At 47.1% G+C, this 205,338-nt stretch overlaps 2 protein-coding genes across 2 annotated transcripts; one reads left to right on the top strand and one right to left on the bottom strand.

Moving 5' to 3' along the window:
* The first annotated feature begins 6,960 nt into the window (after positions 1-6,960).
* CRTAC1 (cartilage acidic protein 1) lies at positions 6,961-137,504 on the top strand. Its single transcript, XM_016164222.2, has 15 exons — positions 6,961-7,336; positions 22,455-22,654; positions 84,970-85,166; positions 97,382-97,518; positions 102,527-102,683; positions 111,518-111,652; positions 114,928-115,073; positions 117,716-117,852; positions 121,478-121,560; positions 122,394-122,494; positions 122,948-123,116; positions 132,860-133,005; positions 134,311-134,353; positions 136,742-136,885; positions 137,355-137,504. The coding sequence occupies exons 1-15, from the start codon at positions 7,313-7,315 to the stop codon at positions 137,471-137,473; spliced, it is 1,938 nt and encodes a 645-aa protein (XP_016019708.2). The 5' UTR covers positions 6,961-7,312; the 3' UTR covers positions 137,474-137,504.
* Positions 137,505-149,053: 11,549 nt separating this feature from the next.
* Positions 149,054-162,555, bottom strand: GOLGA7B (golgin A7 family member B). Its single transcript, XM_016164223.2, has 5 exons — positions 162,216-162,555; positions 154,326-154,451; positions 152,549-152,701; positions 152,365-152,466; positions 149,054-151,113 (listed from the first exon to the last, which is right to left on the bottom strand). Exons 1-5 carry the CDS (start codon positions 162,225-162,227, stop codon positions 151,003-151,005), a joined length of 504 nt encoding a protein of 167 aa, XP_016019709.2. The 5' UTR covers positions 162,228-162,555; the 3' UTR covers positions 149,054-151,002.
* Positions 162,556-205,338: the final 42,783 nt, after the last annotated feature.

The following is a 205,338-nucleotide window of genomic DNA, read 5'->3' as shown; positions in this document are numbered from 1 at the left end:
GTGACTCTGTGCCACTGTCCTTATCTATAAATGTGTGCAGAGCATGTCAAAATCGCAGGCAGGAGAAGAGACATAGGCACCAGCTGGATTTCCTGGGCTTCCCATTTGCCCTGGACCTGTCCCCTCTGCCTGGAAGGCTCTTAGGAGGGACGCATGACAATGAATGCTATGTAATTGCTTAAGGGAAGTGAATGGGTGTGGGGAAGAAACAGAGTCACAGGGAAGGGTGCCAGGCACAAAAATAGGCCCAGTAAGTAAAAAAAAAAAAAAAAAGCACCCACATCCCTAACCCTGTTTGGCCATATGAGAATTTGTTGCAGGGGAGGGATCACTCCATCTTGCTGGGCCTATTTCCTCGACTCCACTACAGGGAAAATAAATAAACCCACTTTTTTGTCATAAAGGACACAGTGCCTGGCCCATTAAAAGTGCTTAAATGCTTGTTGAATACCCCAATTAGATAGTGTATGAGATGAAGCTTTGTAAATACTAAAGCAGTTCATTTCTACGCAAGTATTCTAAAAGCAGAAGAAAAGATCATCACACACCCTGACCCCAAGGGCCTGGAGAGCTCATCAAAATGGAAGCCTGAAAGGTCTTCTCAAACCTCACATTTTGTCTGAAATATGTATGCACAATTTTGCGTTCAGTTCCATGATATATCCAGATTTACTGAAATGAAAATTGTATTTTCTTAGCTGTTAAATAACCTACCATTCCTCCTTTTGTCCCCCGCCCCTAGCACATCTTCTAGTACAAATAGATACTCCAGGAAGGTGTGGCACTTTTATCCGGGGTCACTTGTGGTCCTGGAATTCTCCCCAAACACCCCTACTTAAGAGGCATGGTGAAACAGTGCTCTTCGGGTTTAGCTGTTCGTATTTAACATTTTGGTGGGCCAGCCTCTGCATTCTGCTTTCTTTAGAACACTCGGCTTTGGCTGTTTGGGTCCCAGTGACCCCTGAGGGTCCAGAATAAGCGAGTGCCCTCCCTCCAGCTGCTGTGCTCACTAGCCCCAGACAGCAGGCAGTAATTGAACAGATCAGACAACAAACAGCCTGCTGGGCTCTCCATTCAAAACTCAACCCCCTGTTACCTCTGTTCCTTGCTGTCTGACCGGCTCACTCCCTGCTTCCTTGGGGCCTGCCCTCCCCTCCCTGCCCAGAACCCCTGGCCCTGCCTTTGAGCTCTCGCCCGCCTCTCAAGATGTCCTAAACCCTCCTCCCTGCTGCCTGTGCCCATCTCTACACACAGCCGTCACATCCGCCTCTCGCTGGAAAGCGAATTGTGTTCCAGCTCTTAAAGACCTCCAGGGGAGCAGTTTCTACAACCTCTGCAGGAATCTCATTCTAACATCTCACAACTCTCTCAGAGAAGAAAGCCTTCTTTTCATGAAATCTCAATTCCTTTCTGTTGCTATGAACATGGAGTTGCTTTTATTCTCTACTAGTTTGAGCTACACTTAAACAACCATAATTCCTTGTGATTTTTCTCCCTGCTCACCAGAGTGTGGAATATTAGCTTTGCCCTGGTCACCCTTATCTACGATGTGCACAGCCCTGGGGCAGGGCTGGGTCCTGCCTCTGAGGGGTGAACTAAGCAACACTGAAGCAGATAGACCCTTCTCCCATGGAGGCGGGGCTGAGCCAAGGGTGACCCTGTGCTGATTGAGTTCTTCCAGGTACCATTCGCCAATTGTTAAAGGGTTTTTTTCTTCTTATTCTTTAAACCATGACCATGAGCTCATATCTGTCAGAAACCTGGCTGAGTTGGCCTCTGGATATGCCAGGCTAGGAGGGGTCGGAACCTGGATCAAGACCTACCCACCAAGGCACTGCCAGCATCTGGGGGAGGTCCTGGCAGCTGGCAGTGAGAGGAAGTGAGGCCAGGTTGGGTGTATGTCAAAGGAAGCTGGCAGAGGCAGTTGGCAAAGGCTCAAGAAGGCAGTTGATGTCAGGAATGTGAGGCAGCAGGCAGTAAAGCCTCAGCCACAGCAAGGGAAGTAGAGTATCTGGACACTAGAATCCTAGTCCCTGAGCACCTGGATCATGGGGTAAGGTACCATGATGGGAGAATGATATAGACACCCAGTTACTGGAGCTGGAGGTAGCAGACAGAGCTCCGTCAGAAGAGAAAGTAAGAACAGGTACTAGGACTTGGAAACAAAGCAAAACAAGACCAAGTTCAGCAACAATGCTAGCCTTAGGATTCAAGGTGAAGCTTTGCTGCTATTGTTTGGGCTCCAGGGAGTCCCCTGATCATGGAGGGTACTGATGGCTGAGCATCTTTAGCAGGGATAGAGAGCTGTGCAGTCAGGGGTCCACTACGGCTTTCCCTTTTACTGTGCTCCTCCTTGAATCAGACTCTCAGCCAGCCCTTCAGACTGCAAAGCCACACACTACAGTGTGAGAAAACCTCAAAGCATCCAAACCATCTGAGTATAGATTAACACAATGAAAAGACTTCTACCTGCATCATTACCCTCAGCTCCCTGAGTTCTAAGCCCTGCTGACTTTTCTGACCAGACCTTTCTAGGATTCCATAACGTCCTCCTGTATCTAGTATACTTTTCCCAGGTATGCCTTTTCTCTACTTGGAGAAGTCTGCCGGTAGCATGTCCACCCAATTCCAGCTTTTCTGAACTCTTTCTCTCTCTCTCTCTGACCATATGGAAGTCCACCATGGTTCGTGGCTTCCTTACAAGTGATTCTGTCATCTTCACTCCTATTTGCCTCCCCTCAAAAGTCCATCTCATATGTCTGCCACTTATAAGCCACTGTTAACAGAAGTGCCCCTGAAACCTCAAAGCACTCAAGCCATCTGATAAATATGTACTCCTTAGAAAAAAAGGGACTCCAACTCAATACAACTTAGTGTGACACGTCACGAATTCCTCATTCTCTCTTAAACTCCTCACTCCTTTCACAGTTTATGGCTTCTCATTAAGTTACTATTGCCGCTTTTCTGCACCCTCACACGGCATCCACTTCTTTTGGGACAACCAAACCTAAAATATCATTCCACAATCTCTTATCTGCAATTACAAATTCCCAAACCTCTGAAAATTGAGAGGTGGATTTTTTTTTGCAAGTTTATTGCCAAACTCATCTCATGATAAAATCAAACGTAAACTGATGTGAAGCTACTTTATCTTTACACCCACTTAGTGTGAGCATTCATATAATTCACTGCAGAACCATTAATGCGGCCGATGACAAGATGCTGCCCCAGACCTTGCAGGGCATGTTTCAGAATGTATGGTACGTCCTAGATTCTAAAACACCCCTGACTTCAAGGGCTTGAAGAACTGTACAAACCTCTCTCTTCTTTTGCAACAGATCTGTTGGAATAGAAACATCTCTAAGATCTGAGATTCCCTGGCCTTTTCTCCCTGTCTGGAGATTGAAAAGACAACTAAGTGGATCAGTGAGGGTCACAAGGAAACCAAGGATAGCAAATCTTCTGATTTGGAGAAAGAATGGTTGACTTGGTGTGATCCTCAGCAATTTGTGGCGGTCCTCTGAGCCTGGACTACAGGAGAGAGCTGGTTCCTGAGGGCCCTGCCCTGACGGGCTTTCAGGATGACAGAAATGACATGCACAAAATGTCTTGAGCTTTCAAGAAATGAAGTGCTACATAACCTAAAAATTGTTTCAAAGAGTAAATAGTTTAATTGGAATGAATCAGTAAACACTGTGGGTTCACTCTGTGCCAAGTTTCACGCTGGGTTCTATAAGGTAGTCAAGTATAAGATATAGACTCTGGACTTAGAGGGGCTTTAATTCTGACAAGTTTTATGCATAGAAACAGAGAGAAAACAAGATAGTATGTTTAATAGAGTGCTAAGATGGTGTGCACCTGCAAGAGAGCTGAAAAGGCAAAGCTCAGCTGGCCGGAGCAGTTTCTAAAGGTGGCGAGAGGTGAAACTTAATTTGGGTATCAAAAGATGAGGAGACATTTTAGGCAAGTGTCCTGGAATGAATGAGGTTTGCCGGGGGACATTATGGAGAGACTTCACTAGAGTGAAGAAGGCTGGAATCAAAGTATTGGGAGGAGGCTGAACGAGCTAGATGGGGTAAGGAAAGTGTTGAAAATGTGTATACCTTACTCTGTTTGGGCTGCCATAACAAAATACCACCTCTGTCTGTGTCCTCACATGACTTTTCCTCTGTATATAGACGAGGAGAGGGAGATTCCCAGTGTCTCTCTTTTCTTATGAGGACACTAATCCTAAGGATTAGGGTCCCACCCTTTTGACCTCATTAACCTTAATTACCGCCTTAAAGGCCCTATCTCTAAGTATAGTCACGTTGGAAATTAAGGATCCAACGTATAAGTTTATGGGTTTTGGGGGGGTTGAGGAGGGTGGGGAGAGATATAATTCAGTCCATAAAGTATGCATGTGCCCTGAGAAAACAGGGTGTATCTGTGCAATTGTGAGGGTACGATGTCTACCATGAGAGGGGCAGGGCAGGGCTGAAGCTTGGAGTGGACACAGATATGACTTGAGTGCATAGCCATGGAGGATATTAGAGGAATTAGAAATTACAGGGCTATGATGGCCTAGCCCACTGGCTCAACCCTCACAAGTTCAAGTGCAGAAACCAGATTGCATTCCCTGGAGGACTTTGTGGAAATAATGTCTCCATCATTTCCTACATTTCCCTGTCCTTCCCTAGCACCTCTGGTCTATTGCACCCTTGCTTGGCTAGCTGCAGGAAAGCGTGAGATCATTATAGAGTTATTTTGTGCAGAGCGCCTATTCACATCTGGATGGCTAATGCTGATAATTACCGCATTGGTTATGAAATCTGTCCGGTTTAGGTGAAGTGAGGCTCCACAGCTGGGGCCTCACAGCTTCCCCAGCAGAGAGAGAGGTGAGAAAAAAAACCAAGAAAGGTGTGCTCAGATGCTTGATTTTGAGTGAAACTAGTTAATTACCAGTCACTTGCTGTCTCCCTGAGTTGGAGTTTCTGGGTAAGGAATGCTCACAAATCAGACAGAACATGACAACCTGCAACTTATTCCCACACTGAGAGGGCGGCAGAGACCAAGATGCAGAGGCAAGTGTGGAGATGGTCTCTCAGGTGCCAGGGCCGTCACTACATGACTCAGATGCCCTCAGACGGGGAGGTGGCATGCTGCAGCAGGGTGCAGAGCCAACCGGACTCCTTATGGAGAGAGCTGGGGATGAGGTGTGCCTTTTGGGGTGGAGTCTGTTTGCTACCAGGTGAAGGTTCTTAATCTGGGGACCTGGATTAAGTTTTAAGGATCCGTGAACCCCCTAAAATTGCATGTTGACATGTATGTGTGTGATTGAGTATTAGTCTGAGAAGCAGACTCTTAACATTAACCAGATTCTTGAAAGGCTCAAAAGGGATCTGTGATCCCCCAAAATAGTGTGATTATAAACTACTGCCCTGAACCCCTAAAGAAACAGGCTGGCATGGGGTAGAGCCCCCCACAGAGACTCAGGGTCTGTAACTATCCTTAGGAAAGTGTGGAGATGGTCCTTTATACTCTAGGGTGTGTGTGTGTGTGTGTGTGTGTGTGTGTGTGTGTGTGTGTGTGTGTATTTTTCTAGAAAAAGGATTCAACAGTTTTTGCCAGATCCTCAAAAGGGTCCACAACCCTCAAAGGGTTAAGAACCCTTTTGGAGTTCCAAAAAGCAAGAAGGATTGCCTATGCTTAGCTACTTTTTTCCAGAGGATAATCTCGAAACCTGAAAATAGGGCCTAAAGTAAGCCCTAGGAATGCTGCTCAAAATCTGGGGATAACCGGGTCTGGGGACAGGGACTGGCTGGCGGGGCCCTCCATAAAAGAATACTTTGGAGTCATTTTAAGAGTGAATCGCCCTGGTGCCAGGGTGATGGTCACAAAGGCATCAATAGATAGTCCTTGCTCCCTCTTTCTCTGCTGGTGTATTCCCAGGTCTTTCTCTTCCAAAGCCCCAGGCCCTAGCTTTCAGAAACGCAAAGACCTTACTTATGGAAGCTCAAAATACATTCGGTAAAGCTTTACTAAATGCCTACTATGCGCCAGGCTCTATTCTAGGCGCAAAATAAGAGACTTAAGAGTGTTATCGACCTAAGCTCGTTTCCTGCCCGCCATACGGGTATTTTGGGCACTGCTGACCAAGCTCGCTCTTCCTAAGCTTGGCCCTCGCTTCTTCGGTCCTGAGAGGCTGAGGCCTATCGCCCACCACAGCGGGATTGGGGTCAAGGAGGGGGAAGCAGTACCTGTGAGCAACGCGGTGAGGGAGGCTGGAAGGACGCACGGGACCAGACCGGGTGGGCAGGTTTCAGCCCCGGCACGGCTGGGGCGGGGGCAGGCGGGGTCGGGTAGGGGATCTACTGGCGGGCGGGCGGGGGTCTGGTGGGGGAAACGCTGCCCGCGGCCGCAACAGCGCTGCGCCTGATCTCCAAGCCGTGCTCGCCCGCTCCCCGCCCTCTGGGGCCGTCACGAAGCTCCGCTCTCCATACTGAGCAGTCCCTGGGAGGCGCTCGGACACGTTCCCAGGCCGGATAAAGATCGTCTCGGCGCTCGCTCCGCAGCGCGAAATCTCGCCATCTGCACGGCTGGCGCGGCCGCTCTGGCCGGGCCCGGAGACGCCAGATCGCTCCCTGGGGAAAATGGGAAGGCAGCGCCGCTGCTCCCGCCGCCCCCCTCGGCCCTGCGCGCAGTCCACGGGGTCCCAGAGCTCGCTGCCCTCTCCTCCCCTCTTCCTCGCTGTCCTTCCCGGCGCTTCCTCCCGAGGGACAACTGCTTCCCGCCGGCCCGAGGCCCCCAGCGCCCAGCCAGGCGCCCTCGCTCGCCTCTCCAGGCCCCGCTGCCTCCTGAAGGTTACGCGCCGCAGTGGCAGGGCGCAGGGCGCAGGGCGCAGGGGACGCCCGCCCTCACCGCCGCCTGCGCCGCCGCCCACCCCAGTGCCCGCCGCGCCGCGCCGCGCCGGGCCGGCCGGGCTGCCGGCTGCTGCCACCGCAATCCCCGCTCCTAAATCAGAGCGGGGAGGCGCGCCCTCCCCCCACCCAGCTCCCCGAGCTCCCCGGGCCGCGATTGGCCGTGCGGGCGCCCTCCACCCCCGGGCCGCGAGCTCCAGCCGCCGTGCCATTGGCTGCGGGGCTCCGCCAGCCTTTACATAAGCCTGGGCGCGCTCGAGTGGAGTTGTATAAAGCGGGCGAGCGGCGTCGGGGCGGGAGGCTCGAGGCCAGCCCGGGACTAGGGCTGGGAGCTGGAAGGCGGCGGCGACAGACGCGGCAGCGAGCGCACGCGCTCCGACGCCCCTAGGCGGCGGGGCCGAAAGAGCCGGAGGATGGCTCTGAGCGCTGACCCCGGCGTGAGTACCAGCTCGTTGCCCCCATCCCCTCAGGCGGAGAAACTTTCTCCCGCCCTAGGCTCCCTTCCTGACCTGCCCGCGGGGTGGCTGGGTTGCCGCCCGGGAACCAGGGAAGACAGAGACCTCCAAGGCGGCCGCGGCTTTGCTTCCAACTTACCAAGAGGCTCAGGACTGGACTGGCGCGCGGAGCTCCCCCACGGGCTGGGGGCGATGCGGGAGCGGGGCCGGAGGTGGCGGAGAGGTGGGAGCAGAGATGTGAGACAACAGTCCTCACAGCTGGCAGGGAAGGTGTTGGGGGCGCGTTGGAGGTCAGCTGTTTGGGGAGGGGGCACCGGGGCTGGGAGCGAGGCGGAGCAGGTGAGGAGAGATGTGCGGAGGGTAATGGGGGTCACCCAGCCAGGCAGGCTCAGCTCCGAGCGGAGGAAGCTACTGGTCTCGGCCGGGTGCCTACGTTTCCAGGATGGGGAAGAGCCCTGGGTGGCTGGCGCTCCTTTCCCCAGGAAGCTGAGCTCCCCGGCACAGCGCTGGGTGGCAGATTGCTCCTGGAGCCAGCCCAGCGCGCGGCTTAGCAGCCAGCTGTCTTTGCTGGACCGAGGTGTGGTCTCGTCGCTTTCAGCCTGTCTCAGGCAAGCCTGCTTCAGGCATTCCAAAGGAACGGGAGGTCCTCCTCTGCCCCGTGGGGCACAGGGAGGCTTTAATGGGGCAGCAGGCCAGGCTTGGGGGCATGCCCAGCAATGCAGCACACTTCTTCACAGTACAGTAGTTGGGAGGCCGGGTTAGTCCCGGTTCTGCAGAAACCAACTCAAGAACCCAAAGTCATCCCAGCCTGCATGGGAGCCTCCCAGAGTGGCTGGGAAATGCTTCTGGGTCTGGGAGGTGGGCACGCCCCTTCCTCTGGGAATGACTAATGAATATTGCTGCTGCTGGGGATAGGGTGTGCATCTAGGGTGGCTTCTCTATGTTCCAGGAGGTGCTTCAGTTCTCCAAGCGGGACACATTCTTGAGTCACACTTGAGATGTCTTCTGGGATGAGTGCAGGACTTGCCAAGTGAAGCCATGTGGAAAAGAAGGGAAGAGGGTTCCAGGAAAAGGGGGCATCTCTATAATGCTGTCTTGAATAAGCAGAGAACTCATGTGGGAAGAAAAAGCTATTGATGGGAGGTTTTTTTACTCTGATGACTTGGGGCTGGAGACACCCAAGATGGAATTGGAGAGGATTCAGGGAGTCACACTGTACCCCACTCTCAGCTACAAGGAAGAAGTGATGGAAAGTGGAAAAGTGGGAATGTAGCAGTTGTTCCAATACGGCCCTTGAGGAAGCATTTCCTCTTCCTCTGACTTGAGTAAGAACATCCTTCTGGAAGCAGGCTCTGGCATCAATTTAAGAGATAATGAAGAGAGTTTAGAGTGCTGGCACAGTGGACCACAATTAGAATATTCCTGTTTCCAGTTGGTACTAATGGTTTCTGGAAAAGGTTAAAGGTGGACTGCTCGGTTGGGGCTGTATCCTTCACCTGTACCCCATCCCTAAATTTGGGTGGGTATTCTGAACTCCTAGAGTAGCTGCTTCAGCCTGGAGATCTTTTATGGCGGCCATCAATCTATATATACCCCAAGAACCAGCTCCATCCTCTGCCTGTAGTCAACATCTTTCTGGTGCATTTCCCAAGACCTCTCCACTGGGAATTTGTACAGAAAAATACCTGCTTGTTGTTCTTTCTTCTCTTTTCTCCATCTGGGCTGCGCCTAGTATACTGCACCCTGATGTTTATTACTTGGCATCTTGATGTCTAGTTAAGAGGTCCTATGCACAGAAATGCCCTGTGAATGAGCGGACCGATGACCTATGTAATTCTAAGGGGTGAAACATAGACTCTTATAGAGAGGGGGTCACGGACCAGGCAGGCTGTCCTTTTAAAGAGCTTGTGACAGTCTGCTGTTCTCAGTCGGCCTTGCTGCCTGCTGATGCGAATGAAGCAGTCATGCACTCTCCTTGGTGTCCAGTAGGGGGCGCCAAAAGCACCCAGCTCAGGACCTTTCTTACTTCTTGCCCTTCATTGGCTGTAGTAACTTAATGCTCAGGCCACAACCCCCAACCCTCGCCTTCATGATTGAAACCCTTCTACCACATTTTTCCTGGACTTCAAGTGGCCCTGTGATCTCAGGTGCAATAGGATAGTTACAAGTACAACATTCCAAGGAAACAGGGCTAGTCTTCAGCCCCACCCACCCTCTGAGATCATTCCTTTGTGCTTGGTGCTGGTATATTCTTTGAACTCTTTAAGGGATCAAAGAGCCAAAGAACATTAGAGCTAGAAGAGGGAAACATTGAAGAGCATCTACTACAACCTCATCTCATCCCCAAAACTCACATGCACATTTGATTTACACGCGAGGAAACCGAAACCCAGTACAAGCAAGTATCTTGCCCAAGGTCACATAGCTGTTTGGTGGGAGAGATAGGACTGGGTCCTAGGATTCCTAGTCCTCTACTCAGAGCTCTTTCCACTCAGTGACCTGCTTCTTCTTTACCATGGAGATGGACAAGCGCTCCCTGCACAGCAGGTACTCGTAATTGCTGACTGATCAGAAATAGGAAAATTTTTAAATTTAGTAAATTTCCTTTGAAACTGTTATTCAGATTGAGGAGGTGAGGAGCAGATAAAGTTCTTGTAATATACATATACAGGTAATTAAAACCCTAATTATTCTTTCCCTTTATTCCATTATCTTGTCTCATTGCAAGCGATACTTTAGGCAAAAGCAATGCGTCTCCAGGTTTCTGTCCATTTATTTAAAAATCAGTATTGCACAGTCCCTCACAGCAGTCTTGAAACCCAGTCCTGGAGCTCTTCCTTTCTCCCGCTAAGGTGTGCTAGAGTGGGAGCTCTTTGTTCTGCAGTCACACCACTGCCTATGAAGCCTTCAGTACTCAGATCCTGGGCAAAGTAGTTTCCAACCAGTATTTGCCCATTTTCCCATTCTTGCTGCTACCAGCTCAAGGTCAGAGTGCTAGGATGTTCTGTTTTTGCAAAAATACTCGTGTTAGAGTTTCATGGGTGACCTGGAAGATGCTACCATTTCCATTGCCCTTTGTCTGTTCTGTGAGTCTGGCTGGTGACATCTGAGCTGGGCCCTGAGAAGGAGGTTTGCTGAGTGGCCGATGGGCTGCGGACTCTGTATCTTCTCCCACCTTGCTCCTTTGCACACTGTATGAAGTTCCCCCTTGGACTCTGGCTACCACCGGGAGGAGCCAGTGTTGCCAAGCCAGAATTCTGAGAGGTGGGTCATCTTCCATCCCTAAGGCTCACCTAGGGGATGCTTGTCACCAGGGAAGATGCTTCCATTTCCTCTTCTCTTTTAGGTTCACAGATAAGTTGAGTGTTTGCCTTCACGGGGAGGAAGGAGGCAATAGGATAATGTGGACTACCAGAAAGCAACAGTTCCGCCTTTAAAGTTGAGGTTCTGAGAGGCTGTGCTTGAAATCCGCGCCAGCTCCCAGCTCTAGCTGAAGAACTATGCCGGCATTCCCAAGGCTTGGTCTGGTTCTGGACCAGGCCAGAGGAATATAATTCCTTAAAATGTAGCTCTAGCACAGGATCTCTGGATTTCTGTTTGAATGGAGGAGAGGCTATAGAGTTTGAGAATGTTATTAGACTGAGAAAACAAGAAGTTGCCCCTTTCAGGAGCCCCACAAGATGTTTGACCCTTAGCCCACTCTCACTGGGAAGACAGCCCAGTGTAGTGGAAAGGACACAGGCTTAGAATCTGCCTGTCCTGCTTACTGGCTTAGACATTTTGGACAAACCACTTAACCTCTGCAAGCCTCAGTTTCCTCCTGTGCAAAATACTGAAGCTAGCAACCCTGCGATAAGGGTAGAACAGTGAAGACCGAGGTAGAGAGTCTTTAGCATGCTTCTGCCCTTGGTAAAATACACAGAGGTATTCGGTTGTGAGGCGATATTATTGCTGGATCACTGGGAAACACACCGGGTCATCCTTTTCCCATTAAAAGAGACCGAGTGTCCAGGTTTGCATGTCAGCCTCTGCTCACAGCAACATCTGGGTTGATGGGCAAAGCCTTCTTGGCAGGGTTCTCTCTTTGCCTTCTTCAATTCCACACCTTGGAGCTTTCATTTTGGGGTTCTGCCATGCTTGGGGAAAAGAAATTTTACAGGTCCCAGGACAATTCTGAATGTGATGGAAGGCCCTGAGCTATTGATTCCTAAGGAAAGATCTTTGTGCTGGGAGAAGCCTTCCTCGGAGCCTAGTGATTTAAGAGTGCTGACAAATCCCTGCTCACCGAGCCTCCTGCAGGCTGCAGATACAGGCTTCCAGGCCAGCCGGGGCTCTGTGAGGGATTTCTGGGGAGCCTGGCTGGTCGCTTAGGGGACATAAGCCCATGAACTCTCCTCAGGAAAAAGCATGAAATCAATTGGTTCATTATCACACCAAACACACCCTGGACTACTTAGGGCATTTAAGAAATGAGAAGCAGCAAAGGGCCGAGAGGTTGTGTTTAAAAGGTGTGCAGAAAGGTGTGAAGGTGTTGGGGAAGAGGAGAGGACAGGAAGACCTTTTACCACTGAATCACTCGTGATCTTGACCTTATGGAAGTTCTTAGGCAGTGACTAGAGGGGTTACTTTGCATCTCAGACATCTGGCAATTTCTGGACACATGTTTGGGCTAGGGAGTGCTACCGACATGTAGTGAGCTGAGGCCCGGGATGAGGCTAAACATCCTTCAGTGCACGGGACAGCCCCTCAATCCCCCGCCAACAAAGATCTGTCTGGCCCAAAATGTCAGTAGTACCAATGGTGGGAAACCCTGGACTGATAGAGCATTGCAGCATCGAATCGGAGCACATGAGAGGTGGGAAGGGTTTGAGAAGTATTCTCATCCGACTTTCCTACTTCACAGCTGTGGACCCTGAGATCCAAAGAGGTGAAGACACCAGCCAAGGTCACACAGCAAGCACGTGGCAAAGCTGGTCTGGGACTCGTTATCTGCCATCTTCTGAGACTGACTTACCCAAATTCCCACTAAAGTTGTGTAAAGATTAAATGTGAGCTGTGAAAACACTCAGAAAATTATAAAGAAACTATTATTAATATTGTTATTATTAAGAATTTGGGAGTTTGGAAAGTTCTATTTCTGGCTATGCCACTGACTCATCGTAAAATATTGGGTGTATCATTCTCCTACCCCCATGCCTCTGTGTGAGTGTGTATGTAGTGGGGGTGGTCTTAGCAAAAGATAAGTATATCATAGTCATTATCGTTAGAGAAAAGTCCAAAGATTTGCCCTTCGAAAACCCTAGGAACTTAAAAAAAAAAAAAAAAGATAAAAATTTTCCTTGAAAGAAATCATGTCGACTTCATAAGAAGCAAAGTATTTGCTTCTTGGAAAAATTCCAGTATCCTAGTCCTGTAAGTTGGTTCCAGCCCAGGAAATCTGATCAACATCCGGAGGAGAAACTGATAGCTCCGCAAATGACAAGCAACTCGATTTGTCCCCACTCCCCCCGGGAAGAGGAGGTGGCGACTTCTCTTCCACCCTCTCCTGCTCAGCCCTCTCGGCACAGGGTAGTCCTGTGAGGAACTAAAAAAAGGGGTGGGATGGTGTGTTATTAATAAGTAAAACCTTATTTACTTAATAGGCATATCCTTAAAGATCTCTTCCAAGAAGCATTATGACATATTACTTTAATTAGCCACAGGAGAATCTTGAGTGCGGGAGTGTAAAATGACCCTTGCTGTTGTTTCCACTTACTCTTTGTTTGTACCCAACAAGTACAGTGACAAGGGCATGGGAATCACTGCTGAGCTCAGGGTGTCCTAACGACCAGAGCAGGACTACAGCGACTCCTCTCCCTAATAGCAGCCTCTCCCTACCTGGAGTGCAGCCCCAAGTGGAGGCGCCTCATTGGCGCCCCTGCCCGGCCCTCCTTTGATGTCTGTCTTTAAGGACCCATCATGACATGTAAATCCTGACACAGTTCTCAGGAGCAGGCACAGAAACTGAGCAGAGGAGCACCTGTAGGATAGGTGGGAGCAGCCTCAGTTGGTGTTTTTCATACAAGGCCCATCCCTGGCCTGACCCTCTTTGTGCTCAGGAGTGGGAGGATTGCTCCGCAGAGCTCGTCCTTGTTCCTTCACGAATGTTCTGCGTGTCCCAGGCAGGTCCTTGGCCTCAGGAAGTCAATAATCAGAGGAGTGGAGCATAAAGGCCCTCTCGGTCACCAGCAGTCTCGGCATCTAAGTGATGGCATGTCCCCTTTCACCCCGGTCTCTAAGAACAGACCCTTTTCTTGGGAATTGTAATCATGCACCTCACATCTAAGAAGCTATATATATCCAAGGAGGCTTTTGCAGGTGAGATAAGAATCCCCAGAAGGAGAAGTGCTGCCTTGCACACGGTATGGGGAGAAGCACTGTGTCTTTTGTTCTCAGCTATAAACTTAGTGCCTCTCATGGTGCTGGGCATGCAGAAGGGTTCAGTGGGTGCTCAGTGGGTGCACAGTGAATAAGTTAGTGTAGGTACCCACTTTGGGGCACAGTGGTTCTTGATATTAAAGTGGATCTCCACACTGGACTATGTCAGCGAGGCCAGCTTTCTTCTGGCCTCTTCTTCCCAGAGCTGGCACTTGGCACCAGGACTCTGTAAACTTCCAAAGGCCCCACTGATCAAGCAGGGTTTGAAGAGTCTGCGTGGGGCCCACCCCATGAGCAGGTGCCCAGCTCTGAGCCTCCAACTGGTGCCTCTTCCTCTTCACCATGCTCTGGACGCTCACTCTGCTCCCCTCCCCTTCCCATCAGTCTGCTGCAAGGAGGCGCAGCCCAGGTTTGCTTGGCTCTAAGCAGATAGATGATCATTTGACTTTCCACTAAAGACAGACTAGGGAGTGGATCGCTGCTTCACAGAAAGATTCCCAGGAGGACACTTTTAAATAGCAAGGTCCACTAATGCATCTTAAATGATTTAGGGGGAAAAAAAAAAACCTGACCCATAGACTCATAGGCCTGGAAAAGAACTTTGGAGGTCATTCAGTGCCATGCCCCACCCCCGCTCCCTAATGTCCAAATCCCCTCTGTGATATTCTCACGTACTTTTCAGAAACACAGACAGCCTAGCTGTCCTGCACATCGCTGCCCCAAATCTAAAATGCTGTTTCTAAAATGCAAGTCTGCTGATGTTTTGGTCCAACTTTAAAAACCTCCCCCAGGTGTAGCTTCAAGTTCCTTACATTGACAAAGCAGGCCCTATAGGCCCCAAATGCTACCTTCGCGCAAGACTGTCTTCACCCCCTGCACTCTCCTTCCTGTCTCCCTCCACTTCACACCCCAGACACTGCATTCCCACAGCGACAACTGTATTTACAGCACGCGCCTATGCACTGTGTCACATCCACGCCTTTGATCTGTGGGTCTCCATCACCTGGAATGCAGCTCCCATTGCAATCCCCATTCCCCTTCTCCAGAATGCCTTTCCTGCTTGCCCTTCCCACCCACCTCACAAGTTCATGCCTCCCTCCAATGGGCTAAGTCTGGACTTTGCATCTGCCACTACTCTGAACTTCTCACCCTGTACTGTGAGTCGCTCCTGGTAGACTGTGAGCTCTTTGACTTCAGACCTTATTCATCATTTCCAACGTAGCCCATAGGCATCTACCAAAATGCTTGAAGAACGAACATGTATATTATAGTAAATGAAGGGTTCTGTGTTTAGAAAGCAGTGTTGAAGAAGTCAAAGAACTCCCCTAGGTCCCTAGACAAATTAGAAACAGAAGTAAGCAAATTCCTCGAAGTCTTACAGGCCCATGCATTTCATTCAACATTTGGCAGCTACTCAGGGAGCACCTGGTGGGCCTTGACTCCACCTCCCGAGGTGTGTTCATTCATTCAACAAATATTTACTAGCAGTAGTAATGGTATGATTGCTGCTACTGCTACCTACCATATATGGACTGTTTGTCAGGCACTGTGCTCAGCACTTAACACTGTCTCATTTCATTTCCCCTTTTATAGACCGGGAAGTCTGAGCAGTTAATAATACTTATTAAGGACCTGCTATGCCTTGTGCATAAGGCTAGGAGACTCCATTTGCTCTCTCACTTTCAGAAACACCATTTCATTAGCCTGCTGGTCTCTGTGGCACCTCCTAGCCTGGGTCCCTTGAGTTTTCATTCGCCTTTTCTGGAGCAAGACCAAGTCTCCTCTCTGTCTGAGTGCTGCTGCAGGCAGCTTCTGGAGCTCTGTCCAAGAGGAGAGAAAGAGGAGGAAGCCATACATTTTCTTGGTGCTGGCGGATGGGAGGTGCGGAAGGTCTAGCATTTGTCTTCCAGGCTGGCAATGCAGAGGACCAGGACAGGGGCAGGGTGGAGAAATGGCAATGACAAATGCCAGTGACTGAAGCATTAGAATGGACACTCCATGGGGGCAAGGACTATTTTCCTGGTGCTCAGGACAGTGCCTGGCATAGAGAAGGTGCACAAGAACACTGAGCGAGTGAATGACTGAGTGACAGCCTTCAACTTCGTCTCCTACTTGGGCCACAGCATCTGCTTCCAACTCTGCCCTCCCACGGCCTCCTCCACGGCCTGCTGCTATAGTGTTCTTTCCAACACACCACTCCTGCCAGGTCATTCTCTAACCCTTCTGGCTCACGTCTCTCACAAGACCTCCGCAACCTTTTCTAGCCTCCCAGCCACACTCCTTCCACCAGTTGTCCTGCAGCCATCCCATGCTCTAACCATGCAGAGCCTCATTGTGCTACATAAACCTGCTCTGCCCCCACGCACATGCTGGCCCCTCTGGCCGTCTCACCACGGCCTTGCTCTCTGGCCTTCCCTAGCTGCCCCAGGCAGAGACGCTTGCTCCTTCCACTGTCTCTTCATGTAATGTGGTTTAAGACAAGTTGGGTGTAGTGAGGGAAGCTGTTTAGTGTACTGCCCAAGAGCACCAATTCTGGAGCCAGTTGGCTTAGGCACAATCTCTGGCTCCACCACATACTAGCTATGTGATCTTGGGCAAGTTACTTAACCTCTCTGTGCCTTAGTCCCCTCATCTATAAAACGGGGACAATAGTAGTACCTACCTCACAAGGTTACTATGAGGATTAAATGCGATCACCAACATGAAGGGTTAGAGAAGTGCCTGCCACATAGTTGGTAGTAGGTAAGTGTTATTATTACTACCCATTCCTCATTAGTACTTGTTACATGAAATTGCAGTAAGAATCTCCATTTGCCTTCTGCACAGGGTCTGGTAAATTAGGCTGAAGAGTGACATGATCAGCACTGGGATTCAGGAAGGGAGCTCTGATAGTTATGTGGAAGTGGGGTGAGATGAGAGTAAGAAGGGGGAGCAGTTGGCAAGCATTGCTGTTGTTCAGGTGAAGGGCAGAGGGGCAAATCCCTGGCAGTGGCGATGGAAAGACGGGGCAACTTGAAGAGAGATTGCAGAATCGACCTGGTGATCCAGTTCAGTGGTTGTGAAGAATGAGGTAGAGGCAAGAAACAAATATGATGCTAGATTTCTAACCTGAGTGGCAGTGTCGGGGTTTGCAGAGGCCCAGGGAATTGTGCATTCCACTTCCCTACTCAGATTCAGGACCAAAGGATGAAGAAAAAGGGGGTGGGAGAAGGGAGGAGAGAGTTGGGTTCAGACAGATGGAGATTGAAATGCAGCTGTCATTATAGATACAACTGTTTGGAAGGGCAGGCCCCAGAAGTGGAGTCCATGGGACCTGCTACTGCTCCTGCCCCTCCCACTGCAGCCCTCTCTGGGGTGTGGATCGGGCTGAGCCTGCCTGGCCAAACTCAGCACATGGCACACAGTGGCCTCCACAGGGGGGTAGGTCTAGAAAGGGCTCTCCATGCCCAGTTCTTCCACACCGAGCAATCTGAGGAGGCCCTGCTCTGGCCCTCAGAAGGAGGGAGCAAGGGAAGGAAGGAGGCCAGAGTACTGCACTAATCCAGAGTTTCTCAATCCCAGCATCATTTTTATTTGGATAATTTTTTGTCGTAGAGGCTGTCCTGTGCATTGTAGCATGTTGGGCAGCATCCCTGGCCTCTACCCACTAGATGCCAGTAGCACCCCTACCTCCCTGGTTGTGATAAACAAATATTGGGAGGGAGTGCAGTAAGGGAATCAACCCCTGGGTGAGAACCACAGCTCTCGTCTAAAGGAAAGTCCTATGGATGGAGAGCCAAAGAGCGGGAAATGAATACTTCCTCCTAACTCTTGACCCAGAAAGTGGGACCTTTAAATAGGCAGAGCTAGAAGGGCAGCTGGGGTGACAGCTGGGTCCTCCAGACCTTTGGGGAGTCTGCTCTCTGCTCTTCCTTCTCCCTTCCTCCTCCTGCCTCTCCTGTCCAGCTAATGTCTTAACATCCTTTAACATTTAGCTATACCCCGCCTCCAGGGAAGCATACCCTAGCATCCCCCCCACCCCGCCCCAGCTCTGTCTGTGCTCCCTCCTCCACAGCACCCTTCACCCTGTACTGCAAATGTTGACTAGCTTTCTCTTTGTAACCCCAGTGCTGCTAAGCACAATCCCTGGCTCATCAAGGATTCATAGGAAGTGTCGTTGTCAGTAAATGAGCCAGAGAAGCTTCTCTGAACCCTTCCCCAGTGGTGCCTTAGTTCTGGGCACTCCTTGTGGGTCTCTGTACAAATCCAGTGGCCCAGCCATTGCAGGGCAGGGTGCTCCTGCAGCTGCCTCTCTCCCTCGAGCCTCTGTCCTCCTACAGCATCTAGAAGGGCTCAGTGCTCCCTGCCCATTCCCAGTATCTGAAGCATTCAGGGCTCTCGCTTTTGTGAGAGCTCTAGGAGGTGTCCTTGGCTCTTTCGATAATTGCTAAATAACTGCTTGCCCTGAAAATTGCTCTGTAAGCCTGTCCCTACAGCTGCCTGACCCCACATCAGAGATCCAGGTTGCTTGGTTACCAATTTTCAGACCCAATTCAGGAAAGTCCCGAGGACACAGAAAACTGAGTTTGGTTGCATGTGACCCACAGCCAGTGTCTAAAGACTATCTAACCTTAGCACTACCTGTGAAAGGAAAAGAGGTGAGCAGAGAGAGCTGCCCTGCCTGGCTGCCTGAGAGGCCTTCACTAGCTCACTCAATCAACCCTTGAAACTTTGGTGTGTCATATGATTCCCATGTTACAGATAAGGACACTAAAGATCAAAACGATTGAGGAATGCGCCTCAGGTCACCAGCTAGTTTATCACTGTAAACTAGCCAGTGATCTTGGAGTTAAGATCTAAATCCAGGTCCCAGACTCCAGGCTTTGGGTTTTTGTTTTTGTTTTTGTTTTTGTTTTTTTCTCTCTTCATCCTGCTGAGGATTGTTCAAGAAGTTTGCTAACAGGGCATTTTTTGAGAAATGAATCTTACAAAGCAGTTCTTCTCACTGCCTGAAACACAAGTCCTACCATCTCTCACCGTGACGAGGGCCCCTTTTCCCCCTGTCCCCACACTCCTCCTGCAGGAGCATCTCGAGTCCTTTACGGAGGCACCGCCACTCTGGCTCTGCACCCCTCTACATGAGCTCTGCCTTTGACACGTAGCCTCGCCTTTTCCAAACCGCTCTGCCCGCTGGATGTGCTGGATGTCCTCCTGCTGCACTTACACCTCCTGCTTATTCCTTAGTGCCACTCCTGCCTTGAAGGCCATTCACAGCGCTCTAATGCAGGTACTTGATACACGAGCACTCGAGAAAACAAAAGAGTTCAGTGCAACCTACTTTTTAACTCTATTTTTAACTTTTCTCCATGTCCTCCTAAAAGATTCGGGTGTTCACAGGGATGTGACAGGTGGTTCCCCAAACCAGCCATGTAAAAGGTGAGGTTATTCGGGGTTCCCGCTGCTTCAGGCAGTACCACCCAGCTCTGCCTTCTTCCCCAAACTCCATATTCCACCTCTTCCCTTGATGCTCCCAAGCTAAATAGATTTTCTTTATATACTTCAACAAGCTGGTGATGGATTTTGGTAGCAAAAGCATTTTTCACTTTAAATCGTATTGCAACTTCCACTCTCATCTGGGGACCACAAGTCTGGGGCAGTGGTTCTCTACTCAGGCTGCCCAGAAACATCATTTGGGGAGCTTCTAAAAATAAAAAAGCCCTATCCCAGACCCATTGACCCAGAAACTGGGTGAAGGTCCTGGGCAGCAGCATATTTCTAAAAACTCCGCAGGTGATTCTGTTGGGCAGTCAAGGTTTAGAGCCATTGATCTAGAGCCTTGCTACTAAAAGTGAAATCTGCAGACCAGTAGCCTAGAAATCACCTGACAACTTGCCAGAACACAGAATCTCAGGCCCCACATCAAACCAAATCAGAATCTGCATTTTACCAAGATCCTCAGATGATTCGTGGGCATGTTACAGTTCGCTTTAAGGAAAGAACAGTTTTTAAATAACTGTGTGACAAGTTGCATTCAAATCACCTGAAATCTTATATTCAGGTGCGTATTCAGATTTATTTATTAGGTCTGGATTTAACGAACTCCTAGTTGATGCTGCTGCTGCTGCTGGTGGTCTGGGGGCCACTTTGAGTAGCCAGGGTGTCGTGGGAGGGCCAGGGTGTGGGGGAGGCCATGCACTGGTCTGCCCATGCTAGGTGATTTCAGGTTCTGTACTAATGATGATTTGTTCCTCTCTGGCCTTGGCCACCATGAGGGAACTCCTGGAAAACCCTGCTGAAAAGTCGTTTTGTTCAAAATATGTCTAATATGCTCAGAAAAGGAAACCACACTGGTTGGTCTGAAGTTTATAGAAGAAGCTGGGGAGAAAAAATGATGAAGGTCTGCTTTTTAAAACAAATCCTTTAATCCATTATAGAATTTTGGAGCTGGAAAGGACCATTAGAGATCTACTCCCAAACCCTCATTTTGGAGAAGAAAGTTGGGACCCAGCAAGACTGTGGCATGTTCAAAGTCACCAAGCAAAATAGGGGTCAGCCCATGGGTGTATTATTTCTTTTTAATCTCACTTTAAGTTATTAACCTGGAAATGGATAACACAGAGTAGCTACTTCTTTCATATGGCTCCTTTAATTAAAAGTTCTACTTTTCACAGAAAAGATAAAAATCAGGAGTTTGGATCATGGCTCTTGCCCCTCTTTACCTTCATTAGAAAAGTTTCGTGTATTACCCTAATAGGGCCTGCCTCCCTGGTGGCGGTGACCCAGATTGTGGGTGTGGTGCTGGGAAGAACCAACTAGCTTTCGGAAGGCATGCCCGATGCCACTTTTCTCTTTCACGCTCATCGCGAATGTTGTAAGCTGATCCCAGTGCTCTTTCAAGCCACTGCCAATCAATTGGATTTGGCTCTAAAGTTGAGCCGCATTTGCCACCATACACAATAGAGATCATACTTTGAAAAGCCCAGTGACCTTCAGATCCATGCCACAGTTCAGCGTGTCTGCATTGGTTAGTAAACACTCTTTAGCTTTAGCGTCTCATTCCCCCCCTTCCCCACCCGGACTACCCCCCTCCTTGCTGCTCATTAATCCAATTACGAGTTTCCTTTATCCAACCAAACTTCCTGCCGAGTTGCAAACTCTCATAGCGATGCGTTGCCTTTGGCAATTAGACTGCCTGGTAGAAGATGCTGTCTTGTTCAGACATCTCTGTAATTTGGACTAACCTCACTCTGATAGTGCAACACCCAACATGTGCCCTATGAGGACAGTCCTTCCCAGGATGGCTTGCTGAGGTTCGTTTCTGCCCTGCGGTTGGAGCCCTGCCCTATGTCTCTCTCCAGCCTCTCCAGCAAGGCATTAGGGAGGCTTCAGATCATGGTTCGTTCCAAAGGCAGCGCCTAGGCCCTTCATTTTGGTCTCTGATTCTTGAACTGGAGCAAGCTTATTTGTTGGCAAAAGCATCTGTCTCCTTAATGGGAAGTCGGTTTTCAGATCTTCTCCTCATTAAGACATCAGCCTCACTCAGCCTTGCTCTCGGCTGCCAGACACACTGACAAGCCAGCAGGAAAAGTTCCATCAGGAAGGGATTTGCTGCCTTCTGAAGGTGGGAAGGCGCCCCTTTGCCTGCGGGACTGGACCTACAGCCTTTGTGGGACTCATGCCAGCAGAGCCTTGAGAACACTCGGTGAGTTCTGATTCTAGGCCTGCGGGCAGAGTCTCGGGGTGATGCCATCTGTAGCTTTCTGACTATCTCCCTTACTCAAGAAGGGGGAGGAGACATACGTTTTTGGCCATTCTCATCTGTCTCCTGGGTGTGTGCCACCAGCTCCTGTGGCCTGAGGCTGCTCAGCAACACCCCAAGTTATGTTAGAGATATAATAATGAATTATACAATGAATTATACATAATTTATAATAAGACATGCACACAACAGTTTAATTTCTCCAAGTGAATGATGTACTGCCCACCAGGTCCCGCAGGAATGCACTCCCTAACTGCCTACCTCTTGGTATAGAGGTAATCACCAGCTGCCCTAGGGAGGGACCTTGGCCAGGAGCACCTGCCAAGTCTCAGACTCCCTCCAAGCTACCTCTAGGGTATGACCCACAGAAAGAGATAATCCTTCACTGCCTCTACTGTTGTTCTAGACCTGACACTCAAAGGGATCTCAGGTCTAGACCCTCATATCTGGACCCTCATATCTTCCGCATTCTCCTGGTCTTTCTCCCTGAGTACAGGAGATGCCTGTGTATTTATATTCTACTATTCCTTTCTTCCTTCATTCATCCACTCAACAAATATGTTAAGTACCTATTATGTGCCAGATGCTGTGCTTGGCTTGGTGAACATGAGTGAATAAAACAGACAAAGATCCTCTCCCTAGTGGAGCTTACCTTCTAGCAGAGGGAGATAGACAATAAATAATAAACATAATAAATAAGTGCATTTTTCAGAATTTTATACACTGATAGATGCTATAGAAAAAAAAAGGCAGAGCAGGATAAGGGTGCTCAGGTGTGATGAGGGCAGGTTGCAGCTTTAAAGCAGGTCTTATGGAAAGGTGGCAGCCTGGTCAAGCCCTTCGTGAACAGAGGTAAAAGGCACTTTTGTGTCTACCTGGAGGTAGGTTTTCCTGGGGGGTTTTGGCTGGAGATCTTTCAGTAACATTTGTCACTTTTGATTTCAGATGTTCGGGATGTTTCTGTTCCTGCTGCTGCTGTGGTTTCTGCCGCACACTGAGGGGTCCCAACGGGCTGAACCCATGTTCACTGCTGTTACCAGCTCGGTGCTACCCCCTGACTATGACAGCAACCCCACCCAGCTCAACTATGGTGTGGCAGTTACTGATGTGGACCACGATGGGGACTTTGAGATCGTTGTGGCAGGGTAAGTGCCTCCTGCCCTGAGTTTGGCAAGTGCATTAGTCTGCTTTTGTTGTGGTAAGGCTGAGTAACACATAACTCTGAAAACCAGTGGCTTGCAACAATGCACATTTTCAGTCATCGGTCTTGGCTGGGCTTAGTGGGGCTTCTGGTATGCTACGTCCTTGCCTTTTACTACAGCATTAACGGGATGGAGGGTAGATGGAAGAAAGGTGCTTGATCCACAGGCTTTCCAGGGAGAAACTTCGAATGCTCTGCTTCAAGGCATTCTCTTTATATTTAAGCCTCTTGAGTTATGAAAGTGTTGCTTCCTTTACCCGGGGGACTCTAGAATATGTAGGAGGGACTTGAGGGTGACGACTATGATGGAATGGGATGCTCGAACTGCCGTTGCCCACAAAGAAAACATTAATTGTCCATTTCAAAGAAAGGAAGATGGGAATTAAGAACAATAACTAAACTTCCTCTAAACCATGCCTTGGTGCCCACTGCTCCCTTCTCTCCTGAGAAGCAATATTGTGTAACAAGAAAAGTATAGGATTTGGAGTCTAAATAGCTTGAGTTTATGACCTAGATCTCTAACTTTCTAGTTGCATGACCTTGATCCATCCCTTACTTTCTGAGATTCAGAAATATCATCTGTAAAAATGGGGATGGCTATAATGCTCTCTTGTCCTGAAGCCTCAAAATGCTGTTGCATGATGCATTAGTATTTATTGAGCACTAATATGTACCAGGCACTGTGCTAAGCCCTTTACATGCATTATCTTATTTAGTCTTTCTGACAACACTAGGAACTATACTATCATCCCCATTTAGAGAAAAGGAAATTAGGGTTCAAAGATGGTGAGTGACTTGCTTCTGTCAAATAAATAGTAAGTGGGTGAGTCAGGTTTTGAACCCCAAAGCTCCCTAACTCTAGACTGCAACACTACATCATATAAAGTTTAGTAATCACTTCAAAAATCAGTCAATCAAATAAAACACTACAGAGACCTGTCAGCCTTCTTCTGGGAGACATGAGCTGTTATGGCAGCACTGAACCAAGTAACTGACAGGTGACATTATTTGCATGTAACAGTAGAAAGCATTGACCTTGGAATTGTAAGTCCTGGCTTTAATTCTAACCATACCATCCAATAGTTTTGAACCTTATGCAAGTTGCTTAGCTATGCAGCCCCACTTTCCTCATCTATAAAATGGGCCAACTGAATTCCCTCACCTATCACACAGGGCAGTGGTGAGGACCAGTGGTGTTGACGTACAGAAAAGATACTTTGTAAAGTGCTTTTCTTCTTTCTGTGAAAAGTAGAAGGGACTGCATTCGAGATGTCCTAAAAGCTACTTAGCACACCATCCAACAGAACTTTCTGGATGATGCAGGTGTTCGATGATGGTACTATTCAATATGGTATCCACTAGCCACAGGTGGCTATTGAGCAATTGAAATGTGGCTGCTGTGACTGAGAAACTAATTTTTTTTTTATTTTATGTCATTTTAATTGTATAGCCACATTTAAATTAGCACAGTTTTACACTTTCAGAAGGAAAAACTAAAGTAAAACTAAAGAGCAGAGTGTGACAGGAAAAGGAAAAATGGAAATTTTGTTACAACCCTTATTGCCTGAGGTGACCTGAGCAGGGTTGGGGCCAGGCAACTTGTCTGTGTTCAGTTCTGTGACTGTCCAGTCACTGTCATTCAGAGAGAAGTCCTCCTGGCCCAATCCTGCCTCCCAGAGCTATGTGCTACTCAGCCCAAGTATCTGATTAAAGACTTTGATGAATTTCTGAGATGTTCTGGTTGGCCCTGCCTCCTGCTAGGTGGCACCAGCCTCCCTCTGGTAGGCTCCCTCTGGTAGGTCAGCCCTCAACACTGAGGGCTGACAGAGAACAGAGAATAGCGGGACTGCCATCCTTCCCTGCCCCTGGGCCCTCCGCAAGTTATCACTGTGAGCGTGCTCACCTTGCATCTTGTACGATGAGCTTTAAGCACAGGTCTCTATGCTACCCATCCTTTGATTGAGCACAGAATTGCTCCTGCATTTCCTGAGCTTGCATCTTTTTTCTTTCCAAGTGCTGAGCATTCATTTTACCTTCCTTTTCAATGAAGTCTTTCGCTCTTTCTCTCAAGAAATTTGCTTTCATGTCCTCTATGGTAGAGAAGCTAAACCATCATTTGTAATCAGCCTAGAGTAGGTGTCTAAACTCTGTCCTGCTCGCTGCTTACCGTGGGGCCTGAGCCATTTGGAGCCATCCTCTTGAAACAAGAATGAGACCATCCTGGGTCTCCATCCCGAATCAACCAGAGATCAGGGAAAGCCCATTGTATCTTCTCCCAAGGAAACAGTGAGCCAGGCAGCTCCTATCTGAGAAAGCTTGGATTGCTGTGTGTTCTTCTGGAAGATGATATTTCTTATCCCAGCAAAGAAGTTACATGGAGGACAGGATGATAAAATTGGGCAGCCTCCCAGCTCCAGGTCAGGCCTTCTTTGTAGATATTATGAAGCATTGTGAACTCTCGATGAAAGACACATTCTTATTTAAGTACCAAAATACATTCCAAAGGCAAATATAACTTTTTATTATCTTCAGTTTAAGATGATTTGTCACTGTCTTCTTCTTCGGGCTGGATAATCAGGGGTTGACTATACAGACATATTTAAATCAGGACCTTGGGAGATCATTTGGTTCACCCCTTGCCCTCAAATAAAGCCATACCTATAGTTTTTGGAGGCTGCATTTATTTAGAGCCTTCCTTGAGAATGTGTGCAATCTTTTTTGTAATCTAGCTCAATTACTTATGTCAAGACTCTATTTGACTAATCTGAATCCCTCATCATAGAGCTTAATAAGCCATTTCTTTTAACTTTTGTTTTGCTGTTGCCTGCGAAGGTATAGACCAAGTAGTCACCATCCTTTCCAATAATGACTACTAGGATCACTGCCCTCCCTTTCATTCCCTGTGTTCTCCCTGGCAATATTTTTTACTTTGACTTTTATTCTATTTCATCCACCCTACATCCACATTTAACTCTGTTTCCTTCTTTATTTGATTGTAGACTCCCTAAGAATCAAGTAGCAGGAATTGAAATTTGAAAAAATTGAACACGAATGTTTTTACCTGGGGCACCTGCGGTCCAGCTCATGACAAGCCCACTCTCTATTATCTTATAGACCTTCCATTAGCTGGCCCCTGAAGTCATTTATGTTTTCCTCCTGGGATAATGGCTAGCTCTTCAGTTTATAAGGCGCCCTGCACTTGAACTTGTCTTGGATTTGTTGACCTTGTAATGTGTCTGACTGGAGCCCTGTTGCTTTGAGTATTTACTCTTTGAATAGGTTTGTTTTGTTTTGCTTTTTCGGTATCCTCGTTCTGGGTATTGATGGCATTGATTTTGGGCATGTTGCAGGGCGAGTTTGTGTTGTGTTTCTGATTCTTAAGTTAATTGTGATGGAAGGCATGTGTGTGCATCTGACTCTGGGAGGAGCAGAAAATGACCGCCCTTTGTTCTGAGGGGATGGGGGAGGGAATAGGCCAGCCCTGCTCCTCTGCCACAGCTGGGTGAGTGCCACTGCATGTGGAGGGCTTATCTGTTAACCGGCAGGTGCGTGATTGCAGTCTGCTTCCAGTCTCCTCCCTGCAGGGTGAGGGGAGGATTTGATCACCCCCAGAGACAGTCTGTGCAAGCACAGAGCATTGAGGACCTTCAGGACTGGCTCCCTGGGTAAATAGAAAGCCCAGTGGCTTCCCTTCTACTCAGTGGAATTAAACACTCAATCTACAGTCTCCTGTAGTCTGAAAGGAATTCCTGTTGGTGTCAATCTTACAAAATTCCTTTAGAGCAGCTTTTGTTTCCTGGGATATCCCCAGAGGTCTGAGATAACCACTCCCCCTCCTGCCCCTACCCTGTCAGTTTCCAAGAGGAGTTCTGCTCAAATGGAAAGATTGTAGTGGTTGTAAAGTTTAAATCACGATTTAGATCAGTTTTTCCACACAAAGGGCATTCATTTGATAAAATCTTAACGCATTCTTCACACTTGGAAGGATTTCATTTAAAGGAATGATACATGTCGCAAAGCCGTGTTTCATTTTTTCTTAATTTTGCAACTATGTCAGAAAACTCTTTTAATTTTCTAAAATTAATTGAATTATTTAAAAGGCAAACTGTATTCAATTGTCAGATTAATCATAATTACATAAGAGATATTTTTGCCATTATAAATAATAAAAACAAAGATGAAGAAAGAAATCTTCACCTATGATTTAATCAAGGCAGCATTTATACATTTTATTATAAGTATATATAGATACATGTAGCATATATAGATATATATAATATATACAGATATAGTAGATAGACATAGTATCTACATGACTACATTTAGATATATGTAGTATACACATATACATACATGCTTTTAACAAAATAGAAAAAATACTTTTGAACTTTTAGCCCTAACTGTTGCTTTGTAAGTATAACAATTTAATAGATATGATCATCAGTTTTGACATCTTACGATGTTGGATTATTTCATTCAATTTTTTTAATTTAAAATATATTTTACATTTTGATAGCATTTTAATACATTTTAGTGCAAAAAAAATTTCATGCAATATAGGTAAAAGTAAAAATCCATCTTTAACAACTCCTACCCTACTCCAACCTCATCCTGGTCCTCTCCCAGCATAACAATTGTTTTCACTTTGGTGTTTATACTTCTGGAAATTTCTATGTTACATATATATATATATATACACACACATATATATATATACACATATATATATGCTTATAAAATCTATAATTTTTAGTGGAATCAAATGATACATATTGTTCCAAACTTACTTTTTTTCACTGAATAATACATTCGTCATTCAAATATATAGATCTAGCTTAAATTTTTAAGTTGCGTAGGGTGAATGTACATTCGTTTTGCCATTCCTCAAATGACATTTAAGCTGTCTCTAATATGCGACCATTGCAAACAACACTATACTGCATGTCTTTACACATATATACAAATATTTCTCTGGGATCATTACCCAGAAGAAGAAATGCTGAGAATGATATGTAAGTTTCAAATCTTAATAGATATTGCCAAATCATTTCCAATCTCAATCTTTTTCTATTTATTCATAGCCTAGAAATAAAAGGTGAGCTTTGGGATTATTGAATTTAACAGCCTTACATAGGCTCCAGGGTTTGAACTTGGATCCAACAATTCAAGAAGGAAAAAAAACAGCCCATTCTAGATCTGCCAAAGAAGCTTCTGCTATTAAAAACTAGATTGAGGAACTTCAATCCTTTCTATTCAAACTCCTGGAAGCACTTCCTCTAAAGCCTTCTCTGCAAAAGTATATTTCTTAAATGTGTCACCTTTCACCCTGAGATTCATTGTTGTCAGTAGCATGGAAGAATGATCTCTGGGTCCTGGCTCTTCTGTTATGGTTAGGCATGGACTGCTCCTGATTTGGAGTACTGATAAGACATGAGCTGGAGCAGGCGTCAGGGATTTTTAACCCATTCTTAAAACTTTTCTAAAATGGTTACTCAGCATTGCATGGCAGGTTTTCCACCTTCTCCCTAGCCCTGGGCAGTCATAAGCAATGAGTGAAAATTCTACCCTCCACCCTAAGTCACATACTGTCCTGATAGCTCAGACACCTGAAGCCCCTACCTTAGCCACACATACACCCAGAGCAAGACATCAGAAAATATAGTAGGCAGAATAATGGTCTTCCAAAGATGCTCATGTCCTAATCCCCAGAACCAACGAATATGTTGTCTTACATGGCAAAAGAGACTTTGCACATTGGCTAAATTAAGGACCTTGAGATAGGGGATATTATCTTGGATTTTCTGAGTGGGACCAGTATAATCATAGGGTCCTTAAAAGTTGAATAAAGGAAGCAGAAGAGGAAGTCATAGTAATGTAATGTGGGTAGGACTCAACCCATCATTTCTGGCTTTGAAGATAGAGGGCGGGGCCACAAGCCAAGGAACGTGGGTGAATCACAGAAACTGGAAAATATAAGGAAATGGATTTACCCCTACAACCTCTAGAACAGAATGCAGTTCTGCCAACACCTTGATTTCAGCACAGTGAGACCAAGAACTGTAAAATAATCAATTTGTATTATTTTATGCCACTAAGTCTGTGGTAGTCTATTACAGTAGCAATAGGAAACTAATCCAGTAAGTAAAGGTTGGGTGCTTGGTGTCATTTTTCAAAAAGGTGATGGCCATTACCTCAGAGAATTTTAATAGTGTTATTTTAATAACTTCACAGCAGTAAAATAAATAAATCATCCACAAGCATATTATTGAATAAAAGAATATATTTAAAAGAAATATACCACCAACAAAAGTAATATTTTTAATCAATGATAGTCCCCTGTTTTAGGAACATGTGCAGTTTTGGAAAGAATCCCTAACAGGCACACTTTGTTCCTTGTTGACTATTCATGTTAACTCACCCTGCAGACACCCAATACCAGGGATCTAGTTGGAGGTAGGGAGCGACTCAGAGCTTTTAAAGAGCTCACTGTCCTTGGTGAAACAAACACACCAGTGAGGTCGCAAGTGACCTCATCCCCCGTGAGATGAAAGCATTTCAGGAGGTGGGAATAGGTTGGGAGCACTTCTGAGTGAGAACCACGAGAATGGCCTTGGAGGGATAGTAGCACACAGGTCTACTTAACCAAGGGGCAGAGGCCTCTCTTCAGGTCAGGAGAGTTTTAGGCTTATTTGGATTTTGTTGTTCGTTTATTTTAAAGTAACTTTTTTTTAAAAAAAAAAATAGCATTTTTAACAAAAGAACCTGATTTTTACAAAGTAGTGAAGGGTATTTATAAAAAGCCATTCCAAAATAGTAATATAATTGAGACACTAAAATTGCCTCTGCTGAAAACGGCAAAGCTACTTTTAGTAGTCTGAATTTTTCATCCATTCAGAAAGTGGATGTATGCCCTGTCTCCAGTCACTTTCCTTTGAGTCTCTCTTCTCATTTTTTTAAAGTGGCGGGCTGCCTGGAAGGCCTTGTCCTGCACAGCAGGCTGGAGCCTAGGCAGACCCTCCCCACCTTTACAGCTTTACAGCCCCCAGGCCTTCTCCCCTGGCGGCCCCTCACTTCTCCTCCTGCCCACCTGTCTCCCCGCTTCACCCCAAGCATACCTCACAGTTAGTTCTCTTTTCCACTCTCAGAATCACTTATGCTGTGGCGGGCGGATCTGATCTCTGCCTCCTTCTCCTGCGTTTTTCCTCATACACCCCTTTTTTCCAGTCCTGCTGACCTGGTGAGTCACTTTCTTTCAAGAATGCTATAGTTATGACTTAATTTTCCCTCTGAAGAAGCAGTTACTTTTGAGGTGCAAGTATCTAGGAAAACACGATGGAAGGATGTGAAGAAGCTAAAACATCATTTGCCAGTTCAAATTTTTGCTGTGTTCTAACCTGTTTACCTTCACCTGTTTGCAGGTTAGTCATGAAGAGATGGAGGGCAGATGAAATGTCTTGTATTTGACTTACATCATCTTATTTTAAACGATCACAGCAGTCCATATGATATGTAGTATTTAATTGAATCTAAGTCAGACATTTTTTTTTTCACATTTTCATATGACTAAAATTGGGATGTGACCTACAATTGACAGCTCGCATTTAATTGGCAATTATTTCTTTCCTAGAGGTATGTAAAATCATTGTGAGTCTTATCACCAAATACATCTTCGAGTTGATGAAAGCACTGTAGATAGTGTCGTTCCAATTTTGCAGATGAGCAAACTGAAGCTCCGAGAGTCATAGAGATGGTGAAAGGTATAACTATTATTCCATATATCCTCATTAAGTTAAGTTCGTTAATTGTGTCATTTAAGTCATAATCTTTATTAATATTTTTCCCTGTAAAGAACTGAGAGAATTTTTTTTGAAATATCCCACAGTGGTAGTCCATTCTTGCTCTTTAAAATAATTGATTAGTTGAAGGGATTGTTTACTGAGGCGGGGGTAGGGGTGGTATTCTTGTTTTCTAAACCTCACTTTTTCCTCTACTGATTTGGGATTCATACCCTCTGCTTCTGTTCTTTCAGTGGTTTCCTTTAAATTTTTATGATACATTTCTAACTTAATGAACTCTAAAATGATCTTAACCCCCTTCTATAATAGTACAAGGTTTTCGGTACACTTTAACTCTGAACACTCCTTCCTGGCATACATATAGAATTTTATTCTTGCCCTTTGTTAATCCTACCAGTTATAATTATTGTCATTGTTATCTAAAGACAATGGTTTTTATTCATATCGATTGTTAACATTTTATTTGCTCATCTTTCCTTCTTGCATCTCAGAAAGACCTTCGGGGATTATTTTTCTTCTTTGTGATATACCTTTTTTAGATATTTCTCTACTGAATGCCAAGTACTGGTAAACTCGCTCAGTTTTTATTTAATCTAAAAATATATTTATTGCATCCCCATTCTTAAAAGATAAATTTTCTGCATTCATAATTTCAGGGTAACAGGTATTATTCCACTGTCTCCTGGTGCCATTTGTTGCTCCAGATGTCTCGTATTAGTAATATCATTCCCTTGTAGGTGATCTGTCTCTTGTCATTTCGTCATCTTTTGGAATTTACAGTTTCACTACTATATGCATAAATACGGATCTCTTTTTTAAAACTAGCTTGTGCTTCCTGAATCTGAGGATTCACGTCTCTAATCAATTCTGAATAGTTCTCAACCACCAACTTTTTAAAAATCTGCCCTCCATTCTCTCTACTCTCTTCTTCTAATACTTTACTCAGACATGTCAGGTTTTCTCATTCTAGCTTCCAAATCTCTTAACCATTCTCATATTATTTTATGTGATGCTACATTCTGGGTAACTTTCCAGGTGTATCTTATAGTTCACTAATCCTTTCTTCCGTTGCATCTAAACTCTTGAGTTTCCATTTCAAAAACTGCTTTTCATCTCTAGGAGTTTCATGTGGTAATTTTTTTTTCAAATCTCCTTAATCATTTCTGAAAGTGTTTTGCTGCTTACTCATTTTCTGCGATTTCATCCTTTGTTCCTTTCAACATTTTATACATACATACATACATACATACATACATACATACATGTCTGACAATTCTAATATCTTAATTCTTTGGGAGTTAAATATATTCTTTGTTTCGTCTGATGCTGATTGTTCAGGGTGTCTTACCTCCTTATTATATTTGCTTGATCTTAAAATGTGGAAGTTCTGTAGGCTTAAATTGGAGACACTTTTTTTACCAGAAAGGGTTTGTACCCACCATTTCCGAGGGCCCAGGCGTCCTGCTGACCTGGGAACACTCCATCTCTCTCCAAAGGTCCTGGCTTATGGGAGGATCCTGGGGTTCAGCATCCTCACCATGCTGCCAACTCTAGGGTTGGTAGTACTCTTCAAGCGCTGTGAGCCCTTTGTGCCCATCTGTTACCACTCACTGCTGCTAGGTCTAGTTTCCACTCACTTTTCTGTAATATGTGGTGATTGTTGGAGATTTCCCCCAGTAATACATTAAAATATGTTTTATCTGGGATCTGCTTGTTTTAGTGGTAAGGTTTTTCAGAGATTTATCATACAGATGGAAACAGGAGTCTGGAGCTGTCAATAGATTCGGGATCTCCAAAGCTTATTTTTTTTTACTAAGAAGACATGGGAGGGTATTTGAAGCGAATGGAAGTGGTTCTTAGGAGGTCCTCTTTGTTAGCTATTCAGAGATGCTCGAACTCACTTCTTGCGAAATAGAAAGAGCCCTAAGATGGGAGACTTGGGTGTGAGATAAAGAGAGAGAGGGATGTGTATGCAAGGGAAGAGAAGCGCATGCAGTAAGCCATGTGCACTCAAGCAGCCAGGCCAGACCCTTGAATTGCCTCTGGCGGAGCATGGGAGGGTCCAACATAGATGATATCATCTAAGGTGTGTGACTATGCTACCAAGGAAATATGTGACTATGCCTATCCAAAAGGACCCCTTCCTGTCAGCATCCATCTTTCCATGTTGTTTATAGAATGGTTACAGCCACATGAGGTCATGGACAACTATGTAGTATCTTTTGACATACCTTAGTGTTGTAGTCACTCTATATGCTGGCTATGAGTGGGCGGGGGGAAAATGAGCAGAGTAATGAAGATTTTCCCTGGTTGGGAGCTGTGCTGGAGAACAGCATTTCATTGGTGGGCTTGTCACACAGGATAGGGTAGCAGAATCTTTTCTTTGGGCCTCCACAGCGCCTTCATTTCTTCTTCAGGGAAGAATGCTGTCCCTCCTTTGGAGAAATATTCTAATTACAAGATCCTGTGGGGCTGCTAGTCAAAGTACCCATTTGGCCACTAGGTATTCGTCTGGGGTTCCCCATAATGTAAGACTGTCCAGTCAATGTCTTCATCTGAGATTTTCCATCCTGAATCTAAGGATGAACGCTCCACCTTTGCTCTTAAATCATGAGTTGTAAGGGTATATCACAAAACTACCATGACTATATCCATGTTCTCTCTCCCATGTTCTCTGTCCCATGGAGAAGCTTGAGAGAATGAAGATGACACCCAGACAAAAGAAGAGGAGACAGTGCTGGGGGGTCAAGGCCAGGGTTCCTGCCCCTGAGGTCTTCAAACCTGTAGGTCTCCTGCAGCCCTTCTTCAGTTTTGGGAGCACCTTGCATAATCTGAAAAATCCTTCCATCCCCTCTTTTTCTAGAGCTACTTTTTTCATCTAATGCCCAAACTAATGACTTGTAAATTAAGTCAAAGGCAGGCGCTCTGCAGGCCAGAGTTAGCACCCTTTCTGGTGTGTGTTGCAGACTAGAGCATAACTACCCTAACCCCAGAGGAAATCCTTTGGCTATTTGTCAGAGGAAAGATTCTTAAGAATATGTAAGAGTAGTTGATGATCTGTGATCAGTGTTAACCTGTGTTTCTGAAGGACTTTTACTAGTTGGATCTGATTGGAAAAAACTCAAACCGAAGAAATCTTACAATGTTATTTAATTAAACAGCAAACATTCTCTATACACACATTAACTAAGCGTTCTTTTAAAAATTTCCCCTTTCACATTAGATTGCAGACTCCTAAAGACAGGAACTTTCTCCTCGTCTGTGCACATAGTCAATATTCGATGAATGAGTGATTAAATAGGCAGGGGTCTTATGGATGGATGGAGGATTTAAGTTAATTTAAAAACATTAAACATTAGCTATACACAGAAGTGCTTGTTTCAAGGACCTTAGCCTTGAGAGCAGCATTAATCAATTCAATAAACAAATTCTACATGCCTACCTGCATGTGCATAGCTATGTGCTTAGTACTTTGGCAGATACAAGAATACGTTCCCTTCCTTCAAGCCATCTTAGTCATAAGAGAGATAGGCATACATGGAAATAACACAGCAGAATATCATATCAACTATAGAGGAGATACTCACTTCACAGTCAGCATGCTTATCAGGTTCATTAGCCAGTGAATATTCCAGTTTCTTATAAACACTGTATTTCATCTGAGATTATGGCAATAAGGCTTTTTTTCTCCCTGTGTGGAATTTCTCTACGAGGTCACGGGTTTGATCTTCTCTGACTCGTTACAGCCAAAGATCCTGTGTTCATTTCCCTTTTATTAAACCACTGAGTAATCCCAAGGAACTGATATCATTGAGCCCCTAGTCCTGGTTTTTCCTTGTTCCCATCAAACACCTCTTGAAGGCAGTGATCTTTCCCAAAGTGCACCACTAACCAGTTGTACAAATGCCAGTCTTTTTTAACATGTACTTTTCCATCAGCAATCTGTTGTCCATATCCTTCTCACCAAGCTAAAGCTAAGTATGGAGGAAGATGGAGGCAGAAGAAAGCTAGCCCTTTCCGCTAACCTCCTCCAGATAAGATGGGCTATAATTCTAGTCCTTTCAGTGTCCTTTCAAGTTGCTTTTCTACTCTGGGAAGCTGCAGATGCACCAGCCCATTGCGAGGCTGCACTTCCCCAATTCCCAGCAGCTGGCTGGCCTGGAAGGGCCTTGGTTAAAGGCATTTCAGCACCTAATTCCTGGATAGCACCAGAGCTATGGAACAGGTCCGCCAGACTCTGAACCCTGTCCTCCTTCTACTGCATCCCAACATGTGTACCGTTTTGCTTCTACAAATTAAGAAGACTTTGAAAAGTATGGCAAGTCTCATTATAAGAGTTTTCTTTCCAGACAATTAATTAATGTCAAAAGTCAAGAGCTAGTGACATAACATATCTCCAAGTTTCCAAGGATGTATCTAAAATCTAAGTCAATATTTCAAATGTAACTAACACTTCATAGGAAAATAAATCTTTAATTTAAAAATTATGAAGTAAAAAAGAAGACAAGTTTATTCCTGGTTCAAAAATGTAGAGAGTTAAAGAAGATTTCAGGGACACTGGTAACTTTCTGATGTCTATTAGAGAATAATATGTTCTAAGTTGTGGTAAAGACAAATGAGATAGGCATGTAAATTGCTTATCATAGCACCTGCAACATACTAAATGCTCAATTGTTAGTGTATTGAGAGTTATTATGTTTATGTAATGCCTAATATAACAGTAGCAGTTTACCTGGCCCAATGCTCATCTTAGAAACCCCAGCATCTCTCTTCCTCTCCTTCTCTCTCTCTCCCTCTCACTATATATATATATATATATATATATATATATATATATATTTCCTTTTTCCATCAATGAAATAACATAGCACTGTCAAACACATTTTTGTTTTTTAATTATAACTATATGTCCTCTATTGTTAATTTTTAACAGTCATTTAAACAATTTTATATTGAGCTGTCTGTAGACATGCAATCCTACAGCAAGTCTTATAGTTTACTTAGTTTTCTATAATTCAACATCTCACCTAGGAAAAAGTTTATTTACCCCTATTATATTAGTCAGCTCTTTTTCATTTATTCTACAATTTTTTATTAAGCTACCGTGTGCCAGTACCTTGCTGAGCCCTGGAGGTGAGTAGTGAACAAGAGCAACTCCTGATGAATTAAAGAAATTCATACTTTGGGGGAAAATTTCAACTTCCTCCAACCAAATCTTTTATCCGAATTCATAATTTGTAACAGGAATCATTTCTCATTCTCGCTGTTCATTCTTGTTAAAAGATGCTAATAAGAAATGGAATGGTAAAACAAATGAGGATAGCAAAGAGAAGGACATGGCTGAGGCGACCCATGAATTAATCAGCCCCTGAATAATCGAGAGGTGATATATAAAATGTAAGTATCATAGTTCATGCCTTCTTGAATAATTAAACATATTAAAGGAGGGCCAAAAAGACCACATTTCAGAAGAAATTAGTAGCCTTAAGGCAGAGAGTGAGCAAAAAAAGAGCTCTATAGTAACATTTATAAGCCTTTTCTATATTGTAATAAACCAAGCAGGTAGCACTACAAGGAATAGTTACATGGATTCTCCCATGTATTTTAAAGTAGCAGATGCCAACCTAGAGATAACAGAGTTATTACAAAGCATCTGAGAATTCATCTGTGCATGGATATTTTATCAATAGGCACTTAAGCATAGCTACTATTATATGGAGATTTTTTTTTAACATTAAAAAGGTGTCTTCATACTTGAAAAAGGTGAAACCACAGTCTTAAAATATATATTCATTTACTTTTGAATAAATGGGGTTAAAAGAAGCCAGAGAAGGGTCATTGAAAGGAGAGGAAAGAGTGAGAGACTTCAGACAAAAGATGGAGAAAGAATGAGAGGACAGAGGAGTGGGAGAAGAAAGAGAGGAGAATTATATGAAGTGTAGAAGGGAAATTATGGAGTCACGCAAACCTGCCTTAAAGCCCCATTTCATTCTCTCTCCAGCTGTGAAACCTTAGAACAAGTTACCTAACATCTCTGAGTTTGGGTTTTCTTATCTATAAAGGCCATAATAACATTAGTCTACTTCATAGCCATGTGATAAGCAGTTAAATAAAATAGTGATACAAAATGTTTGGCCCTGTGTCTGATACATGAAAAGTCCTCAGACATTGGCTACCACCACCACCATCATTATTTCCTACTGTTGCACCTTACATCTACCCAGGAGATCTTTCAGAGTTTTACTTGCTGGCAAAAGTAGCACCTGAGTGCTACTTTCTGGTCAATTCTCATCTTTAACAAGCTGGATTAGCCAGAACTCTTTTGATTGCAATAGAAACTAATCTTTGTTAACTTATCCTCCTCCACACCAAAAAAAAGAGTATCTGGTGGAAGCATATTAGGGTAACTCAAAGAAAATCTCATCAACTGAGCCTTGAGAAAGCAGGCATAGAGGCAGCAGGGGGCTGTCAGGACTGACGGGAGTCAGAGTGCAAACATGGCTGGGTCACCCTCCCTGACTTTCTGCCTCTCATCCCTTCCTCTGTACTTTGGCCTGTCAGCCTAATTATTTCAGAGCATCTCTCTCCTTGAATCTAGAACCAAAACCAGCAGCAGCTCCTGGGCATGTATCATGCCAGCCTGACCACCAAAGAGGAAGGGATGAGGGTAGAAGGCTGAGCAGACAAACCATGATACAGACTCAGCAAACATTCATTGAGCACCTACTGTGTGTCCACACTTGTATTCAACACTAGAGACACATAGGTGGTCAAGATATTCATGATCCCTACTCTCATGGAGCTGATGTTTTAACGGGGCAGACAGCAATAAACAAAGAAACAGAAAATTTGAATTTCTGTTGAAAAATAAGATGCTTGCGCACACATGCACATGCACATGCACACACTCACACATGCACACACATGCAGAGACCTCTTGGAAAATCTCACACAGCCTTGCCAAAATTTGAGAGGACTAGGTCGCTTCCAGTTTTGGAGACACTTAGTATATTAAAAACTGAAGCCTTCATCACCACCTCTAAAGGCCTCGGGCACAGATGCCTTCCCTTTTCCAGGTCACCCTACAATCCCTCAGTTAAATCATCTACTTCAATACCCCATTGTCTTCATAACCCTCAGTTTCATGTTTTAAAACCTATTGAGATCCAGTGATGCAAAAAAGACACAAGCTAGATTTCCAAGAAAATTTGCATGCTCAGAATTATGAAATAATGGTAGAAAGGTCTGGAAAAATGTTCCAGATGAACTCCAGTCACAGAAAAAGAACAAAAGAGAAGATAAATGAGTAAAATTGGTGTCTCAGAGTTCTCAGAGTGTGTCAGCTATGAGAACCATGACTTAGAAAGAAGTTAACCAGGGCCTCATCACCAGGGCCCAAGGGGCTGCGGGCTCCAACCTCATTCTCACAGTTGTGAGATTCATGTATTTGTATTGGAGGCTTTGGATGTGTATTCGTGCATGGATGTGTTCCAAATATTTCTTTCTAATGTGAATATTTTTTTAATTATGTAAATGGTTCTCAAAACCCTCTTTTGGCATTTTTTGGCATTTTTTTTTAAATACTAAAAGTCTCAAAAACTGGAAGTGATCCATCCAGTCCTCTCAATTTTGAGAGGGTCTGGCATTAGCACTTAATGAGTACCTTCTACCCACCGAACTCTGTGCTTTGCCCTTCAAATGTGCTACTGTTTCTTATTTATAAAGAAGGAAAGTTAGAGCCAGAGGGCTAGTCTCTTGTTACAAGTCATGCAGTTGTTAAGGAGAGGAGCTGGGAGGAGACCCTGTGGGGCCCGTTTGGCTCTAAAACCCAAACTTTTCCCTCCCTGCCTGGTTCCCGAGCCAGGCCAGCCTGGAATAAAGTTGTTTACATTTTGTAGCAAAATCGACTAAATGAGGATGATGTAATTTTTTCATAAAGCTAGAAATAATCTATCTACAGGACTGATGTTTTTGATTCTAAGACTTTCTCCTTTTTTTAAATTTCAGTATTAAAAATATTTTTACGGTTACCATATCGTAAATGGTAGTTATTGATTTTTGTAAATTGTCCTCATTTGGCAAAATAAACCATTGGCGATCCTGTATGAGTGCTGCAAAGCCGATGTTCTGAAATGTCACTGTGCCATGAAATCTCAAAGTCCGGAAAGCGCTGCTCTGTACAATGTCGGCATCTCAGGAAGGCAGAGCCGCCCTTCACTGAGCACCTGCCATACACTGGCACAGAGCTGGATGGTTTTCACACATTATCTCTGATCAAACCACTAAAGGGAGGTCTTGCCCTGGTTTTACAGATTAGGAAACCGAGACTTAAAGAGGTTAGGGTCGTTGCCAAGGGTCTCAGGCTCCAGCCCTGCACCCTTCACTCTCTCTGCTGTGGTGGTAGGTTGCTTGCAGTCCCAGTCTTCTCACACTCTGTGCTTCTCAACCCCAAGCAGCCCTCCTCCCACTCCTGGGGACTCATATGAGACACCAGTGTACCTAGCCGAGGTTACAGCCCCATCTTCCCTTCACATTCCTTTCTCCCAGAGCCCACCCCTTTCTCCATACACTGAGCTTTAATTGCTTTCAGAGCCTCTGTAAAATAGCAGTTTAGAGACTGAAGCCAACTTCCCTTTGAACCTTTTTGTGACTCTTCTGGCGCTCTGGCTTGTAAGAACTTCCTGAAGAAACTCAACAAGGAGGTGTAGTGAGTTGTGTGTTTCTGTCCCTTGTTGGCCCAGAACATTGAAATCAAATGAGTTCTCCGGAGCTCTTGGCAATTCACAAGGAGATGTGGGGCAAGCTGGAGTGGGTGGGCCGGCCACTCCCCAGAGGGCTTCAGGGCCTGCCTTGCATGTCCATAATGGTCGTGATGCAGGCGCATGGCTTTCCCTCTGTGTGCAGGGCTTAGAGGGTGGTGGTTTTCCCCTGTACGAGCTGAGACTGGCTTTCTTGACAGTTGCACATTCAGTCTGCGCAGGGGACCGCGGCACTTCGCGGAGACAAATGCACCTCTGTGTTGACCAAAAGCTGTTCTTCTCACTTGTGCCCCAGCTCTTCCACAGTCACAGCCTCCTACTATAGCCTCATGTGACTGCCAGATGCAGCTGTGGCGGCCATACATACAAACAGGAAGGGCACCTGCTTTGTTCATTAGGAAGAGGAGAAGAATTGAGTTTGTTCCCTGGACTTATGAGTGCTCTGAGGGAGAGAGACAGGGTCTGGCTCTGCCTGGAGAAGATAGATCAGACCTTAGACCTACATAGTTTTTAGGCAATAAAGGATAAAGGAGAAAATCTCCACTAGCTTATGAGACTGGAGAGGGCTAATGAGGGCATTGCAATTTAAAAAGTGAGAAAAATGTTAAAAATGTTGACGAATAGAATGAAGCTTAATGTTATATATTACATATGCGGAAGTAGTAATAGTAATAGGAGCACTTCATGATGGTTCATGTTTGTCATTTTCTGATGCCTAGTATTTTCTGTCTTCCTAAAAACACCCTTCTTTCCTAGTGGCAAACTGCTTCTCCCATTTTGTTAGAAAAATGGTAATCAGGGAATAACGCCCCTCACAGTATAGCAGGGGTCCCCAACCCCCAGGCCATGGACTGATACCAGTCCATGCACTAGGAACCAGGCCACGCAGCAGGAGACGAGCAGCAGGCCAGCAAGCAAAGATTCATCTGTATTTGTAGCCGCTCCCCAGTGCTAGCATCACCACCTCAGCTCCACCTCAGGTCATCGGGCATTAGATTCTCATAGAAGCACCAGTTCCTGGAGCAAAAAGGTTGGGGACTGCTGCTCTACAAAAGCCAAAAAGATCCTTGGAGGTTATTCCATCAGATGCCAAGGCATAGAGCCAAGAGGTAGGCACAAGCCCTAAGCACATCCAATTGGACTGTCCCCTGACACTGTCATTTTTAGGCAGAGCAATGCAAGATGGAAGAAACGTTTGGAATTTAGTCATTTTCACTGTAGAGCCTGAAATAGGTTGTCAGAGGATTCAGGCTCCTTCTGGAGCTGTCTGTTCCCAGCCTGGTCCTTCAACCTTTGAACCAGCAAACTTCCCCCACGGCCTGCCAATCAATTTCCCTTTCACTCTGTTAGGCAGAATCAGTTTCTGTTATTTATAACCAAAAAAACCCTCACTGAGCATCACCTGCCCAAATTAGTACTGTCCTCTTCTCGGTGGCCTGCTGGAAGGTCATACACAATCCAGTGGTGCTGTCATCACTCAGACAGTGCTGGGCTTCTTCACTTGAAATGGCCTTGGGGGGCTGTTTTCATGCCACACAAGAACACATGACCTTATAACTCTGCCTCAATTTGGACCCAAAACAACATTACCAGTTCAATCAGCTGGTTATTCATGGGACTTGGCTACAATTGCCAAAAAGCCTTTTGACTGTTTCCAAAAATAAAATCCAGCCTCTCAGGGTGAGGATCTGCTACTATTGTGCTTATTCCAAATAATGTGGCATCGATTTCAAGAAAATTCTCCAGAGAGTTCCCAAAATCTCTGGAACAGTGGCAGTAGCCTTGGGATAAATACCTGGCATCTCTGGATGACTGCTCAGAAGGGGATACTTGTTCGAATGGATATAGTCTGGTATATTTATCAACCAGCCCATCCGTGATCTAAAAGCCACACCCCATGGTGAAAACATGTTTCTAAGCCTAAAGGTTAGACTTCGTTTGAAAGACCCTTTGAGAAACGCCCTACATACAGCCTGCAAACACTCCCCCTCAAACTCCCCCTTTTCTTCCCAGACATGGCCAGGTAAGGATTTTTCCCCTCACACTGGAAGCAAGTGAGATTTAACAGGCAGTAGCTATTGTCTGTTGTCCTTAAACAGGATGTGTGTCCCCTGCCCAGAGATGGGCTGCAAATCTAAAACAAGAGAACACATAACATCCACTAGCAAATCCTGCCTTAGAGCCTTTTGTGTGGGCATCATGCTTCCTTGGTTTATAAGTTTCTCTTAGATTAGGGAAAGATTTACCCTCACATTTCCCAAAATAAAAATATGTGTGTATGTGTTGTGTGCACATATGTTTGGATAACACTATGGGCCCCAAATTGACACATTAGAGTAGGTGGAACGCACCCTCCCCCATCCCCACCCACACTTGGATGTGGTCACCTGCTTATGTCCATACTCAGTCAAAAAAAAAAAAAAAAGTAGGTAAATTCACTGTCATCCAGGCCCATGCCAGGCCCAGGTGCATCCCGACAGACGAGGCCCGTTTTTAGGCAGAGGGCAGGAGAAATGTGGTTGTTCTTGCTGTCTCTTTTGATAGGGAAAAAAAAGAGTGAAGCTTTCAGAATTGACTTTGGTGTCTTGGTGTCTTGCAATTGCCATCTCTTTGTGATCAAAAGATCACAGCCCAACAACGGGAGAGAGAGGAGAATCACTACTTTTGGCAGGCTCTAAGACAGTCTTGGATTATTTATTTGTTCTGTAACTCATTTCTGTCAAACATTCTTTTTCTATCTCTTGTCATAAAAAATTGAAATGCTAGTTTCTCAGTGGATGCCTTGGCTTTAACTATCTGTCTGACCTTGGACAAATTATTTAACATTTCTGAACCTGTTTACTTGAGTGTAATCACAGTGTGTGACACCACATAGGTACTCAATAAGTATTTGTGGGTGAGTGAGAGTATTTCTAAGGTCCTTTCAGCTCTAACACTGTGATTTTCCTGGTAATTGAGTGGAGCATAGTGATGGGCTCCCAATGGTGGACAGCCCCATTGCCCCTCGGCATGTTTCAGTCATTTGGTGTTTATTCTCAAAAGCATTGTTCTATCATCCTCCTAAGCATGCTCAGTACCACACTAGGCATATAAAGTTCATTTCAGGAGCCTAGAATTGAAGATCCATATGGTTTATCTGTAGAATTGCTATTGCTCGATGCTTCTGGCTTTTGCTTGTCAAAATTTGTTTGCTCATTTACTCTATATATAATTAAAAAAACTTTTCATATACAATAGCTCCCCAACTTCCTTCTCTTTTTAAATTTTATTTTATTATCGGTTTCAGGTATATAGTACATTGGTTAGACATTTGTATAGTTTATGAAATAATCCCCCAATTGCTCTTAGTGGTCTATTTCATATCATCCATAACAGACAGGCAAGACCATAAACAGTTCAAATGTCAAGTCGCTCTTCATATTTCTTTTTCTCAGTTGACCAGTGCCTGAATTTGCACAAATCAGGTGTTTCGGGGGTTAATATGGCTCTTTTGTAAAGTCGATTTACAAAGGGCGTCCCCTAGAGGCTCACTCCTAATCTGAATTGTCAACGGGGACCGTTAGAGATTGATGATAGGGGATTATGATTGTCTATGTGTTGCACTTTCCTCCAATTTTCTGATGTGTTTTGGTAATGATGTTGACAGTTGTGTGAAGATCTGCTACTGAAATTAAAGCAGCAGCAGCAGCAGCATTTTTGAGCTTGATGATTAAATTTGATTAGATCAGAGTGGGTTTTACTTCTCCCTCAGAGTCAGCAGAGATTTACTGTCCACCAACTGATTTAACTTCATGCTAGAAGATGGCTAGTAACATAACTTACCATCAGAAAAAGAAATGTCGAGGAGCATTGGAACGAAAACCCAACCTTGTTTGACTTTTGTGAGATGACCTTGAAGGAGCTGAAAATGTACACATGATCAAAGATTTCTGCCTGTAAAACATCATAGAGAAAATAAATGTTGACACGTGTTGGTGGACCTTTGTATTGATGAGCATCTTTCAACAGTAGCTATCATTTGAGTGATTCAGAGGCTTTCATGAAATCAGATAAGGTAAAAAAAAAATAGGATTATGGGTTCTGGATTTTTCTTGCCATTGGCAAGAGGCGAAAATAACCATTTGTGAGTCTGAGTCTACATGACTTAAAGCAACAGTGAGATGCGAGGAGAAAACTCAGGAGCAGTCCTATGTAGGAATTTCCTATAAGGTAGTATGTGTAATTTCACTCTATATAAGAATTCTTTAAATAATCATAAACAATAATTCACAAAAGAAGTGATGCAATTGGACGATAGACAGGAAAATAGTATACAACCTCACTAAGACTTTTCAAGATGTGGATAAAATCAGATCCTGGTTTTCAGCAGCAAAACTGGCAAAAATGCAAGCAGATTATACTATTGAGTGTTGGCAGAGATGCAGAGAGGTGGATATTTTCATGAACTGGAGTTCAAAAAATCTGGAAAGAAATTTGTCAAAACATACTAAGCATTAAAAACACATGGACCCTTTAACTCTATAATTCTACTTCCATAACTCTGTCCTAGGGGAATAACCAGAAATATATGATCAAAATTTTATGTGCAAGGCTGTTTGTTGTACCTTTTTATAATAGTGAAGGAGGAGGAGGAGGAGGAGGAGGAGGAGAAGGAGAAGGAGGAGGAGGAGGAGAAGTAGGAGGAGCAGGAGGAGGAGAAGGAGAAGGAGAAGGAGAAGGAGAAGGAGAAGGAGAAGGAGAAGGAGAAGGAGAAGGAGAAGGAGAAGGAGAAGGAGAAGGAGAAGGAAGAAGGAAAAGGAAATTTATTATCCCTTAATAACAAAATGGTTAAGTAAATTATAGAATACCAACCTGATGAAATACTATATGATCAATAAAAATTCTCTTCAAAGAATATTTAAGGACATGAGGGAAATATTCATGATATCACAACTAAGGGAAAGAAGTATAACATAAAACTTCATATGATATAGTCCTGACTTTGTATAACATTTAAATATGCACCAAAAAAAGACTAGAAGAGAGTATACCCAAGTATGAACAGTTATTCTAGGTGGTTGATTTAGAGGTGATATTAATTTTCTTCTTTATGCTTTTCTGTATTTTTTCAATTTTGTAAAATTTATACAGAACACATTTTTTATAATCAGGAAAAACTTGTAATGGTCATAATCATAGCATCTATAGGGTCACCCAAGAATTTTTTTCAGCATTTCAGATCCTCAGGATGAGAACAGGGAGAGCAATTATGTGTTTCTTGTCACATAATTTGGAAAATTTTAGTAGAAAGTCCATGGGTTCCAGATGCCTTCCTTGTTTTTTCAGTTGCTTGATGATTTTCTGCACCTTGTCAAGAATCAGAGGGATTCTGCAGATTCTTTTGTCTGATACAGCAGTAGAGTTGAAAACGTGTTCTTCAATAATTGTCTTAACTGAAAAGGTCTTTGAAATGATCTTTCCAGAGCTCTGTGACAGCTTCATTTTTATTTTATTCCATCCAGGAATAACAAGAGGGCCCGTGGCTACTCCATGTGCATGTGTGTATGTCTGACACTTATATCTACATGTATTGTAAATGTTGGAGGAATGCTATATGTTTCTGTGGGGTCATTTTTCCTTCTCTTCTTTGTGCCAAATTTCTTTGAGCTTCTGCTCTGGTTTATAGATGTCTCTATTTATTTCCCTGAGTTGGTGTCAGTTTGCTGGAAATTAAAAAGCCTTCTACCTCCTGGCCATGGTGTGGAAGGTCAGATTATATGATCTAAGATGTCTTCCAACTCCAACCTGATTTGTTTTTATGACACTTGGAGTCAGTCACTTCCTCTACCTCCTCATTTTTCTTTAGAAAGTATGATGTTTTGTGGAAGTGAACCCCAGGACTTCCTCACAGATACTACTGATGGTGGATTAAAGCACACCTCTCGATCGGCAAGAATGGAACTCGGGATGTAGAATATAGTATTACAAGCTTAGAAGCAAATTGTAGACATTGTCCCTGATTTAAAGGGGAGGTGGGGGACAGTCATTTGCTCATAGCTGAAATGGAAGTAAGTGCATTGCTAGATACAGAACCCACCTAATATGAGGATGTGGGTGGCAAATAACATTTATTGTGGACCTACTGTGTGCCTGGTGCAGTACTGAGCACTTTATATAACTTTTCTCATGTACTCCCCAGCAATTAATCCTCTTAGATACTATTATTCCCTACCCCCCCCCCATTTTAAAAATGAGGAAACTAATGTTTAAAAAACTTTCCCTAAGTTGGTTTAAGTTGCAAGCTAGAGTTCAATCTTGGAGCTCACACAGGCCTTTGGCCAGTGTGTCCCAAACTTGCTTAGAAGAATCACCCACAGTGTCTGTTAAAGAGACAGCCCCAGGCCCTTGGAGCTTCTCTAACAGGGGGTCTGAGGAAGGACCTGGAAATTGGTAGTTTTAACAAGTGTCTCTGGTGATTTTTATCAAACAATACTACAGTGGTTCTTAGGTCTAGCTATAAGTTAGAATTATCTGGGGAGTTTATAAAAAACAATCCTGGTATGGGGCTCCACCCGAAGACATTCAGATTTAATCAGACTGGGGTGGGACCCAGGCATCAGTACTTTAAAGCACTCCAGGTTATTCTAAAGTGCAGCCTGGGTTGAGAACCACTGTTCTGCTGCCTTGGCTGATTAAAATTAAATCAGCCTGACTCACTCTAAAAAAAACGCTGGTAAAAGAAGAATCACTCAGTGCCAACCAACTGTCTCCACTTTCAGCCCAGCAATCAGAGGAAGTCATGTAAAGCCTGCAGAAGAAAAGGGAAATACCCAGCAGGGTGTGACATTGGTCCTTTTATCCATTTGCTACCCAGCTCCTGATTGAACACCAAAATTGGATGCCCTGAAGGTGCTTCCTAGGCCAGAGCTTGGACAAAGGGGAATTCTCTTGCTCGTTTACCCTTAGTGGTTCTCCGGCTTTGGTTGTATATCATTGTGTATTGGTGTGTATCGGAATTACCTGGAGGGCTTGTGAAAACAGATGTAGGACCCTGTCCCATAGTTTCTGATGCATAGATCTGGAGTGGGGCTGATGAGCTGGTCAGGAGACCATCCTTTTCGGACCAGTATTTTGTCTGTCTCTGAAATCATGTGCCACATGAACATAAGGACAAACCAGCCCTGCCTCCTGGCTAGTGTGAAACCATGCTGTGGAGGAAGAATTTCTCTGAAGGAGCTTTTAGTTGGGCCTGAGAACCTTTTAGTTGGACCTTGACATTTGCAGGAGACACCACTGAGACATCCACACAGATGAGGACCAGCCCCATCTCCCTGTCCCTGCGCTCATTATATAGGCTATTTCACTTCCAGATACAAATGTTCATTCATCAAATCCTTCGACAAATGTATATGACAATGTCAGTGATCTAATAGCTGGGAGAATGGCAGACGAGTCAGATCAGATTCTTTTGGAGCTCTTGTAGGGAATGAGCAAACATACCAAACAAGCAAACAACAACAACACACATTATTTCAGAGAGTGGTAAGAGATACGAAGCAAGAAAAATCCGGGTGATGTGGTCGAGGTAGCTATAAACTGGGAAGAACAGGAAGGCCTTTCTGAAGCAGGACATTTGAGCTGAGACTCGAATGACAAAAGAACCTAGTGTTTTAAGGACTAGAGAGAAGACCCCCTTTATCAAGAATGTCACACCTGGATTCTTAAGAATAATGAGGGCGTAGAGGAAGCAGTTGACTCCAAGTGTCATCAGGTAGAGGAAACAGCTTGTGCAGAAATTCCTGAGGCAGGAGGACCTTGGTGCACGTGAAAAAGAGAAAGCACGCTGAGGTTGATATGTGCACAACCACCACTAGCCTTTCCCTAGCACTATAAATTCTTTACATCCGTTCTTATGGGAGCCTCATAATAGCCCTGTGATATAAGATGAATGAGAGTATATAATCCCTATTTTTTGTATGAAAAAACCGAGGTAGAGAAAGGTAGAGGGTCACTCCCAAGGTGACAGGCTAGAAAGAAACAGTGTTTAAGGCATTGTGTCTCAGACTTCCATCTGCACACAGATCTCTAAGAACCTTGTTAAAATGCAGAGTCTCACTCAGTAGGTCTGGGGTAGGGCCTGAGATTCTGCATTTCTTACCAGGCGATGTCATTCTTGCTGGTCCATGGACCACACTGGGAATAGCAAGGCCTTAGGTCATTGTTTCATAATCCGGCTATTTGATCAGGTGGACTATGTCCTTGGAATTGACCACCCCCCCTACCTACCCAGGAGTCTAAGATCAGAGGTTGAAATTCTCTCAGATGCTGACATAACCCCCTGGAATAGATCATTGGGACCACCCTGCCCATCCAGGAGCACCAGAAAGTCCAGCCGGAGTCCTGGCTAGAATGAAATCCTCCCTTTGTTTTAGGCAAATCCTCCGTATCAAGCCATACATACTGATGACCACAGCATATTGGCTCCCTGCCACTCTGATTTACACTCGTGAAGTGCTCATCAATTCCCATAGGCAACTTCTTGAGTTATTTTAGGTTTTCAGTTTTGATAGCAAAAATCTGCTTCATAAAGCCAACATTTCTCTTCTTGGTTGTTTCCAAGGATGGCACGGCTGCTGTCTAGTTCTCTGGTTGCCTTGCTAACTAGACCTCATTTCTGTCAGGGCCTCAGAGCCGATGTCTCTCCCCAAGGTTCTCCAGTCTCAAATTTGGATTACTATCCTGGAAAGTTACCATTAAGATTATCCCAGAAAAAAATTAGTATAGATTGCAAATAGCTGGCTTTATTTCTGACGCAGTAAATCATTGCACTAGCCAGTGTTACCCAGAGTGGGGAAAAAAACCAACGAGACTTGATTTGGGGGGCCTTTCACCTCTGGGGTGAGTGGGGCCTGTCCAAAAAAGAAACCATGGAGATGCATTTACAGCTCCTGAGCCTCCCTCCCATCTCGCTCCTGGGCCAGACGGTGCTCCTGAAACTGCTGCTCTGCTCCCCGACCATAGTATCCCAGACATCACAATTCAGCTCTTGTCAGGACGAGCAGGTTGCAAAAAGACTTCTAGAACCTGTCACAAAAGATGCCTTAGTGGAGGCCCCTTTATCAATCTCCCCAGGCCCTCTTAGCTGTCAGGGGCCCACCTGGCCCAGCTGTTGAGAACTTACCTGTATATTCCAGGCAAACCCAATACTAATTTGGCAGTAAACTGTAAATGAATGCTAACTGCATAGAAATGCTCAGCAAATACTCCCACTTTTCCTGTGACATCCTGAAGGTCCAACAAAGACTCTTGAGTCACTCAGGGAATTATCTATTTCACACCTTTTGCTCAGATGATCCATAGGCCTAAATCAACAAAAATGACTGAGCTGACCTGTATTTGTCTACATTTTATTCAATTCAACAAATACTTATTGAGCTGTGTGAAGGAACCTTCCTAATGACTTGAGGAGAAACAAAGATGTATAAGGTGCAGTCCCTGTTGTCAAGAAGATTGTAATCTATTATAGTTGAGCCTGTAGACACATCCACAAATATCTGCCATACAAAACAGAATGTGACAAATTCTGGATTCGAGGCAGAAACAGAGTATGGTTGGGAGCTGGGTGGGAGAGCGGATGAATTCTAACTGGAGAAGCCTGGAAAGGTTTCATGGAACGGGTGGAAATGAATCTGGTCTGCCTGTGGGATAGACCAAATTTCAACCCGTGGATGAGTACCTTTAGTGAAACGAACGATAGCTTCCATTTATTAAGATCTTACCGTGTATCAGATGCAGTTCTAAACACTTTACATGTTTTAGCTCATTTGATCATCTTATCATCGTGGGAGGTGGGGAACTATACTATCGTCACCATATTACTGGTGAGACAGGTGAAGCCCAGCCAGGTCAAATAACCCGCCCTGGGCCAAACACTAGTGGAAGAAGCTAGGGGAAGCTGGGATTTGAGCCTAGGCAGCCTGGAGCTAGTGGCCAGGCTGGTAACCACTAAACTCTTTTGCTTCTACGTACAAGACATTGGTTTTCTTTTTTATTACCCTCATTTTAAAGTCACTGATCAACTCTATTGAGCTTTGTTAGAGCAGAGTAAGCACTGAGGACCTACAGAAGATGTTTGTTTACTCCCTTACCACGGGCTTTTGAGCCACCCAATCAGCGAGGCCCGCCAGGAGAGCCAGCCGCTCAGCCTACCTTTCTGAGGTCTGGAAAGCCAAGAAATAGGCTCTGAGGCCGGCCGCCCCCCACTCTGGAGAGTCTTTCCAGTCCTCAGAGGCCAGCTCAGCCCATTGCTCTTTAGGAATTTGGACTCGGTGTCTGTGGTCCCTTTAGGGTCCTAAGATGTAAGACATAGTTGGGGAAGGGGAGAACTGTACCCCACGGAGATGATTCCTCTTTCTTCCATGGCTTCCCAGCTTGAAGCCGTTCATGGCCCCAGGAGGCAGCAGCAAGCTGGTTCCTCACTGGATGGGTGTAGGAGCAAGCTCTGCCAAGTGTCCCCTCTTTCTTTCTCTGAGGGGAGGGTGGGGTGGGGAGAAGAGGCTCTTGGTGCAAAGGAGAAAGTAGCATCTGCATGTGACTCGGGGGCTCAGAAATCCCCCAGCCCTTCCCCCAGTGTGAGGCCGTGCTGGCCTGGAAGAAGGGGCACCTTTCTATCATTCACACAAGGGTCCGTTAGAGCTCCACAAAGGAGATGTGGCTCCGTGTCCTTAAGGAAGAAGAGATGGTTCGGTCCTGACCTGGACCAAAGTACCGACAGGGTTAATCCTCTTTCTCCTCTTTGATGCCAAGTGATGTTGGATCTTTCAGCTGCTTCTCTGGAAAAGGAAGAAAGAGAGGTCTGCAAGCTCCCCACCCCTATCCCTCCATGCCCCCCATAAGCTGACATCAGCTCATACTTAGGTGCTGGGAGGTCTGAAATCTTTTGAACCTTCTTGCCAGGAGGCAGGTCAGGAACAGGAGGTGCCCCCTCCCCCACCCTTTGATCTCCATCTCCTAGAGAGGAGTGAAGGCCAGTCAGCCAGTCCCCGGGTCCCTCTGTGTCCTGGGATTGGTTCAGGAGCATTTTGTGTTAAATGCCGACATATAAATTTGTAGACGTTCCATGTGAGCAAATTGGATTCTTTCACATGGCCCTTAAATGCTGCCATTTAGCCAGATTTAACAGGAGGCTCTTCCCCCCCCGTCCCCACCCCGCCCCCGCCTTCCCTTCCTGCCCTGACCCCTCCAGAGTCACCCAGAATCGATCCCAGGCCAGCCTGCTGGAGACAGCCAGGGGCTTGTGCACAGTCCAGCCCTTCTCTGCCTGCTGCCCGTGCATCCTCTTGGCTTCCTCCCCGCTGCTCTCTGCGTTCTCCCTCTCTCCTCTCCCCTGCCTCCCGCTCCCTTTCTCCCAACCCTCCCCACCCACCTTCCCTTTTTCCCTCCAGTCTCTCCCTCCTCCTGTCTGCGCCGTGGCAGCTGCTTCCAATGCAGCGAGATGCACCAATTCATTCAGCCTCACAGACTCTTTAAGGTCGTTACTAAATATATCAAGCAGAAGAAAAGGGTCTTTTTTCCTATCTCCAAGCAGGGAGCATAATGCCGGCCTTAGGATCTGAGCTGGTTGGTCTTCCCTGATCCCTCACAGAAGGCAGTCCAGAACCGGTCTGATTACCAGACTCCCCCATCCCGTGCCTATGCAAGGGGGTGACCCCAAGAAGAGGGGCAGAGATGAAGTGGAGTAGGGTGTGGGAGTTGCTGTGGTGATGCTGAGAATTACAGAAGTCCATCTGATATCTTCAAGAGTTAAACAGCTCTGGAGATAATTTCTACCAAAGCTATTTCTCCCTCTAGATTATTTTTCTTTATTTTTAAGGAGATGAGGAAATGTTGAAAGAGGCTGACTTGCCAGTCCAGGAAAAGGACTTATATTGGAATGCCCTAATGTTGTCTCTGAGATTTGTCTAGGTTGTAAGCAGATGACCTTGCTGCCTGAGCAGCATCCGGTGGTAAACCGCCAGACTTCAGTGCCGTGATTAAACGAAATGTACAATGAAGTTAGCATATATGTTACACGTCAGAGTGGATGCCTGGCTGGCTCCCTCTTCCTGGGTCATGGTTTCTGTATTCCCATATCCGATCCTCCCTACTACACACAGACACCCCCTTCCTGGGAGTCTCTGAGACTTCTTCCCCTCCTAGTGTGTGTAGGCAGAGAAATCTGAGTTATGATTTAAGAGAAACGCCTCGTTCCTCATACAAAAATATCTCCCGCACGCAGCACGCAGCTCCCACCGTTTAGAAGTTCTTTAAGGGGAGATAAAAATATAAGTGGTATTTTATCTTCAAATCAAAAGTGGGTAAGGTCACTGGAGAGTGTGTAGGGCATTCATTTTTACCCTTTTTTTTTTTTTTTGTCATGGGACCTTTTATAAGACAATGAATGCTATGGCTGTCTTCCCAATTCTGTCCCAATCGCATAGTTTTTTGGGAGGTTTGTGAACACCTGTAGGGCCTGTCTTCAGACTTACTGGACCCCCAATTAAGAACCACTGGGCCAAAGAAGGGAGGCTGGGGGGACACAGGGATTGCCATGACTGTCAAAAAAGAAGATGCAGTGACAGTGGTCAGGAAGGAGAATTTAAGTGAAGAACATTCTAGAAAAGTGAGGTATCCCTGAAACCACAGGCCAACAGGGGTTCAGGATGCAGGTAGTGGTGCCCATGAGATAGATACCTCAGAGAGCTCGGAGGACAGAAGGACTCAGAAGTGTTCATTAGGATGAGAACTTGGCAGGTTGTTGGCTGTGACCTTGGAGGAAAGTTTCAATACAGAGAGGGCAAGAGCCACATGTTCAAGGTGTGGGCCATAGGCAAGATGGGGGCCAGAGGAAGTGCAGTCTCCCTCTTCAAACTCTTGAGCCAGAGTGGGAGAAGCAGCAACAAGTATTTTGGAAACACAGAGAAGGAAACTATTCCTTTCTGGGTAGGGAGTAAACCAGAGGATGAGAGGAAAGATTTTTTGAGATAAGTTATTGGAAAATAAATAGAAACTTATCAGGCAGAAAGAGGGACCAGGGGAGGGCATCTCAGGCAGGGAGAAGAGCATTTTCACAGAGATGGAGGCATGAAAGGCCTCACAGTATTTGGAGATCCAGGAATAATGTGTTGGTGCTAGAGTATGTTTGGAGACGAGTGGGAGGGAGAAATCGCTGAAAAGCAGGCAGGAGCCAGAGGGCACAGGGGCTGAGGAGTTTGTGCTTTATCTTGTCATGCAATGAACAGTCATTGAAGAGATATTTTTAACATACATTTTTGCCTTCTGATTCTAAAAGCAATACAAGCTCATTATAAAATTTCTTTAAAATGTAGAAAAATATAAAGAAACACACATAATTACTGTTAACGTTTTGGCATATTACTTTTAGTCTTCTTTCCATACGCCGTGTTTCATTAAATCTAAGACACCATCATTTAGGAGCACATCGTTATTTAAGTGCCACTGAGAATGGGCCCTTACACTTGATACAGTGCTTCTTTTCAGAGAGTGTGAGATGTATTCTGGTCCGGAGAGATTAAAATGAGGAGGTGGGGGAAGAATCTGTGCATTGTAATCATTGAAATAAAACTATGTCTTTTTTTCATCTTAAGTTCTCATTGTATTTCAAATTTTGTATCCGGCTTCTTCATTCAGAATAATACCACGAGAATTCTGCAGGTTATAAAAATACTTGTAAAAATGATTTTTAATAGCTGCATAATATTCCAGTATATGGGTATTCCACAATTTATACAACCGTTCCCCTATCAATAGGTATTATATTGATTTTTTTACTGCTACATATAACACTTCAGTGAAAAATGGCGTGCATAAGTATTTTACATTTTGTTTTTTGTTTTCAATATTTTTCTCAGAGATAAATGTTCACCATGAGCTAAACATTGATATGGTATAATAAGGCTTATCTTTGACAAACATATGTTACACTTTCTGCCTCTCCAAGGGATATAAATATATTTGGTGAATTTAGCTGCAGCTCTATGTTCACTTCTGTGGCTTTGTTTTTCTAATTGTGGTAAAGTACATGTAACATAAACTTGCCGTCTTATCCATTTCGAAGCGTACAGTTCAGTGACATTCGAACGTTCACGCTGTTGTGCTACCATCGCCACCGAACTCTTTTCATCTTGCAGAACTAAAACACTATCTACTGAACAGCAATTTCCCATTTCCCCGTCCCCCAGCCCTTGGCGACCACCATCCTACTTTCTGTCTCTATAAATCTGATTACTCCAGGTACCTCATATAAGGGGAATCAGGCAGTATTTGTCCTTTTGCAACTAGCTTATTTCACTCGGCATAACGTCTTCAAGGTTCTTCCACGCCATAGCATGTGTCGGAATTTCCTTCCTTTTTTAAGGCTAAATAACATTCTGTTTTTCCATTCTTCCGTCGGTGTTCATAAGCTTTTATCTGAATTTTGGACTCTCTCTCTAGAATAAATTTCTAGTCTTCAATCAGAAGATATGAAAAAAAAAAACTTTTTTTAACTCTTGATACATAGGTGAAATTACTTTCCAAAAACTTTATACAAATTTATACTCCCTCTGTCGGTGTATAAGCATGCATGTCAGCATTGGATATTGTTATTTGGTTTATTTTTGATACTGAAAAAAATAACGTCATTGTTTCAATATGGATTTCTTGGAACATTCCTAATGAAGATGGACTTTTTCTTATATCTTCATTAGTCGGCTATGTTCCCTCTTCGTTAATTGTATTTCTTTGTCCTTTGATCATATCCCTATTAACAATGTAGTGCTTTACTTATTACTTTATATGCGCTCCTAATAGATTAATGATTCAAACAGTTGCCAATATTTTTGGAGAGCCTCCTGTCTTACATTAGGCACTGTCTAGGCATTAGCAGTAATACTGTGAACCATCAAACAAGAACCCCTGCCCTCATGAGGTGACAACTTAGTGAGGGAGTGAGACATTAAACAAGATAATAAGCCAACAATGTAATATGTTAAATGGTAAGTGCTAAGGAGGAAAGAGAAATTGGGGAAGAGAGGTGAAGTGTTGGGGCGGGGTGTCCGGGAAGCCTCACCCAGGAGTCTGGGCCAGTCCTGAGGGAGGTGAGGGGAGAGCCCATGGGTATCAGGCAAAGGGTCCAGCCCAGTGCAAAGACCCTGAGGCAGGAACTCAGCGGTCATGGGCTGGCTGGCAGGGTGTGGAAGGGGAGAGCAGTGAGAAATCAGGTCTGAGTGTGGCCAGAGCAGCAGACCATGCCCGCCCTCAGGACTGCTGCTTCTTCCTCTTAATGAGAAGAAGGCAAATAGGAGATGGATTTTGAGTGGAGGGGTGATGTGATGTGACCCACACTGTAAAGAACAGCTCTATTTTCATGTCAAGAATAGACTGAAGGAAGGAAAGGAGAGAAGCCAAAAGAACTGTTGGGAAGTTCTTACATTAATCCAGATGAAAGATGATGAGGGTTAGACCAGAGGTTAGCAGAAGTGTGAGAAATTGCCAGAATCCATATATATTTTAAGGTACAGACAATAGGATTTGCTAATGAATTGGATGTAGCATGTGAGAGGAATCAAGTAAGACTTCGAGCTTGAGGCCTGAGCACCTGGAGGTCAGAGGTTGAGAAAGGAAAGACAGCAGGAGTGGATCTAGAGGGGTGATCGGGAGCTCAGTTTTTGACAAGTAACATTTGAAATGTCTATTAAACATTCAAGAGCAATGTCGAGTAGGCAGTTGGATATATGAGTCTGGAGTTCAAGGAAGAGATCTAAGGTAGAGATGATATAAATTTGGAAGTTGTCAGCGTATAGATGGTATTTAAAGCCCTGACACTGTGTGAGGTCACTAAGGAGCGGGAAATGGATGGAAGAGAGATGAGCAGCCGGGTGGCTGTGCCTGCTGCTTCCAACGTCAGGAGAGATTTGTACCCTTCAGCATGGTTTTGGCACCTCAAGGGTTACAAGGCTGAGAGTGGGCAGGGGTGGGGATGAAGACGTGATCACATCTGTGTTTCAGATCAGCGGCTCTGTAGAGTCTCCTGCAGTTTATCCCGTCTCTTCTGAGCGTGGAAAGAATCTGAGCGCTTCCCCATCAGAGGTCCCCAGCAGGCAATGGTTAATGTCTGAGATTTCCATGGTTACTTTTGACCAAAGATCAGCTAACTCTTTAATCTCAAGGGCCATCATCAACAGGGCGAATCATATTGACAGCCCTTTGATACTGACACAGGAAAATGTAGGCTTAGGAAAAAGGAGGAAAAAGAGAAAGGAAGGGCCAGGGGCCCGAAGGGAGGCAGGCTTAGGGCTGGAATGACAGCACTGTCACCCTCCACCGGCTCCTTCTTTACGCAGTGATTCTAAGGCGCTGGGAACAGGAGGGGCATCGAAACACCTGGGGAGCTTTATCAGTCTATTTTCCCCTGGTCCCCAAGCCCCTGACCCCAGAAGATTCTAGAACACTCTCCGGCCCCAATATGAACCTCTCCTCACCCCTAATGGGGGAGAACCCTCACTTTCAATGGTGAATATACTCTCAGATTAGAGCTGGGATGAGGCTTGGCCAAAAGGACACCTTGCAGGTATATGATTCCTTCCCAGTGTGGTTCAGGGACCCATCAGTATTGAGAAGAGTGACCATATAATTTGTCATCCAAACTAGGTCACTTTTGACATGGAAGGAAGGGGGACCTACTAATAATTACCCAGAACAACAGCTTAACCTGGAACTGTCCTGGGCAAACTCTGGAATTACAACCGCTGGTGTAGCTCCAACTGTGTTTAAGAAATCCCAGTATCGGGATCACCTAAGGGAGATTATTTTAGAAACAAATCTCTGAACTCATCTCCAGATGTACCGGCTTAAAACCTGTGAGGAGGGGACCCACCCTTGGTGGAGAAGGTCTGTCTTTATCCCTTCATCGCTTTTCTTTTCTCTAGAGGCGATTTATGGTCTTTTGGACAAGGCTTTAGCAGGAAGGAAGAACTGCTAGTTGAAGAAAGGTTCCTCGTTCCTGCAGTGAGATGGCCATTCTCCTTCTAACTCATCCAATGACTGGGGCAGCATCATCTTCCTGGGAAATTCAGCCCTCTCTGTGTGCTCAGGACTGTCAGTTCCTTGTGTCTTTCTCTTGGACTCTGGGCTACCGCATTTTCCTTGACTAAGTCCTGGTTGATGTAATAAAACATAAAGAATTGTCCCTCCGTGTACACCCAAGACTCTTAAAGGGACAGCAGGGTTAACTCCTTAGATGTCAATCCCCTGGCACATGTCCCTCCAATAAGCCAGCATCACTTCCTTTCATAATCCATTCTGGCTGTCATCTATGAATTTAAAACCTCTTTGAGTTTCATTTATATTTTAAGATTGTTTTCTTTGGATTACAAATGCCATAAATTTCCTACCTGTTGAACAGTGCTTCCTTTATTTGTCCTAAATGCCAGCTCTTTCTCCTTGCCTGGATCTTAGACTTCTGGAAGCTAGAAAACAATAAATCTGTCTGAGAAGCCATATATACCCTCTCCTTATATGGCACTTCTGTTTCAACAATCATAGAGCTGAAAGGGACCTTGAACATAATCAAATTGAACTAACTTTTCCAATTCTACCCATCAGATCTCCCCAGGAGATTCCTTATAGCTGCCCAGTTTGCTTGAATACACACAGTGATGTATGTATTCACATTACCTCCAGACGCAATTAGCTCCAGCTTTACAGAACGTTTTATCGATGGTGGTTTTTACACCAAATTTATTGTTATATAATTGACATGTAACACTGTGTAATTTTAAGGTGTACAATGTGGTGATTTTACATGTGTGTATATTGTGAAACGATTACCACAATAAGGTTAGTTAACATGTCCATCCCCTCACAGGATTTTTGCTGTTGTTGTTGCTTAAAAATCAGCTTTCCCTAGGATAGAATGATTCATGTTGAGTTGGAGACATCAGTGTGAACTCATGTTTAGCTTAATATAGGCACAGATGATTACATATAGAAATATTTATAGATATGTGTATATATACATGAGTTAGTATACTTCCTCTGTCGTCTGAAAGGGCCTACAAGCAGTGGACACTCCAGTAGCAACAAGCATACCTCGCCCCCAGATCCTGGTTTCTAAAGCCATTCTCCAGGGCTCCCTAGAGAAATGGCTGATTCTAGGACTCGGGCAGGAAATATACAAGAGGAACCTGGAACATCTGGTAGTGCTAGAGTGTAAGGAAGTGGTCAGACAACCCACCATGAGGGGGTATGTCAAAGGGTCCAGGAGCCACTGAAAGAGCTCCTGATGGCCAAAACTGGAGCAATTTGAGCAAAAAACATAAAGTAGCATCGGATTATATCCCAAAGTGAAAAATAAGTAACGGTGAATCTATATAATATAAATAAATGATTGAGCAAATACATAAATAAGGGGGAGTACACAAATCTCCCATGTTAAGGAATTCCAAACGATGTATGTAGATACTCCATCCTCAAGGGGGTAAACCATAACTCCCTATTCCTTAAGTGTGAGCACTATTTAGTGACCACCTTCCAAAGGAGGGGAAGAGCAACTTTGCCAGGAAAACTGACAAACATTACCTCAGCCAGGTGATCAAGGTCAACATCAACAGGGATGAGTCACATTGACAGTGTGTACCCTTGATGTGATGGGATGAAAATGGCACTTCATCTCTGGTCTTCCCTCCAAAAACCAATAACCCCAGTCTAACCATGAGAAAAACATCAGGAAAATCCCACGCGAAGGACATTCAACAAAATACCTGACCAATACTTTTCAAAACTGTTCAAATCATCAAAACCAAGGAAAGTGAGAAACTGTCACAGTCGAGAAGAGCCTCATGTCTCTGTACAGACATGACAACTGAATGTAATGTGTCATCCCAACTAGAGTCTGAAATAGTAGAGGAAACATAAGTGAAAACTGAGGAAATCTGAATAAAGTATGGGCTTCGGTTGAAAATGTATTGATATTGGTTCATTATTTGTAACACATGTAACATATTAATGTAGAATGTCAATGATAGAGAGAATTGGGTGTGGGATATATGGGAACTCTCTGTACTCGATTTGTACTTTTTCGTGAAGCTAAAACTATCCCAGACTAAAAAGTTTACTTTAAAAAGAAAGTCAACCTTCCCTGCCTGCCGACTCACCTTGGCTCTGTCATTCGCCCGAATCCATTCTCTGGCACAGCCATCAAGCTCATCTCTCTCCCTACCCCCTCTACCTTCTCTTCTCCCACTCAGATATCTTCATTTCCTTCACCAGAGTCGCTAAGTCCAGGTTTCAGTTTCTCTCACTGACTAGCTCACCCTTCTCCAGAAAGCTCCATTAGACCATTGCCTCCCAGTTCATTGACTTGCCCCGAGCTCAATGCAGCACTCTGAGCGTGGACACGCAGCCCGAAGGAGAGCAGACCTCTGTCGCCTCCTTCGGTTTGTCCACTGCATCTCTATCATAGAGGTTTGTACTTTGGGAAGCAGGCACCCCACATTAATATCTCTAACTCAACTACCCATTTTTAAATACAGCTTCACTACAATCAACATAAGGAATAACTTTCTGCAAAGTTGACGCTTACCAAAAAAAAAAAAGGGGGGAGGGGTGGAGGGTTGCTTCTGGAGGAGGTAGTACATTCTCCATCAATGGGAGTATTCAAGTACACTGGGCAGCTAGCTACAAAGAAAGGGGAAATTTGGTGGATGGAAATGAAGAAGGAAGTTCATCTTATAACTTTTACAGTCCCCTGGACAAGGTACTTAACTTCATTTGCCTCAGTTTCCTCATCTTAAAAATGAGGATAACAATGGAAAGTACCTCATAGGGTGTTGAGAATTAAATCAATTAACACGTGTAAAGATGCTTAGAACAGTTTCTGGCACACAATATTACATAAGTGTTTGCAATTACTTTAAGTTACTATTTAATATTTGTTTTGGGGGTGGAAACAGTCCAAGTGTAAGACCTGCCAGCAGCCCCTGTAAATCACTCCTAAATCACAGATCCCTTTTGGAACTTGGCTTGCTCCCCAGCTTTACGTCATCTGCCCATTTGATCAGCAGGCCCGTCAATGTCCCCTTCCAATCCATCTGTGTGCATGTTGAATAGAAGGAGATGGAGCGCAGAGCCCCCTATGAGTGCGATAGGGTGATAAGGCCGGATCTCCTCCCAGCCGGCTGGTGTGGTGCCAAGCAGAATGAAATACTCTCCATCTGAGTGTAAGATAGGTCTTACTGCAAATCATGACAACCGCCTTACACATGCTAATGACCAACTTCCTCTGGCTTTAAAGACCAATCATTTCAGGAACATCAGGGTAAATGATGGGCTCAGTAGCTATTGAGAAAGAAGTTAGAGGTGCTGGCATCTGAACTTAATTAGACTCCTGTGCTCTTTATAGAGCCTGATAAGGTCAGGCAAATACATTCAGCGTTAATAACATTATCGGCACTGCGTGGTCGGCAAGGCTTGCCAAAGTCGATGCGTCAAGTTTTTGTGGCTCGAAACATGTGTCTTCTATTCACACTCAGGCTTGTTTCCTATGTGCCGACAGCTGGCGCCACATCTGGTAAGCTGGTCTTTGCTGTGGCTTGTTTTCTGCTATGAGTGTTTTATGGGACAACCCACCCCATCTCAATCCTTTAAAGAGAAAAAGGCTCATTCATTTATCCTCTGACGGCCTGTCAGGCAGCAGCCCTGTGCATTTGCTGCAGGGAACCTGTGTGGACAAGACGAGCTCACACTCCAGGGCAGTGGGCCTCAGACATCACTATGCAGAATAACCCTGGGGGAGTAGGGCACCTTGGAAAGAGGCATTTCCAGACTGTCGTCCAGGCCCACTATGTTAGAATTGGTGGGGTGGAGTGTATACGTGGCCTGGGGCTCTACATTCTCAAATGCTTCCCGGTGATTCTGATGCAGGTGATCTGAGGACTACACTTCAGGAAATATTCATTGCAGGATTTTTAGGCCTCCAAAAGCCACCTATTATAATGCACTGGGTCATTGGTATAATTAGCAAGTAGCTCAGTCTGTCTTGAAAGAAGATCAGGTGAGACTTCACAGACGCTTATGGCATAAGCCAGAGCCTTGAGAGAGTGTGTAGGTGGGAAGAGTCTAAAACGGCCATTGAGATCTGATTTTTAAAAAATACATTTAAAGCATGAGCCTTGGAGACAAGCAAACCTGGATTGAACTCCAGCTCATCACTCGGTGCCTGTAAGTTCTTAGGAAAGTTACATAACCTCTCTGAGCCTCACTTTCCTCATCTGTAAAGGGCACTTACCCACCTCTCTCAGGGTTGACTGGTTAAAAAAGAATAAATATTATAATACAGGGTATTTTGCAAATTGTGAATATATGGCTCCACAAACGATAACTACTAATAAAAACAGTACTACAAGAAATAATCTAATAAATATTAATCAACCTTATTGAGAGGTTTCTAGATTATTTTGTATAGGCCATGAGTAGCCAACAAAGTTTTAAAAGCAGAGGTCATATTTCATTTAGTCAGCAGTAAATATTTATTGTGCACCTACTATGTGCCAGGCTGTCCCAGGCACTGAAGCGGATGAGGTTTGTGTTTTAGAAGGTGACTCCGGTGGCAAGGCGAGGGATGGATTGGAGGCAGGATACCATTAAAACGTGTTAAATAGTCCTAGTGAGTCGGTGGTTCTCAAACTGAACATGCATCAGAATCACCTGGAGTCCTTTTAAAAAACACAAATCGCGGGGCATCATCCTCAGAGTTCTGATGTGAAAAGTCTGGGGGGAGATCTGAGAAATTTTAAACCAGCCCCCAAATGGTACTAATGCTGCTGGTCAGGGGACCACACACTGGGAAAACCACGTGTCCAGGCAAAAGAAGAGGAAGTGAAAACATGAAGAAGACACAGGCACAGACGTGGGCGGGGGGCGGGGCGCTGGTCCTAGGCAAGGTTTAGAGTTGGAATGGACAGAGCTCCAGGGATGTTGAGGCTGAGCCGCCTCTAAGTCTAGCCTCAGGCTTTGCTCGTCCCTGGATTTTCCGCTCACCCTTGGGGTCCTGCCCGCCCACCAGCTTCAGGGGCCAGGAGGAGCTGCTGCAGGGTGAGTCCGGTGTACCTTTGGAACCCTCGGGCCTGTCGTCCAAGCGGGGTCTCCCACTGTGGTCTCTCTATCTCTGTGTATGTTCAGAGAAGAGCCTTTTTTTCTTTTCTATTCCTCCTGGGACATTGATGCTGCAGAGATGCGAGGGTACCGTTCCGCAAGATTGCCCAAGGTGTGTATTGAATTTCGGTCCCAGATCATTTAATGCGTGGCAGCAGAGGGAGTGGATGTTGTTTGGATTCATGTGAAACTCTCCACCTTTTCTATTTGCTGTACTGAAAGACCTCAGAGCCTTGCTCAGCAGCCAGCCCCTGAGTTCCCCGCTTGTAAGAAACTGGGGGCATCAGGAGCTCCCGGTCCCCATGGTATTGCCAAAGCTCCTGGTGAAACCCAGTGGAAAATTGGAACATTTGTGCAGGTCTTCAGAGCATCCGTTTCATTTAAAGCTCTCCAGAACCCGAGCTGTTACTGAATTAAACATCAAAACAAACAACAATCAATAGCCTAATAATATTATGTTCTGAAATGTGTTCTTTAATAATGACTGTGAAGCTCTTTGAGGGTGGAATGAGTCTGCGTGTGCATTGAACAGGGATCTGCATTCATTTCTTTCCAGGTGTTAGTTTTGAAAAATGGTTCTGAGTGTTTCTTACTGATGCAGGGTGTCCTGTTTTCTTTGGATCAGAGACTTCTCCTAGGTAGCTGGCTGTGACCCAACCCTCCCGGTCTTGCACAGGAAGGCTGCTTCTGGTCCTCTCTGCCTCTCTCCTGCCTCCTGCCTGGGTGTGGACTAGGAAATTAGACTGAGAGGCCCAGCCTTGTGACCTGAGGCCCAACTACAGATGGGTACCGGGTGAAGAATGTTAAAAGACATGGAAACTGTCTTGTGGGATCTTGTGTGCTAAAAAAGACACCACCAACAAGGGAAGACACAAAGAAGATACAAGAACTAAGTACATATGAAAATTAACCAGTTGCCATTAAAATTAGATGCAAACCTGGAGTAGGTGCTTATAGCAGGGCAAGTCAGGAAATCAGTGCAAGGGAGCCCTGGGGTAGCGGACTCATAATTCTCTTCCTTGGCCATCACCACCCTAAGGGGGTGGAGAACTAAGAGAGTGTGCATATTGGCTTTTGGTTTAGGATTGCAAGGCCCTAGAGAAGTTGATGATTTCTGCATAATTCTATATCTACTTGGTCTACTCCCTAAACACACATTCAGTCCCTCCTCTCCTTTCCCTTTGACCCCAGATCCAGACTAATAACATTTTTTAAATATTATTGAAACAATTTTCATTATTTTTTGAAAAAAAAAATTTTGTCAAGGAATTTTAAACACGTACAAAAGTAGGCAGAATAGTATAATGAATCCCCTGTAATTTTAGTGCGTTTTAATGACAGCTTTTCCTAATTATCGATGTTCTAGAGTGAAGTATTGTTATATTTCTTCTCCGAAATAACAAAGCATGAGAAATATAATAGGTTGTTGGTGGAAGGGGTCATAGACTATAATGTTCAAGTGATAGAAAAAAGAGAGAACATAAAACTTCTGACTTCTATCTTCTTCACGAGAAACCTTAAAACTTGAACAGGTAGAACCGATAATCTACTAAGAAAACTGCAGCCTAAGGCAGGTGAGATGCAAATCTGATCATCTGACATTAAATCACAAAACAAGATGCATCACAGGGGCTGGGAAACCTGCAGTCCAAGGAAAGAACAGGCAAATTGTTTCAAACAGGGAAAATTTTTTAAAAGAGTACATCTGTCAATTAAAGAACAGTAAGTTCGAACAAATGGCTTATAAATTTTTAGGACACAGTGTGTGATCACTAGGAGCTAGCATTGGCTGCCTAAGAATAATTCATGTACAGTTAACCTTGTTTCCTTGCAAGGAGGAGTTTGGCTTGTGGATTGGCTGAATGCTGTAGACATAGTTTATTTTTATTTTAGTGAAGCAGTTAACATCCTCCCCACATATTATTGTAGCTATTATGTTGATCCATAAGCCAGATGATTAGTCTCTTAGCAGGATGTCATCCTGAAAGTTGATTCAAGAGCCTGAAGGGAGGTTTTAAGTGCTTGGGGCTCTGTCCCAGGTCCTGACTTGATGAACCTGTTTTTTATCAACAACTCAGTTAAAGATACAGAAAGCATGCTAATCAGAATTGTAAGTGGCAAACTAAGACCAGAGGTGAAAGAATAATGAGTTAACATTTGAAGAGGAAAAATTTATTACATAAGCAGTTACTTTATCTTAGATGCACACTTGTATGTACAGATACGTGTGTGCAAATGTTCCTCATTTTCCAAGTGGGTACTTGGTTTGACTTGGAGGACACTAGGGTTGATATGCTGAGCTCTCCTTCCTGTAGAGAAAGATACAAAAATGTGATGCTGCCTGCAATAATAACTATAATTTATTGAACATCTACTATGGGCCAAACGATGAAGCAGGCTGTGTAGAAAAGAGTGAACATAGCAGGCCTAAGACTGTCATCCTTAGTAAACCCTGCTTTCAAGGTTGGTCTTTGGCCGGCATATGGGAACTTGGATTTAGGGAGCATTCCTACTATCCCCTGGACGAATAAGAGTGGCTCACTGTGCCTAAACTATCTATACAAACTGTGATTTATGTTGAACACCTGCTTTCCTTCTGGGAGTCTGGAATATTGGTATGTGCAAGGCAGAGAGGGTGCCTATGTGACCAGCCTCCAATAAAAACCTGGGTGCTGAGTCTCTAATGAGCTTCCCTAGGAGACAACATTTCACACATGTTGTCACAGCCTGTTGCTGGGGGAATTAAGCTCGTTCTGTGTGACTCTACTGGGAGAGGACTCTTGGAAGCTTGTTCCTTCAGACTTCACTCAGTGCACCTTTTCCCTTCGCTTATTTTGCATTGAATCCCTTCACTGTATTGAATCTTAACTGAGAGTACTATATGCTGAGTTCTGAAGCTTCTCCTAGACAATCATTGAACTGGGAGTGGTCTTGGGGACTCCTGATCCACAGACTTGATGCTTATTACATCAAGTAATTCTTACAGCAGTCCTGCACTTACTGCTGGTAACTTGCAGATCTCGGGCTGAATGCAGGTCTAGCTCCCAGGCTCACTTGAACGATGGAATCACAGAGTAGTAACCTGATGCGCTTTTATACTCACTGCTAATATAGGCCCTGAGACTTCAGTGGACAGTCCAGCTGTTCCTAGATTTCCAGACAGTCTCCTAGTCTCATCTTATGGTCTTCTGCGGTGAGAATAAACCACCAAACAGCCACCTTGAAGCAGCAGGGGCAGGAGTGGTTCCCAATTTTTTCAGGTCCATGAAATTGGTTTCTGTTAGTTTCATCCCTATGAATTCTCTCTGCCTCTCTTCTTTGTTATCTGGCCCCTGGGAGACCAGTTGGTTATATTTTCTGGCAAAGAAGGTGTGGGTGTGAGTGCCAACCAGGGGTTAGAGTCTAATATTGGCTGCAGCCTCGCCCCACTAGGTGACCACGAGCCAGTCATCTCTTTCTTTTCCTATCAGATAAAAAAGGGATACGCTCCAAACCCATAAAATGTACGAGCAAGAGTGAACTCTAATGTAAGCTATGGACTTTGGGTGATGATAATGTGCCAATGTAGGTTCATCGATTGTAACAAATGCACCACTGTGACGCAGATGTCGATAGTGAGGGAGGTTTGGGTGGGGGTTGGGGGGAACCGGGGTACATGGGAACTCTTTGTACTTTCTGCTCAATTTTGCTATGAATCTAAAATGGCTCTGAAAAAGTAAAATTTGTTAATTCAAACAAAAGAACATGCTCTAGCTCTCCAAGTGTGGTTTAGGGTATGGATTAGGGGAGCAAGCAAGAGATCACTGCTTTCTTAAAAGAGTGACTAATTTCTACTGTCCCTCACTACTATCTCCAATAAATGCACTGAAATGTTTTTGAAAAAGAAGAAATTGTCCCCTTTCTTTTGCCAACTGGCATGTGATGTGCCCATCCTCTCCTCTAGCCTGAGAAGGCACAGAATACACAGTTCTCTGTCTTTAAACTACATCCTTCACCTAAGGTGCCCTGGACTGAGGGAGCCAGAGGTTTATCATGGAATTACCCTTTTTATGAATATCCTGTTTCCAGTAGCCCCCACTTGTCTGCTAGGGCTGCCAAAGGACACTTGCAGGGGCTAGAGGAAGCAAAGAAGGAAGAGACTCCCCTTATGCAGCCCTGGGGGTGGTACGGGAATGAGAGAGAGGAGGACCTCATAGGGCCTGTCCCCCCAAATGCAAACCCACTTCTGATTGACACAGGACGTGGCAAAAGCTTATGATATGTGTTAATAAATGTAATTGCCCCAACTTATTTCTAAGTCTTCCCCACCACCTCCTCCTCCATCCCCCTGTGGAGTGTGTTAACTTCTCGTACACTTTAAATCCAATATCCTGGGTGTGGAGAGTCCCTCACATTCTAATGTAGTAGGTACAGTGCAAGGAGATAGTCCCCACTGCATCAAAAAAGTACTGCCTTCAAAGGACTGAGTGCAGGGGACCAGCCAGGTGAAAGGCAAGAAGAAAACTAAGACCATGAGCTCTAGGATCCTGTGGGCCTGGATTCTGATTGGTTTCTGCTGCTTTCCGGCTGTGTATCCTCAGGCAAGTAGCTTAACCTTGCTGGGCCTTAGTTTCCTCATTAGTAAAATGGGGCTAATAATGGTTTCTACCTTATAAAGGTGTTGTGAAGATTCAAGGAGATCATTAATGTGCATATTGCTCATCAATAAGCATTCAGTGAATATCAGCTGCTGCCTTTATTATTGACGGGTATCGCCGATGCTGTTAGAAATAAACCCGCTTCCCCAGGGCCACAGGAAAAATTTACTCCTTGTATTATCACTCACTCCCTTCTTCCCACCCCTCTTCCATGCCTCAATTCTGTTACCCCTCATTCTAAATCCACAGTCCCCTGCAGAAGGCCCACCAATGCCTGACACACTCTTATGCCAGGATCTTTTTGAAGCATTTCCTTCTCCTCAGAGTGGTGCCTCTTTTCTTAAAATGAGCACCCTGCTTCTTGGAACACACTTTCCAGAAAGTTCTCCCTACCCCTGACACCTGAGAGCATATCTGTCGCCCTGGCATACCTCTATGCCTCGAGAGAAATGGTCAGGTCTGTGTTAGTGTTTGTTCCTTTTGAGAGCCTATAGTTGTAGGTTTCTGTGATTTATAGGAGAATCTTGCCCAAAGCAAATTTTTGTTAGTTTGGGTTGTGTTGACAGTGGCGGTGTTTTCTTGTTTTGATTTGCTTAACTACCACTGTTACTGAATAGAACATTTGTTTCTAATGATCTGGATGAGATCCTGTCCAAAACGAGATGCACAAGAGCAGGCAGTGTGACTGCTTTCTCGAGAACCCTGGTCCTGGAGCGGGGCCCTGGGCCAGATTGAGAGCACAGCCTCCGGGAACTGCCGCAGCCCCTGCAAGGGTCCCTTGGCAGCCCTAGCAGACAAATGGGGGCTACTGGAAACAGGATATTCATAAAAAGGGTAATTCCATGATAAACCTCTGGCTCCCTCAGTCCAGGGCACCTTAGGTGAAGGATGCAGTTTAAAGACAGAGAACTGGGTATTCTGTACCCAGTCTGTACCACGCACTGCGACTTCACAACTAAGTGATCTTCAGGGAGCCACTTGACTTCCTGCGCCTCATCTGTTAAAAAGGATAATAGGTTAATTTGGGAAACATGAGAACATGCAGATAAAGTCCTTAGTCCAGTGCCTGGCAGGTGGTAAGCAGTCAATAAATGCTAAGCTCTCATTATGACACATTCTAAAATCCAGTCAGAACCTATGCTTCAAACAACTGTTTTGGAATATGTTGAAGAGGTTGGTCAGTCAGCCCGCCTCCTGGAACTCACATGTTTCATTCATCGGGAAGCAAAGGTAATCATAAGCCCTTCACAGAGGCAGGTAAGCATCCCTTTGTTACTTATGCAGCACCTTACGGTGAGTTATGCTTGGCCACTGAGGCAGCAGTTGCTTACTACAAGGTCATCTGGAACCCCACGGATGTCGGTAAATAAACCTCTGCAATTATCAAAGATGTCAAGAAAGTCCCACACCTCCCTCCATGCCAGCCTTTACAAGTTTGTCATCATAGCCTCTTTGGGGACTCCTGTCTGAGGCAATGGCTATACCTTGAATTCATCACCATGCATGTGACTCAGACCCTTTGGGCATAGTGTGAATGACAGTGCCCTTTTACATGAGCCAGGAAGATTGACATTGCATGTCACTGCCCTGGGCTGATGCCATCCCCTCCTCTTAAAGCTCTAATGAAAAAGAAAAACAAACAAACAAACAAACAAACAAACAGCCAGACCCACCTATTCTGGATAAAAATTTTCACTTTCAGGAAGTGCCAGACTGAATATCAAGGGAATTGATCAATAGAGAAATGCACAAGTGAGTGAAGATAACAATGAAGATAGTAACTGTTCTTTATTGAGCACTTTTCAAGCATTATAGGTACATTATCTCATTCAGTTCTCACAGCAACCTGTTGAAGTTGGTACTATTTTCATTTCCATTGTACAGATGAGAAACATGACGCTCAGAGAGGTTAGGTAACTTTCCCAGGGACACAGACCAAGGACAAGATAGAGAAGAGATTTGAGCCCAGGTGTGTCTGCCTCCAGAAGTGGGGCCCCTGCTCAAACAACACAAGGCTGTGAAGTTCAGGACCATGGTTTGCAAACTTTTTCTGTGTTACCTTTTGGAAGAGAAGGAGAATCTTATGCAACCTCCTAACATCTAAATCAGATCAGGGTGGAAGTGCTTTGGTTGAAAGTTAGGGGCTCAGAGCCATTCTCTGTCCTCTTCCTTTAGGGGCCCTGAGGACCTTTGGACCCCAAGGACACAAACCAAAACCTCAGGTGAAGCTGAAGGAATATGAACTCCAGAGCTTCTGTTCTTTGCAATGGGAAATATAAATATTGGCCATACGGTGTTGTTGGGAAGATTTAATGAGCATGTGAAGCACCTAGTACACTTCCCAGCTACTATTATTATGATCTTAACTGACATGTCTCATGGGAAAATAAGAGTTAATTCAAAAGGGCTTATAGTGGGTTGAATGGTGCCTCCCACCTAAAGATACATCCATGCCCTAATCCCTGTATGCTGTGAACATTACCTTATATGGCAAAAGATGTGATTAAGTCAAAGATCTTGAGAAGAGCTTATCCTGGATTATCCAGGTGGCCCTAAATGCAATCACATATTTCTCTACGGAGAGAGGGAGAGAGAGTTTTGAGAGAGGAGGAGGCAATGTGACCACAGAGGCAAATGTTGGAGTGAGGCTGCCACAAACCCAGCATTACCTGCAGCCACGAGAAGCTGGAAGAGGCAAGGAGGATGTCCTCTCCTGGAACGTCTGGAAGGAATGAGGCCCTGACTGTGCTGTGATTTGGAACTTCTGGCCTCCAGAACTTCAGAGAATAAATTTCTGTTTTAAGCCTCCCAGTTTGTGCTAATTTGCCACAGCAGCCTTAGAAAACTAATACAGGGCTCACTGCCCCAGCTTGGCGCCAGCTCATGCTCTGCATGTAGGAATTGTTTCACACAGCAATGGAGGAGCACATGCTGGAATTCTTGGAATAATACATCAAAGGTGCACGTATCATTCCTGGACATGGGCAAGCAGGCTCTGCGAGAAGTTCTCTCAGCTACTGCAAGACCCTTCCAGGGGTAGAATCTCCTGGTCACTGTGAGGTTCCACTCAGGTTCCACTTTCCTTCTGAATCTCAGCTCCAGCAATCACAATGTCGCGTCAGTTATTTGTAATGCCCAGATTGTCATTTCTGACAACAGGTCTGCATATATCTGTTGAGCCCAGTGATTGTGCGGACAGGAGCCTTATTTGTGCTGTCACAGTGGAGCTTCATCACCATCCACAGCCAGGCCTGGAGGGGGCTCTCAAGACAAGCAGCAATGCCTCCTAAATGCTGCTCTCTCTAGAGCTCCTCCTCCCTCATTTCACTTCACTGTGAGCCTTGAACGTTGAAAGTGGAACTGAGCCAAGTTACAGCTGTGCTGCCACATGGGGCATGTGTGGTCTGGGTTCCAGCCGGGTCTTGTCATATTCCTCAGCTGCAAAGATGTTTCTCCCAGGGTGATTCCACAGCAGCCAGGCTGTGGAGACTTTTCCACGAGAGCCATCTGGCATTGACTTTGCACCTACATCTCTGAGAATTTGCCAGAACCACGAAGTAAAGAAGCAGTAACTCTTTTTTGGCCACTACACCTGCTGAGGGGGTATCACGTGCTGTTCTGCACTCACTGGTATAATTTAGAGAGAGCTTTGCCAAAAGGAATCCCTGGGCTATTTGAAGTGATATGTTAGTTCACGAATAGAAGAAAAATAAGGCATTATGTTGGGTAAAAAGAAACTAGAATTTGGAGTCAGAAGAAGCAAATTCAAGACTCCGCCGCTTTCCAGCTGTGTGATGGACACATGACTAACCTCTGGCCTTAGTTTTGCATATAAGCGGGGGCAGCGGGGGTGGGGGGGGGTGGGAGATAAATAATAACTCCCATTGGATCCCCAAGAGGACTGAGTCATATGTGTTGGTAAACCAGAAAGCACTATGCAACCATGTATACACACTACAAGACATTGAGCTTCATGTTTTGAGTCTCATGATCTGGGCCGAGTCAGCTCAAGCTAGACACTGTTCCATTAAAGGACCACTGTTCACGTGCCATTTATTAAGCTTCGAGTCCAGAGACCTCCAGCTGGGCTCCTATCACGCATTGCCCCATCTCCACTTGTCGTACATAGAATTTCAAAAGATGCTGGCCGTTGCTCTTATCTCTAAAAGAGAGGGTTATGGTTCACATCTCCCTCTTTCTGAAGGAACCAAATGCAGACATCAAAAGGAAAACAAGAAATCTCGTGCCATCCCCAAAGACCGAGTGCTTGCAGATGTCCGGGCTCGATCTGACCCTTTCCTGACCTGTGTGTTGGGAATGACTGGGGCAAAGCTGAGGAGGGCAGAGCCCTACCATCCCTGGGGAGGGTGTTGGGCACAAGGAGAATAGGGGAGGGTTTATAGGAAAAGGCTAATTAAATGAATTGCTGGTTTCCTGTTTGCTCTAAGTGGACGCTCAAGTGGCTGAGCTGTGGGCTTGGCTCTAGTAGCCCAAGAGAATGAATGGCCCCTTGAGTGGGAGTCCACAGAGCTCCAGTGGAACTAAGAAGAATGAGAATAGTGTGTCTGTTATTCTCCACCCTCAGGGAGAACATATATTCACAAGTATGGAAGGAAGACTCAAATGCATTGTAAATTAGTCAATAATATAATCTTCCAGGTAGCTGTTCTCTGCATGTTCAGCTGTAGCAATGTTGTTATAAAACCCCTAAATGGCAGAGATGACTTCCATCCAAATCCTTTCATCCTGGACTCAGAATGCCGCATGTCAACTGGTCCTTAATGGATCTTAATGACATCAGATAGACTAAGGGGTGGATCTCACAGTTTGGTAAACATGAAAAATACCTGGGAGTTTGTTTAGAATGTTGATTCCTAGGCTCCTGTCTGGACTTTCTCCTTCAGTAGGTCTGGATGGGCTCAGAAATTTGTACTTTTAACAAGTTATTCAAGTATTTATGATGTAAATGGCTGTTTTTTGAGAAACACTGATCCAGACCGGCCTTTCACAAACTTTAATGTGCCCTGGATCACCTGGCATCTTGTTAAAATGCAGATTCCGACTCAGAGATCTGGGGCTAGAGTTTTTGCAGTTTTAGCATGCTTCCACATGTTGCCGACGCCACAAGTCCCAACCCCCACTTTGAATAGCAAGGATTTACCTGCTGGTCTTCTGCAATCAGAATGTACCAGCTCTAGCAGGGGCTTTAATCTAGATGGATGGTTTAAACATAAAATGTCTGTGTTACCTAATATCTTAGATTATAGCCATGTACCTTTCATTTGTAATTAAAATAACTAGTTTAACTGCCAGTCAGGTGGGTAATTGTTATACTACAAGCACTTTAAAGAATAAATAGGTACACTTGGTACTTTCTCACTAATACTTCATACGCAACATTTTTCTATCCCTAAACTTTAACGCACATTTGCTCGCACAGCCAGATTCTGATTAGTGTTAATGCATGGCTAAGGGAATTCAAGCCAGCTTGGCAACAAAGACCCTTCTGAACAAATAAATGCCTTTCATAGTTGGCAGGCAGCTTAATATTTTTTTAAAGCAAGAGTATCTTCTACAGTGTCAAATCAAAATGAAGAGTTTAATTCATCGGTTAACACTTTATAGCCACTAGAAGACTTTGCTGCTTCCTCCAACCATTATTTCTCAGGACACAGCCAGGCACGCCCCCATTAGCTGCAGCATGAGGGAAAACCAGAAAGAACTTGATTTTCCCGTTGGGATGGAATAGCCAGGGCGAACAGGGAGTGGAGGCCAGCAAGCAGAACAGCATATCCACAGGGTCTGGAGAGAGTATGTGGAGATCCAGTGGGGCAGAGGGGAACAGGGACCAACACAGCCTGGCCCATGTGTCCTGACAGGCAAGGGGGAAGGGTAGCTCCAATAGTAACCTATATGAGAAATTCCAAACAGATAGTCATCATGGGAGAAGTTCATTGTCACAAAGAGGGGCCTGCAAACCAGCTAGAGTCTGAGCCAGGGCTCTGGTTGGACACAACCCTGGGCTAAAAGTACAGACATTTTCTAAGCTGAAGCTGGCCATCTCCATTCCCCATTAGCTGGACCAATAGAAGCCCACCTGGTCCTTATCTTCACAGACAGACCTGCCCGTTGCCAGCTGTTCTCTGCCCCTCACCAGAACCTGTGAGCTGGGTCCACGGACCTGTCTCTTTGTGTGTCCAACCCAGGCATCAGACCAGGCTCACACTAAGCAGCCTCCCGCATGCCTCATGTCCAGTACAGTGCCCAGCTCCAGACTTCTTCCCTGCTGAAGAAAACCCCAGCCACCTTCTGAACAGGCCCTCAAAAACTTCGTATCATCTCCCTTTCACAGGGCATTCCTGCGGCTCAGTGGGCCTATCATTCAGCTCCTGTCAAACAGGGTAGAAGAGCTTTGGCTCCCCAGGGGGCCCAGGCACTGCCTCTGCTGCAAACAGCAGCCATATATGGTGTGGCTGCGCACATGCACACGCGCGCGCGCGTGTGTGTGTGTGTGTGTGTGTGTGTGTATAAATGCACTCCTGCAAAACCCACAGCTGTGCCACAGTTTACATATGTTGTTTCATATGACCTTGAGGTAAAGCAAATATTATTAGCCCCACTTTATAGATGAGGAAACTGAATTGTAGTGAATGTAAGCAGGTTCCTTTATCAAACACTGCATTAGGAGCTAGAAGAGTAAAATATAGTCCAGAACTCTGTGGAGCTCACAATTTCCTGTGCTCAAGGCTACACACGTAATAATCATAATAACTCATTCTTTCAAAAATATTTATCGAGTTCCCATTGTGTGTCAGGTACTGAGTATATATGGGAGAAGAAGGCAGACATACTAACTAGTGTTTACTGAATGTTTGCTCTGTCCCCAGCACTGTATTGACTACTTTATAGGTATTATCTTAATTTCCCATATCAGGGGAGCTGATATCAGGAAACTGAGGCTTGGACAGGCTGTTTGACTTGTCCAGGAACACTCACACAGCTAGAGAGCTGCAGAGTAGGGATCTGCCCTTGACTCCTGGGCCAAGTTCCTCGCCGTAAGCTATATACTGCCTCTCAGCTTTTCTGTTCTGACTCTAGTCCAGTGCACTTCCTACTGCCACCTCTGAATTCAACTCACTCCCAAGAGCCGATGCTCCCACCACCTTTACCCAGCCATTCTCCAGGGCTGAACACAGGCAGCCTCCATTCCAGATCTAAGACTCCAAACACCTCCCCTCACCTGTTTCCACCCTGAGCTCTGCTCCCTGAGGCAGCCCTGACTGTACTCTACCAACTCCGCCTGTGACCTCCTGTCCAGGTTGACTCCCTGGGCCCTGTGTCCAACCTCCCTGCTGTGACTGCTCCATTCCTGGTACAGAGTGTATTTTCTCTGAACCTTCTAAGACTAATCTTGTCCCTCTGCCTGCCCTCTACATCTCACCACCCCTCGAGTTATCCCAACTTTGCCCTCTGATGTGGCTCACCCTGCTTGCCCCATTTACCATGGAGAAGGGCCATGTATTAACTCCTCAGTTACTTTTCCAGCTTCCTCCTTCCACACCCTCCTCTCAGCTAAGAACCTCACCTCTCATTTACCTATGAGCAGACCAATATTTCTGGGCATCAGCTTTCTAGTAGCTCTCTTACACATCGTCCTCTTATCCACCCTGGCTTCCTTTCCTCTTCTCTTAATTCCAGGCCTAACCCATCTGCTGGTACTTTTTAGACGTTGTTCCTCTCCACCTACTACACATCTTGCCCAGGCACCCTCTAAATTTACTGCCCTTCTGGGTCTTTTACTTCTGCCCACAAATACACAGTCCCCAGAGCTTGGTGAAACCACTTAACTGTGTGTCCCTTGGCCAGTATCCTAGGCCTTCATGAGCCCTTCTTGTCCTCACTGAATCATCTACACTGCTGCCCACTTGCTATCTATGCCCTCCACCTAGGTCCTCTCTCCTCTGTAAGGAAAAGGCTTCCTTGAAGGCCTTCAGCGGCTTCCGTATTGCCAAATCCGTTTGCTTATTCCGATCTTTGGTCTTTTTGACCCCCCGAAAGTATTTAGCAATGTTGGTTATTGCCTTTCCTGATTTCTGTGCTTTCTTGCCTCTGATCTGCCTTAGGAGTCATTTGCTTGCAAAGAACAGAAACCTGCTTAAGTTGGCTCAGAAGTTGTTTTTGGAATAAATCAGGAAAATTTCCATTCTTCTGCACTATTGTTTCAGTTCTCTTGCCTTGCTGATCCTTTATGCACATACCCACCAGATGATGCTCTCCAAACAATACTTTGATATAATGGTATGCCCTGTTCAAAATCATCCAGCAGCTCCCCATTTCCTACCAGATAAAATCTAAAGTCTTAGTTCACATACTACATCTTCCACAATCTTAGCCACCATGTACTTTCCAGCTTGCCTTCCACTTATTTCCACTATCGTTTAACACACCTCTCTGACATCCAGCTGGTCTACCCTCTACTCCCAAATCATATTCTTTCTGTTCTCTGAGCTGCTTCATAGCTTACACTATTTCTTTTGTAAGTGCCTAACTTCTATTAAAATTCTATACATCCTTCAAGTTCTAGATCAAATGCACCTTCTTTATGAAGACTTTACTCCAGGAGAAGTAGTCACCTCTCTCCCCTCTGAGAATTTAGGATTGGGGCCACTCTTTATTGTTCATATTAGGCTGTAGGGTCTGCGAGCAGAGAATTACATCCTGTGCCATGCAGTGTGCCCAGCCTGGAACTAGGATCCCAGAAGTGTAGAATTAACTCATTGGAGAATGATCGGTCTATCTTTTTCATTCCTGAAGAAGAGTGAATCATCCATTGACTATTTGTCTCACTATTCTGCCCCTAAATTGGCCCACCTCTCCAACCAAAAGAGAGACAGAGAAAAAGACCAATGACTTTTTAGCTAGAAGCTTCTAGGTAGTTATGGTATGAAGGAAGAACGTTTGAATAAAGATTTAAAGTATTTTGTGACCAAGCAGTTAAGTAATTTGCCTAAATTTATGGAAAGCTGGTCACAAAGTTGTGCCAGAGCTCACTTCGTGTCCCCCCACCCGTGCCCCACAGTGGGCTCATTGCTGCCAGCTCTCAGTGCCCTCCTGCCTCTCTGCAGCCAGCAACGCCGCCTGGAACGGAGAGATCAGGAGCAGGCGGGAGGCCGAGAACCAGACCCATTTGCAGAACATAGTGACTCAGTCACTCCACTTTCTGTGTTTACCTCTTCCTGGGGCTTCTGGGGAGAAGAGCGAGGACTTCGAAATGTATCTAGAGAACACAGGAGCTCAGTGGAGCCAGAGAACCCCGGCCTTCTGTCAGTTGTCCTGTCGAGTTTGTCTCCAAGACATACAGACCCGGATGAAGCACTGTCTGTCCAGAGACGTGTTCTTCATCCTTCCTGCTGCTCTCGTTAGCTTTGGTACTAGTTGAAGGCTGTCAACCATAGGTTCCTAGCTCCTGGCTCTGGGGATAGACATATGACTCAATCCAGGCCAATCAGAGCCCTTCCCTGGGTTTTCACATTAGAACTGAGGAAAGAAAGGATCTCCACTCTGTGCTGACGCTGAGGTATAAGGCTGAGAGTGTTGCCATAGGTCAAGCCTTGTGAAGCAGGATGGTGCGAGGGAATGAGGACAACGGATGGGAAAAAAGAGAAAGAAGGAAAGAAAATGAAATCCTGACCAACTTCCTGGTCAGAACTCTGGTTCCAGTCACCCCAAAGCCTACCTGTGCCCTTGCTGTTCTGGTGTTTGGGTATCAGAGCTAATAAATTCTTCAGCTAGTACAGGTGGAGTGTTTGCCACTTGCATCCAAAGAATTCTTATTTATAGCCTCCTTCTGTCACCTGAATCCCTTCTTCGATAGTTCATGGAATTCCTGCCTCCTTGTCTTCCTCTTTTCTTGAGATAAATATGCATTAAGGAATGGAGCCATGGTCTTCATCATCATCATCGACTTCCACAAACATGTATTTTCCTGGCATTGTCCTAGGTATGTTGGGGGATACAGCTGTAAATGGCTCTACCTTGTGGGTACTTCCGCGCTTACCAAAATATAAGAAATTCCAAGGGTACAGAGCATAAGCTGAGCACAAATCTTTTTTAGAACAAGGCGTAAATCAATCAGTCTGCATGGAATTTTTACAGAACACTCATCACTGCAGATTATTCTGACCTTTTGGTGCCAAACATTCCTTTCTTGAAAAACCATCCACCCCTTAGGACAAAAGCTTTTTATCCCTTATTTTAAAGTTGCCTTCTTCTTTGCACTCTATTTGTAAGGTTTTCTCCATTTTGATTAGCTTCTAACTTAGAATAAAATTGTTTGTTTCCTGGGATGGATGCCCTTTCCAGACTTATCCAATTCACACTCCTGTAATATCCCCAGCCCAAATTTCTTACCATGCCTAGAACTCTCCCATTACCAAAGTCTCCATTCCTTTAAACTAATACCTGGCCTCTAGATATATCCTATTCCAGGATACAGTCTGTGAATCTCCTGTTTGAATGCCTTCCCATATGTTTCCTCGTCCTATTTAACTTCAGTGGCTTTCAAAGAACTAAATGTGTAAGAACAGAAAAAAGAGCATTACACACATCTCCAAAGAAATGATCTGTGCTCAAGGCTGTACATTCGAAATGGGAAATAGATATGCCTAGAAAGAAAAGAAGGAGTAGAAAAACAGTGGTTCCTGGAATCCTCGTATTTCTTATTATCCTTCCACCTTTAGGTTCCCTGCGGACCCTCAGATATTCTGAGAGGCAAATATCAACCCCTCAGAGAGACCTGCTTACTGTAAATTCAAAGGACTATCCTAGAGAATTCTACTGATTTATGAGATCTGAAATGATAGGTCATCATTATCTACAAAAATTTTAAAACAATTTATCATTTCTCACAATTCTGTGGGTCAAGAATTTGGGCGGATTCAGCGGGGCGGTTATTCTGCACCACGTGACATCAGCTGGTGTCACTCACTCAGCCACACTCAACCGTTGGCGGAGCTGGGGCGGAAGGCCCACGACGTCTTCACTCACATTTCCGGAGCCTTGGTGCTCTCCCACATGGCCTCTCCAGGGGGCCGGATTGGGCTTCCTCAGAGCATGGTGGTCTCAAGACAGTGACACCTCTAACATGGCGACTGCCCAGAGACTAAACGGAAGCTGGTAGGCCTCTTAGAAGCTAGGCCCAGCACTGGCCCAACATCACTCCCACCATATTCTGCTAATTGAGACAAGTCATAAAGCCAGACCTGATCCTTTTTGAGTTAAAAATTATTGGAGTGACATTGATCAACAAAATCCAGTAAGTTTCAAGTGTACGATTCACAGTATCTCGTATACATACATTGTATTGTGCGTTTACCACCCATAGTTATATTTCCTTTCGTCGCCCCTTTCACCCCTGTCTTTCTCCCCGCTCCTCCATTTCTCTCTCAGACCCGAGTTAAAGGGAGGCAAAATGTATTCCACCTCCTGATGGCTGACATAACATGTGCACACAGAGAAGAAAGGAAACGATGGCAGTCCTCTTTGGGGATCATCTACCACGTGCCTTTAACCACTTTACTCACTTACGGGCATATGTTCGTGCTCACTTATTAGCCTCGGATAAACCCCCATCTAGAGAACACCTGTTCTCATCACAGGCAACTCTTCTCTCTCTTTTTTCCCTGCAGATTATTTTGCTTCACAACCTCCATCCTGAGACCTAACATATTCTTTACATTCAACTTAAAGTTTCCCTGAAATACTCATTTGGAAAAGCTGTATATTTCCAAGTACTGACCATAAAGTAGTTTTTACTAAAGCTTGTTACAGTTTTGTGTTCTTTTCTGATAATGGTCACTTAGAACTTATATCTATGATATAAGGCCAACAGTCCTTTAAACCAGGGATTGGAAATCTTTTTTGGCAAAGAGCCAAATGGCAAATATTTTCAATTCTTGAGTCATACAGTCTCCAGTGCAACTACTCAACTGTTGTATAGCAGAAGTAGTTACAGATAATACATAAATGAGTGTATCTGTGTTCCGATAAAACTTTATTTACAAAAATAGGCAGGATAAATTTGGCCCAAAAGCCATACTTTTGCCAATCCCTGCATTAGACTAAAGGATAAGTTTATTTTGTGTAATAATTAGCTGTTTGACTTTCAGGAAGTCACTTTTCTCTGAAACTCATTTTGTCTATAAAACAAAAGTATTGAGATGACCAAGAATGAAATATCCCCTTATGCCCATAGTTATGAAAATACCACACATCTTTAAAAATCTTTAAAGGAAATGCCCCAAATGGCCACAAGATGCATTGTTTTTCTGTGATAATATCTCAGAGTCCTGCTGATATTTTCATGACTTTGTATATGCCCAGAGGTCTGCTCGTCTCTCATAGGTCTGCATATACCCTTTACCGTGTCTCTTTTTCTATATGAGCTAGTCTTCTAAACTGTGTTTATGTATGTGTTTTCCTCTGTGCTCAGGGCTTCACTCTCTCTCAGTATCCATTTGTGTATACTTTTGTGTGTCTCTATCTTTCATTTTTTGTGTATATATGCATCTATCTCTTCTTTCTGCCCTGCCTTTCTCCTCGACTATTAAATTGAATAGCTATATCATTTTCATGATTTTCCTTTTTAATGAAAGAAAATTCTTTATGTTTAATGTTCAAAATAGCATACTTTATATCTTTCAAATTAAAAATTTAATTTATGTACAATGAGATATCACCTATAAATTATTTAACACAATATCTAGTATATAGTAGGTACCCAATAATTATTATATCATTTTATCTGTCTTTTCTTTATGTAACTGTCTAAAAGATTTTTTTCACATAGGTCAATGATTCTCAATCAAAAAAAAAAAAGTTCGCTCCTCTGTATCTATCTATACACTTTGTTGCCCTGTCTCGCCCTTACCCAGGACACCAGCTCTTGGCCTCCTCTTTGCCATCACTACATTTGTACACACCTTTTGGTAAATAATGAAAGTAGAGGGCCAAGGTTCAGTCAACCTTTTGCTCAGCCACCCAGTGATGATCTGGTACCTTCCATAGGCTCCTTTTCTGTTGTTCACTCTACAGGTACTTATTGAGCACTCATTGTGTACCAGGTGGTAGGAAGAGAGAAGTAAGCAAAGCAGACGCAATCCCTGCCCTCAGGAAGCTTATGGGTTACTGAAAGAAATGGTCAATACATAGGTAACCAAACAAGAGTAGGACGGTCGATACAGTGCTTGGAATACTGAGGAGGGGAACGCTTTCTGAGTTACCTTTCAAGGCGAGACCTAAAGGATGAGAAGAAGCCAGCTGTGGAACAAAGCAGGAAGGAAGTAGTAGTCAGAGGGAGAGCCGATGAGAGCTCCAGGGCTGGGACTGTGCCTGCTGGATTGTTAGGAGCTGAAAGGAAATCGGCATGGCTGGAGGAGGTCAGCAAGGTGGGCAGCAGACTGAGCTAGGCTCCTCGTCCAGGCGTGATAATAGGGTTTCATTCTGATATAATAGGGAGCCACCAAAGAGTTTAAGGCAGGAGAATGGCTGATCTGATTTGTGTGTTAAAATATGACTGTGGATACAGTGTGGGGGATTGGATTGATGGGGGCAAGTGAGAAAGCAGAGAAAGGAGGCTCTCCAGAGATGCTGGCCAGGGGAGAGGAAAGAAGAGAAAGGATTTTAAAGTATTTTAAGAGATAGAAGTCATGAGATTGGCCAATGGGTTAGATGTGAAGATGAGGGGGTGGGGAACCAGGCCGGTGCCAGGTTTTTGGCTTTAGTATTTTGGGGGCACCCATTGCAAGGTGGAGGGGGAATGAGTGATCAATAGTTCCATCAGAGGTGACTGTGGAGGGTGCAAGGAGAGATTCAGGTAGGCAGTCAGATATATGGGTCTGAGCTTGGACCGGGGATTTAGGATGGAGATATAAATATGGAAGTTGTCAGTCATGAGAATGGACATTATTCCCTAATGAAAGGGGCCAGAGAGAGGAGAAGGGGGCCCAGGGCGAGGCCTGGGGACTCCAACATTAAGAGGGCGGTGTGAGGAGGAAGGACCTACAAAAGGAAAGGAGGGGAACCAGAGAAAGGGGACAGCCAGAGGGAGACGGCACCCTCAAGGCCAAGAGAACAGAGTATTTTAAGAGGGAAGTGGTGCAGCGAAGGCTAAGAGAGTGGCTACTGTGCCCAAAACAGCTGAGAGGCCGAAGGAGAGGATACGGCCACTCAAAAGCCACCAATAACGGTAACGAGAGCGGCTTTGCTGGGGTTAGGGGGATGGGGAATGTGGATTGGGGCGGGGTAAATGGGTGGTGAGGACGTGGAGACAGCTTGTGAAGACAACTCTTTGAGAAATTTAGTTATAAAAAGGAATAAAGAAATACACCCACAGAGGATGAGAGATCAAGGGTGGGATGTTTTCAGATGCGAAGTACTAGAGTGTGTTTAGAAACTCTCAAAATAATTGCAGGAAAGTGAGAGATTGTGCCTCGGGTTTTTGTTTTTGTTTTTGTTTTAAATAATGATGAGAACATACAATTGTGTAACTCTTCACAGTTTACCAAGTCTTATCACAGACACTTTTATTCTCACAGCCATCCTGTGAGGTATGTAGCAGCCCTAAGCTTTAGATGAGGGAGCTGAACCTTGGAGAAATTGACAAATTCAAGGTCAGAGCCAGAAAGGGTCAGGGCCAGGAGCCCACACCCAGGCTGCTCTGGGCCCAACCCCCAGACCCCTCGCTGCCCACGGCAGTCCTCCCCCAGTGGACTGGCAACAGAATTGGACAACACTCATGAGTATAGGCCGTGCCCTTCTGGTGTCTCCCAAGCAGATTTTCCAGTTGCCACTCAGCCAATCACTTCTGCCTGCTGTCCCAGCCTTCGATGTTATGATTTCATATTTGCTTTTCAAGAACATGGGACCCTGTCCCACTTCCTAACCCCGTTTAACTGAGCTTCGAAGCCTCATGAATTTCTAGAAGTGCCCAACAATCTCTGGCAGGTGTCAGAGAGAGGAAACATGAAATCCCACATACCTCACGTCCAGTTTCCCAGGTCTGTTCGTGTGGGGACTGACACCCAGAGGGACTGTGGGTGGGTGAGAAACTGTGGCTAACCTCTGTACCTTAGTAAGATTACCTACAGATTTTCTACATCTATAAAATCCTAGGATTGTCATGAGGATGAAATGAGGTAGTAGGGATAAAGTGCTTAGAAGGGTACTTGGCACCTGGTGACTGTTCTATCAATGCTACCCATGATTATTTTTATTTATTCATCCACTGATTCACTCACTCACTCTTGCATTGGATAGCCATTTGTTGGATGCCTCCTCTACTCCAGGCATTGCTCTAGGTACAAAAAATGTAGAGATGTATCTACATGCTTCCGGGGCTCAAGAAGCATATGTTTTAATGATGGAAGTGCCCTCGCAGGAATGAGCAAGATGCAAAACAATATGGGTATGCGGAGAAGAGATCACAGCCAGCCAAGGCAGCAGTTGGGCAGGCTTCATGGGAGGGCAGAGGATTGGGAGAACACTCCCCACAAAGGGGGCAGCAAAGTCACAGAAGCCAAAAGGAGACAAGCCTATTCAAGGGATGGAGAGGAACCCCGCTGGAGCATCAGCTCTGTGGAGAAGGTGGGGAGGGAACAGGCTGGTGGTCTTGGGGGAAGATTGTGAGAACTCACATGTTAGTCCAGGCTGACTGACAGCAGAGGGTAGCCCGGGTAGAGAGAAGGAGTGACAACTCTGCACTGCCCCCTGGCCTTCACCATGGATTGTCAAGAACCCCATCTAGGAGCTGGTGCTCTGGTTATGTGCCTGCAGCCCTCGGGATGGTGGTTAGAGAGAAGGGCGCAGAGAGTAGAGTTCATTCCAGGCTGCCATGCAGGTTGGGTAGGACTCTATAGTGCTCACTTTATAACAGATGGAGGAATCCGAGCCAGCCTAGCAACCCCACCCTGTAGTCCCCTTAGGGGTTTCCCTAGAACTAGCATCTCCCAAGATCTTCAAAGAAAAAATGATCCAGGGACAACTGCCCCCCCGGGGCCACCACCACAGGGGCAGGACCTTGTGTACACACCCATCGCCCCAGATTCAGGGCGAAAGGACTGACCTTAATATGTGAGGGAAACACGGCCCCTCACCTCCCCCTGGAATATGGCTCCAGGGCATAATGAAGATATTTCAGGAGACCAGAGGGACAGGGGCTGCAAGGTGCAGTATCTAGTGGGGACTTTATATGGTGGCTTCCCACCCATAACCTGGAGGAGACACGCCTGCTCTGCCCCAGCTCCTAAGGTTAGAGTTAGACTCGCGGGCCAAGAGATGCAGACTCAGAAGGGCCTTCACAGAGCTGCTAGTCCAGTGCCTTTTAAACTCTGGCTCTGGAATCCCTGATTTAAACCATATTTGATGGAATGTGATGCCTAAAGTAAAATGCATCAACATAGAAATGGTTGGGTTGACACTGAGAGGGGAGGGCCCTCAGCCATATTTGTCCACACATTTTGTGACCCTCTGATTTAGTCCAGCTCTTTCGTTTTGCAGAAAAGAAAGCCAGAGCCTAGAGAGAGGTACTGACTAGCCAAGGTCACAAAACTAATCTCTGACAGAGTCAAAACCTGCGAGAAGCTAATGAAACCAAGTATGAGAAAGCGCTTTGCAAACTGTTTACATGAAGTCCTCAGGCATTTCTCACAGTCAGTAGTTTGGAGGAGGCTGCCAGAAAAAAAATGCAGAGGACTAAGAGTGTTGTCATGATAGGGAACATGGAAAGTACACAGGATTCGGCCCCCTGAGATGGTTAGAGGCCCAGTGCTGCCGTGTTCGAGCTGTGTAACATAAGACAGCTCTCTTTGCCTCTTTGACCCTCAGTTTCTTTTTCTAGAAAAATGCCTCACCTACCTTCTTTCTGGGATTACGTGGGATTCAGGTGAGACAATGCATGTTAAAGTGCTTTCAATGAGGCTGAGCACTCTATGGGCACAGTGTCTTGTGAGGAGCAATAGAGATGGTAGCAAACGGAAGACCCGGAGCCTTGGAAAACTAGTGTTTAGCACCCAGAGAAACCTTCCTGTCCCCAGGGATTGGAGCCAGCTGCTGACGGTGCTGGAACCCAAGTGTTCTGTCTCTCGTGCCTAGACACGGCCCATCGGTCATGCCGTGCCCTCAGCACAGCCCTCGGACACTCTTTGTCAAGGCGTCTAAGGCACGACCTTCCATCACCAGGTGCTGACTCAGCCCCCATGAGCTCCATCTCCCCTTTCACACACTGGGTGCCAGAAGGCGCCCAGCCAGTTATTCAGCAACCCCAAAATTTCACTGGCTCTGTCTCTTGGTGACAAAGGAGAGGGCCAAGTTGGATCTGTTTCAGGAAAGCAAGAAGTGATTTCTCTCAAAGACCTTGGAGAGTTCTTCCCGCCCTCCCCCAAGTGTTTTTTGCTAGGGACCATCCAGAAGCTGGCAGCTGAGCTCACTCAGGATAAAACAAAGGCAGGAGGCTGGGGACTAATGGATGGAGCTTGGCTGGATTCCTTTGGAGGGCCTGGCAGGGGAGGAGGCCTTCAGACATTCATGGCTGTGCCGTCTGGTGGTGACCTTGGGCGTGCCGCTTTCTCCAGATGGAAAGGTGATGGGAAGAAACCAACTATGGGACACCCAAGCCCTTATGTCTCAGACATGAACTCTGAGGTCTCACTCATTCAATCATTCAACGAGTATTATTGAGCACCTGTTGTGTGCCAGGCACTGTTCTAGGCCATGGGGAACAAAACAGACAGAACGTTCTGCCCTTACGGAGGAACAAGAAGGAACAGATAAACAAGAAGATAGAGACTGGTGGTAAAAGTCATGGGGGAAGAGAGCAGCGGGGAGGAATTGGAGTGCAGGGTGGTAGTGGTGATTGCAAGTTTCAGGAATGAGCAAGAAGGCCTCCCTGAGAAGGGACAGTTGAGCCAGGGCCTGAAGGAGGTGAGGGAGGCAGGCAGCCATGTGGATATTGGAGGAAAACCATGCTGGGAGGAGGGAACAGCAAGTACAAAGTCTCTGAGGCAAGACCGTGCCTGGGGCCCATGTGGCTGCAGGAGAGTCAGACACGGGAGAGACGAGGGCTGATGAGAACTTCAATCTTGTATTTCTGAGTTTCGATAGCAAAAGAAATCCAGCAGGTCCACCTAATGACTTTAGATGCATTTTTAATCTCCTATTTGAGATGCTCATTTCACACTACTGTTAAAATGCTGGGACTTTCTGTCAGGAGAGAGTCATTCCAAACCTCAACGACAAAGCCTCGGCTCCTTCTGGGCTCATTCACGCAGGGGCTCTTTGAATAGCAGAAAAAGCCTGGATTTCATTCCCAGCACCTGGCACTTGCTGTGTTACCTTGGAAAGAGCACTCAACCTCTCTGAGCCTTAGTGTCCCTGATGAAGCTCATTAGTGGCCTCATCTGTAAAATGGGTTAACAATGCAGCCTTTCTCGCCTTCTTCACATGATTGTTGTTAGATTTAAATTAATGAGATTAAAAATATGAAGTGCCTTTTACGTTGAAATGAGCAAGGTAAATGTCCGGGAGGTTCTCGTTGTCTTCCGCATCGCCTGAGGTGACGGGTGATCACTGGCTGCCCACTCCCCTGCACTAGCCTGCTCCTTACATTGTGTCCCATGTGGGCCCAGTTGACTCTCACTTTGCCTGGGCCCATGTCTGATTCAGGGGCACTTGTCAAACACCCAGGGACCCCTGAAGTGAGGCTGCAGAGTGTTCCCCGGAAACACTGTGAGGCTGAATTGCTCCATTTGACCTCTCCCGGAAGACTCTGAGCCCATAGCTGGCTAGGTGGTACCAGGAAGCCAGGCTGGTCCTCCCCAATGTCCCCTCCCCATCTGCCTCCAGGTACAACGGCCCCAACCTGGTTCTAAAGTACGACCGGGCCCAGAAGCGGCTGGTGAACATCGCGGTGGACGAGCGCAGCTCCCCCTACTATGCGCTGCGGGACCGGCAGGGTAACGCCATCGGAGTCACAGCCTGTGACATCGACGGGGATGGCCGTGAGGAGATCTACTTCCTCAACACCAATAATGCCTTCTCAGGTAAGGGTTTGGGGCCTTGGGCCTCTTCCTGTTTCTCACCTTCTCTCCCCCAGCACCAGCTAGGGGCAAGGCCTTGGGGACCCTGGCCTTCCTCAAGCTACTGTCACGGGCTCCCCCAGTGATAGTCCCCTGTTGGCTCCAGGACCTTACTCCGACCCAGCAGTGGGGCCATTTCTTCTCTTGTGCATGAAACTTGTTCTCATCTCCTGGCCTCTGGGCCTGGAGATGGAGGGCTTTCAGCAGAGGCCCAGTCCTCACCTTCAAACTTCACGTCCTCTTCACCTACCAGTCTGAGCAGCCCCCGGTCCTCCCGCCCCTTCCCACTGCTCCTGCCTGGCTCAGCCACTCAGCGCCTCTCACCCACGCGGCTGCCAGAGCAGAAAGATGGCCCCCTGGAATTTCCCTCCATGCTGCTTCGAGGGGACCTTTCTAACATGCTCTGAACCTCTCAAGAGCTACCACAGCTTTCAGCTGAGCTCATTTATCCACTTCACAAATTCCTGTCGAGCACCTATACCCCATGCCAGACTAGAGGTGCTAAGTGCTGAAGATGCAGCTTAGAGGAAGACAGGCCTTGAGTTCATGGAGCCCTCCTAGCCCAGAGCATTCATCTGATGCTGTAGGTCTTGTGTAAACACAAATTCTGACTCGACAGGTCTGGGTGGGGCCTGAGATCCTACACTGCTCACACTCTCAGGCTATGATGCTGCTACTGGTCCAAGGACCACACTTTGAGTAGCAAGGTCCTATACACTAAGAAATGGAGGAAGGAAATTAATGTGCATAAGGCTCAATAAGAGTCACAGTAATGATAAAAGCGAGTACTTAAGCCAGGTCCTGATCTAAGCACTTTACAATAGTTATCTCATATAAGCCTCACAATAGCCTGATTAGGTAGGTACTGGTGTACCCCACTTTATAATTGAGGAAACTGAGGTGTAAAGAGATCACATGACTTGCCAATGCCACATAACTTGTAAGTCCCAGGATTCAAGCCTAGGAGTCTGACTCCAGCTCCATTCTTTCCATCAAGACACTCTATGGCCTTACTCAATCCTGTGTCCTCGGAGCCTAGAGGAGATCCTGGCTCATGTGGGTACTCAGTGTTTCACAGGTTGGGAGCTGTGTTCTTGGGGCTGCAGGTGGTTTCCAGCCCCTAACTCTCGCATTCTTTCAGGCCTGATCTCAGCCCACTAGAATGAAGTCTGCTCCCAGGGGGCCATAATACCTTCAGGGAAGTCCCAGGCCAGGGTGTCCTGCTGGGAGAGGCAGGGCCTCATGCCCCTGTGGGGACAGGTCGGATGTGCACTGGACTCCTCCAGATGGCAGCAGCCTCTTGGGTTGGTCTGGAGGACACCCTGTGCTTCACACTTGTGTATTCACCATCCTGGAACCTCCAGACCCCCTGGGGGCAAGTGATTGCCTGGCTTCGGGGACCATCTTCCTTGCCTCTCCCCTTCCCACATACACCGGCTGTCCCCAGGACCCATAACATCACCCTTACTGGTTGTTGAGCCCCAGCCAAGATTCAGCCCCAGACTGCCCCTCATGTTGGGCCCTGCCAGTTACATGAACGGGAAGAGACGAGGTTGGGGCCCATGCCAAGGGCAGGGACGGGAAGGCTTGACTGGATGGCGGCCAGCCTTGTGCAGCCAAGAAACAAAGAGCCACAGCTCCGAGTGGTGTTTTATGGGTTTTCATCTCGTCTTGCCACCAAGTGAGGCCTGAGAGATAGTAATTATCCGTACACAAATATCAGGACATGATTACCCAGCTGGATTTACTGCCCTCTCTCCAACCAAGCCAAGATTGGATTAGGACACAATTAATTGATGGGCTGATCAACCCTTGAATGTAGGGCAAGGTCAGGAGGGGAACAGCAGCAAAGGATGACTGAGGAAGGGGTAGGTCCCCAGGAAGAATTAGAGGGCAGGGAAACAGAAACAGAGAGAACTGTGGGAGGGGGATGTTCCACATGAGCTCGGCAGGCAGGATGCCAAAAGGGGACAGATTCTCCTCCCAACTCACCGAGCGCAGAGCACCTGGGATGGGACCTGTCAGGTGTCTCTGAAGCAGCAGCCCCTCCCACGCTCTTAGAATGTTCCACTGTGAATCTTAGAGCAGTGGTGCTCGGCGCAGGCTACACTTTAGAATCTCCCAGGTCCCAAGGTGTACCCCAGTCCAGTCCAATCTGAAACTCTGGGATTAACCAGTTATCAGATCCTAACCCAGTTATCAGATCTCTAGGTGATTCCTATGTGCTGTCGAGTTTGGGGGCCACCACCCCAAGCATGTTAGTTCCATGCTCAGCCTGACGATAGCCCCATTCACTCACTAATGTGTTCATTCATTGGACAAATATTTATTGACCACCTACTGTGTGTCGGCCACTATTCTAGACACTAAGGATGCCCCAGAGAATGAAACAGAAAAATCTTGCCCTCTTGAAGTTTACAGTCTATTTCCAAAGCAGCCTTATATTTCTCTGGGTATCTGACTCCCCTCTCCCATCCCCATGGTCTCTAAACTCCTTGAGGGCAAAATCCCTGTATTGGTCACTTTGTGCCTCCCTCTGGCCTGGCCAGACCTTGAATATCCTAAGAGCACAATTAAAACTTGAAAAATAATTCCAGAAAGAACAGATGAGGCATGAGCCATGAGGCCTGAGAGGAGGTATGCCAACAGAGGGCAGACGAGGGGAGGCAGGCAAAATGGAGCCCGCGGAAGTTCTGGGCTTCCTGGGTTTGAGGGTATTTCAATATTTCACAAGTATTTCACTAGTGGAAGCTGGAACTGGGTCCCCAGGGCTTAGGTAAGGATGGTGGTGCCCGGCAGCCTCAGCCCCAGGCGTGCATCTCCCAGTGACCTTCTGTGGGTTTGAGGGATGTCTGTGGGTTTGAGTTAATTTTTCAGTTGAGTGATTCAATTGATTCATCGACAGTGGGCGGGGTGTGGAGCCAGGACATTTGTGCCATGTCAGCACTTCCTTGGGTCCAGCTGGCACGACACTCAGCCATTGCCACCCTGCCAACTGCAGGGAACCTGAGATCCTCTCCAGATGCCCCCAGCCAGCCCCCACCTGCCCATGGCATACGACTGGGGACTCCTTTAGCCTGCGCTACAGGATCAGAGGGACCTGTCAAAGGACAGTCCCTGTCCTGTCCCTCAGCCAGCCTTTGGGGTCACTGGAAGACAGCTGGGCCCCTGCATCCTGTCAGTGTTCTGTGGGGGTCAGTTCGAACAACCTGGGATCTATCTGCTTCTTTTTTCTTGACTTCATGTAAGATCCTTGACTTCTTTCAGTCTCAACCCCTTCATCCGTAGAACAGGAAACGCGATGTCAACTTCGTAAGCTCAGCTCCTTCCAGGGGCTCCATAGAGCCTATCCAAATTCTTTACCATCCCTTTCAGCACCCCTTCTGACATGAGCCGGTTTGCCTTTCTGACCTCGTCTTCTCTACTCTTCCTCTTGCCACCACATTCCCACCTGAGGCTTTTGTACTTGCTGTTCCCTCTGCCCGAAGTGCTTTTCCCACCACTGTTCTCACAGCTCACTCCTTGCCTTCATTCAGGCCGCTCCTCGGATGAAGTCTTCCCTGAACACCGTAGAATAGTACCCCGATCATTTCCTGTGCCCTTAACTTGCTTTATTTCTCTTCATAGCACTTGCCACTATCTGAAAGTACGTTATATATTTGTCTGTGGATCATTTCTTCTACTCTTCCACTGAATTCCATGGGGATAGAAATTGTCTTGTTTGCTACTGTATTTCCAAGACCAAAGATGTATTTATGTCATTTAGTAAATATCTCTAAGTGACAGGTATAATTCTGTGGCATAAAGAAAGCCAGGACCTCTAGAAATGTCCTGCACAGAGGGGACACAGGCCTCCCTCCTGGCCCATAAAGAGAGACTGTAGGAACAGAAAGAGAAAAGGACCATGGTGTAAACAAGGCACCGCTCAGATGATGGTACCAGGAGGGCATGGGTCAAGGGTTCAGAGTTAGAAAGTAGGTAAGAGGAAGGGAACGAAGGAAGGTCAACCACATTCCCAAGAAGGCCCGGGCCAGGAAATCAGCTTATGGCTTAACTGACCTGGAAAAACAAGTCAGTGTGTTTCAAGCAACACTACATGGTGAAAACCATGTAGGAGTATGTGCAGGATGAAGGGGGACAAGAGGCCGGTCCCAGCACCTCCCTCTGCATCCAGGAACCCAGAGCTGGAACCCAGAACCTGCTACGACTCCCAGAGCCCCTCCCCCCAGGGGTCCTGCCCTGGCCACCCCAGCTGCCGCACTGCATGGCCCTGAGCTCTCCTGCCCACGTGAACTGGAGTTGCAGGGGCATGAGCACTGGATGGGTCAGCGTGAGCTCTGAGCCGCACCACTTACCGCATTAATTATCACTTACTCCATTCAGGAGAATGGTCACTGCCTCTGCTGTCTTCGCAGTCTACATACACCTCCCTCGTTCTCTACACAAAGAGTAGCACGCTCTACTCACAGTGCCACCCCTCGCTTTTTTCATTTAACAATCAATTTTGGATATTATTTTGTGACAGCAGAGTGCTTGCTCATTCTTTTTATGGCTGTGTAGTACTCCACGGTACAGATTTGCCACTCATTGAATTGGTCCTCTATTGATGAACATTTAGATTCTTTGCAATCTTTTGCTCTTACAAACAGTGCCACCAAATGAATAAGCTTGTACATCATGCCGTTTTCCACAATTGCAGGTGTTTCTCTGCAAGTTCGTAGAAATGAAATTGCTACATCAAAGGAATATACATGTGTAGTTTTGATAGTCTTTGCCAAATTGTGCTTCAAAGGGACAGTCCTAATTACATTCCCATCAGCTCTGATGCAAGTGAGCATTTCTCAACATTCTCACCAACACAATGCATCATCATTTTTTTTAAGTATTTGCCAATCTGATAGGAAAATATTGGTACCTAAATATAATTTTAATTTTCGTTTTTCTTAAACTGAGTGAGGCTGAGCATATTTTTATATATTTGAATCTCCGTCTTCTCATAACCATTGCCCATTTTTTCTATTGATTATTGGCCTTTTCCTTATTGATTTGTAACACCTCTTTATAAATTAGGAAAATTAGCCCTCTGTAATACAAGTTGCAAGTAGTTTCACCTTGTTTGCCGTTTTTCTTTTGTCTTCGCTCATGGTGGGCTTTGCAACATGAGAAATTTTTATTTTTATGGACTTGAATTTATCACCCTTTTCTTTGATGGCTTCTGGGTCTCTGTGTTATACTTAGACCTTCAGCAGGGGCTTTTGTAACCTCTCAGAGAGGAGGCATCAGTCATTGTGCCAGAGAGAAGAAAGGGAATTGGGGTAGGGTTGCACTTCCATCCTCCTCTGCCTACACAGCAGACGAGCCTTCTGCTTTTGAGAGCAAGCACACCCATTGTCCAGCAGCTCCTTCACACAGGCCCAGTTCTAACTGTACCCAGATACTCTACACCTTGCTACGTAAGGTAGTTCTGTGGCCCAGCAGCACTGGCAACAGCTAGAGGCTCATAAAAACGTAGAATCTCAGGCCCCACCTTAGACCCACTGGACCAGAGCCTGCATTTTTAACAGGACGTCCAGGAGTGTCTATGATTGGGAAAGCCTGAGATACATCTCCATGAGTCTTCGCCCTCTTTTTTTAGCATTCTCTAGGCCCTAAAATGGATCCTATGGTCTCCTGCCCCCCAGCGATGTTTCCCTTGGATGTACGGTCACTGATTTTCAGCATGGCCCTACCTGGGAAGATGAGCTCATGAACTGCTCAGGCTCCCTCCCCCGACCCCTACTGTGCCATATTCACATGTGGTCCCATAAGCAGCAAGAAAGGGTGAGACCGTCAAAGCAGCAGCATAAAGAGTTTGGAGCTCTGAAGGTCATTTTCTTTGTTGTAACAAAGCTCCTTGGGATCTGGGGACTTCCCTCCCCAAGCTCCCACCCCAGGTCTTTAATACAGGGGAGGAGGGGGGCTTTGCAGTAAGACCACAATTGGAAATTCAGCATTACCACTTAACAGCTTTGCAAACTTAGGTAAATGACTTTACCCTCTGAGCCCCCATTTCTCTCTGTAAAATGTAGGCTCTATCTTCCTGATATGACTACGGGGAGGACTAAATGAAGTAATGCGAGCGAAGCAGCAGACAGGGGTCGATCGGATTTCCCTCTTCACCCTGGGATGGAAAGGAAGACCAGGGTCAGAAATTATACAGGGGCACACAGAGGAGCCCCGGTTTATTGTTTTTTAAAAAATGTCCTTTGCCTAAACTCGTTCTTTCTCCCCCTGGGGCCATCACTGCTCTCCCAGTTTTTCACTGACTAAGTCTTATAAAGCATTTTATACTTAATGTCACAATTGCCTCCTGGGATGTGGCTTCTAAGGACCTGGAATAGTCACACCCTGTAGTTCCCTCGATGATGATGACGATGATGATGATGATGATGATGATGATGATGATAGTGGTGGTGATGAGGATGATGGTGATGGTGGTGGGGATGAGGACGAAGATGATGATAATGATATAACAATGATCCTGTCATCATTTATTGAATTCATGTGCCAGGTATTGTTCTAAGAACTTCACTCACATTTTCTAATTTAACTCTTACAACTACTTGATAATAGGTGGCCATTCTCGTGATTCCATTTTACGGAAAGGAAAAAGACAAGTCTGTGCTTTGCCCAAGGCCAGCCTAGGCCAGGGATGTTGCTGGCTACCTCCCCAGCTCTGCTGTTCGTCGGTAATCTCTGCCTTACGAATGAAGTTGGAGGCCGAGCCTCTGCCCTGCCACACATACTTGCTCACCCTTCTCTTTGCCACCAAGACCAGGCCACAAGTCAGGTCATCTCCCTAGGGTTGGGCCGCCCCTGGGGGAGGAGGCACTCCGGCCAATGATCCTTGGGGAGAGCTTTTTATGGCCCAAACTTACCCTTCCAGTGGGTCCAAGTTGCCCTTGGAGGGTGGGGGAGGGGGATAGAACTGGATGTGGCGGGCATAAGGGGATGGTGAATTGAGTACCGGTCGCTTGACGGACACTGCTGCCCTCAGCGCAGAACCTCCCCCTTTTCTATGTGTCTGATGACTCCTCCCTCTCTGCCCCTTGTTCTTCCTCCTACACCCAAACGCAGCTGCTCCTTAAACTCAGTCTGTAGCCCTGGTCTTTTCCTTCGGCCCCAGCTCCAGCCTCACTGCTTTGCAAGCTGTCATCCTTCATGGCCAGTGACCTCTTCAGCAAACTGCCTGAAGCCAGGCTCCTGCTCCCACGCCCAGCTGGCCCCATGTCCCCGCTTCCACCACTGTCCCACACTGTGCACCAGGCCCTTGCTCTGACCAGCCACCTCATCCTGTCCTTCCCGCACCCAGCGCTTCCTCCCCACTCCCACTGTTGTCCTCCCGGATCAGGCAAGAACTACTAAAAAAGTGGCCGGCCCACTTCATTTTCCCTCTTGCTAGCCTGCCGCTCACTTCATCGCCAGAGTAATCCTCTGGAAACCGTCTTCCCCAGATCAGAAACTACCGATGACCCCTCCACTCTCAGTCCTAGAAGTAGGGGCCCTCTGCCACGCCGCCTGCACAAACCCTCTCGCCAAGCAAACTAAGCGCCCCTCTGTGCCTTTGTCAATGACACCTGCCTGCCCCAAACCTACCCCTCCTCTCTGACTAAGCCATAGACTGTAAAGTTCAGAAGCACCAATTTTAGAGTCAGAAAGACCTGGGTTTGAATCTGTCACCACCATTTATTAGCTCTGTGATTTGGGGCAAATAACTTAACCTCTCTGCCCCTCAATTACTCTATCTGTACCTCAGGGTGGCTGTGGGGTTTAGTCAAGATGATCGTTGTAAAAGGGAATGCTTCATGTAAAGTTTGGCCTACTAAGTACTCTATAAACCAGTCATTGCTGTTGTTACTCTGACCCTTCAAGTCCCCGCTCAGGTGCCTCCTCCGTCATGAAGCCCTCCCTGATCGCTGTGGCCTCTTCTGTCCTGATTTCACAGCAGCCCCGGGATGTGCTATCCTGTCCTACCCTAAGGAGCTCTGCTAGCTGTGGGACCTTAGGCAAGTCCTCTTGTCTGTTATGCCCCAGGTCCTTCTTCTGAAATTGGGCATGAAAATAGTATCCATCTCATGGGCTTGGGGTGAGGATTAGTAAGTGGACATGCGTGAAGTGTATGGCACATAGAAAGTGCTGTAGAGATGTTAAGCGGTAGTAGCTTTACTACGGTCCCACGGCATCTCCACTACCTATCTCTCATGCTGTCAAACAGACAGTGAGCACCCCGAGTCAGGGACCCAAGACTCCTACTTCCCTGTGGCCTCCCACAGCCCCCGACACCCAGCAGGGCCTGGTGGACACCTGAGCCCCACCCTCCGGGCCTTCCCTGGCAGTTTCACGGGACTCTGAGACCTTCGAGTCTCCTTCGATGCCAAGATGCCAAAGTCAAGGTGGGAGTGGGAAGTACCCAGACGTGCCTCTCGCAGGAGCTGTGACATCCAGAGCCCCCTGCCCTGCCTTTGAACACCCTCCTATTTCTCCCAGGCCCCCACTCTCTCAAAGTGCCCCCCGCCCAGAGACTTAGGAGAGTCCCCGTCTCCTGTCACTAACTAGCAGCCTCTCCTCTTCGCGAGCAGCTGATCATCCCCTCAACGCAGCGAGGGACCCCAGGGCAGAGTGCAGCTACAAGGAGCCACAGGCGGGATTAGGTGCTGACGTGGGCCGGGGGCCAGTGCCGGGTGTTTATTGCCAGTGCCATCGACCCACACAGCCCGCTGTTTATCTGTCTTCCTGACACTCCTAATTACCCAGGTTGCAGCTGCCAGAGCATTTGCTCTCCCTAAATCACGGGCTCCCATCCCTCCTATGGCCCAGGCCGCGGGCCTCTGCCTGCAGAAGGGCTGCCATTGATTTTGCCGTTCCCATTTATGATCTACAAGGCTCCGCATCGCTGCTGCACATTTTACCTTAATTAGTTTATTCTTCTGGGCGTCCTCGGTCAGCTCAGAAGCCAGGAGGCTGGAAGTGGGGAAGAGGCTAACATCACTGGATACTCTGACCCCTCTGGTCAAAAACCCAGAGCCCGGCCAGACATCCACACCCTAGGACAGCAATTTGCTAAGAATAGCACTAGTTCCACAGGATGCTAATAGGTGAGCTGCAAAAAGGAGTTCTGTGGCCAAGTTTGTTTGGGAAAGCCTGGATTAAATAAAATTAAGAAGGTAATTTATTGCAAGGCTTTTCAAAGTTTTAATAGACAGATGTCCATTGTGAATCTCCAAGAGGGGGATAGAAGGTGTGGTCTTTCCCAAACTCCAATGATCACCAAGTCTTTTCACCAAGTGGCTCACAGAGAGCAGAGAAAGTGCATTTCGGGAAATTCTGTCTTGGGTGGCCAGGAGGAATTGGAGGTGATGACGCATACAGATGGGGATAGAGAGCCTATGCCTGGTTTCTCCTTCTGGCTACCTGATGCACGAACTCGGCAGCTGGAGCAGTTTCTCCCACTGAATGTGGAAGCACCGTCGGAGCTCTGCAGAGCCCCGGCTGCCGGCAGCTGCTCTCTCCCCGGCCCAGGCTTTGGCAGAGTTGAACCTCGGTATTTCAGGGGGGACTAGACTAGCTGGAAGGGCAGTCTAAAGGGGCCCTGATTTGACAGAGAAGGGCGAGGGTCACTCACTGTTGGTGAAGGCTAGAGACTGGGAAGCCTGCAGGGCCATTTGGAGGCCCCCCAGACATCAGGAAGCGATGACAAGCCTGCCACTGCCTCGGGTACGGCCACGAGGATGGCAGGCTGGGTCCACAGTCCCTTCCCGCAGTCCCCAGATCCAAAATGCTCTGAGAGCTTCAAGTGCTGAATTGATGGCAAAACCTGTCCTGAGCTGACGTGAGCTATTTATAGGCTTTATTTATCCCACTTAGTGTGAATATTCATATATTTCACTGCAGAAATATTAATGTGTATAATTACAGGTGCCGCCCCAGTCCCTGCTGGGGGTGTTATGCAATAAATGGTGTGTGTACTGTGTTACCTTTCTAAACTAAAAGAAAAATCTAAATTTCTAAATGCATCTTGTCCCCAGGGATTGCGACAGGGGCTGTGGGCCTGGGGGGTGTGGAGCTGCTGATGAGTAATTCGGGGTGCCTGACCTGGGGTCAGGCTTCAGTGTGATTTCTCCTGTGATTCCCACAGCGACACCGTGAGGGGGGGAGGTACAGCTGTTCCCCCCAACTCTCCCATGAGGAAACCAAGGCCAGAAGAGGGTAAGGAACCAGCCCAGGCCCCGGAGCTCCCAGAGTCAGAGTAGCACCTATGCGTCTGTCTGGAACTGGCCCCTCAGTTGCCCAGCGGGGCCCCCTCCTACCCACAGCAGCTCTGTGCAGATCCCAGCTGCAGCTCCTCAGCCCGAGCCTCCACCTGAACAAATGCTTGCCAGTTTCCTGGATCTGCGTCCTGCTTTGCTCTTAGAGGAACTTTCCCTCCCATGGACAAGGCCTCTGCTCCCCCATGACTGTCAGGCAGGGCAGGATGGCTCTGCTCCAGGGCCAGCTCCCTGGTGTCTGACAAACATCCCTGAGACCAACTGCAGACTCCACCAGCCCCCATAGGTCACCGTGGCCTTCAGAAGTCCTCTTGTGAGGCCACTCAGAAAGCAAACCTTTTGTCCTCTCCTGGACCAAGCCATTTAAGGGTCCTTTATAACTGCCCTCACCTATGTGTGCTCACAATCACACACGTTCACTCACTCACTCTCACACACACTCATTCTCATACACTCACTTTCACACATTCGCACTCACGCTCATTCTCATTCATTCATTCTCACACTGACTCTCACCAAAACCCTGCGGGACAGAACTGATGTCCCTAAAGGACCTTGAGAGCATCTCATCTATGAAGTGGGAATGGTCATTTCTCTCTGATACCTACCACTTCGGGGAGGCGCTGTGCTAAACTTTAATATGCATCATATCATTCATTCCTCACAGTAAACTTGAATGTGGTTATTATTGTTATCTTCCCTTACAAATAAGAAAACTAAGGCTCAGAAGTGCTAAGCAACTTGCCCAAAGTCAACAACTGGAATCTGGGCAGAACAGAGACTGAGACCCAGGCTCCTTTACTCTAAATCCAGGGGTCTTAACCACTGTGCCACACTTCTTCTTAGGCTAAGTCCATTTCCTCTCCCCTGGGCCAGCCAGAGAGTCAAGTTCAAGGGCTCTGTCCCCAGGTCTACTCTTGCCCAAGCTCACCTTCCCAGATTCCTTCAGTGGCTCCTCTCCTGTGTTTCTGTGTGAGAGGGTAGAACATGATCTTGCCTAAAATATGAATGCTATGTGTCTCACATTTACAAGAAATAAACTAAGGGTGAGGGCAGAGGGGCGAGGTCGGCCTTAGTGGTCTCAGAAGGGCTAGCGCTCCAGCCACTGGAGTTCCTCCTCACATTCTCAGAACAAAGCCTCTTGGCCATGAATGAGCTTCAGGAGGCCACAGACCTCTTGCAGTTACATATGGCACGTTATACGGTGCAGACTCCCTGAGCTGAAGGGCCTTGGCCTCCATCCAGTTCTCAAAGGGTCAGTATCCCAAAGAAGTAGAGATCGCTATCCTGTAGGGCTCCTTAGGGCTGGGAGTAGGAACCTCCCAAGGCTGCCTGAGTTCTGACCCTACTGCTACCTTGTTCCTTGGGGGTGGAAGTGTAGACCTGTTATCCCCTTCCAGGACCTTCCTCAGTCAGGACTTGAAGACCCACCCAGTTTCTTCTGAGGCCCAAAGCAGGTCCTGCAATCCAGCAGAGAATGTAAGGTGCAGCTCCTGGAGAAAAAGACATTCTGGGTTGAGTCTGGGTGCTGAAATACTAGCAGTCTGGGATCTCTCTGATCATGTCGTAAGGAGCACAGTCAGAATGTGAAATCCAGCTGTCGAGGGTCATCTCTCAGACACACGGTAGCAGCAATGTCTCTTCCATCAGCTGGCCATTTTCATAAGCCTCAGAGTCTCTTTTCTCAACTGAAAATACCTAAGTGCTCCCCAAACAGCGGAGTCTCACCTGCTTGAGTGAGTTCTGCAAGGAGTACTCACCTTGAGCACATGACCTATATCTACCTGCAGCCCCAACCACCTAGTGGCAGGTGCCCTGAGACATACCTGCACCCCGGTCCACTGTCCACCCGCCTCCCTTTCCTCCTCTCTCCAGGGGTGGCCACGTACACGGACAAGTTGTTCAAGTTCCGCAGTGGCCGGTGGGAAGACATCCTGAGCGATGAGGTCAACGTGGCCCGTGGCGTGGCCAGCCTCTTTGCCGGGCGCTCTGTGGCCTGTGTGGACAGGACGGTGAGTTCAGGGGTACGTGGAGGGCCTGGGGCAAAGTGGGGGGCACACAGCGATGTGAGAGCCAGAGGGGAGCCAACAGACACATGTACCCAGAGTGTGGCTCTCCAGGGCAGAGCCCAAGGCCACACCATCTTGGCAACTCCCACTGTGTCTTGTACATAGTAAGCGCTAAGTACTAACAACCAAGACTTCCAGGAAGAGTTACAACATACTCACTGCCTTTCTCCCAGAAACCAGTGAGGCAACTGGCCAGGTGCTGTCGTCATTGTGTCCGCTGGACACAGGAGGGTACCGAGGCCCGCCTTAGAGCAGCAACTTGCCCGAGGACCCAAGATGGACTGGTGATGTGGCTAGGACATGAATCGGAATCTTTTAGCTCTAAAGCTTGTGTTCGTTCATTCATTCATTCATTTATTCAACCAATATTTTTAAGTGCCTACTGTGAGCCAGGCAGTTAGCCATAGGGCACCCCTGTACTATTTAGGAAGGCACGACAAAGGGGCTCATAGGTGGATAAGCAGGGGTGTTACCTGAATGTCCAATTACTTGAGTTAATCAGTAGCTCCATCAATGCTGTCCTTTGCTGCTAGCCCACCCCACAGGGAGGGTGTGGAAATGGGTGGGGAAGAAAGGCCAAGCGGGATGAGGGATGAGGAGAGAAGGAGCAGCTGCAACCGTCTGCCCTTTGGGGTGGCCCCGCCTGGGCTTTTGTCCTGGCAGCCCCCGCCAGAGCCGGAGGCTTGCCGTGGAGGTGATTTATCCCTCCCGTCACCTGCTCCCCTGCTGCCCCCTCCTTGGCTTTACAAAGCAGTCATCACTAAACCAGGGAACCAGCTGCTGCCCTGCTTCCCCAGGAGCATCTCCGGCCCCTATTCTAGGGGCAGAGGCAAGAGGGCCAGCTCATTGCAGGATCGAGATGGTACCAAGGGGATTGGGGGTTCAGCGAGGGGATTGGGGATTCAGCATGAACCTTCACAGCAGGGGCCTCCAGGCCTTGGGAAAAGGCAGGTGCCAGGTATAAATATTTATTTCTTAACAAGCTGGTGCTGAGAAGAGAAGCCAAGCTGGGCTGTGAAGCCACATTTAGCCCTGACCTGAATCTGTGCCACCTGGACTCCCGCCTGGCAGGAGGGAATGTGGGGGGCGGGGTGGGGGCGGCTCCGTGAGCAGCCCCGAGAGTGAGGAGGGTCTGAGGGGTGCCAGGCCTGGCCACTGCCGGGGCCTCTTACCGGTCCCTCACCCTGGCTCCCTGTCTCAGTTGTTCAGGACCAAGACTTCCCACACTCAGCTAAGGTGGGAAACTTCTCAGAGCTGGTGGGAGGACCTGAAGGTTAATCACAAAGAGATGCCCTCCCTGTCCTAACAAGGTCATCTGCACACCCACACATATAACCACAGGACAAAGGCAAAAAAAAAAAAAAAATGCTTTGGCACGCGGCACAGTAGGCAAGCACTTAGCAGCTCCCTCGGTCCCTGCTCGGTCACGGGCTCGGCCTGTCTGCCACCAGCGGAGGGGTTGCTTTCTGAGTCTGCCACCGCCTTGGCAATTCCTAGAGTCTGAGAACTGTGGAAGGGAGGAGTAGGGAGAGGTCAAGGCCAGTATGGAAGTTGAGAGACGGGAATGCGGCATGATGTAGGAAAACACAAGAGCAATCACAATAACAACTAACACCTATTAAACTAACGATATGCCCGGTCCTGAGCTAAGTGGTTTACATGCATCATCTTACTGAATTTTCATAATAAGCCTATGAGGTAGAAGCTCTAATTATCCCCATTTTATAGATATGAAAACTAAGCCTTGGAGCAATTAAGCACCTTGACCTTGGTCACATAGTATGTGGCAGACAAAGCCAAGAATTGAGCCCTGCCTGCTTGAAAATGAATCAGAAAACCTTTTTACCCCTCAGCTACCCATGCCTCTGGATGAACCAATATCGGAAACAAATTTCTAATCGCAAGTTCTATTACAGGGTTCACCCTGCTCCTTCCTCAGCCCCATAGCCCTGGCCTGGAGCCTTTTAGTCTACCTGCTCAGTGGTTCTCAAAGTGTGGTCCAGAACCAGCAGAATTAGTATTATTAGAATGCAGAGTCTCAGGCCCCCACCCTATTCTACCCTCCAGACCTACCGAATCAGAATCCCTGGGTTGGGGCCCAGCAATCTGGATTTGAACGAGCCATGCAGGAGATTCTGATGCAGGCTTAAGTTTGAGGGACCATCACACGAGGCAAATGTCTCAACCCCTCACGCCTACCGTTCTCTCCCTCTCCCTGTCTCTCATCTATTCTCTGCCCCAAACCTGGAACACTGCCTGCCCTTCATCTTCAGCTGCCCCATCACTCACCCATCTTTATGGATCCAACGCGAAGCGTATCTCTTGCAAGAAGCATTCCCCGATAGATAATGATTATGCCTCGTGTTTATATAGCATTTTTATCTTTCAAAGACCTTTCACATGCATTGTCTCATCTCATCTTCCCAAAATCCCTGCCAGGAAGCAGAGAGAATACAATCTCCATTTAACATGTGAGGAGCTGAGGCTGAAGGGGCTGAGGAATCTGCCCAAGGACAAAGAACCAGTTAGGGCAGAGCCTGAACTGGGACCCAGGTTAATAGCCCTGGACCAGTCCTTCTCCAAGTGTGGTTCCTGGACCAACAGCAGCAACTTCGCCTGGAAATCTGTTAGAAATGCAAATTTTAGACCTCCTAAATCAAAACCTCTGGGGATGGGACCCAGCACCAAAATTGTAATGAGCCCTCCACCTGTTAGGTTAAATGGTGAGACCCACTTTCCTGGACCCAAAGCTGCAGAAACATCTTTCTTCTCCTGGAATCATCTCACCCCCCGAAATTATCGTGGTCAAGTTCACATGTGAATTTCTGCAGTCTTCTACAACTGTTGCATACCTGTTTGTCAGTTTAATAACCCCAATACACTGAAATAAGGAACTAGGTGTAACTAAATTTTATAAATACTCTAATTTCTAGCAGAGTGCACTTCAGTTTTTGCAGGCGCGCTCATTGCCCATTTGTTGATGAGATTGCTAACAGCTGGTAGGGTCAGGAACAGTTACAGCGATGGTGCACTTTCCCCTTCGGCTCCATTCATTCACTCTTCGTCAAATCATTCCACACACGTATGCCGAGCTCCTGTGGTGGGCAGAACCTTGCAAAGTTCTCCCCTAATCATGAAGCCGTATTGTAAAGCAGTGCATCGCAAACTTCCATTTTGCATAGGGATCACGTTGAGGGCCTTGTGAAATGCAGATTCTGATCCAGCAAGTCTGGGGTGAGGCCTGAGAGTCTATATTTCTAACACGCTCCCAGATGACACCAGTGCTGCTGGTCCAGGGACCACTTCGAGTAATGAGGGTTGTAAAGCATCGATTCCCAGGTGGTAAGCTAGAGACTCAATTATCCGAAAAAGAAAGGGCATAGAAGTCCTTAGGGAACAGCTTCGCCACCCTCTCCAGCTTTGTCCCCTGACATGGCCCTGTCTTGCATTTTACATTCCAGTAACATTGAAACGACTGCCCGTGGTTTCTCTACATACCTCGTTCTCTGGCTCACCTCTGCCTGGAAGGTTCTTTTCCCTCCACCTGGCTGAGACTTCTCAGGAAATCTTTTCGGAGCTTCCCATGGCTAGGTACCCGTATTCTGGGTTAGGAGCCCACCTTCTGTGCACCCAGGAAATCCTGTACATTCTCTCTCAATCACACACATAACTGTATGGTTGCTGACGGGGTCTGCACCCCCCAGGACACCCCGAGTGCCTTCACCAGCCTCACCCACTGGTCAGACAGACCCAAGTGGCTCTTAATCAATCAGCTTTCCCAAAGAAAATGGTGCCAAAGTAGGGGCGAAGGCGGTGACCAGTTAGTTGGAATGGGGTTCTGGTCATGGGGCCATTTGGTAAGAAACGGAAGCAAGCAAGAGGGTGGAAAAGAGGGGGTGACAGAGCACACTCTTATTGTCTTGAACTCAACTGTTACTCTTGCACTGTTTTGTGTTTATGACTTGCCTTTAAACTTGACTATAAGCAACCTAAGAATGAAGACTTTGTCTTAAGTATATTTATAACGGAGTGCCTTGCACGTAGTTAGAGCTCAAGAAATATCTACTATTTGATTAATTGGAGGGAAATGATGAAAAGGGTGAGAGGAAAGTTAGAAAACTGATTTAGAAATTGTGTGGGTCTCTGGGGGGAAAGGAGGCATCCATTGAAGAAATAACACCATTACGATGACGGGCAGAAAAGAATCTTTCATCGGCAGTGTTTTGGACCACAGAAGAGAATAACTACAGCAATGAGGAGCTGGTGCCCACAGCTTCTCCTGGATGCAAAGGAAAGAAAAAAAAATGAGACAGAATTATAAAGGCAGAAGCAGTATAATATTTCTCTCTGATAATGTGGGGAAAACAAAGGAATAGAAGAGAGAAGGAGGACCCCTGCATATCTGAGCCTCTCGTGCGACCAAAATAAAGGAATGAAGAAGTATAGGGTTGGAAGGGGGGAGGGAGATGGCTCTGGAATTTGCTTGTCATCTTGGCTGGAGTGAGCTTGAATGGGAGAGAGACTGAGAATAATGGGAACTGGTAGATCAATCAATCAGCAAATATTTATTGAGCAGCTACCCTTGCTGGCAGCTGGAGAGAGCTCAGCTGGAGGGAGGCACATTAGAAAATTGTCTATAAAAAGGTGGTTGTGGGGGAGAGGAAGGGACGTGTTCTTCTGGAACAGGATAGAAAGAGAAGGAGGGTGGCTTTGTTTTAGGACTCCAGGGGGCCTTGTGCACTTTGTAGCCTCTGTGAAAAGCACCTTTGCAGTTGTGCCCTGTAGGGACAGATGGCCCTCAAGGCCATACACACCCAGACCTAGGATGAAGAACCTGACCCTGTGAAAGAGCTATGGTCCTTGAGAGGAAGTTGAGAGCTGCTTTCTGGGGAAAAGACCTCGATGAGCACAGATGGGCCCACTCAACCACCCTCCCTCCCTTCTTCTGCAGGGCTCCGGACGCTACTCTATCTACATAGCCAACTATGCTTATGGTAATGTGGGCCCTGATGCCCTCATCGAAATGGACCCTGAGGCCAGCGACCTCTCCCGGGGCATTCTGGCGCTCAGAGATGTGGCTGCTGAGGCTGGGGTCAGCAAGTATACAGGTATGCAGAGTGACATGGGAGGCTGTGAGCTGGAGAGGCTGGGGATTGGAGCTGGGGGCCGAGCCCTGCAAGGCCAAGTCTAGTTCATCAGAGACCATGGGAGAGGATGGGTTTGCATCCCTGGGGAGGGAGAATGAGGCCTTTATTCCATCCTCCTGCCCACAGAAGTCTCCTCCAACACTATACCCCCAAGGGCTGATGAGATAACTGGCAGGTGTGGGCTTTGAGGGTCTCCATGGGGGACATGGGCCATGGGCTATGAATACCATAACATTATCCTCTCCTTGGAACCTCTTGCCCCATTCACTGCTGTGACCCAAATGATGGGTGAACACATTCTGTAGGAGAAAACTGACAAGTCACAAAGGCTGAGATTTAAAGCATTCTTTATTGCCAAACAGCAGATGAAATTATTTACTTACTCATAAGCAGCCAGGAATTGAGCACAAGCTAAATCCCTGAGCTTCATCTGGGTCCCGTCTCGGATAACTGAGCTCAAAGAATTGTGTTCTTGTTCCAAAATCTCTCCAGCACTCTTTTTGAAGGCAGGCTCCCCCAGCATCTTTCTGGATGGGGGACCTATTGTCAGAGTCTCTGACAGGGAGATCTTTCTAGGGAAAGCTGTTCTTCTAATTCCAGCATGGCTGCTGACTAAACTCTGATAATCTGCCAATAGACTGCTGATGGCAGAGCAATCCAGCTCCTGTTTTGGGTGCCAAAAATCAGGAAGCCAGAGCTTTGCACAACAGCTTCTCACGTGAACTTCAGCCTCACTCACACAGAATCTGCCCTCTGGATGTAGAGATTCTCTGGCTAGTTGACCCCGATACATCCAGCCCAGTTTGCACTACAGACTTCCGAAGTGGGAGCCTGCCTGAATCCAAATCCTGGCGTTGGTAGGATACTCGAGGGGTCATTTGGGCCATCCCCCTGCCTCCAGACACCTGAGTGGTGGCATAATCTCAAAATCCTACCCAGAATGGGTTGTCATGGCCTCCCCTGAGTTTATTATGCCTTTCTCTAGCCGACTTTCCACCTCCGTGAAGGGGGGAAATTGATGTTGGCCTGTCTGACAAAGTTAGCGGGGACATACGACTAGACAATAAAATAGTTTGCACAGCTCAAGCCCCATCAAAGTGCTCCAGAGCTCTGCAAACGAATGTGCGGCAGAAAGGCTGAGTGTCAGTAATAAACTGTGTTTTCCTGGGAAAAGGAATAAACATGCAGGAGCTGCAGCCTAGATTTGTACAGTCAGTTTTTCTGAATAGGTCCCAGTTCCGTGCACTCGGCTGGCTTGACAATTAAGTGCCTTGATCTGCCCGAGAAGGAAGGTGGGCTGGGGAGGTGTAGCACTAGAAAATGACAAGATGGAAGGGAGGCAAGGTCTCGGAAAGAGTGTTTTACACAGAATAAAAGAATTCAGAAGGTTGTAGCTGAGTCTGAGCATGAAGGGGACATTGTTCACACTGGCTGGGCTGGCAGGAACCAAGGAGGGGGAAGGAGGGGACCAAGAGGAGACAGTGGAGGAGCACGGATGGGGATGGGAGCACCAGCCAATGCTGCCGGAAGGACAGGGCAGCTCAAGGAAGGGACAGCAGCTTCTGCGGAGCAGCACACAGGCAGGCCGGGACAGCTGGCATGCCCAGAGGACACGTTAGTGCAGCTTTGCAGACTTCCAAAAGCCATTTGGCTAACAAGAACCTATTTGGCCCGCCAAGTTACTATTATGTCTGCCCGCCTTCCCCAGCCCACCCTTGCCCTGTCTGCCAAGCCCCCCAACTCTACCCTGCAGCCCCCATTGTCACTCTGTTAACAACATATGGACAGCTGTCTGGAAAACTAGCCCAGAGCACCCTCCTGAACCCCAGGAATGGACCCCAAACGTAAGAACCGCCACCGGAGCTGGCCTGATTGCCTATGCTCGGGCACGTGTCCCATGCTCAGCTCCAGGCCAGTGCCCCGGGGCCTGGGAAGCATGGAGGAAGCGGGCAGTGAGGAACAGGGCCCTGAGCAGACTGGGAGGGAGGCAAGCCATGGCCAGATGTGCAGTCAGAGAGCCACAGGTCCCAGAACCAAGCCACACAGCACTCATCTGCTGGACAGACCTTGGAGAACCTCCCATTTTAAAAAAGAACAAACGGAGGTCCAAAGAAAAAAGAGACTTGCCCAAGGTCACACAGAAGGATGTAGAGAAACTAGCCCTTAGAATCTCATTCCCTGATGCCTAAACTGCCACAATCAGCTGATCTTTCTGAAGACCTCCAGCTTGAGAATGCTGCTCCAAACTGTACGACGATGGGAGGGACAGGCGAAGGAAGAAGGCCCACACTCACCTGGAACACGGCCCCAGGGGCTGGCACTCAGACTTTGATTGTGGCACCCGGTTTTTGTGGCTGACGCAGCTGCCTGGCCTGGGATGCACAGGGCAGCAGCAGGAGGCCAGTCAACCCCGCGGGCAGGCCAGGACGATGGCACTACCTGCACCAGCTGTCCGGCTCTTCCAGAGGGGGAAGGGAGGCCTCCTCTCCAGACTGTCGATCCTGCAGGCGGCCGCAGCTCTGCTGGGTCACAGTGCCATCTAGCGGCCAGTGTGCTCGCTCTCGGGGGACTTGAGGGCCCCTGGAGGAAGGCGCACGGAGAGCCACTGGTAGTACTGAGTTGAGCTGAGGGAAGGCCACTCCCCATAATTTCTGGTTTGATGAGAATCCCAAAGCCTGACTTCTCCAGCTTCCCTCAGCCTCTTGGAGCCTGGATGGTGCAGGGAACTGCCCTGCATGGGAACCCTGAGAGCTATTTCTACCCATAGCGAGGGCCTGGTATGGAATTCAGGGAGAGGGAAGGCGGGGACCAAAAAGTCTGCATTGCCTCTGGGGCCCAGGTGACCTTGGGCATATCCCTCATCCTCTCTGAGCACCTTGAACTAGCCATCTAACAGAGCCGCTAAGAGGATATTGTCTGGAACCCAGAGTGCCAGGTATAGATCCCGCCTCCACCACAGCCTGTCCATGATGCAGTGGACAATTAATTAACCTCTCTGGGCCTCAGTTTTCTGACCTGCAAAATGGGTGTATTGTGAGAGGTAAACATGGAACATGCCTGGCACAGGGCCTGGCACACAGGTAGTGTGCACTGAGTATATCAAATAACAGCACCCTCCTCCTCCGACAGCGATGCCAGGGCCCCCTGCTGGGCCTCTCCTGGGTGTAGGGAGTGCCATACTGGGCACAGGGAGAGGCGCAAAGCAAGCAGGCCCAGCCCCTGCCCTGGAGGCATTCTCCCTGAACTCCCCCAGCTTGTCCTCCAGCCCCGGGCACAAATATGGGCCTCTCCGCCCCTGTCTTCCATCTCTCTTCCCTTCTCTCTGACCCTGCCTCCCACCGGCCTGCACCCCTCCCCAAGGACTCCGCTTTTTGGCCTAACCCTTTGCGGGAGCATCTGTCTGGGCTGCGAGGTGGTGATTAAAGAAGTCTTAAAAGAAATTTGGAAAGAAAATGAAGGTGGATTTATGATGTGGGGCGGGGAGTTTTGCTATGCCTGGGAACAGTGCAGAACAAAGCGGAGGGCAGATCTGATTTATAGGAAGTCATTATTGGAATAGACAGAGATGCCTAAAGCCCAGCTGAGGCCTTCTGGCGGATCCCACCAGCCAGCTCAGGAGAGGTGACCTGGGGAGGCAGAGTCAAAGCTATAGAGCCTCCCAGCTTCCCAGGTGGCCTCTGGCCTTGCAGCAGGAGTGCAGCCAGATCTGATAGCTGGGGACAGGCAAAGCCGGAGTGATAGTCTCCTCAGCCAGGGCTCAGGACCCCTGCCAGGGGTAGCCAAAGCCCCCAAATATAGAGGGTATCAGATGCATTAGATGACTGACAAGAAGGGACATCATTTTTCTTTCAAAACAAACACAGATGTGTTATACAATACAAATGCAATCTTGGTATGAATTTTCTTCAACTAAAAATAAGAGATTTTAAAGAGGTATCAAGCCTGTGGCCTTGCCCAGGGTAGATGGCTCCTTTGCCGAGAGGGTACTGTGGTAGAAATGTTTGAGAGCACACTGTGGGGATAGCTGGGCTCTGGGGGCACTCGGACATGCGTTTGATCTGTGAACTATTGCCTGCTGGCTGCCTTCAAGCCCCCCTGAACCTCAGTTTCCTCACCTGAAAAATGGTGAGATAAGATGAAACGTATAGCTTACCTGGCACACAGGACTGACAGCAGGTCACCAGAGGAGCCTGACCTGCTCCCTCTCCTGAAAGAGATTCTTCTAGCCCCCTCAGTGCACAGTAGGAGCAGCTTCCCCCCCTGTACCCCAGGTTTGGGAATTTCACCTGCAGCAGACAAATCCTGGAGTCTGTTCTCCTGCCCACCTGCCCCACAGCGTCCTGCAGGGATGAGCAGGGAGGGTTGGGGCAGTAGTGGGAACGTCCTTGTCTAATACCCTCCACAACAGTACACTCAGAACCCCACCCAGCACCTGGCAGCTCACGGAGGGCTGTGGGGGTCGGGAGGAAGCAGGGTAACACAGGTACCAACACAGCATCACTCTCAGGAAACTTAGGATGAGAGACCCTGTTGCCATCCCGCCCTTACCCTCATACCCCTTTCTCCAACATACACATGCATACACACCGCCTGTTCCTCCACCAACTTACGTTTCCTAGCATCCTTGCTACTCTTTTACAATACCTTAGGTGTTCTTAGCAGCCTACAGGCCTTGGGGCCCACCAGCATCATATTTCTGCCAAGGTCTCAGCAGGCTATTCTCACAGGTCCAAGTTCCCTGGCTGACAGGCCTTGTCCCAGAACTTCCATGGTGCTGAGTCTAAATGGTCCCAAGAACCCACTCCCAGCCATGTTTATTCTGTGGTCCAGCCTAAAGGACGCACTGAAGAATAAAACTGGAAGGAACCTTGGAGAGCTTCTCATTTCCTCACCCATTTCACAGGGAGGGAGACCAGGGCCTGGAGAGCACACTTCTAAGCTTCTGCGGCCATAGAAGGTACAGAGGCCGGGCAAGAATCTAGAGCCTTTTCCTTAGCACAGAGAATCCCGCTGTCTTGTCTTTGGGTCCCCAGGCCCACAGTTTGGGATGGTTCAGCAGCACACAAACCCCATCCCTACACCTCTCTCTTCCTCGCCCCACTACCCACCACCCTATGTGTTGGCCCAGGTGCAGTCTGACAGATGGATCATCTGCACCCAGGGTCTGTATCACCCAAGTTCAAATATCAGAGGTTTATGGGTACAGTTCTTGAGAGTGAGTAAGGCTGGCACATGGGGCTTAAGCCCAATGAGATCATCCAAGAGGTGCTGGAATGGAGCAGGAGGGAAAGGGAGCAATGGGAAGGCATTTTCTCCTGTGACTCCACCTCTCCCATCCAGCCCAGGGTGCAGCATTCACACCCCATAACAAAACCAGGAGGCCTTTGAGGCTTGAAAGTGCTGGAAAAATAAAAGGGATATTATTCACCCAGCAGGTGGGAAATAGTCCCGGCTAATGACTATGTGGCACCTGACATTTTCCAAGGTATCTTCCAAAACCCGGCTTACTTAATATTTATGACAGCCTAAGAAGGAGCTATTATTATTATCGGTCTTTCTCTTGTGAGAAAACACATCCAGAAAGGTCTAGTGACTGATGTGCCCAAGGTCACACAGGAATTTTCTGATCCCCAGTCTTTCCCAACGCCAGTGCTGCCTCTCCAGCCCCAAATAGGAAACTACTTGTCCCCAAGAGGTGCTGGCCTGAAGTATAAAATAATTAATTGATGTCAAGTGGAATTTTAACTCCCTATTGGGACATCATTCTTCAAGGCTAAATAAAGATGTTCCTAACTGCTCCTTGGATATCCCACAAGGTGTGTGCTAAACCTTAGGAAGGCAGAGATGTGACACAGGTCAGGGAAAGGCTGAGGGAGGAGGGTAGAAAGGTCCCAGGGATCTGATGTTTGCTGAATAAGGAGCCTCTGTCTTTGACAGGCAGAGAGTGGGGGTGTCAGGCTACACTTAGGATAGATGGATTTTATTAGTTTCGAGGAGACTTATATGATCGACCTGGGAGTAGAGTTTCCCCTGCAGTATCAGTGAGGGCTGCACACCTGGCTGCCCCTGCCTCAGGCCCCAGTTTTACCCCCTATTCTGAGACTGCTGGCGCTGGTGCCCAAGAGGGTGGCTCCCCAACTGTCAACTCACCTGCTCCCCAACTGTGCAGCAAACTTGCCAAGAAGGAGTTGTGGGTAACATCTCTGTTATGGTCTGGTTACCATGGCAATAAATTGTCACTAATTAGTAGTGTGGTTACCATGGCAATTTTCTAGTAATTACAGGTTACAAATGGTGCAAGGCTTCAACCCAACCCAATTAGTTAATTAGAAAGATTTAGAAATTTGTCCAAGAGGGAAATAACCTGCTTTGTAGAAAATGAAGGGAATGTGTCATTGCTTGGGTGCCAGAGGCAGAGAGGAAATTGGAGGATGCTGGAGTGGGGAAGGATGGAGTTGAACAGCGGCAAGTCCCAGAGCTCCCACCTGGAATTTCCAGGGGCCCAGGGGAGGCTAGGAGTTTCTCACTGAAGCCTGCTCCTGGGCAGGCTGGAGTCTAGCAGGACCAGAGCAGGGACAGCTGCCAGCAGCCACTGAGCAGCAACTCTTTGAATGAGCAGAAGTAGTGCCCAGGTTGTACCCAGCACCCCTTCCTGCTGGTTTTAGGAAAGGCATCTGAAAGTTTCCCGCCCCACACTGTGGCTCTTCTAATGAAAAGCACAGGACACATCTTGAATGACACTCTCCAGGAGCCCTGTGGACTTAGTGGCTCTATTTTCATGAGGCTTGTGCTCTCCTTAAGAGCTAATTAGATTACCTGGGAGGAATCGGGAAGCACAGAGACCTGAATGTGTTAACAAGGAGCTCCACCATGAGAATAGTAATGCCATTGGCCCCATCCTGTCCCTCTGTCCCCAAACACCAGCCCTGGTAGGGAGGTGCCATTTGCACAAGTGAGAAAGGCCCAGTGGTTTCTTCTGGGGGCATCTCTCAGAGGACAGGAGGAACCTGGGAACCAAGACAACTTTTATTCCAAATAAGCACGATCACTTTGTGGAAACCGCTACCCTGCACAGAGGCAGACAGGCAGGGGAGCCTGGGCCAGTATCACTTGGATCTGTCTGAGCTCTCATTTATTTTTTATTTATTAAATCAAGTTCTAGGTAGAAAACCAGAGGAAAGAAAGAGCCATTAGTGGGATCGTTTCATAAACTATACAAATGTCTAACCAATGTACTGTATACTTGAAACTAATAATAAAACAAAAAATTGAATTCTTCTGAGTGCTGATAACTCTTCTTACTGTACTGAACAGCCCTTTAGAGCAGCACTTTTCAGACTCACTATGCATAGAAACTACACAGGGGTCCTGTCAGAAAGCAGGTTCTGACTGAGTAGAGGCCTGAGATTCTGCATTCGAACGAGCTCCCAGGTGATGCCCCTGCAGCAGGTCCACGGACCTGACTCTGAGAAGTGAGGTGGCCGGATTCACAAAGACCTGTCACGTATCTTATCTCACTTGATTCTCTCAAAATCCTTGAAATAGAAAAGTTAGGTCGTGCTATCCCCATTTTACAGGTGAGAAAACCAAGGCTAAAAGGATAACGTAAATTGCCCGAGGTCACATGGTCTTATAAAAGGTCAAGTTGGAGCTAGAATCCATGTCCTGGTCCTGGGAAGGCTGTTGTCTCCATGGCATTTCCAGTGTTTGGGGGTGTGGTTCTCAGGGCTTTATTTGAAACACTGGTTGGCATAGTTCATCTAAGCCATCTTAAGGTTGGATTTGTTGATACAGGTGACCCAAATGTGATCTCAGAGACTTTTAACTCTAAAATAGAGCTGATTTCATTCTTTAAAAAAAAAAAAATACACATTATTGAATTTTTTCCTTTTCAACTACGGAAACAATTCTTGTTATAACAAGCTAAACAATATGAAGGTATTCACAAAAAAGACCAATTACCATCTTTTCTTCCCTCCACAAATCTTACCCCATCTGCCAGCCAGAGTTAACAGCTCGGGATAGGCCTTTCCCACTTTTTTCTAAACTCAAGAAGAAGCTTGAACAAACATGTTCAGAAATATCATGTATTTCTCTATTTTTTTTTTTTAAAAAAGCAAGATTACACAATAGTATTACTTGGCAAATTGCTTTTTTTTATTTAGAAATATGTTGTGGCCCTCCTCCAAGTCAATACATATGGATCTCTGTAGTCTTTTTAGTAGCTACAGAATGGTTTGTCATATGGATGCACCATAATCCATTCAATCACTTGCCATTGATGGACATGCAGGTTGTTCCCAATTGTTCAGTATGTCAAACAAAGCAAAGTAAGCACCCTTGTACTTATAGCTGGAACCTATTCCTATAGGTTCTTAGAACAGGAATTCACCCTGTGTCTTGACCAACATATGTGTAACTCGGGGTGTAGGTGAGGTTGTCAGGGAAATCTGTGACTTGATCAAAACATTGTGGGTAGAGCTGGGTTTAGGGATTATTTTAATTCTGCCACCTCTGTTCTCCTTAGCTCATGGAATTGTTCCTTTGGCACAAAGTGACTTGACCTTGCTCCTCATTTGCCTCACTGTCAGTGGGGTCACCCTCCATATAGGTTTATGGGACTGTGAGCCCTGATCTGAGCCCGCGGAAGGTCAGAATTCCCACCGCACCCTATCCCCAGGCTCTCCTGAGGCGTCCCCTTGCGGCTTCTCGCAGGCCTCAGAGGCAGCCGTGCCCTCCACACAGAACCGGGGCTTTGCTTCTACCATCTACTGTGGTTCAATGTCCTCTTCCAGGCGGCCGGGGTGTCAGCGTGGGCCCTATCCTCAGCAGCAGTGCCTCGGATATCTTTTGTGACAACGAGAATGGGCCCAATTTCCTCTTCCATAACCGAGGCGATGGCACCTTCGTGGACGCCGCTGCCAGCGCAGGTGAGTGTAGCCACTGCCCTGTGCCCCTCAGCACCCCCAGACCCTCGGGAGACTCTGGGCTGCCCTGCCCCCTCTAGCATGACCCCACAGGCCTCAGGGAGAGTGGGACGAGTCATCCTCTGCACCACACAAGGAAACGTTGCTTGTCACCTCCAATTCCACAGCCCCGGTGGCTGAGGCCACAGGGGATGTTTGCTGCTGAGAAGAAGGGACCTGGAACTCCTGGCCATTACCCATTTTCCAGCAGCCGGAATTGGCCCGTGTTGCTCTAAGTCCTGCTTGAGTCTCTCAGCATCAATTTTCCCTCAGCAAGCTACCTCTCTCCATTTCCCCTCCACGCATTTATCTTAAACATTCAATTCCATCTAGTAACGATTTACTGAACCCCTGCTAAGTGCCAGGCTGATACTAAGAGATGGGGATGCTGACCTGAATAAAGCCAAGACCACCCTACCCCACTTTCCCACACACACACACAAAGCACTGACATTCTAGAAGGGGAAACTGATGAAGAAACAAACAGCCATAAGAAGAAGCAGGATAAAATCCACACGAAACAGTGCTCCGGGCTCCCAGCTCTGCTCTCCTTCCCCCCTTTGTGGTCATCCCTCATCTGCCCCAGGGCCTTTATACCTGCTGTTCTCTACCTAAAGTGGCCTCCCCCCCCCCCCGCCTTTTCTATCCACAGACCTTCTATTTATCCTCCAGCACTCAGCTCACATGTTATCTGTGAAGCTTTCCGCCTGACAGAGATTGGCACTCCCTCCTCGGCATTCCCACTGCCCTTGCATGTACCTCTCACTCAGACGTCGACATTGCAATAATAACACATCTGTGTCTACAAGGCCTCTGCTCTGTGCTACTCATTCTTGACACAATGCTTGGCACACAGTGGGCACCCAATAAATTTTGCCGAATATCAGAATGGACACAATGAACATTCGTAGATTCAATCAATCTGCCCTTCAACCAGTTCCCACCCAGACCCTCCCCGCCTTGCCAGTGAACGGAGGGTTTGATTTCCTTCCCTCTTGGTGGCCTAGGGACAAGCTCTGGATTCCAGAAGAAGAGGTGAGTGGGAACCTAGATACAGAGATCAAATGTCCCACAAGCCCCAGCTAGTGCTGACGGGAGCATCAAATCCCTGAGCCTGGGTCAGTCCCTTCTCTGTGACATACAAGTACCTCCTCCCCAGGCTCTCTGCCTGGAGTTCGCATTTTGAACACCCAGCCCCCGCACACGTACATGTAGCCAGTCGGCTCCCCATCCTGCCCCTCCCTCTCCTCCTTCCTGAGCAAAGCTAAAGTTGGAGGCTGCTCCCGTGGCCTGTCCTCTCACCCCTCCTAGAGCTATATACCCTGGCAGCAAATTTTCTCATTTCTGAAAAATCATAAAATGAAGGTGAGATGGTGGTGGAGAAAACCTAGAGAATTTGATAAGGTGTTAAAGAGATGGAAGCAGAGGTGAGCAAACAAGTTGGAGTGGGAGAAGGTATGAGGCGGGAGGAGAGAGGAAAGGTGCGAGGCCCGTAATTGAAAGTCAGAATGATTGCAGGGGTTTAACAAGACATGTCAAGAGGGCATTCATCACCCAAACAGATGCCGCTGCGAAATGCAGCCTGGCACCGATTATTCCCGTGAAAGGGAACCAGCTCCTTGTCAAGGGGCCTCATAGGCAGGAGAGAAATGGACCAACACAAAAGGCCACTGACATTAGGGCTGGGGAGTTTTGCAGAGAATTAATGGGTTGTTAATCCTAGGGGCTGGAAACTGCCCCTATTCCTTTGTAAACCCTGTTTCTCAAGCCTGGGTCTCACTACCTTTTCTCCCCCCACCCCCATCCTTCAGACTCTTGCCTCCCCCAGGAGGACAATCAGCCTCCAGGCTCCCCTCCCCCAGGCCCCTGCTACCTTCTCCTGACTCCCATCCTCAGGATCTCCATGTTGGCAGCTGGCAAGAGCTTCCTGTGCCCTGGGGTCTGTGATCCCCCACACCACCCGTGTATTGTTGTGTCACCTGCCATCCCTGAGGGCCTGATGACCAATGGCAGTTTGTCTTCCAAAAGAATCAGTCAGTGTGGGTATTTAGAGCTGTATCCACTGCTTCTTAGCTCCATACTTGGCCCGAGGGAACATGTCTGCCTTGGTCACCTAGGAGGTCAGGCTGTTCCTCTGGGCAAAGCCACCCTCCATCCTCCCCTAGGAGCAGCTCTGTCCCACTGGCCACTGGCAGATGCAGGGACAGCATGAGCAGGTGGCATTGGACACACAAACTTCCCTTCCCAGATCCCACAAGGCACACTGTGGGTTTTTCTGTCACGGTGCGGTATTTCCTCTGCTGTCACCAACATCCCCAGTTGCCTCTGGTAAATTATTTATGTCTCTTTTATTTATTCAGTAAGTGTTTACTGAAAACTACTAGGTCACCACAGGCACTGAGATAGATGCTATGTGAACACAGGTCCCTGAAGACGGTCCCTGACCTCATGGAGCCTAAGGTCTAGTAGGAAAACTGGACCCTAAGTGAGTGAACCCTAAAGGGGTATAACTGTGTGTGCGATCTGCACAATGGTGAATAACTGCCAGGGTGAATAACAGGGTGGACTGGAGGGGCTGTTTTTGTGGGAGTAGTCAGGGAAGGCTTCCCTAAGGAGGTGACATTGTGGCTGAGAGAAGAAAAGCAAGTAGTCAGGGGACCAGGAGACAGGGAAAGAGCATTCCAGGAGGAGGGACCAGCTTGAGCAGAGGCTCGAAAGAGGCCAATTCATTTGAGAAATGGAAGAAACACAGGGCGCCCACTGCTTATGAGCGAGAGGGAGAGTAGCGCCGGACAAAGGCCGGAGAAGGTGGGAAGGGCCTCGTGCTCCCTGGGCAGGAATTTCCACTTGACCCAAGAGTACCGGGGAGCCACTGAGAGATTTGAACAAGAGTGATGTTCAACTTGCTGTGAACCAGTGGCAGTGCTGAGGTGCCCGGGAGGACTTCAGTCCTCCAAAATGTCCACCGGTCCCCTCACCTACCCATGCTACCCCAAAGCAGAAAAAAATAGTGCGCTTGCTGGGCAAACGCCGCTTGAGGACAAGTGTCTGGTTCCCTTTGCAACCGGATGGCTGTCCCACCTGCCAGCCCTACGGAACAGCAGCCATGGCTCCCAGCAGGACAGGGACAGCAGGAGAGGGTCGCCCTCTCTTGTTGCTCCCCGCAGAGCTCCCACAAGGTGAGTATGTATGGAGCCTGCAGGGGACACTGCCCTGAGGGCTCCTGCCTTTCCTCTTAGGTGTAGACGACCCCCACCAGCACGGGCGAGGTGTCGCCCTGGCCGATTTCAACCGTGATGGCAAAGTGGACATAGTCTACGGCAACTGGAATGGCCCCCACCGCCTCTATCTGCAGATAAGCGCCCATGGGAAAGTCCGATTTCGGGTGAGAAGGCGCCTCTCCCTCCCAGCCGCCCTCCCTTCACTGCCCAGCACTGCGAGTGGCCCTGGAAGGTTCTGGGGATGCGGCCCTGCCTGTGCCTCCCACCAGGCTGAGAAGGGGCTTGTGGCTCTGCAGGACCCGGGGGTAGGGAATGGGCATGGGGGCTGAAAGGTAGGTAGCACCTGGGCGACAGTGATGGACTCCAGCCTGGTCGTTGTACAGTGTCTGGGGGGAGGTGGGGGGGAGCAGAGAGATCCAGCAGCAACTGCCCAAGGTGGGCAAGCCAAGGAGGCCCTTTGAGGGGCACTTCATTCTCTGGCGGCCATTTTTCCTGGTGGCTCCTGGGAAAACCGATATGTAGTCCAAGACTGAGACTTTCCAATTTCAGGCCTAAGGCTCAGTGGGGATAGGAGGTACGGGGGTGGGGGTGGGGGCCACAGAGACACAACAGCCGCCCTCTAAGGACAAATGGCAGATGGTGGGCGAGGTGACCTCTAACCCCTCTTTGTGCCTCCTCCCTGAGCTGTCAGTAGCCTGTGATGCCAAGAATTCTTCAAAGGGGCTCTTTGGTGACAGTAATGGAGGTTCCACCAGCCTCATGAGCGTGAGTTTGGGGCTTTCTCAAGGAGGGCAATGGAGGGCAGTGTATGGTTGACAGCAATCTCACGGAGTCGGGATTATTCTGAAGGTACCTGGGTCTTGCCGAAGACCCCTGAGGGCATGAGAAAGTCCCAGCATTTGCCTGAGTCTTGATGGTCCCAGGGAAGTCTCCAGGAACCTTATATCTGGGTGATCGCCTGCCCCGTAGGCAGCCACACTGGGGCGCTCAGGCCCAGCCACTCACTCCCCGCGGAGGCTTGCGAGCCATGCTCTCTGGGTGGGGAGGAGGGATGCCCTGAACTCAGGGCCGTTGATCTAGGAGCCCGATGATTTCCATTTTTATTCAGCCTTTTGTTCCAACCCAGATTCTCAACAGCGGCGATATTGCCCTCACCCCAAGACATTTATTGGATAATGTCTTGGGACATTCTTGGTTGTCACAAATGGGTTAGGGGGTATCACTGGCCTCTAGTGTGCAGAGCCCAGGAGTGTTGCTAAGTGTCCTACAATGCACAGGACGGCCCCACGGCAAAGAAGGATCAGCCTCAATGTCAGTGTGCCAAGGCTGAGGAACCCAGCTAACCCTCCTGATGACCCCTCCCCAGAGCTCACAGAAGCAATAATAATAATAGACACCCCATTTGTCAGATGCCTTCCATGTGCCAGGAACTGCGCTAAGCACTTTACATACATTATCTTGGAAGCCCAGGCGTCCAGCGGGGCAACCCCATGGGGGCTATGTAGGTTTCCATTTTTACAGGATCAATAGAATAATAACGAGTTAGAGATCCTGAGGTCTCTTTGTTCCCCAGCTCCCAAGGCCTTGCTCAGCCCTCCCTGGCCAGCTGGCTGGGCCCTTAATCAGCCTCATTACTGCGCTGACAGGGACAGCCTCCCTCCTTGGCCTCCCAGAACAGGCAGCTTGCCAGCTGTCCCAAACCGGCTCACTCCTGCAGCCAATGGATAGGGCCTGCAATACAAGGCCTGGGGCAGAGCGGTACTCCCAGAAATACCACTGTACCCTTCCCAGTGCCGTCTCCCTGCGGGCCCTGGGGTTTATACAGGCCGTCAGGTCTAAAGGTCACCCTACACACCTCTCCTACATCAAAGGCAAGTTTCACACCTAGGACCCTTTGCCAGGTCCACCAAGCACTTTGAGGTCCCATCTGAGCTATCCTGGCTCTGGGGTCTCCCCCTGAGCCCTGAACAGGTATGTCTGATACTGCAACTCCTGCCCCTAAAAGCAAAGGTCCCAAAAATAAAATCGAAAGACTCTCAAGAAACAACATAAGGTAACAAAGGCAGCAAAAACACAGCCAAAGGCAGCCTCTGCCACCTTCCATGAGGCTGAGAGCGAGGTCAAGGACAGGACACATTGTCAGTGATCTATCTGGTGCCCACTCTGTGCCAAGCATTTTATATGCAGTACTCACAGCCTGGGCCACTAATACTATCCCCGTGGTACTGATGAGGAAAGTAAGATCCAAAAGGTTAAGTAAGTTGCTCAAGATCACACAGCTAGTCAGCAGAGGAGCCTGGATTCAAATGCGCAGCCCTTTCCTGTGTCCACCCAGTTTACGACTCTTACTGGGGAGGAGGAAGGATACATATCAGAAAGGGCACAGCATCTGGAGTCAGAAGCCCTGGCTATGGCCCTACTCATTAGCTATGACTATGGGCGATTCCCCTCCCTCTCCAGGATTCAGTTACCTCACCTTTAAATGGGAATGCTGATGTCTGTGTTTCCTCAAGTGACGGATGGGAGGGCTACATGTGATCCCAACTACGGAACAGCCAAGTCTTCACTGCTGTGAATTAGGACTGCTCCTCTTGCCTCCTTTTTCTCCTACAAGCAACTTGAAGCTGGTGTTGTCCTAAACATACACACACACCTCCTCGCCAGGTCTGACATGAGAGAGGTGTTAGGTCAGGCTGTCTTTCATCTTCGTGCGCGCACACACGCACACAGTGGAGGAGTTAGCCTCTCGCCCACTCACACTCTCCCACATATCTGACTGCTGACCTACAGCCTTCTCTCCTCCCAGGACATCGCCTCGCCCAAGTTCTCCATGCCCTCCCCCGTCCGCACAGTCATCGCCGCCGACTTTGACAATGACCAGGAGCTAGAGATCTTCTTCAACAACTTTGCCCACCGAAGCTCCTCAGCCAACCGCCTCTTCCGGTAGACACTTCAGCCTGGTTCCTGGCCAGTTGACAGCTGGGGTCTGGGAGGAAGGTGTAAGATTCAGAAGGAAAGTTACAAGGGCTGAGGTGGAGGAAAGTCCCCTGATGAAGGAACAGAGAAGAGGGAAGGACAGAGATTGAGTGAGAGTCTACGGGGATGGAGGGCAAATCCTGGGCCTCCTGGTACTGGGAGGGATATGGCCCAAAGTGTGCCCGGAAGTCAAGCTCCACAAGCTAGAAACTCACATTACCACAAAAGAGGTCACAAAGGCAAATCTACTTAGGTACACCTGGGCCAGGCAAACACAGGCAGGTTTATTGACTGCAGGACTTCTCAGAATCTTTAACAAGTAGTTTTACTTCCCAAAAGTGGATGGGCCCTGTGGATGGAGTGTTCCAAATAGATTTGACCACAGGACATTTTTTCAAAGATTTTTCTCTTGGGGTGAGTGCTCTGCAAGGCATCCTTTGGGAAATGCTGAATGAGACAATTAATGGTAGATAAGGAAAAGGGAATTACAGAATGGAAGGAATTTGCAAGCTTGTGAGCATTGTGTCTAGGGAGGAACGGCTAGATTTTCAGATGCAACACTTGTTGTCCAAGAGGGCTCTAGAGGCCGTTGGCATCAGAATCACTGAGTGCTTATTAAAGTGGAATCCTAGGACCCGCTCTGATCTCCTGAATCAGAATCTCAAGGGGTATGGTCCACGAATCTCTATTTTTAACAAGAGTACAAGGCATTAGGCATAAAGGTTGAGAACCACTATCATGGAATGAAGTTCAGGAATCACATGGCCTGAGATGTCCCCATTCCTGGTCTAAAACATACTAATGGCGCTCAGGACCTGGTCAGGAGAAGAGAGTGGGCCGGGCCCAGGGATTCAGGAAATGGGCTGGATCACCTGCCAGGCTTCCCAAGGTCCTCATCCCCTACCCCATGGGGGGCCCCAACTATTAATAAAAGGTGAGAGCTGTGACTAAGCACATTTTAAAATATAATTATTAACAAAGCATCAGTCATGACTGGATGTAATCACCCCCCAAAGGCACCAGATTTACTAATTAGGTGCCTTGCAAAAAGCTTATTCACAACTTCCAGATTAATTGCGGAAGATCAATTGCTCGTTAACAGAGACACCGCTTTCCTTCTCTGGCTAATAAAGTGTCACTCGCCAGGAACCCTGAGTACCAAGGAGTCTAGTGCTCTCATCTCTGTGGCCCAAGAACCCAGGCACCTCCCTGTCCACGTGCCTGCCCAGCCCCTGTCCAGTCTCCCAGCTTCCCTCTGGGTCACCCCCAGCATCACCATTGTGGTTGCCCCATGAGTTAGTGTGTTTGCTTTTACACAGTGGCAATGGAAGCCACTTCCCAGGTATGTGGCTGAGGGCCCCACAGCTGGAGACTCTGGAAGTTTAGTCCCCACCTGTCTCTGTCGCTAAACGGAGCATGGTAGGCTCCTTGTAGGAGGCACTGGAGACTCAAAGCCTCAGTGTTCTTGAGTCTGCAAGTCCTTCAGTGACATCTAGAGCGATCAAAGAACGCATCACTTGAACCAGTTGCTTAATGAGAGTGCAAGGGGACCCTATTAATAATGGCAAGACAACAGGCGTCAATAGGGCTCTCCCAGGCCAATCTGGATATGCATGATCACAGCACTTATCCATCTAAACACACCTCTGATCTGTTCTCATCCCTCCACCCTGTACCACCCTGGCGCTGTCTCCAGGAGATTCCTGCGCCCACCTCCAGACAGTCTCCCTGTGTCTAGTCCAGCAGAACAAGCAGTTGAAAATGCAAATCTGGCCACACCCCTGTTCCACACTTGAGAAGCCTTCTCTTTGACTCATGTCCCATGCCTAATTACTTTGTACCCAGCCTCCTCACCCTCCACTTCCCCATTTACAACTGAGCACGAAACACCCCCAGCTTCTTTCGGTTTTATGCTGTGCCAGGCCTGGACCCTCAAGCTGCCCACACCCTCTGCCTCTCTCTCCTCCCTCTTCCTCTGACTAACACATACTTATCATGCTGGTCTCACCTTAGTCGGCCTTCCTCCAGGAAGCCCGCCTTGGTTACCCAGATCTGGATGAGCTTGCCCAGCTCTGCACTCCCCTCAGCCCCACTCTCCTGTCAGCCTTCAGCACTCTGCATGAGACTCCCTGTGGTGTGGACCCTGGCTCCATCCTTCCTGATGTGCATCGCAGCCGCAGGAGCCCACCCAGTAGCTGGCACACACAGGTTGCTGCAGAAAAACTTGTTCAGCAAGTACATAAACACAGTGGGACTGCCGAGCTGTATTCTTAGGGACTCAAACTGCATTGTCGCCTGAACCGAAGGGGTGTCTCTGCTGTGGCAGAGTCTGCAGGACATGCATGGTCAAAGGGACTGTGGTGTTCGCAGGCCGAGGCACACACACCTCTAGCAGGTGTGCACACAGCCAAGTGCAGCCAGACACACTGCCTACTGCCCAGACCGCACATGTGGATGTGCTCAGCACAGATGCCCCGTGTGGACAGAGGACATCTCTTAAGGCACCCACTCAACCTTGCAGACACGCAGCAGTTCTGCCAACACTCTGCCATCTAGCCCCATAGGCTCCAGCTTAGAGGACCTTGGTTCCCTCCTGAATGCACTGGCCACATCACAGCTCTCTGGCAACTCTCTGTGATTCAGTCAGACAACAGTCACCTGCAGTGTGGGTAGGGAGAGTGATACAGATCCCTCCTGTTCCTCTGTTTTCCCCTGGACATTGCTCCACATATCTAGGGCAGAGCACCCAAGGCTGCCAGAGTCTGATGAGTGAGAAAAATTAGAGAAAAGTTTACTGCCATCAGTAGCAGTCAGTTTAGTGTGGACTTCCTCAGTGGACTTTTCTGAAGCAAAAATTACCATGATTCAGAGTTCAAAATAGACAGAACCCCAGCAACCCAAAGGAACCCCTTTCTTCCCTCCCACCCCTGGCATTCATCCATGCATCCCACAGACATGTGCGTTCTGCTCTCTGAGAGCCAGGAACTATGTTAGATGCTGTGGGAGACGCAAAGATGAATAATACATGGTCCCAACCTGCGAAGAGCTCGCAGTCTAACTGGGGAGATAAGATGCATTCATACAGAGCTTTAACACAAAGCAGAAAGTGATAAAGGCCAGAAACGTGATAAAGGCAGAGCAGGAAAGTGTTGCCTCTGGCGGGACGATCAGGGAAGGCTTGGAGGAGGTGGCATTTGAGTGGGGTTTGAACCCTGGGTACCATCCAGAACTTGGAAATTCAGGGCCACTTGAAAGAAAGTGAAGGTCAGTCGAAGGTAGCTGTGTCCCTGTCCCTTCTTCATCCATCAACTGCCCTTTCCCAGGCTGTCTATAATTCATCCATTAGAGAAGGAAAAATCAATGTTTACCAACCTAAATTAAGACCCAAGAAGAGAACAGGCAGAGTGTAGACAGGGTTTGTGAGCAGAAAGAGGCTCCATAAGCATCCAGGCGGCAGCCCGTGTACAGCGTGACCTGGGGATGCTCCGGGGACAGAGAATAGAGGGAGCTAATAGGCCTCTAGCTTCAGATGTCCAGTGGGGGCCTCACTGGCACTTACTCATCCATGAACGGCCCATCTCCTCTCCTGCAGCGTCATCCGCAGGGAACATGGTGACCCCCTCATCGAGGAACTCAATCCTGGTGATGCCTTGGAACCTGAGGGCCGGGGCACAGGTAAAGGCACCTGAGGACTCTGCCTGGGCTCCTCTGTTTCAGCATGCTGCCCATACCCCGGGGTGAGGGTGGGAAGGATGGGGCAGCCAACCCCACCGAAGGTCTCCTCCTGTCTCTGCAACTCTGAGGGTTGAGACCCTAGGACAGGGGTGACAGTATAGAAGGAGGAGGCCCTGAGAGTCCCAGGCAGGAAGCAGAAGAGGGGATGGTCCATCTTCCCAGTCCCAAAGAGGCCAGGGGTAGAGCCCAGGAATCCACGGGCAGTAACTTCTCTGGTGATGCCTTGCCCAGTGGGGATGGAAAAGAGAGGCTGGGGGTCCTGAAGTCTGACCCCTCCCCTCTCGACACTCAGTCTGGTATCAGGGAAAGAGCACTGGCTTAGGAGTCCCAAGACGCAGTTCTGCCATGGCCTCACTGGTGATCTTGGAAAAGTTACTTCATCTTCTGGGTCTTGTTTTCCACATCCATGAAATGAGGATAATTATATCTGTCTTCTTCATCTCTCTGAGATGTAGTGAGGACCCAAAGAAGACCAAGTATATACAGACACCTCATAGATTGACAAAAAAAAAAAAAGTATGTAAATATAAAAGACGTGTATAATAGAAAGAAGGCCTGTGGTCTGAGTAATGTAAAAGTCCAGGGGAAGGAAAGAGAAGCCTCTCCTCCATGACTTCCTATCCTGAGCTGGCTGGGAGAGGAGACAGGCTTCCAGCCCGTCTTCCTGCCCCAGCATCTCCCCCACTAAGGGCTGTGGACATGGTACTGGTCGGGGAGCCCTCTCCCCGTGGGTCTCCTGGCCGATGGCCAGAGTGCAATCTGCATTGTTGCAGGGGGTGTGGTGACAGACTTCGATGGAGATGGGATGCTGGACCTCATCTTGTCCCATGGAGAGTCCATGGCTCAGCCACTGTCCGTCTTCCGAGGAAATCAGGTGTGCACGGACCTCAGGACCCACGGAGCCCAGCCTGATGTGCTCCCCTGGACCTAGGGTGGACAAGGGAAGATGAGCCCGGGATACATGACAGGAAATGGACATCCCGAGGCCTGGAAGAAGCAAATAAATTCCCAGCAGCACAGTAAACCTCCCAAAAGGTCCCCCTCCCTGGAGAAGACCTCTGCCCCTCTCTCTTCCACTGACACTTCTCCAAAAACTGTTTTTCCCGAGCTCATTGGCTTTCCCTCCTCTTTTTCAGTAACTCTCTTCCCAAACTTCAGCCAACTTGTCTGCATTGCTCACTTTCCCTGCCTGCTTCCTCCTCCTCTCTCTTTCCTCTGTCCCTTTTCTTCTCTACCTCTTTCTCCCTCTCTCCCTCTCTTACCCCTCCATTTTTACTCCCCCTGCCCATCCCACTGAGGCCCATCCTCTCTTCCTCCCCACCTACAGGGCTTCAGCAATAACTGGCTGCGAGTGGTGCCTAGGACCCGGTTTGGGGCCTTCGCCAGGGGGGCTAAGGTCGTACTCTACACCAAGAAGAGTGGGGCTCACCTGAGGATCATCGATGGGGGCTCAGGCTACCTGTGCGAGATGGAGCCTGTGGCACACTTTGGCTTGGGTGAGTCAGGGCCAGGGGAAGGGTTAGGCAATGAGCTGTTGATGGAACAGTGGGTCATGCTGAGCACCATGCTGAGGGATGCAGAACTCACAGCATGAGCATCTTCCAGGTACCACATTACTACAGCAGCTGAGATGCACATCGGCTGTTGAAGGCAACCTTGCTGTGAGATAAACTTGAGTGCCTGAGGGAAGTTTTCGTGCCCTGCCCCCTTGCAGGGGTCCCTACCCCAGTGCCCCTACCGAATTCCTCACTTTGGCATCAGAGTATTTAATCCTCCATTTGTCCAGGGTGTGGCCTTGTTCTTCAAAAGCTGGCCTACACTAAAATCATCCAACCCAGCTGTTTCTCTGGCTTCTTGGGAGTGATTAAACTGTCTCACTAAATCCCTGGTGACGATAGCAAATGCTGGCAAGGATGCAGAGAAACTGGATCTCTCATGCATCACTGATGGGAATGTAAAATGGTGCAGCTACTCTGGAAAATAGTTTGGTAGTTTCTTTAAAAAAAAAAAAAAAAACTAAACATACAACTACTATCGGACCCAACAATTGCACTCATGGGCATTTATCCCAGATGAATGAAAACTTATGTCCACATAAAAATCTATCCGAGATTGTTCGTGAGAACTTTATCTGTAATAGCCCAAACTGGAAACAACCTAGATGTCCTTCAATAGGTTAATGGTTCGACAAACTGTGGTGTTTCCACACCATGGACTATTACTCAGCAATAAGAAGGAAGGAACTATCGGCGCACACGACAACCTGGATAGCTCTCGAGGGCATTACGGTGAGCGGGGGGAAAAAAAAGGCCAATCTCAAAAAGTCACATGCTGTTGATTCCATTTATATAACATTCTTGAAATGACAAAATTGTAGAGATAGAACATAGATCAGTGGTTGCTAGGGGTTAGAAACGGTGAAAAAGAGAGGGGTGGGTGTGACTATAAAGGGATAGCCCAAGGGAGGTCTGGGTGGTATGGAGTCATTCTGTATCTTGATTATGGTGGTCGTTACACAAATCTGCATGTGACAAAATGACACAGATCTAGCCATACACCTTGTACCAATGTTCGTCTCCATTTTGACGCTGTGCTATACTTACAGAAGACGTAATCATTCGGGGAAACTGGGTAAAAGGTACACAGGCTCTCCCTGTACTGTCTTTGCAACTTTCTGTGAATCTATAATTATTTCAAAATAAAACATTTTTAAAGACATGTACTGGGGGAGAGAATTAGAAAAATAGAAGTCTAAAAAGCCTTCTTGAAGAGAGGGGCAATAATGAGAGGAAAATGTTGAGAAACACTAGTGGGGAGACAAGAGCGTCTTTACTAAAACAATGGTTAAGGAAGCATTTGAGTCAAATGTAACTACATTCGAAGTCAGACATCCTCCGCCATATGTTAGCACCTCGTGAGGTGATATAATGTTAATATAAAAAGAATAGGCAATATGGCCTTGAATCAATAAATACGTATGTATAGGTTAATATCATACACACATCATAGGTGCATAGAAAAGCAGGGAACGAAAATGCAAAAAGTGTGAACAGTGACTCTCTGAGTGACTGGACTAATATGGTGACTCTTACTCATTCCAGGCACAGTGGCACTTCACTCTCAATATTCATGTCACCTTAATAACTACCGTGTGAGATGGGCATTGTTCATCTCCATTTTACAAATGGGAAAACTGAGAATCGAACCATTAAGAAACCTGCCCAAGATCACATAATAGGTAAATGGCACAGGTGGGATTCAAATCCAGACCTGCCTGCGTATGTGATTTTTTATTTTCTTCCATATGTTTTTTTATGTGTGTGTTTTCCAATTTTTATAGGAAACACATAATTTTTACGCAGTCTGAAAAAGAAACATAAGTATTTAGGGGACCCACATCCCAGTTATATAAGCATAGTCTTGGACTATTTTACCCTGGATGGGTCAGCCTGCAGTTGGAGAGTTTATCACTTTTAAGGCAGCCATTTGCTATGCTGGCCCTAAAAGTACAGGATGACTTTTAAATACATAATCCTCTCCTGCAAAATGGCAGTAGCCAACGTGAATCAAGCACTTAGTATATGTGCCAAGCACTGGGCTAAGTGCTTTGCATAAAACACCTCATTCAGTTCTCATCATGACTTGATGAGTCATAAACCCAATTTCATAGGTCATGAAACCGAGGTTGAGGTTAAGCAACCTGGCCCAAATTGCACCTGCAGAAGGTAGGGAAGGCTGGATTCAGACTCTTGACCATTGTGACTTGACTGCTTGACCTCCCATAGCTGCTCTGTGTGAAGCCAGCTAAGGCCCTCCTGCTCTACCTCTTTCTCCTTGGACATCCACGTCCCCTCAGTTAGCAGGTGACCCAAATGAGGCCGTTCAAGAATCAAGGCGACTGCCATGGTGTCATAGGTGGGATGTTCATCCAGGTAGCCAGCTGGACATCAACTGTCACCCTATTACACAGATAAGGAAATTGAGACTCGCATAGCAAATCAATGGCAAGTCGAGGACTGGGGCTGGTTCTCCTTCCCTACATCCCTTGGGCTGCCTCTGCTATTTTAAGATGTACATTATAGGCCTCGCTGGGTCTCCTCTCTGGCCAGTGCCTGCCCCTGCCAAGAGAACAGACCTGCTCCTCAACTGGGCAGCCTCAGCCAGGTCATTTGGTGGAATCATGTGTCTCTTCATGATTGTCTGCCTCCCATGCTCAGGATTATGGATGCCGCACTTAGCTGGAAGCCCATCCTGACTGCCAACTTTTGCATTTTGCAAGGCCATGGGATTTGTTCTGGGTCTGAACTCTTGTTCAAACGGCTCCGCAGGTCCCCTGCAGACTCCTCTCTGTTGCCAAGATTCACTCCCAGAGGCGCTGAAGGAAGGCTGCTCTTGGGGACTGGCCCCGTGGGTCAACCTTGGGCCTGGCAGTTCAGCAGGCAGCAGGACCAGCAGCCTAGGATGCAGCAAGAGGGAGGAGGACTCCACCCCTGCAGCTCCAAGGCCCCCACATCCAGAAGAATCTCCTTCATGGGTCAAACATAACACAGGCCTTCCTGATTGATGGAGGAGCCAGCAAGGGGCCAGGAAGAGAGGGAGCCAGTGGAGAAGGCTAAATGGAATGAAAGATGGAGGAAAGAGAACAGGGTGGAGATAGACTCAGACGAGGCCTGGGGGAGACCAAGAGACACAGAGAGACATGGTGCAGAGGCAGATGGGACAAAGAAGAAATGCTCCCTGCCCTCAGTCAGTAAGAGGCAGATGGACGCAGGAGCTCTGGTGCAAGGCAGATTTGGATGTGCCGTCATACTGGCCCAGAGGCTGTGAGAGGACGGGAACAGGAAAATTTAGTTCTGCTCTGGGCAGCGTTTCCAAGAAAATGAGCCTAGAACAGGGTCTGGAGTGTGGTAAGAACTTGGAAGGTGTGGATGGGGCCTGGGGAGGGCATTCCAGGGGCTGTGCTGGCTCGAACAAAGGCTGGAGGTGAGGGTGTTTGCGTGTCCACAGAATGGGAATGGTGGGGGAGGCAGAGCCTGGAAAGGGAGGCACCCAGAGCCAGGTGGAGAGGGCAGGGGAACAGAAGGGGTCTGCAGAGCCTGGAAGCCAAAGCTCTGTGCTGTGCGAGGGCAGGCTGCGTAGGAGCCGGGGGGCCTCTCGCAGGGGCCCTGCTGGAGGAGCAGCGCTAACAATTGCTCAGAGAAGTCTTTTTTTATTTTCCTGATTGTAAGAATAATGCATATGGATTACAGGCAAATTAGAAAACATAACACCCTACAAAGAGAGTAAAAATAACTCATAAGCTCACCACTCTGGGTAGAATATTAAGTGAAAAGTAAACATTTCTCCCTTCCGCCCTCCTCGCCATGGGTGATCTTACACTCTAGTGGAAGGAGGGGAAACATAGGATACGTAAGAAACATAATAACTAGGTAAATATATCAAATGTCAGAAGATGTTAAGTGCTACGAAGAAAGAAAATGCAGAACAGAGTACGGAGATTAGGAATGTGGAGGGAAAAGGGCAGAGGGCAGTTTCAAATACCGTGGTCCTGGGTGGCCCATTCCCAGTCCCGTGCTTTCTGATGTGCTTTTACTGCACGCAGTATACACAGAACAGCACATTGAAAGACAAATACTCCTTGGGAATATTTAAAAATCGATTTTTAACAAAAATGATTATACTCTTCCTATTATTCCCAAACTGGCTGGTTTTTTTTTTTTTTTCTCTTAATATCTTAACTCCTGGACATTGTTCCAAGCCTGTGCATATATCTTTTGTTTTTTGTGTGTGTTGCCCAGGATTTTTTTTTAAGCCTGCTTTTGACCAGAAGCCTTATCGATAACATACGCAATCAATGAACACATATCTCGTATATGATGTGCATTATATACTGTATTCTTTTTTGTGAAGTTTCCTTTTTTTATATCTGTATTTATATATCTATATATCCGATTGGTTCCGTTGTTCTGGAGACCCTGACTAAGAGACACATTAAAGCATGATATAAAGCCCTGATAATTTTATTTTTTAATTTTATTTTTTATTTTTCTTATACCGCCGCCTCCCGCCCCTTTGGCAACTGTGACCTTATTCTCTATGTCTATGGATCTGTTTGTTTTTATTCATTTGCTTTGTTTCTTTTCGATTCCATGTATAAGTGAAATCATATGATGTTTGTCTAACTTTTTTTACTTAGCAAAATACCCTCTAGGCCCATCCATGTTGTTGTAAATGGCAAAATTGCATTCTTTTTTATTGCTGAATAATATTCCATTGTATTTCTATACCACATTTTTATCCATTCATCTATTGCTGGACATCTAAGTTGCTTCCATATCTTGACTATTACTAGTAAGCCTGAGATGAACATAGGAATGTATGTATCTTTTCAAGTTAGTGTTTTTGCTTTCCTCAGTTAAATACCCAGAAGTGGAATTGCTGGGTCATATGGCACATATTTTTAATTTTTTGCTTTCCACTATTTCATTGTGTGGCAGATTTCATAATTTAACTAGCAAATCCCTTATTGACAATTTAGTGGCTTCCAATCCTAAACAGTTTATATTGTGATGTTTGGGGTGAGGAGGGCCCTGTCCAGAACATGAATGCAAGAAAGGCCTGCCTTGAAGGTCCGAATTCCTGAGAAGTAGACGTGGGGCCTGAGGCCTTGCCTGAAGGGGGAGGTCTCTGAAGGGGAGAGAGTTGCAGGAAGCTTCCCTTCCAGTGCTCACAGGGCTCCTGCTTCCTTCCTGCCATCCTGCCTGTGCAGCAAGGTGTGGCGAGAGTGTGGACATGCACCTGCACGCACACATGAGCCTCTCAGCAGATGGCCTCTGGGGTGCTTCCTGTACCCAGTCATGTCCTCAGGCTCGTTTCTGCACTGGCTGGAGCTGGAGGCCTTGCTCAGTCAGCACTGAGCTGTGGTTAGAGGACTTGTCTTCCCAGACCTGGCTCTGAGAAGGTCTGGGATGTGTGGCGTCACACAATAAAACCCCAGGGACTTCTCTGGATATTTCGTTCCCCGGGTGGGTAGGGGATCCCAGAGAGCCCACTCTGTTGTGCAGTGTGCGCTCAGCTTCATCCTGCGTAGCCATCCCTTCTGGAAGTGTCAGCCCCTACCCCACCTGCCCCTGCGCAGGGGAGCCCTGGCCTTCTTCCTTGTCCCCTCTCCACCCTGCCCTGGCCTTTCCCTGCTCCTCCTGGTGCAGACGACCCACTAGGCTCATAAATAAGCGTTATCGAGTGCCCTGCTGACCCCTGGTTGCTCTCCACCTGCACATCTGCCCCTGCATATCCCTCACCCCTGCCCTTCCTTTCCTAGCTAGCAGAGGACTGAGGCAGCTCTGGGAAACCCAGAAACAGAAAACCAGTGCCAATAATCTACTTGCCCCTACCAGTCTCCACTAGGGGCTCCCCACCTCGGCCAGCCCACCCCAGATATTGAGGGCACCCCACACACCCACACACACATTGCTTCTTTTTAGCTAGTTATTTGCAAGTGACTCAGAGCTGCCTCCAGGCCGGCTGGTGCTCATTTAGGGAAGGAAAATTCAGTGGCCCACATGAAAATTGCTTTATTAAAGTGCAAAAATATTCCACCAACTGTATTTCCACCATCTGTTTGGCTTGTAGTTCTGAAAAAGCACAATTCTCTGTCCTTCCTTGGCCTTTGTCCTTTAAAAGCGGCCAGAGGCGACTCCCCGCTGCTCTTGACCTCAGGGCAATGGCCAGTTAATGGGGCCACCTCTGCTCACTGACCCACAGGCCTGGCAGGCAGGCCACTGAAAGGCTGCCCTGTACAATGTCTGGGAGCCAGGGCCCCCGTATAGCCATGTGGCTGTATGAAGTCTTGAGATATCTGGGACAGAGGGAACAGCCAGGCCTGGCGACTAGATCCTGGGTTCCCATCCTAGCTCAGACATCTCCAAGTCACTTCACCTCGCCAAGCCTCAATGTCTACATCTGGAGAGTGGGGTGAAAACGCCCATCTTGCGGAGTGGTCGGGAGGGTTCAGCCGGCCACACATGCTCAGGCCGCGAAGTCCCTCCCAGTCTCCTCTCCTACCCACCCCACCTAATGCACATTCTCACACTCTGCTTCCCCCACTTGGAACTTCTCCCTGACCTTCAAACACACAGGCCCTTTCATATCCTGATGCCCATGCTACACCCTCCACCTGGTACGTTCCTTCCTCCCCTTCTCCGCCTCACAAACTCTTCCTCCTCCTGCAACACCCAAACGCAATGACACTTAACACCCGCCCCTCTTGCCAAATGGTACCGGCGCTATGGCTGCACCTTCCCTGCTTATTATAACATCATCACTATGTTCATTGTCCCCACCCCCCCCCCCCCGCCCCCCAGTCCAACCACCGGACTCAGCTCCTCCAGGATGGGACCTGGGTCTCTCTCTTTCCTGCTGAATCCCAGATTCTGCATGATGGCTCAGCCTGTGGTGGACTGGGCATGGGGGTGGGGTGGCCAGTAGAACAGGGTATAGCAGACACCATCTTTGGGATCAAACATTCCTTAGCTGGATAACTGTGAGCGATTCACTTTATCTCTCCAAGTCTCAGCTCCTTCAGTTCTAAAATGGAAATTATAAAACTACCTTCCTCATGGAGCTTCTGTGAGGATCCAGTGCGCTAACACTGAGAGTCACCTGGTACAGATCGGGGTGCACATTCTCTGGTGTTAACGCCAAGAAATGGAAGCCCTTTGGGAACTGTAGGGTTCCCCCATGTCTAAGAGATGATGGGATGGGAATGCTGAGGGTGACTGTCAGCCAGGGCAAGGCTCCCATTCCAGAGAAAGACTGTCTTTCCCAGGAGGGCTAGAGCTCTAGGTCACACCCCCATCTTGGAGATGAGGAAACTGAGGCCCCAGTCAGCAAAATAATCAGCAGCAGAGGAGGGAGTCCTACTGAGAGGAGCTCTTCTGGGCTTACTTATCTCATAGCCCAGCACCTCCTTGGGTCTGGAGGAAGGGAGGCGGCAGGACTCAGAACTACAGGCACAAATACAGCATGTAAATTTGTGATTGTCTATGAATATTCGGCGACTCTTTTGAGTTATTTGTGGCATTTCAGTCAGGCTGGAAAATGTATTCATGTAGCTGTTCTGTTGACTTAGGTGAGAAACAGTTGCTTCTCTTTGTCTCCTTTTTTTAATGGAAAAAAATGTTTACTTTTTACATATGCCGCTTAATTTGGGCACTTTACACCCTAAAAATGCCAAATCTCTTGAACCTCAAGAAACTACTTCAAAATGGGGAGGCAGGGGGTGGGGGAGAAAGTTTGTAGCTGACGCCCTAATCCCATTTCTAATCCCCTTCCCCCAAAAGAATTATTGTAGAATGACGGAGCGGGGCATAGGGGTTTATGAGAAACGTTTTCTGGCTGCATAAAGCAAACCCTGGAACCAGTAAGGCTGGGCGTGGGGGGCAGCCTCTGTGGAAGAGAAGGTTGGAGTCTGTTTTCTCCGAGAGCTTCTCCTTGGACCGCTGCCTGCCTGCCCACGAGGAGGGGCCAGCACCTTTGACACCTCCAGAATGCGCAGCTGGTCCCCGCCCTCCTTAAGTGTCAGCACAGCAACAGCCAGGCCAAAGTGTTCCCCAGAGGCCGGGACTCAGCGGGTCCTCTCCCCACCCTGCCGTCTCAGCCCCACCCCCAGAGCAACCTTGGCACAGGAGTCTCCATGTGGTTTGGCTTCCAAGCCTTTTCTGAAATCTAGGAACCCTTTATATGCACGAACATATTTCACAAACTACCCCCTGCCGCCATAGTATCCATCGCTGTAAAATCCACGGGTGGACGAGAATGACCAAAAGCTACTAAAAATTCAACTGCATTTTTTTTTATTTCACTTGTTTTCTAACAGTGTCTATATACATGAAGGGGTAAGTACCACATCCACGTGGGTGACATATTATCTATGTTTGGGAGAGTGTTTGTGTGTGGACCCCTGGACCTGGCCCACCCCTGGTCAGCCCGGTGGGTGAGAAGGAGGGAGCTGCACCCTCTCTCCCACCCTGCTGAGTACTGCCCTTTTCCCCAGGTGGCTGACTTAGGAGAACAGCTTCTCTCGGCAGGTGAGGCCCAGGGCCCCCTCCTCCCCACTCTAATCTATCACCATTAGCCTGACCTTGCCACAGTGATGGACCTGATGCCTTAAGCAGGGAGCCGGGCCAGCTTTGACAATGCCTAAACACCTGACAAATCTCTCCAACTTGTTTTCTGCCCATGATGTAATGTATTGCTCTATGGATATGTGCAGATGGATTCACCAGGAATAGTCTCTGAGCTTCTCTGTCAGCTTTCGTAAGCATCTCAGCTTCGGCTTCATAGAGTGGTCTTTCTTTCTATACCCTCTGCCTTCCGGTTCTTTATCACCTCAGCTTTTATTTAGAGCTCATCTTTAATACCTTCTCCCCAATAGCCCGTCCCTGACTAAAAAAGGTCCCTGGCCAACCCTCAGTTTCTCTTTACTCCAGTTCCTATTTTTTGTTTTCTTCCTAGATCTTGTTAATATCTGACATTATTTATTTGTCATCTGTTTGCCTATCTATCAGAGTAGAAGTTCCCTGAAAACAAGGATGTTTCCAGTGACAAAATAGAGCCTGGCCCCTAGCAGCTTATAAATATAAATATTAATATGAAAAATGACATGCTTGAGATTATACAGCAATCAGCTGCAGGGCTGAGATTTGTCCCCAGGTCTCCCAAACACCCCACCCCCCCACACCATGTTCTTTCTGACCTACCAAGTAAGTGATACAGCTAAGGTTTGAACCCCGGACTCCAAAGTCAACCTGCATACCGCCAGGCTTTACCCTCTCCCATAAAGCAGCCTCACACTGGTTGGCCTCTCCACTAGAATGGAAGCTCTAGAGTTGCACTCTAGAGCTGGCCATGTGTGGGTATTTAAATGTAACGTAATTAAAATTAAATAAAATATAAACTTCATTTCCTTGTTACACTCATCCCACTTCGAGCGTTCGACAGCCCCATGTGGCTTGGGGCCACCACATAGACGGCACAGGTGGAGAACTCAGCCATCGTTGCACAAAGTTTTGTTGGACTGTGCTGTTCTAAAGGAGCAGGAACTCATCCCGAGCACTTAGAACAGCTCTCAAGTCATGTTTTTTACTAAATGAACGAATAAATGAATGGTGATACTATTGCTGAGAACCGCTCTCCCCACGCTCCTCTGCTGCTGACCCTTCCTCCTTCCACCCCACAGGGAAGGATGAAGCCAGCAGCGTGGAGGTGACGTGGCCAGATGGCAAGATGGTGAGCCGCAGCGTGGCCAGCGGGGAGATGAACTCGGTGCTGGAGATCCCCTACCCCCAAGATGGAGATGGACGTCAGGACCTAGCCCCACTGGAGGTGAGAAAGGCATCTGGGCCTCAGAGGCAGAAAGAGGTCCCACCCACAACCCTATGGGCTGAAGATGGAGTCCCAAGAATCTGTAGACTCTGCCTCTAGAATGACGGCAATCTTTGCAAAAAGCAGGTTTCATAATGATCCTGCCATCTGTAATTTGCACAACAGTACCATGCCCACATCTCTTCTGCTCCTCACAGACACCCAGGAGTATTGGCAGGGCAAGTGTCTTTGCACCCATTCTACAAAGGAGGAAAATTAAAACCAAGAGCAAGAACCCACCCACCAAGGCTGCATGGCCAGTTGTGAGCAGAGTTAAGAATTGACCTCAGGTCTCCTGCTTCCTTCCCAGCTCTTTCCAAGTCTGACAAAGCCTCTTCTAGCTTCTGAGAGTGGTCCAGGGCCTCTTGGAAGAAGCATTCTAGATTCTAATTCTGATGGGGATCAGTTGGTTGCGAATAACAGGAACCCATTTAAATTCACGCGGAAGAGGGGACTTACACAGAAGCTTCTAGGAGAGCTCACAAAATCCAAGGGAAAGCTTAGGGTGAGCAGGAACCATGGCAGCTTGGTGGCCTCAGCCTCAGGAGCTCAAGGGCCTTTGTCATTGCTTGGAGGACATTACCCTTCCCCAATAATCCCCACCAGACCCCTCATTCATCAATACTGAGAGCTGACATTTTCTGTCTTCTATGAAGGGTTTGTTTCTAGTCTTCCTGCCCTGCCATTAGGCTACTATCCCTGAGACCTCACATAGACATAGTCTGGCATGACCAGGTTTCCAAATTTGTCTCAGCCTCAGTTCCAATTCTAGCCACCATGCGTTTGATTCACTCCTGCTGAGATTTCTGCCGCTCATCCAGTCGGCCCTGCCCAATAAAGTGGAGAACAGCCTGGTTCACAGGCACCCACCCTTGTGGGTTGGAAAGGTTCTCAGATAAGAGGGTGTAGGGAGTGAAAAGACACCTGAAAAAGCTTCTCCTACCCCTCATTACTCTTTGCCTGAGTTGAGACCCAGCCTAGGTCTGAGGGCAATGACACAGGAAGGCCAGTTTCAGCTAGCCGTCCCAGCTCAGGCATGTGGGTCCTACATGGGTGGAACAGAACCTGTTCTTGGCCTTCCCCACAGTCTCCTAGTCTCACTCCAAAGGAAGGGGTTCTGGCATAGAGGGGTTCCTCCAGGCCTAGAGCTAAGAGCACCTCTCATTCTTGGGTCTGGGAGCAGCCGGTCTGTGGCTGTGTCTAGGAAAGGACCTGAGATAAGATCTTCTCAACTCACTTGTGTCTCTGCTTCTGCCCACCTTGCAGTGTGGCCAAGGATTCTCCCAGCAGGAAAATGGCCATTGCATGGGTGAGTTGCCTGCAAGCATCAGGGGATGGGACAGAGGCCAGAATCTTCCCGGGGCATGTCAGCCTGACCCCTGCCAAATCTCAGATTTCAGACAAGGGGTGGAGAAGGGAGCCTGTTGTTTGTCCTAGGGCCTCCAGATGCCAAGACAACCACCGTGTGACTCACTAAGGTGGGAGTGATGTTAGTGACCAGCAAGCTGAATAACCACAGTTCTGGGAATTGGCAGTGCTTCCTGCCATGAATACAGAGAGAACGAGTGTGGGCACAGGGCACACAACTGCCTGTGCAGTGCTCACAGGGAGGCCTGGCTGCTGGGGGCTGTGATGGCTGGGCTAGGTTCATGTCTCCTATGGAGAGCCACCAGCTGGCAGAACAGCAAGCAAGGGACTGGCAGGCAAGGGTGTGCATGCCAGGGGCATTGGAGCAAACCAGGGTATGGAATGTGGTCTCAGTACAGAAGAGAGACTGCAGCCTTGGGCAGTCCCAAGGGGCAAGTAGCTGTAGCACGGCCAGGACTGCAGCTCTGGAGGATCCAATGACTTTCTGAAAGTCCCCCAAAGGCTGGGAGTGGGAGAGGGGCAGCCCAGAGGCTCAGCATTCAGAAAGCCCTCAACCCACTCTCTTCCATCCCAATGACCCGCAATGAGGGGTAAGGTCAAGGACACTTTCTGCCTTTCGACCCTCAGGCACTATTCATCTCAGCAGGTGCTCATCAGCCCCACGTGAATGGGTTTGCTACTTGGATACGAGAGTAAATAAAATAGACATGGTCCTTGCCCTCATGTGGCTTAGAGCCAATGAGAGAGACACACAAATAAATAGTGATGCCCACTGAGCATGAGCAGGGATGGGGTGGGAGCACAAAGATGGGACCCTAAACCAGTGTAGGAGGGGTTGAGAAGATTCTCCAGAGAACGCAAGATCTAAGCTGAGAGCTGAGGGCTGATGAGGAGTTCACCAGGCAAAGAGAGGAGGCAGTGTTCCGGTGGAGGGCACTGCGTGGACACAGGACCACGGTGAGAAAGTGGAAGGGTATGTGAAAATGAGTCCCCTACACTCTCCATGTCCCTACCCTGGCCACTCCAAACAGGCAGTGCCCGTACACAGAAGTTTCAGCATCTTCTGTGTGCGCTGGAAGGACCCTGTGAGATCACCAGTGTGGCTGCCTCCTCCTTTTCATCATCCAGCAGACATTTATGTGTCTGCCGCAGACCAGGCCCCATGCAGGGTGCTGAGGATGCAGGCCAGGCACCTTCTCCGGAAGACATTCATTCTAGTGGGGGAAGGAGACCACAAACATGTAACCCAACAGCTAGATTAGATGAGTTAAGAACCCTTCAAACAAAATGCTTTCTGGAGACTGTTCTAGACAGAAGGGTCAGGGAGGGTCTCAAAGGAGGAGACCTTTAAATTAAGACCTGAAGGATGAGAAGGGTCTAGCCGCAGACAGAGCTGAGGGAAGAGCTTTGTTGGCAGAGGGAAGAGTGGGAGCAAAGATGGTAAGGCAGGAAAAGGCTTGGTGTGTCAGAGGAACAGGAAGGAGGCTGCTGTGCCTGGAGAGGATGAAGAAGGATGGAGAGGTTGCAAGAGCCAGACACCAAGAGGATGGAGGAGCCAGACACAGAGTCCAGGAGAGTCTTGAAGCCCCAGTAAGATGTCTGGACTTTGTTCTTAGGGCTCTGCGCAGTTGAGCAGGAGAGTGACATGATGTGATCACATTTTCAAAAGATCACTCTGACTACCAGATTGCAGAATGGATTGGAGGGAGAAGTGTAAGCCAGGAGGCCTGTCAGGAGGCAGCTGCAGAAATCCAGGCAAGAGATGGCGCTGGCTGGGAATAAGCTGGTAGCAGAGGAGACTGTGTAGGCAGAACTGATGGGATCTGTTGTTAAATTGCCTACAGAGGCAAGGAAAAAGAGGACTTGGGAATCACTCTGATTTCTGCCTGAACAGCTGAGCGGATGATGGTGGCATTGACTGAGTTAGGGAAGATGGGAAATGGGACAGAAGAGGTTTGAGGACAGAGAGAATCGAGAGTTCCATTTTGGACCTGCTAAGTTTGAGATGCATGTTAGACAGATTCACAAGTTCAGGGGAGAGGTTGTGACTGGAGATAGGAAGCCTGGAATCATCTGTTTTCTATTTATGACAAGACCATCTAGATAAAGTGTCCTAGATAAGAGAAGACCTGGGACCAAGACCTGGGACCAACCCTAACACATAGAGGCCAAGTACAGTAGGAGTCAGCCAAGGGAACTGAACTGAGAAAGTTGAGGCTAAGAAAGAAGAAGGGACATGCCCCAGGTCACAGAGTGGGTGGGGCAGCAGAGCCTGAGTAAGGACCTGTGCCCCACGCCTCCTGGGTGAGTGGCTTCCCTCACCTTTCAGACACCAACGAGTGCATCCAGTTCCCATTTGTGTGCCCTCGAGACAAGCCAGTGTGTGTCAACACATATGGAAGCTACAGGTGCCGGACCAACAAGAGGTGCAGTCGGGGTTACGAGCCCAACGAGGACGGCACAGCCTGTGTAGGTGAGTAGGGCTCCGCCCACAGCCCGGTAGCAAAGGGATGCTGCCTTCTACTAGAGAGCTCTGCAGAGGCCCCAGATCAAGGTCCCCAGCCCCTGCCTTCTCCTGGCTGGATGGATTCTCCTTAGACCCCCATTGGGTCTCCAGAAAAGACCATGACAGAGGTTTGAAGAAGTCCCACCACTACTGCCACCATCCGAAGGGCCCCCTGGGGTGTTGTTGTGTCCTGGCCAGAGGTCATTGCTCTTCTTATTTCTCCCTTTTCTAATTTCCTAAAACAAATGTTGCTACCTTAGGGCCAGCCCATCTTTTCCTACCTGGGATATAAACTAACTCCTACTACATATCTTTGTCTGAATTTCTGAACTGGTATTTGTCTTCTTCCTCCCAAACACTTCCCCCCACCCAAACCCACCCCCACCCCCTTTCTCTTTTTCCCATTCTCTATCTCTCTGCCCTATCCTTTTTGCAGCTCAAGTGGCCTTTTTAGGTGGGTATCCTTCTGCCGCCTTTAGAATCTCTGAGCCTCTCTCTCAGGCCTCATATCTTTCTCTAGGCCTTGGACTTTGCCTTCAGTTATATGCATTTTAAATCCCATCAATAAAGGAAAAAAAAAAACTAATAACCTTTGTGGAAAACTAAGTCTCTCCTGCTGCCTGTCTCTCTCTCTCCATGCCCAGTAGATTCTACTGTGTGCTCTTTCTAAATGGACAGCAAAGGTGGCCATCTTTAAAAAGGGAAATTTAGGAAACATGGATGTTTGTGTAACCTTAGTTGTCTGCAAAGCTTTTCTTTGCATGTTTTCTGAGAAAACAGAAAAGGAAAGTCTCCCCTCTATCCCATCCAGCCTCCCTCCCTCCTTCAGAAGAATCAAGGTAGTCCCATCTTTCTGTACCCTCCAGCGTCATGTGTGGCTTATTTTGCCCTTAACAAAGAAGGCTCCCAGATGGTTGCTTGCTCAGTTGATTCGATAATGTATCACGTGCCTGCCAGTTTGGCCTGTGCTGTTTCTGCTCTGTGTGCCCTGACTTCCTATGGTAGAGAAAGCCTGATTGGGGTTGGTGGTGATGACGGGAGGGGAAAAGGGTGGCTCTTTGAAACCCTTGATACAAATGTTAAAGCTTGAACTTGCTAAGTCTTCCAGCCTCTTTCTGGAGAAATTATGCCAATAAACTCTCTGCTGGATATTAGTGCCTACCTAGCTGGTAAAAAAAAAAAAAAATGTGTCTGGGGCAAAGTAGATGCTGGTTTGCATGTTGAATTAGCGGCAGCCTTCTACCATGTGGCACTTGGAAAACAAATCATGAGAAGAGAAAGTATCTACCCCTGATCATGAGCAATGGTTTGGGTGTGTGTACCAACGACCACGTTTGTGGGGCTGGGGTTTGGACCAGGTGAGGGATATGGGATGAGCGAGGTCCAGATGTGGAGAGAGTACTCTAGGCCTCTTGCTTGGGAAAAGTCACTTCTCCACTCGGGGCCTCAGTTTCCCTAATCTAAATGATAAGAGAGTTGGGCTGGTGTATCCCTAAAGGCCCTTTCCTTCATAAGACACCTCAGTGTATAGCTGTACATAGGCATGGATAGTCTCAAGTTACCCTGATTTCTAAAAAGAACCTTGCAACCCGCTCTCCTCTGTGATATGCTTGGAAACTGGAAGCGCCTGTAACCAGAATGCCCTTAGGGAATGATGTAATACTGTAGAATACTTTCATGGCCAGCCTTGGTAGTGAAGGTTCATTCTAAATCACAGATATATTCTTCATGGGGGAAAAGGTCACCCCAAGATATAATAAAATCACACTTTAGAATGCAGCAAGACTTTTTAAAACGTATTTAACAACAACAAAAAAATACTACCATTTTCTGATATAATAATAATGTGCCCAATAAATCACAAAATATGAATTCCTCATAGCTAGTGCTATTTTTACTCTTGGAACAGGAGCTTAAATGAAAAGTTTTAAAATAAAAACAGCTACAATTTCACAGAAAAGCATACAGCAACTTAAAAATCGCCCCACTTCTGGGAAACCCACTCCTGTGTGTTGATACAGAATTAAAGATGGGAAAGAGCCTCAGAAATGAGGCTCAGAGAGGTAAAGTGATCTGCCCAAGGTCACAGAGCCAGCTGGTCCCCGAGCCAGGGCTAGAGCCCTCTCCCGCCACAGCGTCCTGTCAGGAGAGTAACGGACAGCACCGTCACTGTTCGGATTATTCCCTAGTCATCCCGAAAGATGCTGCCTTTTTAAGATATGAACAAGTGTGCCTAAGATAGTAAGATAAGTAAAACCCAAAACCCACAGAGGCAATGGTTCCAAATGCAATGGTAAATGACAAGATAACAGAGTCCATTGACTAGGTGCACACACAGCCTGAGAAATAAAGGACAGGACAGATAGTGAGACATCCTGCCAAGGACATCAGGAGATTCGGGGTGACAGCAAACTTCATAGGGTGGCTTATATGAAACAACTATGAATCTTCACACATTGAGTTTCTTACAACAGGCCATATTTGTAATATGTTATCCTATTTGGTGTATGGGACTAAATGAGTTACAAAGAGAAGTTCGAAATCTTCCAGCTGTTACGAGCACAACTACAATATCCCGACTCTAGGGTAAGAAGGCTTTCCATTAGATTTATTCATTCATTCATTCAACAAATATTGGTTGAGCACCTACCAAGTGCCAAGGACTGAGAGCTGGGCTCTGAGCATACGGCAGTCAGTGAAAACGGCACGGTTGCTGACCCCACACTGCCTTCCTCCAGCCAGGTGGAGAGATAGGCATGGGACTCAGAAGGGCTTTCTAAAAGGTCTAGCTAAATTTGGGGGTTACTATACCAGCAAGCGAGGTCTCAGCATTCATTCGTATATTTATTCAACAAGCATGCATTGAGAACCTCCTGTATGACAAGCACCGGGTCCGTCTTATAAAGAATGCAACAAAGTCCCTCCAATGAGGAGGTCAAGTCCCCTGCCCGCAAGATGTTGTTGAATTGGAAGAAATACGAGGCTAAAAGATACAGAGAGAAGGCAGATGCTGAATCAAATCAATATCACCTGCCCCCAAATAACAGGGGCCATTGCCAGTGGGCCAGGAGTCCAGGCCTTCTGAGCCAAGTGCCTCAGTCCAGGACATTTACTGGCCTATGCTGAACCAGCCACAAATGTGTGGATGCAGAACTGCACCCAAGCCAGCCAAGTTCAGGATTCCTATCCGCCTCTTTCTTCTAATGCCCTTTCCTCTGAGGCCCATGGGGCCTCAACCCTTGCCTTCCCCTTCTCAGCAGACAATTCTTTGTCCCCTAGCTCCATTCGGGCTCCTGACATCTTTATTAGCTTATGCTGGACTTGAAAATGGCAAATGCCCTTGGAGCTGACCAATATTGGGATGGGCCAGGAAGGGATTATGCAAACGGGGAAGCTGTGCCCCATCTGAAGGGGGAAGCCTCCGCTCACTCCAGCAGAGCAGGCAGATGGGGCCAGCATCACCAGAGTTTCCCATTTTTTCAAGACTAATAACAATAATAATAATAATAATAATAATAATAATAATAATTGTAATACCATTTTTATTCTGCCCAAGAATATTCCTCTTCCCAGGAATGTACCCCTAAAATGACAATAACAGCTTACACTTAGTGAGCTCAGCGTGTCTGCGTGGGATCTAAACTCTTTACAAGAATCAACTCAGTTAATCCTCACAACAATCCCAAAAGACAAGTGCTATAATTATCCCGGTTTTACAGAGCAGCTGAGTGGTCTGTCCTGAGTCCCATGGCTGAGACAGGCAGAGAAAGGACTCGATCAGGGCAGTCTAGCCCCAGCCCATGCTCTGACCTCTGCGTCTTCTTTCTTCATTCCGGGCGGCTAACTGGTTACACAAAAGCCACAATCTCTCATACTGCCCAGGGCGAAGGGATGGGTCGGGAAAGAAGAAACGGAGGCTCCAAAGGACCCAGGGCCTGAGACGGTCTCCGCACAGTCGTATTCAAGCTGCAAGAAGAGGTGGCAGTGCCCATGTTGTTTCCTCACGGGGTCGGCTCGGCCAGCCTTCACGGACACGGAAGTGTGAATCGCCCACAGGGCCTCTTCACGCATCTACCCAGTTGCCAGCCCTGTTCTGGGGAGGTGCCATTCTGAGGGCCAGGAGTTTGATTATGTATCACTCTGGCTGCTATGGCCCCCTCCCAGGGTCTGGGCATCGCACCCTACCAACGCCACGGGACTACGGCCCAAGCAGGAACCTCGCTCCAGCCTCCAAAAAGGGCTATCAGTCATCTCTCCAGAGGCACATGGAGACAGGAGGATGAACACCTTATTTTCTGAGGGAGCTAGCTGGGGTTTTCCAGCAGATTCCAGAATGATACCCCTACCCAGAGTCTCAACCCAAAAGGCAAGCCAAGTCCCTCGCATGTCTCCTTCCCCAAGATCAGCCATCATCTCTCTCCTTCAGTGTGGGCCAGACCCCAGCCGCATCCTGTCAGGGAGTGATGTTGTGTCTCCTTAGCAACAGACACATTCTAGAAGGAGGAAAGGGAGGGCAAGAGAGCACGGGCTGGTTAACTCCACAAATAATGCCGTCCCCTCCTTCATCAGCTTGTCCTCTTAAAGAACTGCTGTTGAACAGCAAAGTGGTCAAAGGGTAGGCCGTCAGAGAAGAATGAGAAGCAAGAAGAAGGGAAAGAAAAACCCTCCTGGGGATAGGAGCTAACATTTACAAAACGCCTACCATATGCCAAGAACTTTACATATGTGTCTCCATTAATCCCCACACCCATCCTAGGAGAAAAAATATATATATATTATTAGTCTATTTTATTACCAAAGAAACCGAGGCTCAGAAAGAATTAGTTACTCAAGGTCACATAGCTAGTTAAGTGTAAAAAGCTGTGACTCAAGCCAGCAACTGTCTGGCTTTAAAGCCTATGTTCTTAAGTCTTATGGGGTGCAATCTTCAGGTAACTGATATCTGGGCAAATTATTTAACCGGTTGTCAATCGGTGCACACTGATTGGACACCGTTCTAGTGGCTTGGGATATACATCTGTGAACAATACTGGCAAAGATTCCTGAATGCCCCGGTGACGTATGGCAGGCACTACACAACATAATAAGTAAAATACATAGAGTCTTAGAAGGTGATAAGTGCTATTTACAGGGGAGAGTGTAGAAGAACAACATGAAGGCACATTGGGATGCTGGGATAGAGGCAGAATGCCATTTTAAATGGGGTCGTTCAGGGCGGGCCTCACTGAGAAAGAGACATTTGAGTAGAGACTTAAAGTAGGTGACCTGTCCTCGAACCTCAGTTTTCTCGGCTATAAAATGGGTAAGATACCCACCTCGCAGTTATTATGTGAAACAAGATGGTATAAAACACTTACCTAGCACATGTAATCGCCCAATAAATTAGAAATGTTATCAATATTATTAAGTAGCAAAGCTCAGGTTGAAGTTGGGTCTATTCAGTGCCATAGCTCATGCGTCATACCTGCTACAGCCCAGGTCACCTGGCAGTCTGCAATGAGAGAGACATGGAGGACACTGGCTGCCCACAGGGAGCTGACAGCTTCGCAAGGAAGGGACCTCAAGGCCAAAAATGGCCGTAACAGAGCAGAGGAAACTCTCAGCTTAGTTCTCATGTGGTTCCACTCTCAAAAAGGATAATCATAAAGTAAGGCAAACCAACCAGGGAGGACTTGGCATCAACTGGGCTGGATGGAGCAGGGGTCACCAGGAGCTAGTGAACTCGAATGGGAATTCGGTCCTTGGCCATCACAGAATCCAAGGTCACTAAATCCAGAAGCAACTGAGAATTCATCTAGTCCTGCCTAATCCTTTTCAAATGGGGAAACTGAGGCCCAGAAAAGAGCAGTGACTTTCTGAGGACCACAGCCTAGCCAGGAATCTGACTCCAGCCTGGTGCCTTCTTGCTCACTCTGCCCTCTCTCCAGAACGCTCAAGTATTTCAGAAGCACAATTGTATCAACAACTTCAGAAATATGGGGGGCAGCACTGTTCTTTCCATTGTGTTGACACAGAATCAGAGTCAGGGTAAGTACCCACCAAGTGAACAGAGGAACCACGCCTGGACCATGGGGCATGGCCAGGAGGAAAGACCTGAGTGAAGGTTCCAGGTTCAGAGAGGGTTCTTCTCAGCTGGGTGAAGGGAGGCTGGGGGCAGGGTCAGGACCATACCGGACAAGGGTGGGGACAGAAGGTGCATCTTGTCCTTCCTTCACCGAAAGTCCCTGCCCAGAATCTCACGACCCGATTGCCTGCCTGCCTGCAAGAAGCACAGGCTGGAGCTCAGATAATTCCTGCAAAGGTGGCTCATTCGCCTCTTACAGCTAAGGATTTGTCTCCCAGAATCATTTCATACACATACACACACACACACACACACAATCTAAGGGCTAACTCTTCCCCCACCCACCCAGACCTGAGTGCAGAGCTCCTGAGGAAGGAGAAAAACACAGCTGAGTACCCCAACTGCTCATGGGGACAGTGTCTCAAGATTACAGACAGGCCTTAAAGGCAGAAGAAGAAAGGAAAGAGAGAGAAGGAAACTAGGAGATCTCAAAGCCTCACCCCCATGCAGAAGGTGTCTCATGTGCCAAAATGCCACATTCTTAGAGAGCTGTCCCAAAAAATAGCTACAGCCCTCCATCCCTCCCTGTCTTCCTCCTTCCATCTATCCTTAAAATTTTTCTCTTCACTCTTGAGACTCTGGGATCAGATGGACTCAGGCTTGGATCCCAGACACCACCTAAACACTCTGTAAGTGACCTTCAACGAGCTGTTTCACCTCTCTGAGCCTTAGTTTCTTTATCCACAAAATGGAAAAAGAAACATAACACATAACACAATGGATAAAGGAGACATAACAACCTCATTGAGCTGTTGTGAGGCTTCATGGAGACAAAGCATGTCAGGTGCTCAGTGTTCAGTGCAGTGCTTAGATTGATAAAATGCATATATTACTATAAAATCTGTTCCAGGTCCTTTAATTTCTTGGTTTCACTTCTAGTGGTGCCCAATTTCACAAATAATTAACCGGGGTGACGTTAGACATATGAGAATCCTTCCCAAGAAGACACATCCATCACTTAGAGTTACAAATACAAACATGGGGTTCATTTAGGGACTTGGTTACAGAGCATCTTCACTGTGGTGAGCTCTGGTGCTATTTTTAGATCTGCACTGGGGAGCACAGGGCCAGTTGATACCCATCCATTCACCTGCCCCTCAAGGGTTGTGAGCATCCATCTCAAGCCAGGCAGCCCTCTCGCTCATCTCCGATCCATCTCCTTATACCCATCTTCTCTGTATTCATCCACTTACCCATCCATTCATCCATACACATGTACATACATACATCTGCCCGTGGTACTTCAGGCTCTGGGGCTACAGGTCCAGATTTTCCAGCCAAAGCACTCAGCCCCACCAGGATTTACCCACCTCAAAATAATGGCATTTAGGGAACACCAGGCAGGGCTGAGTGGAGTGGGATGCACGCTTCCTTCCCTCCCCTCCCAGGACAGGTGGAGATAATAAGCTCAGCCACAAGACCACAGCCAGGGCAACATTCCTAAAAGCAGCCACCCAGTGCAGGGGATGGCTTGGGTTCACTGCCGCTACTCTTTAACTGAGTTATTAGGTGACCACTTGCCATTGAGTTGTATCATTCGTTGACTACTCACCTGTCTGCCTCGGCCTAAGTTGCTTCTCAGTGGCATGTTGCCCCGACACCCTGAGGATGTCATGTCTGTACATTCTTATCTCTTCCTGCCAGCCTGTAATGGGCTACACTTCCCATTCACCTGCCAAGGGCAAGGCGCTGTGACAAACACTTGGGGCAGGGTAGGGCAGTGGTGGAAATGAGTAAGATAAGATCCCCTCCATCTGCGTGTACCAAGGAACTGGGTGGGGACAGAGCGAGAAGGCCATCACTATACGCGACATCTCGTAAGCTGTGGATGACATTTCCCCATTCCGGGGTCTCACACAGCACTGCTCTCAGGTGGTAGCTGGTCCCCAGTCACTTTCCCATCATGGAAATCAATAACCTGAGTTACTCCAAAATAACTAGTCCCTTCATGCCCCTACAAAGCTAATTTGTCCGTGTCTGTATTTGCCCATGTGCTTGTCTCTGGGTCTGAAATCTGTCTTTATGAGTCAATCCAGGTAGAACGGATTCTTTCATCTGATTGCGACACACTGGCAGAATGAGACCGAGATTTGAGTTGGACGCTTAGGTCCAAGTCTTTTTTCTGACACTTACTAGCTGTGGGTGTTTGTCAAGCTACCTAACCACCTGGGACATCAGTTTCCTCATCTATAAAATAAGGATTCAAACCCACCAGAGTGTTAGAGAACTAAATGGAATACTAAAGTACATGAATATTCCCAGCATATATTAGGGAATCAGTGAACCCTTGGATAACTGTCTGTTTACTCTATGCAAGAATCCGAAACCTTGCTATAAATCTATATCGTGAGGACATCATATAATGAGGTCTAAGTGTAACTTCAGCAATAACAATAATATCTTACATTGGAGAAACAGACTATCATTTACAAAGATACATTCTCATAATGCTCTCATTTCACAAATGACAGTACTGAGACTCAGGACAGTTAAGTGAATTCCTGAGGGTCCACAGACTGGTGCAGTCCTCTGATTGCCTTCATACTCTTCCACCTCCTACATCATCGCTGATTTGAAACCACAAGTCCCAGTGCAGCTCCAGGATGCTGCACGCCAAGTTCAGCCATCCAGCAGATGCTGAAAAGATAGGCCTTTAAAATGGCCTCTTAGAGGAAGAGCTGTGAGGTCGGCACAATCTTCCCTGGGTGCTGCTCAGAGAATAAACCCTCCCACAGTCGCCTGAGAAGGGTCAGGAGGGAACCTCTGAAAGGAAGAAAGGAACTGACGTTACTGAACACCTATTTCATGCCAGGCATGCTCACGGCCAGTTTCTCACTGCCCCCTTAAAACCAGTTCTCAACATTTTGGATGTGGGGGCGGTGGAGGGGGCGGGGTCACATACCCCTCTGAGAATCTCCCGAAAGCTATAGATTCTCTTCCCCAGAGTTACACCATTTTGCATACAAGTATAAGAGAGTCAAGGTAATAAGAACTCCTGGTATAAACGTGGACTGTTTAAAGATTTTCTTAAGCGCTAAGGACCTTCACTTTTGAATGTCCCACCCCTCATCGGATCAAATATTTTCATATACATCCCAACCCATATTAAATTATAAATACATACACACCGAATGAGCTGAATTGCAGTTGACTGTTTGACACGGTGTTATATTTTGTAGATATGTAATAAATCAGTAATTTCAATTTTGTGCTTTCTTTTCCTATTTCGGAGCCAATAAACTTTTTTTGGCAAACGTTATTGAAACGTATCACACATACGGAAAAATACACAAATCTTAAGTGTGCAGCTCAATGAAGTCTGCTGAAGCGAGCGCACCTGTACGACTGGCACTGTGCTCGAAAAACAGAACCTCGTGAGCACCCAGGCCCCTTTGCAGTCACTGCACCCCACCTCAGGGCAGCTGCTCTCCTGATGTCTAGTGCCACAGATTAGTTTTGCCTGCGTTAGAATTTTTTAGAAGCGGAATCATAGCGTCCACATTCATTTTTCGTCTGGCTGCTTCCATGGAACCTGCAAACTTTTCATTTAGGTCTCACACAGGTTCAGAGGCTTTTGAAAAACTCATCGGCTCTAGGTGCTGCCCAAACCCGGGGCTCTCGACCTCGCCTTTTACACTAGAACCTCCAGGGAAACCCTGAAAAACTCCGTTGCCCAGGCTGCACCCCAGAACAATGAAATCCGGGGATAGGACCAGGCACCGGCAGTTGTTCTTGCTCTCCAGGTGACATCGATTGCAGCCAAACATGAGAAGCACTGTTCTAAGCAATTCGATAAAGCATTAGTATCCCTATTTTGCAGCTGGGGAAACTGAGGCTCCACCAGGTGCTACTGTCGTGAAGCCGGAGCTACAATTCAGGTCTGACTTGGAGTGGCATTTGCGCTGCCTTCATCTTTGGTGAGCGGTAAAGCCAAAACCAGGTGGAGGTGCCTCCTGCCGAGACCCTCCTCACTGTAAGTCCTTCCGGAGCTCTGGACCAGGGAGATGGGGTGTCCCAGGCTGCCGAGACCGCCCCCCAACACGCATACACCTCCAGGAGAAAAACAGCACCCCAGAAGATAGCTGTAGAGAGAGAGAATCACTACCAAGTGGACTCCACCTTTACCTCAGCACCTCTTGAAGACACAGTAAAGTCCTTGCAGGTGGGAAGAGCTGCTGGTTTGGGGGGTCAAGGGGAAGTTCCTCACAGCTGAATAGCTCTGATTCCTGGGTGCAGTTTACAATTCCGCCGCTCGGGGGCACCACAAGCTTCTGTAAACTGTGATTTTCACACGATTTACCCTGCCTTTGGCCAAAAGGAAGCCAGAGAGTGGAGTCCCAGAGGCAATGAGCGGGGAGCAGCAGCCTTGAGTTGCCTGGGTTTTCTCTGCTCCCTGGTGCCTGATGAAGCCTGTCTCTGACTGACGAGGGGGATGCAGGCACATGGCTGCAACCAGACCCAGGAGAGAGGCCCATAGCTGAGCCGACAGAGGAAAGCCAAGCAGAGAAGCCCTCACAAGACTGCCCCTATGGGCACCACACAGCCATGAGGAACACAGCCCACACACTCTCCCATGATGCCCTGGGCTTGGTGGTACCAGCCCTGCCTTGGAGCCCAAGCACAGCACTAAGTCCTCCCCTGGGAATCTGCCGAATCCTAACCCTAGGATAACTGAGGACTTTAAGCTTCTGGGGGTATCGCTGAAGCTGGATCTATCATCTTCCCCACAGTCTGGAGTCTAACTGTCTAGATTCAAAGCCAAGCTCTTTCACTTCCCAGTTGTATAACTTTGGGCAAGTTACTTAACTTCCGTGAGCCTCAGTCTCCCCATCTGTAAAATGGGAATAATAGTTTACAACGTAGAGGCTTGCTGTGAGGATTGAATGATAAACTATGGAGAGTCTTAGCCTAGCGCCTGGCACAGAGTAAGTGCTAAGTAAATGTTAGCTACTGTCATGTTATTATTATTAATGTAACATAATGATGTAGTTTCAAACAGGACAGACAGAAAGAGCCTACTGAAACAGCTTCAGTTGTGACAATCTCCACATACCCCCGGTTTGAGCAGGGACAGCAAGTCCAGCCTGCCCCATGGCTCAGGCAAAGACCCAGCTGCCCCTTAGGAGCAGTCAGTACTAAGCATGAAAGCTACCCAGAGTCCCATTCAGCACCACCCAGAAGGAACCCCCTCCCTAAATCTCTACTCAGAGACCGTAGCTGTTGTCCCAAAGTCTGGGGAGATCTTCTCTTGGCCCAAAGACTTGAGTGTGTGACCCCAGCCTCCCTGCAGCCTCGAGTAACTTCCATCTGGGTGCCATCCCCATGGTGGTAGAGTGCGCACTGGGTCAGACCTTGGTTCTAAACTTGACGCTATCATCAGTCATCTGTGTGACCAGGGACCAGTCACTCACCCTCTCTGGGCCTCCAATCTGCCTCATTTGGATGATCGTAAAATCCCATCCCAGCTCTAGCATTCAGTTTTAGCAAAGTACATGGCACATAGTAGGTCTTATTTAATTTCATTAAAATGTTAGTTTTATAAAATTCAAGACAAAGTATGGTACACAGTAGGTATTTTGTTTTATAAAAGTGTTATTTAGTTTTATAAAATCCAAGGCACGACCCCTCTAGATTCCAACACCCACACACGTTTTTAGTCTTGAGAATTGAGTGTTCAGAACTGAGTGAACTGTGTGATCCAACACCTAACAGGGCCCAACCCATGGTAAGAGCTCAAGAAATGGATATTTATTGAATCAATGTATTACTTTCGACCTGGCTTTCAATCCAGCCTGTTCGCCTCTTCCAAGGCCGTAAATGCTCCGTATAAGCTACAGATTAGATGATATGGAATGTCCGCCTCCCCACTAGACCACAAGCTCCAAGACGACAGGGTCTGTCCCGTGGTGTCAGGCCTGCTGCCTCTTCAGGAACACGTTCAGCCCCGTCTCCTCAATGTGAAGTAGGTGGGCAGCCGAGCATCCCCTTCCTGTGGTCCTGGGGCATGGAACTGACCCCCCATCACCACGGGGGAGAGAAGAAGCACAGAGCCTTGAGCTAGACAAGTCCTTTTATTGGAAAAAGAAATAATAAAATAAAAGGCCACTGCATCACCTGCGCCCCGCCATCCCATGGAAGAGACACAGGTCAGACATAAGGCCCAGCCACCGAGTGGGCCAGGGTGGGCACCGGCTGGGTCCAGGGGTTTGGGGGCCGTGGCGGAGCCCACTGGGCTGCAGCTCTCTGGGGCGATTCTTGGACCCACTTAGGCTCAGGGCCCTCTCCAGCTCTCTGGGTAAGCACCTCCTTTCCACACATTGCTCCTGTGTGCAAAAGAAAATCTGGCCCCTCTTTGGTTCCAGAAAGCTACCTGCAGCAGCTGGTCTTTCATATCCACTTTTAGCACCTCCTGCCAGCTGAGGCAGGCAGCCTCCTTCTGTCCATCCTCAGGACACCAGGATGGGGCAGCTTCCTTTCCACTGGCCCCCCTGGGCCTCAGCAGCCAGGGACTTACTGGCTGGATGCCCCTCTTTCCTTTCAAGAAAGGAGTTTGCCTTTTCCCCTGCAGGCTGTGTACTCCTTTGAACATCCAAGGAAGCCTTGCTTTCACAGCCTTCGAGAGCCCTAGAGCCTGAGCAGGCTTAATATGCGGTGTCTGTGGCCCTGTCGCCTCGTCATGGGGGGCTGAGAGAGGGGCATGGAAGGCCCTGGAAGGTTGGCTCTGCTCTCCTAGAACCCCAACTTCTCTTCTGCTAGAATGTACACAATAGTCAGAAGGTGGGGAGAACCTTCTAGGCTGGGAGGAGAGGACAGAAAGAAGAGCCAAGCTGGCAGCCCCAGACAAGGAGCAAGGGGCGTTAGGACATTTATTTACAGGGAGACAGGCTGGACCCACACAAGGAAGCAGCCGCAGACCATCGCATGTGAAGATAAGACAGGATGCAGAGAGGGGCAGTCATTGGCCTAGCAGCTAAGGGGAACGTACAAGTGCGCTCACACACATGTGCACTCACGCATGTGTACACATATACCCATACAGGTGCACTCACACATGCACTCACACATGCCTCACACGTACCTACACATATGTGCATTTATTCACATAGTGCACTCACACATATGCCGACACGCACACACACACTCATTCTCACATACATGCAGGTTCTAACATCAGGCAGTTGGTTCCTTTTCTCGAGGTCCAAGTCCCCCAAGGCTACATCTCTCCATCAAACGTTTCTCCAGACCCTCACATAACCTCCCAGAGCCCCAGGCTGCATGTCCCATGACCAGTGCCTGGTGGCCTGCAAAGTCTCAGGAATTGGCTGCTTCTTGGCAAGGCCAAGATGGCCTCAGGCTTTGGGTGGAGGGCAGGGAAGCCACCAGTCTGGAAGAGGTTAGGCGGGGGCTGAATAGCTCTCCACCATGGCACCCATAGTTGGACCACTCGTCTCCCCAGACCTCAGATTACGTGGATGCAGGATCATAGACAAGCAGATGCCCCGTGGGAGCATCAGGAAGTACAGACACTGGAAGACAGCAATGGGGAGCAGGACCTCGAAAGGAGAGAGCCCTGGTGGACCTGGAATCTGGGGCGAGAAATCATGCAGGATAGGAATTCTCTGTGTGACAGACCTAGGCCCCCTCCAAGGCATGGGGAGAGGAGGTGCAGAAGAAAGAAGCTGTCCAAATTGTGTTGTCCCCAGCCCCAGCCTCCCTGTGACTAGTCCAGCCCCATGGGAAAGAGCTAGGTCAGGAAGTGGACCATCCTGCCAGGGAGGGAGGGGTGAGGGTCACAGGTTGATGGCCTGCAGTGAATTAGGCCAGTCGCCCTCCCTCCCACCCCTGGCAGCAGGTGAGCCCAGAGAATAACTCAGAAGCGAGTGCTCTGGTATCGCAGCCTTCGCAGGTCTGCAAGGCCGTCTGTCCGGCCATACACCTCCCTGCAGGGACTCTCGGCCAGTCACCGGGCCCCCGCCCCAACACCCCCACCACTGCTGCTGCCACTGCCGCTGCTGCTGCCGCTGCTGGAGCTGCCGCTGCTGCACCGGTCCTCGTAGATGGAGATCTCGATCTGGGGCAGTGTTAAGGAGGACTGCCAGCTGCCGGCAGGGGTGGACAGGAACCGGCTGGTGGAGGCAAGCGAGGGAGCAGGGGGCAGAGCTGGTCCTGCTTCATGGACAGTAAGGACTTGGAGGCCTGGAGAGACCCCAACCTCCCCCCACCCCCACCCCGGTCCCGTGCACATACTCGGCTCAGGCATGGGGACTCGCAGGGCTGGGCGTGGGGTGAACACACAGCCAGGGTCAGAAGCGCACATCACAGAGGATCTAATTACCGAATCCCAGGACACCATATGTTCAGGAGATGGCGTTACAGTATGGGGCATGCGAAGACTTTGGGGTTCTGAGTTCAAATTCCAACTCGCCCACCCTCGAGCTATGTGACTGTAGACCAGTCATTTCCCTTATAACCCCACAGTTATCGCATCTGTAAAATGGGGATAATAATAGAATCTTGGAGTTGTTGTGAGGCTTAAATAGAGTAACACTTGCCAGCGCCTGGCACATAGTACGGGCTCAATAACTAGAAGCATCTCTTGCTGGACATTGTAAACCGAGTCCGGCATGTGTGTTTTCCTGACTCTTTCCTCTTAATTTTCCAGTAACATTTATTTTTTAACCATTCTATTCTCGCTGCTCCTGACTGGGCGAGGAGAGCGTGCACACCTTGACCAGGTGGAGTGAGCAGGCCTATAACCCCAGCCAGCCTCCCACCAAGACCTCATTTTTTTCATCTCTGAAAGGGGGACCCCCCAGACCTACCACAAGGGATTAAATGAGGATTGCATGAGATCATGGACGTGTAAATGTAGGTGGAGATTTGCATAGTCCTTGAGGGGCATTATAACCTCATAGTTCAGAGTGGGCCTGGGCTCAAATCCTGGCTCTGACATTCACCAGCTGGGTGACCCTGAGCCAGTGATTTAAGTGCCATGTGCTCATCATAAAGGGGAATAATAACAGTCACCTACCTTATAGGGGTGTTACTAGAATTACATGAATCCATTGTTCCAAAGCACTTAATATATCTGTCATTATTAAGCACCGATTAAATGCAATTCGATAAATAAAAGCAAACTCTGAAATTCACAAACAGTACCCATCGCTTATGGGAGGGGAAGAGGTTCGGTGACTCGAGAGGTAGGGAATCCTAGGAAAACCCTGAGCGGAGGCCTCTAGGGTGGCCCCATTTCCTGGCAGCCTTACTGCAGACCCCATTGGTTGACAGCTCTGCCCCCACACAGAACAGCCAGGAAGGATACAACCCTCATTCCACGTTCCACAGGGTCCGTTAGCAGGAGGCCTCGAGGGGCAAAGATCTTCTCATTCTGCTCCTGGATGTAGCGGGAGATCTTCTTGAGAACCTGCAGGGAGAGGGGGTCGTTGAGGACGGGAGGAGCAGGAGGGGATCCCTGGAGGAGGGGATGCAGGGGACGAGAGGAGCACCTTCTCGTAGTGAGTCTCCATGCAGAGGAAGATGAAGTAGGCTGTGGCACAAGCCAGGCAGCCCTCCAGGTAGGAGCTGCCCCCAATCTTCTCAGCCTCTGCGTAGAAGCTGTTGAGGGTCTTCACCATCTCTTCAAAGAGCTGCCGTTCAATCTGGAGGGAGAGAGGGACAGGGAGTCAGGCCAAGGTCAGCCTCCTCAGAGTGTGGAAAGTCACAGGTTGGGGGGTAGCAGTGGTGGGGCCACAGCAGAGGTGGGGCAGCACACAGGCAAGACCAGAGAGCCTGTAGGTGCCCACAGAGCAAAGGGCACTGGACTGGCTGTCAGGAGACCTGGGGTTCAGTCCAGACTTGGCTGTCAACTAGCTATGTGACCTTGGACCAGTGATTTAACACTAGCCTCAGTTTCCACATCTATAAAATGGGGATAAGAGTGGCTATTTGGCCTCTTAGAAATGGGAAACTCCTACAATATCCTAGATAAGATCATTTTCTGCAGTGGGTCAGGCTAGAACTCCAGTGACTTTGTCACCCCATCCCCTGTTCTGATGGTTGTAAGAGAACTCAGGACCTAATTGTCAGGGTCTCTTCATGTTTGGATGGGACTCCAGTTGCACGAGACATTGAATGAGACTTCAGGAGGGGACACTTCCTTCTAGCCAAGAGTTTACATGAAACGTGACAGCTCCATGCGTTTGGACAACTGGAAAGCTGTCCTGCCTAAATCCATAACCACAATAGCTAACATTTATTCAACATGTTCCATATTCCGGGCATTTTAATGTATTCTTTTATTTAATCTTCATAACAATTCTATCAGAGGAGTACAACTATTGTCTCCACCTCACAAATGAGGACCGATCGAAGCTCTTTTCTTTGATCCAGGCAACCATCATCTCTCTGGCCTTTTAACTGGTCTCCCTGCCCCCAGCCCAGCCAAGTGAGCCTGTTAAAGTCAGATTATGTTACAGCTCTGATCAAAAGCTTCCCAAGCCTTCCCAACTCTCTCCAGGTAAGCACCTCAAGCCCCCCCAAGCCCATCTCTTACTCTCTTCCTCGCTTAGTCCCCACTCCAGCCACACTGCCATCTGACAGCTTCCTAAAAAATGCCACAGATCCTTTGTGCTTGTGGCTTCAGCTGTAACACTCATTGCCCAGACACCCCACTGCCTGGGCTGCTGAATGAAAGGGTCAAGGAGGGTCTGCCTTCTGCCCTCCCCCAAACCCAGGCCAGTTCTATGGCAGCCTAAGATAAAGGCTGCATATATCCTGGACCCAGGAGCAAAAAGCAGAGAGAAATGATACCTTTCGACGGGCCATTCGTCCATGAGATACCCAAGAAGCTGAGTCTGGAAGAAGGGACTGGGCATCAGAATTTTTTTAAGTTCCCCAGAAAATACTAATGTGCAGCTGGGGTTGAGAATTGCTGCTAAAATTTGGAGGTTCCTGAACTCAGCCCAACAACTGAGCTAACATCTCTGATGACACCTAACATCATCCAACAGGACTCGAGAATTTACATTTAACAAGCTCTCCAGGTGATTCTCATGCTACTGAAATATGAGAGCTGCTGAACTAGAAAACCTCTGAGGTTTCCTCAACTTTAACTTTCAATGAGGCAACAGCAAGGCTGTGTTAAAAAAATTTTTTTTAATTCTTCCACATGAAGTGGCTAAACGTGTCATATATTATTTTTATACTAGAAGAAAAAATACACTTGAATAAGCCCCTCAGTTCCATCATGGCCTTTGGTCTAAGTTTAGAAAAAGATGTCCTTACCCGGCTGTCCAGCTCTGGGGGGAATTTGGTCTGGAACTGACAGATGGTCCCATCACTGTAGTCTCTCTGGATAAAGACCTTGGTGGCCAGCGACGCACTTCGCCGGAGCTCTTGCAGATTGTGGACCTGAGGAGACAGAGAAAAGACAAGTGATTGGGGTGACCATCCTTCTAGGTTTCTCTGAGACTGAGGGGTTTTTGGGATGTAGGTCTTTCAGCACCAAAATCAGGAAAATTCCTGACAAACCAGGACAAATCGGCCACCTTACAAGTGCTCCAGGAAGACCTTGAGGAAGCGGAACTGTGGGGTTTGCCACAGAAGATGCCTCGAGCAACCTCAGAAATATCTGAGCCAAAATGAGAGATTCTGGAACCATCAGCAAAGCCAAAAACAAATTTTAACGAGAGGAAAAGAATTCTTGGTGGCTGGCCCAGATGCTGGTTCGTTCTCTCTCTCTCTCTCTCTCTCTCTCTCTCTCTCTCTCTCTCTCTCTCACACACACACACACACACACACAGTGGGACCTTTCACACTTTCATTCATTCACCAAGTATCAGATGTTCACCACTTGTCAGGCCTTGGCTTGGGGAACCTAGCACTGAACAAGACTGAAGTCTCAAACCCTGCTGAGTGGAGCTTACAGCAGGCCTGGGAGCAGGAAGTGTGTGGGGCAGAGGAGAACCTGATGTGTCCATGAACTCAGAAGGAGATTCGGGTTCAGGACAAGTTATGGCCCAGGTCAGGGAGCATCACAGATGGTGTTCATGTCCAGCCCTTCGCACCATAGGAAAGAAGAGACCCACAAATGTCCAAGGCCCCAGAAAAAAATCGTAGATAAAATGGGCTGAAGAAATTCCCTGCCCTTGTAGGAAGCAGTGGGATGACTTCTGTCGCCTATCCATACCTGCAGACTTGACATTGACAAAGACTCTTTTCATATGGGAGGAGTGGGCTCAATTCCACAGGACAAGGCCTCTTTCTTCCACGTCTAGCCTCAGTCACCCACGTTTTAGGCAAGCAACCCACTGGGCGAAATAAGCTAGACATTAGAATCCCGTGGAGAAGAAGCCCCAAAGGCAGAGTGAACACACAGCCAGTTCATCCTGTGTAATTAAGGTGAATTCAGTCAGTCAGCTTTTATTTATTGAGTCCCTACTATTGCCAGGCTCCAGGGATGCCGAGCAAAAGACAGTCTGCGAGCTCCAGGAGGAAGACAAGTAAATATATAATGAATTCGACTGTGATAAATGCCATGGAGAAGTAACTTCTTACCCAGGAGCACTGACTCAGAAAGGCTTCCTGAGCTCTGTGTTGAGTCGGAAAGGAAGGCCAGGAGTTACCAGTGGTAGGGGCAGGCAGTAGTGGTGAGAGGGAGGAAAAGGCGACCCAGACATAGGGAGAAGCTTGTGCAAAGTAACAAAGATGGCAGAGAAGGCAGTGAACTCCAATGGCTGGAGGCAGATTTTAGCAAGAATAGAGTTGGTTTGCAGATCAGATAAGAACATCAGGAGAGTTCCTTCTTCTCCACAACCTTTCCAACACTTATTATTTCTTGTCTTATTGATAATGGAAGTTCCTCGAAAAATTAAGAATAGAATTATTGTATGACCCTGCAATCGCTCTTCTGGGTATCTACCTGAAAAACTTGAAAATATTTATTTGTAAAGATATATGCACCCCTGTGTTCATTGCTGCATTATTCACAGTGGCCAAGAAATGGAAACAACTGGTGTCCTTTGATAGATGATTGGATAAAGAAGTGGTGGTACGTATATACACATGGAATATTACTCGGCCATAAGAAGAGACGAAATACTGCCATTTGCAACAACATGGATGAAGCCTGAGAATATTAAGCAAAATAAGTCAGAGGGAAAAAGTTGAAAACCACATGATTTTACTCATATGTGGGATATGAAACCGAAAGCAACAAATGAACAAGACAAACGAACAAAAACTCATACACACAGATAACAGTATGGTGGTTAGAGAGAAAGTGGGGTGGGATGGAAGTAGAAAATGGTAAAGGGGGTCAAATATATGGTGACAGAAGGAGATCAGACTTTGGGTGGTGAACATACAATGAAATATACAGATGATGTATTACAGAATTGTATACCTGAAACCAACATAATTTTATTAACCAATGTCACCCCAATAAACTTAATAAAAAAATTTTTTAAAGAACATTGGGAGAGCATGCAGGCAAGTTAGAGTGAAAGGAGCTGGAGGGGTTTCTGGAGCGGACGATTTAAGATGGAAGATACTTAAACTTGCTTATAAGCTGCAGAAAGAATAAGTAATGAGAGAAAGTTTGCCAAGGTAGAAGTAGGAGCAAATAACCGGGAGATCACGGTACTGGAGAGGTATGAATCAGACACAGACCACCATATGAGATTTTCCTAAATCCAGGTGAACCTTGCTCTACATAAGAGATGAGATCTTAAAGTGTTGTGATTGGACTAAATAATGCATAAGTGCTCCTCTAGTTTTAATAGTTCTTGTTTCCTCCAATCAAGGTTTTAATTGAAGTCTCCTTAACATCTACTGGGATCTCATGACAACTGAAAAATAAAGAATGCTTTGCTAATATAAATAAGTTATTCATCAATGTGTCTGTTCTGCCTGGTTAAGGTTTCATACCGTCTTATTTTCAAAAGAAAAAGAAGGGACTGTGGCCCTTCTCTGCCCTTCTAAACCAACTGACATGAGCCATTTGATCTTGAAGATGGATTCCCCTAGCCCCAGAAGGATCATTCTGGCAACTTTGTGAGTGGTGCATGGGAAGTGGGCATGACTGGGGCAGGGTGTCAGTTGGAGGAATGACTATCTTTGTAGTCGTCCAAGGGAAACGAAAGTGGGTCTAATCCCAGAAAAATGATGTGAGAATGGAAAGAAAGGGGGAGAAACTGTGCTTTAGCCATTCTGATATAGACTCAGCTTCCCCCGGCTCTGATATCCTCCTTCATCTGTGCCTGAATCCACACATGCACTGTGTGCTACCATGGAGACATGTGTCTCCAATGGCCGGCTTGCTGTTGACCACGGCCATCTCTTCTTCCTCCTAGGCACAGAGCTAGATTAATTCCCAGATTTCCTTACAGTTAGGTGTGGAAATATGACTGAATGGAATGTGAGTAGAAGTGATAAATGTCATTTATAGGCTCGTAAAGACCAGCCACTCCCCTGTGATCTTTCCCCTTCCACAGAAACCAAGGGAGCCCACATGTTGAAGATGGTGGAACCACAAGTTAGAAAGAGCCTGGGTCCCTACATCATTGCCAGGAGGAGATCCACCCACTAATCAGGAACATCTGTCTGGGACTTCACCGAGCAGGAAATAAACTTTTGTATTACGCCATTAGGATTTTTAGGGTGCTACTTTACATAATACATTCTCATTTACTCTTGGCTTTTACCCATGGGTTCTCAAAGTAACCAGAGTGGGAGGGGTCAACACCCTTTCTAACACCAACAATATCCTGAGCCTTAGGACACCATCCTGGCTCTGGGTGACTGGGGATCTGCTTCCCTCCCTGGAGTTTTTGTGCAGTCTTGAGTTGTTGCTAGAGAATGGTGTCAGACACAATTTATATGTCAGGCCCCTAGTTTCCCAGACCTATGTAGAGCACACACATCACAAACTCATCTGTAGATGGCAGAGAGTAGGACTTGAGGCAAGGTGGGATCTCCTGGCTCTCTCTGTCCATGGTGGCTCGGTTGTGAAGTACCAAAGAGCTTTGATGGAAAGATGGCCCACTGACCTAGCAGGAAACCTGGTGCTAGTCCTGGCTAGGCCACATGACTCTGGAAAGTCTTTTCTCCTCCAGGGCTCCATTTCTTCAACTAGAATCTGAAAGGTAAGAACTATGTAACTGTGAAAGCCTCTTCCAGCTCTGACATTCTAGAGGGCTTATCAGGGATTCTGAATACAAATGTTTATAGGGAACTAAGCGTGTAAGTGGGCCAGGTAGGGGCTGTGGCTCATTAGAGAATCCATGACCCATCTCAAGAAAACACCTGATCATTGCCATGTAAGAATGTGTGCCCAGGTTATGATTCAGATTTTTAAAGAAAAGCCATAAATCCAGATTTCCTTAATAGCAAATATTCTGATTTTTAAGTGTTTCCAATAAATTTTTACATTTATAAGCACTAAGAAGACTAAATAAGGCACACCTGCGAACAAGAGTCATTCCTAGATCTGCCAGTTTGAGGCCTCTGAATAAGGATTCCCATGATGGGGACCTTGGACCAGAGCTGGAACCAGGCTCCCAACCACTTGCCAGCTACTTAGCTTTCAGGAATCTGGCAGCAGTTTTCAGCCAAGATCTGTGATGCTCTGAAATCCCACAAAAGGATCCCAGAACATGCACACACCTCTCTGAGAGGTCTCAGCTTCTATGCCTTCCCTGGGCAGTTCTTCCTGGGCACTGACCCAGACACCTGGGCTTCTCATTTACTCCTCAACCCTCTCCTCTCCCGTCACCATCCCCTGGTCTGCTAGCAGCTAAGTAAGGACAGGGCCAAGGCATTTCATGAGAAAACCAATGGTGAGATCTGCAGGCACCTACTTTCAAAGTGCTGTGTGACAGGGAGGGGGAGGCTGCTTAGAGAGTGGGTATCCCAGGTCACACATTTAGGGCCTGTACACCTGATACAGCCAACCTGATGGAGGTGGAGATGAGCAAGCAGATGAGCACTCTCGGGCCTGGTCTGTCCTAGACACACAGGAGGCCCTGTCTGGCCCACATTTCCACCCTCATTAAAAACAGCTTATTCCAGAGGATACATATGCGACTCAGGAGTTTCAGCAAATGAGCCAACTCCGTGCTGCCTGGCTGGGCTGTGGAGGATGAGTGAGGACCATGAGTCACAGGCAGCCAAGTCAGGCCTTAGAATGGAAAACTGGGCACGGGGCCTCTCTGCTTCTCATCCTACAGCAGAGCTGAAGCCCAACCCATTGTCTGCTGGTTGTTAATTCTACGCCTCAGTGATCAGACCTCCAAATGCCCTGCTTAAATAATGCTACTATGGTGCATTTTAAAATCTCTCAGGGGCCAAACTCCACCATTTAGAGAAGCCCCTCCCAGCCAAGTATTTCCTAGCTGTCCTTGGCCATCTGGGTGGACCCTGCTCCCAGTGACACACATTTGCAGAGGTCTGTCACTCAGGAAATGGGCTTATTACAGTTTTCCAAATGAGGTCAGTGTATTATCACTCAGGAGGCTTCATCCCTCCTCTGAGTTCCTTACACACACCCCTCCCCTAATTCTAACTCCTAAACAGAAATTAGGGAACAGAAAAGATCTAGTCCATGCCTTCCACCCAGGGATCCAGGGATACCCAATCATTCTCAATTCTCTCACTTTCTGTCTCATTCTCCCTCCCTGTCTCTCTTCCTCCCTCTCTCCCTCCCTCTATCTCTTTCTCTCTTCCTCCCTTCCTTTCCTCTCTCCCTTCTCCTCCCCTCAAAATACCTTCTGAGGACTTCCTGCTTAGAACCTTAAGGGAATGGCCCCAGGTGATTGGCATGAGGTTTTCCTTCTCCCAACAGGTTTTTCCTGGTAATCTTAACTCATTCCTAACATTAAAAACAGCTTGGGGAGAATGACTCACTCTGCAGGCCAAATAATGTGCACATCCTGTGCCTTGGCAGAGCTAAGGCTTCCTCCCTCAGTGCTGCCATCAGAGTCTACCCAAGGCCAAACTGAGAAGTGGGCAATGTCTGCCCTCAGCTCTCCATACCTTCTGGGCATTCCTCTGTCCCCCTACCCTCAAGCCAACTCAGCCATGCAAGTCAGGTGGCCTGAGTCCCCATGTTCCAGCTCTTCCTGAACTCCTTTGCACCCCTCTCCCATCAAAGCCTCATGCTGAGTTCCCTAGAGCACTTCTCTCTGTTGGGCAATACAATTGGCTAATTGATACACCTGAATGCAGCAGAAAAATCACTGCCCAGGGAGGCAGACATCTCAAATTCTAGTCCTGGCCCTGCCACTTATTTGCCATAATTTCTTGGATAAGTCTCAGCACTCCAGTTGCATCATCTGTAAAATGAAATGTTTTCCTTGGCTCCTTCACAGGGATCAGGCAAGCTTCTGAGCTTCAGTTGTCTCATCTGCTAATTGGGGATAATAATACTATTCTTGCCCACTTCACAGGGTTGCACTAAGCCTCAAAGGAAATCATGCATGTGATGGTGCTTTGTACACAGCAAAGTGCTAAATTCACAGAAGTGTTATGAGCAGAGCCTCTCCCTGAGGAGTCACACCTGCCTAACAGCAGCCTCCTGGAAACACTGCCTCGACCTAGAGATGTGAGCCTGCTGGATGGAATCTGGGAACCACAGCAGACCTGAGAGAGAAATGTGCTGGAATAGGTGGGCCTTTTAGAATCTATCAGATCACATCACAATGTCGCCACCTTCTCCATCAACACTGCTGTCCCAACTATGTTCATATGGCTGAAGTTTCCCCTTCCCTGCCCAACACCAGTAGCCTCTGCTGCAGTCTGGCAGCCCTATCTGGAAGGTGACCAGTTCCTTGGCCATTTGTCCTTTGTTTTTCCTGTTCTTCCCAGTGTCTTTGGCGCTTTCTGAGCACTCTGCATCCCTCCACCCTAGAAACCAACCTGCATGAGTCTGCTCAGGGCTTGTCCCCTCACAGGGTCCCAGGGGGCAAGCTCTCCTAAGTAACCCTGTGCCTTGTCAGAAAGGTGAGTGATGCCAAGCAACAGCACCTTGTTCCGTGGTGGCGACAACAGCAGAAAAACAACAATAACACTCAGCATTGATGTCACGCTGCTCACCAGATGCCCAGAGGCACTGCAGAATCATTCAAAAGCCTCTGCTGCTTCCCATGGCTTGTGTTCCAGCGAGGTTGGAAATGGGAAAACACCACAAAAGAAGTCAGCATCAGAACTGGGGAGACACTAGTGTCCTAGGTTCTACTCCAAAAATTCAAAGGAAGAAACTTTCAGCTCCACTGCTGACATGCTATGTGAGTATTAAATATTCCCCCCTCCTCCGTGTGTTAGCTTTACCATGTATTAAGTGGGAACATAAAGAGCACAATTTCCCTCATGAAATGAGGAGGCACAGGAGGTAATTCCTGTTATCTTAAGCATTGTACATAGATTCTGCCCTCAGCCAAGAGATCCCTTGGCTCAGCTTTCAAGTCCATTGAAGGCGACACATCTATAGGCACACCCTGAAGAAGGCAGCTCCTCCCATCAGACACCCTGGTACAGGAAACTCAAATGGGGTAAAAAAGCAAGAAAGGATGATATGCAAAAGTGGGGCTTGGTGCAGGCAGCTCATTGTGACCAACCATTTGGGTTTTGGGCCTGAGGATACTTTGTTCTCCCCTGGCCCCAAAAGAAAATGCTGATGTGGAGGTAGGTCTGTCATCCTTTAGCTAGGTTTCTGGGCTCAGAAGCTGGATGGCTGCACCGCATAGCAACAGCCGCACTCCCTCTCCTAAAACGGGCACATTCCCAGCCCTTTAGGGAAGAGGTTTCAGGATTTGCAGTCCAGAGGAAAGGGAAATCCCAGCTGAGGCCCCAAGAGCAACCCTGGTGCTAGTACCAACAAGTGTCACTGACAGCTTCAGGACTCAAATGAGGAAGATTGACACTCCAGAAGTGAGATGAGCTCTCACGAGGAGCCCCTCTCTTCCACCCTACCACTCAGACCTCCACCCCTTTCTTCGGGACCAGACCGGGAAACTACCCCATCCCGCCCTACCCCACGCTTCTCAACTCGCACGCGCGCGCACACACACACACACACACACACACACCCATCTTCCTTTCCCGCCCAGTACGCCCTTAGCGGGGATCTGTTCCCGCAGCAGCCGGGCACTGCCTGAGGGCCAGGTGCTCGCCCCCTACCTCAGTGGCCATGTTCCGGGAGCGCTGACCGCTCGGAGCCTGGGAGGGGCTGGTCAAGGAGGGGCTGTCCTCGCTGCTGACTCCGGAAGCAGGTGGGCTGGCGGGAGCAAGATGGGGCCCGGGGCGCTGTCCGCAGTGCTGATGCGGACGCCGCGGGCCCGGCTGGTGGGCAGGTGGGCGGTCAGGCGTCTAGGTCCTGGGGACGGCTGCTGTGCTGTCCGCGGTGCTGATGAGGGCGAGGCGAGGCCGCGCCGGAGGCTCTTCACGGCAGCTCTCCCTCTGCCGCTGCTCCTGCAAGCAACGGCCGGGTTTATCCTTGACAGCGGCGGCAGGGATGGGGGTGGGGGGGCAGGGGGAGGAGGGGCCAGGCGCCTCCACGGACCCGGAGGGGGAAGCCGCGGCCCCCAGACTCCCGCGCCCGCCCGCGGGAGAGGAGCCCCTCCTGCGGCCAGAGGCTCCCCACTCCTGCTCCGCCCCGCCCGGAGGCCCCGCCTCTCCCGCCTGCCCTTCCCCCTAGTAAGAACGCCAGGAGCTCTGCGCTTGCTACAGAAGCCTCTAAGGGTCTGACAGATGCTAAGGAGAGAGAGGCAGGACGGTTGGGGGACAAGACAATCCAGCCTACGGAGGCTGAGGGTCCTCGACTCGTTCGCAGGTCCCCAAGTGAGGCCTCTTTACCTTGCCTAAACCCCTCCTCCTCCTCTAAACCCTCCCCCATTGTGGCCCGGGCTGCCTCTCCTGTATTTTTTTCTTCTGTTTCTTCTGTATGTCCCCCTCCGCAGGCTCGCATGGACGTTCCCTCTTCTCCGTCTCTCTCCTTTACACTACCTTGAACCCTGTTAGCTACAGGAGGATACCGCAGACCACAGAGAATCACGTCCTTTCTTAAATACGTTCCCAAATTTCATCCCGGATACCCTGTAGTCCTTTCTTTCAAGGAGCTCCAGAAACGAAGCCAATATCTTCTTTCTTCTCTTCCTGATCCTGGCCCCACCCCCTCATTCCTCTCCTTCTGAGATCCCAGAGTTTACACACACCACCACCACTCAAAAACCACAAGCAGATGGTGCCAAACTGGTATGTCCACTCTCTGAGGATGACAGGTCTGGCCCTGGTGCTTCCTTCACATTCTCAACATCACACTTTCCAACCAGATGACCCATCTATCTGCTTAATACACAGAAAGGAAACGCCACCACAGATGCCTTTCTATACACCCATAATATCCCTCCGTCTATTTGAGGGGAAAGCTGAGTGTATTTCTCCGACATTCAGTGCTGCCTGAGAGTCAGCAGCAACAACCCACACAAAGAGAGACATGGGCAGCCAGGAGACCTGGAATCTGACTCAGAGTTTACCAGCCGTATGACCTGAGGCAAATGCTTCACATCTGAGCTTCTTTCTGCAAAGTGAGTGTTGGACTTCACTAGACTATTTCTAGGATCTTAGTTTTTTTCCATGCGGCCTTTTATTTTGAAATTTTCAAACATACAAAAAAGTTGAAAGAATAGTACAATAAACTATATTGTCCACCTAGCTTCAACAATTGTTAACATTTTGCCTTATTTGCTTGATAGACAAATATAGAAACAGATATATTTGGCTAGATTACTAGAAAGTAAGTAACAGATACTGCGAGGCTTTATTCTTAAGTACTTCACCATTCATCTCCTAAGAATAAGGACATTCTCCTACCTAACCACAAAATTATTATCACACCTTTAAAGATTTCATATCATCTAATATTCTAGGATAGGTTATTACCCCTAAAACACATTAATAACAATGACCCCTCAGAACATCCCGTAGAACCTTTCATTTTTAAAAACTAACATTTATCGAGCACTTGCTATGTGCCAGACAATATGCTATGTACTTAACACATATTATTATATGTAATCCTCATAATTACTCTTTGAATTAAATAAATTATTGGATGATTAATTATTTAATAATGAATAATTAAATGAATTGTTATCCTTTTATTATTCACATTTTACAAAGGAGGAAACTGCCCAGGGTCATGTGACTTGTGAGGAATAGAGGTAGGATTTAAATACAGGCAGTCAAGCTCCAGGGCCTATGTGGTTGATCCTCCTGACTGTATTGCCTCCCCCAGCATCTGTTAGAGCATAAACTAGCAAAACAGTAAACACATCTCCAATTGCCGATTCACAGATAATCCTACTGGGTCCCCCAGGATCAGTGCCATGCCAAAGTACTTAAAGGCAGATGTTTCTTTCCACCTTAGAGTGTGACAAATGATTCGGCATCAAGAAGCAAACTGAAAATAACTAAATCCCATAGCGGTCATTGGGAATAAATGAATGCATAATCTGATGATTTCTGTATACCTCTCCTGGTTCCTCACTCTTGATTTTGATAACATTATTAGGCAACCATGAGGACACCACCTCTTCACCCGACGACAAGAGACCTGGGTGAGTTTATTCAACAAATCCGTTCATTCAGTGTATATTTGTTGAACACTTACTATGTATCAGGCACCCTTCCAAGAGCTTGAGATACAGTGATGACTAAATGCATAAACATTCTGTTCTTTCTAAACTTACAGATTAATTGGGGGTAACGATCAATAACAGATTAGCAAATAGTATAAAATATATCAAGGTATGATCATCGCTAGGACAAAAAGTAAATCACGGTAAGGAGACAGAGTGAGTGTGACTAGGGGCTGGGGGTTGAGGGTTGCCTATTTTAGAAATAATAGGGAAAGCTTTTTTGATAAGGTGAGATTTGAATAGAGGCCTGGAGTGAGAGAAATGAACAGGCAGATCCCAGAAGGAAGAGCGACAAGGATTAGAGGACAGAGTGCAAGGGCCCTGAGGCAGGAATGTGTTTACTATGTTCAAAGAATAGCAGGGAGACCAGTAGCTAGACTGGAGTGGGCAAGGGGAAGAGAAACAAGAGCTGAGATCACAGAGGTAGCAGAAGCCAGGTTTTAAAGGGCTTGCAGACCCATTTCAAGGACTTTGAAATGCATTCAGCAAGTGAGATGGCAAGCCTTAGAAGATTTAAAGTAGAGACATGACATTATCTAATTGCAGTTTTTTAAACATTACTCTGGATGCTAAGGTTGGGGGAGGCAAGGATGGAAGCAGTGAACCAATTAGGAAATTGTTTAGATATGGTGGTGGCTTAAACTTGGCTAGTAGCAGTGGAAATAGTGAGAAGCGGCCAGACTCTAGATGTAATTTGGAGATAGTGCTGACAGGATATGTGGATAGATTGGGGGTGCAGTATAAAAAAGAGTCAAAAATGATTTCAAGTTGTGAAATCTGAGCCACTGGAAGGAGTAGTTCCCATTTACTGAGCCAGGAAGACTAGAAGTTGAGTAGGGATAAGGAATGCAGAGTTTGGGGTATGTTTAGTTGATTTAGGTTTGACGTTTGATATGCATGTTATACATCTAAGTAGAATAGGTGGTTGGGGTTTGGGAAAGAGCTGTAGAGGGTTAGAAATATAACTTCAGGAGTCATCAGTACATGAATGATATTTAAAACCATGGGACTCAATGAGATCATCTAGGGAGTGGGTATAGCTAGAAAAATTGTCCAAGAACTGATCCTAGGAAGGTTGGTACTTAAGGTCAGGAAGACAAAAAGAGACTGAGAAGAGTGGCCAGTGAAGTAGGATGAGACCCGAGAGAGAAGTGTCCTGGAGTCAAGCTAGAAACCTGGTAACAAAGCCTTACTGGCCATGCTGAGTGCTGCTCATATGGAGAATAAGATGAGAACAGAAAAATGACCACTGAACTTGGCAGTATCAAAAAAAGCACATCCAGCCTAAGAAAAGGTCTTATAAGAGTTTGAGCCAAATTAACAAGAATTGCCAAGAAGCAAAATCTCACTGAACTGAGAAAACGCTCCAGAAAATGAAAATTTTGCAGCTTATTTTATATATTAAAATCAAAAGAGGAGACATGAGAAGTGTTACGTGAAATTCATTGGTGTTAGATTAGGGAGGTGGGAGAAAGCAAATCAGGGAAACCTCTGAGACTGGATAAAAAAGAAAACAGAGAGACTTGTACTTCTTTTACAATGGTCGGTACAGGATAGTTAACATTTACAGTACACAGAGACGGTATCTGGACAACAAAACAACAATGTGGTCTCATCCTCTGGTGCTGGTGGTTGTGCCTTTGAGGGGTCTGGAAAAGAAAATTACTCTGACATTTCAAGATATGTTGTCTTACATGCACAATGACAAGAGATAATTTCAAAGGTAAAGACTGACTTTTGTCAAGGAAGCTATAAGGCCTACGACATGACTACCCATCATGACCCATTTTTAGGGATTTTTATATTCACATCGTCCTGTGTGGTTACTTTCGGTCTCTAGGTTTGTAAGACTTGTCATGTAGGCCTCCCCTGAGCTTGTCAGGTTTAGTATGTGGCCCCTTTTCTGTCCACATCGGTGACCTTGATAAGAGCTCTTTTAGTGTAGTGTAGGGATGAGATCTTGATTACAGTGTGTTTGAGAGTTTGAATGGAAGAGAGGAAGCAGAGATACTGAGAGTATAGACAACTCTTGAGAGGCATTTTGCTGTAAAAGGGAGCAAAGAGTAACAAGGCAGCTTGAAGGAGATGTAGCAACAAGGAAGGCTCTTTTAAATTTACGATGGGAAACATTAGAACTTGTTTGTATGCTGATAGGAATAATGGAGCATAGAGCGAAAGACTGATGGCTCAGAAAAGAAAGGATTAAATGCAGAAGCAAGTTCTGAATAGGTCAACAGAGGATGAGATGCAGGGCAAACATGGAAGAGACAGCTTTGGAGAGGAGCACAGAAAATTTTCCACCTTGGATATCATGGAAGAAGCAGAATAAACAGCCACAGTTGTAAGTTAGGAGGTGTTGGAGTATAAGCAAAGACCTGAGCTCTACTCCTTACTCCACTTCAACTAGCCAGAGATTTCATGCCTCGGGACCTTTCTCCACAAGTACATCCAGCCACTATGTATGGAGAGCTTGCTATGGCCAAGCATGATGCTGGCATTTTCCTCTGCAGCCCAAAGAGTTCTCCTGCTCATTGAAATTATAAGACTAGGACTCTAGAGAGAACCTTGAGGTTATTCATGCAAAGATAAATGATCACTTTTAATATCCAGCTCCTCTAACTGGAAAGAGACTTAACAGCCTCAGCCTTTTATCATTACGTTGCCTCTGGGGTTGTTATACAATCCTGACCTCAAGACTTGGAGACATCAAAGTGGAAGCCATATAGAGAGATCCACATTCAAGTGGGGAGAATTTTATACTGTGCTGACTCACAGCTGTGATAGGATCCTACAGGATGGAATGTTCCCACACTCCAGTCATTGGGACTTTAACTCTTGAAGCAGGAGGAGATGTTGTGATTTAATCTGACTAGTCATTATTATCCAGCTGTCTTAGGACCAACCAGTCCTCTGAAAGACTAGCTCTTTGATGTTTTATCATAAATTAATGAGTTCGCCTACAAAATAACATCAAAGAAGATCCACTAACGAATTCCCTGTTATCATCCTCCAATCTATGGCTGCATTGGAAAGTCTCCCGGGGCGGGGGCGGGGGGGGGGGGGTGGAACCACAGCCAGATAAAGAAACCAACTGAAGGATTTGAAAATCACAATATCCGAAAAGAGATGAGGAAAAAATGAACTCCTGCAAACTACAGAGGAGACAGGGAAAGAGCTAGCAAATTTCAGGGAAATAAAGAAAAAGCAAGGGAGACAGGGAGATTCTCAGCACTTGGGTCTAGGAGGAAAACAATTACATGAATGCTTAAGGGGGAAATAAAATCGTGGTCTGGAAAGTTTAATAGTGTCATCTCAGAGCACACTGGGGGACGACGAGAAGTTGTGCAGTAGGAAACAGTGTCCCTGAAGTCAGATGACCTGAGTTTCAACCTCTCACTCTGCTATTTACTATGTGTTCATCAGCAACTCAGTCTCTGTGAGCCTCAGTTCTCTGACCTATAAAATGGTGGCAACAATTCTCCCTACCCAAATAGGATCCCTCCAAGCATGGGGAGATTTCTCTAGATGTTATCTGACTCTTCCAAATCTGGTCTTTCAAGAAGAAAACAAAAGAAGATTTATGGAGATACCTCGTTGGAGATCTTCCCACAGAGATTTATTTCAGGCCCAGCAAGATTTACTAAAGCACAGAAAAGATCTGCAAACCTGTTTAATTTAGCTCAGTGAGCAGTTATTGAATGTCTACTATATGCCAGACAGAAAGATGACTACGAGATGTTTCCAAACCCCCAAAGACCCCAAACTATAATCAAGTGACGACCAGGCTCTGTAAGTGCTAAGGTAGAGCTGCCTCAGAATTGGGATCCAGAAAAGGTTTTACCACTACGTGATATTTGAGCTTAGACTTCAAGGACTAGTGTCATAACCCCAGACCGCAAATAATAGGACAGGTGTGCAAAGCCAAGAAGGCATGAAAATTGCCTGGAAACAGAATCTCTGGAACCTCATACTCAAGCAAGCAGCTGCCAGCCAGCAACAGGGGTGATAGCAAAGACCTCAGAAACACGAATGGAGAGGACCTTCTCTGATACTAAAAATAGTACCAGAGAAGGCAGACCGTGACACATGTCTGGAAGTGGAGTTGCTAGAAGGTGACTAAGCTAATGGGGGTTGCCTCCCTTTCTTAACTTCATTCATAGTCTCTTTTCCTCTCTCTCTCTCTCTCTCTCTCTCTCTCTCTCTCTCTCTCTCTCTCTCTCTCTTTCTCTCTCTCTTTCTCTCTCTCTTTCCCTCCCTCAGAGGAAGTGTAGTGGGAGGCAAGCTCTTTATAAGAATTTACAGCTACCCCAGGAGAAACTGCAGATACCGAGATGACATCAGGGGACCTGTCATTACAACAGCCACTGTGCCAAAGGTCAGACAGAATACCAGAAGGTATATGCCCCTGTTCCAATAGTGGCTCCAGAGGGGCTCTGGAGTCACAATCATCAAATGATTGACTGCAGGGTCTTACTTCCATAGCAAGCAAACTGGCAACAAACTCACTAATCATTTCAAACCACAGCCAACTGGGGGAATATTGCAAGGCTTCTGACAAAATGATGGAAATTCTCTGAGAAAGTAAATAGGCATGAGCATAAAGGGTAATAGGTGCTTATAAAGCATCATTAATTATGAGAGCCAAAGGGGTCATGGAGTTCAAACCAATTTCAGCTGGAAACCCCTTTATTCAAACAAAATCTTTTGTGAAAGTCAGGTATATAAAATAAATGAAAGAAAATGGATTTGAATGAAAGAAGGCAGAACTCACCTGTTCTACTACCCCCTCACTCCCTACAGAGACCCTCGAAACACCCTCCATGGGCCCCCTAGGGCACAGCGGAATGTTTTTTTAACCATCAAAGTAACACATGCCTATGATTTTGACAATCCAAACATATTGAAAGGCTTATAATAAAAGGCAAGAAGAATCCCCTGCCTACTCTGTCCTACACTTTCCTACCTTCAGTTATTTTTCCCCTAGAAGAAATGACTTTTCACTCTTTGGACTATTTCTGCTTTAAATTCTTCTGATAGTTTTCTATACATTTGCTAAACGGTATGCCTGCTGTTCTAGTTCTTGATTTATTAACTTTAGAAACCTTGTCCTGTTTTCTGCAGTGACAAAAGAGAACGTAGCTCACTGTGCCACCCTCACTTCCCAATATAGTTACACCACTACTTGAACTTAATTTTTATTTTTGTCAAAGTAATACATGAAATTAGTTTAAAATTCCAACTGGGGACAAATGCTTTAGCGGAAAACAGAAACCCTCTCCTACTCTTCTGTCTCATTCTCCCTATGTTCCCTCCCACTAAGGTAGATTAGCTCTTGGAGATAGAGAAATTCTCTATTTAGTCTCCCTTCTTGTTCTTTTCCTATAGCATTCATCGACTTTTCTAGAAAACAGTATCATTTACTTATTACGTCTTCTGCTTGTCTTGCCTGCTAAACTGTAAGCTTGGGCAGGGATCTTTGTTATGTTCTCTGATGTTTCCCAACTGCCTAGATTAATGTCTGGCTCAATAAATATTTGGTGAATTAATTAAAGCAAAATTCTCTGGGAAAGGGAGAGAAAGAAGTAGTTTCTTTGAGATTGTGTGAGAACCAATCATTTTACATCTGAGTTGTTCTATAGAAAGAAATGACTATAAATGAAAATTTTATTTCATAGATACAAAATTCTTCTGAACAGTGGGGAGGTGCTATAATAGATAAAGACATCAATTCAGACCCACTCATTGGCTTCGCAAGTTTGGACAAGTTGGTCTAATTGCTTTGGAAAGAAAGTAGCCATTTACCTAGGTTGGTAGAGGCTGGGTAGGATGTGAATGTCAAGGAGGTGGCCTTTGTCAGCCATACTCCCCCAAGAACAGCTCCTGCTGTGGAAGCAGAGGCAGGTGATTCCTCCAGGGGTAACAGCCACCATGGGCCCCAGAGCCAGAGGACTGGACTCTGGGCACTGGTGGGAAGGAGAGAGTGCCATCCTGAGCCCACCCACCCCAGCACTATGAGTCCCACCTTCCAGAAGCATCTCAAAGCCCATTGGGCCCAGGAAACCTTTCCTGAATCACCCTACTCCTGACACAGGACTTTAATAGGCATCTCTCATGGCTTTTATCTTACCGTGCTTTGCGTAGCGAACTCTTATAGAGCTTTTGGAATTCCAGACCGCTAGCCAGGTCACAGGGCAGGTTCCAGTGATTGGAATGTTTCCATAGTCTTTGGAGTTCTGACAGCCATTTTACCATTCCCTGCCTCCATGTCCTCTATTCCTCCTTATGGGTTTGATGTTTCTCTGTATCTACAGATTCCTTAGCAAAAAAAGTTATCACTCTCTCTTCACCAAGGCCACAACACCCTGGAATCTTATTTTACCAGGATCCAGCCCATCACTCCCAGCCCCTTCTCACTACTTCTCTCCCTCACGCCCTCCATGCCGGCCACAGCCCTATTAGACTTCTGCTTTTCAGTCCCTTAAATGTGCTATGCTCTGTCTCACTTTTGAGCCTCCCTTGATATATGCTCTGCCTGAAATGTTCTTTCCCTCCTCTTTACCTGGTTAAACCTTTCCAGATCCCAATCTAAAGTTTACTTCCTTGGATAGTACAGTTTTATTTTTTCCCTACATTTTGTTTGTTCTGATTATATTTATTAAAATGATACTCTTTGTTGAAGCTAATAATAAAAAATTGAGACTTGTAAAAACTAAAATAAAATTTACTTCCTTGGGGAAGCCTTTCCTGATGATTTAGCTGTGGTTAGGTATCTCTATTATGAGCACCCTATACTTGCCCCACAAAACAATCATGCTTTCTAAAATGTATCCATCTGTCTTCCTTATTAGACCATAATTCTCCTGAGGGCAAAAACTTTGTCTCCTTGGCTGCATTCCCAGTGCTCAGAATAGTACCTGGACCCTAAGACGTGCTCAATCAACATGTGTACAGGAAGGTGGGTTGACTTACAGGAAAGGGAAGGTCTCCATTCAGTGCTCCAACCTTGAGCCTCAGGCAAAGCGAGGCACAGTTCCAAACATAAAGGACTTGACAGTCTTGTTTGGGCCACCCAACCCAGACACAGAGAGCAATTGACAGGTGCCCCAGTGACCCATAGAGACAACGAGTGTTATGGGAAAGCTGAAGAGGGAGAAGTTCCAGTGATCTGGTGACTGGAGTTTTCCCCTGGCCCAGAAGATAAGAGAAGTTTTCTGAAAAATTAGGTATTTGAAACTTAGAGGAGGAGGACAAGCAGGTTTGGACAAATGGGCAGCTGGAAGTTAAGGAAGGGGAAGATATATCTGAATCAACAAATAATGTTGGCTGATTTGAACTACTACATAGAGAAACCAGGCTGGAACCAGATAATGAAAAGCCATTAAGTGAGGCAACGGGAGCCTGCGAGGGAGCAAAAATAGTGAGGGTGTCAAAACAGTGAGGGCATCAGGAAAGCAATGTACTGGAACAGGGGAGCTGGGAGCACCTTGGGGATAGATTAGAGGGGAGGGGCTGAAGCACGAAGAGCAGGAAGGGAGCTATTGTGCTGGAGCAGGTGGTGGGGGTGGGAGGCGCATGGGTCACTGCCTAAGAATGAGGGCAAAGGGACAGACTCAAGAAACATTTTAAGTGGAGTTGCCACGGGCTGCTGCTTCTAACTGAGCACATGAGATGAAGAAGGGAGGGGTAGACAAAGAAGATGCAGGACTGTTCATCCATCTTTGTGGCTGGAAGATGCCATGGTCAGAAATCACAAAGGCAGACTACGTAACTCCATATACGCCAAATGAAAATAAAGAATAAGAGAAGCTTCAGCAACTTTTTAGGACAAAGGGGACAGTCCAAAAGTTTAAGATAGGACTTAGGAAATCTGCCTATAAAAGTAATAGTTGATGCCATAAGAATGGGTCATTTAACCTAGGGAGCCCTCTCCCAAGAGAACTATGAGAAAGTGACCAACTGTCTGGCCCTGGGCAAATGGTGCAATTGATGTCAAAGATGCCTCGGATCAAGTCTCAGCTGTGGCACTTACTAACTGAATGGCCTTGGGCGAGTTAACTTCACAGAGCCTCAATTCCATATTTGTAAAGTGGAGATAATAATACCTAAGTTGAAGAATTTTTGTAAGCAATAAATTACCTCTGGAAAGAGCCAAATTTGACTCCTAATCTGTAACAGGTATTCAACAAGGGTAGCTCATGGCAAGAAGTCAGTGCAAGAAAAGGAGAAGATGGCACATGGAGACCCAGGACCCTGGAGCATTCATCCCAGAATCCCAAGGAGGCAAAGCCCTCTAGAAGGTTAGATGGTCAGTGTCAAGTAGATGAAAGTTCAAAAGCAATTGGAGTGGCAGAAATACATTACTGAATCTTTACAGAGCGCAATTTGGAAGAGTACAAAAAAAGCTAGTAAGCACTATAACAGAAAAAAGCAAGCAAGAAAAATCCATACAAAGTTTGGGCTGCAGAAAGATTATGCTGTTAACACGGTTTGATCAAAAGACATTAAATTAACATAACAAAAAGTCTGGAGGTGGGGAGCTCCAGGATAAGCTCAATGGCTCAGCAATGTCCACAAGAACCCAGGCGTTTTCCATCCTTTCTCTACAATATCCTAAACACATTGGTTTCTCAGCCTCAGACATTGCCTCATAGTTGCAAGATGGCTGCTGCAGCTCCAAACACGTTCCCATATATAAATCTATCTATGGCAGAAAGGAAGGGGAGAGCCTACTTCCTTTTCTCTGGGAGATAAGTCTTCAAGATTTCCCAGAAGCCTTCTAGCAGACTTTCTCTTACATCTCATTGGCCAGAACTGAGCCACATGGCCACTGCTAACTGAAAGGGAAGCCAGGAAAGTATCTAGCATTTTCAGATTCTATAGAAGGCAGGAACCAAGAAAGAAAAGTTCGAAAATAGCCAGAGACTGGGTATGCAACCAATACTTTCTGCCACATAATTCACTTATGAAATCTGGAAATCATAAACAGAGGGACACTGAAGATGGAAGAAGGCAGGAAAGGCGTGGGATCATAAAGGAGAGGGAGAAGGACCAGTTTTCAGAGAGGAGAAATGTTGTATCCTTCTCTGCCATAGGCGAGAAGGGCAGAGATGGGCATGGAAAGATTCTGAAAAGGAGAGAGTAACCTCAACACCAGCAAAGTCAAAAATGTCTGCTTTGGGGAATACACTAAAAAATCAAGAGCGAACACAATGAGATACCACCTTCCAGGTTCGGAAGGTATCCTATTACAAGGACACAAAAAGTAGTCATTGGACAGGCTGTGGAGCAAAGCGAACACTTCTATTCTGAAGATGGGAGTACCAGTAAGCACCACTGCTTTAGAAAATACTTTAGCATGATCCCATGTAATTCCGGCGATTCTACACCTAGATTTATACTATTTCATATATGTGTTCGATTATGAACAGGAATATTCATTGCAGCATTGTCTGTAAAAGAAAAAACTACAAGCAACCCCACTATCCTTAGACTGGAGAATGAATAATTAAAACATGATCTATTCCTGCAATGTATATACCTGTAAAAACATGCAAAAATTTCAAAAAAAATAATATTGAGTTAAAAAGGCAAGTGACAAGAAGAAAAAAAAAATGGTGTAGATGATAGAGGCTCTGTTCATCCCTCTGGTGACCAAATCAAAGTTGTGACGGAAACATGGAGCAGCAGCAAAGAAACATCACCTGAGATTTAGACGAACACGCTATACAACTAGGGAGAAAGTCAAGATATCACCCTGCAACGGCAGAAGGTAGGACAGGGTGAGGACGTGTGGCTGCCCGGTCTTGAGCAGCTGACTGAGACAGAGGCTGCGGCGATGGCAGCGGCAGTGGCAGATGCCTCTTAAAGGGGCCGCACCCGCGAGCGGATTTTCACGCTGACAGACCTGCTCGTTCCGACCACCAGTGTTGATTCAGCTGGACGTAGGGGGCACCAGAGACTTACATGGAAACATCATCAGAATGAGGGCCGAGGGGAGACTCGCTCTGAATAGAAGTGCTAGCGGTATCAATTATTCCTTTTTCAGTCCTCCCCACTACCAGTGCTCTGGACACAGAGCCGCCATAGCCATGACATCATCAAACTGGATAACAGAGATCAATCCGCCCAGAGGATTCCCTGAAACTCTGCCTCCCCAAACTCGCTACTTCACCCAAGCCACATCAAGGTGTTTCCTCAGTGAGTCAGGTGCTCCTTGTTGAGCAGCGTCTTGACTCACACTAAAGGCAGCTGGCCTCGGTTTCTGGTGTGGCCTTTTGAGGCAACTGTAAGCACAGCATCTGTGGATTGCTGGCTGAATCTTAGCAGGTGACCCCAGAGGGAAAGAGGCTTGGGTTCAATTTGGTCTGCAGCTGAACCCCTCTCAGGACTGTGCCACTGGACACCAATTTCACAAATCCACACTAATAAGACCGGGAAACTTAGGAGTTTTGCTTAGTACATAGAAACACACATGGAAAGGCAGACAAAATGGGAAGACAAAGAAGCAGAAACCATATGAGAGAACAGAACAGAGATTCAGATATAATGGAGTCAAGTAATCTAACAGATGCAGAGTTCAAAACACTGGTTATAAAGATGCTCAATGAACTTTTGAAAAGTGTAGATAAATTCAGTGAGAACTTCAACAAAGAGATAAAAAAAAACATAAAAATGGAAGTGGAAATTATAAAAGGGAACCAGTATAAAATGAAAAATACATTATCTTAGATGAGAAGCATGTTAAATGGAATAAACAAAGGAATAAACAAAGTGAATAAAGGAAAGGATCAAATGCCCTATCTAGAAGACAGGAAAGCCAAGGACAAGCAATCAGAATGGCAAGAGATAAGATGTCAAGACCAGAAAAATAATTTAAAGAAGATATGGGACACTATTAAGGGTCCAAATATCCATCTGATCAGCGTAACTAAAGAAAATCAAGATGTCAAACAGCTGTTTGAAGAGATAATGATGGAAAATTTCCCTAATCTGGTAAAGGAAATGGACATAAAACCCCAGGAAGATCAGAGAATTCCAAAAATCAGGGATCCAAAGAGGCCCACACCAAGAAACATCATAATTAAAATGCCAAAGTTTAAATACAAAGAAAGAATATTAAAAGCAGCAAGAGAAAAACAAATAGTTACTTATAAGGCAGCACTAATAAGACTGGCAGCTGATTTCTCAAAAGAAACTATGCAGGACAGAAAAGCACAGCAAAAAAATATTCGACAGGATGAACACCCAGGATCTACAACCAAGAATAATTTATCCAGCAAAGCTATCATTTAGAGTTGAAGGACAAATAAAGGGCTTCCCAGACAAAAATAAGCTAAAGGAATTTAACACCACCAAGCCAGTATTACAGAAAATGTTGGAGGGTCTTCTTTAAGAAGAGAAAACATGTATCAAAAAGGGGAATAAAGAATGGTAACAACTACATTCCTATCAATAAATACCTTAAATGGAAAAGAGTTAAGTGCTCCAACCAAAAGATAGAATGGCTGAAAGGATAAGAAAACAAGACCTCTACATATGAAAAAGAAGGGGATGGAAAAAGATATTGCTTTGATGGACCTAGAAGGTATTTAAGCTAGGCAGAGAAAGATAAACACTATATGATTTTACTTATATGCAGAATCTAAAGAATAAAAAGAACAGATGAATCAAAAACAGACTCACAAATATAGTGGACAATTTGGTGACAGACAGAGGGTCGGTGAGGGGAGGCTGCAAGGGGAGACATGGAGATGGATTTAAACACAAGTCCCTGCTCAGAGAGGGTTCTGTCTACCCTCTATCCCCAGGAGAGCATTTGGTAAGCCCCCTCTGCTTTCAGACTGGTATCCCAGAAGCCCTGGGTGTTTGGGAAGAGAGAAGGAAAGCCATTCCAGATGGCCCTGTTATTGGCAGCCTGGGCATAACTCTGCCCAGTGGGGAGCCTCCTTTTCTCTATCTGCTCCTAATGAGCTCTTTCCTGACTGTCACTGGGTTCTTGGCAACCAGTGTTCCAGAAAGATATCCTGAAATTGGAGGATGTTCAGAGATGAAATATCTGAAACAATGCAGAAGCAAGGAAAATGGAATGGTGACAGCAGATGAAAAGACCCATACTCTGGGCTTTGCCAAGTTAAGCGAAATACGATAATCGCATGCAAGACTCTAAGGGCATGAAGCCTTCCGAGGGAGGAGCAGCATTGGAGATGACATGAGAGGGTATAATTATGTGAAATGGAATCAGATGGATCTCTGGGAATTTTAGGCTTAGTGGCAGGAAATCCTTCCAGTGAAAGCTGTAAGGTCGGGTAGCAGTTTTTGAATGGAAGGATTGGGGTGCCACCCCTAATGAGATTTAAGCCCATCTCAAATCAAGTCCAGGAGACTCTACAAGTGTGGCGGCCTCGTCCTGGAAGGCTAGGGTCAGGTGTTAGAGAGGAAGAGGCGATCGATGGTGGTGTGGTGTAATGGTTACCTGCGCACGCTCTGTGGTCAAAGAGAGCTGGATTCTAGCCCCAGTGTCCCGGCTGATGTGGCGGAGTGGAGAGAGAACTGGATGAGGTGTCAGGAACCCAGGTTTGAATACCAGTTCAGTGTCTTACTAGCTGTGTGACATTTGACAGGTCATAGTCCCTCACTGGACTTCAGGTTCTCCATCATTTAAAAGGGGATGAGCCTCCTGACCCTAAGGGCTCTCCCAGGAAGATATCCTGGCTTTTGCACATTCTCCTGTCTTACAGCTGCTCATGTATGTCTGGATTTTTTGTCCTCATTTTACCTACGAGACAGAGGAAATTGGAATCTTCAAGAGGTCTCTGTGAAATTGAAGTCACTGAGTGTCAGAAAGATCCGCCCAACTATAATGAAGGATTTCTCTGCCTCATCAGAGGCCCTGTCTAGTTGGGCGGAAATAGCAAGCTGGAAGGACCAGGTGGAGGTGGTCCCTTCCGTCCACAGGACCCCACTTCCACACGAAGAGCCACAGCCAGGCAGAAGCTGGGCCCCAGGAAGAGGAGCCCTTGCCTTGCACTCAGCACAGGTTCGAGGGGAGTAGCTGGCTCCTGCATTGATTCGGACAGGCCTGGGATGGCTGGGCACTGCCTGTGGCTCACCACTCTCCAGGAAGAGGACAGACTCAGCACCCTGTGGCAGCAGTAGTGCTCCCATTTGTTGAGCCCTCATTCTATGCCGGGCCCCAAGCCTTATAGACATCATCTCGCTTAATCCTCACAGCCGCCCTAAGAGGAAGGTGGTACCTTTGCTACACCCATCTATCAAGCAACTTACCCAACGTGACACGGCTTAGTAATAAAGTCAAGATTCCAGACCCCCCCCCCCAAGTCTGTCTGAAAGCAGACCTGATCCCTTTTCCAGTGTCTCCACTGCCCTAGCGGGAATTCAGAGGCTAAAGGCCAGCCTCTTCCAAACTCCCGCCCCTGCCAGCCTTCAATTCTATGAGACAAACCGAAATTAAAGGTATCTCCTGAAGGTCCCAGAGGGGACACAGTAAATGCGAAATGTATTAGTTGGTCAGCCACTCCAATAGGCCATAAGGAAATAGGATGAGGCAATTGGGCGAGGAGGGGATCTTAGAGACACCTGAGGAATATAAAGAAGGGTTGGAAAATAGGACGTGCAGGGGTCGGGAAGGGATAGCTTGGCCAAAGACCTCACTAAGGCAGAGACGTTTAAATAAAGACCTGAAGGAAGCTAGAGAGTGAGCCATGTGGATACTTGGGAGGAACATTCCAGCAAAAAAAAAAAAAATCAAGTGCAAAGGCCCTGAGACGGGAGTAACCTGGCATGGTCGAGGCACAGCAAAGAAGCCGATGTGACTGGAGCAGAGTGACAGAAGGGGCATGACATCGAACATACGGGGAGGGAGTTTACGGGAGGCTCAGGTTATGCAGGGGCTGGAAGACTAGACCAGGGACTGTGGCTGGGGGAACGCCTAAGGCTTATGAGAAGAAGAGGAACATGATCTGCCACATGTTTTAACAGACTTACTCTTGCCTCTGTGTTAAAAATAGACCAAAAGGGAACAGGGAAGCCCCGTTATTATTGTTATAACCGTCATCATCATGCCAGCAACAATAGCAACACCAGTTACTGAAGCCGTGCCAGGCCCAATGGCATCCATTCTATTTTTACTGTCTAGTTTAAATCTCACAACAACCCATGTGCAAAGAGAAGACCTTGTTCTCATTTCACATCTGAGGAAACAGGCTCAGCCAAAGTCAGAAAGCCATGTAAACATGCCTCTCCCCTATCTGGTCCTGCTCACCTTTCCAGCCCTGTCTCTCACACCTCGACTTCTTACCTGCCCCCATCCTCCAGCCCCATAGAGCCAAACACCCTTCCAGGCCTCTGAGCTTTTTCATATGCTGTTCCGGATGCCTGGAACTCTCTTCTCTCCTCCTAACTGCCATGAAAATTCCAACTCCTTTTTGAGAGACCACTCAATCTCTGCCTCTTTGGGGGGACTTGGGAATCTGTATTATTGACAAACTCCTCCAGGGATCCTGAAGTCCTGCCATGTTGGGAACTATTGAACTGCAGCCTCTCACTCAGTGGGGAATCCCTTCCTCCTCCTCCTTACAGAAGAGTACTCATTCAGGGACAGGGAGCTCAGTACCTCCCAAGTTACAAATGTTCTAGCAATAATGGCACAGGACATGGCAAGCTTAAATCAGCTTCCCAGGTCCTAGTCAGCTTTCTGTGGTGACACGGTCAAATGTCCCTGCTTCCTTGGTGACAATTTCAGGTCCTATCCAAGCACACCCTTCAGACCCCAGGCCTCCCAGTTGCTGCCCTCGCCCTGGAGGCTCCCCATGTCCACCTGGCCCTGACTAGTGATTCTCTTTGTCCAGCACATGGGGCCCCAGATGTGGGTCACTGCTCCTCCTCTTGCCTCTCAACCCCCAACCCACACCCAAATGATGATCGTGAAGGTGTCTAGGTACTCATCCACACCACAATGTGCCACAATCGAAAACAGAACCGCTAGACAGGATCTTAGCACTCACCTAATTCAACCTTCTCATTATACCAATGAGGGTTCTGAGACTCAGAGACAGGAAGGGACTTGTCCTGGGCCACCCGGCAAGTTTAGCCCATCCTGGCTCAGTTTGTCCAGTCAGAAATCCCCGAAGTACACCACAGAAGGCAGGGGTGATGAGAACATCATAGCTGAGAGGACTCCTGGGTGTCCCAGAATCACTGCCGCACCAACCACCAGTCGACGACCTTCCCAGCATCCCTGACGCCCACTCTTGACCAGTGTGGGGCAGCACTGCCCTGACATCTAGGAAGCCCCGGGGCCCTTGGTGCCTGCCACCTGCTCACAGATTGCGGGGAACCCGAGGGCAGGCAGCCCATGCTCCTCCTCCGGGTTGTTTATATAATGTTTCAGATGAGTCGGTTTCAGCCCTGCCCAGCAGCAGCAGAGACTGTTCCCTTGGAGATGCTAGAAAAGATTCCGGACTCAGGAATCCCACCCCAACCTTTAATAGCTAGATCCTGGTGGAAAAGTTGAGGCATGAAGCCGGGACCCACAGGGTCTATGGTGCTGTTCCGATGCACCCACTGTTAGTTTGAGCCCCAAGCAGGATCATGAGCCCAGGCAAGCTAGTCTTGTAGGGACAGGTGGGAGAACCCCAGGCAGAGGAGGGAGCCGAGCACCTTCCGGGCTCAGACCTCATGGCCCTTGCCAGCAGTACGACTCTCCTGCACAATCTCAAACCAGACTGACAGACAGACAAGCCCAAGAAAACAGCCCCCACCCCACCCCCTACCATGCCCAAGTGCTGGCAGCTCCCACCTCTATTCCTGTGTGTACTGCTCTCCACCTCCGCCAACAGACCAGCTATTTATATCTCCCTCAAAAGGGAGCCGGAGCCTCCAAGCCTCTCCCTGCTTCCTGCTCCTGGCAGCATTCTAATTACTTCCTCAGCTGGGTACTGCCTGCCACGGGCACCCTGGCTGGGACCACATAAATAACTGCCTCTGCACTCACACCCAGCTTCTCACGGAGGCGGGCCCAGACGGCCCCACGAGCCCCCGTGAAGAGCTAGCCAGGGCCTGCCCACCCCCTCCAAGAAGATGCACGTCCTTTTGTAATCTTGACCTAAGGGTACATGGGAGTCTTTGGAACCCACCCTCTCCTCTGCAGCCTCAGCCACACGTGGAGGAGCCACCTGTGTGCCTGGCACACGCTCTGCAGGAGTAGGGGAGCAGGGAGGGCGACAGAAGAATAAGCCCTGTCCGCCCTCGAGGGAGACAAACATGTAAACAACTCATTATGCAACATGGAGAATGAAGTAAGTGCTAAATTAAGATACAAGCTGTGCATGGGGCCTTCAGGACCTCAATCCTTCTTCCCAACTTTATTTTTCTCATTATAAAAGCAATTCACATTCACTTTATTTTTAAAAATGATAAATGCAAATAACAGAAAAAAATTACAAAACATCCATTATTCAGCTACCCAAGAGCAGCCTCATCCATACGTGAGGCCCAGACATCTTTTAAATAGTGCAAGGCCGAGCCTCAGATCTCAGGGTCCCGAGGACTTTCAGCCTGGCTCGCTCTGAGACAGTCACTGAAACAAGCAAACTTCACAAGAAATGGATAGAAAGATTTAAAGTGACGTAATATGGATTGTATGACATGTTTATGTGAAAAAGAAAATTCAAAAATTATATAAATGCCTAGATAATGTTTGGAAGGATATAGAACAACGGGTTAACACTGGTAGACTGCAGGAAAAGAGGTAGGGTGGGGGCGAAAAAACAGATCGAAGAGACTTTTTTCTTCTAGAGTTTTTTTATTTGAATTGTTATAATAAATCTATAATTTTATAATTTTTAAAATTACACTGAAACTTTAAAAATTGTCCAATAAATAATTTTCAAATTTTCCATGGTATTATTTTTGCACTTAGAATAACATAATCTTAAAACTAAAGGGAGGTACAGCAACTGGAAAACAGTTTGGCAGTTTTTCAAAAATTAAACAAAATTAGCATATGACTCAGGTATACGCTCAAAATAATTGAAAGCAGGTCCTCAAACAGATACTTATTTATAAATAGTCATAACAGCACTATCCACAAAAGGTGGAAACAACCCAGGTGTCCATGGATGGATGAATGGATAAACAAATTGTGGGAAATACATACGGTAAAACATTACTCAGCCATAAAAAGAAATTAAGGCTGATTCATGCTACAACTTGAATAAATCTAGAAAACATTATGTTAAGAAGCCAGTCACAAAAGGGCACATACTGTACGATTCCTTTTAAACGAAATGACTAGAAGAGGCAAATCCATCGAGAAGGAAGGCAGATGAATGGTCGCCAAGGGTGGGGGAGGGAATGGGAAGTGATTACTTAATAGACACTGATGTTCTTCTGCAGTGATGAAAAAGTTTTGAAACTAGAGAAAGATGGCAGTCGCACAACATTGTGAACGCATTAAATGCCGCTCAACTGTATGCCTTAAAACGGTCAATTGTGTTATGTGAATTTTACCTCATTTAAAACACACACACAGAGCAAATAATGCTAAAAAAAAAAAAAAAAAAAAATCAGTCTCACCGGCCCTCATGCCTCCCCCACCCCATTCCCTCCCTCTCGCCACCAGCACCACCTCTGAGGATCATCAAGGACAATCCTTTCACCTCTGCCATGGCAGAGCAGAGCCATGAGCTCCTAGGCCGTGAAGAGGCAGAGGTGGGCTTGAGGGGAGAACAAATATGGCTGAGTGAGAGACGGACAGCAGGGTCAGGAGTGGGGAGGGCAAAGAGACGGGACATAGCAGCAACTCTGAGTCGCATGTCCGCATTTCATAAAGAACTGCCTTTCTGTCACAGGACCTTTGGGCAACCACGGTCAATACTAGTAAATATCCCATGCTTTAGATGAATAAAACCGAGGTTCTATGTGCCTGGGGGACAAGGCCGAGATCTCCTGACTCCAAGGACTGGGCACTGTGGAAGGCAGTCAGGGGGATGTGGGACAGCCCCCAAGGCATCCATCACCTTCAGTTGGCCGGTCCCCCTCCTCACCTGCTGGCCCCTGCTGAAGGCAGGTAAGGAGCATGGGGAAAGGGGAGGGGAGACAGGGGTGCAGGGAACGCCCTGCTGGGAGTGGAAGGTAGAGGGCCTTGTGCTACCTCTGCATCCCCCTTCCCTCCTTTCGAGTCTGGTGTAACACCCTCCTGGCTAGGCCTTCCCCATGCCTCGCCTCACGGCAAGCCCAAGCTCTGCTCTAGTCAGCATGGGTCCAAACTCTGACTCGATGAGTTAATGGCTCTGTGATGGGAGGCTTCCATTTCTTTCAATGTTAAATGGAGATGATGATAACAGTCCCGACCAGGTTAGACTGGTAAATAAGAAGAGGCTTAAAAAGGATTTGGCACCATAACTGTCATACTTTTCATTTTAACCAAACGTCTGCTGGGATTTCCAAAACCTCTAGGGCTCACGGGGCTAATGCTCAGTCCAGGCCTGTCTCTCCTCCTACAGCTGCGGAAAGCCCCCTTGTTCCCAGGGAGTCCAGTAAACTTGCCATGGCTGAGGAGCGCTGGCCAAGGCACAGTGCACTGATGCTCCTGGGCTCCAGCCGCTCCAGCCAGCCCTACCTTGCCCTTGTCGGAGCTGCTGTCTAGTATTTCCTTTTTCCCTTGAGAACCAAATAGTTCAATTCAGATCGTCCAGTTTCTGATAATTAAGGTCCAGTGATACTTGTATCAGATTTTACTGTCTACAAAGCACTTTCCCAGATATTACCTCACTTGGTTCTTACCAAAATCCAATGAGGCAAGGATCACTGTTTCCTATCTTATAGATACAGGTTAGACATAGATATATAAATACAGATTGCCCAGGTAATATGCTTTGTTCTGAAATCTACTTTGTCTGATGTTAACATAACCATTTCGGCTTTAGTGAGTCATATTAGCACGGTATATCTTTTTCCATCCTTTTATTTTTAACATATTTGAGTCTTTATATTTAAAGTACTTTTCTTGGAAACAATCAAATTGAAAGAACTATGGAAGGAGAGAAAATATTTGCAGACGATGTATGTGATAAGGGTTAACATCCAAAATACATGACAATCTCTAAATGATATTTAGACCATTTACGTTTAATGTGATTATTGGTATGGTGAGGCTTGAGTCCATCATCTTGCCATTTGTTTTCTGTTTCTTCCATCCGTTTTTTTTTCCCTTTTCCAAATTTCTTTAGGTGATTCAGTTTTACCACCTTCATTGACTTATTAGTTCTAATCTTTTGCTGTTCAAGTGGTTGCTTTAACTTTTATAATTTTCTTCTTGAACTTATCACCATCTACCTTCAAGTGATCTTGTACAACTTTACACCGAGTATAAAACCCTTACAATAGTATACTTCTATATCTCTCCTCCTGGCCTCAGTCCTTTTTCCCTGTGCCGTGACCTAGAAACTCTCACGACGCAGTAAGCAGAGATAATGAGCTGGGGTCACTGAACTTTTGTGGCCTACTGTCCCCATCTTGAAAACCATTGTTTTGCGCATTTGTGTGGTTTGTTTGTTTGTTTTTTAATTGCTTCAGGTGGAAGGGTAAATCCAGTCCCTGTTACTCCATCTTGGGTGGAAGCAGAAGTCCCCAACATCTATGTGAGGACACCAGGACTCAGGTGTCCCTGCCCAAAGCAACATAGCCAGTAAGTAGCCAGGCAGAACTCCAACTAGATTTCCCTACACCAGGCCTGGTATTCCCATCTCTGCCCTACTGCTCCTGCCAGAACCACCCTAAAAAAGCAGAAAGAGCTTACAGCAGGATAGTGTGAATTTTTGCCACCACTGCAAAAAGCTGCTCACAGCATTTTCACAGGTTTGAGAAGCCAGGGTGATGATTTTTTTGCATAAAGTTAACCATTAAATAGCTGCTTTCAGTATCTTCCAAGCCTCACTTCAAATGCTCCCTCCACATCTTCAGAAGCCTCTGTGGCATGTTCTCCGTCTCGCTATCTGTCTGCTAGGGAACAAGGGTCTGCCAAGAATGCTGGAACTGACTCCCCACAGGTACTTAGTAATCCACAATATGACGTGACTGACAGAACTGTCTCCCTATTTCCCCTTTCATGAGTATTTTTGGTTGAATCCAATGACCTAATTGGCGGAAGTGCAGCAACTCTGGTATGCACACGTGTGTGTGTGTGTGTGTGTGTGTGTGTGTGCGCGCGCGCGTGCATATTGATTTGGAGGCAAGGAGAGGGATCACCTCCCCTCTTCTTATCACACTATTCAACTCATTTTAGGTCCAGGGACCTATTTAGCTTAAAAATTAAAGGAAAGAGAGACTGGTACTTTCCTTAAAGTCACCTGGGGCAGCTGAATCTGTCGTGAGAGGAGAAACCAAAATAGCTTTCACTCCTCCTGGGGGCTGGAAAGAGCTAGGGGGTCAATTCTTTCCCAAGCCAGCTGACCACAGAAATGCTTTGTTTGAGAAATTAGTCTGAAAGTAACAATACTGACTTTCATTCCCGCCCACTGCCTGCCACATGTCAATTTCATTCACGGTTCTGCCATCCCATAACTGTGGCGCACAGACAACATGGCCAACATGGCCAAGACTGAAGCGCCTCGTCTGTAAACCGAGCCTGGGATGTCGAATAATGAAAATGATGCATCTGACACAGACCGGGAACTTGACTCTTAGACTTTCTTTCCATTCTCCTCCTATCCCACCTACTCTGCGATGTGTTTTCTTATATTGGTCGTAGAAGTCTGCATCATCCTTGATAGTCTGAAAACCAATGAAAAGAAAACTGATAAACAGCACCTGCCCTGCACCATCTAGATCAGAGTTTCTCACACTTTGTTGCACGCTTGAATCCCCTGGGGACTTTTTAAAAACCCCAAGGGCAGGCTCCACCCTAGATCAATTAAATCAGAATCTCTGCGGGTGGGGCCAGGACACCAGGATTTGTAAAGCACCCAGGGGCTTCCAGGTGTGCAGCCGAAGTTGAGAACCAGTGGTCTAGTCTGAGAAAAAAGAATGTTCTTAATGCCCACCCCCACTCTTCCTTTGCCTGTGACCCTGGCACACTTCACAGGCTCCCTGAGATACAGTGACCTGGGGTGTAGGACGGGGGACTAGGGGAAGGTAAATGAGATGACGGTTAAGGAGGCACTTAACTCAGGTTCTTGCCAGGGCAGGGTGGCCTCCACACATTTTGCTCCTCAGGCACCTCACTCTTAAGCAGGCCCGTACTTGGAGTCACACATGCTTCACTAATAAAATCCTGAAAATGAGTGCCTCCTTACTCCCCACAGACTAGGCCCTGCCCTGGCCACCCCAGCATATACCTCCCCACCCCCATAGTTGAAGGATCCAAAGGGAAAAACAGTCCAGGGCCCCTGCCTTGCCTCAGCTCAGGAAAGCATCTTCCCTTTGAACAAATCACCAAATCCTCCTCCTTTTCTGCACAGGACCGTCGTTCTAGCCCCTTGGCCAGGGCCCAACAACTGTCAGGCCACTTGGCTGAAAAGGTGAAGGGAAGACAAGGTGACCCTTACCTGCCTGCCAGCCACTGTCCCACTCTCTGGAGTTGGCCCCCTTCCCAGAGACTGTACAAAGGTTCAGGGAAATGACAAGGTTTGGCAAAGACAAGCATGACCTTTCCTCCAGGTGCAGGGGTGGGGCACAGAGGCTGGAGAAGATGTTCCTCCTGCCCCTAGCCTGGTGGGGGCCTCAGCTGTGCCCAGAATATGGGTATTCAGAACAAGGCTTCGTAGGCAGGCTGAAACGTGGAGTGGGGTTCCCAGCCTTGCCCTAGAAACCATGCTTTGTGTCTGACCTCACTGCCCTCTGAGCTCCAGCCTCCTCTTCCTTGTGGCCCTCAAATGTGAGTGACCTCAGCAATTACCTGGGGAACCATCCTCCAGATTCTGCTGCAATAGGTCTGCATTTTAAATCAGCACCCTCAGGTGATTCGGATCCACCTTTAAGAACCGCTCCCACGGGTCTTGGTGCTATCACCTCAGAACCGGCTGTCTCATTCGTCCCCCACCCCAGCACTCACTGTAAATCCTCTCTCAGGGAAGGATCTGATGAAGTCAACCACCCTGAGGAGTAGGAGACTGAGAAGACTTGTGGGGACATGGGGGACCCTCTAACAGGGGATCAAGAGCCTTCCTCTGTGAAGCCTACATTGATTCCTCCCTTCCCAATTAGCTTAAATGTCTGCAAGGGCCAGGCAGGGAAGCGCTGAGTGAAGAGACCCAGGCGTGATGTCAAAGGAAAGGTGAGGACCGCAGCAAACTGGAGCAGACGTGCCCCGCTGGGAGGGCGGGGAGGGTGGCAGCCACTTCTCATCCCCACCAGCTTCTGCCACCCAGAAATGCAGACCAGGGTCACCAGATATTCTGATTTGTCAAGAGAAGCCATAAATTAGATTTTTATGGACACTTTTTAATTTTTAAACTAGAGGGCCAAAGCAAGCATGTCTAAGGGCTGAATCTGAGTGCGAGCAGGCCCTCTGTTTGCAGCCTGGTCTAGACAGCGAACCCCATGGGTTGAGAAACCTCGTGCTCATCCTAATACTCTTGGTGCCAGCACAGTGCCCGGCACACCCAGGGGATTCTCAGTAAATGTTGCTACATGAGCAAAAAAGTGAAGACATGGTACGGTGGGCAGGTGACAGGAGACTTCCTGACCCACCACACCTCAGGTCAGCCTTGGCAGTCAGCAGAAGTAGAGCCCCATCTGAGAGACCCATCCCCCGCCTCAAGTTAACGCTAACTCTCCCACACCTGGTAATGACCACTTCCGGCACCCCTGGATGTCTGTGAGCACCCCCAGTGGTATACTTCTCTTAGGTCTCTAGCTTTATCTACTCCCCGCTAAATCCCCCCAGCCTCTCCTGTCTCCTGCCAAGACCTGGACCCGACCCCCTAGGGCCTATTTTATAAAGCCCCCCAGCTTGTCCTCACTTCAGGCCACTTTTCAGAAACCTTTGCTCAGGGCACCCAGGCCCAGCTCCTCGGAGCACGGCATTGACAAAGGCCAGCAAAGCCTCACAGCTGCCCCGGAAGCCAGAAGAGGGAGGAAAAGCCCTTCTGGGGGCCACTGGAGGAATCCACAAATCCCGGGACACCCCCTGCTAGAGAAGGCGTATCTGAGGGTCCTGCCCATCTCAGGGGACAAAAGCAGGCTGTCATGGTAAAGTGCTAGAAGGGAGGAGCTCCGCCCGCCAGAAAGAGTAGCCCATAGGCTGCCTAAAATTGGTCAGAAAAAGGAAAATAGATGTGAAGGTATTGAGGGGACAATGTGAGGTTCGGGGTTTATAACAGCACTTCATACGAAGCTCGAGAACAGTCCCGAAGTGACGTGAGGAAAAGCTAGGTCAATGGGGCAGGGACGGGGCAGAGGGCCTGTGGAGTAGTGGCAGAGAAAGGGGGACAAAGAAGCCTCTGGGGTGATGGAAATGTTCCGTGTCCTGACTTGGATGGTATTTACAAAGGTGAGTACATGCGGGAAAATATATACGCTACACGGTACGTTTAAAAATGTATGGATTTACTGTGTATAAATTTTACCTCAACAGTAAAAGAAAAATATAGCAATGGGAGAAAAGAGAAAAAAAACCTTTCACAGACACCCACAAATCAAGAAGCCAAACACCTAGTACCAGCTCTTTGGGAAAGCTTAAAAGAGGTCGAAAGGCCAATGAGGTATAAGAACTTTGTTCCCTAATGAGCCATGGAACTGATTTCTAACAAAGTTAGTCAGCCAGCAGGTGGCCAAGTTTAATTGCAAATGCATAATTGAAAATGTGCTCATGGAAGCAGCCTTGAAGGCAAGAAGTAACTATGGCACGGTGGAGCACTACGGCCTTCTCCTTTTAAAGTCCTTTGCCCTCATCATGCCAGTTCATCTTCATAGCAACTCCAGGGGGTGGCTATTATTTCTCCTATTTAGAGCAGTATAAACTCACATGCAGGGAAGTTCAAGGACTTGCCTGAGGTCACAATGGCTATGGCAGGACTTGAGTCTCGGCACCCAGCTACTGAGTCTGTGCCCTTGCTTATGCCTGCAGAGGAACTCATGCCCCTCCGAGGGAGAGCAATGCCGACACGTGGAATTTTTTCTCTATAACAATACCCAATTGCTAAGGATAGTCATATTTTCCCGAACTTGATTTGGGGGGATAATTTGGTGTGTGAGCTAACGGTCGGCATTTTCTTCAGGAAAAAAAAAAAAAATCTCTTCTCAAGAATCTTCAGACATGTCGAGGTGAGAACTGTTTCTATCTCGCTCATCTGTACCCTGTAGACCCTGCAGAGAGTGCAGCTCTACAAGATTTATAGACAGAGGACATCTCTTCCCTTTGGCCAGTTTTATAACAAAGCCCATCAATAGCTACAAAGGAGAGTGTGACAATGCAGGAGTTGTGCCACCCCTTCATCAGAACCTCGGGTCTTCTCAGACAGGCATGGGGCACACCCAGTGGCTTGAGCCAAAAGTTAGAAAGACTGCGGTGGACACTGTTAGTGCCTATCCTAAATCCATCCTCCCACCCGCACCCCTACCCCACCCTCCTGCCCCCCGCTTCTTCTACAGACCCTGGTTTTGTTCTAGTCCCAGAAGATGAATCACGATTGTGCTAAGGCCAACACAGTACTCATTTGCTTTTCCCAGATTCTCACTTTCCCAGTTTCCTTTTTAGCCAGTGAGACATAAAGACAAATCTGCTGAAAGGTTTCTTGCTTCCTGATAAAAAAAAGTAGACACTCGATGGAAAAAAAACTACCCCTTCCTCTCCTTTCCTGCCTTGAATGTGGTTGTGCAAGGACGTAATGGCTGGAGCTGTGGCAGCCATTTTGTCATCAAAAGGTAATAAGCTTAAAAAAAAAAAAAAAAAAAAAGCAAGCACAGTGTGAATGGCTGAGCAGAGAAATCAAAACAGCCTGGATCTTTGTTGACATTTTTGAACTGTTCGTCAACTCTCGATCAGACAGACTTCTTACTGAGATAATTCAGTGTCCTTATGGTTTAAGCCACTGTCTATTTGGGTCTCTCGTTATATGTATCCTATCTGACACAAAGGCAGATAGGCACAGGCTGCAGGATTAAAGTCACATGAAAGTCACATGAATGAGACCAGATGAGAAGCAGGGACAGGCCAGTCAAAGACCCAGAGGGCAGCAGGAGGCAAAGCTCAGTGGTATCACCTGGCCAAGGGATGATTTCTCAGCATTTCCTGGGCTATCTGCCCTACCAACAGATGCCTGAACCTGCTGCACCCACTGCTTTGATACTCTTCCAGATGTCTCTCACCAGCGATTACCCAACACTGGCACAAAAAGAACTGTTGCCCTTCACAGCCACAGAGTTAAAGGAATCTGGGGTTCTGACATATTGTAACCTTGGACAGAGAAGAGAAGCTAACGTGCCGGGCAATGATGTCTCTTTTTCATTCAGCCCAATACTAAAAAAATGGCTAGAGTCATTGCAACTGTAGCCCAAGCATTAATCAATAGGGCAGTTGTAGAAGTTCTTTGTATTCTTTCCTGATGGTAAGTTAGTGTAAACTTTTATATTATAATGACCTGTTAAAGTTAGGAAGTCAGTTGCAAAGTCCACATGAATTAAAGATCAGACATGAGGCATCAGGCACATTTCTCACTGTGACAGGCTAGCACAGCTCACACTCCTCTTGGAGTTGTCAAGGGTTCTCTTGGGGGAGAAGTTGGAGGCTCACAGCAGCCCATGAGCCAGTTTATCACAAGGGACATTTTATCCTCAGAACATCCAATTGGGGCAGGTCAGAAGGTGTACCTCAAGGTCTACAAAAGAAGGGAGTCCAAATTCATTGGCCAGGAAAAAAGCATGAGTCCGAGGTCCAGTTCAGGATCTATACGAAGGAGAAAATCTGGGTTCAGGGCAAGAGCTGAGTCTTAAAATCCAGAACCACATAGAACAACGCCATAGCACAGGCAAAAAGAAATAGAAGCATCCCTGAAAAAAATATCTATCTCCTTTGCCAGTGAGTTATGCACCTGCAAAAGGTGAGCCAAGACCTGCAAGAGAGAGGAAAGTGCTTTCAACTGGTTAAGGACAGGTGACAGTTGTGTAGCTGCGATCAAGGTTCTCACAGTGATTCATGCCTCAGGAATAATCATCACGATGGTTTTTTTTTTTTTTAAGAGCTTGCCATGTACCATGCACAATGCTAAGTGTCTTTTCAAATCCTCACAAATCCCCGTGATTTAGGGCTTGTTATCAGCCCCACTTAACAGATGAGAAACCGAGGACAAGAAAGCTTAAGTCGATTTTCCCCGTTTACTGCTGGTAAGTGGTAGAGGCAGGTTTCGAAGCCCAAGCTCTGAATCCCTTCTGTACTCTTAAATCCGCCCACTCTTCACCTCCCCGCCTCCTCCTCCATGAACCCTTACCACACTAGGTGGCTCCCACTGAGCCTGCCCTTCCCTCCCACAGCCTGGAGCCTGTAAGGGTGGGGTTGGTGGGGAGGCAGTGGTAACCCAATGACACCTGTTGTGCTCCTTGCCTCCCCAGCAGCACTGAAAGCTCTTCAGGGACCATAACAATTAGGAATGCTGTTAGCTGCAAATAGCAGAAGACCCAACTCAAAGCAGCTCCTGTCATAAGGACACGTTACAGTCTTGCACTGCATAATGATGTTAGTGTCAACGACAGGCCACATATACAATGGTGGTTCCGTAAGATCATAAAGGAGCTGAAAAATTGCTCTCTCCTAGTGATGTCGTAGCCAACTGAACATCACAGTGCGACGCGTTACTCACATGTTCCTGGCGATGCCGGCCTTGCTTTCCCCGCCTTCGTGTAATCTTCCTTATGTTCCCTCCTTAATTCCGAATGTATAAAAGTAACTGCAAAACTGTCTTTCGTGGGAGCATTTGAGATCTTGCTTCCTGGCAATGTCATCAGTTTAGCACAAATAAACTTATAAAAATTCTCTGCAGGTTTGGACATTTCGTACATTGACACTTTTTTTGTCATTACTTTAGAGTGTACTCTTTCTACTTATTTTTTTTTAAAGAGTTTGCCATAAAACTGTAAGTACGCCGTGAAGAGCTGGCAGCGGCCTCGTACATCTCGTATTTACCACCTCTCTTGATTGCCTCATTTTCTCTTGTGCTTGATTTAATCTCATGTTGTTTTGCTCATCACGGCCCCTAAGCATTTGCACAACTTTGAAATCACCTAACAACAAATTTATCAGAAGTTATCCCCCATTAAACAACCTATCTCATACAGCAGGAAGCCTAGAGACAGGATTCTTCCAAATGATGTTAATTTAGTGGCTCAAAAAATCAGGGCTTTGGGTCAGGTGCCTGGCAATCTTCGGCTTTATTTACCCAGCGTAGTCATCACAGACCTGCTACAGTGTCAGAACAGCTCAGGCCTGCACATAACACCCTTGAATCCCATGTTCTGAGAGCCATTAAAATTTCCCCAGGTGTCCCCTGGGCAATTGTGATGTACCATAAGAAATATACATTTGGTCTTTGTCCCTCTTCCAGGCACAGAGCTCATAAAACCCGTGGAATTTCCCGTGATAAGAGCTATAAAGGTGAAAGAAGAATCTTTTCTTATTCATAACAAGGCGCTTTCAACCACACCTGAATTTGTGTTAATAAGGTGATTTTTGGAAAGCACCCGGATAACCAACTGGGGAATGGGGGCTGGTTGCCAGGGGAAGCAGCCATGTGACTAATGAGGTGGAACTTCTAGTCCCACCTCTCAACCTCCTGGGTGGGGAGAGGGCCTGGAGATAAGAGTTCAATCGCCAGCGGCCAATCATGCCTAAGTGATGAAACCTCCATTTAAAAGAAAAAAAGAAAAGAAAAGAAAAAAGAAAAGAAAAGAAAAGAAAAGAAAAGAAAAGAAAAGAAAAGAAAAAAGCCCCAACTTAAGGGGTTCAGAGAGCTTCCGGGTTGGGAGGGTGACATGCCCAGAGAGGTCCCCTTCCCCCATACCTCGCCCCTTGCATCACCCCCACCCGGCTGTTCCTGAGTCATATATTCTTTTATAATAAACTGGTAATCTAGTCAGTAAACTTTTCCAGAGTTCTGTGAGCCATTCTAGAAAATTAAGCAAACCCAAGGAAAGGGTCATGGGAACCTCCAATTTACAGCCAGTGGGCTACAAATAATGCAGAGAGGAGGCAAGAGAATTAAAATGTTCATCAAGCCACATTAAGAGACCACAATGCGCTGATCTGCCTGCAGCCAGGCAGGAGGACATCTGCAGAACAAAGGAAGATTTCTGCTGAATTACTAATAACCCGTTCTCCACACCTGTGAAGAGAAAACAGGAACCAAAAGTCATTCCCAATGGCTAAAACCATAGAGAATCTATGGATTAAAAGCTAGAAACTGCCGGCAGGCCTTTCACTACATACCTTACCTTTTCGCACTACATACTCTTCCTCTCTTCACTGTATGTCCATATCAAAGGAAATGGGAACTAAAGAATGACATATAAACTGAATTCCCTGAGCACTCAGGGTCCCTCTCAGTGCCTTTCCTCTGTCTCTCTGTCTCTTGCACCGTCCCACTCACTCTCCGCTTCTGAGAGGAGGCCTCGCTCTGTCCGTGGAGCGTGACCCCTTTTCTAATAAACTTTCCTTTTGACTCTAACTTTGGCATGTGTTGAATTCTTTCTACACTCCACCAAGGGACCCTCTTCTATTGGTACAGGGCTTGGTCTCCCTGGCACTTGGGGAAACATGCCGTGTCCTGCATCACAAACACAGATAATAACCTGGACTTACAATTGGTGTTTAGAGTGGCGGGGCGGGGGGGCAGTTTCACGGACTGAGCCCTTTACCAATGGAATCTGATGCTAATGCCAGGTAGATAGTGTCAGATAGAATTGAATTATGAGACACCCAGATGGTGTCACAGAATTGCTTGGTGTAGAAAATGCCACCACACATTGGATGACCAGAAGTGTCAGAAATGAAGTATTGAGAGTAGAGTGTTGAGAGGAGATTCAAATTCAGTAGATCTGAGGTAGAGTCTACATTTTCAACAAGATGATGCAGGCTCACATGATCCAAACTTGAGGACACCTGACCTAAACCCCCATCAGCTGCCATTTCAAAGCCCCCAGTGTTGGGGCTGAGCCCACATTTAGAAACATTGTACGCACATGCACAAAAAAAAAAATCTGAGCTGAGAGAAATGGATCCAGGGAATTGTCCCCTCCCTTGAAGGTGCCCAGAGAAAGAACAAATCAGGTGCTAATGAATTCCGGTCTAAAATCAGGAGATTTGGCACACAGGCACCAAGGAAGGAGAGAAGTTATTCAATGTGATCGCTAGAAAGGTCAGGAATGAGACAGTATCGGGGGTCTCTCCAACAGGCAACCACACAGCCAGCCCTGGGACCGAGACTTGGGGTGGACCATGAACCAGTAGAAGGGAAGAATGGAAGGACCGAACTGTAGGGGGCACCACTTATCTTGAAGTCTTTGTGAGTGGCTCTCCCGTAGGTTGCTCATGGCTGGGGATTCCTGAAAATTAAGCTATAAATGCACAGTCCAAATTCCTTTGCACAGCATTTAAAGTCCTTTAGTGGCCCCAGCCCACCCTACAGGTGCCTTTTTCTCTGAATGGCTCCTCCTGGATCTGATTTATTTGCAAAATACTGGGAAGTTTATTCCCCAACCCTTGTGTGTGCCTTGGCCAATTCCATTCAGCATTCAAGACCCCAGCAAACGTCTCTTCTCGTCTCTTCTCGTGTGAAGCCTTTCCCAGCACCCTGGACACAGCACGCACACAGCAATCTGTCCTCCTGCCTCTGGGCCCCCCAGAACTGCCCTATATTCCAGAGCAGAATTTGACATGTTCCCATGCAGCCTCATGAGGGCAGGGGTCTTTGTCTGTTTTGCTCACTATTGTGTCCCAAATGTGTAGGACAGTGCCCAGCACATAGGAGATGCTGTGTAAGCACTTGCTGAATGAATGAATGAATGAATGAACTTTGCAAAACAGAAGCTGCCATCCACTTCCACCAGGTGACCACCAAATCACCTTGGACCAATGTTCTCAGCAGAGTAGGGAAAGAAAGACTCCCAGGAAGCCCTCTTGGCTATGCAAAGGTGAGGCAAGTCAACATTCACTGCCCAGGGCTTCCTACAGCCTGACAAAGACCACTGCTCCCCATCTCCCCTGATACGCAGAATTACCGAGGCTCGGCGGCGTAATTTTGCAAAGGGTCCAAAAAGTCTCCTGCCCAGGCCCTGCACCCTCCAAGAGGGCTGTGGTGAGAAGTCTTCCAGTGCAGAGGTTTGATTGTAGCCAAGATCAACTTGGTAGAAATCGCACCAGGCACCAAAGGGAGGGAGCAGTGAGTGTCCTGAGTCTCATCCTAATCCTGGGCCCTGAAGTCTCAAAGAAGAGGCACAGTGTGAGGCTGAAGCTGACTCCTGCAAAGGACCCCGCCTCCAGGGCACTGAGTGAGCAGGAGCCCTGCAACCTGTACAAGAACCAGACCACAGCATCTCTGCGGCAGCAGGTGAAGAAGAGCAGGACCATCCAGGACTGGAGCCAACAGTTAAAATCTTGAAAGCTGGGGACCCTGAGTGGACAGGTCACCCCCTTCCCACTCAGTATTCTCAAGCACAACTGAGCCCATTGGACCAAGTCAGTGTGTTGATCCTTGGGTAATTGAGGAGCAGAGAGGAGGCCCCAAAAGGGAGATACCAGCAAATGGATTTTTTTTTTGAATGATTAATTGGAAAAATAAGAGCCATGATTGCATTTTGGCAAGCTGATAATTTAGCACCCGTTCAAGCCATTGTTTTAAATTATTTACACAACAGGTATTTATCGAGGATGAGGAGAAACTGATTTTCTCTTATAAAACTTGAATACCTTTCTTTAGGTTCAAAATAATGGATTTATTGCATGCATTTGTTATGGGCAATTTTCTAAACCAGACAGCTTCTTGGGAAGCATAGACACCATTTAAAATTTAGACGCTAAAATAAATCACTGGTCCCTGGTAAACAGCACTGCACTGGCATTAATCAGAGTCACGGTCCCAGATCACTGGGGCGGGCAACCGCACTAACCTGCAGAAGGCTCGGCTGGGTGGTGTGTGCTGGTATGTCACCAGCACATACTCGTGGGGGGCGGGGGGACAGGGGGAAAGCAGTGGTGAGGAAGGTTTTTGTTTTGTGTTTTTATTTCCTCTTGAGCATACTTCTTCAGTCTGAGCCAAACCAATTAATTTAGGCCAGAGGTCTGTAAACTTTCTCTGTAGAGGGCCAAAGTGTAAATATTTTAGGCTTTGCGAGCCAAGAGGAAAAATCGAACAACTGTTCTAGCTAAAGGGCTACATGGTCTTTTTTCACATTTACATTTAAAACTGTGAAAACTGTTCTCAGTTTTCAGGCTGTACAAGACCAGGTGGTGGGCTGGATTTGGTGTTGGGCCATCGTCTGCCAACTTCTGATTTAAACCAGACAGTTTCTGAAGGAATATGGAAACCTGTGTTCCGAGGCCCCAGATGTATGAGTTATTAAAGCGATATTCTGGTCCCTTTATTAGGGCAATTTCATAGCTGACAATTACTTAAAATGATTCTGAATAAAACAATGATACCATCCGATGTTTGCAGAGAGCACTTTACAGCTTCTTTCCCATCCTAATAAATGCCACCATCACCACCAAGTCAAACACCCCAGAGCCATTCTCAGTTCCATTCCTGCTTTCCTTTCCTACTATCCACTGGTTCTGATGGTCCTACTCCAAAACGTATCTCAAGACCAACCACCAGACTCAGATACTCGCATACCCACGTTTGTAGCAGTGGTCTTCACAACACCCAAATGTCCACTGACAGATGAATGAAGGAACAGGATGTGGTCTATCCACGCAATGAACTATCGCTCGGACTTTGAAAGAAAGGCCGACTCAAGAACAAGGACAGTGCTACGACTCAGATGAGCCTCGAGGCCGTTATGCTAACTGAAATAAGCCAGACGCTAAAGGACCAATATTGCACGATTCCACTTCCGTGAGCTATCTAGAGGAGGCAAATTCACAGAGGCAGAAAGCAGATTAGCAGTTACCAGAGACTGGGGGGAGGCGTGGGGAGTTCTATAATGGGTAGAGTTTGTCTGGGATGATGAAAAAGTTCTGGAAATGAGTGGTAGTGATGGTCACACAAGATTAGGAATGTATGGAATGCCACTGAATTATACAGTTAAAAATGCTTAAAATAAAATTTGTGTATTTTATCACTATTTTTCAAATTCTATTTTTAAAAAAACACCCACTGCCACCATCTCCTCTGCCGCCACTCTAACCCCAACTGACTGTGATTTCTGGCCTCGAACTAGCCTCCCAGGGTCCCCCCTTATCCCCTACACTGCATTCTTTACAGTAATTAAGTAACCACTTTTTACCTAAAACTCTCCAGTGATGTCTACCCAGGCTCCTCAAAAATGTAGGCAACGGACCAGCCACATCAGCATCTCTAAGAGCTTATTCAAGACACAGACTCTCGGGCCCCACCTGGACCATCCTATGCCCGCGAGTGACTGAGAAGCACTAGTGCAGCAGACACTGGCTGGCTCACCCACACCCAGCCTTCGGCCCCAGCTCTCCTTCCTACCTTCACCTTTGGGGCCAGAGAAGCCGATTTCTAAACATGACTCCCTTTTCCAGCTTCCCTTGCACCTCAGAGCAGTTCTGATTACTGAGAAGTAAGCAGAATCTGCCTTGTATGTAGATGTGATGCCTAGAGCTGCCACAACTACTTAAAACCAGCAGGGATAGGCCGAAGAGTGGTACAATGGCAACCCTAACATTGTCGAGCCATTGAACTGAGATCTACGGCCATTGGGCTACAGGCTTCTTTACAAGTAAGAAAGACAAACTTCTATTTATTTAAGCCATTGTTGGTCTATTTTTCTGCAACACATGTGTTTCTAACCAATATGACCAGTTCCAGTTGCCCTGAGAATAAAATCCAGACTCCCTGCCAACGCCACACACTCCCACGGCCGACCCCTTCCTGACCCTCTGTCTCCATCTCATATTGCTCTCCCAGCACTTACCGAGCTCCAGCCATAGGCCAGACCTTCCTTGCTATCCCCTTACGGATTATAGTCTTTGCATGGCTGACTCATTGTTTCAGCAGCTCCAACTCCAAGGGCCACCTGCTCAGATAGCCCCTCTCTACCAATCCTGTCTAATCTCATTCAGAGTATTGAGTACCATGAGAAGTCATCATACTTGTTCATTCATTGACTGGTTTATTGTATATCTCCCTACCCCACCCCCAAGCTAGAGTTTAGATCCCATGAGAGCGACCAAAGCAGGACCTTCCTGTTCCATTCACTGATGTATCTCTGGTCCCTAGAGAGTGACCAGCACAAGACAGGACCTCGATAAATCATCGTTGACTGAATAACAAATGAACTTACAAATACTTGTCACATCCATTATTCAATTAATTCTAACCACAACCCTGTGAGGTAATCAGGATAAAAGTATTTAAAACCATGCTGATGGGTAAAAGGAAGTCCAGGGAGGTAAAGTGGTTCACATCTAATAAGTGGAATGTAGGTTGGCATGTAACCCGGGGAGGAGATACAGCAGGCCCCAGTCCCAGCTTCTACCTCTACCTGCTCTGTGACCTTGAACAAGTCACTTGAGCCCTCACAGAACAGTTTCCTCTTTGAAAACAGGACTAATGGTACTTTCCTCATAAGACTAGGAGGATTAAAAGAGATAATTCATAGATAGCACTTGGCATGATCCCAGCACTAAAAACTAATAGTTATTCTCATTATTAGTTTCTATTTATTATTTATTGACATATATAATAATAGTGCCATAATTATTATGTTAGCTTAAATGTTATACTCAGTGATAATGAATGCGAGAACCAGACTAGAGCCTGGGTCTCTGACCTCAGATCGAGCACCCCGGCCTCAAGCCCCCACTGCCCCTCCAGCCACTGTCCCCACTCTCCCTTTGCCCATGCCAGCAACAGTGAGCCAAAGGCAGGTAGGAGCAGGTGCTGTAAAGGGGTGTGGGAGGTGCCCCAAATGGTGACCCTGTTGGCCTCACTGTGTACTATTGGGACCCAGCCCTGCCTGCTGGCCATCGAGACCTTCTCCACTCACACCATGAGCAAACTTCCCCAGCAACAAGTGAGTCAAGCCCTGAGCGCTGGCTAACTCAGGAATTCCCCTTCATGGGCACCTCTAAACCCCCCTTCCTGCGGCTTGGGCAGCTCCAAGCACATTTGACTTTCGGCTGGGCCACTCCTCTCTCACGGCTTCTGATCCCCAGCACAGGTTCCAAGATGCGGCTGAAGACGACACTGTAACGCTGCATCTCTGCACAGAAGTGGGTGGCAGGGAGGTGGGTCTCTAAGCTCCAGACCTATGATGGGCACAGTCAAGGGCCACTGGTGTCTCAGACACTTACCCTGAGTGGAGTCCAGCTTAGCTCTTCATGCTCTGTGGCCTCTGCTGGTCCACTCCCCACTCCTTCTGGAACTCCTCTCTCCAGCAAGGGCTGGTAGAGAGCATAAGCTTTGGCCGACTGTGGAAACGTAGGCAAGGTGCTCAAACTCTAGAAGCCATGTAGTGTGTATCAAAATTGACTGGCAGGGAACAGAGTGAGGCGGGGCTCCACCCAAAACAAGAACTGCCACTTACCAAATGCCCACTATATGCCTGGCACTATTCTTTGCGTTGTATTCACACTGGGAAATCCTGTGAGATATATACTTTCTACCATTGCGCAGAAGAGGGAACATGCCACGAAGGTCTTACCCAACGTCACACAATTACAGAAGTGTGGGAACCAGATTTGGATCCAGGCAGCATGACCCTCAGGCCTCACACTTCTCCCCTCCGCCTCCCTCAGAACCCATGAGAGTGAGCACACTATGACACACCTAACTGCCACTCATGACAGAGACCAGGGGCAGGAAGGAGCTGGGCCCCAGGCTCTTTGATCAGCCCTGCCAGATGTAGCATCTGCTGCCCGAAAGGTCAGACGGGCCCCACTTATAAGGTCCTGCCAATGGACATGGGAGCCACTAATGAGGGCATCATGACAGATAGAGGCCAGTGTGCCAGCTTCTCAGGAAATGGCTCTCCCGCCATCTCTAACCCAGGGCCAGGGAAAAAACCTTGGGGAGGGGCAGTGGGCTCCCACTGGGACTAGGTGTTCTGGGTTCCTGCCTCCCCTACCTCTCATTCCCTGGAAAGTTCTGTCCTGGCCCCTTCCTTCGTTCTGTCCTTTCTCCTTCTCTGACCACCCGAAGGCCAATGACTTCGACTCTAGCTGCATAATGCTTCCTTTCTCCCCACAAAGCTGAGGAGGACTCAGGAAGCAGACATTTGCATTTCCCTCCTCTCCCCTCTGCTTGCCCATTCAAGAGATGAAGTTACTGAGAACAAAGTGTCACAGAATCACAGGCTCTTGCAGAATGCCTGCCACTCTTAGAAGGACTTTAGACATATCTTGTCCAGGGGTTCTCAACAGGGAGTAAGTAGTATTGTCCCTTGAGTGGGGTTGTTTTGGTGGTCCCCATGCCTAGGGTGCTACTGGCAGTGAACAGACATGGCCCAGGGATGTTCGGTGTCCTGCATTGCATTAGGACAGTTTTGCACAGGAAAGAATTGTGTCATCCAAAATGCCAATAGTGCCCCTCTTACCACCACCATCAATTTCTATGGAAGAGGAAACTGAAGTTCAATGAGGAAACGTGCTCCGGTCGAGGTCGCTGTGACAGAAACTGCCAGTTGCCTTCTAACTTCCCTTTTCCTTGTCTTCCTTAGAAAAAGAAGCCTACATAAAGCTGAGCACCACCAGGCTCCGAGCTTCTGTTTCCCCACCTCCCCAGCAGTTCCATGCGAGCCATATGTAAGATGTGGTCCATGAGATTAAGCAGGTGTATTGTACAGGACTCCTAGGTGGTCTCCTTGAGTAGGAGGGGTGCCTTTTCCTGCCCTTCCTCCTCCTGCTTCCTAAAACACAGATGGAGCCTCTTGGGCCATGAGGCAAAGCACTAAAGATGCAGAAGATGAGAGTTGTCCAAGGCCCTGTCGATGCGGAGTTGCAACCCCAGTCCTGGACCACCTGCCTTCAGGTGTCTGTACGTGAAAGAGAAATAAACTCTCTATTATTATTTGAGATATTTTTATAATATTTGCAACTAAATTGATATGGTAACTGGTTCAGATTAATAGTCATCAAATGGTTTAGGGGATCTGAATGTGCTAAGTATCGTGTTGGGCATTTTGACAGGTGTTATCTTGGCAGATACTCTTAGGAGATCTGATTTCTAATCCCATGTTGAAGATGAACTATTTAAAAAGCAAAGGAGAAGTTCCTTCCTTATCCATTGCCAGAAGTGAGCAAGTGGCAAAGCCAGGACTGAAATCAAACCTCTTAACTCCTCGACTATTGCTACTTCTGCTTGTGGCAAGAGAAAAATTCGGGCCAAGAGAATAACTACGCGAGGCTGGCACAATTTACCCTCATGACTGGGCCGATACAGGGCTATTTGTGATGAAATAAGCCCAGAAAGAAAGCAAAGCTTCCTTTAGTGAATAATAAGGCCAGGGTTGCTATTTTTCACATAGTAAGGTCACAGTCACTCATTCTTCATGGGAACTCCTGGTCATGGGAAGCAAGATAATTCAGGCCAGTTCTCCACTCAGGACAATAAAAGGAAGTTGGGCCAAGCATTAGGGAAAACATCTCCTTGAAAACACCTCAGATTACAAACTATTGAAGAATTGCTGGGAGAAGACAAGAATCCAGAGAGAGATAAGTCCAGCCCATAAAGCTGCTTTTGTCCAGAAGACATTTGTTTACACAGGAGAAACAGGTACTGGGGCAGGAGCCGTGCTTTGCATAGTCTCAGAGCTTCAGGGAAAGAAGTGAAAACTAAAGCTTGTCATAGATAGGAACTCTAAAACCCCATGCTCTGCAAAGAAGTGGGATTCCACACACCCTGGACAGGGTACAGAGGAGGCAGGAAATTAACATAAACCCACCCTCACTTGCACGCCAGTTTCTACAAAGGAAATGTCAAGCCTTGAAACTGAATTGTGATGGTCCCAGAACAGTCCTGGGCATCTGACTGAAGCCAATAAAAATATTCTCTCGAAATTCTCCCTAATCTCCAGTTCTTAATCCTCTTTTGCCCTCGGTATGTATAAACCATTTTACCAGTTCTCAACCACAATATCTACCCTACATCTCTTCCCACATAGGTCTTCACGCTTCAGCCAAAACCAGAAGAGAAAGAGTTCCAACTTAATGTCTTATTCTGTGTGTCACTACAGCTAAACACGAAATTCTGGAAGGAGATGCTGTACAATGCTAACAATAGTAATCACCAGAAACTAGGACTGTGGTTGAGTTTTGTCTTATTTTACTTTTCTGCAGATTTTCTAAAATGAATTGTTTCACAGAAAGAAAAAAAAATGTAATTTATTTTTAAAAAAAAAAAAAAGATGCATTCCCTGGAGACACATTGTTGGTTACCCACACAGCAGCCATTTCATCATTTCATATTCACTAAATGACCCTTCAAGAATTTTTTCATGTATTAGGTGGCCTGAGCTTCAGAGGAGGCTGGAGTCACCCCTGTCCCAGGACTGACGCCTGTCAGTTACTTGGTCACTTGTGGTAACTCCTTTCCTCTTGCCAGTGACTCACTTGTGATGTGAGAAGATAAATAAACTGTGGAATATTATTCAGTGAGAAAAAGAAATGAGCTACCAAGCCATGAAAAGACATGGAGGAAATTTAAAAACATATTACTAGGTGTAAAAGCCAATCTGAAAAGCTTCCTTACTATATGATTCCAATCACAGGACATTCTGGAAAAGGGAAAACTATGGAGACAATAAAAAAAAAAAAAGTAGTTCCCAGGGGTTGTGGCAGAGGGAGGGATGAATAAGTAGAGCACACAGGATTTTAGGGCAGCGAAACTACTCTGTATGATACTACAGTTGAGGATACATGTCATTATGCATTTTTTCAAACCCATACAACTACAACACCAAGAGTGAACCCTAATGTAAACGATGGACTTTGAGCAGCAATGATGTGTCGAGGCAGGATCATCAGCCGTGACAAACGCACCACTGTGGTGTGCAGATGGTGCGGGAGCCCGGTGCGGGAGGTCGTTGGGCAGTGGGTACCTGTGAACGCTCTGTACTTTCTGCTCTACTTTGCTGTGAACCTAAACCTGATCTAAAAAATAAAATCTACTGACAATAAAAAGTTTTAAAAAGATATGAGGGAAAAAATATTTCTTTTCTTGCCTGTTAACAGGCCTTGTGAGATGAGATGCTCATCTAGGGTTAGGCTGTTGGACGATGGAGAATACCGGGCTTGTTGGCAGCGGTGGACCAAGAGCAGGGGGGTGGGAGTGGTCCACCCCAGTGCAGGCAATATGGGGGTGTAATATCAGAGAATTGAAAAATGTTAGTATACAACCAAGACTACTCTACCCAGCTAAGCTATCATTTAGAATCAAAAGACAGATAAAGAGCTTCCCAGACAAGAAAAAGGTAAAAAGAATTCAACACCAAACCAGTATTACAAGAAACGTTAGAGGTATTTCTTTAAGAAGAAGAAGGAAAAAAAATCAAAAATGTGAATAATAAAATAGAAATAACTACATATCTATCAACAGTTATTTTAAATGTAAATGGATTAGATGCTCTGATCAAAAGATAGGGTGGCTAAATGGATAAGAAAAATGGATAAGGAAAAAAAAACCTTTTTATCTGCTGCCTACAAGAGAATCTCTTCAGTTCTAAAGACACAGCCTGAAAGTAAAGAGATGGAAACAGGTATTTCATAAAAAAGAAAATGGAAAAAAGTCTGGGGCAGCAATACTTTTGCCAGACAAAATACACTTTAAAACAAAGGCTATAACAAGAGACAAAGAACCCAGTAATCTCATTTCTGGGTATCTTTTCGAACAAACTGAAAACACTACTTCAAAGGGACATGTGAATCTATTATTCACAATAGCCAAGATATGGAGGCAACCTGGTTGTCTATCAATGGATGACTAGATAAAAAAGAGGTGGTCATATATACAATAGAATATTACTCAGCCATGGAAAAGAATGAAATCTTGCCATCTGCAACATGTGGATAGACCTAGAGGGTATTGTGTTGAGTGGAGTAAGTCAGACAGAGACAAATGCCATATGATTTTACTTATATGTGGAATCTAAAGAAGAAAATTTAAAAACAACAACAACAACATAGATACATATACAGAAAACATTTTGATGATTGCCAGATGGGAGGGGGTTTGCAGGGATAGGTGAAAAGGGGAAGAGATTAATAAGTACAAAATGGCAATTACAAAATAGTCTTGGGATGTAAAATATAGCATAAGGAATATAATCAATAACATTGTAATAACTATGTAGGAGAGATCGCTTCATAAGTCATACAAATGATGTATAAATCACCATATTGTACACCTGAAACTAGCATAATATTATATGCAAACTGTAAATGAAAAAAATTTTTAAATTATTTTCAAAAATTAATTACTTAAATTAAAAACACTAGTAAAACAACAAAAGTTGGTCTCCATTTTATTATCACCAATTTTAAACTCAATCAGTTTTAACCATGTTAGATAAAATGTGCCTTCCCTAAAAAATATCTTTTGTAGACCTAAGTTCCGAACAAGCGCTATGGTTACTGTTGAGCTTTACTACATGTTAACCTCCAATTAGCACATTTTCATTGCTTATCCTTCAGCAAGTGTCATCTTCTGCATGACAGTAATTCGGAAAGCTCCCAGTTATTTGAGCAGCTGTGACACACACAGACATAGCTGCACATATGGTTTGTTTTGTTTTTAATTAATAGGCTTTATTTTAAGAGCAGTTTTAGGTTGACAGGAAATTGAGTGCACAGTTTCCCCTTACTATTAACATCTTTCATTGCTGTGGTACATTTGCTAAAATTGATGAAGCAATATTGATACATTATCATTAACTAAAGTCCGTAGTTAACATTAGAGTTCACTCTTTGCATTGCATGTTCTACGAATTTTTACAAATGTACCATGTACCCACTATTCCAGTATCATATATAATAGCTTCACTGCCCTAAAAATCCCCTGTGCTCCACCCATTCATCCCCCCACCCCACCCCCAAACCCCTGACAACCACTGATCTTTTTACTGCCTCCATCCTTTCGACTTCTCCAGAATGTCATCTAGTTGGAATCCTATGGTATACAGACTTTTCAGATTGGTTTCTTTTCTTTAGCAAGATGCATTGAAGGTGCCTCCATGTCTTTTCATGGCTTGATAGCGCATTTCTTTTTCTTGTTGAATAATATTCCATTGCCTGAATGTATTACTGTCTATCCATCCACCTGCTTGCTTCCCACCTGAGTGTTTCTCGAGTAATTTCCTAATTGTTCAGAATCATTCAATCTCGCTTCAGGTGCAGCTTGTGTCCTCAGACCCTATGGTACTGCACATTCCTGCATTTAAACGGTAAATTCATATTTAAAAGTATTAGCCCAAGT

Source organism: Rousettus aegyptiacus, unplaced genomic scaffold, assembly GCF_014176215.1.
Source record: "Rousettus aegyptiacus isolate mRouAeg1 unplaced genomic scaffold, mRouAeg1.p scaffold_m13_p_6, whole genome shotgun sequence".
In the NCBI taxonomy this organism is placed as follows: domain Eukaryota; kingdom Metazoa; phylum Chordata; class Mammalia; order Chiroptera; family Pteropodidae; genus Rousettus; species Rousettus aegyptiacus.
Note: the sequence above shows the minus strand (reverse complement) of the source record. Positions and strands in the feature narration are given on the sequence as shown.

Excerpts from the sequence above, each read along its gene's own strand:
- CRTAC1 (XM_016164222.2), top strand. The coding sequence starts at position 7,313 with ATGGCTCTGAGCGCTGACCCCGGC. Across the intron at positions 22,655-84,969 it reads TTTGAGATCGTTGTGGCAGG|GTACAACGGCCCCAACCTGG; the intron begins GTAAGTGCCTCC and ends ATCTGCCTCCAG. Across the intron at positions 122,495-122,947 it reads CCGTCTTCCGAGGAAATCAG|GGCTTCAGCAATAACTGGCT; the intron begins GTGTGCACGGAC and ends CCCCACCTACAG.
- GOLGA7B (XM_016164223.2), bottom strand. Across the intron at positions 152,702-154,325 it reads CCCCAGAGCTGGACAGCCGG|ATTGAACGGCAGCTCTTTGA; the intron begins GTAAGGACATCT and ends CTCTCCCTCCAG. Across the intron at positions 152,467-152,548 it reads TGGAGACTCACTACGAGAAG|GTTCTCAAGAAGATCTCCCG; the intron begins GTGCTCCTCTCG and ends CTCTCCCTGCAG.